The 261,570-nt window shown below is 44.4% G+C and overlaps 36 protein-coding genes, 1 long non-coding RNA gene and 2 other non-coding genes across 48 annotated transcripts; 24 read left to right on the top strand and 15 right to left on the bottom strand.

Moving 5' to 3' along the window:
- The first annotated feature begins 21,052 nt into the window (after positions 1-21,052).
- LOC120446827 (splicing factor U2AF 50 kDa subunit) lies at positions 21,053-22,447 on the top strand. The gene has a single exon (XM_039628008.2). It carries the CDS (start codon positions 21,129-21,131, stop codon positions 22,440-22,442), a length of 1,314 nt encoding a protein of 437 aa, XP_039483942.1. The 5' UTR covers positions 21,053-21,128; the 3' UTR covers positions 22,443-22,447.
- Positions 22,448-25,226: 2,779 nt separating this feature from the next.
- Positions 25,227-70,332, top strand: LOC120445396. The gene is made up of 15 exons (XM_039625807.1): positions 25,227-25,330; positions 25,389-25,868; positions 41,289-41,777; positions 56,988-57,123; positions 60,376-60,584; positions 60,652-60,896; positions 62,629-62,701; positions 63,416-63,567; positions 63,632-63,839; positions 63,903-64,033; positions 64,175-64,328; positions 64,550-65,296; positions 66,273-66,572; positions 66,960-67,363; positions 68,195-70,332. The coding sequence occupies exons 3-15, from the start codon at positions 41,663-41,665 to the stop codon at positions 68,789-68,791; spliced, it is 3,471 nt and encodes a 1,156-aa protein (XP_039481741.1). The 5' UTR covers positions 25,227-25,330; positions 25,389-25,868; positions 41,289-41,662; the 3' UTR covers positions 68,792-70,332.
- On the bottom strand, positions 47,111-48,530 carry LOC120445397. Its single transcript, XM_039625808.2, has one exon. The coding sequence runs from the start codon at positions 48,449-48,451 to the stop codon at positions 47,639-47,641; it is 813 nt and encodes a 270-aa protein (XP_039481742.1). The 5' UTR covers positions 48,452-48,530; the 3' UTR covers positions 47,111-47,638.
- A 990-nt stretch (positions 70,333-71,322) lies between the features above and the next one.
- Positions 71,323-74,786, bottom strand: LOC120446654 (RNA polymerase-associated protein CTR9 homolog). The gene is made up of 6 exons (XM_039627725.1): positions 74,768-74,786; positions 74,407-74,526; positions 72,799-74,345; positions 72,522-72,738; positions 72,008-72,465; positions 71,323-71,941 (listed from the first exon to the last, which is right to left on the bottom strand). Exons 2-6 carry the CDS (start codon positions 74,440-74,442, stop codon positions 71,377-71,379), a joined length of 2,823 nt encoding a protein of 940 aa, XP_039483659.1. The 5' UTR covers positions 74,443-74,526; positions 74,768-74,786; the 3' UTR covers positions 71,323-71,376.
- Positions 74,787-74,893: 107 nt separating this feature from the next.
- Positions 74,894-75,746, top strand: LOC120446655 (cuticle protein 16.5). The gene is made up of 2 exons (XM_039627727.2): positions 74,894-75,230; positions 75,344-75,746. Exons 1-2 carry the CDS (start codon positions 75,225-75,227, stop codon positions 75,650-75,652), a joined length of 315 nt encoding a protein of 104 aa, XP_039483661.1. The 5' UTR covers positions 74,894-75,224; the 3' UTR covers positions 75,653-75,746.
- A 3,038-nt stretch (positions 75,747-78,784) lies between these two features.
- On the bottom strand, positions 78,785-80,675 carry LOC120445482. Its single transcript, XM_039625929.1, has 3 exons — positions 80,594-80,675; positions 80,459-80,536; positions 78,785-80,399 (listed from the first exon to the last, which is right to left on the bottom strand). Exons 1-3 carry the CDS (start codon positions 80,631-80,633, stop codon positions 80,290-80,292), a joined length of 228 nt encoding a protein of 75 aa, XP_039481863.1. The 5' UTR covers positions 80,634-80,675; the 3' UTR covers positions 78,785-80,289.
- Positions 80,676-88,724: 8,049 nt separating this feature from the next.
- LOC120446386 (kinesin-like protein Klp59C) lies at positions 88,725-91,441 on the bottom strand. The gene has a single exon (XM_039627322.2). The coding sequence runs from the start codon at positions 91,172-91,174 to the stop codon at positions 88,961-88,963; it is 2,214 nt and encodes a 737-aa protein (XP_039483256.1). The 5' UTR covers positions 91,175-91,441; the 3' UTR covers positions 88,725-88,960.
- Positions 91,442-92,908: 1,467 nt separating this feature from the next.
- On the top strand, positions 92,909-94,316 carry LOC120446746. 3 transcript variants are annotated; one of them, XM_039627874.2, is made up of 4 exons: positions 92,909-93,150; positions 93,200-93,598; positions 93,666-93,946; positions 94,000-94,316. In XM_039627874.2, the coding sequence occupies exons 1-4, from the start codon at positions 93,026-93,028 to the stop codon at positions 94,254-94,256; spliced, it is 1,062 nt and encodes a 353-aa protein (XP_039483808.1). In that variant the 5' UTR covers positions 92,909-93,025; the 3' UTR covers positions 94,257-94,316. The 3 variants fall into 3 exon arrangements, with proteins under 3 accessions (XP_039483808.1, XP_039483809.1, XP_039483810.1); XM_039627875.2 differs by having other exon boundaries at positions 93,666-93,941; positions 94,000-94,190; XM_039627876.2 differs by having other exon boundaries at positions 93,011-93,150; positions 93,228-93,598.
- On the bottom strand, positions 94,304-98,302 carry LOC120446747. 2 transcript variants are annotated; one of them, XM_039627878.1, is made up of 5 exons: positions 98,282-98,302; positions 98,196-98,220; positions 94,630-94,740; positions 94,482-94,562; positions 94,304-94,425 (listed from the first exon to the last, which is right to left on the bottom strand). In XM_039627878.1, the coding sequence occupies exons 3-5, from the start codon at positions 94,721-94,723 to the stop codon at positions 94,397-94,399; spliced, it is 204 nt and encodes a 67-aa protein (XP_039483812.1). In that variant the 5' UTR covers positions 94,724-94,740; positions 98,196-98,220; positions 98,282-98,302; the 3' UTR covers positions 94,304-94,396. The 2 variants fall into 2 exon arrangements, with proteins under 2 accessions (XP_039483812.1, XP_039483811.1); XM_039627877.2 differs by lacking the exons at positions 98,196-98,220; positions 98,282-98,302 and adding an exon at positions 97,270-97,551.
- Positions 98,303-103,886: 5,584 nt separating this feature from the next.
- LOC120446829 (glycerol-3-phosphate dehydrogenase [NAD(+)], cytoplasmic) lies at positions 103,887-106,478 on the top strand. Its single transcript, XM_039628011.2, has 7 exons — positions 103,887-104,215; positions 104,283-104,489; positions 104,552-104,740; positions 104,800-104,983; positions 105,044-105,197; positions 105,247-105,339; positions 105,398-106,478. Exons 1-7 carry the CDS (start codon positions 103,997-103,999, stop codon positions 105,426-105,428), a joined length of 1,077 nt encoding a protein of 358 aa, XP_039483945.1. The 5' UTR covers positions 103,887-103,996; the 3' UTR covers positions 105,429-106,478.
- A 1,606-nt stretch (positions 106,479-108,084) lies between these two features.
- Positions 108,085-110,199, top strand: LOC120446511 (kinesin-like protein Klp59C). Its single transcript, XM_039627519.2, has one exon. The coding sequence runs from the start codon at positions 108,220-108,222 to the stop codon at positions 110,092-110,094; it is 1,875 nt and encodes a 624-aa protein (XP_039483453.1). The 5' UTR covers positions 108,085-108,219; the 3' UTR covers positions 110,095-110,199.
- Positions 110,200-123,405: 13,206 nt separating this feature from the next.
- On the top strand, positions 123,406-128,106 carry LOC120446369. Its single transcript, XR_005615844.1, has 3 exons — positions 123,406-124,993; positions 126,037-126,265; positions 126,329-128,106. It is a non-coding gene; the product is annotated as an uncharacterized LOC120446369 (long non-coding RNA).
- Positions 128,107-128,267: 161 nt separating this feature from the next.
- On the bottom strand, positions 128,268-147,173 carry LOC120446365. The gene is made up of 3 exons (XM_039627297.2): positions 146,392-147,173; positions 146,054-146,299; positions 128,268-128,545 (listed from the first exon to the last, which is right to left on the bottom strand). The coding sequence occupies exon 1, from the start codon at positions 146,930-146,932 to the stop codon at positions 146,396-146,398; it is 537 nt and encodes a 178-aa protein (XP_039483231.1). The 5' UTR covers positions 146,933-147,173; the 3' UTR covers positions 128,268-128,545; positions 146,054-146,299; positions 146,392-146,395.
- Positions 128,858-130,104, top strand: LOC120444935 (putative gustatory receptor 59d). The gene is made up of 2 exons (XM_039624936.1): positions 128,858-129,877; positions 129,940-130,104. Exons 1-2 carry the CDS (start codon positions 128,858-128,860, stop codon positions 130,102-130,104), a joined length of 1,185 nt encoding a protein of 394 aa, XP_039480870.1.
- Positions 130,293-131,580, top strand: LOC120446363 (putative gustatory receptor 59c). Its single transcript, XM_039627295.1, has 2 exons — positions 130,293-131,343; positions 131,403-131,580. The coding sequence occupies exons 1-2, from the start codon at positions 130,309-130,311 to the stop codon at positions 131,559-131,561; spliced, it is 1,194 nt and encodes a 397-aa protein (XP_039483229.1). The 5' UTR covers positions 130,293-130,308; the 3' UTR covers positions 131,562-131,580.
- LOC120446367 lies at positions 132,396-132,920 on the top strand. The gene is made up of 2 exons (XM_039627299.1): positions 132,396-132,485; positions 132,544-132,920. Exons 1-2 carry the CDS (start codon positions 132,475-132,477, stop codon positions 132,767-132,769), a joined length of 237 nt encoding a protein of 78 aa, XP_039483233.1. The 5' UTR covers positions 132,396-132,474; the 3' UTR covers positions 132,770-132,920.
- Positions 133,744-134,171, top strand: LOC120446366 (probable 60S ribosomal protein L37-B). Its single transcript, XM_039627298.1, has one exon. It carries the CDS (start codon positions 133,849-133,851, stop codon positions 134,116-134,118), a length of 270 nt encoding a protein of 89 aa, XP_039483232.1. The 5' UTR covers positions 133,744-133,848; the 3' UTR covers positions 134,119-134,171.
- On the top strand, positions 139,920-144,012 carry LOC120446364 (retina and anterior neural fold homeobox protein 2). Its single transcript, XM_039627296.1, has 3 exons — positions 139,920-140,489; positions 143,053-143,312; positions 143,467-144,012. Exons 1-3 carry the CDS (start codon positions 140,231-140,233, stop codon positions 143,824-143,826), a joined length of 879 nt encoding a protein of 292 aa, XP_039483230.1. The 5' UTR covers positions 139,920-140,230; the 3' UTR covers positions 143,827-144,012.
- Positions 147,174-147,664: 491 nt separating the features above from the next.
- On the top strand, positions 147,665-148,322 carry LOC120446727 (neuropeptide-like protein 31). The gene has a single exon (XM_039627840.1). It carries the CDS (start codon positions 147,952-147,954, stop codon positions 148,222-148,224), a length of 273 nt encoding a protein of 90 aa, XP_039483774.1. The 5' UTR covers positions 147,665-147,951; the 3' UTR covers positions 148,225-148,322.
- Positions 148,323-150,813: 2,491 nt separating this feature from the next.
- Positions 150,814-152,031, bottom strand: LOC120446724 (putative gustatory receptor 59b). The gene is made up of 2 exons (XM_039627837.1): positions 151,028-152,031; positions 150,814-150,969 (listed from the first exon to the last, which is right to left on the bottom strand). The coding sequence occupies exons 1-2, from the start codon at positions 151,970-151,972 to the stop codon at positions 150,814-150,816; spliced, it is 1,101 nt and encodes a 366-aa protein (XP_039483771.1). The 5' UTR covers positions 151,973-152,031.
- Positions 152,032-152,206: 175 nt separating this feature from the next.
- Positions 152,207-153,467, bottom strand: LOC120446725 (putative gustatory receptor 59b). Its single transcript, XM_039627838.1, has 2 exons — positions 152,450-153,467; positions 152,207-152,397 (listed from the first exon to the last, which is right to left on the bottom strand). Exons 1-2 carry the CDS (start codon positions 153,389-153,391, stop codon positions 152,227-152,229), a joined length of 1,113 nt encoding a protein of 370 aa, XP_039483772.1. The 5' UTR covers positions 153,392-153,467; the 3' UTR covers positions 152,207-152,226.
- A 202-nt stretch (positions 153,468-153,669) lies between these two features.
- LOC120444934 (putative gustatory receptor 59b) lies at positions 153,670-155,039 on the bottom strand. Its single transcript, XM_039624934.1, has 2 exons — positions 153,879-155,039; positions 153,670-153,825 (listed from the first exon to the last, which is right to left on the bottom strand). The coding sequence occupies exons 1-2, from the start codon at positions 154,812-154,814 to the stop codon at positions 153,670-153,672; spliced, it is 1,092 nt and encodes a 363-aa protein (XP_039480868.1). The 5' UTR covers positions 154,815-155,039.
- Positions 155,040-155,301: 262 nt separating this feature from the next.
- LOC120446726 lies at positions 155,302-155,639 on the top strand. Its single transcript, XM_039627839.1, has one exon. It carries the CDS (start codon positions 155,351-155,353, stop codon positions 155,609-155,611), a length of 261 nt encoding a protein of 86 aa, XP_039483773.1. The 5' UTR covers positions 155,302-155,350; the 3' UTR covers positions 155,612-155,639.
- Positions 155,640-156,048: 409 nt separating this feature from the next.
- LOC120445669 (protein arginine N-methyltransferase 7) lies at positions 156,049-158,411 on the top strand. Its single transcript, XM_039626218.1, has 3 exons — positions 156,049-157,801; positions 157,867-158,018; positions 158,073-158,411. The coding sequence occupies exons 1-3, from the start codon at positions 156,092-156,094 to the stop codon at positions 158,326-158,328; spliced, it is 2,118 nt and encodes a 705-aa protein (XP_039482152.1). The 5' UTR covers positions 156,049-156,091; the 3' UTR covers positions 158,329-158,411.
- LOC120445670 (tektin-B1) lies at positions 158,324-159,943 on the bottom strand. Its single transcript, XM_039626219.2, has 3 exons — positions 159,623-159,943; positions 159,134-159,565; positions 158,324-159,075 (listed from the first exon to the last, which is right to left on the bottom strand). The coding sequence occupies exons 1-3, from the start codon at positions 159,832-159,834 to the stop codon at positions 158,421-158,423; spliced, it is 1,299 nt and encodes a 432-aa protein (XP_039482153.1). The 5' UTR covers positions 159,835-159,943; the 3' UTR covers positions 158,324-158,420.
- A 434-nt stretch (positions 159,944-160,377) lies between these two features.
- LOC120446324 (rRNA 2'-O-methyltransferase fibrillarin) lies at positions 160,378-162,238 on the top strand. The gene is made up of 3 exons (XM_039627240.1): positions 160,378-160,533; positions 160,652-161,097; positions 161,496-162,238. Exons 1-3 carry the CDS (start codon positions 160,521-160,523, stop codon positions 162,075-162,077), a joined length of 1,041 nt encoding a protein of 346 aa, XP_039483174.1. The 5' UTR covers positions 160,378-160,520; the 3' UTR covers positions 162,078-162,238.
- Positions 162,239-162,569: 331 nt separating this feature from the next.
- On the bottom strand, positions 162,570-162,651 carry Trnas-uga. Its single transcript has one exon. It is a non-coding gene; the product is annotated as a tRNA-Ser (tRNA).
- A 512-nt stretch (positions 162,652-163,163) lies between these two features.
- Trnas-uga lies at positions 163,164-163,245 on the top strand. Its single transcript has one exon. It is a non-coding gene; the product is annotated as a tRNA-Ser (tRNA).
- A 140-nt stretch (positions 163,246-163,385) lies between these two features.
- On the bottom strand, positions 163,386-168,193 carry LOC120445352. Of its 4 annotated transcripts, XM_039625693.2 has the most exons (5): positions 168,066-168,193; positions 167,525-167,737; positions 167,245-167,423; positions 164,408-164,689; positions 163,386-164,291 (listed from the first exon to the last, which is right to left on the bottom strand). In XM_039625693.2, exons 2-5 carry the CDS (start codon positions 167,637-167,639, stop codon positions 163,701-163,703), a joined length of 1,167 nt encoding a protein of 388 aa, XP_039481627.1. In that variant the 5' UTR covers positions 167,640-167,737; positions 168,066-168,193; the 3' UTR covers positions 163,386-163,700. The 4 variants fall into 4 exon arrangements, with proteins under 4 accessions (XP_039481627.1, XP_039481629.1, XP_039481628.1 ...); XM_039625695.2 differs by lacking the exons at positions 167,245-167,423; positions 167,525-167,737 and having other exon boundaries at positions 168,066-168,171; XM_039625694.2 differs by lacking the exons at positions 167,245-167,423; positions 167,525-167,737; positions 168,066-168,193 and adding an exon at positions 165,664-165,756.
- A 94-nt stretch (positions 168,194-168,287) lies between these two features.
- On the bottom strand, positions 168,288-170,877 carry LOC120445351 (phenoloxidase 3). The gene is made up of 4 exons (XM_039625692.1): positions 169,573-170,877; positions 169,417-169,512; positions 168,598-169,335; positions 168,288-168,535 (listed from the first exon to the last, which is right to left on the bottom strand). Exons 1-4 carry the CDS (start codon positions 170,560-170,562, stop codon positions 168,305-168,307), a joined length of 2,055 nt encoding a protein of 684 aa, XP_039481626.1. The 5' UTR covers positions 170,563-170,877; the 3' UTR covers positions 168,288-168,304.
- A 283-nt stretch (positions 170,878-171,160) lies between these two features.
- On the top strand, positions 171,161-172,706 carry LOC120446488 (zinc finger protein 277). Its single transcript, XM_039627493.2, has 2 exons — positions 171,161-171,459; positions 171,514-172,706. Exons 1-2 carry the CDS (start codon positions 171,213-171,215, stop codon positions 172,620-172,622), a joined length of 1,356 nt encoding a protein of 451 aa, XP_039483427.1. The 5' UTR covers positions 171,161-171,212; the 3' UTR covers positions 172,623-172,706.
- Positions 172,707-172,867: 161 nt separating this feature from the next.
- LOC120445737 lies at positions 172,868-173,835 on the top strand. Its single transcript, XM_039626311.2, has one exon. The coding sequence runs from the start codon at positions 172,949-172,951 to the stop codon at positions 173,525-173,527; it is 579 nt and encodes a 192-aa protein (XP_039482245.1). The 5' UTR covers positions 172,868-172,948; the 3' UTR covers positions 173,528-173,835.
- Positions 173,836-173,934: 99 nt separating this feature from the next.
- LOC120445736 (long-chain fatty acid transport protein 1-like) lies at positions 173,935-180,027 on the bottom strand. Of its 4 annotated transcripts, none has more exons than XM_039626307.1 (6): positions 179,921-180,027; positions 177,878-178,090; positions 176,184-176,422; positions 175,482-176,126; positions 175,221-175,422; positions 173,935-175,162 (listed from the first exon to the last, which is right to left on the bottom strand). In XM_039626307.1, exons 2-6 carry the CDS (start codon positions 177,992-177,994, stop codon positions 174,221-174,223), a joined length of 2,145 nt encoding a protein of 714 aa, XP_039482241.1. In that variant the 5' UTR covers positions 177,995-178,090; positions 179,921-180,027; the 3' UTR covers positions 173,935-174,220. The 4 variants fall into 4 exon arrangements, with proteins under 4 accessions (XP_039482241.1, XP_039482242.1, XP_039482243.1 ...); XM_039626308.1 differs by having other exon boundaries at positions 179,943-180,016; XM_039626309.2 differs by lacking the exons at positions 177,878-178,090; positions 179,921-180,027 and adding an exon at positions 177,019-177,231.
- Positions 180,028-187,362: 7,335 nt separating this feature from the next.
- Positions 187,363-189,389, bottom strand: LOC120446618 (protein twist). Its single transcript, XM_039627664.2, has 2 exons — positions 187,977-189,389; positions 187,363-187,881 (listed from the first exon to the last, which is right to left on the bottom strand). The coding sequence occupies exons 1-2, from the start codon at positions 189,212-189,214 to the stop codon at positions 187,632-187,634; spliced, it is 1,488 nt and encodes a 495-aa protein (XP_039483598.1). The 5' UTR covers positions 189,215-189,389; the 3' UTR covers positions 187,363-187,631.
- A 4,415-nt stretch (positions 189,390-193,804) lies between these two features.
- Positions 193,805-225,683, top strand: LOC120446695 (Krueppel-like factor luna). The gene is made up of 5 exons (XM_039627792.2): positions 193,805-194,234; positions 194,498-194,533; positions 196,862-196,919; positions 223,494-224,324; positions 224,440-225,683. Exons 1-5 carry the CDS (start codon positions 194,223-194,225, stop codon positions 224,610-224,612), a joined length of 1,110 nt encoding a protein of 369 aa, XP_039483726.1. The 5' UTR covers positions 193,805-194,222; the 3' UTR covers positions 224,613-225,683.
- Positions 225,684-238,422: 12,739 nt separating this feature from the next.
- On the top strand, positions 238,423-243,772 carry LOC120445876. Its single transcript, XM_039626521.2, has 6 exons — positions 238,423-238,643; positions 240,920-241,056; positions 241,431-241,584; positions 241,844-242,140; positions 242,430-242,544; positions 242,601-243,772. The coding sequence occupies exons 2-6, from the start codon at positions 241,005-241,007 to the stop codon at positions 242,742-242,744; spliced, it is 762 nt and encodes a 253-aa protein (XP_039482455.1). The 5' UTR covers positions 238,423-238,643; positions 240,920-241,004; the 3' UTR covers positions 242,745-243,772.
- A 7,333-nt stretch (positions 243,773-251,105) lies between these two features.
- Positions 251,106-252,048, top strand: LOC120446024 (trypsin delta). Its single transcript, XM_039626779.1, has one exon. The coding sequence runs from the start codon at positions 251,123-251,125 to the stop codon at positions 251,924-251,926; it is 804 nt and encodes a 267-aa protein (XP_039482713.1). The 5' UTR covers positions 251,106-251,122; the 3' UTR covers positions 251,927-252,048.
- A 79-nt stretch (positions 252,049-252,127) lies between these two features.
- Positions 252,128-253,179, top strand: LOC120446023 (trypsin alpha-3). The gene has a single exon (XM_039626778.2). The coding sequence runs from the start codon at positions 252,148-252,150 to the stop codon at positions 252,952-252,954; it is 807 nt and encodes a 268-aa protein (XP_039482712.1). The 5' UTR covers positions 252,128-252,147; the 3' UTR covers positions 252,955-253,179.
- On the top strand, positions 253,168-254,869 carry LOC120446022 (endochitinase A1). The gene has a single exon (XM_039626777.2). It carries the CDS (start codon positions 253,174-253,176, stop codon positions 254,776-254,778), a length of 1,605 nt encoding a protein of 534 aa, XP_039482711.1. The 5' UTR covers positions 253,168-253,173; the 3' UTR covers positions 254,779-254,869.
- Positions 254,870-261,570: the final 6,701 nt, after the last annotated feature.

Genomic DNA, 261,570 nt, shown 5'->3' with positions numbered 1-261,570 from the left:
ATCGCATGACATCGCAAGAAATTTTCCCAGATGGAGAGAGGGAAAAAGAAAGGAACAAGGCGTGAGGCACTGAGAGAGTGAGGGAGATATGTATCTTTTGTGGACCGCCGCAGTGCAACTGCAGCAGCAACAAAAGATAAAAAAAAGATACAGCAGCGGGGAAATTCAAATTCGAATGCAAACGAAAATAAGTAATTCATTTGGCTGCGGTTTTGTGGAAAGAGCGAGACGGCGTCGTTTATCTTGCTGCTCATTAAATCATTCAGCTGTCAATCAATTTCGATGCGGTTGTCTTGGCTCTGAAAACGAATTCCAGCCTTGTTTTTCTGCATTGCCGAGGTGGTCAGCCAACCGCAGACTCGTGGATAATTATGCTGCCATCTGTAATGAGTTCTCGAACGGTTCTTCGCTTCTCCTCCCATTAGAAGTTGTACAATTGTACAATTCAATCCATGATTGATTGGTGGGATTACTGGCGAGCACTGTCACACAGCGCTTACAGACTCCTGAATATGCATTTGTATCTTGCAGATACATTCCACTCACGACGATCGACAGCGCGTTTTAAATTTCGCTCCAAGTGGAAGTTGTTGAGGCCGCACAAAGACCCCCATTTTCCACATATCGTTAGCATAAGCGCAAGTATCTCATGTGGATTTCCATACGAGTATCTTTCGCTTCGCTTCGGCTCGCCCGTCGTCGTACCTGTCAGTCCATTCAGGTTAAATCAATCATACACAAAGACTTCGGAACGGAGACCTGTCAACACGGTTCATTGTTCGCCGCAGAGCGGCATTTAATGAAAAAGACCAAACCCGATCTCGAACTCAAACTCAAACTCAAACTCAAATTCGAACTGAAATTGGAACCCCCTCACCGCCGCATTATAGTGCAGTATATGCCATCCCATCGGTGGGCATTCCATCCATAGATAGATTGTAAATTTATGCGCGTATCTCACAGATAGTTCGTGCAGTTATTTGCATTTTCCTCCGCGACCAAGCGACTCTAACTATTGTCTGGGCATACATACGTATACATACATGTTTTCCACATACGGGTGGTCATTTAGCATATTTTGATATTGAGATTTATTGACAAGATTGGAACGTGGCTGCGGCTTTGTCGGCACCAAAGCGGAAATGTTTCCGCCCCCGCCGCCTCAATTATGTCAAAACGAGGTCCCTACTCCAAATTAATTGAGTTCGTACCCCGAAACTCGTATTGGGTTTCACACTGGGCGCCCTTTTAGGCAGCTGACCACGGAGTAAAGTACAAAGCCAGCAGAAATCAAAACTAAGAGCGTGCCACTGGAACAATGCCAAGTCCAGATCGACTGGATTTAGTGGAAAACACTGAGGAAAACTACCTAAAAGGTGAAGCTTGACATTAGGGATTTAATACGCGGTATTAAATCGTTGAACTCAAACTTTGAAGTAAACCAGAAAATCAAGGAAACATGGCAAAGGATATTTAAAACTAGTTTCCATAGGCATTCCGCGTAGCAATATCTTTTGGTAAGCCTTTGTCTCATCCCAATAAAGAAGTTATTAATTGCAGAAAAAGAACTAGTTTTTCTTTGTGCAGGAATAGAAATGTATATGCTTTGAAACCTTGCAAAGTGCGCGGAATGTGGTCGCGTCATTGAAATGCGATACGAGACCTCCGACTGCAGAGATCGTGAGGAATTGCCCATGAATTCCATGTACACTTCTAGGGTTTCCAAAGCTGTCACTCTGCGGTGGGTACTTCTCCACTTATCCACTGGATTCGCACATTTCGAGGTAGTTGCTGCAATTTGTCTGGCAAATCGATCGCCACTGCGGTGAATGCGGAAATAGCGAATCCAATCCGCTGGCCAGCCAGTCGATCAGGTTGAGGTCAGGTCTTTTCCACTGCCACTTCGCGATCGCATGGTAATCGAATACTTTCACGTATTCGAGATCCTTTGTGCAGTGAGTCATTTAAAATCCTCCAACTCTTCTAATGTGTCTTCGGGGGCGACACCTGAGAGACCAATCACGTGATCGGCCTGCCTTATGGCCACTTAAACTGGAGTTTATGGGGGATTCTCTGGGGCAGGGGACAACCTGTCAATGGCTGACACTTCACTTGTCGCCTGGCCTGATATGTGGGTCCGATGTGATGGAACTGTCGCCGGCTTCCAAGAACTGTCTCCGTACTTTGCACCCCTCCAAAGATCCCCACCCATCGCCATCCCAAGCGATCCGATTGAAAACTGGGCGATTCGATTTATTTATGGCCCCGGATTGCTGCGCTTTTCCGATTCAGTTTGCGTGCCAGTCATTGAGTGCCCCCGAAACAAACGCGGGAAATCCCAAACTATAAACATATAGCGAATGTAAAATGCTCTTTTTAAGTAAATATTTAGGTTTAACTTGTAATAATCCTTACAGCAACAAGAAAATTCCACTTTTCTTGCAGCTTCATCATAATAACTTGGCTAAAAAGCGTCCCACTCCCAAGAAAATAACTTTTTTGCACAGCTACTAATCCATACTAACAATTTGTATTAACTTCTGGCCGATTTTCAAGAAAAAAAATTTTGGCCAATTTTCGCATTTTTTGTAAGGGGTACCATCATCAAAATTTGCAAAAAATATCCAAAAATTTAAAATTTTAAATTGGTATACCAATCGATTGGGAATGCAATTGCGAGTTCAAAAATGCTTAACATTCAAGATTTTGACCATTTTATCGCTTGATTTGGCTAAAATACCGATTTTTTGGTCGAAAAAAGCTCATTTTTCTTCATAACTCGGCCAAAAAGTGTCACAAACCTTAGTAAATGACTTTTTTGTGCAGCTAATGATCCACACTAACGACCCATATCACAATCTGGCGGGTTTTGGAAAATTTAATTTTTGCCAATTTTCGCACTTTTTGTAAGGGGTACCATCATCAAAATTTGCGAAAAATCGACAAAAATTTAAAATTCCAAATTTGTTCAAACTTGAATGCAAATCGATTGGGGGTGTGATTACGAGTTCAACAAGGTACAACTTTCAAGATTTCGACCATTTTATCGCTTGTTTTGGCTAAAATACTGATTTTTTGGTCGGAAAATAGGAGACTTTTCTTAATAACTCGGCCAAAATATGTCACAAACATTAGTAAATGACTTTTTTGTGCAGCTAATTATCCACACCAACGACCCAAATCACAATATTGCGGGTTTTGGAAAATTTAATTTTTGACCATTTTTGCATTTTTTGTAAGGGGTACCATCATCAAAATTTGAGAAAAATCGACAAAAATTTAAAATTCCAAATTTGTTCAAACTTGAATGCAAATCGATTGGCGGTGTGATTACGAGTTCAACAAGGTACAACTTTCAAGATTTCGACCATTTTATTAGTTGTTTTGGCCAAAAAACGGATTTTTGGTCAGCAATTTGGGATTCAATTGTAGTGATAAACAAATATTTTTTACACAACTTTCCAAACTTCTTGTTTAATATTATTGGAATATATTATAATAATCTTCAAATATATAAGAAACTGTTCATGTTTTTGATAAAGTTGATAAACCCTTATCGTAGTGCATTTCTAACCAAATTAGTGGGCGGTCTGCAGCTACGAGTCCATACTGTCAATGCGATCGACTTGGAGCCCCTGGTTTCCAGTTTATGGGATTCTCCCACGTCGTTAACATCTCCTGGGTCCATAACTCACCTTGCTAGCCAACTGCATTACCCACTAACCCAAATACAAGTTGTACAGATATACATATGTATATATCACGGCAGAGCCAAAAACAAAGTTCAGGCTACGGAGGACCTAAGGTTACTTCTCTTGTGTGCTGGCCCAGAAAATAAGTCGTACAAGTGCGCTAATATATGTATATATGAACTCAAAGGGCCGGGAATAACACCGAAACGCAGACCACGAGAGGATGTAAACAAAGGCAAGAAATGCCACAGCGCTCTGCTGACAGAAGCCGAAAAAATATGTCATAAAGAGATACGGTCTGCGTCAATATTGGCACAGTCAACAGGGGGGCGTAGAAGGGGCGTGGCAGTCGGGGGAGGCTGCTCTGTTGACTTGCAAACAGCTCGAGAGCGAAAGATAGAGGGGCTGCCCATTTGCCCACCTGCAAGCAACTGTGAGGTGGCGACACGCTCCCCCAGTCCACTGAATCCCATCCTCCACATCCAGATTCAGATCCTCTGCCACATGACCATTATCGCGCTCGTCATCATCAGCGTGGTAATTTTCATTGTTATGCAGGGAATGGCACGCGGGCAAGTAAAGCTCTGCATTTGAATTTAGATATCCTTAGTTTTAGAGGGAGTCTCAAGTTAGCTGGAAAGCTAGTTCAGCCAGAGGTTATAGGGATAGTCGCGATATAAAGTAGATAAAGTTAGTACATTTCAACAATAAAATGTTGGTCCTTAACGTTCCAGCGAGTACTACGAACCAACTTCGTGTATAGATCCTTGGGGTAATGTCCTGTCATAAAAGTTCGTACTACCAGCTGTAATTGGTGGGTAGTTGAGTGATAGTTTCCGGGAACTTTATCTGATATGGGCAGTGGCCATAGCGAAGGTGGGTACTTCCACCTGAAAGTCCCCAGACATTTGCGGATTCACCTGCCACGTAGGTGGAACACTTGGTTGTTGGGTTAGCCCAAGTCAAATTGTGCTACTTATTTGCCCCACCGCCGGCGATGAGGAGGTGAAATTCCCCAAATTCTTTTATCGCTGGATAAATATTTATGTTCTCAGTGGTCCCTGGCGACTAAACCCCAAAATTCGACACGCGCATTAACAATGAGAGTGGGTGAAAAGTGGGTTGGGAATTGGGATTGGGTTTGGGATTGGTGGTTTTGTTTTCGCTGCAGAAGGACGAGGAGTTGGAACACTCAAGCTCCCGATGTGTGTGACCCATTTTCCGAGAGGGTATTCCTCCGCAGACTTTTCAGACTCCTGACGATTCCCCCCCAGCCCCTTCTCTAAATCCTTGTTAATTTATTTAATTTGTCATGTTTTGTGCACGCATTGCTAGGTGAAAATAAAATTACAATACACGTGTCATGTGGGTGGAAATTAGTAAAAGTGCAGAGAAAATCATTGTTCACAAAATATTTCTTATTTGTGCAAAATATTAGCGTATCTTTAAAAATACTGTCATGGTTGAACATAAGGTAATAATTTAACATAAGCAAAATGGTATATATTAAATGCTTCTAGGGTTACGACACTAAAATCCTGAAGTACAAACACTTTTCTTCAGTGTATTGTTTTTTTCTCGACGGCTACAACTGGATCCTCTGACCAGTTTAATATAGATGTGACAATCTGTTGTAATTGCGCTAATTGCAATTCATTATTCAAAGCTAACGCTTGTCGTCCCATTCCCACACACTCTCACCATCCCTTTCTAATGCGAGAAAGAGACGGAGAGACGTTGAACGAGCTGACAAAATGCCAAACAAAATATCCGCAGGATATGCGCTTGTTGATTTCGCCGGAGACTTTGACAATTTATTTTCGCATTTATTTTTGGTATATCCCAAGGGGAATTCGGCGGGAAGTGGGGGGGGTGGGTTGAAATCGTGTAAATACAGATACATGCGGATTCATATGCTGATATATATGTGATACATATCGCCGACACAGCAGCCAGATACTTGTTTATTAATAATGGAAACCACACATTCGCTTATTTGCTTATTTACACTGGCAAAGCGCTCATATATTGAATATGAGATGCCCGCGGCAATTTGCGAAAGGAGCTGGTATTAAGTTTCGCTTTTGTCATCGCGCCATGCGAATTCATTTGGCATTATGCACTTTTCCTTCAAACAGAAGTGCTCTTCCATTTAACCGGGGGAAAGCGCAACGCAACGCAGACAAGGCAAGGAGGAAAAGCGTTATGCGCAATTTTAATTTCATTAAGTGCTAAAGTGCCCGCCACACTTTTTCCAGCAGGAATAATAAGCCACTCAGCCACTCAAAGCAGCCGAAAACAATTTTCCCAGCTCATCGCTTCATTTTCCCCGCAGCTCCAATATTTTGCTTAAACATCCATTTCGCTTATATGTACATATGCACGCTGGCTTTTCAATGTCCTAAATATGTGCTTTAATTATGAAACCGTGTGCTGCTTAAATATGTAATAGGGTTATCTATTCAGCAAACTTGGCGGCAGCGAGCTGAGCTCCCCATTGTTCTCCACTTACCAGCACACCCCCCACATTTCCACCCACTTGAGTGTCTTCCTGCAGGTGTAACAGGTCGCCTTAGCCAAGACTTTGGGCACACTTGACCCAATTAGCGCGAAAATTCCGAAATTCAGCCCCAACAACGAAGGCGAAGCAGCGCAGAGATACTCAGATTCTCAGATGCTCCCCCACTTCCATATATTTCCACCTTAAGCTGCACAAATATTTCGGTAATTTTTTCTGTGCTGCACGTGGAGAAAAGTCGTTGCAATCTGCTGCTTGTGCGTTGTATTCCAGCGAGATAAGAACATTGGAATATAAAGCGTGCTTTTTTCGAAAGTGAAATTATAATGCACGGGCTTATTTTACTTAATTTATATACATTTTTACCAGTAACTTGTGATACTTCATAATAGCAGACCTTGTACCTCTGAAATTGGACAGCTGCGCTTGTTGGGGCTAGGCAGTAGAATAGTTACGCTAACTTAACCCCATTTAAACATATTTTTCTGACCCAGCATTGTTGCTTTGCAACTGGTCCTCTTCTTGGCATCATCTTGCCACTTTTTATTTTGGAACTTGGCATGGCCATCTCCATTGCACTGATCCCCCATCGCCCGCGATCCCCCAACTTTTCAGGTGCATCATCATATATTTTTCTTAATGCCTCGCGTACTTCACCATAAAGTAGCACAGGGCAAGTGGCCGAGAAACACTGGGAAAAACATATAGCCACTTTTATTAAATGTATAATGCTTAATTGTTATTGGATGAATCTTTCTGTCAAAGTTGAATTTCTATGAACACTTACTTGTACCGTTTAACTATTTAACGAAATATGCCGCATTTTTATCAGTGTAAAGGGCTAAAGGGAGGGGGGCGGGGCAGTGGAGTGTTAACCACGGAGTTGGGCTGGGGAGCGAAACAGCAACGGTTGCATTTTGTATTCAAGTACAACGAAAATTGTTGTAAATTAGTAAAAATGTACACATCCCTGCGAAGAGTAGGGCGGGCGGTGAGGTGCGGGGGAGAAGACGATGTTGGGGCATAAAAGGTGTGCAGCAGGTGCGGTGCCCCCGGGGGGGTGGAGGGTGGTGGAGGGGCCAAAGATAAGCAGAGAGTGCCCAGCTCGTGAAGAGCTGGAAGAGGAAGCTGAAGAGCCGGCTGCCCTGCTGGCTACCAACCTACGCAATTAAGAGCAGTCTCGAAAAGGGGGATCCCCATCTCGCAGCCATTTGCCGAGCGGGAGCAAGAGAGAGGGGGCACTTTGGTGGCGCCGTCTCTTTCACTCGCTCCCCTTTTTGGGGGCTGGAAGTAAAACCCTCATTGTTTGCATTAAAGAGCTTGCTGGCTGCTTTGAATACACAGTCAGAAAAATGTTAGTACCTAAGACTAATGACATTATCATAAGAAACAGAAAGTTATGCTCTCTGCTAGCTTAATATATGAATCTTTTTGAGAAGCGTACTACTTTTAAATATTCAGCTGCCTATTAGGAGAGTAAAATTTTGGTAAGTGCATCTACCTACAGCACTTGAGCAACTGCTTTTGCTTCTGCTTCCAAAAAGGCTTTCGGTAACTTAGTTTCCGTCGCTTTTTACAACCTCATGTTTGCATTTTACCTCAACGACGAATGCTCGGGGTCCACACAACAACATCGTTGAAAAATATAAATAAAAATAAAATGCCACTATATATACATATATACACAACAACAACAGCAATAAGAAGAGGCAGCAGCTCCACAAGTGGGTTGTCAAGCAGCCCAAAGTTGTTGTCAAGAGAAGTTGTAAAATGCTTCCCAAGTAATAATATACAACAATTTCGTAGCTGGAAGTGGATTGTGGATTTGGAAAGCAAAATGCTTGCACAAGATAAACATTTTGTTTTCCGCTGCTCTACTCTCATCATACCTTTTTTCATACCTTTTTTCATACCTATTTTCCCAACTCACTTTGGGGTTAGACTGCAGTCAGAAATCCGAATAAATGAATTCATTGAACCAAAGATTCTCCGCATCTATGGGGCTTAAATCTCGGGATTAGGTATTTCTCTGCATTTGTGTTACTATCATATGCTCTTTTTTTATGGCCCATGCATTCATACATGCATGCAACTGAGATATTCAAGCTCATCTCCCTTTACTCCGTTTTATGGGGAATTCTTCGAGTTAATCCGTTTTATAAGCCCATGAAAGTGATTTAGCGGCACCTTCTGCTCATCTGTTCATCTGCTCATCTTTCCCCTTATCTGTGCTGAAAAGAAAAGTGTGTATTTTCTTTGGCCGCTCTTTATTTGTTATCGCCTTTATCTGTTTGCGATAAGCACTCTGATGCCTTTTACACTGAGCCCCCGAAAGCCTTGTAATCTGCAGCCGAGCTCGGCGAATTGCGTGGTCGATTTATGGCGTGGATTTATGGACTGATCTCTAAATAAGTCTTTCGGCTATAAACACCCACCCAGTTGTCACACCTGCCAAATAGAGACAGGTGTGATTCTTGGCCAAAGGTGTCGATGCGATCGTTATGCAATCTACGCCATTAACTTGGCTGGCCAAGTTTTGCATATCTCAAGTTCATTCGAAATCATTTAATTTTTAATGCCCAAGCGTAAACCCCAATACTGTCTTATCTGTGGGTCTTGCATTGCACAGCCATCTCACTCCGAAACTCTTCGTGGTGGAGGCCCATAACAATTTCCCCAAACATCAAATTTAATGCGATTTTAATTTTTGTGCCCAGCGCATTTTCCAATTTCATGGCTGTCGGGGGAGCAGCAAGGAGAGCTCACTGCTCACCTGGGATGGATATGTTTTGCTATCCATCCCCGACCACCATAAAATGGCATAAGGGCAAATAAATATTTCAAATAGTCATAAATATTGTTGATTGCAGCGGGGCAAAGGCGGCGACTGCGGAAAAGGAAGACCTTTTAATTAAGGCAATAAAACGGAAATCGACCACGTAACCTAAGGAAAACATAAAGTTTACATTAAATCCACTTAATGTTCGAACAAAGTGCCGTGAATGTCTTCTTTATCGCCACGTGCCTCAGGTTTTGGTCCCTGCCCCGCCCCCTTTTCACCTGCCGCCCACCTTGCTGTTGATTTTTTTTTGCTCATGTCTCTGTTTGGCAGGCTAAAGCCTCAGGGTCGGATTAAGTTACACTGAGCGGAAAGTGGTGTAAATGAAAGTCTTAAAGCTGAGCCGACTCTTCCCAAAGTTCTTATATGAGAATTGTTGCATTTAGAAGGAGTGGCATACATATATGTTCTGCTGTACCTTAATGGCCATAGTTATGAAGTGCCTTTCGGCCCGAAGGCAGCTTACAACTCAATGCTTTTGGCCAAGTGAGCACCTCAACTAACCATCTCAGGAGCGCCTCATATTTGATTTTTATTAGCCTTCCACTGCGGCTGCCGTGTCAGAAGTTGGCGCCTTTGGCGCTTGGTCCTCTTCATTCGCCACCCAACTTATCGCCACTTTACCATTCGCTCATCATCTGCCTTCATCATCGCCAACTGCCGACCGACTGGTCATAAAAACATTTGGGCCCAAGGTTGTCCAATGTTGATGTAAGTATAAATTAAATATTTCGTGCATTAACGCTCGAGTGTTTATTTTTGCCTCCGGGGAAAAAGGAGCAGGAAGAAGGAGCGAGTCGGGTCGAGTCCAGCCGAGAAGGAAACTCATTAAATTAGCAATGTCGATTTTAATACCCCTCGCCGTTTTTTCTTTCCATTTGCCGGGGCTTAGCTAGCCGGCTTCATGAATTATTCACCCAGAATTTGTCCGATCTGCTCGAACGCCACAACTCCCCAATGCACTTACGTCTACTTCAAAGGTGGGTCAATGGGCTAATTAAACTGGGAACGGAACGGAAGAAAAAGAAAGCAAAAAACTGCTGAATTGGTCACACTATTAAGCAAAACTATGGCGCTGGTCACACTAATCGTTTTTATTGTCTTTAACAGTCAAACAGAATGAATAGAAAACTCTGCCACATCATTTTACTCTTATATTTGCCCAAAGGGCACTTCGCATTCGATTCACTTATCGGCTGCTGTATCTAGAACGGCTGAAAGTAGGCAGACAGGTAGCAGAGGTCGGTAAGTTGGGAAATCCAGACGGAGGCTGACCTCAGTGACTTTTCATGACCCAATGACACTTTGACTAATTGAAAACTGTCAAATTGCAAGTCGCATACACCCCATACGCCATACCATACTTCCCATCATTTCAGCTGCAGCTTGGGCTTCTTAATTGAATTAACTCATTAGACGTAAGTATCTGCACATCCATCTATGCAGTCCGTCCAGTTCAGCTGAGTTGAGTTGAGTTGAGTTGGGTTTACTTATCTTGCCGGTGAGCTGACAAACAAAATAATTCCGACATTTTTCATTTGTACACACTCGTACATACACTCTGGCGTATGGCAGAGTTTGTGGCAAACATTTTGGTCAAATGTCATTTTGCGCAAACATTGCTTACGTCTGATTTTGGATGGGTCAGCTCTGGGATTTATTAATGACGTTTCGTATTGGGGTTAACATTCATTTAATTTATTTGAGCGCCGCCTCACCCCTAAATTGCCACAAATTGTGCATTGTGACAGTCGAAAATGCGGCTGGGATTGACTATCTCTTGGTTATTTGTGAATTGCTGGCTTGGATAATTAATAGCTCGTAGTGATGTGCAGCACACGCATCTTGCAGCTGTCACAGGCAATTTGAAAGAAATTAAGATAATCGCAGGAAAAGGTAAACATGGCTTCACAATTGAATTTGCAACTATATGGCATGGATTAAGTTAAAGGAGAAGCTTTGCCTGAAGTGATTACCAAATCAATTTGCGAAAGGATCTCTGATGGGCTAGTTTCAGGCCATTTCACTGAGCCACAAGCGAAATACACCGAAATCTGTTCACATTTTTTATATAAAGTGGCCTCTTCGTTTTGATTGCCATTTGCGGATTATCTTTTCGGTCTGATTGAGAAACCTCGCACTCCTCGCGGCAGGGACTGCGGTGCTCTGTTTTCGGAGCCATAACAGATGATGATGATTCCATTTGCGGTTTGAATAATTTTCATAATTTAAATAACAGCCCCCAACCAAGGCAACCGGCTGCAATACGTAATACCCAGACAGATAGTCACTCACTCACTCATTCAGCCAGCCAGCCAGGCAGCCAGGCAGCTAGTCCGTCAGGACCCACTCCTTTATTTTGGCCAAAAAGGAGCGACTGCCAGTTGAGACAAAGCAAAAGCGAGAGTGTAAATCACGGAGTGAAATGATAAATGGAGCAGCGACTTGTTACGCATAAATTGTTGGCCAAAATGAAAGGGGCTCAGGATTTGAGCGGAGGACCTCGTCATGTGCGAAGTCCTCCGACTGAGGCACTTTCCCTCAGTAAAAACAATATTTCATTACATTTACATATTCTCACTCAATTTTCATATTTTCGCATTCTCGGTGGGGAATTTTCGTGTGGCAGGATGGAGTCAAGTGGATCTTGTTGTGCCTGCGCCTTTTGTTTCCATTTTTATGGTAATGCCGACGAAGAAGACCCTTATCCCCGCTTTTCCCTTTTCCCGACATTTCCCCCTCCCTGTGTGTTCCCCACTGTTCACTGTTCACTGTTCATTTTCCGGGCACGCAGCCGCTGGCACAGTGGCGCCCTCAAGTGTCGGTTCATTCGCATTTCGTATGTCAGCATTTTAAATAGGCTTTTCATGTTCGAATTTTATTTTATTGTGTTTTTACGCTTGGCATCGGCCGCACTTCGGTTCTTCGGTCCGTTTTGTTTTGCCTTATTTTATTTTTCCGGAATCCTCGAGTCCTCGGGCTACATTAAATTTCGCAAGTTGTATGCAAAGTCAGGCCCGCCGACTCTCAACTCTCAACTCTGAACTCTGTCCTGGCTTTATTAAATACAAATATTTTGCTTGTGGGGAGAATGGTTTGTTGGCTCCAGCAGAGTCCTTCTCTGTGTTTCTCTGTGTGGGTGTGGGTGTCTCTGTCCAGACCACATTCCTTGAGCAAAGTCTGCGGCTGTCAAGGACACTGTATACACACATACCTGCTGGGTGTATGGGGTTTCCTTCACATCCCCAAGTGAAACGAAGTTTTTTTTTTTTAAGTTTCGGAAACCAACTGTCTTCCACTTATTGTGCACCTCCTCAGGGAAATACAAAGCCATGTCCAATATTTATACTTGGAATTATGAAATCAAAAATATTCATTTAAATATATGCCTTTTTCTTTCTATTATATGAATCATATGTATTCATGCTTTAAAATTGCTGCCAAGTAATTGTGGAGAGCATGGGGAATTCGTTGTTCTCACTGAATTTATTTCCGATTTCCGGCATTTTCACTTCTACTGGTCTGGTTGCTGTCATTTAAAGAAAAACAAATAAAATGCCCAAAGGCTTAAAATCGGCACACAGCTGCAGACTCAGAAGGACATCACTGCCCACACTCAAACATCCGCACATCATCAATGCGTCACAATATCGAATAAAAACCCCTGATTCTGAAAAAATGCACTGAAAAATAAGTCCAGCGAGTATGGCACGAGTTTGGTGAAGTATTCAAGGAGTTTCTCGCTGGTTGTCCTGCGAGGCAAACGTGTGAGAGAAACGCGGGGCAGAGCCAAACGAATTTTTCATTCGTCATAAAAACATTTTGCAATAATTTTTGCATTTCACTCGACTGTTCACGGTTTATCCTGCTCCTCCCCCCGCTCACACTTCAGCATGACTCTCATTTATCATTTCGAAAGCAGTGATGCTCAGTTTACTTTAATAAAAATAGCTAGTTATTTATTAGTAAATATATTAAGATACTAATAAGTTCGGAACAGGTTGGAGTACCCATTTTACTCAAATCTTTGTATAGTTTTCTGTTTAGTGTCTAAAAGTTAGCATAATGTGTAACATTCATAGCTATAACTACTCCTATTAAAATTCCTTTTAAACACTTTTAAAGTATTTTAAATATATATATCTGCCTATAAAATATATAATAGCCAGATATATAATAATCAACACCAAAAGTCGCGTAGTAAAGTGTGGGTGGAATAGGGTGTGTTGAGGGGAGGGGAGGGGCAGGAAGTGACAGGGTGTGTGCTTTACGTTTGGCTTATTCGGTTTGGGTTTTTTGTTGGTTTGGTGTGTGTAAGTGTGTGTGTGGTGTGTTGTGGTTCCTTCTGCTGCTGCGGTGTGGCACAATAAACCTTGCTTCCTGGCAATGCAATCCTTTATAAGCCACTTCATTCCGCCGACCCGAACCTTTAGTTCACTTCGTGTTTCCTTATTGCTCCTCAGGTTTTTGGTCAGTGTTGCAGGATTTCTTTGAGTGCTGTTCGGTTTCCTGTTGTTTTTGCGTTTTTGCGTTTAACTCTGGTTTTGAGCCCTCTTCAGTTGACCTCTTGTGACCTCAGCATTTGCTAACCGGCGTTCCACTCAGGTTTCGTTTGCTTGATTTACTTTAAAGAGTTCGTTGCATGGAGTTGAAATACGAGATCTTTATTTTGTAGTTCTTTAAACTTCTTTGAAGCTACGGATGATAAAAGGTTCTAAGAATGCTTCCTATTCACAATTCCCTCTAGTTTGCCATTCTTGTTAATGATTTCGATGGTTTATCCGTATTGAAGGTGTGTCCCGGAATCACCGTCATGGTGGCGTATCATTCCAACTTTGTGCATCCTGTCTGTTGCCTGTCGCCAGTGCAATTTGGCCAAGTGCGTCCCCAGATATGATCAGAATTGACACTCGGCCAGTGAAATTTGTGCCTAATTTGAGGCCTCAGCGGGTGCCGGACCTCTTCCTGTTCCACATTCCTCCTCTCCTTTGAGCCATGTAACCTCTAAACAAAAGATTAGCTGCAGTTGCCAGAGCGAAGTGCACTTGGAAAAATAGCTGCAGACCTGCACATACCCGTTTCACTGTCAGACACATGGGTATGTAATATTTTTCGCTGAGTGCTGGGACCACACAATGGAAATGACACGAACTGCAGTCATCTAAGGATGGATAAAAACTGCGAAGGGAGTGGAAATGGCAATGGGTATGGGTATGGGTATGTGAATGGAGTTGGGGTTGGGGCAGCATGTGCACGCGTTTAATGGCAGAAAACACAACAACAGAACGGAACGGAAAAACAATTGTCAACAGACGTGGAAACGTGACCAACGAATTTTACGCACAATTTCACTTTGTGCCAGAGTGTGTGTGTAGTGCATGTTGTTGTGTCCCAGTGTCCGAGGGTAACAAAGCGCGCCCAGAGTACTAGACCCTTTGACAATGGCCAGCCAGCAGAATCATAGTCATCTCCCACCGCCTTTGTGCCGGCCACACAATTATTGTTTAGAGCATGGCCCAATCCTGGTGCTCGGCTGCGAAATCCATTCGGGAAATCCAATTAGCCATTGGCTCTCCGGACTGCGAGAGTTTGTTGACCAGAAAGCGGCGAGCTTTCCGATCGGAAAATATGATTCATATTGCCCATTGCGCCTCACTCCGCACTCCGCGCTTGGAAAAGCGCCTGACACTTTTCGCTCTAATCGTAAAAGGTAATCGCCAATGCCTAGGCGCCTTTCCTTTGTTTTCCACTTTGTTGCAATTACCGCAGAAGTCGCGAGTTTTGACTTATGTTTCTTGGCATCGCTTCCTCTGCGATTTGCCGATTGACGATTGCCGATAATTGCCCATGGAGGCCTACAAGGCACCGTCTTTCCACGTCTTTGGTCGTGGCTCAACCAGCCACAAATGGCCAAAATGAACCCATGGATTTCCGCGGTTCGTTGACATCCTGGACTTCGATAATCGCTGGCCAGTGGAAGGAAGTTCGCCTGGCTGTGCGTGGAATGGTCAAGTGTCGAATGCAAACATAAAATAAAAAATCCAATAGAATTGCGCATAAATGCTTTTCAGCTTCTAGGAACTGGCAAATTGTGATGAGGTAAGACGAGAACAGGAAAGTCTTGCCTTTCGTACAGTAAGAGTACGGAACAGTAAGAGATTTATATAAATAAACAGAAGACAAGTTCGTGGAACAATCTAGGAAATATTTGTATATGTACATTACAAGACATTATTTATACAGTTGAGTAGAGAATATTTTCATTTACTACTTAAGTTTCACTTTAACCAGTTAGCTGTTGGATCTTCGCCAGCGTTAGAGGCATAAAATGTCACCTTCAGTCCGTCGATTTCCATTGCAAATGACTCCGTTCCGTTTCTTGTCTGGGATCTCCCGGCCGAGTCGCATGTCCAACTTTTTGCGGCAACACATGTTTCCCATTAGCCAATAGAGGAGGAAAATAAGAAAAAGTTTCACTGCATGCTGCGGACCTAGTCATCTCATCTCATCTCTCGCATTTCAGACTTCGGACTTCTGCCTTCAGATGAGATGTGCCTGAGCCGCAGTGTAGTTGTCGTTGTCGTTGTCGTGGTTGTTGTTAATGATGATGTTGACACAACTTGTTAACAGAATAATTTATGCGACACTGACTGGCCAAATGCTTTAAAAGAAGCAGAAACAAAGTTTGGAGCAGCGGAGGTATCTATTGCATGTTTAATGATGCCACGAGAGTAGAATCATCCTGTCAGGAATCCGGATGCGCGTGCCGCACCAAAAACTGGGCATCAAATTAAGAGCAGTCCCCGCAGCTTTTTGGACAAACGGACGACTGGACAGACGGAGGGACAAGGCTTCGGGGCTCCCAGGATTTGCCGCCCGTTTTTTGCCATTTGTCAACGTCGCCAGTTTCAAGATTTTGGCCAAGCTGCAGCAGCTTCACTTTGGCTTCGGGTGTAAAAAATGATAAACGCATTCGCTTATGATGTGCAGAGCTTTCATAAATCATGCTCGCCTCTTCAAAGTTTCTGTTGGTCTCCATCGCCCGGCCCAGAGATCCCGAGGAGACCCGGAAATACAATGGACAGGGGACAGAGGTCGGGGCTGGTTGGGGCTGGGGTCAGAGGACAAAGGTCAGAGGTTGCCACGCGACAGCTCTTAGACAAACAAGTGTCGCTTTCGGTTCCACGTTGAGCATAGCATGATGATGATGGAGGGCATGAGATGGTAACAACCAGTAGTTCTGGCGATTTACGAGCTTCAAGTGGGTCACCAACTAGTCAGTGGAGTTGCAGTTGGCATTTGATAAGAACCAGGTCACAGGTCAAGTTGTTTAGGTAAATGGCAAAGCGAGTGCCCTGGACTTTCATTGCCAGGAATTTCTGCTCTTCAGAAAGACAGAAAGGGTAAATTATGTTGTGACTTACACAGGAAAGGAGTTTTAAACATATTAAACCAATTTCCCATCTTGAGTAAAATTGTCCAAGGAATTCTATAGAACTAGAGCTAGCTAGCTTGGTTTTGTTTCTCCATAACCTTTATAGTGGCCTCGTTTGACTTTGGTGCCCAAGACAAGTGTCTGTATCACATATAAAACTATTCTGTTTATGCAAGAACTTGACCGAAGTTGGCCACAAATTGCCGTTGATTTCCGTATAGTTTTCCCACTCATCAAAAGGGCTGGCGGCGAGTTCAATCGATAATCGTCAGCAGGGCGTTCTTGTAATGTGTTCGACATGTCTCGGATTCCGAGGGATTGGGGCTACCAGAGTCAACACTGGCCAGTGGAGCACCACCACCAGCAAGGATCTCCGCCTGGTGGACTAGCACTTATGAAATTGAATGTAAACAAAGTGGGTGACTGGACACCCACTTTCTTCCCTTCTTGCAGACCCTTCCACTGGATGACTGACATATCGGCGCCAGGCAGGCAATTAACATGCGATTGTCATAAATTTACTCAGTGCACAGATTATTAAACATTCATAAAATAAATTACCCAGCCAAAGTGCATAAATTCTCAATTGATTTTAGCGCATTGTGCGGAACAAAGGAAAGCGTTTGGGGAAGTGGAGTTCTACCCTCGAAGAGAAAAGCGGGGGGGAAAAAGGAATCTGGTTATTGAATTATAACGATGTCGGCCAGAATGGCCAAGGGAAAAACATAAACATAAATTCCTTCAAAGTCTTCGAGCGAAACAACCATTGCATAGAAATCAATTTCAGAGGCGAAGCGTTCAAGGGTTAAATTCCAAAAGGGGAGTTATAAATTGTGTAAGTGCAACGGGGGGAAGTTCGGAAGTTGGGAAGTTCTGAGTTGGGGAGAAAGACCCCATTTAATGGCGTTTGTGGCTTGTCGCAGGGGTTGAAACAAAGGCAGCCCATAGTTTCTTCTCGATGTGAAGGAAAATCGGAAAAGCGACTGGAGCACTTGCCATTAAAAAGTCGGATAGTTTATATTTAAAATATCCCCATTAAATCTTGAATGGTGTTGTATTGCCCGCCGCTTAGCTCTTTTTTGAAGTATCTCAGTTGGGTTTAAAGCGAAACCGACTAGTTTATTGTGTTTCTGGTTAGATTTGAAGAAGACCGATTTAAATGGGATTGAGGTAATCGCAAACTCTTAAAGCTTCCTTCACTCGCAGTGATTGCATTTCAGCTAACTGCATTACCCTGCGCTTCGCCAACTCTAAGCAGATAATTTCGGCCAGAATATCATTAGGAATTCCCTTTCTGGCTCCAAAGCTGCAGCTCCTTCGGGCTTAAGTCAACTGCATGGCGCAGAAGGGGGAAGCCCCAAAAAAAAAAGAAAGAAAGGAGGGAGGGAGGGAGGAGCTCTCTGATGTGAAATGAAATGAAATGAAATTACGAAGAACCAGCTGAATGTCAATGTCCTCCCACAAGAAGCCCTTCCTCCGCTGCTTCTGGGTTCTGGGTTCTGGGTACTGGGATCTGCGATGATGGCAAAAACAAAGAGCGAACGGAATGTATGCACAGCAGTATGTACAAATATATTTCGTTTTTATGACATTTCTGACAATTTATGATGCAAATTCCTCACCCGAAAACCGAAGAATGAAGCGGTGGCACGAGAAGAAGGCTCCGACAAATTGTCGAGAAATTGCATAAAACTATAAAAAAACAAAAAAAATATAAGGCAAAAAAATGAAATAAAAGCATGAGGGAAAAACAAATTGTTATGCTGAAATCTGTAATCTGAAGTAGTTGCGGATGCACTCGAGAGATATTTATGGTGGGTGCGAGAGAGAGGGGGAATAACAGAAAGAGACAGCAGCAACACACTATGGGCAAAGGGCAAAAGCTGCATGCGAAATTGTTTTATTTGTGCTTTCATTATTTTGCTTTATATTTCGTGATGGCTTTTTATTTTCTGTTGATTCATCAGAAAATAAATTGAAATATTCTTGTTGACAAAACCGCCGTACCGAATTCGGACTTTTTGGAGAACTTTTTGCTTTCTGCTCTCTGCCATTGCATGATTTATTTAATTTACTAAAACTAACAGAACATGGAAAATATTTGATAATAAAATCACGTTCACACGCTTAAGGCCACAAATCAATTGGTGCCGCCGAAATCGAAATCGAAATCCAAATCGAACCCATCAGCCATCAATGAAATCGGCCCGAACCCAAAGTTCATTATAAAATTATTTGCTCTTATTTTTATTTGGGTCCCAAATTCGTGGAAAGCGTTTTGGTTTTGACCGCAACTGAGGACTGAGGACTTCGTTCCACCTCACAAATTTGCCTTCGACCTCCATGTGAATCAATACCAATCTGTCCCAGGCACTTTATCACAACAAACTCTTTCGGCATGTGAGGTCTTCGTTGCTCGTTAATATGCCAGTGTTTTATTTGAAAGTCACACAAACAAGCCGGCAAAAAATGATGTATAACCGCATGGAAAACAAACTATTGGTAGCAAAATATATGTGGACATTTTTCAAAACAAATACTGAAATTTAAACGGCTCCTCGACATCTGGCGACTAACCAAACAAAGAATTTTTTACGGCAGCTTAATTATAAAAACACAAATTCGCTTATATTATTTTTTGGGATGAAATATCTAAATGGAAATAATGACGAATGGGAAACGAACGTGGAATAAGCCTGGTTGAAATAAACGGATTTGTTATCTAATTTATTATGGAATTTAATTCATCCAAATATTTTCGAATGAGAAAATCAGAAACGTCGAATTTAGATAAAGTTGCATAATAGAATTTACTATAATAGAGCATAAATGTAAGTAGCAGCTGCAAGTAATAATGATTTTTAACACTTTTAATAGTTTACTTATGTAAAACCACATTCATATTAATTTTCTGAAATTATATTCTGATATTCCCACGCAACCCAATCAAAAATTCTCCATCGAGAAGAACGACTTTAATATGCTCGTGGGTTTTGGCCTCTTGACTGATTTCCATTTCGTTGATGTGGCCAAAACTCTGACGCGGCACAATATGTTATGAATTTTTATTAAGTTGTGTTTGCGTGCCAAGGAAAAAATTAATTTATCGCCAGCGTGTTATTGTTCAAATAAAAGGCCAAAATCGAAGTCGCTGATCGAAAAAATGAACGGAGGGAATGTGGATGTGGAGTCGGGTCTTTCGTCATCCTCATCTGGCTAGCCATCGCCATTATCGATGGACATCAATGTGGGGGGGATATGTGAGAAAATCGGCGGGCGGAGGTGCAACGTAGCCTGAATTTAAATGGACAAATTAATTGCGTTTGTCAGGCTTGTGGACAGGTTCTGGCCATTGGAACCAAGCGGCCGGACAAAGAATTAATTGGTTTTTGGACACTGGATGAAATATATTTAATTTAGGCTTAATGCCGGACAGAGATTGCATTTTAGTGTGCACCCCCGCCGCCACCTCCTCAAAAGTGTCAAATTGGCATTGAATCATGACTGGGACTGTATCTCTGACTGTATCTTTATCTGTGCGCGATCGCCGGGCCATCAAATAGCCATTAAACAGTAGACCATTATCCTAGCTGATGGGGAATGATACCACAAAGGATCTCCGATCCCGGGCCGCAGGCGATCGTGTGGTGCAGTCGATGATCGAGGATCGGCACATAAATTATCACTTGGTTGTGGGTACGACAAAGTTGTTTATAGGGGGTTAAGTGTGGAATGGTGATGCGTAGAAGGTAATCCACTGAGGAAAAAATCAAGCGTAAATTTCTTAACTTGTATTTAGATGGCACTTTTATTCAAATACTTTGTTCTGTGTAGCGTTGTGCAAGCAGGATACTTTCCGTGAATAGAATAGTACTCCCCTAAATGTTTGAAATCCCTCCTTTGTGCGATCTGAGTTGACAGTTTTATTGTGTCGCCTTTCTGAATTAATTGAGTCGCCCCTCGGTTCCAAATGAAGTCGTTGTCGCGTTTCCGAGGAATGCGGTGAGGATGGGATGCCCTGCTCCGCCGTGGAGAGAACCCCTGCGGGAAGAGATGGGCTCGGAGGACCACACATCGCGTTGGAGACACACGCAGCTCTAGAAACGAACCCAAAAAAAAAGCACATGCCCCTAACAAATTGCTTCTTCTCTACTTAAATAATAAACGGCCTGCGGGCGAGAGCCGTTGCCAATTAATTATAATTGATTGGCGATATTAACGGAAATTATGATGATTATGATTATTCGCTGGAAATGCACCCGCAGATACGTTACCTACACACGTAGATACGTTTTTCTGTTGAAAGATATAACGACGATATAAGTCGCATAGAAAGCTGAAAACTATGCGGATGATGTATGATAAACGACTTAATTGTTTCTTTTTTTTCAGCTCGCCATTGGCATCGAATACATTAAATGATAGATGTGAATGCTGAATGAACAAATTTGCTGGACTGTAGAGAACATTTTAAATTTGGTAAGCGCAAATAACAATAATTAAATTTACGTTACAGAACGTTTGTTTGGTGCGGTCACATTGCTTGTTATCGATTCCTTCAATTGTCACCCTGAATCAACCTGAATTTCTATTGTAATTTTGGGACTTGTCAAGCAGTTTTCTCGAGGACTCTAGTGGAAAAGTATGAGTCGTCTGCGGCCGCATAGGGAATATTCTCGGAACGCCCTGCGTTCGCGTTCCCGTTCTCGATCCAGTTCTCGATCCCGACCCACCCGTTCGGATACCATTTTCGCAGACAGGTCGCGATTGCAGCGACGTTCGGGTCGGGCTCCCAGCGCCTGGGACATTCCGCCGGAGGGATATGAGCAGGTGACTCCGCAGCAGTACAAGGCCATGCAGGCCAGCGGGCAGATTGCCTCGCGGATTGCGCCGGATGCCATGCCCACGGGTGAATCCGCGGCAATTGCGATGATCACCAGACAAGCTCGCCGGCTGTATGTGGGCAACATACCATTTGGAGTGACGGAGGAGGAAATGATGGAGTTCTTCAATCAACAGCTCATGGCGCTGGGACTCGAGGGTGCACTGTATTTGGATGGCAAGGCTGTGCTGTCCTGTCAAACGAATCTGGAGAAGAACTTTGCCTTCCTGGAATTTCGCTCCATGGACGAGGCCACCCAGGCCTTGAACTTCGATGGCATTATCTTTCGCGGCCAGATCTTGAAGATCCGCAGGCCACACGACTATCAGCCGGTGCCCTCGATTCGTGTTTCTAACATGGAGAGCTATAGGTCATTTAGGCTGCCGGCCACCACCACCACCAATCCTCCGATTTCCACTATGGCCGTGTCCTCGATTGTCCCCGATTCGCCCAATAAGATCTACGTAGGTGGCCTGCCCACCTGCCTGGATCAGGACCAGATCAAGGATCTGCTGCAGTCCTTCGGCGAACTGAAGGGCCTCAATCTGGTGAAGGACATCAACACAAGCCTGAGCAAGGGATTCGCCTTCTTCGAGTACTTCGATCCTTCGGTCACTGATCACGCCATAGCTGGCTTGCATGGCATGCAGTTGGGCGATCGCAGGCTGGTTGTCCAGCGATCCATTCCCGGCGGAAAGAACGGGCTCTCCGGACAACAGCCCATTGTGCAGGTGCCGGGAATATCCACACTCCTAGACCCCGGCTCACCCACCGAGATTCTCTGCCTGCTGAACATGGTGTTGCCGGAGGAGTTGCTGGACAACGAGGAGTTCGAGGACATTCGCACGGACATCAAGCAGGAGTGCGCCAAGTACGGAGACGTTCGGAGCATCAAGATCCCACGCCCCGTTGGCCAATTCCCGAAGCGTGGCTGTGGCAAGGTCTTTGTCCAGTTCGAGTCCGTGGAGGATTCGCAGAAGGCCCTGAAGGCGTTGAGTGGCCGCAAGTTCAGCGGGCGCATCGTGATGACCTCGTTCTACGATCCCGACAAGTATCTGCAGGATGATCTCCAATAAAATCTAAACCATAAATATTATAAACAATATACATATCTCTGTACAAGTATTTAATAAGCCGATATCTCCAACTTGTCGCTGCTAGTCAGTTCATCTCGACAGCTGTTGAATCGGTGAGCTGATGTGGCCAAGGCCAGGAGCGTTGAGGAAGTTAATACCCAGATCTCGACTCGTGTTGTTGTGATATCTTCTGCTTAATGCCGAAGAAATCGCTTTAAGTAATCTGGGGCCGGAATGTGGGGACACGCCTCCGCGCCCCTAAAGAACGATGGCAGGCAGGGATTCAATTAGGCAGACCCACTTAAGCTGCAATCCTTAAAGCTGCTCAAAATCCGACACCTCCTGCAGCAGCTCCTCCTTTGCTCCTCCTGCGATTCCAGTTCCCCTGGAAGAGTCGGCGCAAAGCTCTTGCTTAATTAAAATTTTAAACTTTACGCTTTATCGCCGGCATTTCTCGGCATATTCACACCTACCCAGCTACCATCCTATCCTCTTATTACGATGCCCAGGTAATGCCTTAATGCCTTTTCAATGGGGAAGCTTCTCTTCGGCTGCTTATCTCGCCGCACGGTTGCATTTTCTCAGGTTTCACGTTTCGAGGGGCTTGGGGCATCGCATTCGCCTGGGGTCTTTTCTTATCTCAAAGTTTGGTCATTTGGTGGACAGAAGATCATCAATACTCGTACGCGTAATGAAATGCGTTCGCACACGGAGAGAAACGAGCTTCAGAGATGGGAAATGAAATATCAGAAACCGTTTATTCTCTATATGATAAAACCTTCTTCCGGATAAAGAGTAACAGCGCATTTCTCGCAGTGCCATGCTAAGAGCGTTGAAAGCCCATCTCCATCTGCAGACTGAGCGATTTATCAGTGGCAACGAAGACCAGAGCTAAACGCTTTATCGCACTGGAGGAGATTGTGCCAGGCAGCAGGATGGGCAAGAAGTTGAGCAGTTGAGAACTTGAGAGTGGACGTGGGGACGTGGGGACGTGGACCGTGGCCAGAAATTAATCCAACGCCTGGGACTTTTGTCATTCACCGGAGGAGGCGACGATCTGAAGGCGAGCCTTTCATTCCCGGGGGACACCGAAAAACTCGAAAAACTAAGAGACTTCTTTCGATGCCGCTGCGCTGTCCCATGAAAATCAATGCCTCGATGGGTAATTAATAAACGCCCATAAAGATGCGGATACAATAAAAATTCCAGACTTTCGAGGTGTGGCAGAGAGAGAGAGAGGAATCAACTCAAAAGGGTTTCTTTGATTGTGTAGTTTTTTCCTTCGTTGATTTTTATGAGCTGGCAGCTGCGCTTTGGGGATTAACTGGATTGACTTCTAATCTCGTCCAGCAACTTCCCTCTCCTCTCCACCCCCTTCTTTCGTTGGTGTCCGAGGTTAGGGTCTGGATGTTAGGTAATCGAAATTGAGCAATCAAAAGCCACAGTTGAGTGAACCCGAGCGACTAGAAAACCCTTCATCCCGGCGGCTTCTATGCATTTTTAATTGCATTCTCATCATTTCATTTGAATATGATGTAGTAGATAATCATTGGGCTCCTGCCAGAGCAACGCCTTCCTCCAAAATCGATTGTTAAACGACTCTTTTACCCATTTCACCTTCGTTGATTGCTCCCTTTGGTGGCTGGCAGAGAATCGAATCAGAAGCTAGTTCCTTCACTTATCGCATCCATCACTTGATTTGTGTCCCATCGAGTTATCCAACTTAATTAGTTGGATCTGCAGAACGTTGTGTTTCACTAATGATAGTTTAGGTGGCCGAGCGCAGTATAAATTTGCCAAAGATACCAAACTACAGATACTCTATTCAGATATCAGGGAATGCATAAAAATTTGTTCTTCTAATGATCGCGATAGGCATCTCGCATTTGTACGGATTTAATGAAGATATACGGAAAAGTTCAGAGACAAAGCTACGGACTTAATGAACTAAACTGCTGCAAATCAACGGCCAGAAGTTAATCTCTGAATTATTTAAAAATCAGGCGGGCAAAGGAGGCAGCTTCTTTTTTTTTATTCTGCTCAAAGGGCAGAAGACCGAATTCAATTAAGCAGAACCTGTTGCTTTGTTTGGTTTGCCCGCAATTCAATTCACATTTCCGGTGCCCGAAAAAATGTGAAAAAATAAGAAATGGAGAGGCGAACAAAACACGCAAATAAAATCAAATAAACAAATATTGTTGAGCAGCTCAGGCGAATCTGTAATTTCCCCTTCATAGTCGACAACAAAGGCTAAAAACAAATTACCAGCGAGAATAATTTCTCCGAAATTTCAACTGCAAGGCAAGGGTGGCTGGGGTTTTTGGGTAGTTTGATGGTGGGATGGTATTCTCCGCCCAACCATATCCTGTCACTGCCATTTCCATACCCATTCTGAATCCCAATCCCGCTCCAGAGTTCCAGAGTTCCACGCCGCTTCGTTAATGGCAGCGCAATTAATTCGAGCAAATCGTCTGTGAACCCTTTTTATGACCTCTAGGACTCCCCGGAACATCCCGTCTCGTTCGCAGATAAAAATTCATTAAACGACATCATTGGAGAGCTTTGTTTCGCTTTGAACTGTTTGCCCGGCGATAATAAATGCGGAATAGGAGCGCAAATGCCGAAAAAAGCGTTCTTTAAATGCTTTGGAGTTTTCCCTTTTCCGGCGCCGCGAAAATTGTTTCGGTTTTATTTGCGTAAGTCGTTCCACTGCTTAAAATAGAACATAAAGCAAAGGAAATACACCTGGCGCTTCTAAATATAAAAGGTTTTTCTAGGGTGAGCCAGGGCTTTACCTTCAGTTCTACACTGATAAACAAGCAAGTGATTATCTTAGCAAAATTACATTATTAACCACTTCTATTGGTCTTATTGTGTTGCTTTGAAAGGTGAAATATTTCCTACATCGACAGGCAAAACCATTCATCTGAGTTACCTCGTTTTCAGGGGCATAAATCTAGCTGCCTCATCCTGCAGAGTTACATTGAACTAGTTCTCCTCATCCCCTAACACCATTAAACTAACCCATTAGCTGGCTATTCAACTGGCTGGAGCACAATGTTACAAGATAATTCCGCTGATCTATTACGCGGCTCAAGAGCCATTTGTCTCTCTAAACTCTTACACAATTCCAAAACCAAGTCTCGATTCCCGAATCCCGAATCCGAGACGCGAGTTCGAAGAACCCATTTGTGGACACCCTACGGCGCCGAAAGGAAAAACAATGGAAAAGCGGTGAAGCGGTGGGCATCCGAATGGGTTTTTCCCGAGTTTTCCGAGGGACCAGCGCGAATATAACCTGCGACCTGAGCGCACTTAATGAGGGTCATAAAATCAAGCGCCAGGCCTTTAAGAAAAACAGGCTCAGAGACGAGCGGATAAACCGAAACTAAAGCAAGAGCAACCTGAGAACCTGAGGTGTAACAGGTGAGTCGGCAATGAAATCATAATGCAGATTATCCCGAGCAACCAGAACGAGGAAGTCGCCCAAAAGGACATCCAAGTGACCCAGAGAGAGCTGGCGATTTGAGGCAGCATTTAACCATTACTTTTCGAGCATTTGCTTTGATACTGTGCCGCAAAACCTTTTAAATCGTTTGTTTTCCTGCTTTTCTTGCTCTGCACTCGAATGCAAATGCGTGTCAACTTTGACCCCAAGTGAAGCCGAATCACATAATCCCCAAGAAGCGACCAGATGTGGAGCAACAATAAGAGCAGCGAGCAACGAGACAATGGGGAAAAAACACAATTTAAGCTGCTCGAAAATGCCCGACTTTTTCGACTGGCCCGGCATATAATCCAAACTAAATGTCCGACTTAATTTTGTTGTTCAACTGTCCTTCTTGTCGTGTGCACTGCGAGAAAGATGCACGAAAAATGTGCAGGGTTCAGAAGCCAAATGTTTTCTTTGCAAAGTATTATTAGTTTTCAATAAGTGCGTTTTAATCGGCACACTTTCCAACATCAGTGTGTTGATTTTGAATATTTTCCTGGCCATTTTTGTCCACATTTTCGCTGCTCGATATACGACACAATATTATGCTTGTCGAATATCAATATTTATGTTTCCCCTTAAGGTTATATTTTGTGAGTACCTGTCGTCGTTTCGTCGATGACTGACAACTTGTTGTGAATCGTGTTGATGATAGTGGAGTGAACTTATAAGCGTAAGTGCAGATTACATACCTCCATACCTGTGGCGCAACCGAATGGTTCACTGACCTTCCGCGTTTCTATTCAGGACGACTTCCACGGACTTTGTCCATGTTTGTGTATTGCTTTTTTTTTGCCGTGTAATGCTGTGAATGCTGTATAAATGCCGTGAACTTCGGGGTCCGCCCACTGATGAATGCCCGCTGCTCCGGGAGTCATCTTCATTCTCTGCTGGCGAGCATTTGTCCTGGCGTTTGTTTGGTATGCTGCTGCAGTGCCACTCCCCCTGCCGGCCTGCGCTGCCCGCCGCCCCCTTTTCGGCTGTCGACATCCACACAATTCAACTTTTGATACTCATCTGAATTTGCATTATTTTCTTCTCTGCTGCTGCTGCTGTGTTTGCGTTGCTGCTGATTTTAATCTTTCAACTGCTCTCTGCTTTGCTTTGCCTTGTGCCCTGCTTTATTTAGTTTGGAATCTTTTTTGCTACAGAGAACCAGCTCACCTTACCGGTGATTTGCTGGTGATATGTACCTGCACCTGCCGCCCTTCTGCCGTCCAGGTGAACAGGTTTCCTTTCCTTTGTTTGTCGCGCTCTGCAGGCTCCAACGCACTCGCCACTTCACTCCACTCCACTCCACTTCACTCTGGATTCGCTTTTTCCCATTTTCCCCGGCGGTCTTCATTCATTCCATTCGAATGAAGAGGCGAGGGCAGAAAAAAGTATCCTAATTGGTATTAAAATTGACGTTATTTTTTCCAACCATTCCTGTCCATTGTGATTCGATGCCTTAATAGCTTGAATGGTGCCGCATTTGTCTTCTGGCCTCCGCTTGCGCACTTTATTCAGATTGCATTCATGCAGCGGGTTTGTTGGCAAGTTGAGAGTCTTATTACGGCCAAATTTTGGGGCACTTTGGCCCAACCGAATTTCTCAGATGGTAGCGAGATTAAAATCGAAAGATAAACATGATCTCGATGCCATGCCCTTTAGATCCCACTCGGCGATGTGACCATTGCATTCTGTTTGATTTTCCCGTGTTTTTGTTTCCTTTTTTATCATTTAATTTTTTCGTTACCTGATTTTCATCTTTTGTTTGGCGCTCGGGCGTAGTGCCATGGGCGTTGTTGCTGGGAAGTTATGGAAAAAAATTGAAACTCTGCAGGATTAAATTTAAATGTGGCCACTTACACGTAATTAAGTTCACAGCACTTTATTTAAATGTGTATTAAGCCATTTTTCGCAGCACCGATATGCAAAAATAATTAAGCCGGTAATATAATTTTATTAAAGCTTAAATGAATGTGTACAAAAATTTGCTGCATCGATTGCACGGCAATTAAACAAAATCTTTTAAAGTCCTTTAAAATGGTCCTTAAGTTTCGGCGTGTCGCAATGGCATAGGTCAGTTCCAATAAGAAAATTTAAGTTAACAGCGCGCTACTCCGAAAACTGTTACAGGTTGCGTACTTTTCCTTCTGTGGATGGTATAACTCCGAATTAATATTTCCGTTTACGTAGTCGGTATGTTTATAACTATTTCAAATTTATCAACTAACATATACATATGATTTCATGGGGTTTCGATTCACTGATTGCCTTTCCAAATTTTTTACATCTCTTTTTTTGATAACACACAATTTCCCTATGATAACATTCAATTGGGTTCCACTGAGATGTTTCTCGGAACGTATGTTACGGTCTGCTGTGGACAGTGGACGATGTGGACTGAGTGAGCGAGTTGTTGATTCTAATTCTGTCTGCTTTTGTTTGTGGAAGTCATTCGAAATGTGTGTCATTTTGTGGCATATGTAAAAGTAATTTTTATGCTAATCTAATGTAAACGCAATGTGATCTTTTACTAAACTATGAACAAATTAAGGCAAGTGCAATTCTTGATTTTAATAATTTATTTTATTATATACAGTTCCATTTAGTTACATCTTAGTACATAAATATAAATATTCCATTAAAATAAGCCAAAGGAGGGATTAAAGATTCAAGGAAAAAACATTTCCGTAAATATAAATCAATTCCTGCGTATTTCTGAGCAAACTGGTTTTGTTTTGGCAGCAAAAACAAGGCTCAAACTTTGGGTAACAAGATCAAGTAACTTATTGGTCCGCAGAAAAACTCCTTTGGGAATCGCATTGAATGTTAACATAGCTTCCACATGCTCTCTCGCGGAGGCGGCGCATGCGCACTGAGCGCACTGTTAACATGCCATCCACAGGCGAGCAATGCGATCCACACGCGATGCAGTCGCCGACTCGATTCATAAATTGCGTTTAGTATTGCCGAGAGTTTCAAGCGTTGTGGTACTCGAATTCGAAATCGCAAGACGCGCGGCTGTTGCGTTTAAATCGTTGTGTTCGTTCGAAAATGCTTTTGTGGCAAGAAGTGCTAGAAATCGAGTCCCGCAGTCGGTAGTCAATCCAAAAAGTGACCGAGCGAGCCTGGTGCCCAACAAGATCCCAGTTCGTCGCGAGTTCCAGCAACATCGTGAGAGAAACACAGGGTAGCAAGCCGAGTAATTGAATCCCTGGATATCTGGACATCGAAAGTCGCATAATCGCAGTATACTGAAGTTGGTGTTGCCGTGAAATGTTGCTGCTGCAACTGCCGCAGATCCGTGTGGCACAGTGTCAGTGATTGAGAATTATAAGCGCTGAGTTTTGAAGGTACTGCAGCATGACGCCAAGCGGATTACACACAAGGATTAAATAACAAAGTAATTTGCATAACTCTTATCTGGAAAGTAAATTCGAATCATGACAGCGAACTAGGCACAAGTTTATGCACGAATATCGGATCCCCAAGGATCCTGCGCGAGCGGAGCGGATGTCCGTTCATGTCCATGTTGCGAGTCAATGAAACTTTTAATTGTGCACGCGTGCCCCGCCCCCCACCTCTCGCATTTCCAACCCCCTTTGGCCCACACCTGTTCGCCGGGGGCTGCGTGCCCGTCAGCCCCGCCCCTTGGGGGCTCATGTTCATGTTTCCCGCATATTTGTCATGGACATCGCCTGGATGAATGCATGACTGGGTGAATAATCTCCCGGGGGTGAAGTGGGGAGCACGGGAGGCGGTGGAGCAGCTGGGGATCCCCGGGGAACAGGCACAAAAGTGCAACCATCAAGCCAACACACACTTTAAACTTGTGCTAGTGAGAAATCGTTTTGGGCAGAAGCGAGCAAACTAAATTCAACTTTTCATAAAGTTGTGCAAGAAATAAAGCTGCGCTATTTAAAACTTTTGGACATATTCTGCTTGGCTGGGGGGAAGTTTTTGCCTAGAAGTTGGTGCAATATTTTGGGCACCATTAGTGGCTAATTTTTTAAGTCAGTATTCTTTAAATTTATTCAAAGCCTAAACTTATAAGAACAATCGAATGGATAACTCAATTCTTATTCAATTATCTCCTACTCCTGATTTTTCCAACCAGTTGGCTGCGCTAACTTTATTAACCAGCAAGTGGAATTTCAGATTGTTCCACCCTTAAGCTCCCTTGGCCAAATCTCAACTTATTTTCAATTATCATGTCATCTGGTGGCAAGCCACTTGCCCCTCAGCTCTTCATCCCCTTTTCCCTTTTCCACTCGCCACCCACCAACTGCACTTGAACTCCACGTTGGTAATTCGGAAAATCCCCTCGCCAAAAAGCGACCAGGACAGAATTTACTATCGCCGCCAACGCCAATTGAAGCACTTGTCCACGCTCGCCGACCTCCAATCCACCCACCCACCCTTCCCCTTTTCCTCCCCCTCCCGCGGGCTTTTCCCAGCTCCACCCGCTTTTTCGCCCGCTTCCTTCTTTCTCTCGTTATGTTTTTTGCGGTCAGTTGAGGCCGCGTGCCGAGTTCCCATTGTATGTGTGTTTTTCGTGTTTACATTTTTTTGTTGCCGGATACCCAGCGTTTTTGGAATTTGGGGCATATCCTGACAAGGACAACTGAGACAAAAATGATATGCAAAAAAAAGAGTTAATGGGAAGTTGAGAAGCTACAGCTTTTATAATAATCTTTATCTCAGAATTTACTGAACTCACTTTGAAGTGAAATGATACATGATTGAAAGAAAAACATTTCAGATTGGCAAGCACTCAGTACTGGGTATTGTATAGTCGCGACACACCACCCACTTATGCTTGGGAAAGGACATGGATCCTTGGGCCAAGCGTGTGTGTCCGTGAGTCAAAGAACAGCGGCAAAAAACAGCGCAAAACGATGGAGCAGCAACAGAGAGTGAGGTGAAGGAGCAAAGGACACCGCCAAGTTGACCTCGCGTCGCCTGCAGCGTTAATTTATAATTTACTCTCGGCTCACTGAAATCGCCTAGCACCCCAAACCACGCCCAGAACCCACCGCCCCCCGTCCCCCGCCCACTCCTTGGAGCGCTCCCTCCTTTATTATTATTACTTCTGTGCGTTTCCACGCGCTTTTCCCAGCCCGACAGCCCGACCGCAGAAAAGGTCCTTTTGCCCCATCATCATCTACCAACGTTTTTGCCACTTTTGACTTTTTTACATTTGCCGACGGGTCTGAAGTTTGTTTCTTCTTTTCCACCGCTATTATTGTAGCCTCTGCCGTGTTTTCCCGCTCCTCGTTGTTGTTGTGTCCCTTGAATTTTGTGGCTAAAAAGGAGGAGGATAACCAAATCTGCTCTCAAATTCAGCGTTCTCATCCCGGTATTTTGGCCTTTTCAACTACTCATTGTTTGTTGTCTGCCTGTGTTTTTAGTGCCTTAATTTGGCTGTTTGTCTGTGTTTTTTGGGGATATTTTTTTGGTTGCTTTTAGCCACGCTCCTCCTGTTTGAAATATTCTTGACTTTTGGCCCCGCGACTGTTGCGCGTCTCACTTTCTCCACTTTTGCAGACATTTTTTTGCCCTCGTTGGTTTGTTGTTTTAATTAATTTGTAAATTTACTCGCCCAGATTAAAGCAAAGCAGAAGCAAATTAGCCAGACACTTCGCCAACAAAAATGCAGATGGACGGCAGATGTCATTTGCTTAAAAAAGAGAAGAAAATTCTTTGGTGGGCAGGGGCAAACCAAAGTGGGGCATTGCGGACATAAAAAACCAAAGTTGTGGAGGGAGTTTGGAATTTTACCACTTTGGATTAGTTTTCTCTGATTGCAGAGAGCTTAAATATTTAAAAAAAAAGAGCACTCGCGCTATTAAAAATGCTAGTAATTGAGTAAATAAAACAAATGCAAATGAGGCAGAAAGCCATAAATATAACCTCTAACAGGGATGGCAATCATAAAAAACAACTAAACAATACATGTGAAAATTAATAATGGCAATGCAAATAGTGTGCAGTCAAGTTTTTGCTCAACAAATCCTGATTCTTTCTGGTAACGATTTTTTAAATACTATTTGATTGAATGACAGTTAAATTCCAAAGGTAAAATTTAATTGGCACCTTGTTGAAAACAAATCATATTCACTCTGTTCGTCAACCATATTTGCGAACCTCGAGTTCCCTAGACAAACAGTGTATTAAATTTGTATTTGTGTTTACTTTTAAGTTAGGGGCGTCTATCAAATTTCCCTGTCAATCTCGGCTTTCATCCGCAGAACTGCGGGCCTCATCTTTCCTGGGCAAGTCTCGAAGTCTCGCAGTCTTGAAGTCTCGAAGTTTGCCAATAATAATAATTTAATTTCCAGCCGCCGAAGTGGAGTCACTCGAGAAAAACACTTCTGTGGAAAACTCGGTGAGCAGGCACATTCGCCCAGCGGCCATTTAATTGCTGCTCCAAAGCTGCAAAGCGAAGAACAAAGGCTGAATCATTTTATATGCAGTACAAATAAGGAGAATTATTTTTGTAGCTGCTTTTTAGCCGGGGCATTTGCTTAAAGTATTTAACTTGGGTTTAACCGCAATGGCAAAACTTTGTCCTGGTCGTATTGACACATTTGTTTGGCAGCATGAAGTCGGCCAATAAAATTGCTTGCGGTGTCTTTGAGCCGAGCCAACAACGAATTTCAAATTAAATAAACAGGAAAAAAGTGCGGAAAACTCCCAAATGTGCAATTAAAAAATTTTACAGTCATAACTTTTTATTATGGAACATAATTCAGACTTTTTATGCGAGCGGAGCAAAATGGGAGGGCGTCACCGACTCCACTGCGCGTGTTTAATTTCGTTCTTCGTCCTGTTTTACCAATAAATTTTCTTCCCTTTCGCACGCAATTTCCTCACTTCAACTTTTCTCCACTTTCTCCCTGCTGCTCGCCCTAAATTTTTCCATTTTTTTTTTCCTTTTTGGATATATAATTGCATTAAAGCCAACCGAACTGGCCGCACTTTTATGTGTCTGTTCCATCAGTTTTGGGTGGCAACAAATTCTCGGCTTGTTTACGTTTCAAACTACCAAAAGTTTCAGTTTCTAACTATAGATTTTAATCACGACACGAGGCGGTTCGTTTCATATTTTTTATTGGACCTAAATGTCGACACGTGGATACTTTTTTTTTAGATGCCTTTTAATTGGAGTTTTGCTGCGCATTTTTATGATGCACATGGTTAGGCGAATGATTAACGTGCGGATAAAAAATGGGAGCACACACATCTTAAATTACCATCTCGTACTAGCCTGTGTGTACATAATTTAAAATCTGCTTTTATATTGCCCTCTATACTTTAAAGCACGGAGTTCAGCTCTGCGCCATTTGTTTGCCAACTTTAAACTAGAAACTAAAGTTTCATAATACCCTCATTTTTCATGTGGGGCACATTAACCCACACCCATTAAGCTGTCCGACAGCCAATAATTGTCGCTCCAACTAAATAATGCATAAATAATGCAGCAGGGATAACAAACTCAAACGGGATCAGGATCGAGGGGAGCGGCTTTATATATACAGCATGTATGTGTATATGGGATATATTAACCCGTTCGGGGCCAAAGGGGTGGCTTTTCGACATGTTAGTGGATTTGTTGGCCAACAAAGTGAGAAAACCGCAACGGAGCGGCATAAAAAATGCATAAAACGAGGACAGAATAAAGTCATAAAGTAAAAATTGCAGACAGGCGGGGAAAAAGGAGCGTCCTGTGGGGGGAAAAGCGGAAAAGGGGCAGAAAAGGGGCAGAAAAGGGGGAAAAGTGAGTCTCTCTGAGTTGCCGTTGTTGTGCGGCATGGGTCTTGTTTGAGGTTTCAATAGGTCATAATTCACGCCTAGTCGCCGCTTTCCTCTTCCCCCGTCGCGTCGAGTTTCCCTGTCGTTGGGCGCCTTGAAAAAGGCTCAGGAGTAAACTAAGTGGGCGGGGCGTGGCAAGGGGCGAACGTGTGGGTGTTCTGCTGGCGCCACATACACTCTCGTAAAAAGAGAAGAAGAACAGAAACACGTGTGTGCACAACCAATATGCGCTGGCAGAACAGGTCGGGTTACTGTCTATACATCATGATCCCTACACAAGACTGCACTGTGGTCTCAGGAATAGCAAAATGTGCCATGTTTTTCTACAGATAAGATTACTTTTTACTATAATTAACATTATTATGTACTGAGCATAGTTCATGTTTTTAAGAACTTTTTGTAAGCTGCCTTAATAGAGACATCCTAGCTGAACTTTATATGTTATACAAATTAATGTGATGCCTTTCCTTCCAGTCCACATTAGTGCATTGTGCAAATTGGTTTTGGTCGCTGGTGTCGTGTTTGTTTTTACATTAGTTGCGGTCTGTCTCCGGCTGGCCACTTTGTGAAAAATGGAAAATGGGGGAGGCAATGGCAATGGCAATAGAGATGTGGAAAAGCTGTGGCAGGGGGGCTGGCCTGATGCCTGGTTTTGTCTGCTTTATGACTGCTAACGATGAAAAATGTTTGCGTTGTGCGTGTCGCAGCGCCTGCTGAGTTTTCCCCTCTCCCCCGCGCTTTTCCAACCACCCTCTCCGCACCTCTTTGCATGCGTGTTCCTTTGTGCATACGTCGTGGTGGCACTTAGGACGAAAAAAATACAAAAAAAAAAGCATACATGACACAAAGTAAGTAGGCTTGCTGCAAAGCCGAAATTAGAATGCCCTTACAAGCTAACTAGTTGTTCTGCAGAAATCTTTGGCTCTGTAATATGTTTGTACCAGTGCTCATAGTCAGTTCAGTTGATTTAAAATTAAAGATATATTTGTGGGCCATGCTTCTGAAAACATTGTAAGGGCTGCCAGAGTTGTTCATCCTGTCACGGTCTTATTTCAAACTAAAGTACCCTCAGCTCACACCTTATCCCTTTGGCCGGAGCCATAGTTAATCCCCGGTGGGGGCGGCAGTGGGTGTGGTCGTGGGGCTGTCGCCCGCAGGTAATCGCAGCGAGGGGCAAGTGGCAAATGGACGGGGTCCCAGTCAATGGCACTTTCAGTTATGGCCATTAAGTGGCCCCCAGTTCCAAGTGGTCTGCGTCTGCCTCCTTTTTGAAGCCTCCACTTTCTTCTACTTGCTCTACACAGATAAAAGAGGGGGTTTACTATTCATAGTCATAGTCCCCATCGCTCACGTGTTTCAACTGATAACGATATAGCGTAGCTGCTCATTTTTATTTTCGGTGTATTTGGCGGTGCTTACGCAATGCGACCCTCACCCTCAAGGGTTTAACCCCCTTAATAATTAAGATCGCGTGCTGAACTTAGTCCGCTTAACTAACTTTGCATTAGTGGGTAGAAATTAAAATTCAGCGGACTGTCGCAGATAGCCGTTCATATATCAAAAAGTGTTTTATTTGCTAATGCTAAGCCTTTGGCGTAGACCAAGTGATGGAAAATGGGCTCTCCTTCTTGGGGTTTTAGTAAAAGCATTTAGGAATAGTAAGAAATGTGATAAATGGCCTGATAAACTTTGGCTTTTAAGTGAGTTTTCGGATTTAATGGAAGGAAAACTCACAACTCGTTTATCAATTATTACAAAAATAGACATATTTTAAAGCCATATATGGAGAGCCAAACGAACGTGAAACCAAATCTCAGCCAATTATGCAACTGCATCTCAGCTACAACGTGTGGTAATTAAAAAATAATAAAAGCAATGATAAAATAAATAAAATGCAAAGATAAGGAGCAAAGAAATCCAATTAATTTCACACAGAAGCCAATTAAGTTGACAGGCCAAAAGGAGCGGGGGGCGGAGTGGCGCGAAAAAGGTGAATAAATCTGTTGCTCTTCTCACCTGAGCAAATACGCGAAATCACACACAATCGCACACAATCACACACCTAGACCGCCAATTAACACACTCGCAGGAAAAGCGGAAGTCGAAGGGAAAACGCGCAAAAGAGATGGCATGCGCGTAGGCAGGAAAACCGCACAATGCAAACGCAGCGAGACTTCCGGTTCTCCTTCAAAAAGTCAAGCCAGTGCCAAGGATGCTTCTTCCTGTGTCATTGGCTTAACTATTCTAGGTATGAACTAACCAAACAAGAACTAAAATATATAAAAATCAGAAGCCTGATTCCTTCAATCCTTTGGCTGGATAACAAAGTAGCTGAAAAATGGCAAGAAAATTGTTAGCATGAATAAAGAGTGGGGCACACATGAAAATAATTTTCCGAGCATTTGTTATCCATGTGAAATGGGCCAAGGATACGCGGCGACCTCCTCGGAGTCTGTGTGCTGCTGCTCATGTATTGGTTGGATTACTTTGTACATGTGTGCGTACATGTCGCGCTCCACAGCAAAATCCCAGGAGTTTATAGGCGCTGTGTACTGATTCCACCCTACAAATGTGTTCGACACTCGGAGTTTATCAGACTATTTATACTTCGCTACTTTAAAAGGATGAGCATATGTGCTGTTTATCTATCTGTTTTTATTTATTTAATAAAACAATATATGCAGAATTCTCGCATATAAGCATAGTTTCCAATATTAAAGGGTAAATATGGCAGTGCAGATTTTATCTCAATCTTTTTTACTCCGTCCTTTCAGTTTGTTATAAATATGCGTTTTTAGTACATGGGAAAAAGTGAATTGTAAACAGGCTTAAAGTGGAGTAACATGGATGGAGGATTTGCCTCCTTTAAATAAACAATTTTTTTTTTGTCATGGATGTAGTATTACCCACATGGATATATATAGTATATTTTATGACCCAGTGTATGTGTGTGTGTGGAAAATTGTTGACATTGAAATTTTACGAGCTTGGCAATGGTATTGTCTCTGCTCAGGGGAATCTGTATACATTTTTATAAACCCATTCTTATCCACGATTCCCCACCATGCTTTGGCTTTTTGCTTTTAATTAAAAATATATGTTAGCCAATAAAAACACAATTTTTGTTACTCGGATACACAGGAGAAATGCCAACCATTTGTTTTTTTCCCTGGCGATTTCGACTGGTTGAAATTTGATTACCTGAATTCTGTTTGATTTGGATTTGGGCTAAGTACTCAACGCATTGTTTAAACATGAAACTGTTGACTTAAAACTTGTTTTTAATTTATCTATGGCAGCACGTAAACAAAAGCAATATTTTTGCAAAACAATATTGTCTTTTGCCTTTTCACAGACAGTGTAAGTGCAATTAGTTGTGAAAACACATAAAATTTCAGATTACAAGTGGAATATATATTGTTTTATTGTTTTTACTGACCAGCATGGTCTGAAACATTTAATTAAGAGCTTAAGAAAAATGTGCAATTATTGCACTGCAATCCGTCGCTGGTAGAAGTCAGAGCAATAAAATATTAAACTCTATTATTTAAACTACCAGCCGGGGACGAACTCCTCGCCACTTCCCATGGGAATTCTCAAGGGGCGAGAGCAAAGTTTGTAGGAGTGAAAACTCTTTGTCGAGTGCAAGGAAAACAAGAAACAAAAAGCTCCCGGAGACGTGAAACTCGAGCCGAGAAACGACATTCCCTCCTTGAACGAACGGAGATTGCAACGCGAAGCCGGCTAAAATAGAAGTAACATTCTATTATTAACAACGCCACTCGTTCCTGCCACTTCATAAACAGCAGCAGACTGCCAAGAGCCGAGAATGAGAAGAGCAATATGAAACAATGGCAGCAACAATGGATGATGGCTTGGCTAGGAGATGGAAATGGAGATGGAGAGACTGAAAAAGTGGGGGACCAAAGGAGACCGGGACGGACACGGACTGTGAGGAGTCTCACAGACAGGACAACAACGTGACGACGTCGTCATCGCCAACAAAGTGTTGACATCTTTTTGCCCATTCATTGTGTGTCCCAGTCCATCCATCTGCCCCATCGGGCAACAATCCTTGACTAACGCTATTCGTCCTTTTTAATTAATTTCATTTCACTTACTGTAGTCCCTCTGTCCTACGGCTTCCCTGCATCCTTTTCGGCTACACAGAGAGACCAGAAAGGCACTTTTCAGCTTGAAGCCCAGTATTCAAGTCAACAAACAGAACAAAACAAGTAATTCCCTAAATATAATATAAAATATGTATTGAGTGGATATATATTGTGTGCTTTATTTGTTTGTAATTGGGGATAAGTATATTGTCCTCCGTGTGTATGGAGCACGCTATATCCTCAAGTTGTCAATGTGACATGGTCCAGTCGCACGCTGAACTCAATGGGAGGTCCTTAGGGGCTGGCTGGCATCCACTTCTCTGCCAGCAGAGGAGTTTTCTTCATAAATTTATAAGCGTCACGTTGCTGACACTCGCATATCTCACACACACTTTTTTCCCCTTCTTCCCTTCTCACCTGTGTACCCCAGATAGACAGACAGTCGGACAGACAGACAGACAAAAGAAAAGAGCGGTGAAGGCCTTTTGGAGCCTCACAGGATGCGGATGAGGATGAGGATTCAAGGAGGAATCAGCAGGGAGGATGGCACCCAATAAAGCTCAGTGGTGGGGAATGAAAAGGGAGAGCAAATCACTTATGCAAATTGGCTAAGAATTCTCGCAATGTTCACTCGGTTGTGTGGAATAAATGTTAACAAAAATCCCAGAGAAAATGTTTAGAAACGCAGGACCTTAACTAGATGTAAGTTTAAACAGACCTTTTAAAGATTTCAAAGGGAACTAAAAGCAGGCAGGAAATATTTATATTATAGACCGGTAGAACCCTTGTTCATATTTAGTTTTATGCTCCATGGTTGTATAAACAAGTCAGCTTGAGAAGGATAAGAGTGCGATAAGAGCCCGAGAAAAACTCCACTAATCTCTGGCACTCTGAACACCCCCTGCCCAGAAGATATGCAATCGTATATTATTTTCCGGGGAGTTTCCCGGACAACTTCGCACCTTGTGGCCATCCCGTACACCTGGCCATTATTTTTGCTGGGGCTGCAGAAGGGCCAAATTAAATAACCATGTGCTCTCCAGCTCCGGCTGAGTTATGGGCCCAGTTGCCGCCGTGTGGGAATGTCGAAAATTAGATTTTCCGGACAACAGGTTTCCATTATTGGTGCGCTCCTTCGCTTCGCATTTCGCCTTTCGCTTTGCATAATACAAAAATATTTTCTATTTGCCGTCATATTCCATTCGCTGGCTTAAAATGGGGTACACACACACACACACACACATACTCGTCTGGGGTCTCGAGTGGCAGCAATAGGCGCAGCATAAATAAGCAGGCTTTTCCGAGCAGGCCGGGCAGGTGGAAAACGGCTGGCCAGGTGGGTGGTGCCACTCGTCACTCACCCATTTCGCCATTCGCCGTTCGCCATTCGCCATGTGCCATTTGCCATTCATGCGTCGTCCTGGCCTCAGACATCATTCATACAAATGTCTGAGCCAGGACCTGCTACTTCTGCTTCGTCTTGGCCCTCGGATGATGCTCCCCCACTGGTTTCTTTATTATTTATGTTACCCATTCGACTTGTATCCTGCTTGTTGATTGCTTTGCCTACACGTGTAGTTTCCTTACTCGCTTACCCCATTCCAGTGGCTCCTCCTCCGCCTTTTTGGGGCTGAGAAAGGAGGTGGCAGTTGCTCCTTTGTTCGACTCGCCCCGTCGCGCTAATATTATGAATGGCATCTCATGCATTGTAGCCAGTTTTCCTCGTTCTCAGCTTCAGCTTCAGCTTCTGTTTTGCTGTTTTTCTGTTTCCATTGCTGCAGCTCCACGGGAAATTGTGGTCGCCCTCTCACCTGCGAGGCTCACTGAATACCAAAAGTACAGGAGCGAACTTAACAATTTGAAGTTAATTATCAAAAACATATGAAATTATTAATGTGAAATCACAGTTACAAACTACATACACATAATACTACAGTTTCGTAGTAATCTTAGTGATGAGAATATTTCGAGAGACATACTACACACTGATACCCTTTACACACCTTACCCTCTAAGATCACCCCTCGTCCTCAGCAATCCGCTCCTGCTTTTCGCTACCCGTAAAAGTGTCAATGTGTGTGTGTGTGTGTGTTCGTCCTTGCGTGCGGGCATGTGTGAGTGTTTATATTAGAGAAATGGTAAGCCCTTTTGGCCAAACAAAATGCTGCTAAATTGCCTCAAGAAGGCGAAGAATAGAGGCAAATAAAGTGGAGCACATAAGTAAGCCGCACACACGAAAGGGAAAGTCTCCGGAAAAGCCGAGGGAAAAGTGCCTGGGAAATTGGAACAGAGGAGCCAGATACTTAAATCTTAGCATTTGGCCAGCATTAAGTTGTGTATTTCACCTGGCCGAGAATTCAAGCGACGGGGAGTGCGTAGCTTTTCCCCCAAACCAACCACCCTGCAAACAATTCACTTTTCCTGTGCATTTCCATCTGGCTGGATCGGGGGCCATAAAAAATTGAGGTCAATTTGTTTTGGCATGTTGAAAGGTTGACAAAAGTGTACTTCCATATTCCATATTGCAACGGTTTGTGTTTGCCAGGGCAATGTAGCCGAAATGATGTTGCCCTGCCTGCTGCCACCGACATTGTTGTTAAATATAACAATATTTATTTATTTATTATTTACAGTGCCCTCGGCACAACTGCCAAGGTTGTGGGCCATCCACTCGCCGAGGCTCCCCAGTAATCCATCAGATACTCGTATTCTGCCCCAGGCCTTCTGGCCCAACACAGTCTGCTGCTTCTCCGTCTGGCACCTTAAATATTTAAGTCACTCTCGTGCCCCAAAAGGGGAGCGAAATCATTAAACTTATCGGGTTTCGGTGCTGGGCAGTTGCATTCCAAATGAGTGGGTGGAAACCAGGTGCGGGTGTGGCAGGATTTCTTGGGGGATACCTTTTGTGTTCCGCCTTTGGGGGGCGTGTCCGTAAAGTTTGTTCCCAACGCATTTCAATGAGGAGGCGTCGACGCACTGATCCAATTGGTTAGAGGTGAAAATTGGCCAGATCACAGCTGCAAAGTTTACTTGGAAGTTTACTTGTCCAGCTATTTAAAGAGTTTCAAAAGCTTGGGGAAAATACCAAGAATAGCTTGACTTTTTACAGCATTAGAAGGGAAAGTAACAACACTGAACAGATTCCACTGTATAATTAATAAAGCTCCATCAAACACATGGCAGTATGCAGATTTTTCTTGGAAACCCCCCTAAATCTAGTTCATACTATGCACTTTTCACCAACATCGAAATTTCCCGCAAAAGGCGAAAATCGGAGGGGCGAAACCACAACTCTACATGAATTTCTCCGATTAAATTTGCAATTCAATATTTTGTTGCTTTCTTCTCCGTTCCTGTTGTTCCAAATTGTGCATAAATGAAAACTAATTCGTGCAAATGTTTTTCCATTGTTTAAATTTTGGCATTTTCTATTTTCAGTGGCGAGTGTCAGCGGCAGCCAGCGATTGATGATGGAAAAATCGAACTGAATGCAGCGAATCGCAGAGCGCAGTAAACCCGAGTAAAAAGATGAGATTAAAAATGCAAACAGCTGCAGGAAAAAGCGAGAAAAACACGAAACCCCTGCCAGACCAAATGGGAAACTTATGAAAAGCACTGAAAAGCCGAATAAGAGCCGGGAAAAGCGCGAAACAGCGTCGCAAAAAAGGAAAATTAAAGCAACAATTACAGGGGAGAATTGGGGGCCAAGAACCCTAGAGAGCACACAAAAATAATAACAAACGGTCTTCAGGAAAAGTCGCGACTCCAAAACAACGCCAAAGCAAAGGATTCCCATTGAAAAACCCGCGAAAATGGATACATTTTCCGCTGCGGTTTTCCCCCGACAGCCGGTGGCTTTTCTCCTGGTCCTGACCACGGCGCTTTCCCTGGTCCAAGGTGAACAGCACCCCGCCACTGCAGACGAAGGTAGGTACCCAAACCCCAACCAAAACCCGGTCCAGTCCATATAATTTGGGGATACACACGGAACTCACGGAAGTGGCACGGCGTAAATAAATAAAAGGCATCGCAGAAACAACAAACAAACAACACATTTCGAATTGCGTGAAAACCTCAATTGAAATATAAACAGCGTAACCGCGGAAAACCAGTTGAAAATGTTTTGTATTTAATGCAGGGTTGCCACAACAACAAAGCGCCGAAAACAACCACAAGAATGAAAACCAATTCAGACATTAACACTTTCCACCGGCCAGTGCCATAAATTCCAATTAAAGCTAAAGAAAACATAGCCTCGAATTAAAAAGTAGAACTATGTGCAATTCGAGTCTAGGCAGGACATTGTTTTTAATTTTTAATGGAACTTTTCCAGAGTCGAGTGTACGACATGAGCCGCTCCCCCATAAAAAATTTAACATTTCAAATTGTTTTTTCTCCTCCCTTCCTGCATAATGACATTTCACGGACATCCAAATGAAATTAGAGTACATGTCAATAAGTTTGTTTATATAAATGGGGCATGGCCCGAACCGAAACCCAAACCCAAACCTCGGACCACGATTGCGTTTAGTTTTCCCATTTCCCATTTTCCATTTCCCAAACAGAGGCGTAACCCAGCGGAGCAAACATCTGGCGGGCAAAGCGAAACAGTCGGCATTGAGGGTTAATTGCACGGGGAAATGGGAAACAGGAAAATTTAATTTTTGACTTTCCGGATCTCGGGGATCACTGCTCGAGGAATAATGTCGCCCAGCGGGTGCCACTCAGTTGTGACTGCAGCTGCGATTGTAAATTGCAGTAATTACCAAAGTGTGACTATTCCGAAGTTGCAACTTCAAGGGGCAGCCCAATCAAACAACAAAAATGGGAGACATGCTTTGGGGGAAATGATCGCAAGCAGCTTTAATGTAAAAATGTAAACTAACTTATTTGCATTGCTCTCTATCTGCTCATCGAACCCCTGATTACATATGACTTCTTGGACTTGGAACATGTAACTTGTTGGATTGTTTTTGACAGCTCTTCCGCTTGATATGTGGCATGTGAAAGGTCAGAGTTGAACTTTTCCTCGCCCTTGTCACCCTCACCCCTCAGCACTTCGTCACCACACCCTCTGGTTTTTGGGCACCCCTCGTGATCGGGATCATCATTGTGTCTTTGTCAGCAGTGTCAAAGCCAAATGTGATTTAAACTCGATTATTCTCAATTATTTCGTTACATGCATTTCATTTCATTTCCAGTGACTCAAAACCAGCAGTAAAGAAAGAAAAAAAAACCACCCCTCGGAGCCAGAAAATTGTGCCTGGCTCGAATTATTTCATGTTTTTATTGGTACACTTGAGTGGATTTTGTCTGGGGACTCCTGCTTTCTCCGCCTTCGACGCGCTGCATTTGTTTGATTGAAATTGATTTTGTCTCGCCTGCGGGGATTTGTCGAAACGGAATGCCAGACTCCAGACCTCCAGACTGCAGATTCCCGATTCCAGACTCCAGACTCCAGTCTTTAGTCTCCAGAACCAGAACCAGTACCAGACCTTATAAAGCATTATTTTCAAGTACTTGCGCACTTGACTCACCCTGACTCCTTCAATAAAGATTAAATTCATGCCGAATGGCCGCTCATTCAGATACAGTGAAGCTGGGGAAAATGGAAGGAGGAGGTCCTAAGTGCTTTCAGATGCTGCCTCGTTATGGTAATCTGCTTGGTAATCCCCCCTCGTCCACGCAGTGTGACTTATTTATAACACCATTCGAAGTGATTACGATCTTAATTGTAAGTGATGCACTTGCTCACATGGATGTACTCCACTCCACTTACACTTCCACTCGTTCTATAGTTTTTCACCCCCTAGTTTACCAGAGGGTCACCACTGTGCCACACACACACACACACACAGTCGAAGTAGTGTCCCTTTTGCCACGCTGGCCATAAGGTTCATGCCCCTAACGAGGCTAGGTCTAATCAAATATGCAACCTTTTTTAGTCGGCTAAACTGATTTCATGGCTGCGATAAGCAAATATCTGCCATTCCCAACAAATTACTTGTTAACAAGTGCATTTTAATGTTCAGCTTTTTGGCCAAATTGTGGCTCACGTTTGTGTGTGTGTTTGTGCTATGTGATTTTATTTCCCCGTATGTTTTTGCGGATGGAGTGGCCACAACTGAAATTCATGTGGCCCATAAAAAAAACCGACTAAACACAAGCCTACCAAATGGCCAAAGCCCTCCACTTAACGTTTGTGAGTGTGTGTTTTGGCCAATTGGAACAGAAAATTGTGAAATGGTTTTTGTGCTCTGTGATTGCGGCCCTTTTTTTCCGGCTCTGCTACCCGATTTCAATGTAATTTGAACATGCAAACGGTATGCTTAACTGCAGTGCTGATTTGCTTCCAAAAAAAAAAGGGTGCTATAAATGAAATTGGAACTTAGAACATTGTTGCTACTCATTCCGTTTAATTTGGCATTTTTCAACAAGAATTCTAATTTAATTTTAAAGTCATGTAAAGCTTACCATTTACAAACGCCCCATAAAAAATTAGTTACACAGATAATGGCACATAAAAGGGTAATGTTGTGAACATGCTTTTTCATGGGTTGTCAATCAAAATGGGCGCTCAATCATAGTTCAGCATGTTAACTGGCGTTTTTTACATTTACCCCATGACACTTTGATTGCCCCTCGAATAATTGAAAATTTGATTCAATTTCTACAGCGTTTCATGGTTTACCCCGTTAAATTTTGACTTCGATTTCAAAGAACACCGGGTAAATACCGAGAGCATTTCAATACAAAAAAAAAGGTCGGAAAACGCTTTGAATAATAATCCGGGGGAGGCTAAAAAATCAAAACGGGAAGAGGTCGCAGCTGTTTTGACGCAGAAATAATCCATTAATTCAATAAATGTGTAGCGCGGGTTTTTATCTTTTTACACTTTTTCTTGGCACCAATCGCGCCGCTCTCGTTGGAAGTCAAATATTTGTACAATAATTTGTGGAAAAATGCTGGCGGCGGTCGGGGAAAACAGCAGCATCTGGTGACGAAATCAAAACCGATCCCTGACCGGGCCTCTAAGCACTCCTGCAAATACGGAAAGGACCTCCGTTCTCCGCCATTCTCGCTGCTCATTTTAATCTTTGATTTTCGGGTATATTGGCAAAGGACATCGCAGGACCCTCGACCCTAGAGCCACAACAGGAGCTCAGCACACAGACATGGTCGTTGGACATGGTAGATGGAAACATGGACACATGGAAAATACTTGAAAAATTACTCACCCGCAGCGGCGGCGCAGATCCCACATCCCTACTCCCAGTTTCCAGTTCCCAGCAGTCGCAATGAATGAATGAAAAATTTGTGGAAAATGCCGGGGAAAACATTCTGAGCAAACAACACACACATATGCATATGGAAAGCCAGAGGGTGCGGCTGAGGATTTGGGTATGGTGGCTATGGCTATGGAACTGGCTACGGTTACGGGCACATCGCATGGCCGGCGGGTGGCTCAAAAATCAATGGGCTCAAAATATTAAAGCGCTCGATTTTCATGTTTTCCCGCTTGCCAAAGAGTCCCTACCCCTTTCCCCTCCCCCCCCCTCGATTTCCGTGTGTGCTCCGATTTCGATTGCGATTCTGATTCCGCTTGAGATTGCCGTTTGTGCATTGGCGGCTGCCTTTCGATTTGTAAATTGGCACTCAATGAATCAATGGATTTCGCCTCATTTTTGGTTCGGATCGCAGTGGTCAGCGAGGGTGGACTAAGCAGTTGGGAGAAGTGTAAACATTGAGGTGCTAAAGCAGTTGTAATACTATTATGTAGAGAGAACATTGAACATTACAGACCCAAAGGTATAATAATAACTTACAACGTAACTACACTTTACCTGAACTTTTTAATATTTATTTACCTTATAGAAACTTTTCATTCCACCGCCTGTGCAGCTCCATGTGTGTGTGTGCTCCACATACAAATCAGTCAAAGTGTTTTCGGCCTTTTCACCGACTTTATTTTTGAACACTGAACACCCTTGATGTGCTGAGCCGCCTGCTCTCATATTTGTGTGGGGATTTCGAGGAGATTTTCTGGCGTGTACTTGACCTGGGCGGATATTTTAGCCGGGGGCGGGGGGGAAGGACAATAAACTGGGAAAAGTGCAGTCTGGTTTCAATATCTGTGCGAGTGTGTGAGTGTTGGCGGGATGTCCTGCCTTTGAGCCTGTGGCCGTGACTGTGGATACGCTGCGAGTGTCCTTTTGCCCGTTTTAGCGAACGAACGTGTGGCATGCTCCATTTATGCGCTGATATACGGAATTATGCTGAAATCACGTTCCCACACAAAAATGTAATGGAAGCATAAGCAGTAGGAAAAGCAGCAGCAGAAGTAAGAGGAAAACGAGAGCGGGTTAGGATAAGAGTTTTCCACTGCTGCATGTGGAAAATCTCAGACGCCAAGAAAAGTGCTTCCTGCATAAGCGATTTTCCGCTTTGAAGTTGTTTTGTTTTTGTCCTGCTGTGTATTATTGTGTTCGTGCCCGCTTCTTTTTCGGGAAATGCTTTCAACTATTTTTATGGCAGGAGCGAAAGAACCCTGTATTTACTTAAGTCCCTTCGCTTGCAAATCGATAGTAATCTACTTGATCGATACAGTCCGCTTTCAGAGTGAATTGGTAATTCGACAAAATTATATGACATGGGAAAACCAATTTGGAGTTAGGGATACTAATTTGGTACGACTCGTGTGTGGTCTCACAAGTCATTGAAATCAATTTTTAATGCTATTGGGGGGAAAGTTCGAGGCAAGTGAGAAAGAAGGCACTTGACTCAAAATACCCTGCAATCAGCGCTTGTGCTTATTACCTACTAAATAATTTACTGAACTTTTGGGACAGGCACATTAAATCCAAAGCTGTCGTTTAAATTCCTTATCTAGCTTGATTTCAAGGTTCAGGTTTTCCACAATCTCCGACGATAACCACGTTTAATTTAAACGTTTATAAAAATTTGATTTAAAATCAATTGGCTGACCCTTTAAAGCTTTTTTTTTTCTGACTTGTGGCCAATTTAACGATCACACCTTGCAGGGGACAGTAACTGTCACCTCATTTCCATCACAATGTGATCTGTAAACGGCTTGGAATTAATGGGCCAGTGTGTGTGATTGGGTTAGGAATCCATTTGACAGATGATGCCAATCAATGGGCACTTTTATAGCCCTGCCGCATGAACCTTGAATTCATGAGAGTCACTTACTTAGCTGATGACAGTGGTGTGCACACTGAAACAAACTGCTCTATTCTTCATTCCTTTTGTAACAATAAAAATGTAATTAAAATAGGGATCTAGAGTTGCAAGTCATATTACACGATGAATACTGCTTAAATAAGCCGGACAATTCATGGCATTCCTGAATGCCAAACTGAAACATTTTTCCATGTGCACCTTGCCTTCTCCGTGATAAATGGAGGGCGTGTGGCACCAGGACAGAAATCACCTCTCCGGAGGGATGATGACATGGCAAGTGACACGGCCAAAATCAAATCATTGTCTCAGCAGCGGTGGATGGAGAATCCCGCCCCCTGCATTCCGATTTCCTTGAAATTAACTCGGGGAAAATGGAGAGAAAGGATGCTGAAAAATAATGGAGATTTATCAATCGCATTATCTAGCCATCAATCTTGTCAAAAACTGATAGATGAGCCATTATCTGACAAATTATCTGTCGCGCGTGTGTGTGTTTGTGTGTTCGATGGGTTTGAGATTTACAAATTAGAGTCGTTCGGCCCATAAATATTCCCAAACCAATTGATGGGTGGATTTTCGATGGGAAGTCAGGGATCGCTGTAGGGGTATATCTCCTTTGCAGATGCATCTGTGATTGGAAACGCTATAGTTTTTATCTTTCCTCCAATGACGTGAACTTCGAAGTGAACGTTTTTCTGGATGATAACTGTGGTGGTCGGCTGAGCCGGCAGCTTGGGAATCTTGATGGATTCATTGGTGCAGTTGAAGGTCCACTGATCCACCTTGGGCAGCCTGGTGAGCAGGTCGAAGCACTGGGCCAACTTGGCTGACCACACCGAAATGGTATCGAAGTTCAGACCTTCGCGCGTATGCAACTTGACCACTTCGCTCATATTGCGAAAGGTGCTCAAAGTCATTACGGCCGTGGGCTTGTCCCCAAAATAGTATTGCGGGAAATCCAGAACTATCAAAGGCGATCCCTTCATCCGGCGACCATAACGCTTTTTCGTATCCGACTCCTCGAACTCCTCGATGTGTATGGTGCTGCAGTTCATGCGCTCGATGAGCTTCTCTGTTCTCAGGTAATTTGGATGGCGTTGTATGCGCTCGTTCATCGGCTTCAATTTGCAGCGAATTTTCCTAATCATCTCGTCTCGTATGGATTCCTCTACCAAAACACTAGCCACCAGTCCACTGCCAATCGGATGTATCATGTCCGCAACTATGGCGTCTATCACCTGATCCATGTCCCCACTGGCAAACAGGACCATCATGCGCGGCAGGACCCACGATTTGTGGGTTCCATCCTCCGGATATCTGAGGGCATGTCGCGAAAGTAGGGACAAGTAAATGTCCCCAACCACCTCCTCTTCGTTTTTCTGGACAGAATGATCGGTCATTTTATACCCTCTCACTTGGAATTTAGATGTATTTATGAATACTATTGTGTCACAAGCAAAGGCTGCTGCTCTCAAATGGAATCACTTTCCGTTGGCAATAAATAATTTCAAGTCCACAGGGAATAAATAATTTGTATAATGCCATTAGATTTAAAAAACAGTCGAGCCGAGAAATTTATGAGACGCCTTTTAAAGTGTTTTCGAAGCGTTTTTCACTCCATGAATATTCACGAATAATTTACAACTAGCTGCTCTTAGTTAGGCCCATCTCGGATCCAATTTGTTAATGAAGTTATCAACGGTTGAAGTTAGTTTCCCTTGGATTTCCAATTCATTTGCATATCTCGAGGAGCACCGCTCTCGTTGTTTATGTTTATGGGTCTTTATAATCTGCTTTTATAGTTTGTTTACTTAATTTTCTGTAGCTTTTTGACATTTTGCTCCAATTAAAAAAAGAAGCACACCACACACACAACAGACGAGGGTAATATTTAAGGAGGGAGGCGGTGGGCGGTGGGTGTGGAAAGGCAGGCGCTGACGTATAAATATTCCCATTGCCCATTCCAAAATGAAAATGAAAGAAAATGGAAAAAATTCGAAACAAAAGCCCAACGTTTTTTTTTTTTTCTGGGCGGAAGTGGCTGCGACGCCGAAAAACAAACAAAATGAAAAGAAAAAAAATAAATGCAATGAAAACAAAAATAATAATAGCAGCCAAAAAATGGGAATACGAATATTGCTGTTCCACTTTTTGTTTTAGGACGAGACTTGCAGCGTAGATGCTGAAATGAAAATGCACATGAATTCTGTTTCAATTTCACATAAATCCGGGCACGGCTTTAAATGTTTAATGGGCTTAGATAAATGATGGTTGTCGAGTAAGTAAGTTAAATATTGAATGTGGTTGAGAATAAACGCTCTTATTTAACTTTTAAGAAGCCAGCAAGTGTTCTTGTATCTTTTGAAACTTTTTGCCCTTTTGAGCTGTGATACATTTTTGCCATGGCTTTTTCTCTTATTTTCATGTTCGTGTTTCAATTGCGCCCATTCATGGCTCCTAAGTGGCAGAAATGTTTTTGTGTGGCACGTTATTAATGATCAACAAATTCCCCTGGCATTTCGTACGTTTCATTTTGAAGTTGCCACGTGCGCGGGGGAAAGCGACGCGGAAAACTTGACACTGGTTCCGCGATCCACCCCCGAATCTTGGAATATATATATGTATATAGTATATATATATTTTTGTCATGATCCAGTGCGCATTTCCCATTTCAGTCCCTCGTTGCGTTAGTGAGACGAAATGATTTTGAGTAATTTATTTTATAGTCGCGCTGAAGTATTTATTATTTTGAAAAGCGCCGAACAATGCCATGATTAATTTCGCTGCATGTGTAGCAAGTGGCCAACCACATCGCCCCCTCCCTCCCTCCCTCCACCGAAGCCCCTTGCCTTTGTGGCTCCCCTAATCCCTCGGAAAATTCCTTGCGGCATCGAAAGTTTTTCTTCTCTTTTTTCCGGCTGCCATTGATTGCCGAACATATTTGGGTTGCTGCCGCTGTTTCTCTTTTTTCTTCGGGGGTTCTGCGTGTTATTTATTCGATTTGATTTCGGGTCCTCTGTTCCGTCTCCTCAAACACATTTCCCCAATGCTCCCCAAGTAATTCCGGGTACAATGGTGATTCCACAACTAAAGATTAAATATTAATATTAAGTGATTATAATTTAACTTATCTCATCTTAGGAATATGAACCACATATGCTGCAGAGCTATATTTTTTCTGTAATATTTTTTTCTTGGCCTAATCTGAGCATCTGGGCTACATTTTTCCTACCACCGCTGTTTGCTTTTTTGTTTGTCTTTTTTTCATCCGCCCCTTGGGCTATAATTCAGAATCAATCGTTATGCTTTTGGCAGCTTGCAAATTTTTCTTTATTATATCATATTAATTTTATGAGTCTTGTTTTTCCTTAACCGCCTTAGCCCCACCCCCTTTTGCTATCGTTTCCTCGTTGGTTTATTGCATTTAAAAGATATTTTTCATATCAATGAAGCTTTCATATCGGCGCTCTCACACACACACACACTGGCACACACACGCTAAACCACCAGAAAAGGAAAACAAAAGCGGAGGAAAAAGTTTGCTAAATTTCCTAAAGTCATGCAAACATTTTTTACATATATCGATTTTTCGCAGGACGAGGTCGTCGGGGGTGAGTCTTGTTATGACAGGCTCAAATTGGGTGCTATCAAAATTATATATTATTTTGCATAATATCTTCTTCTCCGGCTGGCTCGGAGTCTCTAGGATAGGTAATTTGATGTGGCATGAATTTCATGTCCCACAACGATTAGGTTTTCCCACCACCCACCAGCTATCATCCCACTTTTTGAAGTGGGTGCACTTTCATTCGGAGCGACTTTAAGAAAACTTTTGGCCAAACTTGGAACGAAGTCTCATTTGTTTGGGGAGCAGCAGCACTTAAGCACTCTGATTGTCTGAGCTTTGTCAAAGGTGGAACGAAACGCCAGGTGTCTCGCTAAAAAGGAAAAAGGAAAAGGGGTCGGGAAAACCCGAGTGAAGTTCCCACTTACTCATCTTAATGCAGTCTGAAAGCTTCGCTTTTTGCAGACAAACAGGGAAAGCAGCGCAGGATGCACTCGGAAAATTTAATCAGTCAATGTGGGGAAACCGGGAAACCAGGATGCTACTCCGAAGTAACATATGAAAAGCGCTTTCAGCGATAAAAATCTGAATCATAAATGCTCCAAACGAACCAAGTACCCACTTCAGTGCAAAATATTAACTTACGTAGACTAAAAGGTTTAAAAACTTAGTCCTAATCCTTTTAGCACATTTTCTAGCAGTGTAAGTAGGAGGGGTGAGAGCTTAAATAATATTTCCATTTACAGCATTGACTTTTGCTCCGTGTGGTACTACAAAAGGAAACTACCGCCAAGAGGGTAAAAACTCGGCGAGAAAAATTCCTCTAGGTGTCGAACCATTTATGACCTGCCATAAACACGTGTAAATCCCGTTCATTATGGAAAAGTCACGATTTCTAGTGTCAATATCGTAAATACAGACAACTCCGACTCGAAAAGAGCTCCGACCTCATGACCGTTTCCATTTCCATTTTCATTTGGCATTCCCAACTTGCCCCCATTGGGGCAATAAAACCGAGAACCCAATTGCAGCTCCCACACATATGTAATCTGGATCCATCCATCTATCTATCTATATATCTATCTATCTATCTGTCCATCCATCCATCCGGCCGTCTGTCCGTCCGTGTATACGTGTATACGTGTATCCGTCTTACCGTGTATCCGTATCTTGAGCGCTACACTCGATTACCCGCTCGGCGATCTAATCACTTTGAGTGATGGCTCCGCTGCAGCGAGACTCCGTCTCCAACTCCGACTCCGCGACTTTCCGTATCCGTGGCTCTATCTGAGCACCTGGAGGTGACTCCACCACTTTCACCATCGCCTTCCAGACGGACTATCTTTCGCCGTTGCGTGTTCTGTTTGCATTTTACAAATGTCAACAAAGGCAAATGCACTTCGAGGCTCTATTAGTGGTCAGGTGGGGTTGATAAGGCGGCGGCGGCGGCGGAGGAGGAGACTGCTGATGGATGGACGGCCGGCTGAGGCGATAAGTGGAACCTTCAGCACTGCGTCAACACTAAAGCAAATGTTTTCCAAATCGAAGTGTACTCAATGTTATACAACTAAAGCGAATTACTGCACTTTCTCTTGTTAAATACGCACGCATAAGTTTTTATCGCAGTGTACTCTCTTGTTTAATACACACGCATAAGTTTATATCGCAGTGTACTCTGTCGGTGGTGGGTGGCTCTAGTGCTATAATATATACGATCCCCCGCTCGACTAAGTAATCCATCACAAAATTAGTTCGGCTGCCACGAAAGCAGCGAGCATTAGATTTTTTAACCAAGATTATGATAAAGTTAAGCCAAGCGGTGAAAAGGGCACCGAAATAGAAAGAATTACACAACATATACGAACCAAGTAGTGGGCGTTGGGCTGAGCATAAATATTAATTTAAGGAACTACCTGTGGCGATGGACAGCTGGTAAAAAGTTGGATGTATATGGATTGGATGGGTGATGTGGGTCAGACACGCTATTGGATGGCAGCTACTTCAAAAATAGTAAGGCAAAAATATATAACTCAGTGTGCTTATAAACATTAAATCCAGGATTTGTGTAACAATTGTGCATTAAACAAACATCGCTGTAACGATGGAACCTACTTTACATAGAAAGCGTTGACCCACAACCAACAAAGAGCTGAAATTGACCTCACTTACCCCAGCCCCACTTCCGACATTTATCCGACCTCAATTTCTTCAATATTCGGACGTATCCCTAGAGGATCCCCTTTCCAATTGAAAAATACCCCTGAGAAGGATGGCAAAACCGTCTTCATGTTGCTCTGCTCCTTCATGCATAATAGTAATTTGCGAAGGGCCGAAGCCCAAAGTCAATCCAATGAAAATCAAATAAAATAACTCAGAGCTGCTTCGAGGGAAAGCCGAGGGTCTAACGAGTATTTTCCATATTTTACAACTTCCCAAGCGAAGGAAATAACAAAGCAACTTTATTGGGAAGAGCGAAAGGCAAGCACTCAGAGCCAAGCCCGGCTAATTTCGGACTTAATTTAGGTGACTCTGTCACTCGTTCCGCTGGCCAATTCCCCACATTGGCCCATAAAGCAATCGGCAATCGTATTATTGGCATTATTGGCTAGGACCTAGGCCATTTCAACATCCGCCCACGACATTTTGATGGAGGCGCCTAAGACTCGACAAATGCCGCCTGCAGGAAATATTAAAGCTCCAATCGACAACAACGACTAAAACAAGTAAAAGCGACTCAAACGACTAGAACGACTAAACTTGGGGTCATAAATGGCCAGTGGATCGCAAATTGTCATTGGTCACGTGCAGGGAAAAAAAGTGGAGGGAGGAGTGGAGTGGAGTGGTACCCTGCCCACTTTGTTGCCGTTGTTATTTGAAAATATAGAAATAAAGAAAATAAGGGGAGCCAAGACAAGGGCTACAAAAACGAATGGAAAAATCAAAGGAACATTTTACGACAATTGCTGTTGCTGCTGTAGCTGTGTTGCTGTTTATGTTGCTGTGTTGCTGTTGCAAGTTGCTGCTGTACAAATTGCCGCAGTTGCCGCTGGTGTCGTTTGAGTCATTGGCAATTTGTCGCCAGCAATTGTTTGTGTGGGGCTGTCGCTCAGGTGCCGTGTTTTCTGGGTGGGAGTTGGGAGTCCACTTATGGGTACTGCTCTCTCCAGCTCCAGCTGCAGCTCCATCGCCAGAATGCAGTGTAAACATATCTAATTTGATTTATTTCCGGCTGCATGGGCTTTGTGTTTGTGTTGTGCTCTCATGTTGGCGCCAAGGAAAAGCTTCAAAGATCTCACACTGGGGCTGTTCAAAGGCTTACGCCTATAGCTTCCCAAAATCCCCCGCAGTGTTGGGCAATACAAATGATCTGAATAATTGCCTAATCGACAGGGGGCCAGAGAGATAGAGATCGGGATCACTTGAGGCTATTGTCAAAATATTTTCACAGTTGCAGGCAAAGCAAATAATCAAATAAATAAATAGCCGGCGGCGAAGAGCTGGACGCGCGATGGCTGCGATTTAAATGGATGACTGATTGACTGGGTAATGGCCAAGTGCCGTGGCCATCGCCATTTGTTTGTTTGTTTTCATAAAAGTTCTAAATGAGCTTAGCGAATGGGGCTGCATTGATGCTTTTTCGCCGCGGGGCTGCAATGAAGCGGGAAAATCCCATCCAGAGGTAAATGCATTTTCCCGGAAAATTCTGTGTTTCCATTTAACACGCTCTTCTCTTCGACACTTCATCCGCTTTTCATTTCAACTGAACCTTTGCATTTGGCTTCTTAAATTTGAAACTATTTAGTTTGTTGCTATACAAAGCGAATTCGAATTGAATTTAACACATATATTTCTATTCCAATTTTCCAAAAATTGTACGCTGTACATGACTATAAATTTTATTCGTCGACTGAAACTGAACTGCGGACTGATGGGAAATATGGGAAAAGGGTAATTCCCCCGACAACATCGTAGAATGAACATTTTATTATCGGTTTCCGAGAACCCCAAACGCAGCAACATTGATTATGACTCATGATTTCATATTCCACGAACCTGAATAAATTTTCTCCCTCCAAAATCGAGTGCTGATGAAACCAGAATTGGCTCTTCGGCCTGGTGATCTTCATCGGTCGGAAATGTACACATATATAGGGAAGTGTGTGTTTTCGAGGAAGAAGGAACAGCCAACAACTTGGCCCTATCATGTTGACGCCCACTTAAAGTGGCACAATTATGAGGCGACAACATCGGACGCGTAAGGCGCAACATCTTGAGGCGCAGCGAGCGATCCGCTTAATTATATATAGAATACATGATGCGGGAAATTTGTTGCACGCACCATTAGCGGCCAAATGTCCGCCAGTCAGCCAACAGATCCGACTAAATTTGTCAAAATATCGCCGTGCCGTGCCGTTCCATTGGAAATAGAAAATTGGAGCAAAAAACACTGAAATGCACTTCCAGCACACTGGGCGATCCGATCGCTCCATCAATACGAGGGCATGTGACAATAAATCTTTTCAGAGTCCCCCACATACCAATTTTCCATTTCCATTTCCATTTCCGACGGACTTCAAAGCTTCGAATTTGGATGGACAAAGATCGATTGCAAAAGTTGCGAGAGTCGAGTCGTCGAGTGTGTGAACATTTGTTGCATTTGTTGCGTTTGTTGCACGGACTCTGCAATCTGCAATTAGTAATTGAACTCTTCTGTAACTAATCACTTTGATCTGCTGACCCAAATACAAATCCCATTTCGGAGCCATAACAAATTGCATTTGGCCCCAATGAGTTATATCATTCATCCGATTACCAATTGCTTAAATTTTATTTTATTTTTGTTTCGTGGCGCCTCGCCCTCTTGACTCCCCTCGCCCCTTTTGCCGACGCCCATGTGGCATCTAATTTATTTGAGTGTGTTTATGCATATCGGTAGAGGATTCCGATTTCGATTGCGATTGCCTAATGGCAAATGTTACTTATGGCGCTCGGAAATCCGGAAATGCCTCTGAAAGTGGCCAAAGAAATGGAAATCGATGTTTTCGGCTATTCTGAATTGGGCAATTATCTTCATTCAGACGCAGAGAAGCGAATTATTACCGAAACAGATTCCAGTTTTCATCGCCATACCTATTCTAATAAATTGTATGCTTTCCATATCACCCATAGAGCCAAACACCCAAACTTCCCCATCTGCATTGCGCATATGCCAATAATATAAATTCCCATTTTCATACCGCCCGTGTGTTAATCGTTATAAAATGCCCATTAATCGAACGGAAACGCATTAAAGTAATTGAATTTCAGTACAAATAAACGGGAAGAGCGTTTGTGGGCACATAGCCAGCTAATCTAGATAAATATTGATTAATATTTGGGAAGGCATTCAACGGCTCCCCAATCCCCAATCCCCGATCCCCAATGGGGGGCCCTCGCAATGAAGTTACTGGGTTCCACATATAGGCACGTACGACACGCCCTCTGAGGCCAGGCCGTTGTTTCTGTTTCTGTTTCTGTTTCTGTTGCTGTTGGTGTTGCAATACAAAATATGGAAAATATAATTTGTATAATTACAATGCCTTCGGATAATACCAAATACCAATCAACAACAACACACTGCGCAGCTCGAATAAGGTCTAAGTTGTTTGCGGGGGGCTCTTGGCCGCCAACACCCAAAATAGAGAGGAGTCAAGTAAAGAGTTGCGATTAGAATTAAATAAGTAGTTATTTCTTTTTAATGCACTATAAGCTTGTAAAGAAATTGCAAAAAAATATTTAATTGCAAGGTATTTTTGCATGAAAATTGCGTTAGTGAGCAGCACTTCGTGTCACGCGCCCATCTCCAAAAGGGCGACGACTAATTGAAGACCGCCCCGCCCCCCAGTTCGCCCCCCTGGGCGGCGGCACGCACAGCGCGGTGCCATCGCATGGAAATAGATGTCGCCGCAGTGGGTACCTCGCCCAAAACGACCTGGTCTGTGCGGAACTGCGGTGAAACGTGGCACGCGGAGGCGCCACTCGCTGCGCTGGGGCGATGATGTCTCCATGTCGGAATCCGCACAATGGAGCTGACCGCCTGGCGCTTGAGCCCTTTCAGCGAACCCGCTTTATCATCAAAGGGAAATCAAGCTGTCAGTCAATTTTATAGTTGTAGCCCACATACGGTGGACAATGGACGATGGACGGAGCAGGGAGGACGGGTGGTGATGTGGCGATAGGACCAGTCGGGTCAGAGGTCACATATTTCAATTAGGCAAAGCCGCAGTAAAGCGAATAAAACCATTCGAAATGCCATAGCTGGGGATAACTCAACTCATGGGGTACCTTGACCTGACCTATGCTAATTTTACCATCCATTTGCCTTTTTTTAGGACCTCTATCCGAGATACTGACTGCCGTGGGATCCGAGGTGGCGCTGCCGTGCGATCTGGTGCCCGGAACTGGAATCGTGGACAAGGTGCAGCTGGTCATCTGGTATCGCCAGGGCAATGTGAAGCCCATCTACACGTAAGTCAGAGTTTAAATAAATATCTATTTTTAAGCGAGAAATCCCACTTTACATATTAGACTTTACTTTGCAACTTTATTTCATTTCACTTCACTTTGCACTACACCTTTAACACATTTAGAGACATTTTTGGGAATTACTGGATAAAGTATTTATTTTGCAATTTATCATAGGATTTGCTTCGACTTTTTAACGTAGTCATCTTCCTGGCAAAAGCCCCTCCAAATCCCTCTAAGCCTTCATCGTCTCATCGCCCAACTTTGCAGCCTCGTCCCACTCTCCTGGGATTTTACAGTAACGCCCCGCTAAAGTGTCAGCTAAATGAATTTCATTTAATATTTTCGGCGGGGGGGTAAGCCAGGGGTTGAGCTGATATTTCTCTGGAATTAGCCGAGGACCCAAAATGGATTTGACTTCGATACCGTTGGGAACGGCAGCCAATTATAAAGAAACTCCCGGTGTTGAGTGGGCGGAGGCGGTGGGCGAGGGGGCGTGGCATCCACAAATCCATACAGAGGCAGCCAAAGTAGGCGCTAGCTCATTATAAATTCTATTAACGTGAGGCATTTATGTTGAATTTGACGATATAAACATTACTTACACAGAACCACCTATGTACGTGAGGGGCGGGGGCTAAAAAATTATGAAGGTGGGGTTAAGGTAGAGAGCCCCGCCCCTTCTTATTAGCACTTGGAAAAATGTGTGTATAATATTTGGTAATTTTCAATGCCAATTAATTGGAGGGTCTTTAGGCCATTTTAAGTACTATACGATTGCTAAGTACATAATTGTGGTATTTATTAAAGTGACAGAAATTGCATATGTTTATTAAACAGGAATTTCAACTTTATTCACTTTTTATTTAGTGGCGTCTTTTCCATTTTCCTGAGTGTCTAGCCAGCGCCTTGGCAATTTTTAACGAGCTCATAGGAAAAGAATGAAAAGGCATTTTGTGAGGCAGTGTGCCAGGAAATGTCGCAAGTAATGGCGATGCGGGAGATCCTGCCAGATGTGTATATGTATATGGTGTATATGCTGTATGAACTGACTGATTGGCAGCAGCAATTCGGCTCAAAGGTCTCTCGTTGGCAACTTTATACTTTTGTGCCATTTTCCAGGAAAAGCCACGTAGGAAAATCCAAAGAGGATGCGTGGTGCTGGTGGAGGAGCCAAGGAGCAGAGGAGCAGAGGAGCCTGCCAGGTGAAGTCGAGTGGAGTCTCAAGTAGACAGATGCGCAATAGACCAGAAATTGAATTTTATTTCATTTTCCATTAAAAGCGTTCGTCTGTTCTCGGGCACACAAATCGATGATGTCAAATCAAAGTGTCAAAGTTCGCTGCCGTAGAATGTGCACTCCTGTGGTCTCTGCTACAGTGTGCCCTCGATTGCAATTACCATTTGAGGGGTGGTGCGGGGAGTGGTAAGGGGAGGGGGCACTTTTACGACCGCATAAAGTTGAGGTTTATGCAGATATCCCCACTCCCTCCTCAAGCTCCAACGCTCTCTTGGTTCTCGGTTCTCGCCCGCATTTCCTCTTTATTGTTTTCCATCAATTTTAATTTGCTTTTCCCACACTTCATAAATTTTCCGCTTGTGTTTGTTGCTTCACAGAGCGTTTTCTGGCTTGCTTGAACTTTCAATATGGCCAAAAGGCTGGTTGGCTGGCTGGCTGACTGGCAAAGGTCGAGAGATTAATTGCACGAGAAATTTGTTTTCCAATTGCCTTGGATTACCCATGGATAACCTCTGTCCTCTCTCACTCACTTCGCTGCATAATTTAATTATGTTTAAAATCCATTAACAAATTTCCCATCCATCTTGTGCCACTTACTCCTGTTGCTCTATGGGCTGGGTTTTTTCTTGTTTTCGAGTGCATTTCTCAAAAGTGTGTTTGGAACTTGCTCCAATGATAAATCATCCCAAGTAGAATGGGGTCTATGATCTATTTAAACTGTGGCATAGTCCGGGAGTAATGGCTTAGAATTTGTTTATTTGAATTCAGTAAATAAAATTCGTGTGCTTTATTTAAACACAAAGTTTTGTTGGCCAAAATTCCCGTAAGATACCATAAAGCGAAAGCCTAAGGCTTTGTATATATATTTAGTAAAATAAAAAACTTTAAAGACCTACGTGTGCTTTTTGTGGCATAAACACTTTAGCCAACATTTAAATACTTTGTGGGCTCTTTAAAGCTACTTAAAAAGAGGGAGAAAAAGCGAAAAAGAGTCCACAAAGAATTTAATTCATTTAAAAAAACAAAGTGATATAAAAATTCAAGGAAATACGAAAATACAAAAATAAAATGGTAATCCGCTTAAGCCAAGAGCGAAATACAACAGGCCCTAAATTGATCAATTAATTAATTGAAGTGAACTATAAAATGAAAATGGAAAACACGATTTTGTGGGCCAAGTGGGCGTGGCACTTTGAGGGCGTTCTCAAAGCCATTTACATAAATAGCAAAAATGTGTTTCTGCTTTTTTTCTTTTTTTTTTTTTGCAGACCCCTCACACTCCCCGAACTCCCACAACAAAAAGAGCAAACAAAGTGCTGAAAAGAGAAAAAAAGAGAAAAAAGAATAAAATGAAAAATCAAATTAAAAGCCTGAAACCAAATGAAATGCGACCATTTAAAAATGCTAAAAAATGTGGAGATAAAAACGAAAGCCAATGGAAATCAAAAGTTCTGTAAATGCACTTTACGATGCCTGGTTCTGATTTCGGATTGGGGCCTTTGGGCTGTGCTGACATTTAATGCGGCACTTTGTCAAAATGCATTGGACAAGGCCATAAAACAAAAGCGTTTGCCCATAACAATAAAAACAAAGTTCTTTTCGGCCATTCATGACCCCCTACTCCAGCACAATCCCTGAAATCTATTTTAGTCCATAGTCCATAGATTGTAGTGTGGCTAAAATAGTTTGGCCCAAGGGAAAGCTAATTAGGTATTCCGCTTTCAGTTGATTCCCCGGATTTGACACACATTTCACTGGCCGATGTTGTCTCAATTGCTTGGACAATAAAATCAATGAGCCAGGTTAACACAACTTGGCCTTTTAAGGCCCCCGGTAATTGTAGGTAATTGTAGGTAATTGTAGGTGTGTATGGTTCATTGGGAAAACGTGTCAAAAGGGCTTTTATGTGTCATTAGTTTTCAGGGACAAGCAAGTGAATAAAATCTACAAGTCATTCTTCATTTACAAGAACTATCACTAAACGCGTTTTATATAATTTTGTGTTTCTCCTTACAGCTTTGATGCCCGAGGTCGTCCGTTGAATCAGGGCATTCCTTGGGCGGATGAAAGCGTGTTCAACAAGAAGGCCCACTTCCACCACGACACAGATCCTCCTGCCCTGCGGATCAAGAACATCCAAACCGCCGATGCCGGACTCTACAAGTGCCGCGTGGACTTTCACAAGTCACCCACTCGCAACTGGCGCATCAACGTCACAGTGCTAGGTGGGTTCATCATATATAAACTTCCTTATGTACACAGCGCCAACCTATTGCCATCGCAACTCCACAGTGCCGCCCACTCAACTGACCATCCTGGACCATCGTGGTGCCGAGATTCGGGACCAGACAGCAGGACCCTACCTGGAGGGCGACAGCATCGACCTCACCTGCCTGTCCAGCGGCGGCGTTCCTCCGCCGCGGGTCTCCTGGTGGCGGGAGCACGCCCTGATCGACGACTCCTTTCAGGTGCTGCCCGACGGCTCCGTGCGCAATGTCCTGCGCCTCAAGAACATCCAACGGAAGGATCTCCTAACGGTAAGTCATCCAGCGCTCGGGAGGAGCTTCTGGGAATGTTTGCCTCAAATGTCGTAAGCCATATTTACGGCCCGCGCACAAAGAGCCTGCTGGCACAATGGTTCTGGCCATCAGTGCTGCCACTGGAATAACATTGTGAACTAAGTCATTCTCAGTCTTAAATCTATCATGCGAGAAGTCCCCCAGACTTGCCTGAATAATAGCCAGATACGCAGCTCTGGCTTGGAACCCCTTGGAGGCCCAGTTGGCCATTTATTTTCGGCTGGCCACAATGGACGACTTGGTCCGTGGGCCTCCGTTAATGACAGCGCTCCGTGTGGCAAGCGATGCCGTACAATGGCTAATAGAAATCAAATGCAACCGCCTGCATTGGGAATTGTTCCCTCGGTGGCTTGTGCGGCTTACCCTCCTGCCCATGGAGAATCCCCTGCCCCTTGGACAGCACCAACTTCCCCCCGGAGAGGAGGCTCCCCTTCCATGCCCACCTTCTACTGTTCGAGACTGCTCTGTTCTGTGGATTCTAAGCCGGATTTTTCTTTGGTCCATGTAATGAACATTATTGTTAGACAGCGCTAATCCTGCCATTCAGATCTTGGTTTCCGTTCAACCAGCCAGCTCCCCACGTCAAACAGCAAATTGTAAGTCGGTCAGGTCTTTTGTGCCACAGATGAATGGCTCGCCTCAGATGAGAGGCATCACTTGAGTTTTGTTCATGTAATACCAAAAGTTATTAGCTTACACTAAGCAGATGATCTAGAGCGGCGCTCTTGGGCGATTTTTAAAGTCAAAATATTGAAAATAAAGTTAGTCATGTATGCTGAGAGCTGGCTCAAAAAATTCAGATTCTAAAGTATAATTATTCTTTATTTGTCATTGCCCCTTTAAAAAAATCAAATATTCACTTAATCAAATAAAAGGGCTGATTACTCCAATGCGAGATTTCCTGATCATAAATATATATATGATTGAATATATATTTAAACAATCTCGACTGTTAGTAAAGCTGATTAAGCCTTGCAGTACTTTAAGTACCGAAAACAATTTAAATAGATTGTGGCAATGAATTGTGGGTATTGCAGGGGCTTCTCTCGACTCCCAATCGCACACATATGTAGAGATCAAAAACCATTTGGGCCATAATAAACACCTAGCTGTATCAATGAGCCACTGGCTGACAGAGGACTTCCTCTCGACCCCCCACTAGCCCCAATAAGGGCAATAGGTATCTCCACATAACGCTCGGTATTCTTGTGTAACCGAATAGAAATTTATGACCTAATTTTCCAATCGAAACGAGACTTGCGGTGCGGCGAACCCAAAAGTTATGCAAATATTTTTATGGCCCGACAGCGTTACACTGTTCGTTTGGGCCAATAAAATGTCCGCTATGTATATGTATGTATGTATATATGGCTGGTCCCAAGAAGTATCGCATTACCAGCTGGGGAATTTATGATATTGATACTTGCATTCGCCGACCTTTTGAACTCTTTGTGGCTGCTCTCGTTTTCTGTCTCCGGCTGAAAGCATAATTGATTAGGCTTTGTGGACTGCTTTTTGGCCAAAATATGTGTGCGTGTTTGCAGCACATTTCCCGCAATTAAAATTAAATGTTCAGCGGGATGATTTATGATCGATATTTCAATGGAATGCGCTATTATTAGTAAAAAGCAATTATTACAATGAGCATAAATCATCAGGTTTCATTGTTCTTTCCTCATCTCCATTTCAGATGTACACCTGCCAGGCGAGCAATGGCCATGTGGTTCCAGCGCTGACCAAGAAGGTTATCCTCGACATGAATCGTAAGTGTCCTTTTTCGAAAGGCTTTTAATAGAATGCCATGGTGGTGCCCCAGTGGTGTCCACATTTTGTATAATTTTTGCGGCCACCCAGCAGGCAGTTCAAGGTCAGCATTCAGGGATTTTGGGGCCATTGTGTTTTAGCTGCTGGGCGTGACATTTTCATGGAAATTAATGTAATTAAAGTTTTGTCATTCTGCCGCAAGGACGCCCGACCACCCAAACCACCCAACCACTCGGATATTTATCCACATCCACATCCATGCATTTATGGTTATGCGGGCGGATTCAGGTGGTTTCCAGATGGTTTTCAGGTGGTGCGGCGCGCTATGCTAATCGCATTGTGGGTCCCATGGGTGGCACATCCAGTGATGGGCATAATAAAATGTGTCATAAATAATGAACATTTCCATAAAGGTTGGTTTATAGATGGGCAGGAAATTAAGCGGCATCCTTGTAGCTGCGAAATGTGCGCGATGTCCTTGTGTGCCTATAACTCAATTTCACCATGTTAATCAGAAACTACTCTACGCAGTATTTTAACTTAGCTTAGTGAAACTAGTTGCTACTACTTTAAATATTTCATTAATCCAGCTAAGTCATTTAGATTTTTTAAATAACATGAATGAACATGGGAATTAACTAGGTTTTTTAGCTTATACAGCTGATTTACAATGAGTATGGTTAGAAATGGAATTATTTTTTATTTTCCTGCAGTTCCCCCCTTAAGTTTGCTTCTGCAAGGTCTAAACCACGCCGTAATTGCTGGTACCCGATCCCACGTTACCTGCACGGCAATTGGAGCTCGTCCTCCGCCGGAAATAATCTGGTCAAAGGCGGGACAGATTGTGCGTGGAGCCACCTCCTCGGTAAGTGCCCACTCAATGGGGCATTCAGTGGCAAACTTGGCTAAATATGTACCAAATCCCATAGACGTCCTCCGATGGGAACACAACCATATCGGAACTGATGCTGATTCCCGTTCCCGAGGATAATGAACGCCAGGTGGTCTGCTCCATTTCGCTGAATGCGGGGATTACCTCCCAGCAGCTGCATGAGGGTCACACCACGGTGATGACCACACTGGGCAATGGACACACTGGACTCTATCTGAAGGATTCCCGGGTGCTCAATGTGACACGTAAGTGTGCCCCAATGTGGGGAGCTTTATGGTAAGTCGTAACTGAATGAGTCTATTATGCAGATGCACCCATTGTCAACCTGAATCTGGGCGCCCCTCTCGATCCGGATAATCTGCTCAAGGGCACCGATGTCTACTTGGAGTGCGATGTGAAGGCGAATCCCGCAATTACACGTGTGGAGTGGTACCACAGTGTGAGTGCACTTTGTTACTTACTTTGCTATTTAATCAGGAACTCGCCTTAGAGTTTAATCATTAAATGGCATTTCACTGACCGCCGCCACACACCGCAGGACAAGCAGTAATTGAATAATATTTGCTTTCTTCTCTCGCAGGATAAGCAACTGCACTCCTCGCGCGGCATCATCATCTCCAACCAGACCCTCGTCCTCCAGGGCATCTCCAAGTCCTCGCACGGCCAGTACTTCTGCAGGGCCACCAATCTGCAGGGCAGCGTGTCCAGCAACGAGGTCTACTTGGATGTCAAATGTAAGTGCTCTTCCACAGCAAAGAATTATGAGGAAGTTACTTTCTGACTTAGCAGTCACACTAAAAAAGGCCCTAGTGTTTCGAATTTGTGATATATGTGATATATGAACTGCCTTATATGATATAATATGAACTAACTAATTTTTCACAAGAGATATAGTTTCAGTAGATATTGTGTTGTTACTTACTGTTTTTTTCCCTGTGCACTTGCTCCTCTCCAGATCCCCCCGTTTGCAAGTCGGAGTCGACGATTATACGTGCTGCGCTCAAGCAGACAATCAACATCACCTGCGAGGTGGATGCGAATCCAGTCGATAATCTAAATTACAAGTGGCACTTCAACAACTCGCTGGAGAGCCTCATCGAGCTGCCCCAACTGGGCCAACTGGGTGCTCCGGTGATGCTGGCCTCCGGATCGGACCTGAACGGATATTATCAGCGTAGCAAGCGGAAGCACTCGCACGGAATGCAGCAACGCCTTCTCCACGGCAGACATGGACGCATGGCGGCGGTGCGGTTCGAGGATGAGGACGATGACGGCGGCTATGGCGAGTTCGAGGAGTACGGCGAGGAGCTCGGCCAGCCCTTCACCCAGATGGTCTACTCCAACATGGTGCACAAGAACCACGTGGAGAGCAGCAAGCAGCAGCAGCGGAAGCAGCTGTCCCCCCAGCAACAGCAGCAGCAGCTGCAGCATCAGCAGATGCCATCCGGCGGCTCGTCCGGAGACAGCCATTCCCCCTCCGGCGGCGTCCTTCAGCTGGCGGAGCGCAAGCGACTGGTGGCCCTGCACAAGCAGCACCATCGGGGCGGCGTGGCCACGCCCCCGACCACCACCGCTGCGCCCCCGCTGAACAACGTGTACAGCTACCACGTGGAGAGCTACGAGAGCTTCGGCGCCATTTCCTGCGTGGCCAGCAGTCCGATGGGCCACAGTGCGCCCTGTTGGTATCACATCCAGCCGGCAGGTGAGTCCAAGTCGAGTCGTCCAAGTCGGGAGCTGGAAAATGCATGGTCCGGAAATCAGATAGCACGGATACTCTCTCTGGGGGGTATACGGCTTGGGGAGTTAGGATTCTGGTCTGTTCTTAAGAGTTTATAAGGAAGGTATAAAAAGAAGTGTAGTCAAAGGTAGTGAACTAAAAGTTAGCATTTATATAATTTAAATTGTTATAAAGGGTATGCGAAAAAAATGAATTAATTGCAGATCGAGGAGGCGGCGGACAAGAGCAAACGGCCAACATGTTGACTCGATTCGCCTGTTGGCCTGGCCAGTAGATAATTGTGGCACGCAGCACGTACGTACGGATAGCGGCGAGTGAATCTCAGCGCGTTATTTACATTTGACCGGATGGGCAGGGTGGTTGGGGCAGGCAGTTGGGCAGATCCTGGGGGAGCCAAAGGACACCCACCTCAACAGCAACAGCAACAACATCAGCATCCTCTCCTGCCGTCCGGCCATTCCCCGTTTTCCATTCCGTGACAGCCATAAAAGCCATGTTTACCGACGCCATCTGCATGTTTGCTGCGCTGATGTTGCCGCTGCCTGCCACTGTGTTGCAACTACTGCAATCTGTGTGCGCACCGATAATCTGATAATCAAATGCAATAAATTGCCAGGGCACATCATTTATTTATAAAACCCTCCGCCGACCATGGCCCGAAAAACAAGCTGCGTTTTCGGTTCGTGGCCACAGGAAAGCAACTTGAAAGGCCATCAGCCTAGGGTGTCCTGCACATGGCAACTGGAATTGGGCCAGGAAGCCATCAACAGGCATTCAGTTGGGCTGATCAAGTGGGGATTGCCAATTTACCTTACCTTATAATAAATATTGAGTAAAGTGGACGTATAGTTGTATTAATTATATTATCTAAAAGGTTTTCCCATTTGATATCTTAAGTTGTTTATTTACCAAACTTGTTGTAACTCTTTTTCACACCCAGATCTTCCCGAGCCCGTGAAGAACTGCACGGCCTTTAATGCCACAGCCAACTCACTGCAGATCCAGTGCATTCCGGGCTACGATGGGGGCATTCCACAGCACTTTCACGCCCAGATTTACGACGAACTGACCAAGCAGGTCCTGTACAATGCCTCGTACAAGTACTCGGAGTTCACGGTGAAGCGTCTGCCCAGCGACTCCGCGTTCGTCATCCGGATAACGGCGGTGAATGCCCAGGGAGCCAGCAAGGCTGCATGTCGTCTGCGAGGACGCACTCTCTCGGCTCCACTGCTGCGGACAGGTGAGTTCAAGTGCCGCAGAGATGTGTCACTTTTAGCCTATAATTTGTGGAACACACAAGATGAGCCCATTTCATAAATAATCTCAGCATTTTATTGGTAAAATCACTTTGACAAATTAAATAAATTTGAACACTTAAATGTTTAATGCATTCAACACCGAATATTTTCGCATCTACAAATTACCACACGAAATGTGTTTATCTAAATATTTGAACTGCCAAAAGACATTTTATTAACCACTTTGGCCATTTTAATTGGCCCAATTCGATTCGCAACGAGGGCAACACTCTTGAAAATGGGCTCTTTGTGCCATCGCCGTCTATACGTGTTCAGCTTTTCACATTTTCCCGCATTTTCGCATTTTCGCATTTTGACATTTTGCGCAGCCTCATCGACGGCGGTGCTGGTGCAACTGACACCCCTGCTGGGCGCCCTGGTCGGCGTGGTGGCCACACTCATTCTGGTGGCCATTTGCGTGGTGATCGTCATCAAATTCCGGAGCAAGCGGGGCGGCAGGCGGCATGGCACGGGCACGGATGCCACCACCACGGAGGCGGACAAGGGCAGTGCGGAGCCGCTGTCCCGCAACATGGGCAGCCACTCCAGCCTGGAGGACAAAAATCCGGACGTGGTGCCCCAGGAGGCCAACAGCGAGGACGAATTCCATCAGGAGGAGAAGGCCTTCGACCGATTAAATATGGAATCTCAGCGGATTTTGTACACCCCGCCGACGCGGATTAACACCGCCTCCCCGCCCCCGCCCTCGCTGTCGCCCACCTTTGGCAAGCAGGTGAATACACATACATACATACATATATTTTCACTGATTTCCAACTTGCCACATATTGAGCTCATTGTGAATGGCTTACGGCGCTGGTGAAGCGGAAACGCGCAGTGTTGCCGACTTTCAGGCTGTCGATTTAAAAGCTACTTTAAATGCGTTAAATAAAAAGTGGTGGAATGAACTGTAGCAGTAATTTAATTGTCCCTTTGCTTAGAAACTCGCTTGTCCCGTGTTTTCCATTTTCCATTTTCCCGCCAATTAGCCAAAAACCGTAAAAAATTAGACAAATTAGTTCCGTTGTTTGCCGCAGCAACAACAAGTCCAACTTTTGCCCTGTTTTCACGTCCAGTAACGTTTTCCTTGCAAATTTATCATTGTTTTATTATTTTTTTGGTTTTTCCTTTTTCTGTCCAAAGGTTTTGTGGGGAGAGAGGGTAGGGGGTATCATCATATTTTGATGAGCAAATGCCAGTCGTCGCCGGCAAAAGTTGAAAAATGTTTAGCTTTTGGTTTAGCTTGGCTTTTTGTGAGTTTTCGTCCGGCTGAGAGTTCCTAACAAGCTCATTAGAAGTTCTTGGTGTTTGTGTGGGTCAGTTTGGGAACTTTTCGATTAGAAATTGTTTTGTCAGCTCTTGTCATAAATGCTGTTTCGAAAGTCCTCCACAAAGTTTGCGGGTCACAAAGGGCAACTAGTTAGAGCCTGAACAAAAATCAAATTAGTTACCTCTATTTTGAATTCGAAAAGTAATTACACTTCAGTTTATAAATTATAAGTTACCGATTATGTGTGTGAAAGTGTTCAACAGTTCAACTAACTTGCCAACTTCTCTTCCGCAGTACGGTGAACTCTCGCTAACCACGAATCCTGCCTTCAGCCTGTACAACACGCCCCAGCGCGCTCCTGCCGTTCAGCGACCCGTTTACACCGCCCCGCCGCCCCTGCTGTCCACGAGGACGCCCCCGAACATCTACACCCGCATCCCGGGCCGCGGGGGCGGTGGGGGCGGAGCAACGGTCACGGCGGCCGGAGTCGGCGGCGGCTATCACCTGCCGGCGTACGAGACCCGCACCTCGCCCACCTCCCCGTACGGATCCACCACCACCTGCACGATGCCCCTGCTGGCCGGCCAGTCCAATGGTTCGCTGCAGAGCGGCGGAGTGGGCGGACTGGGTGGCCTGGTGGGCGGTGGGGCGTGCAACACGCTGCCCCACCCCGGCAGCCTGCATGTGGGCGGCATTTCGGCGGCGCTGACCAGCTCGGTGACCAGCGGCAACATCACCATCGGAGCAGCACAGTCGCTGCTGACGTCGCCGCGCTCCCAGACGGCCACCTACAGCACCACCCTGGGCGGCGGGGTGGTGCAGTCGCCACTGCTGATGGGCGGCGTCGGCAACGGCGGCGGCGGGGGGAACTACGAGACGGTGAGCTCCTGAGAGTTAGCCAAAGAGGACATCAAGTGTCAGATCGTGTGCATTGGGGGGAGCAGTACGTGCACCACCAGCACCTTGGGCGCCGAGCGCACCACCATCGTCTAAGGAGTCAGAGGAGCGGAGGAGCGGAGGAGCAGAGGTAACTGAATCCCAAAATCTGTATTATAGTAGTTAAGCTGCATTGAAAACTCGACAAGACTTCCACACAAATGGAGCAGCAGGAGCAGATGGATAGAAATTAGGTTTAAGAAATCATAGTTATACATAGATGTAGCCTATGTTTAATGGATTTAGCACTGCTTTCGAACCCGACTAAAGTGGAGCAAGTGGAGGCCACAAGGAGAAGCATTTATTTAATTTACTACTGTGTACTGTACAACTCAATTCTGTCTTTGTGCGCAATTAACATTATAATAATAATAATAACAACTAACGAGTGGAATGGAATACTTCAGTGAACACAATGAGCTATGCTTGTGAAATTATAGAGAAGCTAGTTTAAACTTCAAGCTAAGAGATTTATGGAATCGCAACTAGTTAAGCTATAGATGTGTATATATGTAACTTAAATTAGGATCAGGTCAGCTAATACTTAAACTAGTTTACGACTTAGCCACTTAATGTAGCCTAAACTAAATTGAACTTAGTTAGTCACATTGCGAATCTACGAAAAGACTATCCCCCTGATCATATATACATATATATGATAGATACAGAATTTAATGGCATATCTCTATATCGACATAATACATATAGCACAAAACCGCAGCAGCAGCCCACAAGGAATCTGAAATAGGCGCAAACTATATAAATAAAGGGTATATCGATGCGATACTACCATACGATATGGTGTGAAATGAAATGGATTATGTAGTACTTGTATATGGGCATCGAATCATATTTTGTTAAGTGTGGTATGAAATTTTATAAGCATCTGTTGTCGAGAACTTTATCAAATCTATATAGTACGAATATATAAATGATCTGTATGTATCCATGATTAAACTGCGCGCTAAACAAGTTAAAAACAAAAGTTCAATGTGTCTCCGCCAACAACCACCTGCCCAAAGAAAAGCCCTTTTCCAATTTTCCAATTTTCCAATTCAAAGTAGTCGCTCTAAGGTCAAACTCAAAGTTTTCCCATTTACTGATTCTTTCCACGATCGCGATCGCGATCAAGATCAAGACCCCTCCCACCATAAGAAAAACCAACATCGAAAGTGCTTCTTCAATGACAAAATCAAATTGAATTGTGAATTGTGACTCGAATTATAAATTGGACAAACGAATACTTAAGAATGAAATTTAATTTAGCAGCTAAGAACTTTCGACTCTACACAAACACATATAAAGTTAGGCAATATATATATTTTCTTAATTAACCCTTGTTTTGTAAGCGAGTTAAGTATTTATTTTCCGAACGAGCATCATTCTGTTTCATTTAGTTCCCTTCAATGTAAAGCAAATGAACACTTAATATTGCAAATGACGAAAAAAAAGTGAAAATAAGTGAACAAAAATAAAGAACAAAATGTGTATTAAAACTGCAACTGTTGTGCTTATTTCAAAAAAGGGACAATAAATATTTGCAGCCATATGACAACTGAATAAAAAAGTGGACTCCATGGGCGCTCGGACTGCTCGTTGCCCCTGATTTATTTGGAAATATTTTTCATAATTTGCGGAAGGGCGGGGGTACAGACACCCGTAACAAGCCCATTTCACCACAGGACATGAGTAGTGTGCGCATATTTGTCCTTTTGGCAGGACACGCAATACACTTCTGGAATTAATTAACGCTACCCCAGACGCAGCCCCAAAACCACTCAACCACCCAATCACCCAAAAAGGCGTCCTCAAACAAAGCAACCACATGTGTGAGTGGCTGTGGAGTGGTGCAGGATGGATGGATGGATGGAAGGATGGATGGGTGGATGGGTAGATGGATGGATGGCTGGCAGGACGAAGGGTGATGGGTGCTTGTTTATTTGTCCACATCCTGCGGCGAAACTTGTCACAGACTAATTTCGTGTCTCAGCTCATAAATTGATATTAATGAGCCGCCGCCCCATTCACGAATCATTTTTCGCGTTTGCCCAACGAATATTTAACTTTCGGTTGAACTCAAGGCGAGTTCGAGCTCGGTTTGGTTTGGTTTGGTTTGGTTTGGTTTGGTTTGGTTTGGTGTTCGGTTCGTTAGATTCCCTGACAGTTACAAAGTGGCAGTCAAGTAGATGCGTAATGCGAGCAGGACACCAATGTCCTGCGGGGCTCCTTCGACAAGAGTTGACATTCAAATGAACATGTGTGTGCTGCTCCCTGGTGGTGGAGCACATTTCCACTCAGCTCCCCAGGGAGAAACTGTCGCATTTCGTGTAGCAGCAAATTGAATGAATATTTGCTGTTTGCCACAGGAAAACTACTCGCTCGGTCAAATGTTACGAAATTGTAAATTCATTAACGGCGTTTATGTAATAAATGGCGTAAATAGGTGATTTTTATTTGCTTTATTTAAAGACAGAGTCTTAGAAAGTTCTGACTGAAACAAAGCCGAGCATATCATATCCGAAAACTAGATGCAAAGAGGTTTAAGCACTATTGTGATTTTTAACTATATTCTTGAGCCTTCTCTCTATGCAACTGTCATCTGAGCTATCATCATCCGTATCTATGAATTCCCTAGACTTTGGTTTTTTGAGAGTGTCGAGTTCCTGTTCCTTGGCCGCAGCTCTTTTGCAGCTCTTCTTTTTTGCGGTGCCATCCTTGGATGCTTTATTGGCTTCCTGACCCTCATTCTGTTGATTTTTCCTGCCGCGCCCATTTCCCGTTGATTTCTTCGGAACTTCAGACAGTAAAGGTGCGCTAAAGATCTTCCTAGCGCGTTCCAGGACCTCCATTCGTTGCGCGTTCTGATTCTCGCGCAGGACTCGGTCCTCCTCCTCCCGTTGCCGAGCCTGCTGACGCAGTAGCTCCAAGTGGGCTTGGTATCGCTGGTTTTGCAGCCTAATGCGGTCTTCTGACGATGCAAGCGACTCGCGCACTTGATCTTGCTTAACAACCAAGTCGGTCATTAACTTTTGACATTCGTTGGCACACTTCGCAGACGCATGCACCGAGATTTTGGGGTGATTGAGATTTAAATGGTAAAAATAACTAGAAATGGGATATTTGGATTTCTCTAGTAACGATTAAATGAGCACCATTAGTTCATAAGCTTACTTATATGCCACCTTAAGCTCCTCCGCGATGCTCTTGAGTTCATCCAGTTGGGGGCGTGGAAGGGCCAACGCTTGATCAGCCTCCTTCTTAATCGTCAGGGCTAAGTTAAAGATCACAAATGGATCCTGGGGTACCAAGTGGCGGACTTTGAGCAGCCACATCTTGGCCTGTCGGGTACTACCCTCGTCATACAAGGCCTTGGCCAAGTAGTGCATGACGTCCACACAGTTTTTGGGAAGAAAGTCCTTTAGACATCGCTCATAGGTCTGTATGGCCAGCCTGTATTGGCCACGTTCGAGTGCTATGTGAGCCGAGTTCAGTATGGCGGGAAGACACTTATTCCCAGACTCAATAATCTGCATAAAAATGGCAGCACCAGCTGATAGGTTTTTGCAACTGCTTAGGACAGCTCCGATGCCATTGGCTGCCCACAGGTTCCTTGGATTGCAATCGAGGACCTGCAAGATGCCATATTAACTATTAGCAAATATTATCTTACACATATGTATCTTACCGTTCCAAAGAAGTGAAGGGCCTTCTCTTGCTGTTTGCGGGCCGCTCTGAAATTTCCTCCAGCCATCCAAGTCTGCAACTTTTTGAGACAGAAATTGCCCATCGCCATGGTGACATAGGTGTCCTTAAACTTAGATTGGCTAGCAAGGATCACGTTGTAGTTGAAGGTAGCATACTTGTCGAGGCTTAGCCTGTTGAAGCAGTCGCCCATATAGGTTCTAAAGTAGACCCAAAACATACATTACTTTATACCAAATAAATTACAATTAAGGACCAACCTGGCTGTCAGACTGAAGTTGTCCTCATTCAGGACATCCTTGAAATACTCAATGGCGTGGGCGAGCTCATTCTTCTGCATCGCCATCACTCCCAATCTCAAATAGCAGTCATAGTAGGTGGGATAGCCCTTGATAATGCCCTTGTAGTTCTCCTCGGCCAGGTCGAATCTATGCAGCTCCTCCAGAACTAGACCGCGATTGTAGTGCAGTGTGAGCAGATTAGTTGTCTTGTGATCGCCATTCGATGTTCTGCACTTGGAAAGGGCATCGTCGAGGGATTCGAGTGCCTGCGCTGGCATTTTGGCCATCAGTTGGCTGTTGGCCAGGTTGTTGAGCCACTCAATCGGTATGTGATGTCCCTGAACCGAGTAAATGGATATTGCCTTCTGGTAGGCATTGACGGTCTGGGGCCAAAGCCGCTTTTGCTCATATGCAAATGCCAGGCTCAACCAGCTGTTGAAATCCCGGCGATAGGACGCCACCACCTTCACCAGCATCTCAATGGCCTTTTCGATTTGTCCTGGGGATCTTTCCTCAAGATATATTTTGGCCAAAAGTCCCATTACCACGGGCTCGTCGGGTTCGTACTTGAGGAACGCCTCCAAACAAGCCTTGGCCCTATGGAGTTCGCCCTCATTCAGATACATTTGGGCCATTCCCACATAGGGCAGGACATATCCTTCAGGCGCGACTTTTACTGAAAGCACATAGTATTTCTTGGCCGATTCGAGTTGCCCTGTTGCATGGTAGCTCTTGGCTATCTGGAAGTAGTTCAGCGACTCCATCTGCTTGCTGTCGGTGGACCGAAGGGCATTTCCCGCCAGGCACCACACCATCTTATGGTTCCCATCCAAATAGTACAGGCTGGCGAGAATACTGAGCACATCTGGATTGTGCTTGTTTAGGTCAAAGGCTGCAGCCAGCAGTAGTTTGCCCTCCTGATAGGTCTGCTCCTCGCGTTGGTTCAGCTTTATTAGGGCCAAGCCAAGCATGGCGTTTTGACATTGAGCATTGTACTCCAAGGCCATTTGAAACGACATACGAGCTTTCTCCAATTCACCCATCATACGGAAACAGTGCCCAATGCCCACCCTCACATCCACTGGTCCTTGGGGCTGGATCATCAGGACACTCTTAAAGTAGCCCAGAGCTCCAATATAATCCTGGCGGTTATAGGCCAGGCACGCTCGTCCTATGAGAGCCAGAATGTTTCTGCGCTGCTTCCGGAGCACCCGGATGAACATGTCATCGGCATCCTGGGCTCTGCTGGATGAGAGCATCCAGAGGTAGCCTTTGGTCACCTGAAGGTGGGGATCCTCCCGTTGACCGAGGCTGTCCAGCTGATCGAAGTTGTTTATGGCCATGGCCTGATAGGCCGTGCGGCACTTGATCCTCTTGAAGGCATGGTTGGTATGGTGGGCAGCCAGCAGGGCATAGGCCTTGGCCAGGTCGTTGTCGTAGGAGCTATACGGAGTCGTGCATTTGGCAATGCCCTTCTCCAGGGTCCCTTTAAAATCGGCCCACTTACCAATGGAGTAGAAGTCCAGCTAATGTGAAATATCAATATATACATATTCCTATCGGCAAGTTAAGAAGTGAAAAACTCACCGCTTCCTGAATGTAAGTACTCAACAGTTTTTCCATTTTGCACCAGCTTTTGATTTGGATTGAATGTAACACTTGCTTTGCAATTAATCAAGAAACTCTATGTCTTTACTCAATGACAACCTAAGTGGCAGACCGAGAAATGGGTTGCTAACATAAGTAAAGTTGTCACATATTAACATAAAAGTGTTGGTTAAGATCAATCGTTCCATAAAATCAAAAAATACCAAATTCTATTCATTTATAACTTATATCATATCTGCTTTGGTATCAATGCTTTGTTAATAGTCTATGCAATGTCAATGCCAGGGTTACAATTGAAATCAATCGATGACGTAAATTACAATGATTGCCATCCACTTACGCTTTCAATTCGAGCGTAATTATTTCATGATTCCGCTGCGACTACGATTTGTTCAGCGCGATTATCGAAGCTTTTTACTCGAATTTTTTTCATTTTTTGCTTGTCACCAAAAGTGCCCCAAAACGCGCGGACTAACAATCAAGCTCTCATTACTGTCAGTCCGTCAGTTTGTCAGTTTGTCATTTTGCCAGATTGTCAGTTCCACCGCCTTCTTTTAGGCCAATTGTTGTCGTAGTGTAAAAATAAACAAACATTCCGTCGCACAATGGTAATCCATTCGATATGGCTCGCCCGGATTAGCTACCAAGTTCACATCCGCTTGCTGTGCTCAACTTGTTCTTAAGATCTCCGTATCTTTGGGTATAAAAACCTTGCTTCCCATAGAGAACAGCATCAGTCAACGCACCTCCAGTCTTTGAGCTCGTTCGTCGCCCACAAACCCAAAACAACAATCAACATGAAAGTAAGTGGAGCTGGTTTGGAGTATCTAAGCGATATCCTTCCCCTGAAGGCCCACCACCACTATCCTTTGATCCTGGCTAGCCCTTCTAATGTCATACCAATTATCTCCTGCAGTTCCTCGTCTGCTTGGCTCTCTTCATCGCCGCCGCCCAGGCTCATGTGGTGGCGCCCGCTGTGGCCACCTACTCCGCTGCTCCGGCCCTGACTTACGCCGCCGCCGCTCCAGTGACCACCTACTCCGCCGCCATTCCCCGCGCCTACTCCGCCTACGCCGCCCCCTCCGTGTATGCCGCCCCCTCGGTCTACGCCGCTCCCTCCGTCTACGCCGCCCCCTCCGTCTACTCCTCCTCCTATGTGGCCGCGCCCTCCGTGTACTCCGCCTACGCCGCCCCCGCCGTCGTCTCCACTCTGCTCAAGAAGTAAAGTGCTCAGATCGATCACATGATATGCCGTCAACTTTGTCAACGATATTGAAATATTTCCACTATGAAATAAAGCTGTGAATTCACGAAACAAACACATGACTCATACACATATCAATTTTATAAAGGGTAATGTATTATCGAGACTCGCACTCAAACACAGATGTCCTTTGAGCTAGTCCTTCTGCTCGGCACTGGCGAAGGCACAGGCACACCTGAAAGCCCCAAAGTGTTTAAGGTTAATTCGTTGGCATACATATTTTATTTAAACTCGGTGGCTGGCCCAGTTAGGAGCCAGTTAGGGCATGTGGTTCATGTTATGGCATCCGCCCGCCCGTTAATGTTATGCAAATGAATTACGAGTCGACTCGACTAGGATTGTGCCATGTTCAGGCACGTGGCTAACACACACACACACTCGCACACATATACATTGGAAGGCACATATAATCCCTGCAGGGACGTCCCATAAACAGGACCTTGAGCCAAGTCCTGGAGTTGAGCAGTGAGCACAAGCGCCGCAGCTAATTTATTGATTGCTCCGTAATGCACTTAGGCGCTGAAGGAGGAATCCCTATTTTTGGCAGGCGAGACTGCTGCCCGTTTTCGATACACTTCCGGCAGACGATTATGCGGAACAACAAAAGTTTTCCCTGCTACATTTCCGGCGAAAAAGTTTAGCTCTAGCCTAAATCACTTAGAGCCCAGTCGGAAAACAAGTGTTGGCATGTCGAAAAATCAGAAGCCTTTTCTCTCCCTGTGTTTGTGTGTGTGTGTGTGTTGCGGGGGAGGGGAAAAGTTTCGAAAGTTTTTGGCACAAGAGCAACAAGCAGCAGTCAAAAGTTGCGAAATCTAGATACCAATTCATCTACGGACTGTGTAACAAAGTCCTTGACTTTCAGCTGAAAGTTCTAAATAATTAATCAACAATTTACAACGTTTGGACCGGTAAATATTTAATTAACCATTTGCCAATGACATTTTGAAAAATGTACAAATACAGCTTCTTACCCCAGTGAGTGCTATCTCTCAACGATTGACTTGGCAAATAAATTATTTAGGAGTCAACAGACAATTAGGATTTGTTTTGCCAGTCGGTTGGGGGGAAAATGAAGGGGTATTCTGCATAAATAATCTATGGCAAGTATTGTCGGCAATTAAGTGACCAGGGTAAACGATTATTTGTACTACTGTTATGGAAAACAAACAAACAAATTGCCTGGAATCACACGGACATGAAAGAGGACGAATTTAATCCAGGATCTTTTGTGCATTGGCACTTCAGACGTCAGGCCCTTGATTGTGTCTCGGTGTTTTCTTTTTTTTCGCATTTTATTTTAGACAAGGACGTGACAATCCTGGCACAAGTCGCCATTGTCAATGGCATTTCCAGCACAGGGAACAAAAGGGAAACCAGAATCGCTTCCCCCGACCAGTTTCTCCCATTTTCCTGCCACTTGAGACGCAGCCAAATGCCCCAGGACGTGTTTGATATGCACTCCATCCTGGCATGGGCTTAATTACAATGGCAAGCACAACAATACAACAATATTTCGAGGAGCCCGCGAAATCTATGGCAAACAACTGTCCTGCAGATGCTGCAGATGAAGAGGGAAATGGAAACCGGATTATACGAGTACTTTCCAAAAGCGGCTTTCCCTTCCCGTTCGATTCGATTAAACCTGAAGCGCCCTTCAAAATCCCACTGAAATCGGTAATAGAAGTTCAAAAGGATGCAACTTAAAATTTTGCCATTTCAAAATCGCATACTAACTATCATTACCAACGAGAATGATTCATTCATTAATTTTTTCCTATTTTAAAACATTACCCTTTTTCCGCTTTTAAATAAGTAAGTAGTTGGAAAATATTCCTCTAAATGCGTATAAATTTCAAACTGATAACTCTTGCATATTGTTGGCCCAGCTTTAAATATGCATTGCATTTTAAATATGTTTTTGCTGCTTCAACTCCGCAGTCCTTCTGCTCAAATGAGCCAGAATTTCGTGATGAAGTCCCTGTAATGAAAACTCCTTCCTTTCCGCTCGGCTTTGCGTTTAAATTAATAAAACATTTAGCTAGCTTGAGTACACGCACACTTTCCTGAGCAAACAAACTAAAATTAACTAAAAATGTTGAGAGTGGCTGAAAGCTGCAGCAGAAACATTAAGCAAACAGCCAAAAAGTATGCTTCAACTTTGGGCATTACATAAATTCCACACACCCACACTCCCACATTTCCACTCCCACCCACGCACACACACAAAACCCACTACAAGTAAGGGCAACAAAAGCACATTAAGGCTTAGATAGCGTGGGAAAGGGGGAGGGGAAGTCCGGAAAAGAAGCTAACAAACAACCATAACATTTATCACGAACACTTAAGTAGACGCAAAAGGGGGAAAATTCAGGAAAACCGGGCAAAGTCAGGCCAAACTGACGCGCTGGTGGGCGGTTTGTTAAATCAATTTGATAAACTGTCAATAATGAGAAATAATTTAATGCGCAGCTTCCCAGTCAACCGGATGGCTTGGAGCTCGGAAAACAGATTTCCCACCTCCCCAACCCACCCATCATTGTCATAAGCAATTATGATGAACTTGAGCTGGATTTTCCCTCCTTCTCGCCAGATTTTCCCCCATTGCCTCGCTGGCTGTGTTCGCTATTAGCACTTGCTGAAGCTAAGACAAATTTTTGGTTACTTGGACAAGCGAAAGCCGAGATTTATCAAAGATATTACCGAGATGGACCAGTCACCAATAACGCAAAGTGTCAACAGAAGACAACAAAGCGAAGAAGGGCTGGGAAAACTGGGGAGGGGCACTGATATCGCAGAAGAGAAGATGAAAATGCCAAGGAAAAACGGGCAGGATAACCTTGGCAAGAACAATAGCAGCAGCACCGGGGAAAAAGTTCGCCTAACAAAGGGGAATGCCAATAACAACATATTTTACATACCGCAAATGTTTAGTAAGGTATTGGGCATGAAAAGGGTTTATATTACTACAAATATGAGTAGGAAACTAATGGAAAAATTAAAAAAAAAAGAATTTAAAAAGTTAAGATGGGTAAGTTGTTTAATGTCATCAGGTATAAAATTATTACATAATATTCAGCTTAAATCGTAGCCCTTCACTTATACTTTTTTCTCAGTGCTGGTTGTCTTCTTTGGTGTGGAGCTTGGGGCTCGAGGGGGCAGGGGGCTGCAGGAATCCTCTGACGACACTGGCGATGTCTGTGCGTGCGTGGCTTGAATCCTTTTGTGCGGGCTGTTGGAAACGACCTTCATAAAACAAACACGCCGATAATGAGTGAACAGTCGTTGGTTCTGCCTGTTCCTGGAAGGAGAGGGTCCTGTGAGGGTCCTCTCCTGCACCACATTTGGTGCCAGGCCACGGACTGGAGCTACCACCACTACCACATCCCCAATTCAACGGATTGCCGGGCTTCCTTTGTGAGTGCAACTAACTGGGCGATAATCGGCATTTGATTTGGTGCCGGCGAAAACTTTTCTTAAGAGTCTACCTCTATCCTAGGCCCTAGGTTTTCCCCCACATTTTCCGAATTTTCCGCATTTGCTCCCCCATTTGCGACAGCTGATTGTGAAGCCAACTCCAGCTCGGCTTTGGCCTGAGTTATGTGATAAAGGCTTTGTCGAGGCCTCCGGCAAATCGAATTCGGCCTGGCGAAATTTTAAGCCCGAGAATTCCGGAAGAGGCGGCCTTTGCCTTTGAACGGTAATGATGTGTGCTCCTCGTAAATGGGTTACGGATAATTGTTGCGGTTTTCGTTTTCGGTTTACGGTTTTCTGTCGGAGGTTTGAATGAGCACGGCTTACCGAAAAGGACTCCTGAACTTTGGACCGTTGAAGCTGGAAAATTCATTTTAAGCTAATAGCAGTTGTGATGGGTATAATCTAGCCTACTAAGCTAATAGCAGTTGTGATGGGTATAATCTAGCCTACTAAGTGAAACACTTATCGGGAAATGCGATTTAAAGAGTTCCAAAGTTTGTTTTACCCTTGCCGCTTTGGCCTTTGCTCAGCTTTAATTTAATAATGTTTCAGCATTTTCGAGATTCCCTTTGGACATTACCTTTGTTGAACTCTTTTTCTCTGTGCCCGAGCGGCATTAAGCCAGTTAAGGAGCGGAAGTCATGTTGGCTCCGGCCTGCCACGCCTGCCACGCCCACCTGCCAGTACGCCCAACGCTTTTCGCCCACCTGCTAAATTTGCATAAAAGATGCTTTTCACTTTTCCAGCCAAAGAAATGAAAACTCGGGCTGCAAATATCTCAGGATGGCTGGCTCCGCTTTTTGTTGCCTGCTTCGGTTGCCTGGCAGCCAAGGGAAATAAAATATTTTTTGGCAAAGGAGAGGAGGGTGTGGGGTAGACACGCGAATGGAAAAGGGAAATAGCAACACATGGAATTTTCCGTTTTTGTAGGGTTTCATTTTTTTGTTGTTTCCCTGTTGTCGTGTGGAATTAACTTAGCGGAAGCGGAAATGGAAAATGGAAATGAAAGCTGCTGCACAGAGGCATATGGCCAGTGTCAAGGCCCAAGAATGATGGCCGACAGCTGTTGTCCTTCTGTCCCTCTATCCTTTGTCCTTTGATATGAGTTTCCTTGCATTTCCCGGCTAATCAGCCACTGATAGCAGGGTGCTTTGCTGCGGCTCGGATGCCTCTTGAAATCGTCTGAAATGGGGCCTCAAGATTTGCCAGTAATTGCAGCAGTAAATGAGCAGCGCTGGCCGGGAAAATGAGTTTTCATTTGGAAATACAGCTCGGTTTTATTGTATCGCTCACTTAAGCAGCTGAGCATCAGCCAAGTCAAGGTGGCCACCACCATCATCAGATTGTTATGAGCTTGTTCTTCCTGGGACACTAAACGGAAATCACTTAACACTTATGTAGCTCCGTTTTTAGAGTTTATGTCCGTACCTCCTGGCTCTGTAAAGTTCTCACTGCCGGCCATTGCCATTGTCTATAAAAACTTTACTGTTTCGTTGAATAGTTATTCCAGCACTGGCTCCCATTCACTTTATTTCACTATCACCCAGCTCAACTGGGTGCTCCGAAACAGCTGTTTTGCTATCTTTATCCAGGCATTTATGTGGCTTTATCGCTAAGTGAATTGGCCATAGAAACCCAGACGGCAACTTGGTCAGTTTCGCCTGTCATGAATATGCAATTCCATGCAAGTAAGCCATGCTGATTCCCTGCAAGTGATTAGTTCTGCAATATTGATAGCCACGATGCTCAGCAAATATTTCAATCATTTCGCATATACGCGTAGTGAGTGTGTGGACTTGCAACCCGTATCTCAATTTCACTTTCAATTGCATGTGGCGATATAATTTCATTGAGTCATCTATTTATAGTGTCTCTTACCTCACCCACCTGGCCCCGCCCACTTCTCTACCGCCCCCGCCCCTCAATTCGGCAATTGCTACTGTTATTGAAGGCGTTGCTGTTTATCATTTGCCGCATTGCATGACTTCAGCTAGTATATCAATATCTGGCAAGCACCTTACTCCGATACTCCGGATACCCGAAGCCCATTCCAAATATTTGGCTGCCATCGACACGTCGAACTAAGGAAAGCCGGCAGAGCGGCTAATAAAACTTCCATTGGCCAAACTTCCATTTATGGCCAAAACAAACAAATATTATTGACAAAATTATTGCCGGCGCCCAAACAAAATGGAAAGCGGATAAAATGCTGTTTGTTTTGCTGCACATTCGTGACTTTTTAAGGGTTACAAGGCGACAGGCTTTGGGACACATCAACTGCAGTCCTAGCCTTGAATTCCCATGCCATCGATTTTGGCCAAAAAATGCCGCTTGCCGTATGAAATCCGCATCTGTGCAAATCCCCAAAATTTTTTTCGGCTTCCGTTGGCTTGACAGCAATATCCGCCGGATGTGACATTTGGTTTCCTGTTGCGGTGAATATCTATATCTAGGATATATAGGAGTTCTGGTATAACTACGCCAATTTGAGATTATAAGCAGTCTGGCTAAAACCCTATTTACTACACTTTATATTCAAAAGATAAGTAAGTAGTGTGGCAGGTTATTACACATTAGATGAAATGTGTGTCACTCCAGCGAGAAAGTGAAGAGCGCTGAGAACATGATGTCAAAGGCTCATTTCACTTATTATTAGCAATTTCGTAATTGTAATTCAGGAATCTCCTCCCTTGGGAATTTGTCCTCTTCAGCTCGCCAACAAGCTCTTGGGGCGAAATAAAACGAAGCATTTCACGATGCAGAAGTCATGTCAAAGGAGGGCTGAAGTGGGTTTCCATACGCGATGTAAGGAAAGCCACATAAATGTTTTCTTTCTCCAGCTCCTTCGCATTTCCCGCTACCGCTTCTTCAGCGTCCTTTTTCTTTTGCTTTTCAATGAATGATGAATGCCGGATATCTTTCAGTCTTCGTGCCTGAGTTTTCTTTGAGTGTGTGTGTGTGTTTGGGAGTCGTAATGAAATTAAATATTTAAGCTCGCAATGCCTGAATGGACGGGGCGGGGGGAAAAATGGAAATGCGTGGAAAAGCGGAAAAGTACTGCAAAAAGGACACAAAGCACATACATAACTTTGTGCCTTATGTTTCACAACATGCTGTGGTTTTGGCCCAACTGAATTGCATGACTGGGGATTAGGATTTGGATTAGGGATGCGCAGCACTTCAGACTCTCAGACTCTCCAAATGCAACTGCAACATTTGCAGCTGCCACTGCCGGATTAAGCCAACTACTGCGGCATTACGAAACGGTGCCAACGTCATCATAATCAACTTTATCCTGGACTTTTCTCTTTTTTTTTTTTATTCTCTACTTTTCCAAGTCCCTCGGAACGTGCTGACACCTCGCAAAAGTTGCCAACCGTCCTCTGTCGATTATTTGCTGTCAAATCAGAATTTATTTTGGCAAAGCATTCGATTTGGCAATTTTCACTAGACCATGCCAAGGTGTTCTGGTCTAAAGCACGTCTGGGAAACGTCAGTTGAGACGCGAAGAAAGTTACTCTTTGGCAACTTAAAAGTGTTTTATTGCAGCTATATAAGTTTTTTAGAGCTTAGTTTAAAAAGTACGAGAGCTTTGAGATCTAGTGCTTTGAAACACTGTCTTTATTGTATCTCAAAGAAATATCTACTGATTTTTATTACCCATATGATGAAATTCAAGCCAGTTTGTGTGCTACATATTTTTAAACAATGGCAAATGAAATGCTAATCCAATGAACCTTAAATTCTGTGAAATTACACGATGCCCAGTGCTACATAAATAGCAAACGCATTCAAGCGGCAATGCAACAATTTTTAATTACCATTTAGGCGCTCCAACGAGCATTACAGAAAGGCGAAAAAATAAAATAGATGGGAGAAATTGCTGGCAGCATTTTGGTCTCGACTTTTTCCACATTTCTTCCTTTTGCCAAGCGTTTAACAGAAATGAAAAAGCAAAAAATCGAAATCGAAGAAAAAAGGCAAATACGGCATACGGCGAAAAAGGACGATGAAGAACAACAAACGCCAGGGAAATTAAGCCAATGTCCTGCGGGGTCAGTTGCGTTTTGGATAAATGTAATTAACTTTCAGGATCGCGCGAGTTGAGTTGGGTAGTCCAACTTGAACAACGGAGACAGCTGGAGAAAATTGATAACAGATGCGAAAAGCCAGATTATTTGGTGTAAATGATGGGTTAATGTAGCTGCAGCATATTCGTGATCGAAAAGATTTACTCGCTGCTCGAAGACATACATCACTTTAAATAGTCCACGAACCACATCATTAGGACAGTCGCCTTGCAAATTAATTACAATCGAGGCGAGAGGTGAAAAAGTGGGAGGGAAAATCTGGGTGGCACGGCACACACCGCGTATCAATGGAGGGCAAACTGAGTGCCAAGAAAACCCGAAATTCGCAGGCAAAGTTCCCAGCGCTTCTGGCCAACAATGGAGCCCGGCTGTAATTACCTTCTCACACACAAACAGTGGTACACGGATAAAGACTTTCGCATACACACATAATTAACTCGATAATGAGGACAAAAGCCGTAGCCACCACACGTACAGTCAAAGCCAGACAACCCAACCCCAACCCCAACCGCAACCCCACCCCATCCAATCGCAATCCAAACCCAATCCCCAATCTCGCCCAAGTTGTCGCAAATGTATGTAATGGCGTGTCACAGTTGTTGTTCCTGCGGTTGGACAGGGGACAACGGGATGGGGGGTTAACGAACGGGCGGTGCACAGGAGGGTTAAGCATGGCGGGGAGGAACCCCCATACCAACTATAAGGTTTTGTTTGCCACGATAATGACTTCCGCTTTGACAGAGCCGGGGATGACAGAACCGGAATTTGTAATTGCTCCTAAGCGTTTGCATTCTCGATCTCAATTTCCAGCGCCTGCCTTTGATTTTGCTAGCCCAAAGGAAAAACTAGACCCCTTCTTCCCCACTTTCCCCCATTTTCCCCACAAATCCAGGAATGTGCTTGTGTGTTCTTCACTTCAAATTTATACGCATTTGACCCGAATGTCGTTGTGCCCAAGGAAAAGTCGCCCGAATGCGAAAAAAGGTGTGAAAAACTATGCAGGAAAATTGCAGCACATACGATTGGATTGGATAGTTGGTTGGTTGGGAAAACTACAAAGTGTTTGCTATGCTAATTCCTGAGGGGAGAAATCATATTTAGTAGTTGCAGCAATTGTCGAAAACAGCAGAAACTGGCAAATTAGAACATTTCTGATTCATTGGAATGCGAGCAACAGGTGCGTAACTATAAAAGTTTAATGTTTAAATTCTTAAAATATCTAAACCATATTTTGACACAAGTTGAACACAAGCATTTCAGCCATTTAATATTACTTTCTTTTCACTCAAAATCATAAATATTAAACACCATCCTTTGGGAAAGCCAGGAATATTTCATGATTAGGGGCAATTGAATTACACATTTGCATAGCCCAGTTAATTCCTCTGGAGATGGCCAAGATACAGAGTGGCGGCAATGGAAACCCCTAGCATTTATCGCAGTTTACATTCCAATTGCCATTTGCCAGTGGTGGCCAAAACGGGGTGGCCTACACCGCCCATTTGATTGCGGCAAAATGCTAATTAACGGAGCAATGCTCCAGTTTGGGGAAAAACTTTAACCCACTGACAAATGACTAGCAGTCTGGTCTGCGGCAAGCGGTTAAGGGGTTAAGGCGGGCTAAAGCCGCCATTTCTTTAAAGTTTTCAACCAACTCTTTAACGTGGCCTAAATATTAATGGGCGCATTACGTATACGCCACCGGTGGCCGCGATCCAAAGCTGGCCTGCCCAGGGAATCGTCGGTCTTAAATTCATATCAAAATATATATATACATTAAGTATTCTCTTGCACTGGATTTGGAGGGCTGCTTTGCTTTAATATTTATAGCAAAGTCCCTGGAGGACGAAATGGTTTTTGTGCGCTTTCTCTCTATTTGTGAAATTTAAGCACGGAAAAGGTTCGCATATTAAATGCCACTCGGTCTGAGCAGCGAGTTATCAGTCCGTCTGCCTTTGGGGAACTGGTTGTATGGCTCCATGGCTCTAAACTTGTTGGTTCCACTGGGAGATTCGGTTTTGTTTGGTAATTTGTGGAGTGCAGCTCTGCGTGGCAGAAACCAAACTGGGGGCCATTTCAATTGGCTGCGGATGGACTTAATAAAAGGTTGTGGGTGGCAGCTAAGGTGGCTCATTCTTCTCGATAAATGCGGCATTCGGCATAGACAGTTAACTGTGCTCGAGCTAGCCAGTTAAAATAGGTAATATCATAAAGAAGTTCTAAACTGTAGTACACACAGCACTTTTAAAATAATCATAAAGCAAAGCATTACTTTCAATTATAAAACCACTCGAAAATACGTTACAGGTACTACGTTTAACTACTCAATGTTTCAATGCTTATTTTATAGTTCGTTCAAATTGCCAATGCCAAAGTCCTTGGGTGCAAATTAATTACATCCTTTACCAGGTTCTCTCCGTCCTTGTCGCCCCTCCTTATGTGTGTGTGTGTTTGTGTCAGCACTCGATAAAGGCATTGATCACACAGCCACCTATATAGCTCATCCGCCCCGTAAGCCCGCCCGCCTTTGCATTTGGCTCGATTGCAATTACGTCGCGTGGAAAGGGGTGAGGGGAAGGGGCTTTAATATTTCATAGTAGCTACGCATAAGTGACACTTGTCAAAACACATTTCCCACACCTCCTCCCACCCGCTTTTCCTTTTGGCCAGAGGCAAAAAAGCATATTTCAAGTGCGGCACTTCATGTGCGTCAAACAGAATGTCGGAGCGGAACAGCATGTGCATGTGTGAGGGAGAAAGCAGTGCAGTGCACACACACACACTCACGTACACACACACACACACACAAAGCGAACCGAACAGTGAACAGAACTGAAAAAGTGCTCAAGTCGAAAGCCCTCGAGTTGTTTTGCAACATTTGAACACGTCAAGTTTTTAAGGTCAACATGTCGCTGGCAGGCAGGCCAGACATTAGACATCAGACATGGCTAACACGCCGCGGGTGCTAAAGGGGGAGGGGGAGGGACGGGAAAAGGGTTAAGCCAAAGGTGGCGAACGGGAAATATCGGTTGGTCCAACGTGCGGGATGTCATTTGCATCCCCAGCGATTGTCAAAGGACCAGACCTTTTTTCATTTCCCCCTTGGAGTCCTTTGGCTTACAAAGTTTCTTACTTTGTTTAAGTAAAGTGATCCCAAATCACCCACTAACGATTAATATTATTGCTTGCGTGAGGTCAGAAGTAAATTCAATTTTATTGAACATTTATTTCATATAATATGTATATAATATACTAAATACTTCCATGAGAGCCAACCAATTTTGCGGCTTGCCAAAAGAAAAGCAGTCCAAATCCCACATAAGAACTGCTGCCTTCATTGATATCCCCAAAGTCCACCTACACTTTTCGGTCCAAGAAACCGTAGGAAAATGCCCTCCCCCAACGTTTATTGTTACTTAGCTTTGGGCCAGATCCAAAGCTGGTCCTCAGCTCTTCGGATGCCTTGTTTACCCTTTGGATGTTCACGGCTTTATATGCGAAGACGTATGTGAAAACCTATACGGATGTACTGTGGTATGGTGTGTTGTGGTGTGGTGCGGTGTGTGAGTTTCGGTCTTGTTGGAAAACACTTTTTCACAAAATTTTCTCAAAAAGAATGTTAGACAAACCGCTTTGTTGGCAACAATTTGGGTTAAAACTTAAGTGTTTTGCTTCGAGTTGAAGCACAGCCACTCCCCGCTGCCACAGCCCCCTTAAATTCTTTGGCATTGCAGTGCTTTTGGCCTGGCTTAAAATGAAACCCACAAGAAAAGGCGAGCGAGATGGCAAGAAGGGCAACTAGGAAAAACCAACAAAGTCGAGGGAGACGTGGAAATGCTCTTGTGCTTTTCCCTTTCATGCATTCCAAGGCAAGAAGCAGAGAATAAGGACGCCACAAGGAGGAGGTAAATTGTCCTTTTAACTTCTTTCGCAGCTGCTGCTGCTCCATATAAATTTCGTTAAAATTCAGCACTGCACTTTCGCTTTTTCCCCCAAAAAAAAAAAAACGCCCCAGCAGACAATGAGCAGAAAGTATCTCGACGAGCTCCCGAAGAGGCTTCCTCATTAGAGCAACTGAAGACAATTAACAGTCATTACCGAAATGAAAAGTGCAGAGATGCAGTTGGGATTGCTGACGTTGAGCTAGCTACCCATACAATTCGAGTTTACCAATTTGAATGTATAAATGTGTTTCACATAAATAAAAAAGGAGAAATTTGTGGTGCTTAAACGGTTGTGTGGAACTCGAGCCAATGCGTTGCATTGGGCTAATTTGATTGAAACTTTTCGGATCAAGTTTGTGTGGGGAGTCTTACATTTGCCGCACATTTGAGGCCACATCAAAGGAAAAGTTGATGCAAATATATGCCCCGGACTGAAACCAAAACCAAGACCAAAACCCAGACCCACGCTCAGAGCCAGACCAAACCAACTTGAAGCCCGACCAATCCATTCAAATGTAAGCAAAGTGAAGGCGGGAGCTGGAGATGAAGTCGGAGTCGCAGATAAATTTGTTTGTTCACATTTTGGGGCTGCATTATTGGATATCTCAGCTCGAACTTAACTAATTTTAAAGTTTTCCAAATGAGAGATCTCTCTGTGTGTGCGGCAAGTTCTGCTAAAGTTTTCCCCAGCTCGTGGAATTAGTTGCAATTTTCAGCATCTGGGGGAAAATTTTACATATACTCGTACTCGGGCACAGAAATCTGTCGTTTTGCGAAGGGAGCAGGAAATTGTCTACAGCTGCTTGTGGTTCAGTCTCATCAACGTCATCTTTAAAGTTGTGCTGGAATTCAGCGAGTTCAGGGATCACGACTAGGAAAACAATTTGCGAGCCATTTGTAATTGAAGTAATTGTTATTTGCCCAGCATTTACAAAATTGTTTGCAAATTTTGAATTTGATATTTTATCATACATTGGCTAAAATAAATAAATATTTGAAATTAATATTGAGTAATGTAAGCTGTAAGGAATGTATTTTAATAGCAAGGTCTTAGTGGTTTCATCGCCTAGAGCAGCCAGCAAAAACATTCTTTGAAACGAGTTGCCAGTCATAGTTTACCATCCCGAGGGCATTAGACCATAAAGTGTGTACAATAAAACTAAAGAGTAATATAAGGGGAAAATTACAAAAGAGCTTACCAAGTTCTTTGACACAGAAGAGCGGCTACCTCTTTAACTCACACGTATGTACATATGTAACATATACTTTTTGCTTTATGGCAGGAAAAACTTTATCACCGTTTCTTTTGCACTTCGTGCGGCTTCTTTCGGATCTGTTACACATGCTGCCGGGAATATTGCCAGTTAACCAAGTTAACAAATCCACCCCAAAGGTTCAGTTCCTTTTGTTGGCCACCGCTCCGCTTGCCGCATGTTGTTGATTACACTTTGGACGGTCATAAATTTGTATCAGCGCGCTGTGGAAACCCATACCGCCAGTTGGGAAGCTGCACAAAAAGAAAAGTTTGCAGGGGGGAAAAGTTTTTATTTTACCTCGGCGAGCTCAAGTGAAACTTGAGTGCAGTGTGGATGGTAGGGGGATGGGACAAGAAAAGAACTCAATTCGTGGTTGAATTTTCATTAACTGCTTGTTTTTCGAATCGAAATCTGAGCCATTCGGGTGTCCCCCAAAACGCAATTGAAAAGATACAGAGTGGTAGAAAATAGATTCATATTGTACGGTAAGTAGGTGGGAAATATCTAGTCGGAATCGTCCTGTTCGTCCTGCTTGTCCTGCTTATATGCATCCGGGTTACCTTTCTTCATTAACTTCTGAGTGTTGTAATTGAGCGTTAGATCCCGTGTACGGCTCACCATGGCCAGCAGTTCCAGTAGCAAACTTTCGGAATTTCGCGTGTACTGCTCCAGTTCCTTTTCCGTTTCCAGTTCCCGGAAATTGCGAGCGTAGTCCTCTAGATACTCTACCAAAAGTCCATGCTGCTCAGCCACTTCTCGAAACTCCACGGGCATGTTGATGGTGGGGTTGAAGTTCATGTGAAAACTGATGTTCGGTTGGGTGCAGCAGCTTGCCTCCTCGGAGGATATGGTTATATGCGGATTCTCCTCATCCTCCTGCTCTTCGTCGACCTCCTCGTCGCCCAGCATTTCTGGCTCGGATTCGTCTTCGAGATCTGGCGACTTCCCCCCATCCCCACTTGCGGACTGCAAGATATCTTCTTCCTTGGCTATGAGCTCCTTAACCCTGTCTGCGTAACGCAGCGTGTTGAGCGTGTGCTCCACGCAGCTCATGGATGGCGATATCATGGCAATCATGCAGGTCTTGTTCTTCTTGCCGCCGACGAAGGAGTCGCGCAGCACTTGGGTCAACTTGGAGCCACGGAAGGGCAGGTGGCTCGACTGCCGGCTGAGCGCTCGAATGCACTCCTTGAGGGCCAGCAGGGATTTGTTGATCTCGGCACCCTCAATGCGAGTTTGGCGATCGGCGGATTGCGTATCCGCCCCACGTTCATTGCCCGCCAAGTCCACAAAGGAGCACTTGCCGTAGGGGCCCCAGGAGTCGGGCATGTGCAGTGCTATTTGGAAGACGGCATGGGAACGCGATGACTTGGCATTCGCGGAGGTCTGGCCGGAGGTGCGCTCCTTGCTGCCGTGCTCAATCAGTCGCAGGACATCCTCCACTTTGGTCACCGGCATCTCCGTTAGGCCCACCACCACCACCTGCTGTCTGCCATCCTCCAGGACGCGCAGCAGCGGCTTGTTGGGCAGCAAGAGATCGAACACCTTGGTGCCATAGATCTCGAAGAAGCTGCACGTAATCTTGGCACCCATCTCCTGGTACACCGGCCGGGATACCTCCTCGAAGACATCGCGAGCTGCCATGGCATAGATGCCGGTGCCGCAATCCTGTATCTTTCCGAAGAACTCGCCGCCCATGGTGTGCGTTTTGCCGCTGCCAGTTTGTCCGTAAGCAAAACACGTGGCATTGCCGCCCTCGAACATGGTTCTGATCAGGGGACGAGCAGTGTGATCGTAGACCAGCGCATTGGAGCACTCTTCGTCGAAGGTGTAGTCGAAACGGAACTTGTGGTGCTCCAGGAACTTGGTGAGATCCACCTTGAGGCGCATCTCGTGAACGATCAGGGTGTCGGCACTGGGCACTGAGATGATGTCCAGGTTCTTGGTGTTCTCCTCCCGCCGGCTCATCGGTCGTTTTCGCACACACACCGTAATTTGCTGAACAGTAGCACCATTGGGATCCAGGCATCGCAGTGGGGAAAAGTTCAAGGTTGAGCGGTATTGGCGCAGCATCAGCGACACCTCCCAGTTGGGATTGCCCGGATCCTTGCGACGCATGGCATCCTTCTCCTGCAGCTGCTCCACCTGGCGCGCCCTGCGCTTCTCCCGCTCCTCCTTCATGCGATTCACCTCCCTCACGACACTGGAACAGCGTTGGCTGCTAATGCTGTTGCTGCCCTTGTGGCCACCCTGCGTCTTGCTGCGACCTTGGGCGGGGCTGGCATCCCGGGTCGGCCTACAGGTGGCCACCCGAGGGGTGTGCGATCTGGCCTGCTCACGATTTCCCGCAAAAGCAGGATCCGTCTTTCTTGTGGCAATTTTACTGCGACAGTCTGGCACTCGTATGCGTTCTGTATACGGATTTCCAGTGTGGGACTTGCGTTGGGACATAGGTGCTCCGGGCGGACTCAGGGCCCTCGGCTTTGGCAGCATGGAGTTCGGTGGCTTGGCTGGCGGCGATTGATTCTCCGCGAATATGTGACGATTGATGCCAATCAGCGTGCTCAGTGGCACCTCCTTACCCTTGACCACTGTGCCCTCGGTCCACTCGCCCGTTATGGAATCGTGCTCCAGATTCTTGGCAGTGCACACAACCGGATGCACTCGACCGTCACTCCGCTGGAAGAACAGCTGCTCGCCGATCTGAATGCGATCCATATTTGTATTTTTTATAATTTTCGGCTTAAATATAGTTTTCTTGATTTGCAATCCACAAACGAATGATGATACAATCTTTTATCGACCAGATGTTGCCTCTGTAATTTACTGTCGAGTGTGAGTTTGTTGAGCTACTAAAAATCTTTTGAAATTTAAGATCGAACCCCTAACGCCCAGCCTACTTTTCGTTTTGTTATACAAATTTTATAATGATTTTTGCATAGTTCCTTTCAAAATGTACAAAACAACTCCGTGCGAGGTGGACTACTGGATTTTCTGGTTGACTCAAAGTTCAAGGGTACTCAAAAATTAAAAGGCCTTCTTAAAGTACAACTACATACGTAGGTCGCTTTTGAAACCTTTTGCTTCCGCTCTCAGAACAATTTGGGGTGTTGGCTCGTAAATTCCTTGGGTTAGCAGCTTCTTTTGATATATGGCTCTTGGCTCGTTACGGGTTAGTACTTTTCAAATTAGATTTGGGCTCCCTACCTTTCTCACCCCCCTTCTGTGTGTGTGTGTGTGTGTGTGTCATAAAGCGAAGGCAGGACCTTTTCGTATTTACACAAGCGTGCACATTCCACAAATAAATAGCTCTCGTTCTGTTGTCTAGACATGTGATTGGAGGACAATTAAAATACATCTGCTGCGAGGCAAACCCTTCGAGGGATCAAAGAACGTGCTGTTCCCAGTCGGTCAGGTGTAAAAACTAATTTACGGCAATGCCAGTCGAGCAGCCAGCTGCCCCAAAAACCGCAATCGCAACCCCAAGGTGAATGGCTGTTCAGATGCGGGGACACTCTGCCAACTGCGACTGTGACTGTGAATGTGACTGTGACTGTGAATGTGACTGTGACTAGCATGCCTTTCTGGTCTAGTTTGGCTATCAGCTAGCACTGGGTCAGCACGGGGTATATGGACCATAAATCTCATGGCTGCTGCAATCAGGGCCTGCAATCGCAATCGCAATCGCAATCTGCATCAGAAATCAGAAATCAGCGTGCAGTGCCAACTTGTCAGGGCCGCATAGATAGCGACCAAACTGGAAACTGGAAACTGGAAATGGCGTCAAGGGCGCCATAAATGAGAATTTCCGTTTCATTTCCGACCGTTTGTTTGCGATTGTGTATGTGAATGGCACTGTGTCTCTGTGTGTGTGTGTGCCTCTGTGCCTCTGTGTGTGTGTGTGGCAGTGCGGTTCATTTGTGGCCCATAATGAGCTGGCAAAACGTCGTGGCTCCGTATCGATTTTCGTTTAAAGTGCCGGCCAGGACCACCTAATGGCGTTCGGTGTCCCGAATTTATGGCAACTTGACCTCGGCCATTTGTCAGCATTAGAACACAATTGGTTAGCATGGCCGTTGCAGTCAAGGGCATCATAAATGGGAAACTGCCAATATGGGTCCCTCGTTCAACTTGGGCTCAAGCGAGCTTATGTCCACAGGCATCGATACAATTCAATTAAGTATTAGAAATACCGTCTTTGGAAAATTCAAGCCAGTCTGCAGAATATTTATGCCAACTCGGTGGTGGTGGAACAGACACATAAATCTGTTTTCCCACGACGCGATAAGCGGCAAAACATGTTGATGGAAAGGCGAAATAAAATATGTCGCCTAAATGGAGACCAGGATGCAAAGCCCGAAGATTTATGCGGATATAATCGCTGGAGGCCATAAATTATAGCCAGCAGCTTCTAGCTGCGAAATCTACGAGTCATCGATTTTCCAACGAGATGTCAGTCATAGCAAACACTTTCTTCTACTTTGTTCTACCAAAACATGTTAATACTTACACCAAAAACACAACACAAACACTTAAATTAGGAAGAAGTTGCGCGGTTAATTTGGCAGGATGTTTTCAGGAATACTACCCATGATGCAGCAGACTCGAAGGGCCACGGTGCCACTAAGTGGCGTCTCCAAGTCCAATAGTGGATCGTTTAAATCATCCAATTGCAGAATGCAACTCCTTTCGCGGTAAGCCTACTCTTACTGCCCCATTCGAAGAGTTTAAAACCAATTTCAGAACCGGCATGCTTCTACTGGACTACAAGCAATACAAAGCAGCACGAACTGTCCAACAAAACTGGCGAAAATTCCACTATCGAAAGTGTTTCAAGGACTTAAGAGCGGCGGCCATCACGATTCAACGCTGGTGGCGCGGATTCTTGGTCAGAAACAACTACTTGAGGCTGGTGGAGAACATGCTGCAGCAGCGGGTCCTGGATCACAACCACCGGTCGGCCACCAAGATTCAGGCCCTATTCCGAGGATGGAAGAGCCGGCGCACGATTCACGATCACAGCAAATTGCTCAGGAAGCAGGTGTGCGCCGCCGAGGATCTGCTCAACTGCGTGGCCTTCAAGTTGCATCACCTGCTCCGCACCTTCGCTATTCCAGGTGTATATTCGCTTAAGAACTCAAAGTGAGTATGCCCATTGTATATCTTAGTATATATTTTTATTAAAATATCGCCTTACTGCCACCAACAGCTGCATGTCGCGCATAGAGAAGCTGCTGGCCAGCTTGCACTTCCGGTTTCACAACGGAAGGGTTAAGTCGCAGCTGGCAAAAGAAGCTTTCGGCAAGAGCAACAAGTTCAGCAAAGTCCCTTTCGAAGGAGCACGCTATTGGAGCCAATGCAAGCCGAAGTGCGATGCCGCCTTGAAAATGTCCAAGAATATTGACAGGCGCATGTACAGGATCATCGAGATATACGATGCCTCACAGAGAGAGGCTCATACGGCGTTGGTCGAAAAGAATAGAGCGTACAGTAAGATAACTTGTATATATACTCTATAAAATATATTTTAAATCATTTCACAGGAAAGCAAAAGGGGCTTATGAAGAACGTGAAGAAGGCGACTGAGAAGAGTAAACGCGACTTCTGCGGCGATGTCATTGCCAGCATGAGACGCTGGAAAATCCTGGTGGACAACGACCTCAGTGTGGGCAAGAACATATTTAAAAACCCGGAAAACCTAGAGAGGTTCATCACCGAAATATCACAATACGCAGATGAGTTCGAAAACTGCACCTGCTATTGCCGCATTCCCGTATTTACAGAAATCTATTGCGGCTAAGTGTCATACAACTAGTAATACAGTACCAAGTAGTGAAAATAAACACATTTTTACCACTAACGATTTTATTAGTTTTACTACTGAACCAATGGCTGCTCGCTGGCAGCAATTACAAGTATACTGAGTATTTGCATCACTTCTCAGCCAAAAATCGCATTAAATATGTCGACTGCATGGAAATAGAAATATTACATCCATTCATATCTAAGTTTGTTTGTATCTCACCAAATACGTTGCCGAAAAATCGCAGAAGTGCTGTGACAAACGAGGGTCTTTGATAATCGGTCCAATTATCCGTCATCTGATCTGTTTTGACCGAATAAACAAATAATCATTTAAGTGTTAAGCCTTATTGACTTGAGGCATTTCTCACCTAAATGCTCGCAATCCAGCCGCTTGTTCATTGTATCGCCTCCGATGGGAGGAGCTCCACTCTCATCGAAGTTGGTGTTAATCGGATCCGACATGGTGAAGTGGAAATTTACTATAAAAACTCACAATTTCAATTTGAAATACACTTGAAAATGTTATCGACAGCTATGATTTGGCTTCGGGGTTAGAGTAAGGAGACTTAACAGCTGATGCAAGGATTACTAGGTTTTTGGTTCTGTTCTGAGAGTAATTTATTTTATTTTTGAAATCAAAAGAGATTCCTTCCCCAGGAATGTCTTAAAAATACCGTGATACCCGGTGTGCGCATTCAAAGACACAAAAACATGCAATTTTCCCTCCCAACAGCTGCGAGTTACGAGCCAAGTGTGCGATTTATGCCATAAACTTTTGCAGCCAAAACATTTGAGATCCGCAGAGAAAGCATGCAAATGCGGAGTGGAAGTTGGAAGGCGAAATGTGGAATTTGGGGCGGGATTTTCTCGGAACCTGTCCCTGAACGAGCATAAATTAAGAGGCCAGTTGCCGGTGCTTTTAATTAGACACTGAAACACGGCTTCGTCTGGCCAATGTCCAGGGGTTCGGTTCTCTTGTCCTGCCGGCCAGGACATCAAAACAGAGCTCCGAACAGCAGGAGACTTGGTAATTGTACGGCTGGCCTTCATCATCCCTGCTGAAGCTCCATAATAATCACCATCCTCAGATATGCAATTAGAGGACAAACGAAAAATGTGTCTTGGTCAGGCGCTGTCATCGTCATCGTCATCGTCATCGTCGCCCAGGGATAAATACATATTTCCCAGGCTCTGACGCTCCATGTGTATATGCTTATGTACAATGTATATACTTATATAAATGGAATTAACCATATTCATCAGGGCCACAACTAAATGCAACATTTTCGGCCGCTAATGACGAGCCTTGTCGTCGTCGTCTTGGACAGCAACTTGTGTTGCCCCAGGGCCAGGTTCTTTATCACTCGCTTAATTACTTATGTCGACTTCCTCCGCCTCGATCCTTTGGGTCAGCCCCCACCATCGTGGGGTCCTTGGATGCTGCTCCACTCAGGGCAGCGAATTTCGTTTATTTTGCGGCTGACATGACAGCTCTCTTGACGTCTTTCACTGGCATTGCTAAAATGAATCTCAGTGCGGCCAACAGGTACATCTTGCAACCATATGCTGGCAGCTAGTTTAGCTCAACTAGGATGAGTCTTCATGGACAGCTGCGCATGGAAGGCTTTAAGTATTTAGTCACTAGTTTTGAATGCGACTATCTATACCCAGCTCACAGTACACACTACCTAGTGAGTTCGATGCCAGAAATAGAGATAACTAAAATGCTGGCTTAAAAAATTCACTAATTTAAGCATATTAAAACTTTTTTGGCCAAATAACAAAGCCATTTGACAGGGCTGCCGAAACTTTTTTCATTTTTGTTCAGCTTTTTGGTATAATCCCAAGCAGCTTTATAAATGATGCAACCAAAACCGAAATAAAGTTGCATAGCCAACAGTTTCACTTTCAGTTTTAATGCATTGTGGCGCTAAAATTTCGGATTTTTCCGCCTCTTGATTAAATGTGCTAAGAGCCCAAGTTGGGCAACTTTTCGCTGGCCAAGATAGTTTTGCCAATTATTCGAGCAGCATAATTCGGGCCCAAAAAAGTGGTGCAAAAAACCGTAAGTATTGTTACTTTGCATGGTAATAGAAATTAGCCTAGAATAATATTGTCAGCTCAATCGAGTGCCTGGTTTCTAATGAGCTTTGCTGGAAAATTGCGAGGCGTTTGCACATGTCTAAGACCCATTTAATGGGGTTTGTTTGGGAGGTGGGCCATTTCAACCGCAACACAAGGCGTTTCAAATGTTTCCTTTCAAATTAATTAGAAGTTTGCGGTGAGCAAAGCAAAGCAAAGCGAAGCGAAGCCATGTAGCCTGCTTGCCCTTTTCATGGACATCATCATCATCGTCATTGATGGCAACCGAGTAGGCCACAAAATGGTTTTCGGCCAACAATGAAATCTGAGTTCTAATTGCCGGCACACAAACATATAATTAACTAAATAATGAGATGAGTGGGTAAGTGGGTGCTGTTGGGTGGGTGGTATCTTAGCCATTTGGCTGCTGTAAACGGCATTCGTAATTACCTTTGATATGCTCAGCTACACTCGCAGCAGTCGGGGCTTTCAATTAATGCTGCCATACTGCCGTGTTTTGTTGCGCGTTTGTAAAAGTTTTTTAATTTATTGGCCATAAATTTGATCACGTTTGGCCATCATTAGCACCTGCACAAAGCCGCTAAGGCGAATAGTAGCAAATGCGCGAACAGAAGAATCACATAATTCTTTTGTTAAATAATATTTATCTCAATTACCATGTTCAATGTGAAACGCAGCGTTTGTACATGAATGTTGTTTGTAAGTGGTAACATTTTGCACATATAAAATTAAACAGTACGACTGTACAAGTCTTTCGAATAAGTTAAAACACATTGAGAGTCAAAGTGGCCAAAAACTTAGAATGAGCGGATTGGGATCAGACAAGGGTAGAAAAAGACAAACAGCAGTCGATTAACATTTATTGGGTCTGAACTTTAATTTGCCTTGTTGGCCGAGAAGCTTACCTCTCGCTGACCTTTTAGCCATTTGACATTCGAACTGGGTCCAGATTTATGGGATTGCCCGTGTCGATTAGTTAGCCATAAATCTTCGCTGTTTGCTTATGGTCAGCAGCCCAGTCCAGTTCAGCCGATCAGCTTTGCTGACCTATACGAACTATACGATTCACGCATTTACCGGGTCTTGCCACTTTCGCAGATATTCTAGACCTTCTACTGCTCCGACAGCAAACAAATTTACGAGTCATGGCTGGCAGAAATGTTTTTCTTTCGTTCTTCATCATTGCAGCATTAACAGGTTAACTCATTTTAAATGAAATCTGCGCTGAGCGAAATATAAATATATGAACAGCAGGAAAACGGAAAGAAACAGCGCTGGACTACTAATTTGCAAAGTTTTCACGCTGACTGAACTTTAACCCTGCCGCAGGTGCTAAAAATGATTTGCAAAATGCAAAACTTTTCGTTATAAATTCATAGCAATATATAACTAACAAAATAGTAGAAAAGGAAAGCCAGCGATTCGACGAAGAAGTTAAAATTGCTCAAGTTTTATATTCATTTTACGTTTGCTTTGAATTATGTAAAAAGTTTAATCAAATTCCACCAAATCGTTATACTCAAAATATCTTTTATTTTTAGCTACAACCTCTGCGCGTTGATATATCGGACTAACAACTTGATTAAATAGTGCTGAAAACAGTTTAATTTTAATCCAAGGTAAATATAAAAAGGTAAATTTGCACATTGCAAAAAATGTGAAAAAAAATAGATTTTTTGAAAACACAGTTTGATGGGTAATTAAATTACGAACTAAAGGAGGTATGACATTCCATATTTGGACCACTATTTCGAATGCTGTGATCAAAATACTGATAATTATTTACGCAAAAAACCAGAAAATCGATTTTCGCCAAAATTTCAATACTTACGATTAGTATTTTCGGTATAACTTGGCTGAAAATGGTCAGAAAGTTAAAAGAATTACATTTTTGTACTCCTAATTACCAATACTAACCAACCAAAACACTTTTTGACCGACTTTGTTAAAATAATTTTTGGGCTAATTTTCGCATTTTTTGTAAGGGGTACCATCATCAAAAATTGCAAAAAATTTAAACTAAATATATTTTTTTTTTGAAAACACCGTTCGATTGGAAATTAAAATACGAACTCAACGAGGTATGACATTCCATATTTGGACTACTATTTCGATTGCTGTGATCAAAATACTGATATTTATTTACGCAAAAAACCGGAAAATCGATTTTCGCCAAAATTTCAATATTTACTATTGGTATTTTAGGTATAACTTGGCTAAAAATGGTCCGAAAGTTAAAAGAATTACAATTTTTTACTAGTAATTACCAATACTACCCAGTGTAATCTTTGTAAATCACTTAGATATCAAGGAAAATTCGTTTAAAGTGACTCAGATTAGATTAAGTTGTCCAATAAGAGTAATAGTACGCTAGTCCAAATAAACAATTTCGTTAAATAAAAACATATAAAAAAAAATAAAATAACTTTAGCAGGTTAACCCTTAAAAGTAGGCAATACTTTTACAGCCAATCTATATATGTAAGTAGATTGATGCAAGATTTTATCGGTGAAAAGTAGTCAGGAAACACGTGCTAAGCCAAATAAAAAAGTGCTAAAAAATGGTAAAAAAAAATACTATTTATACGAATTCCAAAGGGATAATTTTGGAAACTCCCACACAATAGAAACAAGAATGGAAAAGAAAAACTATAAAGTGGAATATTTACATTCCTCTTTCGGCTCGATGTCATAAATCTTATACACCTGGCTGTGAATGTGTAAACGCCCACGAGCTGGCACAGATAAATTCAGTGCCAAAATATTTAAAGTCTATTTGTTAGGGCCAAGAAGCGAAGGAAAACAGCGGCAAAAAGCACGTGAAACTCGGCGAAGAAAGCCAGAAAAACCGCGAGTACCACCTGAAAAATGGGACACAGGGAGCAGTAGCATGAAAGCCCCAGAGAAACCCCAACAATTTAACAACTGACTTCATGTGAACTGAGCAAACATGCAAGTGTGTGCACACACACGGACTCCCACACACACACACACACACTGACTGCCTCGCACACACACGAACTCATATGCGTGGGTGCAAAAGAGAGAAATGGCAGGAAAATTGCAAGCAAATTTGTTCTCCCCTGTTCGTCTTTTCTATGACTGCTCATGCTAGTTTCCCTTCGATTTTCTTTATTTTCCCAGTGGTTCGATCAATACTGCAGCTTTTCAATTAATAATATTACATTTTAGGCTTTTCTTTTTCTACTTTTAAACATAAGCATAAGCTATGTTTTTATACAACTCTCGTATTAATGTTAAGCTAAAGTAACTTGTAGAATATATATTTATTTATTTATTGACTGTTGTACAGTATAAACAGTTGTAAATAGTATTTCGCAAGCGAGGAAAAACATTGCAAGAAGTGTTAAAAAAATGCATTATTCCTGGCCAAGCGAAAATATTGACAGAAACACGGGACTTAAGCCACGATTAACTGCAGTCAGTGTGTGTGCATTTTCCGAATTTTCCGTATGCCCGGCACGTATTTGAATTATGTGTGCTGGTGAGTCCTGAAAACCCACGCACGCCACTGTCACTGCCACTGGCGGGTACAAATAAATAAATATGTATATAACCCGAAACTCGGATAATATTATTCCAGTTTCACGGCAGTCATCCCTTTTTTTTTGTGCACTGGCACACAAATTGGTCACGGCCACGCCCACTAATCACGGCGCCAAGGCGGAAAATTGCCAGCCGATTAAATTGGCAATCAAGTGAAAAGACATCAGCAGCAGCAGCCCGTCTCGCGGCAGGATGAGTTTCATGCCTCTCATCTTTGCTGTGAGTAAAATGGCATAATTACACGTAACTAGCCGAAAAAGTTTACATTTATGAGCGACTGGCGGCTCTTACCTGTTACCTGGGGGATATGGCCAACTTTGGGGCGCGACAGCGGGGAGTTTTCCGGCGGCGGAAGAGAGGGGACTAAGCCATCATCCAAGCGGTGCTATTTATGTCGCCATCAGCGTGGCGGAAAAACGGAGACGCAGGGAAAACAGCTACGGAAAAGCGGGGAGTTTTTTGGGCGGCCAAATGGCTGCGTTGACACAGTTTCCCTTTTCGCCCAGCTGCGTCTGCTGCTTTTCCCGCGCTCCTGCCATTTTCCGCTCCCCTGTGTGTATGTGTGTGAAAAATTCGCGCAAAAAGGGTCTAGCAAATTATGAATGAAAGATGGCGCTAGTTCGCTAAATGGCTACTGGTAACTGACAAGTACAGCAGGGGCATTACAAAAAAGGAAAGCAAAGTAGACTTCTATAAAAAATGACAAGTATTTAAGAAATCAGGCATAAGCAAAATGACATCATTGTCTATTGAGCAACTACGTTAACTTATAGCACTTTAAATTTAACATGTATTTGAAAGGCGGTGCGATAAAGTGATGATCATAGGAAAAGTTTGGAGTGCTGAACTTTGGATACATTTTGTTTGAGTTTCATTGGTCGAGTAGAATGGAATCCTATTAAAATGATTGCAGCAGCAAAGCAGAGTTCAAAATTAGCATCTGCGAGTGACCTCTGTGCACTTTCACCGTATTTGCTCACCTCCTGCGAGCCGGCGAAAGAACTCTCTGATTGCAATTGACCTCGAGACTCCTTGGCCGCCCACTCACTTATCCCCCATCTCCCAGCTGACGGACAACGGACAACGGACAGTGGACGAGCGGACAGCTAGACACCAGCTGGGAATATTTTAATTACCATTTAGGCAGACGTCGAAAAAAGCTAAAATCCAAGAGAGAACATTAAAAGCCGAGTGCAGACGTCTCTGCCGCGCCCTCTGACCCTGCCACGCCCCCTCGCCCCACGCCCCTAACGCGACCGCTTTGAACTTCGGGCTCAACTTTCTGGCCGGCTGTCAAATGGGAGCGAGTGGAAGAGCAGCAGAATGCGGCAAATGTTGTTCGGAATATTAATTCCAGTTTGCGCCGCATTTAAGAAGCTTAATGAACTTGAATGCTGGAATTAAAGCCAAAACTACACAGCGAAATATAAAGCAATTCCAAGGAATATCATTTCCCAAGCTGTGATCAACTGAATGGGTGTTTGCTTTCTATACTTTTCCACTTTGACTCAAAGTTTTATTTAGCTTAATTATAATCAGCGTGGGGATTTTCAAAAAAATAAATTTCTCTTAGTGCACCAAAGCAATGTGTTTCATTTGCCCCATTTCGATGTGGCAAGGAAAGGTGGCAAAGGGACGAAGAACAAAAAACTTTTAATGCCGCATCGTTCTATCCCTCGGTCCCTTGATATTTGTTTATTCTTTGAACTTCTCCAATTAAAAGTAAATATTGTGAGTAGTTTATCTCGATTTCATTCAGAGCTGAGCATAGAGCCGAGTTTGCATAGTTGGCTGTTTTTCCAGGACTCTCCCCCTTTTTCGCCCTTTAGCAAGCCAACTTTGCCTGCATTTCGCACGCAATCTAAGACTGCGGCTTCGTCATTTCCACTCCAGAGCTTTCGCTTTGTATCCGCATCTGTAGCTACATATATGTGTATCTAGATCTGATTACCACTCGAATCCAAATCAACTTTGGGCCAGAAACTTTTCTTTTCACGTAATTTAATGCCCCTTAAAGCGATTGGGCAGTATAAGCCACTTTTCGTCCTGCGGATCGCCATCAAAAATTGTTGGAAAAGCTATATGTAGTTTTTCACCTGATTATAGTTTTCGGTTACTTCTATAAATTCTTATACTTAAAATCAGATGCGTCTAAATTTTGTTCTTACTAAATGTTTGATGTTTGCAAATATATACAAAATGTTCGTATTTAAAAGCCATCAGCACTTGGAAGCTTTTATTTAATTCGATTTTATTTACCTTTCAGAGCAAACATCGATTTTCTGAAAACACACGCTTTATCCACACAAAATTGAAGCACACATCTGGCTAATTAGTTTATCTCCAGATTGCGAAGTTCGCACAAGTTAAAGTGGAGAGAGAAAGTAAAAGTTGCCAACTATTCCCGCACACAGATACCCAAACTAACCGACAGTTACTCGAAATCACGTTGCAGCTTACAAAAACATGGAATAATTTTATTTACGATTCAACTTTGTAGTCACAAAATCATATGAGTAACTGCCTCAAAGAAAAAGTGGAGGTAAAGCAGTGTGTGTAAGGTGCAAAGCATAAAAAATTGTGCTAAAACTTTATGTGCGTATCCCTGAGCAGATTTCAGTCATCTGGCCAAGTTAAGTTTACTTTATGGTGGAAATAAAAATACAGAGAATAAAATAATAAAAACGGAAATTAATGTTGAACGAGGAGAAGCTAGCAGAATGTGTAGGAATAAATTATGCAGTCTCAGGAAAGGAATAAAAATCAAATTATGTTCAAGATGCTTTTTTAGGCTTCCTGTAGGTTTTAAACTGGAACTGATACTTTATTTGGAAATTTGTCTCTACTTGGAACCGTTTTTCATGTGCCCTTAAAGTGCTGGCCAGCCGAAAGTAGACCCTCCTACTTGGCTGCAACGGCCTTGGTCCGCTCCAAGTGGCGCCAAGTTGGGGGGATTGCGATGGACACCCTGACTTGGCCCCACTTTTCCATCGTTTTGTCTCCGCTCCATTGTTCTGCGGCCACCAGTCACCAGCTCGTTTGGCCTTTGCCACGGCAGCAACTCATTAAAAATTCCATTTTCATTTCGCCCATCATCCATTTTGATTTCATAGTCGAGTGGATGGCGCTGGGCGGTTGAGCTGCAGTTGTATGGTTGGATTCAGGATTCAGGATTCTGGCGGGATTGGTCGAAATTGGATGAGATGGGGCTGCCAACGACTGCGGGTCGCACAATTTCAAAGTGTTTACTTTCTTGCACATTGATTTCGATGGGACTTTCACTTTGGCTTTCGCCCTTTTTGCATTTTAACGCTGGCAATTTGATATTTTATTTAAATAACTGCCGCATTTCTGCCGCACAGCCGAATTTCTCTGAGAATTTTTAACGCAGCCGTAATTAAAAAATAAATATAAGAATTACGCAATTTTTCCAGCATCAGCTTAAATTTGTTGCCGACATCCATGAATGAATCGATATTGGAAATTGAAGGGGGAAAACGGTTGCTGCAGTTAATTATTTGCGCTGCCAGTTTGGCGAACGTGACGTATACGTAATTTTTATCCCGCCTGGTTTACTGATGAATTGTTTGCCCAGCACTCAATCAATATATGTACACGGAACTTATATGTTAATATGTAAATATGCATATATATTAAAACGAGTATGTGTTCTCTTTGCGTGTGCTTTAATTTATTTGGGCATTAATTTTTAAGGTTCACAGACGAATTGATACTGGGAGTCAATTGGAGTTTCCATCTGCGGGGTAAATAAGCTTGATTTCAGTTTAAAAGCTGTATACATTTCCATTATCATTGCCAATAATTGCGGCGTTACAATTGTTACCTTTGCCGCATAAACGCCCCCAATTGATGGTGTCAGTTACTGAACTGTTTAAATGTGTCATGAAACAGAACGCATTCACTAGAATAACTAATTCTGATCAAACTGACAATTCCAAATAAACACTTAGTGCCAAAAGAATTTCGTAGAATTTTAAGTCATTCCAACAAACAGACGAACACGAAACATTTGATTGAAATTCATACATCTTTTGGCAATCTCAAGATGGACAAGATAATGATTTGCATCATTGGATCCGGAAACTGGGCAACGACTATAGCCCGCAATGTGGGCAGAAACGTGATGAACTCGCAGACACTGGACGAAAAGGTGCCCATGTACGTTTATGAGGAAATCGTTGAGGGTCGCAAGCTCACGGAAATCATCAACACCACCCACATAAATACCAAGTACATGCCGAACTTTGAACTGCCGCCAAATATTGTGTGTGACTTTGATTGACTTACAATGTCTCTGGGTTTTTGTAATATTTCGATTCCACATTTAACAGGTGGCCGTGGATGATATTGTGACCACGGCTAGAGATGCAGACATCATAATATTCGCCATTCCGCCGACTTTCGTGAGCAGCTGCTGCAAAACACTGCTCGGAAAAGTGAAGCCCACGGCCCATGCAGTGTCCTTGATCAAAGGATTCGAGCGCGGCGACGATGGGCAGTTCGTACTGATTTCCCAGATTATAATGCGGCAGCTAAAGGTCGTGTTAATATTACACTTTTAAAGCTTTTTATATTGTAGCCTTCCCTATATCCAAAACAGATTCCTTGCTCCGTCCTCGTGGGCTGCAACTTGGCCCATGAGCTGGCCCACGACCACTTTGCCGAGGGCACCGTGGGTTGTCGGGATCAGAAGTACTATAGGGTGCTCCACGACATATTCAGGTCGCCCACTTTCCGAGTGGTGGTCACCGAGGATGCAGACTGCGTGGAGATCTGCTCCACTCTAAGGGTAACTTCCTCCTGGAGATATTTACATTGGTAGAACGTTGTTCCTTCTTGAAATTACAGAATATCATTGCCTTTGCGGCTGGCTGCTCAGATGGAATGGAGCTGAACGAGAACACCAAGGGGGGAATCATTAGGAGAGGATTCCTGGAGATGCTCCAGTTCGTGGATGTTTTCTATCCCGGCTGCCGCATGGGAACCTTCTTTGAGTCCTGCGGAATATCCGATTTGGTTACTAGTTGTTATGGTAAGCCAAAAATCTACATAAATCTTTATAGTTTATAAAACGAATATATATCTTGCACAGCAAATCGCAATCGCAAGTTGGCCGAAGCTTTTGTGAAGACGGGCAAGCCCTTGAGCGAACTGGAGCACATCCTCATACCAGGACACGAACCACTAGGACCGGTGACAGCGGAGCTGGTGCATCATATGCTCAAGAAGAAGGGCTTGGAGGACAAGTAAGGATGCTGTAGAGGCGTAGTATGTTATTATATGTTCCTTCCACAGATTTCCCCTCTTTACAACCGTGTACAGGATCTGCACTGGCGACTATCCACTGCAGCGACTGGTCGAAACCCTGATTAAGGCGCGCGAGGATATGTAAGGATCTGCGGGAAATATCTCACTTACTTAGTAGTAATTGTAACTCTCCCTGCAGCTTTCACCCGCTCCATACTTTTCAATTGTAAGGCCGGACTCGTCGATTGAGGTGTAATAAGTTTTAAATAAAATCATACAGCATTGAAATTCGCATTCTTACTGCTTAGACAGCCAAATGGAGCACATAAGACCGGGTTTTGTCTGGGATATGCACTACGCATATAAACGATTTGTTCGAACAAAGGCCCTCGACGTTTGTATTGTGCGTCTTTTCTTGCTGCAGTTCAAGTGCTCCTTGGCGAAGAGAGTGCACTCCATTGAATGCACCAACGCTCCCAGCTGCAGCACAACGAAAAACAACGGAAATCACTTCAGTCGGGGATCCGGATCCGGATGAATGGAAAAGAAAGCCGCCCGCTTTTCCATCTCATTGTTTTCCATGGCTCAACTATAAATTTATGTGTGTTTCTCGGTGTCCGGTAGTGAGTTTTTTCTTCCTCGTTTTTTCTGCTTTCACCATTGTTTTGCGGCTGAAGTGCTTTCCAATCGGAATTGAGGAAATGGGAGCAACCACTGGAGGACTAGTCGAGATCTCGAGATCTAGAGTTCACTGAACCATATGTCAAACCGAGCACGTGTGTCAGCACAGCACATTCGGTCAGTAAGCCAGCATAACCAGCATCGATAAGATCAATATTTCTACAAAAAAAAATATTTAAAAAAAAAATGGATACCATTTCGTTTACCAACTTTCGAAAATGTCTAGGAAAGCAGGCATCTTTCATCTACCTGCTGGCTGTGGCATCATTTATTCTACTTTCGGCATGGATATTTTACAAACAACCAGAGGCAGCAGCAGCGCACTGCCATCCAGAACCAAGACTATGGCAATTAGGAAAGCAGATTTATGACTTTTTCTTGAAGGACGAAATGCCAAAAATGGAGCCAAGAGCCAACATTAGGAAAAAAATGTGGGATTTGCTCAAGAAATTGTACAACGCTTACTAATTATGATCCCGAACTATGTGCCCATTGCCAGATTCCCAGTGGGCCAACAACTTAATCTGTTCGTGGTCCAATTCAGTTGAGTTCGAAGTCAATTTTGAAATTGTTATTTAATAAATGATTTATGCAATTCATTTAGTTTTCGGCTTTCCGATTTGTAGTGCGAATTTTTTCAGGCATAATTAAATCAAAGCAGCAAAGGCGGTAATCAGCAGCCAACGGGAATTGTGGTGCGGGGGTGTGATTGCATCCGGATTTTGTAAACGGATTAGTTTAAATGTCGAAATTGACCAATTCGATTACATTAGCGGACAACATATAATCCGCGCCGAATGACAATTATTGTTTATGATTGCATTGTGTTATATACATACATGCATGTTCTTTATGCATAGCTGATGTGAAAGAATATGTAAATTATTTATTAATATTTCAAATGATTGAAGCTGATCGAGGAAGCCGGGCTAAAAAAAAAGGTGCAAGAGAGAAAATGCGCACAATGCCATATATCAAAAGATTATATCCATGAAATCATTTTCTTCATTATACATGCATTTATTATTACGTTTCAGAAGGTCGAACAAAAAAACTGTATGCAAGCCACATTACGCACATCCAGTCCAATGGCTTTTCAATTTATTTGGAATTAAATTTTTTTTGTGTAAAACACGGCAAATGTTTTCCATTTCAATTGCTTTATTAGTTCATTTCAGATTTGCAGTTTACGCAAGCATACAGCAAATATTCAGCTTACGTGCTGCCTGCGTACAGGTGCAAAATGCCAGCTAAAAATGAAAATCAAAATCAAAATGGAAATGGCAATGGAAATCCCCGAAACGAAATCAAACTGTCCGGCTCGTTCTGACTACGGTTAAACAAATATGCCTGGGGTCCCGGCCAAACAGGACAAAAAGCTATCGAAATTTGCATATCAGTTGGGCAGCAGGAGTGTCCACGGTACCACCTGTTCGCCCCTTCCTTGTTGCATATTCCACTGGCTGGTGGGTGGTGAATGTTGGGCTGAAGTGGGGCTGATGTGGCTCTCGCCTTTGCCGATAATTACACGGTAAATTTGGCAAAATGTGACGTCAAATAGCAAACAAGACGCCACTGAAGACCCAAACAAGTTGCACGTATCTGTGGCCAATATATGTCTTTGTATCTGTGCCTTCCTACACCAGAACCCACCCATACATTTGGCGGTGAAAATACAGATACAACACACACACACACTCTGATACACAGATACACCTTTACACAGAGGCAGTGGCGCAAGCACTTCAAAAAATAAATAACAATTTGGTACGTTACACACGTCTCGGCTTATGCAAACGTATCTGCAACTTGTTCCTCGCTCTATCCCTTCGCTCTGTCTCTTTCCCTTAGTGTATGCCCGTCTCTTTCTACGAAAGAATGCTTCATTTCAGGACCACCCCCTGCTCGGCAAATAGAATACACATACACAGGACATGCAGCACGGCTGACGAGAGAGGCCTTCGGAATGGTGTTGTTTGTTGATTCGGTTATTGCTGCTGCCTGTTGTTTGCCCTCAAATTGAACAAATAGCTAAAACAATCCCCGCCAGAATAGATATCGCTGGAATGGTTTTAGAACACCCGAAATGGAGCCTCCAACTGCACGTGTTTCCTCCAAAAGGAGTTACCTGATCCATTAAGCATAGAATTTTAGTACACATTTTTTACGATTTTTTTAAAAATCGATATCATAACACTCGTTGCTTTGACTGTCGCTTACTTTTTCTGCCTTTTTTATAACAAATCGAAATTCTGCCTAAATAATATGCCCGCTTTATTGGTGAAAATTTGCAGTTAAACAAATTTGTTGCAGAAATCGAAGGATCACAGATCTGCTGCCATGGATCAGTTGTCGATCAAACAGAAGGTCTTAATTCGTCGTTCGGACGGCAGAGTCCACTTGGCGGAGATTATCAAACTGGAGGGCGGTAGCATCAACCTGGTTACGGTGGAATGGCCTGAAGGACATACGGTGCGTGGTAAGGATCTGCCCCTGGAGCTGGTGATCCTGTTGAATCCCCAGATCTTCGATCCGCCCCGCTGCAGTGGCAATGCCACATCAACCAATCAAACTGCCTCAATACCGCCACGTTCCATGAAACAACGCATGGCGGCTGGCAGTTTGTCACCTGGATTGGCCACGGCCACGCCCCGCCAGCTGACGCCTTCGGTTCGAGAGGACGATGTGGTGAACCAGGCTGACAGGATGCGAAAGGAACGGGAACGGAGGCGTGAAGTGCAGTTCAGGACGCGTCAAGAGCGGGAGCAGGTGAAGCGCCAAGATGCGGGAAATGCCAACTGGGAGATAGCCAAAATGATACGAGTGCAACGTGTGCAACTGGAGAATCAACTGTCAAATGGCAAAACTGCAAGCGATCGATTCAAGGGGCACCAAATTGTGGTTTGTGTGAGGAAGAGGCCACTGCGCCGCAAGGAGCTGACTGATCGGGAACTGGATGTGGTCAGCGTTCTGTCCAAGGACACGTTGGTGGTCCACGAGCCCCGAAAGCATGTGAACCTGGTCAAGTTCCTGGAGAACCATAGCTTTCGTTTCGATTACGTCTTCAACGAAGATTGCTCAAACGCCACGGTATACGAGTTCACAGCCCGTCCCTTGATAAAGCACATTTTTGATGGCGGAATGGCCACGTGTTTCGCCTACGGACAAACCGGAAGCGGCAAGACCCATACGATGGGTGGCAAGTTCCCCGGAAGTCAGCAGAGCTCAATAGATGGCATCTATGGGATGGCCGCCAGGGATGTATTCGCCACTCTGAAGACGGCTCCCTATAACAGCCGGAAGTTAAGCGTATCCTGCAGCTTCTTCGAGATCTACGGCACCCGGGTATACGATCTCCTGATGCCTGGCAAGCCGCAATTACGCGTCCTGGAAGATGGCAACCAGCAGGTGCAAGTGATGGGCCTAACGCAGAATCCAGTAAAGAACACCGGCGATGTTCTTGAACTACTCGAGATGGGCAATAGTGTTCGTACCTCGGGCCATACCTCAGCCAATTCCAAGTCCTCCCGATCGCATGCGGTATTCCAAATCGTGCTGAGATCCGAGACGAAAGACCAGCTACACGGGAAATTCTCGTTAATAGATCTGGCCGGGAATGAAAGAGGAGCGGATAACAGCTCGGCGGATCGGGTGACGCGCCTGGAAGGATCCGAGATCAACAAGTCGCTGCTGGTCCTCAAGGAGTGCATTCGCGCTCTGGGTCGCCAATCGAGTCACTTGCCCTTCCGTGGCTCCAAGTTGACCCAAGTGCTGCGCGACTCCTTTATTGGTGGCAAGAAGGTGAAAACCTGCATGATAGCCATGATCTCGCCGGGCTTGCATTCGGTGGAGCATACCTTGAATACCCTACGTTATGCGGATCGGGTGAAGGAATTGAGTGTGGAGTCGATGGCTCCCAAACGGAATCAGGATCCCAACCTGGAAAGCACCTCAATGCCAGATATCATCAGCCAGTCATCCAGCCAGCGACCCTTTCCATCTGCCTCCTCCTCATCGCTGCCAGGTGCGGCAAACCAAGCGCAGAAAGACATTAATGCCACGAATGACTTAAACGGAGCCCAGAAACGAGAATCCATGCCCACTTCTCCCACATCCGGACAGCAGCTGATCCAAAGAAAGGGGCGCTCCGCACAGGAAGTTTCCATGATGCTGGCCAAATCCTTGGCGCGATTCCGAGGGCGCAACTTTCCCTAAAACTCATGACTCAAATCCCTAATCGATTTCTACAGCAAGTTATTCAAATTAAAAAGTTTGTCAAAATTATTTGTTATCTAAATAAATGGTATATGATTGCAAAAACCAACGGAAAATTGGGCAGAGTACTTGGAAAATAAAGCGCAATGTACTGGCGTACATTTTGTCTAGGAAAATGTAATATTTAGCTAAATTTGGCAAGGAATCTGGAAAGGTTGAATCGTTTGACAGACTTAATGAGCACTTTGCTTACATTTCAAGCTCTCAAATGTATATTCGCTTAATAAATGAAGTGAAACCTAGCAACGCAGCTCTATTGTAAGCAGACTTCATTTGAATTTGGCCCACAGAAATCGCTGACGATTGAGGACGCACTTGTGTAATTCGGCGTCTTAAAGTTGTCACCAGCTCCTAACCATTCTGGCCCAGTTCGTTTGTGTGCCAACCTGTTTCCCTGGCTTAGGTCCTGGCCCACTTTCGTGTCCTTCAACCAACACACGTAGCAGTGGGCTCAGTGTGCGACTACATTTTCCTAGGCTAAACTGAACCCAAACTAAGTGCAAATATTTTCCGCATAGTTGCGCATTAGGCCAAAAACTTACTTGCTCCTTACACTTTTTCTGTGGCTTTTTTCGTGTTTTTGGCTGCGGCAGTGGGAAGTGAGGAAGTGAGGAAGTGGCTCCTTTGACAGCTGTCAATATACAATATTGGGGATTATGATGGTGCCAAGACACGTCTTACGACAAAGCTTTGTGTCAATATATTAAATTATGGCTTAGGGCGGCTTTTCCTTAACTCCCCGCCTCTCCCGCCCATTCGCTTAACTTTTTGGCATTTTTCGCGCAAATCCGCACATAAATGCTCGGGAAGCGAATGAATATGGATGAAGCAGCAAATTTTGTTATTCCTGCGCATTTGACACTAATTGAAATCGCAGAAAAATTCTCCTAAAAAGCTGTCATTCGCATTTTGGGATCTGCATAATGCAAAGGCAATTACTTAAATTAGCTTGACTTTTTCTAGGCCTTCCCATTTACATTCAGGTATGTTATGTATGTACACAACTCCCCGTTGTTTACCTTTGCATTTTCGTTTAATTTAAATAAATTTCGTAAAAACTCAAAACTTGATATCGTAGTACTTACAGGACTTGGGTTTAAGCTTTTTACGCCGCTGCAGCAAAACACACCTTGGAATTTCATTTCAGTCTGTCAACCATTTAATGTTTGCAATTTAATTTCAAGTCCCTGCTGTCTCCCGCATCGTTAATCAAAAGCGTCTTTAATCTTATGTCAAGTTATGTAAATAAACAATTACGAGCGTTTATGTATGCACACTCACACATGCGTGCAGGCACGCACACACGCACACACACACACGCACACACACAGGAGTACAAACTTTGCGGCTTAAAGTTAATTCATTTCGCAAGTGTTTACCTAACCTGGCATTAAAACGGCTAGAGAAACGTCGCCCACGGGAACCCCCACACCGCCGACTTATAATATGCCATTAGCATAGCTACCTAAATAAGTAAGTAAATTCGATGAGCACACAGATACCCACGCACACTCACACCACACACTCACACCACACACACCTACACACTCACACGGGCTCAAGTCGGGTAAACAAAACCGGAAGGAAGTGCGTGTAGATTCAGCGGAGTGCAAACATTTCAATTTGGGGAAACTGATAAGTCCTATAAATGTAAACTTGGCGTTGGCTTCTATACAAATTTCGAAAATCCAAAATCTCCACCCTGCCCCCCTCCATGAAATGCCGAACTTGAGGGAATAACTCAAACACATCTTCTGATTGAAGGCTTAAAGCATTTTGCCTGAGTTGCTCCTCCACCGAGTATCGATTACTTTTGTCTAATGCACTTTTCCAACTGGAGGACTGGATGACTAGAGGGCTGCAAGTGAAGCGCCCACAGCTCCATCGCATTTCCTCTCTCCTTCGAAACTCTCGCAAATGTAACCGAAACTGTTGGCCGGGAAAACTTTGCTCGCGGCATTCGGAAAAGTAAGAGGCACTAATGGCTACAGCTGTAGGTTATTGGAAAATTGAGAGAAATGTATCCCAAATGGAATCAGTGATAAGAGCCGCACATAAGAGCGTAAGTTTTGATCCATTATCAAACTTATCGAAACTGTGCGATAATTAAGTCTCATACTGAAAATCTCTTAGAGCTTTCGAGTATCTATTTTAATAAATTTCTAGTTAAAATATACTGCTTCCTTTAGTTCGCCAGTTAAAAAGTTATGATTTATACGAAAAGAAATAGACTTCTCAATTTTCAAGCAACTCGGTGTGGCAGTTGCACAAGCAAATAGAATGGAAGTAAGCTTTGGCACACATGCTACGAACCTGGAAAAAAGCTGGTTGAATGGCAGTTTAAGTCATACCTGCCCCTCTCGGATGTCCATTCCTCATTTTGCTGAAGTCATGGCAAAATGTTTACAATGATAATTGTCCTGCTCGGTCCTTGTCGTTGTGTCATTGTCCAGCCAATAAATTCTTGGCAGCTGCATGTTTGTTGAGCTCGGGGCTCAATCCTTTCGCCCCACCATGTAGTTTGTGCTGTTTTGGCCAATGGCTATTGGTCGACTGGTTGGGTGGCTTTTGGTCCTGTCACTGTTCTGTTTCGATGTCCTGTCCCTCATGTCGACGCTTCAACCGCTTGGCTTGGTTTCGCTCGGGGCGAATTATTTATGTCTCAATTTACAATTGCTAGAAAAACGGATTTCCAGCAAATGGTGATTCTCATCTGCCAAGTGCTTTTCACAACGGGAAAGGATTAATCGAATGGGCTTAATTGTTTTGTAACTCAACATCTGCTGGCATGAAGTTCCATAACTTGGCTGCGCACTGTTAAAGGCCTCTTACAATAATTGAAATGTCCCCATTAAAGCTCCCTTTCCGTGCCATATATCGCAGCTATATCCTTTAATCCGGGCCAGTCGTCCTTTCTGCCAGTGGAGTCCAGCTGGGGGCGTGGCCTCTTGTCTTAACCCAAATTGTTCGCCATTAAGCCGTCAAGTGCTAAACATGCAAGCGATTCCCAATCCCGCCTCGCCCTTTCTCACGGTCTGTCTCTTACTTTCTCACCTATTTTCCCTGTACTCTGTACCCCCTCCGTCTTCCTCCTTTCGCGTGCCAGTATATGGAAAACGTTGCAGAGAAATGTGCCAAGATAAAAACCAACTTTGCATATTTACTAACCCTGTCAGATGTCGGTGGAAGTCTATTAAAAATGGTGTGAGATCAACACGGAAATGTGCTGCGGACTACTGGCTTATTTTCAATTTCCACAGGATCATTATTTAGCTGTTAGTCCGCCCAAAGGCAGTCGCCATCTGAATGAATCTAGATGTCTCTTTTATCATCTTAAAGGTTTTGGTCCTTTAAGCCGGATCAATAGCAGCAAATCAGCTTTACTGACTGTTGGTTTAAGTTTGAAAGTACACAATATACTTCTTCATAATATGTATCTTATTTCTTTGGGCCAAAAACAAGAGCAACTGGAGGATAGCAAACATAATTTTCGTTGCACTGGAATGGCCTTGCACATGTGGTAGTGAGTGTGTTTATGTGTTTGTGTTTGTCACGCTAACCTCAAAATTGCCGCCAACAATTTAACAAGCAGACGTTGTGTGAAAAATATGTCAAACAGAAGGCGAAGGCGGTGACATTTTGTTCGCTTTTTTCTGCATACGAAAATTGCGTTAGCCCACACACAAACACAAATACACACACACACATACGACAAGTTACCAACATAAAAAGTGGCAACACACACACATACACAGGCAACAGAGTTTGCCAGCCACGTTTTGAATTATGCATGTCTGGCACACATGACTCGAATTTTCCCACCCCCAACACCAGCGACACTTCTTCCAGCGCGAAGAAAAATATACATATTCACAAAATAAAAGTGACAAAAAGAAGCCAACGGCCCGAAACTATTCGTGGCCGCTTTTCCTTGCTTTTCCAGTTAGAAACGCCGGGGGTGGTGAGGGGAGAAGGGGAAAAAGCAGCCAAGCAGGAAGGATGTGTTCGGATATTAAGGCTCCCCAACCTCATAATGACTGAATTCAGTGTCTGGCTGGCTGCTTGGAGGCACTCCAAACCAACATGTTGCAGGCACCAGCAAAGGTGGAGGCACCTTTGATTGCCCCAAAATGTCCAGGGGTAAGTGGATTATGCATCTGAGGCTCCAGCCAAGGGAAGCTCATTTCAAAGTCAATTACCTCCGCATGTATGGCGGAGTTTTCTCCGATGGAAACTGTCTTCATGGTGCAGTTTTTGGGGTAACAACTCAGTTCAATTTTAGGTCAGTGCACAAATGAAAAACCATAATTTACCCAAAAATACTGTGCTAGCTTTAATATTTAATCTTTCAGTAAATATTCAGAAAAATATATCTGAAAATATCCGAAAATACATCTGTGTGCAATATTCTTTTCATATTCCCTGTATATTAATAAAATGGCTGGGATATTCGTTCAATATTTGTTGGCAATCCTTTTTTAATATTTGGTGTTAGTTTTATGGCGTATATCACTAGCAATATAGCTATTTTTGAAGTATTTTAAAGATAGTAAATTTGCTTCAGTTATTATTGAATTAAAAGTGTTATGAAAAGGTTATAAGAAATAATCAAAACAGGCCAGACCGACCATATAGCGAAGGAAATAAGAGAAAGAAAGCCCCGAAGGACTTTAATTGAAAACCAATCAATAGAACAAAAATAACTTTTGGCCGTTACATCATGTCCGACTGATTGGGCCAAGTTGCAAATATAATTACTGGTAAAAAGCCAGAAGGGCGAGTGGAAGGAACGGAGGCCGGCACAAAACAGTAATTAAATGGAAAACGCACTCGAAGAGTCAGGCGAGCTGGAGCAGAGTGAACCAACTTGTGCAAGGCACTTGACTTTGGGCCACAATCGCGTGACTTTGAGCCAGCCCCTTAAAATACGTTCACAAACACAGGCAGAAGCAGAAGCAGAAGCACAAGTACAAGTATCGCTCAAGTATGAATTTATTTATACGTAATGCGTATACATGATTTCTTTTTATAATTTTAATTTGTGGCAACCTTGGCCCGACCGACGACCGGCCTTGAGTGTGGGATACACACAAAAAGAAGAAGGCAGACTTTTGGGCCGGGGATGGAATTTGAGTGGATTTTGAGTTTCTTGTTTGCCGTTGAATAATAAATGCGCCGCTATTGATTTCCTCCACGCCAGCAGCCCGAAATGAAGGCACAAAAATAAACCAGAAAATTAAACTCCAGCCGGAAACGGAAGATGGCGATGGCGGAACTTTATTGACCCGCTTCGGCGCCACAAATTTACTTCCTCTTCGAAGGAGGAGGGAGTCCGAAGGAAAGTTCTTGGCTCAACTTTACGATCTTGGCACTTGTTGTTGGCCCCCCAAGCAACATAATTTGGCCAAACGGCAATCAACGCCCTTCCACACAGCATATTCATATGTCAGCCGGCCAACGAAAGCGGCAAAAAAAAAACTGAGAAAGAAAGTCCTGAAAGGAAAGTCCTTCCGTTTGTCAAAACCTAATAAAGTGCAAACAACAGCAGAAAATAATGTGAACACATAAAAATAAGCAAAAAGTTTCCGTCTTCATTGTTATATATATAGATTGGTATCCCCCCTTACTTACACTTACCCATCCGATTCCATTGTTTTATACTGTTTACCCTTTCTGGGAAGGGTGGAGCCACTTGAACTTGGCATTGACAGTGGGTGATTCCTATCTTATCAACGGAAAGTGGAAAACTTTCCTCTCACCACCCGGATTTTGTTAGACACTTTCGCCGACAGGATCTGTTATTCTATGTTTAATTAGACCAAAACTTTTGCACAATACGTATATTAACTGCAGGGATTTTGTTTATGTATATATTGAAACATCTCCAACCAGTGGAACACAAACAAAAGTGTTCCAGCAGATCAAGAATTTAATGTAAGGCAATCGAATTTGATTGAAAACAACTGCAAGGCGGAAAAACAGAATGAAAAGAGTTGTATTGATTTATATGGCAAACTTGTGCTTTTCTTTGGGGAAACTTCGAATGCTAAAACATCTTTCAACTTTACTTTACTCAATTGCTGTGGATATGCAAACCCAGTCGACCAAATATTTTTTCACCAAGAAAGTTTTCCATTTTATTCCATTCGCCACTGACGATTTAATTTGCGGCCGCCGCTTTTTCACCACAATTGCGAAAACAAAAATTTTAGTTGCGAAAAAAGTTGGGGGCTGAGTTTAGCTTAACAGCAACTTATGCAAATGCCTTATGCAGCGAAGGATCTTCCACCGCCACCGCCCCATCCTTACAGTTCCCGTTATGCTCTGGCTGAGTCAAAGTCAAATAGAAGGGAAAAATAAAGCGAACTTTTTGTTAGTTCGGTTTAAGTACCGTGGAAAAGGTTGAAGGGGTCCTTTCTCGCAGTGGGCCAGGGTGTGTTTTTGGGGGTCAGTAGTGCTTCAGTGCAGCGAATGCCTTTTGTTTCCCAGGGAAATACCCACAAAATAGCGTTTTGGTTTGCTCAAATAACTCAGTTGGCCGTAGAGACGAGAGAACGGAGGCAAAATATTTCCCTCATTTGCATTTTACAAGAAGCTTTTCCGGGGCGCGGGATTTCCAGCAGTGTGAGTTGGAGTTGAATTCACCAAGATTGCTAACAGTTAACCACACATTCCTTAATCTTTCGTCGGCTGCAATGAATCTTTGCCCCCGGCTCGCTTTTCGTTCTTTTCAGCCGAAGTCAGGCCAATTTGTGGCCACTAATTCGGCACTTGAATAGTCACTTGAGAGAGAGAAAAGCTGTGAGAGAGACTGGGAAAACAGGGGAAACTCAGCGGGGAAATTGGTGAAGGCGTACTCCATGAGAAGTGTACTTTCGTAGACTTTTAACGATGTCATCGCTGTAGACTTGCGGCATCTCATGCCCCCACTTATTTCACATTTTTTTTCGTAATTTTTTTTGCCAGCCCGCATTCCCTTTATCAATTACGCTTTCATTTTTTTAATGATTTCGACTGCAGTTTTGTTTGGCTTGGTTCGAGTTGAAGTCTCTTAGGGCTGCCTTGATTTCTTCGCTGCTCTCCTTCTTTTGGCGCTTTTCTTCTGCTGACAAGTGCACATTTTTCTTGGCCTGCTGCTGCCGTCCTGCTTACCATATTCCCTGCCTTATGGGGGCCAGAAAAGCGCAAGCTTCGACAAAAGTTTTAAGGAGTAAATACTTGTCTTTTTTTTCCTATTGACTAAGTTTGAAGAATGCATTTTTTCTCCTTCGCTTTACTCTCTCTTTGTTAGCTTTGCAAATTAGTCAGCCGTGAATGCCTCGCGGAAGTTTGGAATTTTTCTATTAATTAGTTGGCAAAAATTATTAATTATCTTCGTTATGGTTCCGTTCATCCCGTTAATTAAACGCATACATCGTAGTTGGAGGCATATTTGTTAGAAATCCTTTGTACATTTCCAAGCTACCATTTAAAAGGTTATTTTTAACCCCCTCTCAGCTATTTTGGACCTTAAATTCCACTTGCTTTGATGTAGCTTTTCTAGTATCCTCGCCCTTCCTTTTCCTTTCAGCTCGTGTTCTAGATTCTCACAAAGTCCACATGGACCCTATCGCAATGCGATGATCTGATATGATAAATCCTACCTCAAATATGAAAAGAGTTCGGGCAGAAGGACTTTTCACTCGAACACATACGCACGAGGTGTGTGTGTCTGTGTGCTTGTGTTTACCCTTGTGTCTGTGCAACTTGTTGCAAATGCTTATCAATTAATAAAAATCATTGCCTACTTTTCTGCGTTTTGCTTTTCCTGGCCTTCCTTGGGGGAACTTTTCGCCTTGGGTTTTGTACAGACCCTTCTTGGCTAAGGGTACACATATTTCTTCTTCATTACATTGTTAAACAATTTGCCACATCACTTTATTGTTTGTGATGCTTTGTTAGCTTTAAAATTAAACAAGAAGTGTAGATACAAAGATGTTGCTGCATTACAAAATGTTTTCCTAAACTTACATTTAATATGCAGCATATAATATATCTCATTATAAGGCTGTTATCTAAGAAACTTTGATAAAAGAGTATAGTTTGTTTTGGTTGATTTCTATCTCCCATTCCCCATTCCTCTTACATTGGGCATCCTTATTTATGGAGAGCATTTGGCGTAATCCACCATCATTTATACCAATTTGCGGGCAAATAGTTGCCATATGTGAACAGGCTGGTGGGCATTTAGTCAGTAGAGAGGAAAGTTGGACCCGGGGGGCCAAAACCAGAGCTTAAGCGCCAGTCGGCGGTCTTTGATGCGAAGCCGCTTTTGAAGAACAGTTGTCGGTGATTTATGTGGATATGACTACTGCTTCCTATCACAAGGAAAGGAAAATCCTTTTCGCCGCTCAGTAAAGCCTTTCAAACCAATGTCTTGTGATCAGATGACATGGAACTACATGAAACCTTTTCAATAAGTATTCACAAATTGCTTATATAGTACTTTCCACCAAAAAATGAGATTAGAAGTGCATAAATGGAAGTCATTTAAAGTTCAGGGCTCACTTGCCACACTTTCCTGCTGAAAGGGAAATTAAGTAGCAGAGAGAGAGAGAGTACTGAAAGCACTTTCAGCTGCTAATTTACTTGGGGAGGCCGTAAAAAGGGGAAATTGAATAAATTAATAAGGCGCACACAAGAACCGAAGGAGGCCAGCTGTTGCCCAGGAACGCAAAAGGGACGCCGAGGTCCTTGCGAGTGTCCTGCCAAGTCCGAGGATGTAATTAATAAAGTTATTACCAACAGGGCGCAGTACTTCGGCCAACTGGAGAACAGCTTACACGCGGACACCATTAACTTGTAATTATGGCCGGTTTCGGCAGCGCAGGGGAAGTCCGGCTTGATTGCCAAAGTTATTGGCCACCGTTGCGGAGCTTTTTCGGCAATTGGCAACTGCATCGTCCTCGCAAATAGGCGGACGTTGTGATTGCAATTTGTCCGTTCACTCTTCGTCCAAATGGAAAATGGCGCGATAACTAGTTCTTAGAAGTGATTTCCCAGCACAATCCAAAGCGACTTTTGATGTTGCTTAAAAGAATGCATTAAAACAACCCATTGCATACCTCTACACACCTTTATAAGCATTGTAAGTCGCAGCAGAGGAGTTTTCATGTCTGCGCAATTGCAATTAAGTCCTGAAAGTGTAATTTCCTTTGGTAAATGCTGTTTACCTGAAACAACCGATTCAGTTTAATGAGATATCGTTACCGGGAACACCCCCTACAATGAACTCCGACGAACGATCGAATTACAACTGGCCGGCAGGGCCAAACGACCGCTGGCGATTTTGTAACGGAGACAATATTTGAATGTTTTTCCCATTTGGAGCATTGATATGCTGATCTATGTATCTGCATGTGTTTACAACGGGCTACTACGCAACGCCATCTGTTGGCTGACAAGCTAATACAGCTTATTGAAAAATGATTGCGTACTTTTGGGCAAAACGAGAATCGAAAAGGACTCCCACACACACACACAAACACACCCGCACACACACACACAGGACCGGGAAAACAGAGCTATCTGCTGTAATGATTTATGCTGTCACATTCCATTTATTGCACATAATTCGTGGTAAGCCACTCACCCATTTCCACCAGCTCCATGGCCATTCATTTATCTTAGCACTTGCTGAATAATCGAATACAATTTTTTAGTGTCGCTTTAATAATATTTATTTACAGTCAGAGCCAAAAGTATAACTTGGCACGTAGTTCACCTAGCGATTCCAGCCGAAAGTGCTAATGCCAGGGGGCGGAGCGCGGCAAGGGGGCGTGGCAGGTGACTGGAGGCCAAGGCAGACTTGTCGTTAACATATTGTGGCATATTTATTTTCTTTCCTGCCGCCGACATTCACGTTGCCCGTCAAATTCGCCAAGCTGGTCGGGAAAAAATGGGAAAACCTCTAGGGAATTCGACCAGGTGAAAACTAAATACCCTATCGAAAAAGTTGATTTCTCAGGGGTAATCTGGCAATGAAATACAAAGTGTTATAAATTGTTTATGTTTTCATGGGATACAACATTTATTAAAATATACAAAAATATACAAACAAGGTAAGTAACCTTTGTTAGGGTAAACAAACTCCTCGAATGGACAAAAAGAGTGGCGGGAAAAGGAGTGGAAGAAACGGACGAGAAAAAAGGAAAACAGTCGAAGTAAACGAATTTCTTTCGTACGTGCCTGACATTTCATTGTTTTCGTTGCGGAAGAAAGAACGCAGTTAGAAAGCAGGTAAAAGGGCGGAGAAAGTGGGCTTCAAACGATAGCAGGGTTGGGTCGAGAACTCACGCACCATTCTAGTCCGGAGCAACCTTCAGATGTCGCCTCTAAACGGCGTCGATGTCGATACACTTATTCTTTATATGGCCTAAGCCTATACCCTAACTTTTAGCATTGGGTAAAAAAGAAAGCAATACAAAGGAAAATAATAATTAAGCAGGTAAAAGCTCCCTTAAATCTTGAATCTAAGAGAAATTAAATCTTAAACATAAGTATTACATGTATTTTTAAAAAATAGTATTTGACAAATGTGATCAAATGTTTGTCTTTATAATAAGGATGTATCTCTTGAGCAATAAATACAAATATTACATTAAACTACCTATTTTTCCCAATTACTAAGTCACAACAATATAAAAGCGCTATATTAGTGTGATTACACTTTATGTCTAATCCATTATTTATTTAATGCTGCCTAAACGGTAGAGAAGCGCAGAAACGTAAAAATATTTACCTCATAGTCAAAAAATTCCCATCTTCTGCTTAGGAATGCATAAGTGTGGGTGAAGGTGTCAGTGTGGGAGTGCGATTGCGAGTTTATGCGAGAATTTTATTCGTCGCTATCGCAATGTGGCATGTCAATTTATTTGTCAAAGAGAGAAATAAGGCAGGTAAAAGTGTGAGCGGGCTAACAGGGGAATGGCAATAGCTGGCGCATAAAAGCAAAAGCCTCACAGATACGGAGAAAGGCGGAGAAAGTGGCAAAAGGAAAGTAGCAGAGGAGGAAAACAATGACAGCCTCAAGTTGCTTCCCATTGAGGTACTTCGCATGTGTGGGCGGTTTTGCCTATGTGGGCGTACAGTGCAACGTCGCTAATGCAAACGGGCATTTCCCTGTCATAGATTGCTGAAACTTAGGAACTAGCTGGGAACCCGGTAAAATATGTATACCTCGGTTGAAAATGTAACATTAAGTTGAAATTTTAATATGTGCAAAAGGTTTTCTGTAGCCTCTCCTGTGTGGGCGAGTCGAAAGGCGACTTTAAGAACTCGGGGCAATGCCTGGCTGTACAGGTAATCGATATTTATAGTTATGGAAATCGCAACAGGACGAGCGAGGCGCCAAGGAGGAGGAGAGGATGGGCAACTCGGCCATTGGTGGAACATCACGTTTGTCCCGAGATAAGGAATAATATCGTACGTTGCCATGAAGACACATACGCCCTCACCTGGAAAAGATTTGCCCTTCGACTTTCCTTTTCCAGTTTTGCAGCCCATCTTAAAGCCTATACTCGTAGCTGAATAAATTGGAAATCGGAATAGAGTTTCATGAACCCAAGTATTTTTGGCTACCTGTGAGGTGGCATGGCACAAAGACGTTAGACGTTTCTATTAATAGAGCCAACCTAATGTATTTATGCATATATGACTGCATCTTATGTTAATGCCCTCAAAGCTAATTAAATTAACACCTGTTTCTGTTTCTAATAAACGGGCTTGGCCAAGTGTAATCGCAGCTATATACATTCAGCAAGGTACTTGATAAATTAGCTGAATAATTTATGGTTCAATTATTAGTATTCATTTAAGGTGTTGCGTAACTGTTACTGTGATATTTTTGTTTTTTCCATGGCCCGTCACTTAAATTTCTCAATCTGTGAACTCTATTGTGCTGAGCACTTCAACTTACTTCGCTTCACTTTACTCTACTTTGCCGTTGTCCCTCGCTACTCTGCATTATTGACAGCTTATTAAATTGATTTAATTTGGGACTTGGCAAACATGTCATGTTGCATCGTCATCACCGCCAGCAGCATCACGCACAACTTTTGTCCTGACTAAGGCATCGCCTTCGAGATGGTCCCCAGTTGGATGTGGGACACCAATGATGCCACTGATACATCCCGCCAGATCCACACCTACATACCTACCCATCCACCCACTGTCAGGCTGTTGTTGACTTTTTATTGCGTGTCTCAGCCCTCCAAACCCTCACCATCTCTCACCATTCCCCATCGGATCCACACTTTCTATATCCAGGGGCGTGAGTGTCCCAAGTTAAGTGCTCATAAAATATTTGTAAATGTTTCAGCTGGCGAGGAGAAGGAAAACTAACCGAGAACATTTTAAAGCATACTTATGAGCCTCGACTCGGGGGCCTGTCAATTTTCCACAACCCTAATGCTGTCAATTAGGGCCTTCTAAATTGTTAAGCAAGCTGCTCCGCCCCTTTTGTCTACACTCAATAATCCCATGAGCTGGCGAACCAACTTGGCCACAAAAACCCTCAAATTGTTTCCCTTTTTTTGTTTTGGGTTATGAGTAGTACTGTGTGATGTTGTTGTGTGAGTGCTCATATAACTAATATTTATACCGTATAAAGTCAAGTGAATCAGTGCAGAACTTTGGCTTTTTAGCTTTTTTTGGCGCATCGTTTTTGTTGGCCCAAAGTTCAACAAATTCATTAGCCTGAAAGGACGACTCATCTCAAACTTTTTGCCTTGGCTTAAAAGTCACATGAAAAGTGGCATAAAAAGGCACAAGAATGGGGATAATCGAAAAATGAATGGGAAATGGTATATAAGAACGTATGAGTATGCAATACGTAGTTTAATTAATTTGATCCCATCTGGTCCCGAAATGCAAAGGAAAAGGATGTTGGCCAAAGGCAAGGCAATCCCCTGCCAACTGCACCTGATTGCCACTAATAAGCTGCCCATTACGATATTCCAGGTGACACAAAAACCCATCACAGCCAGCCTTGAGCCAGTGCATCAACTCGCAAGGCATCAGATGGCGATGGCGATGGCGATGGGTTTTTCTCTTTTTGGTTTTTCTAAGCCATTCAATCGCACCGCCAGACAAGCAAATTTCGTTAAAATCCCATCATAAAAACACACGAAACGCTGCGCACAAATCCAAATACTGTAAAAATACAACATTTGGGTCACTTTTCTTTTCTTCTCAATTTTTTCGCATCTCTTTTTTACTTTTTTTGTGTGTTTTGAGCGAGTTTTGTTCGGTCGCAGTTTATTTTATGGCAGCTTTCAAAGTTTTTACTCATCGCCGGACAGCTGAAGTTGCTGCTCCTCTTGAGGTGGCAATAAAATAAATGGCAGCACTTTCGGTTTTACACACACACACACACACACACGCAGACACCGGGCTACCTGTGCAAAAAGGCAATTTGGAAAGGTGGAAACGTGGAAACGTGGAAAAGCGAAGCCTGCAATGGCCATATATCAAAAGGCGAAAGAGTAAAGCACATAAAACCAGCCAAACTAAACGAACGTGAGATGTGCAGAGATCGGACCAACAGGACAGCGGGATTTGCTGGCGGCAAGTTGGTTAGCGGCAAATATTTGTGGTACTTCCAGTTGGCCACTGAGTGGTTTATGACTTCTTGGGGCCGTCCCAAATCAGTGGCTCATGCTAAACCGTAGGACCCCGGCACTAAAATCCAGCCCCTGCACCGCACAAAATAGCAGCCAATACTTAAATAGTTTCCACTTTGAAGGGTCTTGGAATTCCATGGCGTTTAGTACACCTGCGAAAAGTGTCAGGTCTGTTGTCCTGAAGATTTAAACCAGCTTCTCATACATTACCATGAGTCACAATTTGACTGCATCTATAAAGCTTTCTTTCTTTCTGTGTGGGATGTGGGGTCTCAGGTGAAACGCTTAACGTGAATGCCTCATCTCATTGTTGAAAGTATTGACAACATTGTAGTTGGCAAAGGAGGGCGAGAAAGGCATAAACCAACGCATGAGAGGGTGCGAAAATGTAATTTCTAAAAGGATTACCGAAAGCCTTAAAGCAAATCCTGGCGACAGGAGAGCCGAAGGAGCTGGTGACATGAAAAATGAATTGCAAGCCACGACAAAAAAGGCGAGTTTTCATTTTCCAAACACACACACAACCACACACACACTCGCACACGTGGAGTCATCGTCTCGGCGGCGCAAAAATATGTGAAAAATGAACGGAAATGCCGCAGCGGCAAAGCGGAAATGAAAAATGCACACAAACACACACACACACATACTCATGAATGCGAGTACCCCGGAAAATGGCGGCTACCTCAGCGCTGGAAGAGCCAAAATCAGAGAGCAATGGAAAACGGGAAAAACAAGAGGAACAAGGGGGACTGGGAATGGAAATGGAATGGCAAAGTCCCACCAAAACCGAAGGAAAGTCAGTCGTTGAGAAAGTCAGACTCGGCGAGTACATTGTAATTAATGATGAGGCATAAAGCGCATAATCGAGATGCTGGGGTCGTTCGCACAGATGGATTTTCCATGTGAATACATAAATAGCACATTGGGGTAAAAAACCAGGAAGTGACTTTAAGCTGCCATCGGATAAAACCTAACCGTTGTAGGAAAACCAAACCACTTGGGCAGCAACAAACCGCAAGTTTGATCAAGAACATCTTCTACTTAAGTCATTTTCAGGCATTTTCCGCATTCAGTTTAATTGAAAATCTATGTTCGCACATAGTGTACGGCTAAACAAAGCCGATTACATTTATTTCACACCACAAACCTAATGGCAAGGTCAGAACCCGAGAACGGTAAGCATTCTACATATTAAATTCTACGCTTTAATTCACCATAATTATATTTTTCTGCTATTTTTCACTTTACCCAATCAACATGCTAAAATGTGCAGACTAGGATGCCGCTCAGATCAAAATTCTAATCAGCGCTTTGCCTAAAATTTTGCATTTGCTAAATGGAAAGTTCGAATTAGGGAGGTTCGACTGTAGAAGGAGGGGGAAAAGGTTCGCCCACAGACAAAGTGGCCAGGAAACTTGTTGAGAGTGAATCAGAAAACCCACACACACACTGCTAGATACTCGAAAAGCCACTCGGTCAGGTGTTAAAACTAATTTACGACAATTTGGCCAACAAACAACAAAAGTTGCCCCCGGGCAGAGCGCTCTTCGTTCTGAGTGCTCCGCATATTTCACACGATGCATGAAAAGGGTACGCCGAGCATCCTTTGGAGGGTGTAAAAGTGGGTGTTTCCTACCACTCATTCCCCCATCGACCACTTGCCCACTTGCCCACTTGCCAACTTGCCCATTGACCACAAAAGCATCGAAATCGAACAGAAGCCATGTCCGACAAGAACTCAAGGACAACTCGAGCCCAAGTCCAACCACAACTTGATCCCAATTTGGCTGTGAACGTTACTCACCGCTGACAATTTCCTTCTTGCTCCTAGTTTCCAGATTCTAGATGGCCGCAAATAGACTTTAATCCGTTTTTGCAGTTCCTCCTTTTTATTGAGGGAGAATGGATTTTCCTAGGGAAATTAATCAGGCACACGGCCACAAAACGAATAACAAGCAGAAATGCAATTCATTCAACTCGATTCAGCCAAGTCATTCTTTGATAATTAGCATGTAATTAAAACGAATACGCCCCCTGGTGGCGAAAAGGGGAGTCTGCTAATGATGATGGAGTTACATACGCCAAATTTTCACAAAAAAAAACTCGGAAAAATAAGTAAAATGTAGTAAAAATTTAAATATAGTCACCACACCTCCTTGCGAATCATAGATACATATTTGCAAGGCATTCAATATTATTCAAATGAATTTAATCTTAGTTTACAGGAAAACAAAAGACATAGCTGGTCAATAAAACTCTTTAACTACCTGCTCAGGGCGAACTCTAATCTTCAGTCAATGATTAACCCAAGAAATCTATCCGTACACCCAACTCCGTGTCCATTCATTCACCTGCTCTAATGAATTAGCAAGCCCAATTCAAACAGGGCCCAACCAGAAAAAAACGGAGGGGAATAAGCCGGGAAAACGAGTGCGGAGGAGGCAAAGGTAAATGGAAAGTCATTATGATACACATTTGGCCTAATGAGATTTTTTATGTTGATGCCAAAGGTTGTGGCGGGGGTGAGGGATGGCCACACGCAAGCGTCTTCCTAATTATTCACAATGAATGAATGAATGAAGTGGAGAGGTGATGGTGAGGGTGCGGGTGTGCTAGAACATTTTGACACCTTTATGGCTCAATAAATTGGACCGAATGCAAGGAACTCCGGGCACGCCAGTTCATTAGAAACTCACACGGGGATTTTGATATCGCCTCTGATTACGGCTAAGATGACGAGGCTACGGGGCCACTCGTAGCTCATTCCCATGGCATTGTGCAGTAGGAAAAAAATCGCATTCCGGCCATAAATTACATTTTCAGAGTCTTTCATACGAAAATATATTTTATGCAGAACATTTCAGCTGGTTGTCGTTCTCTACACGGATTAATCATAACCTTTGCATTCATATTGCAGAGCAACATTAAATGATTCGAATGTTTATTAATTATTCCTTACTGCCATAGTTAATAAATATATAATGGGGCAAGCTTTTTTCATTGTGTATGCAAACTGGCAATGTGGGCACGTAAAGTTTACAGTTACCCAAGCACTGGACTCGTTAGTGCTCGGATACTGTGTTATAGTTGAAAGCGACGACCAGACGAAGGGAGCAGCTCCTGCCCCCGAGTTGGGTGGCACTGACTGGGGGAGTCCAGGGATCCTTGAAGCCACCGATGCCGATGCTGATGGCGGCGGTGGCGGTGGCGTCGTCGACTGCTTATGAATAATGTTTTCATTTTTAGACCGGCAAATTTGTCCTCGTCTATGGCACGCAATTGCATGTTAAGTGCATATGATTCCCGCGCACTGTTTCCTCATTTCCACTTGGCCAAAACCCTCGGTCCTCAGTCAGCCTCGAGTAATACGCGAAAATTACTGGTTGTAATGTAACAGGCACTTTTGCTTCCTTCTTTTTAATGACATCCCACAAACGCGACATGGTTCCATGGGTCGTGGGTCTAAGTGATTAGCACCGCAGACCAGGACAAACATTAGAAACTGGCTTCATTTATATTAATTAATGTCGTCTGCACTGAGTTGCTGTTAAGTTAAACTTTCGAGATGACTTTTGAAACTTTAAACTAATGCTAAGGTCTGGAAGCTGGTGGTATTCCAAAGGCATCTCAAGATAATTTTCTACGTCATTTTGTAGGTGATCAAAATTTATATGAATATATGAACCGCTATGAATCATATGAATGCGTACTAATGCATGTGGCATTTATTTGAATTGTGCACAATGCTTTATCAACTTTTAACAACGAATGCAAGTGCACTTTGCTATGACACGCAAGCCCCAAAGTATGCAACAGTTTCTGAGTGAGTGCGGCATTGAATTTTCACACAATCAGAAACCAGTTTGAACGCATCCGCTTCCGTTATTGCATGGCGGTTTGCATTTTTGAGTTAAAAGCGTGCGCTTTTTTGCAATTTGATTTGTAGCCTAAACTCACAGCACTTTTTGACACCAGTTGGTTGCGAAATTCCGCGACAGCGGTAGATTTTGTTGCAGCCTGGCATTTGACAGAATGACAAACGCATAACTATAAAAATGCATTCCCTGCGCGACCACATCAACTTTCAATTAAAGCGCGAACTAGCCAGCTGCATTTAAAGTGCATTTTGAAAGCGGAACCTGCATTATGGATAAGATGAAGCCCAGCATAACAAAACTCTCGAGACTTTCGACGACATCAGCCGCAGATGACGACCTGAGGGCCATCCGCTGTTTAAAATGCTCTCGAGAACGACAAAGTTTCAGTTTCCACTGCAGTTGCACTGCAAAAATAAAAGTATGCAGCTTGTAATAAAAGCATCAGCTTAGTGGACAACTGAAGCTATACAGCTGAGAGGGGAGTTATATATAGCAATTATTTTACATGTGATTAGCATTGACTGATTATTTATAGTTGATATCCATACTTTTTATCCCCGTGTAGCTAGGCATTCAGAGGCTTGTACCTAGACCTCCTTTCTTCGCACACGCCTCCGAGTCTTTCACTAAAAATAAGTGTTGAGCAAACATTCTGCGGGCATGGCAGCCACATCAGCATCATCTACAGCATCTACAGCATCTACAGCATCTCCAGCATCTTTGTCCTCTCGAAACAGGGCCATGTTTGTCAAGCCATGAGCTGCGGAATTTCACTGCAAGCTGGAATGCAGTGCAAGATGGCTAACACTTTGCCAAGATCCTTTGGCCAGTGGGTAGGTCATGTGGTGCCTGTTGATTTAGATAGGAATTAAGTGATGAACGAAAATAAATACTTAAATATGAAAGCTATTTTTTGATCTGTACGTATATGAGCCGTCGCAAAAGGATTAGAATCTATCCTTGGCTGAAATAACTATTTCATTTCAGTTTGAGAACTTCATTTGGGACGTCACTGCTCTGTTTGTTTATTACATTAGTTGAATGGAAATACGATACGGTATCATTGGAGATGAAACGATATCATTGCTAGCCACAACTCATTAGCCCTAGATGTCAGCACTGGTGAAACACTGAATCGAAACCAAACTTCAGTACTCCGCAATGACTGACCTGGTAAAATGGTGTTTGAAAATCGCATATGGCTACGGACGGCTAACCGGCGTAATCAACTTTGAGATCGATTTGAAAACGGGGCAAACGCAATTTACCAGAAGAGCAACGTTTATTTCAGCCAGCACTCACTTGCTTATTTTTGGCCTACTCGTCTACCATACACTGCGACGAAATGTGGTGACCGTGATGTGGAGGTACTCCAATTCCCTTCACGAGCACGTGTTCCTGGTGATAGCGGGCTTTCGCATAGTATGTGTTTTTCTGGCTCTAGTCAGTCGATGGTCGCAACGCCGGACCTTCATGAGACTCTTCAACTCCTTCTGGCGCATGTATCAGAGAAATCCGGCGATTATTCAGTACTGTCGAAGGAGCATCGTTAGCAAGTTCTTTTGCACCACAATCGCCGAGACACCGCAGGTCCTGATCACCTTGGCCCTGATGCGGAATCAGCTAAGCATCGCTGTGGCTCTGCGCATTTGGGCCGTATTCAGTCTGACGGCCATATTGAATGTGATTATCTCGCAGTATTTTGTTGCCGCCGCTTGTGTGCGAGGTCGCTATGTCCTTCTGAACAAGGATCTTCAGGCGATTGTGAGCGAATCGCAATCGCTGATTCCGAATGCAGGTGGCGTTTATGTGACCAAGTGTTGTTGCCTAGCCGATCGCCTGGACAGCTTAGCCAAGTCGCAGTCTGATCTGCAGGAGCTCGTCGAAAACTTGTCAACGGCATACCAAGGTGAAGTCGTCTGCCTGGTCATCACATACTATCTCAATATGCTGGGAACCGCGTATATGATGTTCAGCTTTAGCAAGTATGGCAGTCTTGCCAAGAACCTGCCCATACTTGTGCCGCTTTGTGCCATCGCCCGCTTCTTCATTTACATCTTCGATTGCTGGCTGAACGCGTTTAATGTATTTTACCTTCTGGATGCTCACGAAAAGATGGTTGGGTTGCTCGATAGACGGACATTGTTTCAGCCAGGACTGGATAAGCGATTGGAAATGGCCGTAAGAGCTGGAAACTCGCTTAAATTCCAATTTGAATAATTGCATATTGAATATTGTTGCAGTTTGAAAGCTTTGCTCTGAACCTGGCGCGCAATCCATTGAAGCTGCATAGTTACGGCCTATTCGAATATGGTCGTGCATCATCGTTTGCTGTGTCTAACTCCCTATTAACGCATTCGCTGCTACTCATACAATACGACGTGCAGAACTATAAAACTTTGGGATAATTTACATATGCTAAGGATTTCTATGTTCCTATATAATATTAATACTTAATAATATTATCAACGCTGTAGCGTGCATTTAATTTCATTTTCACACAATCAATCAGTCAATAATTATCCTGTCCCATAGGCCTAATCATGTTCATAGAACTGCGCACGTCCCGATTGCTCAGTCCTTCAATTGTAATTCGAGTTCAGTAGTGAACAATGGTTGACTTGGTGAGGACGATTTTGCTCTTTGCCTACTGTTATGGTCTTTTCGTGGGAGTATTCAACTTCGAGGTGGATTGGCTGACGGGAGTGGCCAATGCCAGCCGAAGAACTACTATCTATGCAGCTGTGCATAATACAAGTCTTATCACTCTGCTGATTTGGCTCTGTCTTCGCCATAATTCGCTGATATCGGAGTTGGGAACCGCTCGATATCTGCATGAGTACTTCTTTTTGGTCATGTCTGCGGTTCGGATCTTTGCAGTGCTGCTCTCACTGCTGACCAGATGGTATCAGCGTTGTCGATTCATCAGAATGTGGAACCAGATACTAGCCCTGGTCCGCGACAGACCTCAGGTGATTCGAGGGCGCTGGTATCGCCGCAGCATTATCCTTAAGTTTGTGTCCTGTCTCCTGTCGGACACGCTGCACACGATATCGGATGTGAGTGCGCAACGAAAGCGGATTACTGCTGACCTCATTATCAAATTCAGCTTACTGGCCACCCTGACCACCATTTTCAATGTGATCGTGTGCCAGTACTACTTGGCCGTGGTGCAAATGATTGGACTCTACAAGATTCTGCTCCAAGATCTGCGATGCTTGGTCCGCGAGGCTGAATGCACCTGCTCCATGGGCAATCGTCGCGGTGGAGTTTACTCCATTCAATGCTGCTCGCTGGCAGATCAGCTGGATCTAATTGCCGAAAGGCATTACACTTTGAGGAACAGACTGGAAGAGATGTCGGAGCTTTTCCAGATTCAGAGCTTAAGCATGAGCTTGGTGTACTTTTTCTCCACCATGGGCTCCATCTACTTTAGCCTCTGTTCGATTCTATACAACTCCACAGGATTCGGCTCCACGTATTGGGGTCTTCTCCTTATTGTCTTGTCAACTGCCTTCTTCTACATGGATAGTTGGGTGTCTATAAACATTGGCTTTTACATTCGCGATCAGCAGGATGAACTAGTACGCGTGCTTTCAGCTCGAACTCTGTTCAGCCGAGAATTGGACAATCGACTGGAGGCAGCCGTAAGTTTAGCATAAGAATTTCCCCTTTTACGACTTTCATCTTATCTGGTATTTTGCAGTTTGAGAACTTCCAGCTTCAACTGGCCAATAATCGCAATGAATTCTACGTCATGGGTCTCTTCAAAATGGAACGAAGTCGTTTAATCGCTATGCTAAGTTCAGTCATCACTCACTCTATGGTTCTGGTTCAGTGGGAAATTCAGAACAAGGGATCCTAATTAGAGACCTTTTGAAGCATACGAGTTTCAATAAAGTTTTGGTTTTTAAACAGTACTAGCGATCACTATAGTTAAAGATCCTAGAGGAGCGTAGTTGGGGAGTAGAAAGGCGATAATGGCCGTTTCATGCACTGCCAGAGGAACAAAAGACAGTTGGGAATGGAAATTGCCTGGCCGGGATTCCTTTGTACTGTCAATTGGCAGGCATTTATAAACTTGGTCCTCGCTTCAGTTGCTGGAAAGTCGAAGGGAAATGCCGGCGACAGTGACAAATCCAGCGACAGCATCAATACTTTGCCGCAATTCGAGCAATATAAACGAGTTTCCATTCAATTTGCCCCTCGCCTTCAGTTCGCTTAGCATAAGTCGCAATTTAATCCCGCATCGACATCCAACAACGGGCCATGACATTGCTCTGCCGGAGCATCCGGGTGCTGCAATCGGATTCGGATCCGGAATCGACATGGGCATGGGCATTGGTATGGGCATTGGCAATGGCATCGGTATCGGGATGGGAATCGAAGGAGCTGGAACTCCGGCTGGCGGACAGACGGAAAGATAGACAGGCAGGCAGAACCGGAGACATTTTAGCATAATGCATTGCCACCGAGCCAGGACGAGGAGTCCTTGTCGTTATCCTGGGACCCACAGTGCGGCACTTGGAGCGGCTTGTTCGGGCTAACAATGCAACATATTTTAACAACAACCGGGCTTATCGATTGTGAAGGAGTCAAGATGCCATGATTCACAAACAGGATTTATTTCACGATGGCGCATGACTGAGGAAATAAAATGATGCGTTTCATTTGGATAACAATTTGTATTAAACATTCAAATAAATAGGAAAACTCAAACATCTATTTAGCATCGATCAAACTGTCACCAAACAAACAATACAAAACGCAAACCCATTATGTCGAATATGTAAGTAACTCAACAAATTTCAAAAAGTTAGGAAATGTTGAGATTCTTTCCTTTCCAGACTCGCAGCCAAACTCGCCTGCCAATGCGGCGGAAAAAACAGTCCAATGGACTCGGTGATAGTGCCGATTACCGAGGAAATCAAATGCATGCAAAAAGTTATCAAAAGTGTAAGACACACTCAGATGGTCGAACTTATTCAACGCGAAACTGAGATGTACAATGCTGAGCTGAAGGCCCGCAATCTTTCCGTTTGGCACGATGCTGCTCATCGACACTGCAAATGACCTTTGGGGCAGCCAACACAGATTATAAGATTCTTTAATGCTAATTCATTTCAACTGAAGTTTGCACCTTTTTCTAACTCTCTTATATTTTTCCAAAACATTACAGTGTCGAGAAAAAATCATAAAGCAAATAAATGTCTAGAAAGTGTTAGTTTTATGTTTAACTCTATGTAAGATAATAATATGACATGATGTTGAATTCATGAAATATGAAAATATCTCTGGGCGGGACTCACAGCAAACTGAATTTCGACACAGCTAACACAATTCCCGATGAACCATAACTTACTCGATATGCAAAGGAGCAGGGCGGCGAAGGATTCAAAAATTCGCAGGATATCCCACAGCAGCGGCCGCGATGGCAGCAAAAAATGAGAATTAAATTGAATTTTCAAACGGCACGCACATAAATCCAAATGCCAAGGCAAACGAAAATGCAGCCGAAAAGGAAAAATGTGTAGTTTACTTTTCCCGCAGGCAACTGCGGCAGCAAAATGTTGCTCAAACATATCATAAATATTTGATTTTCGCTCATTTTTCCAAGGTCCCGTCTCAGCGAAAATGTCTGACTTGGCGCGGTGGGAAAATTGATAAGTTTTCAATGATTACGCCGGCAGATTGGTATAATTTGCGCGCAATTTCGCAGCAATTGGCAAATGTCACGCACGTGATAGTGGCTTTACGATTAGGTTAACAAAGGTCGAGGGAAACGGAAAATCATTCCTGCATAAATACCAACTAAAAGTTTGGCTTTAGTAGGGTTATTTCGTACCTAAACCCATTTAACCATAATGGCAAACCATTGCATATCTTAAGATCCATTGCATACTCTTAGGCGCATATAGTGATTTATAGCACATCCAGTAAACTGGAGTGTACTGCAGTATTGTAAACTCAATCATCGATTAGGGGACTGGTTACAATCGGAACTAGCTTTTTGGGTCTCTATCCTTAAACTATCATCGCCAGAATCTTTCTTTTCGCTTGTCATTGTTCTCCAGAGCAGAAGTTCTTTCGACTCGGCCGGCAATCGACTTATATCCTTCTATAAGATCTATAATATCCTTCGTAGAAGAAAGATGACCAAGGGAACGACAAGTTATGGCAAGCGCCACAACAAGACGCACACAATCTGTCGCCGCTGCGGCAACTCGTCGTATCATCTGCAGAAGTCGAAGTGCTCCCAGTGCGGCTATCCCGCGGCCAAGACCCGATCCTTCAACTGGTCCCGGAAGGCCAAGGGTCGCAAGGCCCAGGGAACCGGAAGGATGCGCTACCTCAAGAATCTGCGCCGTCGTTTCCGCAATGGGTTCCGCGAAGGAGGTTCCTCACAGAAGAGAGCCAAGTAAATGGTATCAAGCTTGATAAGCCCAATAAAAGCCAAATGAACGTATTCCCTTAAGTTCTTGAAAGTGTTTTAATTATGCGATGAGGTTGGTAGTTTATAATCTGGCATGGAGTCTAGGTGCTCTGAAGGGTGCACGTAAGTATTTGAAATTTATGTGGCTTCGCAATTTATGTGCTGTGTACTTTGCATGCTGGGGGCTTTAGTATTTTGTGTTTGGTTTTCGGACTGCGAGAAATGCATTTTATGAATTTTTTATGGCCTTTAATGTGCACACACACCTGTCACCTGCACCCTTTGCCAGCATGTGTGTGTGAGTGTGTGTATTTAGAGAGGAACATTAAAAGAAAGAGACAGGCGAAGCAACACCTTTTATGTGTGTGTGTGTGTGTATGCCGTGGCACATAAAGCTCGTGGCGAAAATCTGCTCACGCCCCAGGACAGTATTTCATACCGACCTGGCCTAATCCGTCGCCATGTGGATTTTGGCCGCAGAATCTTGGCATGATATATTCGCCGGGATTGGCGCTGAAAAAGTTTCCACCTGATTTATCTCTTTGGCGCTGCATCGAAACTTAAAGCAGTCAAGTTTGGTGCGTGCCACAATTGCCCAATTGCCGACCACGCCCACTCATTAATTTTTGGTCCGAACCAATTCGGGCACACGTATGGATTCATTATTATGCAACGACTGAATTTTTTAAAATAATGATGTCTGCCATCGCACTGTAGATGGCGCTGTATTAATGCGACAGGCATGCATTGCAGATCTGTAGCGCAGTTCGAGTGGATTGACGGACAGGAAAACCAGAGAAATGCAGTGGAAAATGCGAAAAGCCCATATACTTTCGAACAAAGGTATTAATATACTCATTGCGCTTAAAACAAACCAGAAGGTTGTGTCCATTGCCAACTTTGTGATATAGCACGGGTTATATAGTTCTTTACAGCAAAGTGTCTAAATTGTTATTAGATTTTATAAGCTAATCTCTGTACCTTCTTAGAAACTTAATAGGTATTTTGATTTGGATAACACTTTACCTTGGCAGCAACTTTTCTATCGCGCTGGCGCCACATTTTAAGAATCGCCTTCGACAATTTGTTTGAGCGAAATGCCATTTTGCTGATTGAACATTTTCAATCGACATTTTTTGCTGCGCTTGTTGCTTTTCCATTATTTTTGTTCCCCTCGCTGTACACTTGTCATTCAGTGAGCTGCAAAGTCAGCAGCATTTAAATTTCGCTCACGATTGTCTCCGGATGAGCAGTGCCACGGATGAGGAGCAGTGGGCGGAGGAGCAAACAGGCATGGAAAACCGGCATGGAAGGAATATCGCGGATTGAAAATCATCGGATACGGAACGGATGCACGGGCACTCAGTACTTGGTCCTCCGAGCCGGGGCATAACTCCTTCGCCTCCTGCGTTTTGTTGCCGCTGCAGCTGTCAGTTGGTGGAAAAAACTGTCACTGCAATCAGATGCAATTAGAGCTTCCGGTGCCCCATTGCGAGATGTGGGCGTGGCAAGCGAGTTGCCGTGGAAATCAGAGGCAACGAAACAGAGAAAGTGATTGAGAAAGTGGCAAACTCGTTAGCTAAGAGACTTGCTTTCTTTCTTGGCAATGACTCCTTTAGGAGGTGTAAACGTGAGCCTCGTACATTAATTAATTACACAAATGTAATCATCATTTTGGCCGTTTTCCCTTGTTGCAAAAGAAATACCTCTTAAGACGGCTGTAAAATGTTCATTCCATTTAATGATCCCGCACAGTGGGTAGAACTACACAATTTAACACCATTTATAAACCACAATACATTTCTTTCTTCAAATAGTGAATTTTTGGCATTTTCGATAGAACTACATTTTCATGAATTAGCCGGGATTGCGATAACCCGATAACCCGGATTTGGAAAAACCACATTTTGTGGTATTTGTCGTGTTCTGCGGTTGGATTTGTTGATGCTGATGCTCCTGCAAGCGGACATGGCATCAAAAATTGGAATTCCCGCGAATTCGATGCGGACACAGGGGCATTTGGACGATGGTGTTTGCAAAAACATTAATTAAAATTCTTGGCCGGCAGAGAGGAAAAACAATTGCGCCAGTTCATATTGCACACTATATAATATATAATCGCTTCAATCTCAGCTGGATAAATATTAAATGAACCAGTTCGGACTGCAGAGTCGACTTTGTTGCGGCTGAGCAGAAATGAAATGTTTGGCATAAAAAATGCATAAATTATGCAAACCATTTAAGGGGCAAACAAGAAGAAAAATCGAAAATGCCTCAACATTTTTGCCTTGGTCAAGGCTTTGAAAAATTGATGCCGGCCCCCCAAAGCCAAAAAGTCCGATGTGTACTGCTCCCACCTCGCAGTGTGTGTGTGTGTGCGTCTAAATGGACATCTGAGCAGAAAGAAGGCCCAAAGTGAAAGTCTCTTAACAGGGCTTTTAAAACTGCTGCCGCCGACTTCGTCCTGTTGGCTGTTGGAGCCTATAAAATATTCATGCGTTTTATATACTATATATGGAAAAGCGAAAGGGGAGCTAAAGTGACTTGGGTTAGTTGGCAGGCCTATGTCACAATGAAAGTCAGGAAGCTTTTCCCTGCCGTAATTAATGTAAATCCTCCTTTTACTTTTACTCCTATGCCATACCCCTTTCACCAAAGGCACACTGCAATTTGCTTCTGTTCAATTTTTAGTTTTGTTCGGTTTGATTCGTACTCTTTGTGAACGCCTTTTGAGCACGCAACTTGTATTTAATTGATTAATACCCATGTTTATGAACAACACGCATCTACATAACTTGGGTGTGGCAGCACTTATAAAATAGTCAAAAAGTGTGTAGTAAAAATGCAATGTATTATAACTTATACCAGGTAGTTCGACTATCCCAGCTCCCCTGCTCGCCGCCAGAGGGCGCCTGTCATTCCTCCTCTCACTTTTTGCAGTAATTGATTTTCTGTTTACGCATCGCCCCCAAACTCGGGGGCAGATGGAGGTGGGCGTGGCCGGGCACCTAAGTTCCCGAGTCTGATGCTTCCGGTTACTTCTTGTTATTATATTTCATTTGCCGCCAACTTTGTTGTGATGCCTGACTCCAACATGTCGTGAATAACCCAGCAACGCAGGTCAAAACCGGAAGGATTTAAGGCAAGGCTGGAGGACTTAATACCCAGTGAGTGTAAGTTCGCAGCTAAGTTAGATGATCTAATGTTTTCAATTCTAGGATATACGTTTTTAAATGTGTAGAAGAAATAACTTAAATTCAGCACAATATATTTTGCTTTCTCCCACACCGCAAAGAAGTTAAACAACAACATTGTAAACGCGTTCCATACTACAGCTTCTGAGCTGCATTAATCCTGTGTATCCGGCTTTGCGCTCTAGTAATGGGTATGCGAGAAGTTTGCACTGCAACTTTTGCGATATTTCTGCTGGGCGGAAAGGCAGAGCGGGAATTCCTTTTGCACTTCTGCAGGAGGGGCAAGAAGGTGCAGAAGGGGCAGGAAGTCCGACGAGGAGGAGGCACATGCCAACACTTGTTTTCTGTTAAGTGATTTAGGCCAAACTTTTGCACCCCCCTGCCCCCTCGCTGTGTGCCACGTCGTGTTTGGCATTTTGGGCTTAGACGTAGACGAGGGGCGCCTGATGGGTTCCATCCACGATGTAGCAGGCTCTACTGTTGCGGTTCCGCCGTCGCTCGGTTATTTTCTGAAGCATCGGAAATGTTTTGCAAAACTTTCGCGAAAGCGATTTCAACGAAAAGCGTTTAAATGCTTGCCGCATAATCGCCGTCAAGTGAATTTCATTTTCTTGACAAACAACATGAACTTCAAAAGGAACTTGGCCGAATCCCCTCTTTTGAGTGGCTCAAAGGAAATTGAAATTGTTAAATGTGTGCGGGAAACTAGAAAAAAGTGCCAAAACTGGTTTACAGACTGTCACGCATTGATGTACTGCGCTTCTCATGTTTCGGGATTTTGTATTGATGTCTTGGATATGCTTGAGCTGGATGATCTTTAAAATTTTATTCAATTTTCAATTGTAATATTGAAAATAAAGTATCGCATACCCATCCCACTCATAGTTTTGACATCTTAATCGACATTACCTGCGCATATTTATCCCCTTTGAATTGCACATTGTATTCCACCGAATTCCCTGCGAGGCAACTGACAAGTTTAGTTACTTTGCTTCTATCTGACAGCATTAAAACTGTCTCCTCGAATTCTGACTTGCAAGAAGAATTTTCCGGCCAAAGTTTGTCTGGGTAACCATATTACATGGATAACACCCACAAAACACTAGCAACAACTCCAGCAGAAGGACCAAAAAGGAGCAGCAGCACGCGAGAAATGTTTCGTGACAAAGAATTCCAAGAGTTAAAAAATAAAATGAGGTAGAGAAAATAAAAATAAAATAAGACAGTGGGAAGCCGCTGAAAACGAGGAAAATTGAGCTGGGGAAGAAAAGCGTTTGCGAGACATAGTAAAGCATGGCAAGTAGGAAACTTTGAAGTTTTATTAAAAATACACACCGCAACATTCCTCAAGAACTTTCGCACACGAAAACGTGAGATAATTTACTAGAAGCGAGCCGGACGAGGCAGCTCCATTCCCTTGCAGGTAGGTGGAAAAGTGGAAATGTGGAAAAGCGCACCCGAAAACCGGCAGCGAAGTGTCAAGTAGTTTGGATAAACTTTTGTGACAGCTCAATTTGGAAGGGAAAATGTGTGTAAGTTGGCACTCCAGCCAAGCTGTTCCTTTGCCAACAGGAAAACAGGAAAATATTAGAATATTAATAGCCAGCTTTTCAGGGACATCTAATGAGCGGAAGTCCTAAAGAAGCCTTGACATGGGTCCTCATACTCGCGGGGGCTTAAGTTGCCAACTTTGGTCAACATATCAGAGACACTAATCTGTTTTATAAGCAGATATATAGGGGAAACTAGTCACTTAAATGCTAATAAAAGAATAGGAAACCCTCTCGAAGGACAAGAAAGTTAACCTTGATGTGATGCAATATTAATAATTTCGCTTGAATGTCACGATTTGCATAGTATTATTAGGAATGACCCAGATACCCCAGATATATGTATCAACGTGCTGAGCACAATGTAAAACAATGGGGAAACACCTTCCAAGGTAAAGTTAAACACAGCTGCAGCAGAATGCAAGGCAACGCAACATTGCAACGCAAGGATCCACAAACATGCACTTAACTAACCAGTTCCGCCCAGCCTTCCGATTTCCATCGCTCCACTTTGCCGGGGAATTGAACAAGATGTTGTGGTTATGGAAATTAGCTCAGGAGGATGACAAACACTGTGCGTGCCGAGATTTATGCCCCGATGTTGCCCCCAAAACTACACTACTTGCAACTTCAGATGCAACCGAACGAGCACATCCTGCGAAACGGGAGCACCGATTCAGGATGACAACAAAGAAGACACATGGCCAGTGGTGACAGGCAGGATGATGTTAGCCGGAGAGCAAACCCTCTGGCTAATTGGTATTTATTGCTGCTTAAGTGCCCAAAACTTGTTGATACTTTTCACCTCGTATTTCAAGCACTCCTCCAGCAATCTCCACCACTCGAAAGCAACGCCCCCAAGATGGAGGAATCACCACCGCCGGAGGATGAGCAGCCAATGGCAGATCGCCGTGCTATAATTAGGCGCAGAATCGCTAGACTCTCGACGATCACATCGGCAGACACATATGTTCATGTGTACATATGTTTCGGATTCGATTCTTTTGGTGGATGGGGGGTGGGGGGAGAGGGCATTGGATCTCGCGGAGCACTCTTTCGATTTTGAGGCTAATTTCAGTGGGCACACGACTTTGGCACGGTTTAGTATCGTCGCGACAATTATCGTAATTAACTCGTTTATGTGTTGTGTGCTAATCCAATTACCAAGTTCGCACAGGATGCCCCCAATCGTGGCAGGCGAACATAACACAAATTAAATCAATCAATCGGACACGTGAATTGAGTTTAAAATTGGAAAGGAAATCAATGTCATTAGCTCCAGATTCAGTTGGAAAATAGTTAAGCCCAAAGTTAAGAGTTCAACCTGCAGACAAAACTCGCGACGGATTTCATAAACATGTTAAACTACCAGCAGCAGTTGAATTCGCTGCCCGTCGGCAATCCGGGAAATTTTTACTACGGCCCGACGCTCTCCGGCGAAATATATCCATCACACCAGTCGCACATCCTGGAGTCCGAGGACAAGCTGGATGATCGGGAAGAAGGTGGCAGGAGCCTGGACAAAATGCACAGATTCTCGGTTGACAATATCATGGAGATGAAGCACGACGCTTATTCCAAGGGAAAAATGGCCATGGAACTCAGTGTCAATTTCGGTGAGTGCAAAAGCAACAGTCTTGTGATTTTTATTGAAATAAATAGTTCAAAGTGCACCTTTCACTTCTTTGAGAGCAATGTGAAACCCTGGAATAAAAGGCAAATAAATCTTTAAATCTGCTCACCACATTTTTCAAGTAAATAGGTAGAGTAACTTTTGCATTCTAAAACAAAGACATGAGAAAACCCTATCGACTATCATATACCAATTACGCAGCTAAAGAAAGTAAAGCCAAGCTTCTGTCTTTGCAATTTCATTAGGTTACACAATGAAAACCACAATGAATACTGGCTTATAGGCATTTAACTATTTTCTCTTTTCTCACAATGAAAAATAGCCTTCACTCTCGCAATGTAATTAATCTGGGTGGCGCACAGGCTCATTTAATTTTAAAAGCCTCTTAAATGCCATAGTTCACAGAAGTCTTCAATTATGTGCAACAGAATAACTAATGCCACAGGAGTTTAGCAGCATCTGCATTTGAGAGCTGCAACTTTATGGGGCTTACTGCGCCTAATTCATAAATGATATATTCAAGCAAGTTGCGGGCCAAGAGAACTTATGACGTTATTCGCACACAGCTGCTATATCTTTAGATATGCACAAATAGGTGCTACCATATACATAAGTGGATATAAGGTGGGGGAATTTCTAGATATGTGTGGTGGGGCAACTCATGGATGACAATTAGGTGCCAGATGTGGGCGACATTCGCTCATTTCACTGCTCCCAATGCCGGTGCAATGTCATCTCCGTGCATTTTTCCTGTTGCGGTTGCGGCTTTAACCCCCCAAAGCCTCCACCCCACTCCCCCGTGTCTCCGCATTAACCCACCGAGAGGAAGCTGTCAACATATTGCTACTGGTTGTCAGCTCTGCCATAATTTGCAGCGAAATCCTTGCCGAAAACGAAGATCTCACCGAAAAAAGGCAGAGCAACCGAAACTCTAGCAGTTCGTGTAAAGTTTTTCCCCGTGCGTATATTTTTTATTTTTTTTGGTTTTTTCGTGGCAGAGGAAACATTTCCGAGCCGACAACACTTCAACAATGTCAACATGACAAAACGTAATCAAAGCTGACATGATATTCCCTCAGTGGCCGCATGCCTTTGAAGCATCCGAGGCAGCGACTAGCTGCCACGACTATAATTTCCAAGTGGAGCATATAAACCAGCCAGTCCCACTGTAACCAGTCCCAGACGCAGCACGCACTCCATTGCCTATCCACTCCTCCTCCCCTCCTCGTTTATTTTCGTCGCTCCATTGGATTGTAACATGTGCCAGTTGCAAGCAGACACTGAACGAAAATCTCTCTACCTGCCACTTAAAAATAACTAATGCATCTGTGTGGCTCATGGATTAAACGGGCATTGAATATGAACTTTAAATTTGATAAGGTACATGAAACAACATTTTTAAAAGTAAGTCTTTGTTGTAGCAAACAGTTTTACTGGAGTAACCCAACCGCCACCGATTTCTCGCAGTGCAACTGCTCAGTCACTCTTCACCCCTTGCCATGGCCGCTGTAGAAATCTGATTGAGGTTTCCCTTTCGATTTGCTGGTTTTTTATTAAGCCGCAACTGTTCTTTATCGCTCGTTGGCAATTCAAATTAAAGATCTTCCCTTCATTCACTCACTACCCCAAAACTCCCCTCCAATCCCCGGGGACATCAGTTGCCGATGCAGTTGCTCCCGTTTCCCACTTCTTCCACTTTTCCGCATGAACTCGGAGTGCTCCGAGCTGATCTACGATGCAGTTCCCAACTCCGTGGACAGCTCGGCTGACAAATTGAGACAAATGGCGTGGGTAGGAGGATGTCTGATGTAGAAGGGGATACTCACGGCGATGGCCACCCTGAAATTCCAGCAGGCAAGAAATCAGAAGCAATTTATCGATACAACTCTAAAAATTGAAACTACACAGCGCATGCAAAATAAAACCAGAACTATTATTATGATTTCATTGAAAACTTTAGTTTTTCCCTATGGCTCTTAGTTGAAATGCTTAATTTTTTCCTGGCAATCCGTCCAATTAGTTTGAAAATAGATACATTCAAGGGAAAAGATCTTAAGTCGTTTGTAAAACGGTTTCCAAGCCAATTCTATGGAAAATCAATTAATGGCAGCCAAAAGCAGGGAGCCCGCTTATGACCGCTTAATGTCACAATTTCACTTTAATTAATAGATCGTAAATGCGCTGGCTCATGTTTGTTGGGCGACGAAATTAGTAGACAGCTGTCCGCCGATGTCGTCAAAAGATATTTTATGGCTCATGCCATTTGTTTATGGCCCTCCTACCCCAAAACCCCCCTTGCCACTCCTTTGGGGAAGGATCAAACGGAATGCAAAATTTTATGTGTTCACGACAAGCCATAAAAGTAAATTTCCTAGCTGGCTGCCAAATTAATTGATATCCGTTGGCTCTTATCGATTATTTACGAGCTCTTCTCCCCCACACTGTCCGTCAAAGGGATTTTGCATTCGCCCCTCGGGAAAGAACCCAAAAACGCAAACGCAAAAGTAAAAGTGAAAATTCCCAATTTAATGGCTCCCTGATTGCAGGCCCCACTGGCGCAGGATGCGGTGGCGCTGGCGGAGATCGGGCAGCTCCCTGCTCCGGAAATCTGGCGACTGGCGTTGGAGCTGGAGCTGGAGCACCAGTGGGCCACCATCACTCGAGGAAGCCGCGCCGCAATCGCACCACCTTCAGCTCCGCCCAATTGACGGCCTTGGAGAAGGTGTTCGAACGCACCCACTATCCGGATGCCTTTGTTCGCGAGGAGCTGGCCACCAAGGTGCACCTGAGCGAGGCCAGAGTTCAGGTGCGTTTTAATTGCGTTACTTTGGTAACTAGGCTAAAGTTAAACGGGCAGTTGCTAAAGTGCAGTTGCACTTTAGCAGCGATCTGTAAACCCAGTTAACAATGCTCCATTGAAGCTAATTCCCTTATTAATTATTTGGTCGCCTGTTTTGCAGGTCTGGTTTCAGAATCGGCGTGCGAAATTCCGGCGGAACGAGCGGAGCGTCGGCTCGAGGCCACTTCTGGATGCGGCTCCTCAGTTGGTGCCGGCGCCGATTAGCAATAATATGCACAAATATGCCAATATGCCACACCCACATCCACACCCGCACGCACACCCACCACCACCACCGCCCCCCGGCGCGTATGCCCTCAATTTTGGGCCACTGGAGCTGCGGTCGTGCCAGAATTATACGAACTGCTACGGGGGATTCGGATCGAGTCCTGCCAGCAGCAGTGGCGTCTGCTCCTTCTTTGGATCCACCAACTACTGTGTGGCCGCCAATTATGCGAAGAACGCGTATCCGCCGCTCTGATGGCGCGGCTAGCTTTAATGGGCCCCACGAGGTTACTTCATGCATATGTATTTCAATTAGCCAAATTGCATTAATGCTTAAAAACGTATTAGGACCAGCTTATTCGACTACCTGACTAATATTTATATTTATACGATACCGAAACGAAAGATGCACATACACTTACAAGCACTGATACAGATACAGATACACTTACAGATACAGATACAGATACACTTACAAGTACAGATACAGATACAGATGTGACGCACTGAAGGAGAAAACGCAATAAATAACATTTTCTAAGCAAACACCGGGTGTGTGTGTGTATTTGACTGGGAATTCTGTTTATTTTTTGGAAAGAAAACTCACTGCACTCAAGATTTGCCAAGGCAAACTGAGTGAAAATAATCACGTTAACTCTTTGGATGGAATTATCTTGTGAGACACAAGCAATTACCTACTCGTCAATGTGCGAAAGTTTTCCATTTATTGAGCTGTCACTCAGGCGTTTGGATATGACATGGCTTATTTAATTATTGACTTAGTAATACGATTTAATTAAAAATTCATAAGCCCGCACACTGGCAAAGCAGCTCCAGGGCTCCATTTGCATCTGCGAGTGTGTGTTATTTCACCCGCATGTGTTAATTTGTATAATAAAACTTAATTAAAGCCAACACAAATAAACAAATGGGCGGAGCAGCGGCGCAGGGAGGAGCAGGGGGCACAAACAAGCAGCAAGGGAAAACTTTTGCCTAGCCGCAAATGTTGGAAAAGCGAAGCCGCAATCAAAGTGGATTAAGATTGTGGAAATCTCGGTTTTCTAGGGCAATTAAAACTACAGATTGCCATTCGGGGCACAATAGAGGAGAATGTGCTGCAGTGCTCTCAAACGCATTCCCAAAAAGCTCAAGGGGAAGTGGCCGCAGCGAAGGCATCTCCGATTCTCCAGATCCCGGATACGTACATATACATATACGGGGATGTACAAGGATCCAGTCTTGCAGCAGGGAGGTTAACAAGTATGAAATATATTTAAATGCAAATAAAAATTCCCTTTTATCCGCAGGCCAAACGAGATGGGAGTGAACTGAGCTGAGCAGCCGGACGAAATGCGAAATGCAAATTAACATTCGGAATGTGGAACGGTTTGTGCTGCTAATTTGCATAAAGCGTTGGCGCTCCGAGCGTAAAACATTTTTACAATATTTACGAAATTGCAATAATGTTTGAAAAGCAGAACATCGGTGGCGATGGAAAAATGCGTTTTGTCCCTTTGTCCCTTTATTTCTTTGTTTTTTTTGTTTTTTTTTTTTTGCGATGCGGCAAATTGTTTGCCGGCAAACGGACGACATTCCTGCTGACAGGCGAACATGTTGCAGAAGTCCTCCTCCTCGAAAGGGAAATACAAATTTATGGGCCAAACAACAGAGTCCTGTCAAATCAAATGGCAAACGGAAATGCCGGAGCAAACGTGGTCCTTATGCCAGCCAAGTGCGGCGTTATGGAGCGGTGTGTTATCCCTTTCAAAGGACATGGAACTCTACTCCCTCGCCAGAGAAACCAGCTGAATTGGACAGTTCAAATTAATTAAGGACCTACTTTTATCTGCCTTGTGTGGAGCCAAAAAAAAAGGATGAACGACTCTATAGATACAGTAAACTAATATGGACAACTGATGAATAGTTAATTATTGTGCAAATTTAACCACTGTTAATCAGTGGATACAGCAGAGCTCCCATGGTTGGCATGGTTGGAATCCCCCATGACGGGCTCTATAATTAGGTGATAATTTCTGCCTCTGTTAAAAAGCAATTATTTATAAGAGGCCTAATGAACAAGGCCTCCGCCCAGATGCACATCCCACAACCCCAACCCATGTGGCATATAGTAGATGACACGGGCAACATTGTCAGATGAAAGGGAAACGCGTTGCGATGATATTTGGATGATGCAGGGGAGAGATCCCGGTGACAGCTTCTTAAGTTCCATGCCGCCACGGGCACAAGATTTGTGTACCAGCAGCGTCTTTCGGTTTGTGGCCTGTCCAAATATGTCACACAATGATGGATACATCACTTGGATCATAAAAAAGGGGCGCCATTGAAATCGAGAAGCAGGCTGTGGGGGAATTAAAACTGGGGTAATGGTAATAATCACACATGAGGAATAATGTTTATGTGTTTATTTTATAGTTACTAAAAACATAAAAAAAAATCAAATAATCATAAAGTTAAGGACTTACAATTTTTATTTCTGCTGTCACTGGAAATTTTCCGATGATTTAGAAACGATTTCTCTAGATGCTTTAGAAATTGTTTTTAGATCTCGCAAAATTTCAAATTACAACTCAGGCGATGCCGATCAGAACGACCTCTTTAATTTGGAAGAAAGTGCCTTTTTCAAAATGTTAAGTTCGAGAGTAATGAAACTGATTGGAACAGCTCCTTTCACCGATACCTTCACTTCCTTGACGCCGACGGTGAATCTCCTGCAGAGGATTGCCATATCCCAGGAACATGAGGAGGAGGAGCCATGTCAGAAGAAACGGATTTCGAACGGAATCGACTAGGATTGACTCACTGCCTCACAACCGAGATGCCTTCCACTGCAGAATTGTGAACATTACTAGTGATATGATCAGGCACAGTATGAGAACTGAAGTTCCCAGTAGAACACCACCAGCAGTTGCGTTGGTCGTGATGACGGAGTTCACTTCCCGGTTTGTGTAGTAGTAGCCCGATTGCATATTCTCCTCGTAGTTCCTGGCGCCACAGTGCTCCTTGAGCTCCGAGGTCAGATTCATGGCAAAGTTGTAGCACTTGCGGTGGCTATGTCCGAAGAACAAGTTCTTCGATTCGCCATCGTCAGTCTTGCAATTGAGATTGTGCACATCGGTCATTCGAAGGGTACGGCAATTGGGCATGTCCGCGAAGCGAAAGAACAGCAGATAGCTGGAGTTTTGGTTATTGAGTTGGTAAATGCTGTAGGGATCCTTGGGACTGATCATGCGATTGCGATACTTCTTGGTCAGGGACTCTGGCACGACGTCCGAGCAGACGTGGGTCATCGAGTCCGAGAAAAAATCCTTGCAAAGCGTTTGAAATTCATTGATTACCAGCATTTCTCGCGGTTCGATCACAACGGAAATTTTGAATAACTTTTCGTCTTTTTTATGCTGTCTATTTAAGTCTATACTCGTATTATGAATTTCTGATTCACAGCAATGTGACCTGCTAGCCAGACTTGTATAGATCTTCAGAACCGGATTGAACACCAGCTGGGGATCAAGGTCGAAAGAATGGTTTGTTTACAAAAAACTGTTGGACAGATGTTTATCATAAGCCAAGCATAAATTAATGACTTTGTCATTCTTCTGCATATTAACATATCGCACTTGCGCAGATTTTTGTAACTCTATAAATGGATTAAACTCATCATAATTGTACACAAATAAAGAAACGAATTATCTTCTTCATTGTTTAAAGTACTGGTGAAAGACAGTTGATGGCTTGAAGTAGGTGATCAAAACAAAGTATTAAATCGCAGAAGGGTTCTTCAAATAAAATATCCCCTTAGGCATTGGAAAAAAATCAAAATAAAACCAAATAAGAGTCGGTGAAAAACATTTCTTTTTTTCAGATATAAAAAAAACAAATGGAAACCAATTAATGATTGATAGGCTTGATTAGCATAATGTATATTAAATGGAATACAAAGTGTTTGTGTGACTAAGCGAATGTGATAGCCGAAAAACAAAGTCCGGCGAAATTGTATACCTATAATTATTCGCATTTGTTGTTTGTATTTTATTTCATTTTATTTTATGCTAATATAAAGCGATACTCTGGCCGAGTGATTCCCAAAATCCCACAATAGATGCGTGAGTCTGCGGAAAGGTTAACCCCAAACTCCAAAACTGGTCTTCCCGAGGGGATGGTCATGGAATGATATTGTGTTTTCGATGGGTGCGATTTATTAGAGAGAATGGAACCGGCACGCCAACACACCTGACACCTAATTCCGCCAGAACCAGATGAGCAGGTTGTTGAACCAGGTGAATCCGTTTATATAATAGGCTGCCAAATCGAAATCGATCAACAGTCCGAAACGGAAAGATCTAAAGTGAACAAGTCATCCAAGATGCGAGCTGCCATCGTGTTCGTCGTTGTGATATTCGCACTCCTCAGTGTCCTGGAGGCCGTGCCCGCTCCCCAGTTCGGATATGGTGGCTTCGGCGGATACCCTGGCTACGGCGGATTCGGAGGCGGATACCCCGGCTACGGCGGATTCGGTGGCGGATACCCCGGCTACGGTGGCTTTAGACGCGGCGGATACGGTGGTTTCGGCGGAGCCAGCGCCTCGGCCTCGTCCTCGGCCTCTGCTGGCGGATTTGGCGGTGGCTTCTACGGATAAGAAGTCCAGAAGATGGTTAAGTTTAAGCCTTCTCAATTTAAATAAACCAAATCAATATTCCTATGACTCCCAAATCTGTGATGTTGCTTTTATGGGTAAAAATTTGGATTCAAAAGAAAACACAAATATCAATGTAAAAGGTAAAGTGTAGTAAATTCACTTGTTTGTGTATTAAATTCATTTGAACTTCCAAATTCTGTGTGGTCAACGTTTTGCTAGTGCAACAAACATTTAAAGGTTATTGCAAACAGAATGCAAGGAACTTGGCAGCCCAGATACAAACTTTCACTTGGCCGAAAAATTTGGATTTAGCCCAGCTGTGTGGCTTACATTCGCCTGAGCCGCAAGTAAATCAATGCAGAGGCCTTCGTTCTTCGTCCTTCGTCCGTCGATGCCAAAGTATGGCCAAAGGATGCCAAAGTCAGGTCAAATCCACAGAATGTGCATCGAACTTGGTTCAACGACTTTGCGGCATCATTAAAAACTTTTGCCCGGCATCTTGAGCAGTCCTTAGCCGTGGTCCTCACTGTCCTGACTCCGGCATTTTGGTCGCACACATCTGGAGGGCAGTAGCGTCCTATATTGTTATTTTTCAAATTTATGTCCTTCGGCAGAGGGCAACGCAGCAAGGGAAAAGGCCAAAGAATGCAAGTTAAGCTGAATAGCTTCTTTGCCTGTTGACGTTCACTCAAAGTTGCATTGATGGACGCGGGAGTTTGGTCCAGCTCCGGCTTATCCTCCTCGTCCTCCTCCTACTTCTCCACCACCAGCCATTCGACGTCGCGGCTCTGGAACTGATGTTCGTCCATTGTGTGCTGTGTGTCCTGCGAGTCCTGCGAGTCCTCTGTGACTCGTGTGGCCACTGCACAATGCCGCCTCCTTCTTCTGCTCCTCTATGGCCTCCATTCATGGCAGCCCTGCAAGTCATGGGCATTCAAAGGCATAATATAATAACGCGTTTATGTCCTCTCAGCGATTTTACGATGCCCGTTGCAGCAACGGCCGAGCCAGCATAATGATGACCGGTCAGAAGTCACCAGGATATGAGCCCCTCAGCTGTGTGAGTAATGACACAGTTGGATGGTTCGCATGAGTAAGATCTTCATTGCAGCATCTATGATAGCGTTTAGTGTACTTACTTCACCTCTGGCAAACAGTTTAAATATTATACCATTGCCACTGTGTTTGGAATTTTTGAGCGATTGAAATGATTTTGCACCCAATTTCCAATGGCCTGCTAGTCCCAGCCAATTTACGTATGTGCGGCAATGGCAATGGCAATGGGAATGCAAATCAAGGATTCTTTTCAGCAACACGTAAAGGGCGGATCCAAGGATTTTCGGGGGTGGAGGCGGTATGAAGTGCAAACTGTTCGCCTAAAATATGTCAATCGGAATGTAAATCATTGCGTAATTTGCATTTTGAGCAAATCAGCTCCAATTGAAATTGTCGATGCCCGGTGCGGCAATTCCCCTCGATCCACAATCCCTGTGCTTCTGTTGCTGGCAACACGTGAGTTATGGCGGCGATTTTGACAATTGTCAACCGACGGGCCACGCCCACCGCCCTGCGGCAATGGGCGTAGAGCCGACGCATCCGTTACGTGCGTCTGTCTGTCTATATGTTTGCCTCTCGATTCGGGCGCCATAAATCTTGGCTCTTGTTATCCAACATAATTGTGTTGACGTGCCTCTATGCGAATTTAAATCATGTTAATACCATATATATATTTATAGGGCCGACTGCCGCCAGAAGTCGTCTGTCGCACATTGAATGAGCTCAGTACTATACGTCATCATTATATGAGTTTGAAATATAAAAGGCGGTTTAAGACCAGTTCTAAAAACCTATTTTTTCTACGCTTAATAACAAACAATGATACAACGAAGAATGCTATAATTTTTACAAATTCTTATCGGAATAAATCCAGCTTGCTTGCATATTTCATACAAATGCTTTTATATGCAAGCACTGTTGATTAATTAATTTTAGTTCCATTTCAATTTGACTATTTTTAATAAACGGATTGGGCGATAAGCCGATTGTAAAGGAAAATGCCTTTAAATTCCAGATACCGCAAACTGAAAAAGTGCACAACTTGGATGCACGTTTTGCCTGCAAAAAGGAATTAGATTTACATTCGGCGTTTGGTAAAAACGAATTTATTTCGAAAATTATGCTTTGATTTATTTTATTTCCTTTTTATTTATGCCTCCCTTAACTCTTAACTCTAAACTCACCCATTTCACCATTTCACCTGCTGCCATGCCCAGCATTTTCCCACTGTGTGCCTGTGTTTATGACGCAACTTTCATCACGTACAACGTAGAGCAGATGTACATACGCCAAAAAGTATGCAACAGCAAAACGTGATTTCGTTTTAAATTTCAACTGCGAGTGCTGTCAAAGCTGAATTTATTTGCAGAACGCATTCATTTGGAAATTATCGAATAGGAAATTATTGGCTGCCCCAGAACAGAGTTGCCCGTAAGCGCTTACAAATGTTCCGCGGCAGAAAATAGTTTCTTACAAACGATTTTATAACATTTTTTAGTTAGGAGTAGATATCAAATCACACAAGCATTACAATTACTTCCCCATAACCATGTGAAACTGCAGTAGAACTAAAATATAATACAAAATGCTGCTGATCATGCCAAACCACATGCTGCGATCGGCTTTGAAAAGGCCACAAATCCAGAGCTCCAACTTCGAACTGTTCGCGTAGATCACATAGGAACTTATCTGAAATGGAAGCACTTGTATAAGCATCTCTACAGGAAACAATAACGAATTCAAATACCTCTTTCGTCCAGCGAATTTCGCTCCAGGAGTGCTTTTCCGCATCGTGGTACTTCACCGCCAGATCGCACATGTAATCGATGAGATAGTAGTCCACTAAGCGCACTTGGTACTGAACACTTCCGTAAACGACCCATGGCCAAGGCGTGGAAAGGTCAAAGGTAAACACAGTGCCCCAATAAGCTTGGATCACACCAATTATAAAGTGATCTAAGCGGGTGGCCAACATCTGGGGGGCGTATATTTTATTCAAATTTAGAGCTGTCTTGGTGAGGGAAGTATGAAGAAACCAGAGATGTTGCAGCTCCTTTTGATACCTAGGCGATTTTGATTTCACTATTTGGTCCAGACGGCGGTTCACGCAATCGAAGCCACGAGCAATGTGCCACATGGCGAGGAAATAGCCCATGGGCACCATTTCCAGGATATTGTTGGCATTGGACAAGAAAAAGAATCTGACTATGTTGACCCACACTAACACATCGCACGAATTGAGCAGAAATACGACTTCTGTGATGCACAGCCAAGACAACGTGAAGAACTTTAGGAGCAGGAGCATCCTTAAGGACCTTCGTACACCTTCTCTGCCCTTATAGCCACATCGCTTTTCTTCTCGGAATAATGTGCGTAGCAATGGCTGCATTTCCGTAAACGCTGTATCGCGAAATCCTCGTGATAGGAGTGTGTATAAGATGACCAGGAAGGACACCGTATACCTTATGTCTTTCGTGATCAAAATGAGTTGCGGATAGTGCCTTTCCGACTGGAAAACCGATCGAACTTGCCACATACATATGGGAACCATGCCGACCGTAATGATGTTGGCGATCATAGCATAGGTCCGCGAAAATAAGGTGCTGTAAAACTTTTGCCTGGAAAATTGTTGCGATGTAATTCCGATTGCCAGGGAATAGCGGAAATACAATTTAACTATCCAAAAAACCATATCGACGTCCTTCGTGCACCAGTTTGTAAAATGAACTGATGACAGTTGCTTTGCTAATAAGCACTCAGTCGATTTGATTGAGCGATAGAAATGCGGAAGTGACAGATATGAAGAGCATTACCCAAATTAATGATAATACAAGGGTTAATTACTGAACGTCGAAAGAAACTCCGCTGTCATATGACTCTATAAGATTAAAAATATATTGTTGCATACTCTTAGACACCTTTGAAAAGTATTCACAGTATTCCGTACTAGTGGCTTTTGTGACCACCTCGCATTACAAGATGAAACTGAAACAGCATGATGGAGTGGACTATAATAGAGCCCACCATTTGCATCCAGGTCGCTTTATTAACGGGATAGAGTCCACAAACCAACAGATCCAATCTCGTGCTGCTCTCGTAGATCAAGTAGGAACTCAGCTGAAAATTGAAATCAACTTTAGATGGAAAGATGGACTTCATAGTTGCCCACCTCATTGGACATGGAGCCTTCGGTGGGAAATAACTTCGGCTGGCTTTGGTATTCGGTGACCAAATTGCAGATATAGTCGTTCAGAAAGAAATCTACACTCCGTGTCCAGTAAAGTAGAGATCCGAAAAACTTATCAAAGGTGCGCTCCTCGTCGGAAGTCGAGTAAATCGTGCCCATGCAAACGTTGAGGACAGAAAATATGAAGTAATCAAAACGCAGGGCAAGCATTTGAGGACCGTAGTGCTTGTTTATTCTGCGGGCTGTGTTATTCAGCTTTATATGCAAAGCCCACAGGCTGCGGAGTTCGTCTTCTTTCTTCTTTAAGCCCATCGATTGTGAGCAGACGATCTCCTCCAGCTGCTGGTTGACGAAGTCAAATCCCCTGGCCACGTGCATTAGCGAGACGAAGTAGAAGAATGTGGTGACAATCAGGATAGTTAGGGAGAAGTTCATCAGAAGTCCATTGAAAAGATAAGACCAGTTTTGAGCTCTCCATTGGTAGATGAAAACCGACACAATATACGAAAAGCACGAGTAGGTCAATGTAAATGTTTTGATGAGAAACATTCGACGAATTAGTGAATTCATTTTCTTTCCCGTGCGCAACATTTCCCGATTCACTTCGAGTGCAATGCGCTGCAAGTCAAGTAACATGGCGTCCCTGTACCATCTCGTGATCAGGATGTAGGCTATAGTAACATAGTTGGTTGAATACAAAATGTATGGAGTGAACGTCATGTAGGAGGGCATCCAATTAGCCGCACCCAACATCTTGGCCGATTCACAGAAAGCCTGCGGTAGCAAAGTCAAGCAGATGGCATTTATAATAAAGCAATATATCTGCGTAATCCGCGACTGCTTGAGTTTTCCACCAGTTACTTTGTATGACGTCATGCCGATGCACACGGCGTATACGTTATACGCTTCACCTATCCGCCTCATTGCTGGTAACCGAATAAACCGCTTGCGATGGGTTTCGTAGTACAACTAAAGTTAGTGGCTCGTATTTTCCATCGCCTAAATGCTAATTAGGAAAAGTGTTATTCCGCAGGGCGATCTAAATCAGCCTTAGACACATGGCTACAATAATATTTGATGACCAGTTTTCTGCGCGCATTATACATGTAATTGTATTGAAAAAGAATTTTCTTGCCTTTTAACAGTATTTAATATTATAAAAAATATATACATATATTATATTAACTACACTTGATTTGATCTTATTTACTCAGCGTCAAATGAAACTGAAGCAACAATATAGCATGGCAAGCAATAGCACCCATCATTTCAAGCCACCTGCCTCTGTTGGAAACGTAAAGTCCGCATACCTTCAAATCCAGTCTCATGCTGCTCTCATAGATCAGATATGCACTTAGCTGTAATTATAGCATTTACTTTGGAACAATATAAAATACATTAGTTACTCAACCGCCTTCTGGTTCACTTCTCCTTCGACGAGTTCGTGTTTCGGCCGATTCTGATAACGTGCGGTCAGGTCACATATGACAACGATCAGGAAGAAGTCCCAGGTTCGAACGAGGTATATTAGACCCACATGAAGTATTTTCAGACTCAATCCTTGGAACATGCAAATTATTCCCACGTAGCCAAATACAACAGAGAATAGAACGTATTCAGTTCGCGAGACGATCATCTGGACTCCATAGACTCGACTTATTCTGCTGGCCATTCGACTGAGAGTCCAATGAAGGGACCACAGATCTCGTAGTTCCTCCGCGAAATTCTCAACATGGCTTTCTGACTTTGAGGTGGTAAGATTTTTGATCTCTTGATCTACAAAGTCATATCCTCTGACGATTTGCCAAAAGGACGTGAAGTAAAAGTAGTTGCTGACGTTAAGGATGCTGTAAGCTATGCCCATTAAAGTTACTTCAAAATATCCTTTTTTTAGAAATAAAAGTGATATGAAAGATCCCAGCGTAAGGTAGGTGAGGGCAAACGACTTCAAATATAGCAGTTTCTTTAGTTTTAAGTTCGTTTTCCTTCCAGCCAGCGCCATTTTGCGACTTAACTGATTGGTAATGTCCATCAAATCATATAACATACTATCCCGATACGGGCGCGATATCAGAATATATACTATGACTGCATAGTTAACCGAATAGACAACTAATGGAATTATAGACATCATTTCCGGAAACAAGGACGACATCATCATATCCTTTATATTTTCATACCCAGCACTCCAAACCATCCAAGCCAAAATAAAGACGGTTGCAATGTTCCATGCCAGGACATATGCCTCGGTCATCCTCGATTTCTTCAATTCACCATTGACTATTCTGTAGGACGTCAGGCCAATGAGCTGGGCGTATCCGTGGTAGATCCCAACTAGTTTCTCCATTATCCTGCCGCTGGGAACCACTTTCTAGCAGGTGTTGCCCTATACTAACCACTCTAGTTTTCATACTTTGGCATGTGTTTTGAAACTCATTAACCTATCTGCTTACATCAAAACTGCGCACTCACATATTCCGATCCACGGCAGGATTATGCCAGCCATTAACCATACCATTATTTTCAACAAATGTAAATAAGAAAACTCAAGCTGTAGATCTAAAATTGTTGATAAGACTTGTAATAGCGAGGAATATTACTTATTTAAACTAAACTAAACTAATGCGCACTTTTCTCTGCGCCATCTCACCCGATTAGACATGTTTGCACAAACTTTAAATTCAAAGCCGAGTCAAAACAAAAGGATTTGCATTTATGGCCTTGTTTACCAAACTTCGCACTAACCCTTTTTGACCTTTCGACCCAATGTCAGGTACTAACTTGATGGGGGCCCAAATCCTACCTGTCTGCTATATAAATATGTTGGATAATGGGATCTGCATATCATTCGCTATCAGCAGCTCAAGAAGTAAACTTACAGGAATGGAAGGTCCTCTGTCGTTTCTCAAAGTGGATCCTGCTTGCCTCATTCTCATTGTTTTAGGTATTTCGCTGGTGGATTTCGTGGTCAACAATTGGTCCAGTCCAAAGGAAGATAAATCCTGCCGCCCGTCAAGCACTGCGTTTTCTGCCAAGAAGAACAAAAAGTGCGAGAATGAGACTCCATTGGTCAGAAATCTGGGATTGCGACATCGTGCTAAACTTCTGGCTAGCGTTAAACGGCGACTCGATCATCAATTTTAAGAAAACCAAATTGTAGATATAATATATAAGCAATTAAATATAAAAAATATAAAAACTAAATAAAATGTTTACACCGTATAAGCCCTACTTGTCTTGGTTATTTTTTCTTTACTTATTGGGCGACTTAAGAAGAATTTGAATATATCGATTTATTGCCGGGCTTTCGATATTATTTCTTAAAAGCGGAGTGCTGCCAGATGGCTTCTTTTTTTGCTTGTCTAGCGACGCTAATAATGTGTACGCTTTTAGCCAAATAATTTAAATAAACAAATAATCCATATACAAACTGAATGCTCCCATTACTAGCTGTTTATTTCATATATACAATTGTAAACATTTAATCGCAGCTTCATAGTTTGTAGTGCTGAAGCAAAACTCACATAGAGCTAGTAGCCTATTTTGGCTAGTTCTAGTAGCAGAGCATCTCTATAGAACCAAACTGTGCCATCACTGTGGGTAGTGTTTATATAGCCGGTTTTTATGTTGAGGAATTTGATAAAGTCACGTTTCCTGGCGCGCCGCACAATGTCCTGCTTCTCGCATGTTATAAACCCGATAACGGGGCAGAACTCCTGGCAGGAGCGCGGCGATGACTACGACTACCACCTGGAGGTGGCCAACGCGGGATTCGGCGACATGCTGCACGACTGGGAGCGGAACCAGAAGTACTTTGCCGCGCTGAAGAAGACCATCGCTGGGATGCGGGAGGCGGGCAGGGAGGTGCATGTCCTGGACATTGGCACTGGCACGGGAATCCTTTCAATGATGGCTGTGGAAGCTGGAGCAGATTCGGTGACCGCCTGCGAGGCCTTCCTGCCGATGGCCAATTGCGCGGAGCGGATTTTGGCGGCCAACGGAGCTGGCGACAAGGTGCGACTCATCCGAAAGCGATCCACGGAGATCCAGGTGGGCGAGGATATGCCACGAAAGGCCAATCTCCTAGTGGCCGAGCTGCTGGATACAGAACTAATAGGCGAGGGTGCCATTGGCATCTACAACCATGCCCACGCCGAACTGCTGACCGAGGACGCCCTCTGCATTCCAGCGCGCGCCAGATGCTACGCCCAGGTGGCGCAATCTCCGCTAGCTGCGCAATGGAACAGCCTGAAGACGATTGCCAACTTGGATGGCGAACCATTGCTGCACCCGCCAGAGCAGCTGAAGAGCTGCCAAGGAGAGGCGGCTCTGCACGACGTGCAGCTGTCCCAGCTGCCAAGCTCCGCCTTCCGCCCGCTCACCGATCCCGTCGAGATCTTCCAGTTCGACTTTCAGCGCCAGCTGGAGCGGGAGAAGCAGCGGGCGCAACTACTAACGCTGCAGTCCAAGCAACCTGGAGCCGCTGAGCTCGTCTTCTACTGGTGGGACATTCAGCTGGATGATGGCGGCGAGATACTGCTCAGCTGCGCACCATACTGGGCGCATCCACAGCTTAAGGAGCTGGCGGCTGAGAAGGGAAAGGATCACCCGCTGCCCAATGTGGTGCCCTGGCGGGATCACTGGATGCAGGCCATCTACTACATACCCAAACCCCTGCAGCTGGTTGAAGCAGGCAAATCCTTCCACCTAAGCTGCCATCACGATGAGTACTCCCTCTGGTTCGATGCTCGCGAGGAGGCGCCCACGAAGAGTGTGCGGCGTCATACCTGCACCTGTGACCTGCACATGACCTACTCACGCAGCAGGATTGGCCAGATCAACCAGTCTACCCGTAACAAGCGGTACCTGCGCTACCTGGAAGAAAGCATTGAGGCGGAGAAATCGAATGTCTTGGTCCTCGGAAACGGCTGCCTGCTTGGCCTGGCTAGCTCTGCTTTGGGTGCTGCCTCCGTCCTTCTCCATGAACCCCATCGCTTCTCGCGCAGATTACTGGAATCGATTGTAACGCACAACCAGTTGAAGAACGTCCAGTTTTTGGATAAAGTCGAGGAACTGGAGGACTCTCAGCTATCGGCGCTTACTCACGTTTTTGCTGAGCCCTACTTCCTCAATGCGATTCTGCCGTGGGACAACTTCTACTTCGGCACCTTGCTGACGAAAATCAAGGACAGGCTGCCGGAGAGTGTAAAGATTTCGCCATGTTCGGCGCGCATCTATGCTCTTCCCGTGGAGTTTCTGGATCTGCACAAGATTCGAGCGCCCGTTGGCAGTTGCGAGGGCTTTGATCTGCGCTTGTTTGATGAAATGGTGGAGGTACGACTGCAATTCGTTATTAACTCGTGGTTTAATAATTGAAATAATGATCATTTTTCTTACAGAGATCCGCAGAGCAGGCAGTGTCCCTCGTGGAGGCTCAGCCCCTCTGGGAATACCCCTGTCGCGCACTATCGGAACCCCAGGAAGTTCTCAACGTGGAGTTCAGTAGCTTTACTCAAGAGCACAGCCTGAAAGGCAGCATAGAGCTCAAGCAGTAAGTAATTCGGCAGTACTGTTTTGCATAGCATTAAATCCCATTCCTTTTCAGCCCCGGAACGTGCAATGGAGTGGCCTTATGGGTGGACTGGCAGTTGGTGGAGGACAACAGCCCGAGATCCATTGTTAGCAGTGGTCCTAGTGAACCTGTTGTTTCCGGCGAGTTCGTTAAGTGGGATATGTTTGTGAGACAGGGAGTACACTTTCCAAGGAGACCCACAGGAGGCATTACGCATCTCGAATGGAGCACGGATTTTAAGCCCGTGTTGGGTGAACTGAACTTCAGCTTTGGCCAGAAGAAGCTTTAACATTTTATCATTTATTCACAAAAATTTGGAGAAATTACAACGAGCAATGAACGTCAGGGCAAATACAATGAATAAGTGAGTAATGGGCATATCTAGTCCTTGGGAATCTCGTTCTCCATGCGAGTGAGCGTTATGTTCCTGTCTGTCTGCGAGGCGTTGGTCACCTTGGAGCCGAACTCTCCGCCTCTGAGACGCATACGCAGATCCAGTGCCCTGATGTCCGTCATCAGCGAGTGCTGCTTGTTCTCCAGATCCACGTCGATACGCTTGCCGTGCTCCTCCAGCAAACTGAAATTGGTCTTGCTCTCGTCGATCTTGGCCTGCAGCCGGCGTCGAATCTCTCGCAGCTTCTCCACCTCCAGGCAGAGCATGTCGTGCGCCTGGTCCATGCACAGTTCCATGCCAGACCTCTGAGCACGGTTCTCCAAGCGGGTCTCGGCCAGTTTTAGGGCATCCGTCTTGTCACGCAATGCATTCTCCGAGGTACGGATCTCGCACATGGCCTTCTCCATCTCCTCCTTCATCTTGAGCTGCTGCCACTCCAGTTCGTTCCTGGCCCGCTGCGTCTCGAAGATCCGCTTGCGGATGGTGTGCTCCGCCCGCTCCTGCTGCGACTGGAGCATGTTGCGCGCCTTTTCGCGGCACACAAACAAAGCCTCCCGGATGGCGTACGTATCTGCCAGCTCATTCTCCGCCAGCAGCTTTATGTTCTTCACGTTCTCCAGCCACGACTCGTACGAACAGGAACTAAATGGGTGTTTCGTTTCATTACCTAGCTATGGAGACATACCCATGTTTGACTTACTTCTTCGGATTTCTCGTGGGATCCGGTTTGTAGGAGATATTGGCCGAGTTGCGATCGAGAGCCAACTGCGAGTTGTCCAGCTGCACCGCCTCCACCTTGAACTCGATCTCCAGGCCGATCTTGAAGCGAACTTCCTCCAAACGATTCAGCTTCTCCCACGCCTTCTGGCATCGATCGGCCAGCAGCCTCTGGTTGTTCTCCAGCACGACCAGTTCGTTCTTAATCTCGGTATCGGCCTCGTCGTAGGTGATCTCCGATCCGAGGCGACCATCGCGTATGGTCAGGCACTCGGCTATTACGGAGATAGGACCCGCTAGCGCCTCTAGCTCCCGTTCCGTGGCATTCTTCTCCTCCTGCAGCATGAAGATCTCGCGCTCGATCTTCTCAAAGGATTTTGAAATGATATCTCTCCAGCGATTCAGCTCGGAGATGCTGAAATTATAGATTATAAATCGCACATTATGGTATATTATCCTATTGGAAACTCACCGATCGGTCAGAGCTTCATTTGTCTCGTAGTTGGCCCAGTCGCCCTCGATCCTCGTCTCGTTCCGCAGGGATCGGGACGAGTGGCGGATGGCGAAGGCGTCTGTCCTCCGTGCATCCGCCACATTCCGCATCTGGTTCACCCGGGCGTACCAGTCCGTCAGTGAAATGTGCTGGAGCGGTTTCTCCATCGTTACCACCGAGCGGAAGGCCATTGTGTTTTCAAAGGTTTAAGTAAAACAGCTGGATTTAATCTTTAACAATTTCAGAAAATATGTGCTCCCAACTAGAAATCTCAAAGTGGAATGAAACGGTTCCCGGAAACATCGATTTCAAATGGTTGTTTGGTCAACGAACACTAGATCTCCAAGGCGCTTGGGTCATTGTCAAGGACTACGGGATTGTGATTCCTGTTCACAGGCTTCCATAGTTACATTAGATAAATAAAGACATAATATTTTATAGTAAATACTGTCTTAAAATGTAGTGGCTCAGAAAAATTACACCAAGTATATAAAAACTTTTTTTAGATTTGTAAAGTTTTAATAAATGATTTAATAATAATTACTGGACAGCTTAATTGCATCTTCTTATTTTATACTTCTTGAAGCTATATTTATTTTTGGAAGTTATTTGAAAATAATTTAATTGATATTTTTGTACCACTGTGGTTTTCAACCTTGCTACATCCTCAGCCAAGTCCTCAACCCCACACCCACACTAATATCTTCCTCTGGTATTTTTCCGTCGGTCTTCGGTAAATATCCCCGTGATCGCCTCTTCGGTCACACTGCCGCACACACGTGTTTTTCTTTTCAAGCGTTTTGGTTGCCGCGTGTTAACGGACCAAATCACATTTCGTTGAAAGTTGTATTAAAAAGTGCAAGTACAGCAGCATAAAATGGGCAAACCAGGTGCGTTAAATCATCCTTTAACGATGCGAATCAAAGCAGGCGATGCAATTGCTTTTGGAAGCGTCCAACTTAACCTCTGAAAACAGGAATATTCAAATGCGGCTCTTTTCTCTTGCAGGATTCAGTCCACGCGGTGGTGGCGGAGGCGGCGGAGGAGGAGGAGGTGGCTTCCGTGGGCGTGGTGGCGGCGGCGGAGGAGGCGGCGGTGGTGGCGGATTTGGAGGAGGCCGTGGACGCGGTGGCGGCGGCGATCGCGACCGCGGTGGCCGTGGTGGATTTGGTGGTGGCCGTGGAGGAGGTGGTCGCGGTGGTGGCGGCGGCGGCGGCCGTGGTGGCTTTGGAGGACGCGGCGGTGGCCGTGGTGCCGGAGGACGTGGAGGCGGCGGTCGCGGTGGCGGAGGACGTGGTGGTGGTGCTGGCGGCTTCAAGGGCGGCAAGACTGTCACCATTGAACCTCATCGTCACGAGGGAGTGTTCATTGCTCGCGGCAAGGAGGACGCTCTGGTCACCAGAAACTTTGTGCCCGGATCCGAGGTCTACGGCGAGAAGCGCATCTCCGTTGAGGTTTGTTTTTAAACTCTTTATTTACTAACCATACCTATTCCTAGCTTATGATGAGGTTGTGCAGGGGTACAGAACATGGCATCATGTGGCCATGAGCAGCCTTGGCGGCCACCTGTGGCTGTGTGCACTCCAGGTGCACGTGAAGCAGTCGCGGGGCTCCAAGGTCTGCTTAGAATAATGCACAACTGAGGCGCATTCCTATCTACTTATCTATTCCAAAACAAACAGAACCCAAACAAGTCCACCATTTTGAAATATGAAATTTAAATGCATTTTTGAAGCTACCTGAAGAATCCGAATCCCAGCTTTATTTTACCCAAATTACTTCTTCATTTCTGATGAAATTCATAACAAAACTCAATTGATTAAAATCTATTATTTTTTCGACTTCCTTGCAGACCAATGGCGAGAAGATTGAGTACCGCGTGTGGAATCCCTTCCGTTCCAAGCTGGCTGCTGCGGTCCTGGGTGGCGTCGAGCAGATTCACATGCCGCCGGGCTCCAAGGTTCTCTACCTGGGCGCCGCCTCCGGAACGACAGTTTCCCATGTGTCCGATGTGGTGGGACCCGAGGGCCTCGTCTACGCCGTGGAGTTCTCACACCGATCCGGTCGTGATCTGATCAACGTTGCCAAGAAGCGCACCAACATCATACCTATCATCGAGGACGCTCGCCATCCGCACAAGTACCGCATGCTGGTGGGCATGGTGGACACCATTTTCGCCGACGTTGCCCAGCCGGATCAGGGCCGTATTGTGGCGCTGAATGCCCAGCACTTCCTGAAGAACGGCGGACACTTTGTCATCTCGATCAAGGCCTCCTGCATCGACTCGACGGCGCAGCCCGAGGCGGTATTCGCCGCCGAGGTGAAGAAGATGCAAGCCGACAAACTGAAGCCCCAGGAGCAGCTTACGCTGGAGCCTTACGAGCGAGACCACGCCGTCGTCGTTGGCGTCTACCGACCACCGCCCAAGCAGTAAGCAGTCGTCTTCTACTGGGTTTAGTTTTAAGGCTATTGTACTAATACAGACGAGTTGTATTAAGTTTCTTTTAAATATAAAACCATAGTTGTAAAGATAAATCAAAATGCACACTATTTTTGTAGCAGACGTACAAAATATACACAGAAACCAAAAGCCAATGTAACAATATGGAGTTCCTATGTAAGCTGAAGCCAAAACTGATCTTTAGAGCAGATGAAAGCCAATCTTAGCAAAACGTGGTTTTTGAAGAGGTATTCTGTTTATTCACGCTAGTATGAGCTAGTTTGTTTCTGTCTTGACCTTTCACTGGATTTTGCTTGCATGTTTTATTAACTCAGCAATACTTCAATTGTTTGTAAATTAAACATCTTTTTTAAGACCCAATCATCTAATGTGTAACAAATATTATGAAAAACTGTCTTTAGAACGAGCTGCAATACACAATAAATAAAATAAGTGCCACAAAAAAAAAAAGAAGATCATCCGATCCGCTGCGGACAGGATTCGAACCTGCGCGGGTAGAACCCAATGGATTTCAAGTCCATCTCCTTAACCACTCGGACACCGCAACTGTGTCGCCCGGGTGGCAAAGTTCCATGTTGGTATGAAGCCCAGATTTCAGCACCCCCCTCTTCCATACTCGCCAGGGATGACGTACCACATATTCGGACGCGAACCAAGAACGTTTCCGGGGTCGTGTCTCGGCTTGAGCCATTCTTTATAAAAAATTGCTAAAGTCGAAGTTTCGTTTACGTGGCTATGCGTTCTAATGGGTATATGTATAAACATTATTAGCTTAAAAAATAAATACAAATTTTGATTCCATTACAACATTCTTTTTAGCATTCCATTAATATAATAACTTATTGTAAGAAGTAATCATATATATACATATGTCATGAAAAGTAATTGAATGGCTTGCAAGTTTGTGGTTCATATTAAACTTGAAATTCTAAATCATATTTCTGCTTTGGAATATCTACCACTATTCCCATTGCAGAAATTTGCAGCATTACCGATTTTAATCTGCATAGAATTATGCAGCGCGAAATATCACATACAAATGGAGCAGCCTTCGATAAGGCTGCGGTGTCCGAGTGGTTAAGGAGATGGACTTGAAATCCATTGGGTTCTACCCGCACAGGTTCAAGTCCTGTCCGCAGCGATGTGTGATGTAACACTTTTTTTTTACCCCATGTTTAGCTTAGGATGATTTATTTATGCTTTTAGCAATCTTTTTTCGCATACAAATTTGAAATTAATTGTTTAGCTAGCAGATACGTGATTAAAAAAAACACTTCCATGTTTTTTTTTTATCATTTAAATTACTTTATTTAGCCGTTTTGCAGCGATCTCAAAATATAACAATATAGAGGCGTAGTGCATTCTTCTCTCAGTTGATAAAATACGACTTTAAGCTTAGCCTAGGAATTTCCCGTGCGGGCTTTTGAAGATTCTGCCTCGCGAAAGACACACAGATCATAATCATTCAAAGAGGACATTGGTTTTACATTTCTCGTTAATCTTTAGGTCTTAACAACTAGGGTAAAATCATAATCGCGTTGATTCTTGAATAAATGTATATCACTGAACTCATCAGCCGTTCCTCGCTAGAGACATTTACAACTTGGCGCGCTTCGGCACTCCGATGGCCTCCAAAACACCGCAGGACTCCAGATGCTGGAAGAGCGTCTGCAGATACTCCTCGCGATGCCGTATGTAGTGAGCAGCATGCTGGGAACGCTCCCAGCACTTGAACGTAACCTTGATGTTCGCACGCTCCCAGTCCTCGCGCACGGCGTGGTTGGAGGATGGCGGGCCGATGGGATCGTTGTCGGACACAAAGAACAGCGCCGGGGCCTTGACCAGAGTGGAGTGGAACATCTGGCTGGAGCGCATATAGTGGATGGTGGCCTGGTTGTGGAATGTCTTCATGTGGTACAGCGTATAGTTGCGCAGGGCGCTCTGCATGCGCTCGTTCCTCGGGAAAATCGACTTTGGCACGCCCACCGGGATCTCGGTGATGTCGGCCGCGCTGTCCCAAATCTGGCACACGAAACGGTCCAGGATGCTGCCATAGCGATCCATGTCGCGCGACATCTGCAGCATGATCTCGCCCAGTTGGTAGGCGCCCACGGAGAAGCCATGCATAACGATGGGCTCATACGACTTGTTGTTCTCCAGGAATCGTATGGTCTCGGCGGCCACCACCTGGTCAGCAGGGAATAGATGCATTAGTGATTGAATGACTTAGCTTGGAATGTATGTTTAAAAGCAGCCCATTACTTTGGTTCATTGGTACAGGCGCTACTTTCTTTGGCTATTACCTGGGTTCCCTTGACCGGCCAGAGCAACTGCCATGGCGTAATGTGCACCACCACCACGTCGAATCCCATCTCAGTGTAGATCTGGGCGTACTTCTTCAGATGCTTCTGCTTGGCCATCAGCCAGGCCATCATGAGACACAGGGGGTTGCCAGTTGGCTTCTTGAAGGCCAGCGTCTTGGGATCCACCTCCACTTGAGTCTTGGTGCTGGTGTACAGGGTCATGTTCTTGGTAATATCCTGCGAGGATAAGTACCGGCGATTGTTCGACGGGGCCATGGCGCTCTGAGTGGGGTAGAAACGGGCTATTAGTCATGTTTGCGCACAGCTGATGCGAGATGGTTAGTGGTTTTGGTGGGTAAAATGAAACTTTAGGAACAACAAACAACTTCAAGTGCAACGAATACCTTTAAAATTCAATAACTAGGCAAATATGCATACGATTTCAATTCTCCCCGCTCTTCAAATAAGCGACCAAGCGTCTAACCCTGTACTATTCCATGAACTAATCGCACTGCGAACGAACGTTTGGATAGGTCCAGTCACTAACTGGGCAGCTTTCTGATAAGATAGGAAAGCTTAAGTGGTTAATATGGTCTGATCGGTTAGAGTCTGGCTGGCTGCGGATTAACGGGGCCACCGCAATCCATGCAAATCAGGGGGTTAGCCATTACGTGATATGGCTCTGATTTATCCTCGGCAACAGCTGCTGACCTTGAAACTCGCTCAGCACGCTATAATCAACAGCTGTTTCTGATAAGATAGGTACAGGTGTGTGTGCATTTGCTTGTTTTATGGAATCATGTTACCGCGATTGATATTCAATTACTCCGTTCACTTCTCGAATTCTCAAACACTGCGTTTTATAGGGAAATTAGATGATAATCCCTTGAATATAACTCTGCCTTAATCCCAGAATATATGCATACCGTTTCAGTAGCTAGTTATCAAAAGTTGCTTGTAGCAACCACGAAGGCAAGTGACCAAATGAAGGTAGTGCAAAGGTTTTTGGTTCTTTTCCCGCATTTCAGCAAGGCTAAGCCGACTGATAGCATTCAGAGTTCGAAGATAGCCCCGCAAAGTCAAACGATAAGCAGTTGCAATTTAGATTAGTGGAAATGATTGTGACCTAACCGTTTTTGCACTAGTTAGATCACATAATTGGGACAAAGCTTGACTTAATGGAAAAGTTCCTAGAGAAGACTTTCACTTTAGCTTGACACTTTGAACTTGACCCCTTGAATTGCATGGCCACTCACACGTTTCGCGCGATGATAGATCTTCAGCAGTATAATTGCCGATATGACTAGTAATGTTATTTCAATTAGGAAGTCCATATTGAAGATAAAACTAAGCAGGTGCAACGACTTTGACCAACTGACTGATCCACATTATATAGCATATAGCCCAGCGATCCAGTGGAACGATCATGGATAGTTGAGCGGAATTGAGGCGAGCTTACAGTCCCCATGGAAAATAGTTATGTCTGCTGATGTGTGTGTATATGCAGGAATATGTTTTTTCTACTCTTTGCGGCAGTGGTTTAAATTACATTGCGGCACTGGAAGCCTACGTCCCCTTTGCGCAAGGTAAACTCTTAGTCTCGACTAGAAGATACCACGTGAAATGGAACTAGAAAGGTCTCTTCTTGAATTAATGCACTAATATCTTGATAGCTAAAAATATCTGATAATAACTTGTTATAGAATGATTTCATAAATATCTATGTAGCCAAAATACCCTTGCACACACTTTAGGTTCTAGGTATTTGATCAGCTCGCCGCCTAAAAATAAACACAGAACACGAACATTTGGCGGATCGAGCGAAAGCTTGGCATTGGGGCGCCATTATGATTTGAATCGTGGAAAAAGCTGTGCCCCAGCTCAATTGAGCTTGCTGAATGCGAGGGTAGATTCAAAAGTACGCCCCAGGATAAGGGCAGTAGTTCAATAGAACGGACCATCGATGACATCACGTGCAGTCGGTGATTGTCTGGTTGGTTCAAGCGGTTAATGAGCCCTCACTAATTGCAGGCCACTGCAAAACAACGATTAAACTATGTAAATAGGTTTATATATATATAAAAGGTTAGCAAAGCTTATCTGTACAAATCACCATTGAAGAGGAGGAGAGGTTAGGAGAGATAGGAGCCCGAAATCATTTGCCGGGTACAAAGTGCAGAGAATGCAGATTACTCAAGCATGCAAATTTCGAAAGTCACAAACTATAAAGAGCTTACAATGAAGAAGCGAAATCAAGGTAATTAAAGGTTCAACCATAGATCAACAGATGTTCAATACACGTTAGTCCACAGCTCATTCGCGTATACCCTGCATATTAAAGTTCATCTTTGACTTGACTCTGGTACTAATCTTGCTAACGTGATTATATTATACATTATACATCTAATAGAATTATTAGTCATGTAAGTTTTAAAACTATTTTAGCGCGTCATTGACAATTATTTTAAATCTAACGCAGTTCAGGCCTATCTTATCGATAAGTAGTCCTTCTGTAAAATATATATTTTTAGTATTACTGGCGTAGTGCAGATAGTACTGCTTAAGAATTGTCAGAGTACCACAAGTATTAATGTCTAAAAGTGAAGATAGAGCGGATTCTGAGCGTATCTGAGCCATACGACCAAAGTTCGCAATAAGTTGGAGTGTGGATCACAATAAAAAAACCAAAATGTAGATTAATCATAGGAGTAGGCATGCCACAACTGAAGAGATAAGTTTTGAGAATCAGAATTTGGAGTGCATCCTAATGGAAATCGAATCGCTGGAGTCAACGGCACCAAAATCGATGGAGAACCAGATCGAAGGAATATGCTTACATTTGGAACCGGCTGCTGCTGCTGGTGGCCCGTCTGCAGGCTCGAGAAGTTCCGGATCAGCGGGGGCTGGATGTGTCCGGTGTGGGGAACCCGCTGGAGCAATCCCTGCGTCTGGCAGCCCCCGAAGAAGCTGTCCGCGTAGGCATTCTCGTACGGCACGGCTGCCCGGCTATTTTGTGCTATTCGCGAGCGTTGCAAGTGTGGCGGCGGGGAGGAGGGTGGTCAATGCAAAAATTATAAATAAGTCGGAGAGATGCAGGGAGGAGAGGCAGGGATTTACCACCGAATGATAGGCCCACGGCTAGAGTTGCGGCTGTCCGGCCGGCGAAGGGCAGACTCATCGATTTTCTGGCCGCCGTTGCGTAAAATGCAGTGCGGAAAAAGTGCGCAGCCATTGTGATGCGAATGTGGGGATGCGGATGCGGAAAATTGCGGAAAACACTTTCACGGCAGGCGAATCAGAATACTTTCACACAGGCGCTTTGGACACAGACTGAAAAATGAGTGGCAGTGGTTTTGGTTTTTTCTTTTGCTCGCTTGCTCATTTGCGTACTGCACACACACAGACGCGCCCGCACACCCGAGCGCACACACACATGCACAGGCCAATGCACACGGACTGAACTTTGTACCCAAGTGCAGACGAGTCTCAATTTGTATTGTCAAACTGCTAAGTTGCTAAATTGATAAATTGAGATTCTGGTCTCGAATTCTGCTCTCAGACGGTGCGTGTGTGCGTGAGGGTGTGTGCGGGGCATCTGTGTGCAATATCGATGAGATTTCAATTGGCTAGCAGCCGAATCGATCGCCGTAACACTTACGCTAACGTCGTGCTCCCGTGTTTCGATTTTTGTTTGCAAATAAATTCAATTCCGCCCCCAACCGCTGCACAGTGTGACCGTTCGTTGGAAGTGCCTACGATGAACTGGTATTCTCGCTTGTTGGTATTTATTATTTTGCTTGGTATTTTTACACGGCGAGAAAATTGGACCGTTATTGCACATATTTTTAAAGCTTTGAACTGCCTTCATTTGATTCGAGGATATGATGCATCTCGAAATCAGGAGCGGGCCGGCAACTCGGAAAGCTTTTCGGTACGGGACTCATGGGTAATGATGACCTCGACGGCGCGCATGTTGGGCGTAAGGAACCTATCCAAAATCTCAGAGCCCCGGCGGATGCTGCGATCGAAAGGATAGCCCATGGACTTGCGGTCCGGGTATAGGCGATCGCGCAGTCCGCAGTAGGAAGCGGCAATGCTGCAGCCACAATCCGCTGCCTTCTGCTCCACCTGCAGGAGTTAAGAGGGTTGGGATCAGGAGGCAGCAGCAGTGTATTTTAAGGACACCTTACCTTATCGTCTTCGTAGTTGGAAACCATGACGAATAGGTCGAAACTTAGACCCTCGGCCCGACCCTTTGGAATCAACATGTGCTGGGGCCAGCCGCAGCCGCACATGAAATTCTCCAGCTCCTCCAGCTGGTCCAGGTTCCGGAAGGTGCGCTCAAACGGAATGGTGACACTCGACTCCGTAGAGTTCCGGGTAATAGTTTGGCTTCCGGGCGGCATGGTAACAACGAACTTGTCCATCTCCACCATCATCAGGCGCTGCTCCTCCAGCGGCATGGGATTGTTGCGATCATCCATCTTGGGCGCCATGAAGATGCGCACGTATCCATACCGCGTGGCCTCGCTGGAGTTCTCCACCGTGATGGTGTAGCTGAATGGGTGGTGCTGCAGATGGGTGAACCGAGCGAGGACGTGGCCGCGCGGCACGAAATCAAGGCCGCGGGACATGTCCACATCGGACTCCTGCCAGAATGTGGTCAGCCTGTTGATCTTACCCTGGCTCTCCACTTCAATACTCTGGACGCGAACGTCAGGGAAGCTTAGGTCCTTCTTCTCATAGGGGGTAAGCTGACGCTTGTGCTCCTGGAAAATGTTGTCGATGAAGGCGTGCCACTTGTAGAAGATCGGATCGCGCATCGCGGTGGAGGAGTCGCCCATCACGCCCGCATACTCCAGGTGCTTGTTGATCGGATCGTGGGAGTACGCAATCAGCATGTGCCCCTTGTTGTGCAAGTCGCCGTACTGCAGATGAGATGAAATTAAGGAATTTGTTGGTCAAGAGATTACCATTATGCTATGTGTCCATGCAACTAAATCGCTTACCAGCGTACTGTTGGGCGTCAATGCGGAGGCCTCTATGATGTTGCCCAGGATGTCGATCCCCTTCACGTCATCCAGCGCAATCTTTTCATTGTTATCCTAAAAAGAAGCAATTAGATGTATATATTCCGGGATTCAGAGAGCTAGAGCTGCACTCACATCAAAAACGTAGCCCTGGTGGATGGCCTCGTAGATGCGCTCGCGCCATCGCTTCATGTCGTCGATTCCCACTCTCAACTGGTTGTTGGGGCGATCTACGTCGCTCAGGCGGGTGTTGTCGAAACGCGGAGGAAACGCCCTGCTGGCCACCAAGGAGTCCATCTTGGGGAAGTAGCCCTCGGCAATGGGCTCGTCCAGATTGTTGAACGGCTGCACCCGGGCCATGTGGTTGCTCAGCCGCTCGGCATTGTAGCGGGCAACGATCTGCTGGTGCATGTAGTAAAACAGTTCGCCACGGCGGTCCTTGTCCACGATGCTGCGGTCGGGGGCGTCTATGGGATAGACCAGATGCCAGTGCCAGTGGTGCAGGTTGACGCCCATGTCCTCGCGGAAGTACCACAGCCGGTGCTCCACGTCGAAGTCAGAGGCGGTATACTTGACCGAATTAACGACGGGCAGGCGGGCAGCTGTCTGCTCCACCACAAAGGACTCCTCGCGCATATTGCGAATCATCTGGGAGTCGATGAAGTGATCCGGGAAGATCTCCGCGAAGGTGGGCAGACCCAGGTCCTTGGTGTCCGGACGGTGGAGCATGGCCACCGACAAGGCGTAGTTGAAGAGCACCGGATTGACACGATCTCTGGCGTACACCGCCACGCTCTGCAGTTCATCCACGGTGGGCATTTTGATGAAGACATCGATCAAAGCGCTGGCCATCTGGCGGTGGGACTTCAGGAAGTGCGAGAACTGCTCCGAACGGCCCAGTCTCATGGGGCAGCTGAGATCCGGGATCTCGATCTCCTTGACCAGGACGCACTTCTCGAACCCACTAGCGCTAACACGCCGCTGGACGTTCTTGCACATCTTGTTGTAGCGCTCGGTCACGTAGGAGGTGGGCACATCGAACAAGGTGCCGTTGCCGCCCTTGTCCATGAAAACGGGCTCCGTGGGATGCTCGAACAGCAGGAGGAGATTCTTCTTGTCGGCCATTTTCGATGGATTACAGTCTTTAAGGACCTTTTGCGAACAGTTGCGGATTCCAACTGTGAGTCCCCATCCAACTGTCAGCGTCTTATATACACCCAACTATCTAAAAACTGTAACCGGCTACATTGCGTTTATATCAAGTTCGTCAACCACAATAAAAAAAAACAATTAACAGGATTACTAATACATGGAACATGGAATTAACTAAACTAAAGTAATAAATAATAAAGTAATAAATTGAATCACAGAGTCACAAAAAATAAGTCATATCGGATGATGATTCCTATGATTGATCCAAGTTTGTTGTTGAAAACTCAATGGACAATGTATATCTAAGTTTCAGATTCCTATGATTCATCCCAGTTTGTTGAAAACTCAATGGACAATGTATATGTAAGTTTCAGAATTTTAAGTTACGAATAAGGCAAAACTAAACGTATCTCAATACTGAATACATATTTGTTTAATTCTTAGTGTATAATTTGTTTATAAAACAAGTGTAATTTTACATTTATTACATTGCATTAAGTACAAATGCTAGTTGTCAATTGTTTCCAGTGTACTACATAATTAAGCTTATCTAGCAAACAGTATTTCTCAGCTAAGCTCCTGCGGTCACACTCATTCTTGGAGCAGCAGCGAAACGTAAACAAATGGAGCACGCGGTGGCTGTTTCAGGAGGGGATTCCTCGCCGGAGGAGATTATTTGCAGTTCGCAACTCAAGCCCTCCAACAACACGGCCATCAAGTGCCTCAAGTGCGACAAGGTTTACATATTTCCAACCGACAAAGACGACTGCCTGGCGCACCTGTATCTGGAGCACCGACTGGTCATCGCCGATGTGGAGGACATAGCGCTTCTGGAGGACTACCTCCAGTACTGGGAGAAGGAGTTTCAGAGTGGGAAAATAACTTACTCTACCGTGTCTTTTTAATCATTTTTCTCATTTGCAGCCCATGAATTCGAGCAATATTGCACAACAATGTTCTTGGATCAACTGCCCGATAGCAAGTACGCCAAGAACGAGAAGTACTACCTCCTTTGTGATATTCTGCCCCAGGACTACGAGCTGCGACGAAGGTTAAAAGAAAAGCGCCTTAGTGAAGCTCTGGAGCGACATCAGTTCGAGCTAACCGACCGCAACTTCTCCAAGGAGTGCCTTTTCTGCAGGACCATAATCAAGGGATTGAGGGCGGACTACTTGGACCACCTGTTTGACAAGCACTTTCTGTTGGTGGGCAAGCCCGAGAAGCTTGTGTACGTGGACGAGCTGCTGGATCACCTGGAGGAGAACCTGAATCGGTTGATGTGTCTCTACTGCGAGAAGATCTTCAGGGATCGGCCTACACTCAAGGAACACATGCGCAAGAAGGGCCACAAGCGGATCAATCCGAACAGGAGGGAGTACGACAAGTACTTTCTAATCAACTACAATGGCGGACCTACTGCGCCAACGCCCCGGAAACAGCACCATCAAAAGCGAAGACGGGAAACCGCATCCGTATCCACAATCGCTGATCCTGAAACTGGCAGCGTGGACTTCGACAAGCACTTTGCCCGCCCGGATTCGGATGCCGAACACGATTCGGACTGGTCGGATTGGGCGGCAGATGGTGAGCCGAGCTCCATTAAGTGCCTGTATTGCCACCATCTCGGCGACAACTTCACCCTTCTCAAGGAACACATGCACGATGTCCATCGCTTGGATTTTGAAAAGGCCACCAGCTCTCTCAACTTCTATCAACGCGTCAAGGTGGTTAACTATCTGCGCCGACAAATGTGCCTGCTGCGCTGCGTGACCTGTGACCTGCACTTCGACGAGGAGGAGTTGCTCATGGAGCACATGGCACAAGAGTCGCACTACGGGATCGGCGAAAAGGAGAGTTGGGACAAGCCAGAGTTCTTCTTCCCGTACATCGAGAACGATGGTCTGTTGTGCGTGCTGGATGATTCCGGAGGAGATGACCCAGAGGTCGATACGGTGCGCATTATCTCGGAGGACAGTCTGGCGCAGATCAACAAGGATGCGGAGCGACTGTCCCTCGAGAATTTTAAGCTGTAATTTGTTAGATCAGAAACTGAGATTTTTGTATTGTAAAGTTTACGTTTATAGGAAACTAAGTAAATAGCAATGGAATTTTAAAAATGTATTTTTTTATTGATATAAAGGCACCAAATTATAGTTTAATTTATTGCTACTATAATAAAATAATATATTTTATATTCCCCATAAGGGTTAAATCGGTCAGCTCAGCAAGTACAAGAACCACTCGCCCTTTCGCAATGCAGCCCTGCTGGCGTTGCCACCTCTTCGTTGGACATCGATTGTTTTGCAGACTGACATCATTCCCATCACACCGAACAAAATAAAGAGAAATTAAGCGAAAAATGGAGGCACTGGACATTCTGGAGAAGCGCATCGATGCCCTGACGCGAGTCCTGGGACCCGGGCAGGATTCTGAGGTGGGCGAGGGCGTGGTCGACGCCCTGTGCTCGGCACATGGCCTCCTGGGCGAAGCAACCACAGGAAGTGCTGCACTGCAGCAGTGCGTGAAGAGATCCGACGAGCTGGAGAAGTACCTGGACCCTAACTTCCTCGAGGAGCACCAGCAGGTGCGCTCCAAGGAGGTCTACCTGCACGCCGTGGCCCCCGAACTGCACACCCAGGCCGAGCAGCTGGAGAGGATTAAGCAGCTGGAACCGGCCCTGGGTGCGGAGTACTTCCGCAGCATTCCCGCCGAGTGCCTGGAACAGCTAAAGGGCATCACCCAGAACAACGGGGAGTACGCCCAGCAGAGCGAACTCATCGAGGAGAGCCTGGTCTTGGCCATGAAGCGGTACGGTGAAATCCAGGCGGGACTCCTGAGCTCCCTGGATGCTATGAGCGAACGGTTGGACCAGGTAGAGGAGCGCATGGAGCAGAGAAAGCGGGCCGAGCTGAACAAGGATGTGCCGCCCAAGGATTGAGCGGATATCGTTCCAAAGACTGCTGAAAGTATTTTCTATGACCCCGTTTCCAAATCCTTTCCCATGCGAATCTGGTTCCATTTAAGCTGAAGGTATCAGTTATTCAAGGTATGGAAGTAACCTAGGTTCTTTTGAAAAGTGAAATCGTAGCTAAAACAATCCCGATTTGATTGTTTATGGAATCCGGGATATTAGATTTTCTAACCACTCCAACGAAAAGTGGCTAATGATGCTCTTTCAATTGTAAGTTTCATTTTTTAAAATTATTTAACAATAGCACAATAAACTATTTTATAAAACTAATGAAATCCGATGAAAATCTTGTGATACTGTTTTAATGTCTCCAATTTGTTATTATTAATGATCTAGCACAATTCCAATTTAAAAATATGAAAGACTATAAATTGTATAATTGGCATAATATTTATTACCTATAAAATGTATACAATACGATGTGACATTTATATTGGAAATGCAAGAGGAGGAAATAGTTACAAAATAATAATTTACCCGCGTAAACGTTCTTTCAACAGTAAATTTCCATGTTTAAAGTTATTATTGTCGTGACAATAAGAAACTTTACCACAATTAAAACTAGTTGGGGCTCAGGCTGAATCCAAAGGAAATCCTCTTTACCAACATACAAGGCACAGTCTTGACTTTTCTTCTTTCCAAGAACGAAGTCCGGTGCTCCTAGAAGCGGAGCTCGTTTCTAACTATCCTTTCGTATACGGCTGGTGTGAGTGGAGCATACACGCCATCCGGCTGTGCGTAGAAGAGTTCATCCTCGACAATCGCCGGATTGAAGCCCTGCTGCTGCAGCTCCACCTTGCGCAGCTTGAAGGTGCCCGTCAGGTCGATTCTGCGCAGGAATCTGAGGAACTGCGGCCTCGCGTAGTTGGGCAGGCATTTGGCCAGTGCCTCGCCGAGTTCGATGACCTTAACCTCTCGCGTGGGATCGTAGATGGCTGCCATGCCAGCTCTTCCCTCAGTGTTGGGTATGCTTACTCCGTACACAATGACATCCTTGTAGCCAGCCAGATTGCTCAGCTGCGCCTCCACCTCGCTGGTGGACACATTCTCACCCTTCCAGCGGAAGGTGTCGCCGGTGCGATCCCTGAAGTACAGATAGCCCCGCTCATCGGCCACCAGCAGATCGCCCGAAATGAAGGCCATGTCGCCCTTGGAGAAGACATCGTGGACCACCTTCTTGGAGGAGGCCTTCTGGTCAACATAGCCGAGGAACTCCCGGCAGGGATTACCCCTCACAATCTTTCCAACAAACACGCCTGGCTCATCCACTCCACATCTCTCGCATAGCCCTTTGCTGTTCCTCAAGGGCTCTCCGGTATGTGGATCTGCTTTTATAATCGATATTGGATAGATCTGCGGCAGTATGCGGGATATAAATCCAATGGCTCCCACGGTGCTGTCATTGTTCATGATATTGGCATTGCCCTCGGTGGCTCCATAGAACTCGCCCACTTTTCGGATCCCGAAACGCTCCACGAACTGCGGCCAAATCTGTGGACGCAATCCATTGCCAAACACCATGCGCACTTGGTGGCTCCGATCGTGAGGAGCCGATGGCGTGGCCAGAATATAGCGCGCCATCTCTCCAATGTACTGTCCCACCTGGCAGTAAAAAAGAGAAGGTTAATACAACATAGTGGATGACCTTAGTGGTAATTACCGTGCATTGGAAGCGGGCGCAGTCCGAAAAATATCCAGAGGCGCTGAATTTCTTCCTTATGACCACGGTGGAACCGAAGAGCAGGGCCTGACCCATGCTCATCACTCCGCCAGCGGTGTGATACAGGGGTAAGGGTGTGTAGAACACATCCTGATCCTTGAAGCCAAGCGTGTAGTGAATGCCCGCAGCTATGAAGAAGTACCTGAAAACAAAAGAATCCTTTTACAGGAGGAACCTTCTGCAGATAGTGGGAGATCTTACCGAGAATGCGTGATGACGGCTGCCTTGGGCAAGCCCGTGGTGCCCGAGGTGTAGATGTAGACCAACTTGTCGTGATGATCCGCCCGAGAAGCACCGGCGGCCACCTTATCCTTGGCCGCCGTCTCCAGAAGGCCGTTCAACTGCTGGGCCAATCCCTGGCTGAGGCCCTCGGAAGCCACCACCTCCTGGTTGGACTCGTCGTTGAACTGATACAGTCCCACGTGCGCAGGCAGATCCTTGGCTATATCCATTACGGCCGATCGAAAACTGGCGCCGTAAATGAGCGCCGTGCACTGGCCCACCGTAATGCTGTGCTGCAGTGAGGCTCCCCGGAGATTCGTGTTGATCAGGGGCGTGATCACGCCAATCTTGGATAGACCAAGCCAGGTGGCCACGAATTCAGCGCGGTTTTCGAGCAGCAGACCCACCACGTCGCCCTTTTTGTAGCCGTGGCTGTGGAACACATTGGCCACGCGGTTCGAGTGCTCGTTCAGCTGCCGGAAGGTCCACTGCTGGGACTCGCTGACAATGGCCAGCTTATCCGGCTGCCGGGCCACATTCGCCTCGAAGATGTCTCCGATGTTCAGATTCTTCCGCTCCTGGCGCTTAACGAAGAGCAGCACACGGATGTAGGCGAAAAGTGCACTGAAGGAAAAATGTATTTAAAACTACAAAATTGAGTATCTAATCCTTATAACTTACACCGTATCTCTGGGAGTGGTAACTGCTGCAATGTAGAACCAGCGCCATCCTGGACGCACCAGTAGTGTGAATATCAAGGTGGCATATAGGGAGGCCAGTCCGTACCACGGTCCTTGGTAGTAGAGGATCAGACCGGAAATGGCCGTCATGACAGGTGCTGTCATCCACTGCAGATAACGCCGGAAGTTGGATTTGACAGGTGGCTTGAGGTTTGTGGGATCATCGATGGAAATGGAGACCTAAAAATCATAAATTTAGTATACTTTCTAGCTAGCAATAAGATGAATGTGTGAACAATGCCAATTGAGAGGAGCAGAACACCGACTGCATCACTCATACGCCGCGTAAGCAATCACAGGCGATACGGGTCTTAGATAGCAAATAGAATAACCCCTCAGCGTGACACCTCCAGATGAAGTTTATTCAAAGCTTTTCCTGATCTTCAGCTAATTGCTTGTTGTTTAATTTGCACTCTAGCCACCGCAGTTCCATAACCTATTCCGCATCAATCAATTAGCACTTTATTTAAGCAATTTACAAACAAACCAAAAAACAAAACAAAACAAAACAAAATAGTGAAAAGCAAACAGACAGAAAATATATAGAGTGGTAATGTGGATAAACAAGATCTAGTGGCCAAAACGGTGACCATTCCGGCCGGATGAAAGTTCTCGGAAGTGCAGCAAGGCCTTCTTCTCGGCATCGGATGCCAATCGGTTTGACAATCTGACCAGAACGCATATGGTCAGCGCCGAGATGACTCCCAGCACAAAGAACACAACCTAATTATAGTATGTATTGCTATATAGTACGTTCTATATAATCATGCGATTACCTTGTGCCAAATGGTCAGTCGATGCTGCGTGGCTTTCAGACCGCCCTCCTCCACCAACGGAGTATCGTCGCTGCCCGTCATCATGTTATTCAAATCTTTGCTCAACTCTTTTGACCCTTGGCGCTTGAATGGTTCCGCTGGCTATCTGTTTATTTTTGGGTTTTATTTATTTTGTATTCAAATGACAGTTGCTTCGCAGAACTAATGTAATATTGAATTTTTTAACATGTGTAAACGAAAAGATTCGATTTCAAAGTGGGTTTCCCAAGTTAGCTCATCTTGATATCAAGATATATTTTGAGGATTCTCGTCGCCTGACTTATCTCAGATTCAGATTCTCATGCCTATCCTATACACTGTAAACTTTTTAAGATGTCTACCTGAGGGTAGCCACACTTAACGTACATTAAAACTAGATCTCTTAACTTCCCTCCTCAATCGCCGTTTATTTTAATAACCTCCATTAACAAGCGTTTGAAGTCACCCTGATCTTGACTTTCAAATGGTTTCTGACCAACTTCACCCAAAGACATAGTTTGGGCTGCAGTAATCTTTTATATAAAACCTGATTATGAGCTTTATCCGAACAGATGACCGATCGCATAATACTCGAGACCCAGACCTAGTCCCGGTTAAATCAGCGGGCCAAAAGTAAACTGGTTTCGGCTTTCAGCGGTTTTCGTAGCTGTTTGTTTCTGATGGCAACGTGAGTTTTATTTTGTTGTCAGATAAGGTTCAGTTTGGCAGCGGTGGAGTGGAGCAGGGGGATCCACCCATGGAACAACAAAGCCCCAAAAAATATGTACTATACATGTTGGCCACAATCGTGCGAGTAGATGAGTAGATGTATGTTATTTACCTGCGGGGGGTTCAAGGCCGTCGAACTTGGGGCGTGCGCAGCACCACCATTATCCGCACCATCAGCACCACCTGTAGTGGCCCCAGCACCACCATCAACCACGCCAGCGGTGCACATTTTATTGATTTCGGACTCCACAGCACATCTACAGCAGCCGAGCTCGGTTTGGTCTTCAATTAACTGCGCCGCTTAGTTGGTTTTTTATTGAGATTTCTGGGCGGTTGCACATAGAAAAAGAGATTAAAGAATTTAATTGCATGTTGAATGTCTTTTATGGATAATACGTTTGCAAGGTATAGCAGGATATCCATAAAAACCTAACTTAATATATGCTACTTTAGTATTATATGGTTGTAATTTTAAAAACACTCAGGAAAACGAAAACTATTTATATGTTTTCCAGAACCCTGGAGCTTTAGTCCCACATAGGAACTGTTCCTAATTGCTTTACGTGTTTGTATACAAATATCGCACTTATCTCATATGAAATACGTGTGCATTTTACTAAGTTGCTTAGCTTTTGGCTATTTTTCTCAGTGCACTTTCGCAGCGAAATGATGGGTAATTAGGCGACATGCAGCACTCGGAAGGGGCAGACAAAAGACAAAAAGAGAAAAGGCGAAAAGACGAAAAAGCTGAGAAAAATCAGAGAAAAAGCAGAGATAACGATGTGGGGAATTCGCAATTGTAGTGCACAGGTGACACCAGCAGAAAATATGGAGAAAAATTGCCTTTTTTGACGCAGCTCGACACGAATGATGCTGCGACGTTTTTGAGTTCAGCCATTTGTGGTCCGTGGTCCCAAGGTGAGTTTTGGGGTCTGATGCGGTTGTTTATGCGCGACGAATGGCAAAAGCCAAGTTGAGTTGAGGAGTTGGGCTACAGGTGGCCCATAAAGGCGTTAATGTATGGTAAACTCAGTTAATGGAAGAGGCAATTAAAGTGAGTTTAGTGCGTTGAGGAAGTTAGTCTCGGCTTGGAGGATAGATTTAAATGGGAAACGCGCATTTGTTTGCTTCAAAAGAGGTTACAAACGAAGGAAGTAAATGCAATTTAAAGAATTTATCGTGGCTTTTGAATTTTAGTTTAAAGGAAAACTATGCTAATATAAATTCCATGACTATTAAGCAAACATAAGCTCAGCTAATTGGCTTCAATAGAAACCCCTTTAAAATTGTTTTCGAGTTGTTAGGCTAATAGCTCTTGTGTCAAACAATAATTCATTAAAATATGTTTAGCCCATTTCCCTTTCGGCTTGTTCGCTAATTTGCCAATGCATAAACATGGCTTTTACTCAGCCTGCGGCTGACTCAAAACCTAAGTTTCAGTCCTCGTGTTGTAAATTGTTTTTTTACAACATTTTGCTCATGCAAACATTTAGTGTAGCTACTACAGCATTGTGGTTTCTTTTGTTTTTGTTGTACTTTTTGGTGGCACACATATAGATGAACACATAAGATCGGCAGAGATCATTAAGAGATGCGGATGTTGGCGACGCTTCATCACTTTCACTGAAATCTTCTTCTCCTTTCTTTTGTTAAATTGCTTTGCCTTTTGTGGGTCCCCACATCTCAAAGTCGGACTTTTCAGAGGATGGGGATTAAGAGATTCGAGATTCGAGATACGAGATACGAGATTCGAGATGAGATGTGGGATGCGATCAAATTGCGGCTGAAATTGTTGTTCACTCTATTAACTTGATGGATACATTGCACGCACAGCCAGAATTGAAATAATCTTGGTTTCGAAGGTCGTTGTTTATACGTAGAATTATTTAAAATATTTTAAGAGTTTCGAGCTTTTAAGAAATAGTTTCTTTTTTATGTAAGTCAGTGTGTTTAAAATTGGCTCGATAACTAACACTTTCTGAAAACCTTTTCATGGTTTTATATTGATTATATTTCACATTTGACTAAAAATATCGACTTGGAGATTCTTTAAAATACGCTTCCCAAATAGCTATACTGTATAACTTATATAAGTTTCACTGTTTCAATGCACTTTATTTATCATTTAATCACTTTCTAGGATGTTTTTTATTACCGATTTTTGCTTAGAATTTTACTTGTATTTTGTGCAGTTTGGTAGGCGCTTTGTCGGAGTTTAAGCCGGCGACGTCTTTCGGCCAACAGCTTCGTTCAGCAACTGGGCCCAAAAGCTAACTGCCTCTGAATCCGTTGTTGCCGACTCTCTGCCGACGCCGACGTCGACGTCGGTGGCAACAGGTCGCCGTCGCGAACACAGATACACACTGACACAAAAAGCCAAGCTTGGGGTCGAAGCTCTGCAGCTGAGCCAAGTTAACAAGGTGCTGTGCCTGTTGTTGTTGTTGTTGTTGCTGTTGGCCGCCTGAAATTGTCGGTTGCGATTCTGCTGTGTGTTTGCACGTGATTATGCCGCATGCAACATGTGTATTGTTTCAATTGCCGTGCCTCTTGAGCGAGTTTCCTTTGTGGCCATTAACATGTCAACAACCACAGAGCGTCAAGAATGTGGCCATAATGCAGTGGTGGCGTTCCGCAGGGGGGAGGGGGAGTAGCAGGGTTGGTGCATTTGGGGGGCCGCAGGGGAAGGTCGCGCGGTGTGGAGCGCACATTTAATTCAAAACACGTGTCTCGTATTCGTACTCTCTTCTGTGGCTGTTGCCCTCGGCTTCTGCTGAGCGATTCTTTCCCTCGCATTTCTTTCTATGCATAAGTGCACTGCGAGAAATCATACACATATGCAGGTCTTCAGCTAAAATAAACTCCCATGGTTTGATGACCAATTTGCATTGTAAAAACCTTTTGTTTTTAATATTTCCATATATGGTGCATGGTATCACTCTTTCACTTTTCCGTGGTCAACCCACTACAATTCCTGATTAAAGCTAATTAAAACTTCATTAGTGATAATAACTACAATTTGTGGGATTGTAATTTAAAATGTATTCTTCACGTGTACTTTCAAAGTACATAGTATGTACTTTTGTGCGCGCAATCGATGCGTTACCCCTACACCAAACTCTTGCCCCTTTCCGCTGCGAAACTGCGAGACAAGTGCAACGCAACCGTTTATTAAATATAATTTTGCATGCTCATTTCTTTAGCTGAGATCGGTAGTCATGACTGGGCTTAATTGTTATAAACAGTCCGTGGGACTGGGTAAGATAGATCCGCAGTGCTATTGCTAAGCAGTTTGGATCATTGCAACTGGGTCAATTGGGTGTTGCCAAACACTTTTGGGTTGGCGGTGGTTAGGGTTTGCAGTGGAATGACAGCTCAAAATACTTGCAAGGCACTTTCAACATAAGCTTAGAAACTTTAACCGACCTAATGATTCCATAAGTTCTAGTCCACTTAAAGCTGTAGTGGATATATGGATATAGAACAAGCTTTCATATCGTATAATCATATTACTATAAAGTTGAGCTCAGTTTACAAGATTCTAGTTGTTGTTAATAGCGCAAATTATACGGGTATACGAACTCAAAGCTCTCCTAAGGCTATAATTGTATGAACTTCGACCTAATGAATTAAAAATGAATCACGGTAAGTATAGCAATATAAGGGGTTATATATTAATATTATAGCTTTCTGTTCTTTACAAACAAGCCTTGTCCTTCGTCGAGTCCATAATTTCATAGCATATAAAGCTACCTGTGAGGCATAATTCATATCTGTCAACAGAATGTTTCAAATGGCATTACATGGCTCTCGAAGCCCTAACAATTTTTATAGTTCCCGCCAATCAACAGCTCGTTGCCCCAAGATACCAATAGTAAGGCTCCAAAGATATGCCCGACATTCGATGGTCTTTTTCACACATATTCCTCCGGCAGACATAAAGTGTTGTCTGTGCAAAAAAGGCAGCCGCACATTTGTGCAGTTTATATATACTTTGCCTTCTTCTTTTTTATATATAGCTTCGAATATATTTTACCCTTCGGGGGCTTGCCCTTCGCCCTTCCCCCCTCCGCAGTGCGGTACTTGAGAAGGGAAGAAGGGAAGAAGGGAACTGCTGCCTGCGCTTGTGGATTTTGTCAAGTGGATTTGTGTCGAGTCTTTGAGATCATTAAAACAACATCGTTAGGGCGTCCATAATGAAGTACTAAAGAGGAACCCAAGAAGCAATCCCTCGACGGTGCGACCAAGTCCCCGAAAAGAAGAATTCAATTTCAAGGCGATATTTTATGGGTCTAATGATTAGTTCTAGAGACGCACTGTCGCCTCCTTCGACTGCGACCAACGCCAAATCCAGCAGATACTTTCTCATCCGACTCTATATGGCGTATTGTGTTACGCCGCGCTCTGCGGATTTGATGGATGCGGCCGTGAAAAGCGCGGCGTGGAAAACTCTCGTTCCAGCATCGACATCGATGTTCGTATCCATCAGCGGTGGCATGCATCATTTTTCGCCACCCAAGCACTTATTGTGGGTATATTGGATAGGTTTTCATTATACTATGATTCAGGGAAATATAAAGTATGAAGTTATACATATATAAAGATGATTTCTGTTAGAGGGAACGGATTTCGAAATGAATATATTATTTCCTAAGCCTATACATATTTCGAATAGCGCGTGATGAGATATTTGAGTTTCTTAAGTTAGTTCTTCCACATAGACTTACCTACAGGGTATGTCCGTGGTCGACTTTATCCCTTGCTATTGGAATGTCGTGTGTTCTGCCGCCATCTATACGCCTATGTGTATGGTCGCCGTTGGGGACGCTCCCGCGCTGTCAGAAATTAATCTTTCCCTTTCGCCAGATGTTGCCTTCTGCCGGCTGCGGTTGCTCCCAAAGGGGGGAGCGCGGGGGGGTGGCAGGATCTTGGCGCAAAGTGTCAAGCGTTTACATCAGAGATGATCGGGTTCCCAGAACAAGGAATTCACCATTTTTAATCTTTTGATTTTCCATCCTCACTCCTTTGTTACGCCTTTGTGGCGCTGAGCAATTTCCCTGGCTGCAGATTAGTAAGTATCTGGTGATTTTTAGTAGGAAATCTTTGTTGGAGATGGAAACGCTGGTAACATTTGATATACTTCTCAGGTACATCTCATAATCGGCCATAAAATGACATTTCTGAAATACGTTTACAACTTTGAAAGCAGTTTCTCATCTTTGAAGGGATTTCCTAAACAATTTTCCCTTTGAATCCGACCACATTGATCTGGGACACACAACGTTTTGATCTTTGATCGCGATTTTCTCGATTTTCCTCGGCAGTTGGGAAAGCGTTTCACTTACTTCCTGAATGTTTTAGGGACTCGTGGCGGGGGTGGGGGGAGTCAACGGTTCTTGCCTGCGGGCCAAGTCACTAAAATGTTTTTATGTAAATAAACAAAAGTTTGGCTTCGGTTTTCCCCTCCGCCTTTGTTGTTCTTGCTGTTGTTGTTGCCCGGGATGTTCCTTTTTGGATGTAGACCGCCGTCGTTGTTGGGCTTTTTTATGGATTGTTTTTTGTTTATGGACAACTACATACAGTCGGGGGTGTGTGTCTGTGTGCAAGTTGCTTTTTATGTGCTGTGCGCATCTTCGGCTGAAAAAATATAAAAGCAAAATATTTATGCGACCGATGCGAGGCACAGAACGTCCGTCCCTCCGTCCCTCCATCACTCCGTCCGGAATTGGATCCATTCCGGGATGGCAACGGGGCGGATGAGTGAGCGAGATGTCCGTAGTAGCGATCGGTTTTGTGCTACCCCTTTTTTGACGCCTCCAGGCAATTACTTCCAGTCAAAATACCCTGCAAGTGCTACTGAAATGTGTCTGGCATATATGGTATATATTTTTATATTAAAATAAAATTACTAAGAACATTCTTCAGTATATATTTCTCTATTTAATAATGAATAGGTATAGGGACTTTGCCGCTTGGCAAATGTATTGAACTTACATATACGAATTGTAAGGGGTAACTCTCAGTCGAACTGGGCGATTTTCCAATTTTATTCACTTGTCTTTTTATGAACTTCCACGCACACACACAGCTGGGCCATAAACAAACATTTACGTACACATTAAAATGTATCTCGTAGATGCACATTCAGTACATTAGCTGGGCTTTTTGTTATTGTTGCTGATGGACAGATCGGCCGACTTCATCATCGGTGGCCATTAGTCAGCGCTGGCCCCCGCTCCCGTTCCGCTCCCCCTGAGATCCACTACCCCGTGGGCATCTATGAACTTTGATCGCTGATTGATTGGCCAAATGCACTCGAAAATGCAGGCATCACCTCCACGAAAGAAGGCGCGCAGATCGATGATTTTAATTACTTGAGCCGTTGAGCAGTTTGCATATCTTGGTTGTTGGTGCAATTGTTGCGTGAACCAGATGTTTTCCCCAGCAATGGGGGTGCTGCGATGGGTCAGGGGAAGACGAGCATGGGTGTGGCAAAAGGGGTTGAGCAATGAGCCAGAGGAGCCATTCAAAGTAAACAGTTTCAAAGCCGACTAGCTAGTACTCATAGTACTATCTGCAGAAAATATATTCCTTATATCTTCGAATAGATGAAGTTTGTGAGTTAATTTCTGTGGCCCCCCTTAAATGCCAATTCTACGCCCATGTTTAAAGGACTGGGGCTGCCAGCTTCCCACTGGCAATCAATCAGCGGGGCACAAATGAGTCTGCGAATGGGTCACAACAATGCACTGGGATCTCCAAGTGGCCGGCAAGCGCTTCCGTTTCGTTTTCCTCCTTTCCTCTCGTCTGTCTGTCTGGTTTTACTTTGAAATCGGAAACGGTTCGTATAATTTTTGGACACACCGGTTTGACTTTAACATGGACACGGACACGGTCATCTGCTCGTCTGCTGGGAATGGCTAGGGGATCTCGAATGGGTAAGAGAATTCGCGGCTATAAGCGGGTTGATCACATTTCTCAATTTTGCAAGGCATTCAGTGGAATGCTAAAAGTAGCCTTGTATTTATCAACAATTTGATTAATTGTTACAAGTAACTCTTAGCAATAACTTTCTTTTCAGATATGAAGTTCCAAATATGATTTGTTTTTATCTATTGCTTTGTGTTCCATTGAACCAAATTTTGTGTCAATATTTTTACGCCTAATGCACTTGCACCCCGCTTCAAAAATATTGTCCCCATGTCATGTTGTGTTTGTACAACCAAAAAGTAGGGGAATACGGCTTTATTAAAGTATTAGTTCCAGTAACTGCAATTACAGAGTAGAGTTTCCACAGAACATTGTTTTTGTTCAGCCCCCCAAAAGGAAGAAGTAGGGATTATATAGAGAGGGAACCACCTTGAGGATCCAAGTAGGGAACTGAAGTGAGTTGGGACACACAGCTACCTAAAATTGGGAGACACAAAACTGTCAACGCCCCTCTCTCCGACTCATTCGACTCCTTGGACTCCTCTTCCTTTTCGACTGCATGTAATTCCAGGGGTTTTTTAAGAAGTACTGGAAGAGCGGCTCAAATGACAGGGGTCATAAATCCAGCAGCTAAATTTAGAACGTGCAGAGGGTGGAAGAATCGCCGCAGGACGAGTGAGTTCTCTCTGTCAGGACCGCGGCGCAAGGACCAAGAACCAAGGACCAAGAACCAAGGGACATTGCCTCTTTATGTGTGATTTTAACTAACTTATTTTTTCGCAAGGCTAATTCCCACACATGGTAATCAATGGCATGTGCTATGCGCCTAGGGACTGCAAATCTAGCTGCGCAGCAAAAAGGACCTCATGCCAGGGGACAAACCGTTTTTCGATTATTTTCCCAACATATGTGTGGGCGAGCGACTCGAGTCGAGCGACGCGTAAATGAAATGAAAACAATTGCCAGGATGCGTGTCCGTGTCCTTTGCCACTATTTTCCCTGCCCTCGCTGACTCTCTAAGGGAAATAGGCGCCGCCAGCTCAGAAGTTGTGGAATCTACCATTTATTTCGGCCTCCGCCATTCGGATTCATTCATCAGACATTCGAAAATGGGCGTTCTGGCAACCAATACTCGTATAAATCAATTGTTCTTCTTGAAACCCTCTCTGTGTCTCTCTCTGTTCTCATGATTTCTCTTTCATTTGTGTATAGTTTTCCGCCTTAATTAGATGCGGAAATTCTTTGGAAATTCGGCGTTTGTTATATGACCATTGCCAGGAATATAAAATGGTGATTCGGGTTTATTGAGCTGGGCGGCCAGCGAGCAATTCTCTTGATTAATGGATTATTTGGACAATCAAGCGTTAGAAAAACATACTGATCCTCTCGATTATACATAGGTATTCTCGTATTTAGGAATGTTGTTAAAAGATATTTTAATGCGGAACTGTAGAATGCATTTCATTTCTTTTTTATTGTAACAACTGTTACAAACCTTAACCCAGGCATAAAAAACAATGACGTATAGGGCACCTAATTCTTTTCTGTTGAATTCTATAAAAAGAATGTTTAGATTGTATAAATAGTAACTATACATTATATATTTGTACATATATAATATTTAGTGTAAACTTAAGCAGAAAGTTTCCGAGAATAATTACAATTTTTGTGGTACACAGCAATTCGATTGGCATGGAAATAAATCAACTATTTGTAAACAACATTTTCCTATGTGTGAAGTACAAGATAGCGTTAAGTGGATCAAAATCCCTAGTTTTCCTATCTCCCAATTCTCTTTCAAGTTGAATGTCTCATTATGCATGATAATCTTTAGAATACGTTCCCCTAATAAGTTTTAACACTTTTCAAATGAGCACACCCCAACCCCACGAACGACAACCTGTCAACATGGATGCGATATGCCAATTTAAGCAGATCTAAACACAAATCTAAATTTGTATCTACAGATAGCAATGTGTTTGCATCTTTAAGAATATCCGAATCCGAAATAAGCAGTGTACAATGTATATGGAGCGGAGAGCACTTTCCGAGCACCGAGAGCTGTCATTTAAAAAGCAATTAAGTCAACAACTGTGAACGAGAGCGATCTTGGCGATTTCAGGCCTTTGATGAGGAGGAGTCCAGTTCCAGTTCCAGTTGCAGGCATCCAAAAGACGGCGACTAAATTATCTGACTGAGCTAATTATGAGCATTTTAAGCACGCATTTTGGCGACATAAATACTTTGCTCAACTATATATTCCGCTGCCCTGGTATACTTTGTAAACAGTTTTTATGTTTTCGAACATAAATCAACCGGATGTGGATGTGTTGCTCCATCGCGGCCCGGGTGTGTCTGTATCTGTATCTGTTCGCTTCTTCCCATGAACAGCGCGTATCTAGAGGATGCACTGTGTGTGTGCGTATCTCGCAGATACATAAAGTCCGTCCGTTGGCGGAATGACGTTACGCTCTAAGTATGTCGACGTCGCTGCGATTGTCTGCGCTCCAAAAGACAAAAGTCCAGATCTCGAGGGGACCGACCCCCCCAGCGAAGACATTTTCGCGCCCAATTTAGTGGGCCCCTCCAATCGAAAAGCACAGCGGAGTGAAGCGAGTTGAAATGAAATGAGATGAGATGAGATGAGATGAAATAAAAGGCAAAATGGCGTCTGGTTTTGTTCATGGCTTTTCTTTGTTTCTTGGCTTGTTGGCCCGTTGGCTTTTTACAATTAATTTAGTTTAGTTTAGACTATGACATTAAATAGGCATTAATAGTAGGTTTTAGGCTTAGACATCTAATCATCTAGTCGACACGTATATATGGAAAGCGTGACAGAGAATTGAAGAGTGAGAGCGCCTAGGCTCTGGAATTCACACGATAGTTGCTGCTGGAAGCCCCTTCCTGGACAGGATTAGCTATGGTGTCCTGATCCGCCGCTATGCCTTCTGGTGCTGGGCATCGCCCTCCATGCGCCACACCCCAAACAGATAACTCAGCTTCTCGGGCGGGATGATGGGTGCTCCATTGGCCTTGCGCAGGCACTTCAGATCCGCCTCGGCTCCATTGGCGGCGGCACTCAGCAGGGAACTGGCTGATCCGTAGGCCGAGGGCGATCCCTGGGCCTCCAAGGCCTTCAGCAGGGATATATCACTCGAGCTGAGCATGCGGCACAGGAAGTCGATGTATCTGCAAGTTGAGGAAACAAGTTCGATTAATAATCTATCTTTGCATGCTTTTAAGTGCGATTAAGGAGAACACTATGTCATCGATAGATATCTTACCTTGTGGCCAGCTTTAGGGTCTGGATCTTGCTGAGTTTGTCGCTGGGCAGCGTGGGTATGATCTGCTGCAGGGACTTGAATGCGTCGTTGAGGCTCTGGGTGCGCTGGCGCTCCCGCACATTGGCCATGACCCGCTGGTTGCTGAACTCGTCCGTTTCCTCCGTCTTGCTGGGCTTCCGCTTCAGCCGGCGACGTGGCTTGCGGAATGCCTTTCCGCCGGCATCCGATCCGTCCAGCAAACTGCCGGCACTGCCGTCATCCGCCAAGCAGGCGGGCGACATGACTCCGCCGTTGAGATCGCTCACCGAACTCAAGCCGTTGTGGCGGGCGTACTCCATGTCATCCCGATCCGAGCTGGAATAGGCACTGCCGTTCAGGGAGTTGGCCGGCTCGTAGCCCTCGAAACTTTGTCGGTAGGCGTTCTGGAAGTGCATCTGGGCGTGGTTTTGCTGGTGTGACTGTTGCTGCTGCGACTGCTGCTGGTTGTTGTAGAGCGGCAGGAAGACCTGGGCCTTGTGCTCGGGCAGCTCCTCGTCGGGGAAATCGAAGTGGGATTGCGGGGAGGTGCAGGTGCTCTGGACTCCAGGACAGGACTGAGCCGAGGCCACCTCATCCACGGTGGTGGGCAAGTAATCCACATAGATGTGTTGCTGGTGCTGCTGCTGTTGCTGTTGCTGGTGGATTAGCTTCTTGTGCTCGGGCTGCATGGCCAGTGATCCCCCGGTTTGGCAATCGTAGTCGCCACTGCTCCTGGCCCTCTTGCCGTGCTCGTTCCAGGAGGATCCGCTGCTGGCCTGGCCATCGAAGCCACTCGGATTGTTGCCCGAGCTGGTGTTGTTGCTGCTGGTGTTGTTGTTGTTCAGCTCCAGGCTGGCGCTTTGGGCACTCTGGTTGCTGCTGGTGCTCAGGACCTCGTTGCTGGGTATGTTGTAGTCGGTGTCCTCCAGTTCGGTAATGCCATAGGCGGCGTACTCCGAGGGCAGTGGGGCGTACTGGGTATGTTGCTGCTGCTGCTGCTGTTGGTGCTGCTGGTGGTGCTGCTGCTGGTGGGAGTGGAGGTGATGCTGCTGCTGCTGCTGCTGGTGGTGCTGCAGCTGGTAGCCGGACTGCATGTAGGCCTGCTGCTCCACCTGGATCAGCTTGATCACATTGTTCTGCAGCTCCATGATGTTGGGCAGCGTGGGCTTGTAGCTAATGTCCAGCAGCACTTTGGGCGACACCGAGCGAGCGCTCATCATTTGGTGATCTTGCTGGGCTATTTAGCGCACTTCTTGAGTTAGAACTTCTGATATCTATATATCAATTATATTCTTATTTTGAAACTTTAGAACTTCGTGGATACTTTTTTTCACGCCCGCGTTTTGTGTGGATCGGTGATCTGCTCGCACGCACTGACGGAACGCAACTGACGCAGGATCCTTCCGGCCATTGCTCAAATTGACATTTTGCGGCTGCTCGACGGCCATTCGCTGCCGCCGCTCTATCGTCGTCCCGCTCGCTCGCCTGTGTGGCCATCCCGCTCGCACTCAATGGCGGAAGCTGCGGCGGCATCAGCAGGTATGACGTCAGGCGGCGGGGGATTTCGATATTCTCGAGCGGCAGCGGCGGCTGCAAAACGCAAATACAAATACAAAGCTAAATGGAAGAGAACCTTGACTCTGCGCTCTGGATTTTTCTCTTGGGTTATTCTTTGGGTTTTCTCTCCTGATTTGGGAAAATGCCTGGGAAATATGCGCAGGGATGCGGGGACGGGGAATACGAGGGGAATTGTCGGCAATTTTTGAAATATTTTACTTGTTGATTCAAAAAGGGGATTGGCAATATCTTTGGATCGACGGCAATTTATAAGATAAGATATACTAAAATGACGGAGTTTGACAGAGTAATGATACATGTTGTTTATAATATGAAAGAATTTTCTGAAAATTTAATTTGGTTGGATAAAGATTTTGCTGTGCAATTTCAAGTCGAATGTTTAGTAAACTTCTCTGAAATGTTTTGTTTACAGCTTAAGTTTTATTTTAGACCAGATATTATGTTTACAAACTATAAGAAAATGGAAGAAAGTTATATATATTAACACAAAAATTAAAAGCTATCGCAATGACCAAATTCTGACAAATCAACAAAGATCGGGTGTAAATTCATTAGATGTAAGGTTGTACAAATTGATTATAAGTTTTATCTAATAGCTTATTTACCCAATCAAATGTTGTGTGCGAGGGAATTTCCGTTTCTAGATACTTTGGTGTTGCAGGAGTTTCCCAGGAAACAAGCCGAAATGTTTAGACGCTTGCCCATCGAAATCATTCCGCTCTTATATAATCATCAGTTGCCAACCATCGTAAAGCATGCAAATCCACAACCCTAACCGAGGGGAACTCCACGAAAAGGTTTCATTATGCCTAATTAGTGAATTCCCACACACACGTACCGGGAAAAGCGCAGGCGAATACCGTTCGCAGCTCCGAAAATCCAGAAAAATACGAGCGAAAAGTCAAATTTCCGGATATAATTATCTGCCTGCCTGCCGCGGCCAGCAAAAATACCCGATTAATGCAGATCGCGAACTTCCGCTGGAAAAAACCACGATCGAATATCTCCGGTCGCCGATCGCCGGCTTAGGTAATAGCAAAACCCAGGACACGAAATGGACCCCTTAGAAAAACCACCAACAGGGTTTTGCCCTGTACCCAAACTACCTGGTCCTAGGAGCTTGGATATGATGAGCAATATGATTTACTGCCCTTAGGAAATTTATTATTATTATTGTTATAAAGCACAGACTAATGTAATCTATATATTAATGGTCGTTAATAAAATCAAAAATATACTTTAGTATGATATTATTTATAAATATATATATAAAATATAAATATATATATATATATATATTATTATTTAAAGGAATACAAGAGGGATTTGCATGCTCTTATTGGTCAAAAAGCCGAAATATACGTTGCCAACTTTTTGGATTGAGTGTTTAAATACGGTTTAAGAAAGTGAACAGCAGCGTGCGCCTAAAAGTATGCATTGAAAAATATGGTTCAAACACATTTTTAGATCACGACTTCAAATTGGTCATATGTGAACTTGCAGTTTGGGGGAACTTAGGATAATGTAAGGACATGTATTTCTAAAATACAAATCATTTTAATAAACATCGCGTTGCATTTTTTTCCCAGGCAGATGGCGCCACAGTGAGTGTAGCAAAGTTGTAGATACGACCATTCAAAATTATCTTAATGTTCAAATTGGACACGCTGCAGTCACGTAGTTTATTGATTTCAATTCCGTTTACGAGCCCAAATCAAACGAAAAAAAAAACCAAATCAGAGAGAGAAGCTGGAAAAGGTATTTTGCGTATTACTTTTTTTCACGGATGCTGCTTCTGTTTTTCATCTCTTGTCGTTGTTTTTTTTGGTTTGCTGCTCTGCGTGGTGCGATTGCCAAACGATTGCCAAGCGGACCAACTTTCCATTTTGACAATGCTCTAATCCTGCCATCGCAAAAACCATGTGTGTGGCAGTGTTTGCGGAGCGTGAGAAGAAACTTTTGGTGCACGTAAATCTCGCTCGACAATCAATTAAAATTAAAATATTTTTTGCCTGCCGAGCGCACAGCGTTGTCTACATATTCGAATTGACTTTTGATGATGTATCACGATTTATTGTTACCAAAAATGGTCGTCAAAGCGCGTGGAAAAGTGGATCAGGTAGTCTGGCGACGTCTAACGGGTTGGGTGCTGGGATAAAACGGGGCGGTGAGCGGTCGGCGGGCAAACTCCCACAGCTTTTGATCTTACAGTGAAAATACCCTACATCGGCTAAGTATTACCGAAATTGAAAATCAGAGCTTTTTCATATAGTCTATACAACGTGCATAGTTAGTAAGTATCTTCGTTTCATCCTAATTGATATAAATGACAAATTTATGAAAATTCTTTTGCGTGAATCTAATGTTTTTTTATTAGAGAAGATTGATTGTTAAATCTGATTTTTTGATCTGTTGAGTTGTGCAAAGTAAAATAATAAATAATTCATATTTCATTTCTTTAACTAGCGTACCTCTGTTCTAACTTCATTTCAAAACCTCTGTAAAAATTTAAATTATTCTCTATTAAAATTAATAAAGATTAATATTTATTAAGCTGTGTCCACTCTATAGTACACAAATACTAATATTTGATTAGCGCATACTAACTAGATTACACAGACTAAATTTCGACTGTGCTAAGCTGGCGAAATCGTGTGCGATGCAACCTCTGCGATTAGGAATAAAACCGCGGCTGCTGTCAGTGAGTGCTCCAAAAAGTATCTTGCGCTTGTGTTAATTGCTACCACTCACCTCACACACATGACCCACCAGCCCCACCTGCCCCACCTTCATCCCCCACATCGGCTTTCAAGGGTCCGTCAGCCAATGAAATCGCTGGCGCCAAACACCTACACTTTGAGCTTGTCAAGCTTCTGTCTGCGTGTGTGTGCTGCATGTTAATTAACAGCCAGCACACACACACACACACCTACACGAGCGGCAAAAGCGCTCACACACACACACACACTGGCGCAGATGGGTGGGGGCTCTCACACACACAGGCGCGCGAGTGTTGGCCACCCAATAACATAAGCGCCAACTTGTCATTTTAGCCTAGCTCCACCTTAACTAAACAAACAAACAAAGTGGTGCACACACACAAGCACACGTGCGCGCGCGAATGTCAAATGCGTGTGCGAGGTGTGGTGAGTAGCGGGCGCCAAAGCTCACCACACTCGGGGGAGCCAAAGTTGGCGGTTAAAATTCGAAGAGCTCAGAGCAAGTTTGCTCCGCGCCGCGTTCAAACGTGCTACGTGCGGGAAACGCTTTTCTGTTCTCCTCGCATTTTTAAGCTCACATTCAAAGCAAACTCAGTTGAATAGAAACAATAATAATACAGAATATAGAGTATAGAGTATATACGATTATGATATGTTTATAAAATATTAGTTGACATATGATTGGCAGGCCGTTCCATTCCGTTTCGTTCCGCTGCGCTTTCCTAACCGGCGTTTCTGCGCATGCGTGCGTGCTTGCACTGCGTGCTGCAACTTAGTGTTTGTGTTGGTGCGACGCTTTAAATGGCGTTTTAAGTGAAATTAAAATGACGGATGTGCTGTAATTTGCACACTCACGCTCGCTCGATAAATACAACAACAACAACAAAAAAAAAAGCATCAGCGACAACAACAGCAGCAGCAGCAGCAACAACAACATCGACTAAAACCAAGAATCCAGCGGAATAAATAAATAATAGCAACACACACACACACGCTCTTTGGTGGGGCGTTGTGTCCGTAGCATGTGCCTCAGTTGATCGAATTAAGTGCGAGTTTTATAGCGCCCGCGGGACCGGGAACTGCAATTGACTGCCCAACCGGAAATGCAAGCCCCCAACAACAAGTGTAACACCCCCGCCCAGGAAGCGTCGGCAATAAGTGCTAATAAGTGAGCCGCAGACTATATACGAGCTATAGCTATAGCCATACGAGCTAAAACCGGATGCAGGGCCACTAGTAATTGCCAATTTCAGTTATCACCCTGCCTCGTTCAATTGGAAAAATCTGTTGGTTTTCGCTGCTCATGCTCACAGTTTAGTTCATTATCTATGTTTTTTTTTAAGTCATGCTTAGGCGGTTCATCATCACATATGTATATTTGCCTAAGTAGCTAAGCAGCAACTAAGTAACTTCGTCACGCACTGCGCGCGCTGCATTCGTTACCACACAAAATGCGGCTTTTGCTTCTGCTACGGTGGCCCCCCACCCCGCAAAGGGTTGTCCCCCGCCACCGAAACGCATAAACAAGCTAAAAAAAAATATAAAAATATATAATACAAAGAAGTGCAGAAGGTTAACAGCAAAAAAAAAGGGTAGAAAACAAAAACTCAAGGTGCGTTGCACTCGTTTTGTCATTGATTCCGCGGATGCGAAATAGCATGCGGCAGTTGCAGGCAGCAAAGAGCACGGGCAACAGCTGCTGCGACAAAAGCCAGGCCAAAAGCAAAAGCCAAAACCAAAACCAAAACAGCGATTATTTCAGGCAACCGCCTCCACCTTCCCACCACCACCACCACCACCACCACCCCCTCCCTCTGCCAAGTCCGGTAACAGAAAACAGAATACAGAAACCCTTGCTGCTGCCTGTCTTTTGTAACGTGGCCAGAACGTTGCCGGGCAATTATTATTTTGTAAGACGTTTTACAATTTAATGGTTTTCATGGTAAGTACACCGATGCGAAGGCAAACGCGAACGCGAACGCCAACGCCATATGCCATATGCCATGTGCTCCCCTTTCTCGGCCACCTCTGCGACCCTGTCAGCCGAAAGTTTGTTTTGGTGACTCGCGGGTTAAGGGGTCACGAGGGGGTCGGGGTCAAGAGGGGCGCCGAGGGGCATACCTGGCCAACACCAACCTGTTGCACTTCGACGCGAAGAGGGGCATTGTACCACTCTTAATTCCCTGTTTCTGCTTCTCTTTGCAGAATGGACTTGGATCCGACCCTCTGTCAGCAAAGGAGGTGAGTTCTCAGATTAACTATGTCTGTAGAGATAAGATCCGGGCGACGGGGAGAGATTCAGAACATATGAATATATCTACTGGTTAACTGGGGAGCTTAGTAAAGTCACAATAGCATAGTTACAAAATTCTTAAAACTTTAAAGTAGAGCTCCTCTGCAATTTAATTGCGACTGCACCCATGTTGTTGTTTCAGCGCAATCTTTTCCGCACCTAACTAATTGTTATTGGCTGCAATTTGTCTTCAATATCAGTCAAGTACAGCTCATTAGGGCCCATCGGTTTCATGAGCAACAATTACCACCGAAAAAGAAAAAACGAAGCAAGCGTCCATCAATTAAGAGCGAGAGAAGAGTGAAATATTTTCATGTTAGCGATACACTTCGTCCATTCGAAATGGCAATTGCGAAGGAATTCCCAGTGGGCCAATTCCTTTTGATGCCCCATAAAACCCATCCCATCCCATCAGTCGCCTCAAAGGCAAAAGCCGTCAAAAGTCAGAACGGCAGTAGCAGCGGAAAAGGGGGTAGCAGAATAGCAGAATACCACATACCACATACCACCAAGCGTAAGACAATCCATAAAATTGAGTTCCATCGCATGCAGTCGTCGGTGGGGGGAAATCGGAGCCAACTAATGTCCCGGCCATTCCCGATCATTCTATCAATTGCGGCGCCTATGAGAAATTTCAGCACGTCCCAACACAAATTAGCAGATCGGAGGCTGCAGCGCCCCATAACAATATCATAAAGCAGCGAGTTTGTGGGGTGAATTGGTATTGGAATCGGAATCGAAATCGGAATCTATATAACAATAAATCAGCGCGGGCAATTAGAGGGTAAAGTGAATGGGGGCCAAGAAATATAAATATAAATACCTTTGGACAGGGGCCAACATCAGTCGCATATCAATTGCAATCTCCAGCGTCGATCGCCGTCTTCCATCTTCCATCTCCCATCGCCCATCGCCCATCTCGATTTCGATCTGGATCTGGATCGAGATCCAGATATCGATCGCCGCTGCCGGCCAATGAAGTTGTTGTTGTCAATGTTGTGGGCCATAAAGCGAACAAAAAGGAAAAGAGACCCAAAAATGCCCCACGGCTGTCATTCGACACAATCGAAGACAAACTATCTAATCTAATGCTGGCAATGAGCATTTGTTTGTTTAAATAACTGCATGGCAGTAAGCGGCGACAGCGGTAAACAACTGCTCACATCGCGTGGCCAAGTTCTTGGTGCTCCCCCTTTCCCCCTTCCCCCCCTTTTTGGCCACCTCAGCATCTTTGCGCCCACTCGCCACTGACATTTTTTCATAATTTGCGCTACAAGCCTGACAATTGTCGTTGTTGCCCACTGGGCACACACTCCGCATCCATGGATGCTGACTTGGTTGTTGTCCGCCTGGTCCTGGTTGTCGCTTGTCGGTTGTCGGTTGTCCCCGCTGGTTGTTGGTGTTGCCGACGTTGTTCGCGAACGTGTTGTTGGCATCAGGCTGCCTGGCTACCCTGCAGGTTGGGTTAACCACGCTGACTGGTCAAAAGGATTTAACCCTGCAAGTGCTGACATCTTATATGTCATTATTGGAAAGCTTGTCCTTTGAGCAGACTTAGCCATTATTAAAATAAACTTCGTAACTTAGTTGGTCTTAAAACTTTTTGTAGGCACTCTGTGCGATAAGTCATGGTCGAAAACACCCCTAAAATATTGTAATATTTGAAGCCTCATTTAAATAATACTGCAAAGTGTTGGCTCTGGCACCCCATTCCCCCGCAAAAAAAATGCATATGCAGTGCCAAATTAAAATTTATCCATTTTATGGCGCTGCGGGCAGCTCATAACTGTTTCTTTGTTATTATTCGCCGCTTTAAACTTTTTTTTCGGTTTTTTTTTTGGTTTTTATTGCCGTTAGTTTATTGGCTAAAGATTTCGTAAGCACATGAAATGCGCAACAATTGCGGTTTTTCGGTTTCTTCCCACTTATCTGGTCCGATCTTCCATATGGAGTAAGCCCGATATCGACGGAAGTCATTTGCGGTGGTTCCAGCTAGGTGAATTCAATAAGCAAACAGCTTCCAAGCACGCACACTCCACACGTTTCCATTTCCCTAAAAACCCCCAAACTGAACTCCCTGTTCTTGGTCTTCTTCCTACACTTTCGCCCATCAACAACATTTTGTCAAACTTGATTAGCACTTGATTGGCCCAAGCTGAGCTTATGACTCTATTGTTCGACTGCATGCATAATGGGCTTTTCGTATACTGAATCTCCCCCGCTGTCTGGCGATAAACAATATTGATGATAATCTTTAATTTCTTTCCGATCCACAGGCAGAGGGCCCTCCGGTTCAGGTTGAACCAGTTGATCTGAGCTTACGATCGCCGCGCGGTAAGTTGCTAATTATATGGTATCTAAGTTGGCTCAACCTGAACTCGCATGCCGACTGGGCCGAAAACAATTAATCAATGAAATGGACGCCACAAGTTGATCACTTGAAAGCAAAATCAGGTCATCGCGAGCTTGAGAACACCGAATAACCAGAGAAATGAGTTACAAGTCCAATTTGCATTTCTTCTCTAATGAAGTTCGATTTTTTGTTTGGGCCTAAAGTGCTGAATAGATGTTTTTGGGAATACCATTAGTGGGTGGAACGAAAGGTAAAAACAGAAAACTTATTTGAACAATGGGGAGCTTACACTCTTTATAGAAATATTATGATTTTATACATATAACGAATCCAATGAATCCATAATTATGAGCAATAATACCGTAGATAATAGGGAGCTTAATTAAATATTGGCCAAAATTAATAACAATAACAAATACCTCTGCGCTCTAATCTATGATATTTCATCGGATCATAAAAGAGATATTCTTGATGAACAAACAATCCAGCTCGTTGGGAACGATACAGAGATCTATGTTAAAGATACTTATCAGCATTTATATCAACCCATGATCACACTCCTCCCATCAAAAAGACAAAACACTGAATTCCTCAGATCTCCTACGGCTTCCCCCACTCCCACTTCCCCACTTCCCAACTACCCACTCCACACTTCTCCCCCGTGGATCGGGGGGCCGAGATTATCCGGCAATCTCGCAGACAAGTTCAAACATAGGGGGGGAAACAAAACGTTAGTCATTGCCTAATGCTCATCAGGCGAAGCCATTCATACGTGAAAGCCTGATGAGTATCGCCGTGTGATCATCAGCAGATCGGTTGTGGGCCCATTAGGCTCATGCTGATTCCGCTGCGAGTACCGCTCTATATCCAACGCCCAGGAACCTAGGCAGATAGGCACCTAGGAACCTGACCCACAACAAGTGGCTGCAGATTTGGTGGGGGTAAGTTCGTGTTGGTTTTAACCACTTGACCGATCGAGCGATCGTCTAAGCAGCCAACCACCACCAACTGTTTGACCATTTGACCTTTGCCAGCCTTTCTCTTTGCCTCGATGTGTGCGAGGTGTGTGTGTGTGTGTGCGTGTGCAAGGTGTGTGTGAGTGCGAGTGTATGTGTTGGAAGTTAACAGCAACGCCCCGAAAACCCGAAAAAGCCACAAAAACTTGACTAGATAAATAGATGGTTAGTTACACGGCCATCCCAGCCGTAGGGTGCCCAGCGGTACACCTAATTTAATTAAGAAGCCAGAGAGCTTACCTTAAATGGCTATACAGTAAGATTAACAGCTAAAACCCGAGCTCCAATCCAGTCCATTAAAGATATCCAAGCTAGAGAGCTGCGCACGAAGCCGGAGCTGGAGCTGAAGCTAATGCTGGAGCTAAGGCTCGAGCCGAAAGTCAAAAAGTTGTTGTCTCGCCGCGCATATTAATCAATTAGGCATGATATTAGTGAGGGCATCATTAATTTTGTCAATGCGCTCACCTGGCCACAATAGCTATTTGAGAAGCGCATAGAGAGGCGGCGACACCAATCTCTCATGCTAATGGTTTATGGCGTGCTACCAAAGCGTCCACAGGTCTCCATGTCTCCATGTCTCCATGTCTTCCATGTCCGCGGGTCCAGTGGTTCGGCGTTCCAGCGGTACAGCGATCTACAGATCCGTGGCGAATGTGTTAAATAGCGTTAAAATTTGTAAAACAAACGGCACATAATGGTCCGGGCTAATTTTCAACCTTAACGGTCATCACACGAAAACCAAAGCCATGCCACCCGAGCCGAGATTTTTCGGCACACATAAATTATGGGCTTTAAATAATTATGCAATTAGCTAGCGCAGCGATAGATAGCCTCAAATTGCCAATGAATGGAGGGCAAAGCGGCTAAAAGGCCCACAGAACGACGGAGACAGTGCCAAATTCCCACCAACTCTAATTGCAGTGCCCAGAAGAGGTGAGAGCTGGTGAGCTGGAGAGCTGGTAAGCTGGTAAGCTGGAGAGCTGGTGTGCTGGGAAGCTGGAACTGCAACTACAACTTGATTTATTTAAGCTACCCAAACAGCCCATAAATAAAGCTGTTGAACTAGCCACCATTCCAGGAGTGGGCAGAAGGGTGGAGCCCGAAGATCGGGCTTCAGAGTCTCCGAGCCGAGCCTGGGACATCCACGTTGCCTTACCCAAAAACAAAAACAAAAAAAGCTGAAAAAAAAAACAAAAAACACAGCCCGACATCGTACAATCCCACACCACCAAACCACCGAACCACCGAACCACCAAACCACCGAACCACCGAGCGATCGGCCTCTCGCCACTCAGGGGCATAGGCTTTCCAGGTTAAGTAGATGCGGCGACACGCGGGTCGATCCAGCGAGCGAACGACCTTAAGACGGAGATCCCAACCCGAACCGGGCGGTGGCGGAGCGGGAGCGGGAGGGGATACGACCAGGCGACGATGTTGGAGCATCCACGGCATCCATCGAATGATATGCAACATTTGGTGAAGTGCTCGAGTACCAAGCACATCTTGGGCTGGGGCATATTGATGGCAAGGTGAAAATGTGACGGGCAGGTGGGCGCAATGGTAGCAATGGAATGGGTATGGGTTTAGGGGGAAATGGGAACCGTGATCAAAGCGTTATTGGATCGGTAGAACACAGTGAACTATTTAGTTATCATATCTAGACTTAAGTGACACTTTTAGGCCGATAAATCAACTGGAGACTACCAAATAATATTATCATAATTCAATCCATTGGGTTCGTAAACTGTGGAGTAAGGTGCTTAAATGGAAGGCATCGCTTAAGTTCATTCCCGATGACTATTTTGTAGAGAAACCTATCGTCTAATCCCTCAATGTGTTCGCATTGCTGCACTTCATCGATTGCGATTCGGGTATCTGGCTGGCGCTCTGCTGATTTGGCAAATGCATCTGCTGCTCCCTCAGCGATAGTCAACTGAAGCCAGATCTCATAATCGCTGGCGGCTCCCAGCGACCTGGAGATTGGAGGCTCCACCGGGCAGGCCTCGCCCAGATCGCCGAGCTCCACTAGATGCCCCAATCCCAGATCCCGCACATTGCGATTCCGGAAGGCGGGAGGCAGGGGGAGCCGCAGATACCCACATCCAAACGGATGGGCGTGTGGACGGACGGTCGGCGGCGGTGATTGTTTTTTAATTATGCCTCGGCTGACACCCGGGCGGGTTGACCATTCGAGATGGGCAGATGGGTAGATGGTCTGGGGATCGCGGAACCTGGAACCCAAGTGAAACTGGGTGGAGACGACGACGAGCAGCCGTGTCTCTGGGCCTGGTTAACATGGCGCGTATGTAGCGCATCGAGTTGACTTGACTTGACTTGACTGAGTGACTGTGACTGGCTTTTGAGGTTATGTGAAAGGTCAAGTTCGTGATCGCATTCAAACATTTTTGCCAACCACTCATCTCGCTGCGCAGATCGGGCCCAGACCCCATAGACTATAGACCAGGCCCAGACCATGGCCAAGGGGCTGAGGAGATGAGGAGCATAGGGGAATCGGGGAATAGGGGAACTGAGCCCAAGACCCGGGAGTAGAGTGCAAGGAACACGAGTGTGAGTCGCCGCCGCCGAAAAAAGCAAAAATTTACAGACGGCCAGAAAGAGAAGAAATACCCGATCCAAGCGACGTCGCATCGTAGAAAAATTGAAGATGAGCGTGCCACCACCACGCCACGATTCTGCCATTCCCGTCTCTGTCTCTGCGGGCTCCATCTCCATCCTCCACCCCCCTTCCTTAGTTTCAGCCCCAGCCCTATCCCCCATCGCAATCCCCATCTGGCGGAGATCCCACCGCCGTAGCCCGCCACCCGCGCCGGAACCGAATTGAGTGAATGTAAACTGTGGTTTACTTGTTTCCAGCGTTGTCATAGTAATTTTTCTGCACTATAACAGCGGCCAGCGTCGCCTCCAACAACATTGAAATATGCACTGTGAGAAACAACTCAATAAAAAGTTTATAAGTGTGTCATATCATAGCTTAGGAGTGCATTGAAACAAGAGGCTTAAATTGTCCGTAAACTTAACAATCTATAAGTTTTAAAGCCTGGGATTTCTTTTCACATAAACAACATTCGACTGTGATATGCTTTCTGAAAGAATCGCACTTAAGAATCATCTTAAGAGCACTTTTTCTCAGTGTACAAACTTTGGGGTGCTCTCGGATGTTCGGTGGCAGCACTAACCCGAAAACATTGAAACAAGCGGAGAAAAATGGAGATGCTGATGACACTGGAGACACGTTGTCTCTGGCAATCGTGCAACTGACACACCACCACCACCGACGGCACCACCAGCACCGCCAGATCCACCAGATCCACCAGATCCCTCCAGTAACCACCGCACCACCGGCAACAAAATGCTAGACAGCATATGCCACACGAAGTTTTGAAAAGATTACACTGGACAACAGGCGAATGGAATGGGGTGCGGCCCGATGGAATTTGTGGGTGGGGAAGATGATTTGGCAATTGGTAATTGAAAGTTTATGAAACACTAATTCCTAAACTCTACGAGGAAACACACACAAATACCCATTAGACATTAGACATTTCGTAATTAAGAAACACATTTAGTGCTTCTAGACTAGATTTATACTTGACTCAAGAAGTTTCGTTGAATCGTTAACTGATTTACAAGAATCTATGGCATCAATGACTCGAACTCAACCAACTCACATCTTATCTTATGGGGCTTTCGGAGGGCACCTGCTCTGGAGTTCTGGAGTGGAACACCCCCGATTCTCGTAGACCCCGGGGCTAATCGAAAGCCACTCAAGAAGTCCCTCCTCGGCCCGTTAAGCGCGGTGCCCTGCATCTGGGCGAGCATAAATCAAAGTGCCAACCGGAGGAGGTATTCAAACCTGTTGCACAGTGTTCTCCCGCGTGCGCATCTTCTCAGGCCGAGTCGAAAAATGAATAAAAAATACAAAAAAAAAACAGGGGGAAAGAATGAGGATCATGCGAAGAGATCCGAGCGAAAAATATACAGCGAACAAGGAGGCAACAACCACGCAGTTGCAACATAACACAACTTCCACACCACACCACAGCACAGCACAGCACATCCAAAGATCCACGCTTTCGTGAGCAAACAATTCGAAAGCTGACAACGACTTGCAGTACGAGGATCTCGGCGACGATCGATTCGTGTTAGTCATCACAGTCAACGTGGCCCACACGAATCATAATGAGGCAAAAGGCTGGTCGGGCTGCTCCTCAAAACAGTGCCATTTATCCATTATCGGATCGATAAGGCACAAACGATTGCATCTAAGGATCTTGGCCAGCTGGAGCTGGAGCAAAGCGCTGATCCGGAGTTTCCCAAGATCTTTTCGTGTAGCTCATTAGCCTGGCAAGCTAATTTCGCAAGCGGCAGACAATGCCTGCAGTAAAAAATATCCAAAAAACAAAAAAAAAAGGAGAAACGGAGCCAAGCTGGCTGCATATTTATTGGTCATAAGTGCGGCAAGCTCACCGAAAGACAAACAAATAAACAAAACAAAACAGCATAAAACAAACAATTCAGCAGCAGACAAAAAAATATTTGAAAATTTGTCTCCGACTCGAGTTGCATAGCAATCGCATATTAGCAATTTGCATTGTCTACTGGAGCACACTTGGTCCGCCGAATGAGCTGCAAATGCGGCACTGGTTTGCTTAACTCTACCTTTCCAATAGGTGTATGTTTTGGAAGCCCCCCATATACCCCACATCCCCATCCGCCCCCTTGGATTTCTGTTCGGAGCTGTGAAAAAGAATTCTTCGAGCAGCGTCTACAAGTCGTGCAACGGCAGCAGCTCGCTCTTCGTGTTTGCCAAACAAAAAAATTTGACTCATGACTTCGGCGGGAGCAGCCAAAAAACCAAAAAACCAAACAAAAATAAAGCAGTACAAAAAGGCGAAGCAATGTAAGGCTATAAGGCGATACGGCCATATGTCCATACAACCACCCACCACCATTCACATCCTTTTTTGGCCTGCTCCTGCCTGGCCTGCTACACTTTTGGATTTGCTCAAATTAGTCCGTGCATGCGGCGGGGAATGTTTCTACAAATTAACGCCAATTTCGTATCACGTTATTAATAGTTAACCATTAAATTGACCGCCCCCAAGCTCAGATCATTATCTGCATCTGCATTCGGCGGCTAAGGCTAACAAGGCTAACCACCACAGCAGCAACAACAGCAGCAGCAAAAACAAAGCAACATCCAACCAACCGCACTGTGATTCCTTTTTGGCCAAAATTGGTCTTGTGGTCCGGTGGCCAGAGTGCAGCTGTTGGCCGCCTGACTTTGCCTTGGCCAGCCAACTAGCGTCTTGCCTTAATTATCTGAAGGAGCTAAAATAAAAACAAAACAAGAGTGTATACAAATATCTACGTATAGACTAAATGCAGGATGCCTGCGAATATCAAAAGATTTTTTTTCTTATTCCGAGGGGAACAGCTGCGCTGCGGCCGCGTCACCTTTGTTTACCGTATCGAGCGATAAGCTTGTTAACTGTTAACCAAATCTGTAGCGACCGCTGCAATAAACATTGAAGCTGCCTGCTCCAACTTGGCCAGCCAGCACACATGGAGAACGCCCACCAGCCAACCAGACCAGGCCATCAGCCATCAGCCATTGCCATGTGCAGCCGGCTAATTCCTCAATGAACCCCGAGCGGCTAATTAAGTCCCAGATTCTATTAGCGATGCCAAAGGCCGCAAGATAGCGATCTCAGTGTGAAGGTGGCCTATCCTGAGAACTTTGCCTCTTATCGCGGAGTTATTTTATCGGGGGAGTGGGATTCTTTTGCTTAAAAGCAGACAAATTGGAAATTCACAGAAGACAATGGGCTACTTACTTATACATATTTATAAGTAAAATAGCCAGAGTAACTTTTACTTTTACCACATTGTATTCGAAGGCCCAAGTCGTGAGAATCTTCCGAATCCTTTGAAAAGGACAAGTTCTAGAAATGTTACGCAGCTTATTATATCAATGGCACTCCTTGTATCTTTACGTTAAAACTTCCTTTAATTCACCCTATTCATTACGTGTATTAGATCACTGGCTTCTTATCGCCAAGACAACATCATCGTGTAATTGAATCAAACTTATGGATCGATCAAGTTTTGTTCTCGAGATACACCTCTGAATACCTTAATTCGATTCATGCCTTGGATGCCGTGGTTGCCGTGTCAAGTGTCCATCGCTAAGTCATGTGTAAACTACCAATGCTGGATTGGTGGATGGCGACCTGGGCTGCAGCGATGCATTAAGATAAACAAATGCGGATCGAAGTCGGATAATGTCATGTAGCCATGTCATATGTTAGGCCAGGCAAAAAGCGCCAAACTGGAGCACTAAGTCAAGCAAAAAAACCGACCTGACAAAAGACAAAAAACCAAAAAAAAAAAACAAGCGAACGGAGAGCGCGGAAAGGAAAACATTCTTATCGATTACACCTGAGACCTCAATCAATAAATTGATTGTTAGCGATCAGTTTAAGGCAGGCAGGCAATGCGGAGCTGCATCGTTCCATCGCATGTGCTCAGCATACAAAAGAGTTTTTCCTCGTCGCCGGTTGTTCGTTGCTGGTGTTTCTGCTGTTTCTGCTGTTTCTGGCCATTGTGGCTGTGGACTTTTGGCTGCTGCTGGTCGGCTCTTAAGATAAGCCGCCTGGTCTGCTGGCTGCCGAACGATCGCTCTCCGGCGGAGGCCTGTTCTTCAGATTCGGCCAGGGTCTTAGCCGCAGCTTCAGCCTGGGACCAAGACTAAGTCTGAGCCAGAGTCTGAGCCTCAGCCTGAGATCGCTGCATCGCGATAGGCCAGAGCAGCGTTTGGACCAGGTCCAAACGTACCAGCCAGCCGGCGTTGTTAGGAAGTCGTCGATGTCGTTTGCTGGTCTGTTTGTTTGTTTGGCGAAAGCACTGGCCGAAAATTAGTCAAACAAAATAAACAGAATTTATTTACAAAGCCCTTTGTGTTTACTTCATATGACTTAGAACTGAGTTCAATAAGACTGCTCTTACTAGGATACTTTCATATGAGTTTCTAAATTTTACAATCATATTTCCAATATTTCATTTCCATTAAAAATCATACATTTTAGCTCGAATATAAATGGGCATTTTTTCGCCTTGTGTAGCTCAGTTTTCGTCCATCGTCGCACACTGTTGTTGTTTCATTTCATTGGAGGCATAAAGCAAGATTTGTGTAAATGTCAGGTGGTAATAGTGACACTGTGCGCCACTTGATTGGTTTTACTTTGGCCAAGAGCCACAGGAAGGCTCCACGTCCTCCGCGTCCTCCTCCCATCTCTCCCTGTCTCACTCTGGCCGCTCTCTCTCTCTTTCTATCTCCCTCTCGCCGTGTGTGTGCCAATTTTTCGTTGTTGCTGCCTTTATGGTCGCAAGGTTGTTACGGTTCTCGGCGGTTGTTAGCATTTCTTTAATTGGCTCATTTTCGCGGCACATGTTCAGAGAATAAACAGAAGTCCGGCAAAAATTTATTGCAAATAAATTAAAACTTACATATAAAAACGGTGAACTCCGCGGCAATCGCATCGCAGCCATCAATTAGACATGTAAATAGACTTCGGCGCACATCAAGTCCCATGTGGCGTATGAGTAATGTCCGTGTGTTTGCGGTTGACAGTTTGTCTCGCTGGTTAAACGTAAAGAATTTGGCTGCCGGATTGGATTGTCAGCTGAAAGAATGGATTTTTAATGGTATTTAAGATTCGTGTGTCTTTTGGGATCGATTTAGGTAAGCTATTTGGTGCAATTGCAACATCAAAACGAGCGTAGGTTTTCTAAGCCACTTTTTTGCCTTTTTTTTAGCTTTAGTACATTAAGCAGGCTGCCTTTAACATATTATATCTTACTAGTACAAACTGAATGTATAAACTTAACGATTTTTGTATCTAAATAGAAAATAGCCTTTCCTTTGCCCAGTGACCTAAATTCGAGCTATAACTGCATTTCAAGGCTGGGCTACCTCTGTCGTTAAAAAACGCTTGCCACAAATCTTCGACTAACATTTGCTGCCGACAGCCGATGCTGCGCAGTGGCCAAATGCAGGAAAATAAAATAATAATAAAAGCGATTTGAGAGACGCCCACAGAACGCAGTTCCAGCGGCAACACCCTCACACCCAGCAGCACAACAGCAACATCTGCAACATCAGCAGCAACTGCAACAACTGCAACATAGGCAGCAGATCGAAGGCAACAACAATGCTGGAAGTGGAGCCTTGGCAGTCGAGTTGTATTTGTGAATCGAAAGCACAGGCTGCGTCATCAAAGTCATTAAACTGTCGACTGCTTACGGAAGTTTCGTTGTTGCACTTGGGTTGCCTGGGTGTTGTTTGGTGTGTTGCTGTTGCTTTTTGGGTGTGGATCGCTCTTCTGCGTTTTGTAACTGATATGCGACAAAGGCAGCAGCAACAACAAGCACAGCCAGCGGCATGTGGGAGCATCGAGCTGAGCACTGCGAAAAATTACATATACTTCAACTATATATATTTCTTTTATTATTAAAACGTATAATATAATGTTTAATATTGATATTTAGAAAAGATTATAAATAAGTCAAGTGTTATTTGTTGTATTTGCTATTCTTAGCTTATGAAGTATAGTTCAGTGCCTTTTTATGTCGTTGGAGGTGTAGGCGTAGGTGTAGAATGTGGCAAGCCACTCACTCAGTTGTGGCAGTCGGAAAAAGACTTCATACTTCTCGTTTCCTCACTCGCACCCGCGCGATCCGAGTCAGCAATTGGAAGCCAGCTTCAAGTGATTTGGAAAGAAATAATAAATGGGGAAATTCGAGAGGCCTCGATGATCGAAAGTGGGCTATACTCTAACACAACTTTAAAAATAAAAAATATAAAAAAATTAAATGGTATACAAATGAAACGATGCTTTCCGTGGGCTAATTTCATATCTGCATTATAGATGCTTATATAGACTGGTAGCTTCTGCAAATCCTATGGATATTTTCTTGCAAGATATTATAATTGCAAGATATTATAATTCAGAAGCTAAGCGTCTAATGCCACATCGATTTAAAAGCACCTCGCAATAGGTGTTTATCATTTCGGTGAAGGGTATGAGCTTTTAATAAATGCGGCAAATACCCAGAGCAGCTCCGGGTTTGGTTCGTCTCCGACTTGGTTTGTTTTTTTTTTTTTTGCTTCCCTTCGTTCGGGTGTGTCTCCCAGCGGCGACAATTTCGCAATCCGCCAGTCAAAGGTGTGTTCTGCCCCTCTTTGCACCGCGTAAAGCAAAATACTCTTTGGTTCTCCGATTCATTCACTCATTGCAGTCGGTGCATTTCAAACGTAGTCGGCGTTTTAATGACACGCGCAATTCACTTCGCCCGGCCAATTTGCCAATTTGTCACCAAAAAGCGAAACCGCATCGGGAATTGCCAAATTCTGGATGAACAGCAAAGCCGAAGGAGTAGGAGGAGTAGGAATTGGAGGAGTAGGAGGTGGCCCTCAGCCACAGATCGTCATTCATTCGATTCGGGGAGTGTGACTTTGCTCCAATCGTGACTTTCACAATCAACCTTCAGAAAGGTTTTTCGAAGACGACGACGACGACGACGACGAGTAGCGTGTACCAGGCGCAAAATGGGTTGCAGACGGCCAGCAAATCTGGAGGAGCAGCGAAGGGGGGGTGGGGGAATAAACTAACAACTTTTCAAAGCGTTTACTTTGGCGCTTCATCGAATAATATTTCTCACGTTCTATTTCTTTGTTGCTGCTGTCGAGGCTGTTCTTCACTTTTTTCCCCACAGATATCTGTTTTTGTTTATCGTCTTCTGGCACTGGCAGATTGACTGGGTGCAGGGCATCAATAGACGACAGGCCAGGTCGGATTGGTTTAGTTTATAATTCGATCGCCCATCTGCTTTCTCAGTCTCATTGTTGCCGCAGTAATTTTGATCGGCTCGATATTTTGGGGGAACTTTTTCACGACCGGCAATGGAATATAAAGCAAGAAAATTGTATTTCATGCATCGATCTTGTCAAGATTGTCATCGGAAGTGAAGAAAATTCTGGCCTGATCGTTTCCAAGAATTCAGTTTTGTGCTAGCAATTGTTGTAGTTTCTGTGATGGGAAACAGTGTCTATAAAATCAAATTAACACTTATATAAGTAAGTAACTCAATCAATAACTCCGTACGCACATAAACAAATGTTTGCTCATTATTCATTTATATGTTTTTCGCATTTGTTTTAATAACTCTATATCAAATTAGTAAATCATAATAATAGTGATATTAAGACTATCAACATTAAAAAAAAGTTAACAATTATCGTTGTAACGTTGCGCTCCAGGTACCATTTATAATCAATAACTAAAAGTAGCTTAACACAACTTTTATGGCAAGGATAAAAATCAGCCTGGACTGGGCTAAATTCAATTATCCACAATTATAATCCAATTAGAGTTATATATCGTTTAATGGCCACGTTAATGGTAATGGGACATAAAAACAAAGAGGGAGGGAGGGGCAGCGCGGAATCCTAAATCAATTTCCTGTCAGCCATCAACGAGTTTCATTCAAATTCCTGTGTCCACGACTCCATCCATGGGGACTTGGCCATCGCAGAGAGGAAAGGAACTATGTAAATGCCGGCAATCTCCATTTGGCATTGCCGTTTGGCCATTCCCATTCATTAGGTGGCCATTTCAATTAAGCCATAAAAGCCAAATCTAAACAGAAGACCAATTTTCCAAATCCATCCCATTCGCAGTCGAACTGTTCCCATTCAGCGCCCCTTTGCCGCCCACTTTTCCCCTGCTCCCAGTGATTTTAGCCACAATGTTATTGCCTTTGCATGTTGGAAATCATAAAAATGTTAAATGACAAGCGGGCGCATGTTCATTTTAGCGTTGTCTGTCTGTAGTTGCAGTTGCTGTTGTTGTTGTTGTCGTTGCTGTTGTGTTTGTTCGCATTGTCAAATTGCGATCAAAAACGCAACAAACGAAACATGCCACACGGAGCCCGGCCAGTCGGCATCGCAACCTCCTGGACCAGCAGCATCATGAATCAAAGCCAAAAGCCTAGCCACCATCAAACACTCGCACACTAACTTTTAGTGAGCAGCAACAACAGGCACAACAACCCGCGACAACCAGAATCAGCTGAATGCGTTTTAACGGCTACTTGTCTTTAGCTATTTATTGAAAGGATTTTCAACACTCGCACGGGGAGCCAAGGAGATACTCGTACACTGGGAAAAAAGTAGGACCAATTGAGAATTTTACACACTTACTAAGATTAATTAAATGCAATTAGATGGCAAGTTAAAGTTATTTATATCAAGGATGTAAAGGAAAGGAGCCAGGGAAATAAAACTGAAGCTCTTTACTTTAATAATTAATATAGTTAAAATCTTTATAGTATTTAATATGCAATACTAATCCTTAGTATTGGCCAACATTAACGCTCAGTGGCTCTCTGCACTCAATCTGCGTTCGCTGCCTAAGTCTTTCGTTTGCTGCCTGCCAGTTGCTAGCGTCAGTCATTCATGCATTCAATCATTTAATTCAATTTGAAATTGTACAACAAGTCGCACATTTGCGCCTGCCACATGTCCACAACCCCGAGACGGAGTCTCCACTCCGAGACAGATCCAGACTGCGGCCACTTGGACCAGGATTGGGATTGCTTCGGTAGTGGGACTCGAATTGGGAGCTGTGTGAGCTGTGGGCTGCTGCGCATTGATGCCACAGTGGGGCCGGGAACAGTCACACACATTTGATTATGAAAAGCATGCGTCTGCAACTGCAACTTTAGCTGCGTCTTGTGGCTGCAACCAAATCGATAAAAATAATTGGTTGGCTGTAGCTCAGCTGACTGCGACTGCGACTTTGACTGCAACTGCAACTTCGTCGGCGACTTCGACTGCAACGTCGACTTTGCGCCTGCGCGCTCGAATTCTGTTGAATTTTCAGTTTGACATGGATTGCTGCTGTTGATCGGTTGGTCCCGATCAGGGATCAAGTGGGGGGCTTTGAGGGGGCTTTGGGGGGAGGGATGACGACCATTACAACATGGACAGCAGACGTTGGCGGTTTTCCCACGTTCGTGAAAATATTTTTTCGCAAATTATTGGTAAAATAAAATTGTGCACATTTTGGTTTAACGATTTGAATGTGCGCGCTCTCTTACAAGGAAATTAAGGCTGGCGAATGGAGTAATCCTAATGAAGCAATCCCCATAACTAACTACACACAGACACCATATAAATACGTCTGATGGATTCGATTGTGCAATCGGTGTGAGAAAATTCACTGATATCATATCGTTTGATATAATAAATTCTTGCTACGTTTTTGCACGTTTGAAAGTAAAAGTATGTATAGTGGCTAGAAAAGGAAAGTTTATGGCTGGTTTTGTTTTGACTCATATAGGAATTAGTTGAAAGTATAAAATGCTTCTTATCATCATAAAAAGTCCTGCTAAATTCTTTGCCATTAAATGCTCTTGACTTTGTACAAGATACCAACCTAACACAATCCGGCAATTAGTTTCCCTATCATTAAACACAATTTAAGCCAGTTTTAGCCACTCCGCCCAATGCAAGTTGTGTAACAAGTGGTTTGCCCTAAATCATCTTGCAAATCTGCAGGAAAGAGAAACGAGCGAAAATTCCTGCGCAAATTACGCAAAAGCTGGGAAAACAAATGTGAGCAAATTTTTATTTACTTAACGTGTGTAGCTGGTGACAGTTGTCACGGCTGGTAAGTAAGGTAAGTAAGGTAAGTAAGGAGTCCCACTCCAGCGGCTTGCACTTTAAAAAATTAATTGCCGAGATTTATGAGCCAGTTAGTGGATCGAATCGGGTCCGCGGGTCCGAGTTAAGTTGTATCTGCAGATGCTAGTCCGCATCCACATCCCCATCCACATCCACATCCAAGTCGTAGTTGGAGCTAGAGTCGGAGTCGGATTTGGCGTCTTAGTTGGACTTGGAGTCGGAGTGCGTGCTCAGTCCGTTAGGAGTTTAGAGTTGAGAGCCTTATAAGGCTGCCGCGCTTTATGCATAAGCTGAACCACATTTTCCAGCCACTTCACACTTTTATCAGCTTAAAATATGAAGCGGCAATCTATGGGAAAATCTTTTATAGACCAACCTCCACGGCAGACGGAGTTACCATCGGGGCACTCGAACGGAGAAGTCCCGCAGTAGAAAAGAGCCGACAGTCAATTGTGTGAGGAGAAAAGATTTGCGAGCTCCGATAAAGCCGAATGCAGTTGGATGCACTCGTGAGATGATGACGACGATGCCCATGGAGGAAATGGAGGTGGAGCTGGAGCTGGAGCTGGAAGTTTGGAGTTGGGGGGCTCTGTCTGGATCGTCGAGAGAGTCGTTTCCCCCACAGCGATTTTTGATATCTCACCCCGGGCCGCGTTTGCGGTTTGTGCCCCACTCTCTATAATTAGACAATAAACAATGCCACAGACAAAAGGCATTGGGTGCTCGTTTGGGGCGTGGCCAATACCTCATACAACACCAGACACACACACACACACGAGAGCATCGGTTGAAGCCAATGGGCAATCAAAATCAGCGACAAATTGTGCATTTTGTGGTCACAAATTGAGTTAACGCTGCCAAATTAGCGGCATGAATTTATCGCTCGGCCAAACGGCCAACAACAAAATCAACTGGCCAAACGCAAAAGCAAACGCGGAGCGGGATTCGATTCGGGTTCGGGTTCGGACTCAGACTCAGACACAGAGACTCACAGCCAAGCTTTAATTAAGTCTTTACCCGGCCAGCCACTCGGGCAGCGGCAGCCGTTGTTACCACACACTGCGAGAAATTGCCCCCGACCACCGGCAGCCGTTCCAAATCGATCCCATCCGTGGACAATATTTCGGAAACTCTGGCCATCGTTAGCTTAGCGATTTTCCGCTTCGGGCCGTTAAGAGCTTAGTGACCATAAAAAATCGGCTGTGACAGTGACGAAGTAAAGTATTATGGTAATTATGGTAATTAATTTTCAGATCTGAACAACATATTGTTTGTTTTTTAATTAAGTCTTCCAATGTCTCTAAGTACTATAAAGTAAACATGAATTTCTTTAAACCAAAATCAAAGATGTTGCCTGCAGCAGAAAGATTTTCTTGCAGTGCGCGTCTGGGATAGCCAGCACCATTTGAAATTGGGTGCACCGCAGCCTGGCTCGCTTAAATAAATAAATCTGCTCGGGTTGCTGCTGCTGCTGCTGCAGCACAGTGAGGCAGCTCACTGTGGCCAGCAACAATTGGCGCTCGCCTCTTGCCACCAATAAAAGATCGCAGCTCGCTGATTTGACAGGTGAACAATTTTGGGGTTGGGCAGTTTCGAGTCCGAGTTGCAAGTTGCGAGCTGCGGCATGTGTCGCTGCCTCTCGTTGTTGCCGCTGCTGCTGTTCAGGTGCCCACCCACCTGGCTTCGATTGGCGGTAACATTTGTTTTGCTCGCCAGATTATTTCAACAAACTGGTGACAACAAATTAATTTAAAAGATTGCCCAGATATCAGCTCGGTTTGTATTTTACTTACTTTGTTCGCTTAAGCCTCCTTAGCATCGGTGGGTGGTTGTTAGCTCAATTGATAACTGCAGGAAGATAGCAGGCAGCAGGGAGCTGGAAGCTGGGAACTGGGAACTGGCAGATATTTTATGAATACTTTATGGTGGACTGTGGGAATGGCGGAAGATGGGAGTCCTCAGATTGCATCGCGGGCGATTTATATATCCTTTCTCAGGGCGGGTGTATTGAAACTCTTAATTGGCTATGATACCTTAACAGTCTTGATTATAAACAACTGGTGAGAGTAGAACCACTAAGTAAATATATACAACAAACCAATAATCCAAACAAATCAATAACAGCTTCATCGAATTACTTATACCTCATAAAACTGACATTCAATGATTTTCGCTACGGAATAACTCACCACTGCTGTCGTTCGCTAAATCTCAATATGCAAACTGTGTGGTTGTGCTGTTGTTTTCAAAACCACAAAACCAAAATTGATTGCACACTTCAAATACCATTGAAAAGGCGCATGACGGATGCGATCGGATCGGGCATAGAGACAGGCCCAAATAAATATGGCCTGGCCGGGCCATAAATAAAGCGAAGCCAGCAAAACCAGCGAAAAATGTGCCGAAATCGAACATTGAACATCGATTTTGCAAGGTCAAATGGAGGAATCGAAACTGGCTGTGGGATCTGGGATCGCCTGTCTTTTTTTTGGGCCGCATCGAAGCTCCCAGTGCGCTGCTAACTGCTGGCTGCCCGGGCCCTTAAACTTTTCAAAAGTCAACAGCAGTTTAAACTCGTTTGCAAAACACTAACGGGCAAAACGCCTCGGTGCCCCCCGCCGCGCTCTACACTCAATTTGTTTGCCCAGCGGCATTGAGAATTGGAGTGTCAAACTTTCAGCTTTCGATGCACGCCAGGATCCCGGGACCTGGCCAAAACCCATGGTCGCGAACTGAAACAGAAACGAAGTCGCCATTACACCGAGAAAAAGAGGAATCACAAACAAGTAAGAGTGTGCAAATATCTTAATTATGGCATAACTTTTAAGATGATGGTCACACTTGGAAGAGGAGTAATTTTTGTTGACCTGGCAACTCTAACTTGCTTGTTGCATTCAAAGTTTCAGTTATTCGAATTGTATTTTAAGCAGTGAATATAATTGATATACTAATAATTCCTCTCAGTGCACTGACTCAGAGAAGGAGGTACTACAGCGGAGGCTGGCTGCGATGGCTTCTTGCTGGTTTTGTATTGACATTAAATGAAATAATCTGCGATGATTGTGCATTAGTTGCAGTCGGATGCTGTCCCATGGCCAGGGACTGGGGTAATAGTTCTAGACTGCTTGCTGCCTCATGCAGTGACTTCCACGAGGGGATTGGGGATTGGGATGGCCATGGGAGGATGGTAGGATGGGAGGATGGGAGGACGGTAGGATGACTGCTCGTGGAGCATCGCTGGGTCGTGGTTCCCATGGCATGATTTTGCATGAAATAATGTGGCGCACGAGTGGGCGGGCAGTTCCGTGCGGGGGGCCACTTGTCGTGGAGCAGTCGTTTTGGCATTGCCAAAGATACAAGGCACAGTGGGGCAAAGGTGTTATCACAATCAATCAGTTTGGGCGATAAATTCAAGAGTACTGTTAATGGCTAAAAGAGTTGCATGGCATGGATATAATACATTTTAACTGAGTTAGCTAACTTAATGGGAATACAAAAGGGAACTTTGAATTTGATTCTCGTTTTATGATCTCAGTCGGACTGACTTCAAAACTCGTATGGGTTTCTATGCAAATCACCGATTGAGAATATAGTTATTGACAGTCTTTCATGTTCTCATTTTGTAGCATACTTTTTCAAGAAATTGTTAGGACTGTTAGAACTGCTTGGGAATTTGAGAGCAAGAGCGGTGAAGTAATCCTTACGATCCTCTTATTTGTATGATGCTAAGGACGTTTTTCGATAGATTTTCGCATTTTTCAGAGCCACAGTACCGCAGGCTAGTGTCGCAGTTTCGCTGTGGCTTTTTGGGAGCTTCATTCAGGCGCTTGTCTTTCGGTTTCTGTTTCTGTTGCTCTATTGCTGTATTGCTGTATTGCTGTATTGCTGCTCCGTTCGGCTTGGGGTTTTCCATTTTACTGTTTCTGTTTCTGTTTTCAGCCGCCAAATTTGCGATGAAACAGGAACCGTTAACTGCGGCAATTTGTGCCTTCTCCCTCACTCGCCAGCCGTCTCGCTCTGCGAGGTGTCTTTCAGTTAGTTTCCCACGTTATAATTCGTTAGATTGCCAATGCTTTTTTCGGAGTAGTCCGACTCCAGCACTCGGATTGCTTTAGTTTTGGGAGGCTTTACTTCGTGGTGTTCTGCCGCTGATTGACGGCGCTGAATTTCCATTTTAGTGCAATGGCAACTATTACCTTCTAATATCTAATAACCTAAACCAAGTTTCTGTATTGCAATATATTTTTTTTTAATTTATGGTAGTAACTATTTGGCTTAATTAATGTTATAGGGTATTTCAAACTTGGGATCAACGCCACAATGTTTTCCTCTTGTTTTGGGGTGTTTTTCGGGAGGTTCCTTGGGATTCCCAGGCCTTGGGTTGACACTGTCTTGGACTGCTTGGACTGGTGGCCAGTGGAGTGGGAATTGCGTGAGGAGAGGCCTTTCTCTTTTCACCTCTCTATTTCTCGTCGCCCGTCTCGCTCTTTCTCCAGCCTCACGTGCAGGCAATTATTTTATCAATCATTTAGGCGCTGCCACAGGTAAATGTTGTAGTTGCAAGCTCCTCTTCACCCGGCTAGTCGTCTGTGTTTTTTTTCCCCCCCCCTTTTTTTTTTGTGTTTGTGGTGCTGCGAATCTTCAGTGGTGCTGCTGCTGCTGCTGCGGTGGTGCTGGTGGTGCTCAAACAGCGAAAACGCATTTAATGTCTGCTTAGTGTGATTACGACGCATTAATGCCGTGCTCTGCAGCCAAATGGCCAACAAACGTCCAGGCATCTCCACCTTGTCTATACGTTTTGTTGCTATTTTTTTTTCCCCCGATTTTTTTCCTATTTTTGTTCGTGTTGTTGCTGTAGTATTTTTACTGTTTTACAGTCACCGGCCTCGTCTTCAACTGCAGTTGTTGTTGCTGTTGTTATATGTGTGTTAACTTTCAAATAAATTAAACATGAAGCCGGGATCATTTATTTCACTCGCTCCACCTAGCCAACGTGCTGCACTGTGAGAAAAGGTTAATTCAAGTAAATAAAGAAATAAAAGGAATCATTTAAAAAACATTCATAAATGCTTAACATAAAGGCATAATTTCAGCGGCTTCCTATTTTTCATCTGACAGTATCACTTATGTATTAATTATTTATCAAATATTTCATATTTATTTTCGCTTGTGTAAAACTGGCCAATTTTACTAGTCGCTCGTTTGGGGCAAGCAGCAAGCACATAAATACACTCGCACACACAACCACACACACGCGACGCAATGTTTCTTCATTTTCACATTAAATGTGCAATCCCCGACATTTGTTTGAATTAACACGCGGCAATTACCGCTCACCAAGCCAAACTCGACTCAAACTTCGACTCCAACTCTGCAGTTAGCCCCAAAAAGTTGGGAGCTTGGCGATCCAATTATCCCAGCGCCAACTTCGAGTCAACCTCGAGGTGAGCCTTTCCAGAAGCAGCTGGCGAGGATCTGACTGAGCTCCAATTGGTGATTTGGAGGGTTGTAAAAGTCGATGCTTAACTGCACAATCGATCAATCTATGTATAATGACCCGGCTGATTGCTGAGTGCTAATTCTTAGATAAATAACATTAATTAATCTCGTAAACTGATCAGTGGGCTACCAAATGGGCAGTATCCTGTAGAGATTAATAGCTACTCTAAATAATAAAAGGATTGGCCATACTAAAGGCGCAAAGGACTTTGGAGTTATCCTTTGATATAAATGTGAACCTGATAAATAATATATGGGACATAAGTGTTACCCATTCGAATTCAACATAAACTATTTAAACATACGTGTCACTGGCTCTTATAAAGATATTTTTGGTAAGACTTGCATTAAGTCCGCGCCTGCCAGCCCATCGATTAAATCAATGAAATGCTGCATAAAACGATCATTTAATGCACCATCCGATTCGATCCGAGCCCAATCAGAATTCCCGGCCATAGCGTTTTATATAAATGCATATATATGTATATGGTAAAGTTGTGCCGCCGCAGAAAAAACCACTTAAACTGCTTTGCCGCTGTTTATCTCAGCCGGCAGACAAAGAAATGCATAAATTATTTCTCGCAGGCATTTTAAAGCGCCTGTTAGCCCAGTCGATTGCCCAGTGCAACTGGCAACTTGCAACTTGCAACTTGCAACTATCAACTGGCAACTGGCAACTTGCAGCCGATGGCCGAGAGCGACTCTGCCTACTTACTGGCCATTTAGAAAGCCTTCGCCTTCGCGGCCGTGTCCACGCTTTTGTCCATATTTGTACACAATTAGCAATGACACAAAAACAAAAAAAAAATAAATAAAAATGAAAAGGCCAGGGGAAAACAGAATCGCGGCTGGCAAGTGAAAAAAAATGGAAAAAAAATAAAAAATGCATACGTTAAGGAAACAAACTTCACACACCATAAATCGATTATCATTGCACACACACAAACAGACACATACCGGCTAACGCATACAGACATAGCGACACCATGGCGGGACACGCACACACACATATATAGGCATTAAATCAAATTGTGCATTTTACGCCTCGTCTGGTTTGTGCATAAATTTATTTATCGGCTTGTCCATCGACATTGGCTGCCGTCGCGTTATCGCACACGCATCCACGCCATCATCATTACCATCGCAATAATCGTCATTATCGCCGCAGCGATCGTCATCATCGTGATCGGCATTTGGTCATCGGACCATCGGACATCGGACGACGGACAGCGGACATTGCGTATACGCCATGTGCGCGCGCGATCTGCTTGTGTCCGCTGTGCATGCATAAAATGTATAACAAAATTGTCATTAGCGCAATGCATTTGTTAAGCACTCACAGATCGGGCGATAAGTGAAGGAACGGGTGCTCCTTTATCCAGCTCCTGACCATCCACCATCCAGCATCCAGCATGCAGCATGCAGCATGCAGCTAGCCAGTCATCCGACCATCCATCCAGCCAACCATCCATCCATCCATCCATCCATCAACGCCAGGAGAGAGAACACGCGCTGACAATCAATGGCGACAAGCGAAGCTGCCTGAAACGGGTCCGGTTTTGGTTTGCAGGCAGGCCAGCTATTTCACACCTTCGCAGTGGCCTACACTGGCAAAAATTGGGACTTGATCGTAATACTATGAGTACAAAACAATCTTTAAACTGATTGGACAGTATAAAGCTATATTTTAGTAGGTAAACTCAGCTTTGAAGACCTTAAATGTACGATTATAGTTTGCTTGTCATGTAGAAACGCCGAGTGTTGACTAGATTTTGTTTTGCGTGTATGTGTAGCTCTGGGATCCTGGCTCTTTGGCTTTTTTGGCCTGGTCTGGGGGCTTGGTGTAAAATGCCTGCATGATTGGCATTGCTTTTGTATCTTCGGCCATGTCCGTGTGTCGTCGCCGGCTTATTGACAATGCGTCAGGCGTTTGCTCCGCCGGCGGTGGTCAGCTTTGATGACTCCAGTTGGCCAGTTAGCCAGTTAGCCTGTTAGCCCGTCCGCCAGTTGGCCAGTTTGCCAGTCTGCCAGTTTGCCCGTCTGAGCAGAGAGATGGAGCTCAGCTGCGACGGAGCGACGGTCTAAAAACTAGTTGCGTTGACATACCAATTAACTTGACAAATACATAATTGGTAGCAAAAACAATTAAATGTCCGCTTTTTTGCTGGCTTTCAGCTACCGCCTTTTGATCAAGAACTCCATGCGAGGCATGCCCCTAAACACACGACTCTGATCGACCATTTCGCTGTCAGCTTATGAGTCTCAGAAATTCATTTAAATTTATCTAGTTGTCAGCGTTTTTCTGCCATTGCTCTAAGATATTTGCACAATTTGCTCATAAAAAAGAAATCAACCAAAGCCAAAAACCAGCACAAAAAAAACCTGTGGGAGTCGGCTGGATGAGGGGCAACATTGCATTGGGGTTTTACTGGGGAAGCTGGGGACTCGGGAGAGGAAGCAGAGCTAACGAAGCGCCAACGTCTTGCGATGCTGTTTGCTGATTTTCTTGTGGGCAGCCCTCGCTGACTGGGAATACCCTTTGGGATGGAAGGGTATTACGTGTTTGTAAAGCAACTTAACATGGTCATTTAGTTATCAGAAAGGCGATTAATAGATTTTTCATTAAATGGGTTGTTAATGGGTGCTCAGATTAAAATTGAACAACTATTCAAGATTCAATTCAAAATACAAAGTAAAGTAGGCAACCTTACAGTTTCACTGTTTTCACTGTAATCACTATATGAACTCATAGATCTGCGAAACTAAAGGGCATTCCAGAGTCGCCAGCCCAGACATTGTTGACTTTACTGGGCTTATTTTAGCTGGCTCCTTTGGCAGGTGCAGTTTGCATTCGCTGTGTTGTTGCTCATTAGTTTTTTCCCTGCTGCCACGGAGTCTACGTCTGTTACCATTTTGGGCTGGCTGGGAATCGGGCGCTGGATTAGCAGGTAAGGTAAGGTAAGGTAAGGTAAGGTAGGCCAGCCGCCAAAAGGAAAATCGAAATGTTTTGCAGTGTGCAGTGTGGGAAAACTTTTATTTCAAGGTTCAAAAGACGCCCGCAGAGTGTGAAAAATGGCTAAAACAAAAAGCCAAAGTGGCTGGCGGAGGGTACGCTATAATGGTGGCGATTCCGACTTACCGACCGACGACTGCCCCCACGGCGTATGCGCAATGCCATAAATCCAATGTGACTCGTCGGTGGCCCAAAACGTATCGGAGTCAAAGTTGGTCAACTGATGTGGCTGTGGCCCAGAAAGCGAAACGGTTCATGTGTGAAAATCGCTGACTGCAAAAGATGCAGACACGGACACGGACACGGATACGCAGCCATGTTGTTTCATAATTATAACTTAAATACGACAGTTTCGTATAAAAATCAACTAGTAAATCAACGTAAGCTCGCCTGGCAATTAACTGGCTAGAAACGTAACACACGTTGGATGTTGGTCGGTACTCGGTGCTTGGTGCTTGGTGGTGCCTTCTGGTGCTCTGGTGGTGCTCTGGTGGTGCTTGGCCGAGCACGTCGCCAAGTTTTAGCCCGGAATCGGACTTGGAGCCAAGTTGAGCTGAGCTGTGCTGAGCTGCGCTGCCCAAGCCAGCCAAGCGAACTGTCAATTATAACCAATCGCACACCAAGTGCACATTAAACCCTATCAACTGTTTTTGTAATTTATTGTTCGCCTGGGTTTTTCTCTCTCCCCGACGCTCCTCATTTCTAAACTTGCAACTCTTGCAGTCGCATTTGGTGCGAGATCCGCATTGCACATTGCGCACTGCACACACCGCACACGCTGGCACAGTGGGCACAGTTATTCGAAAGGCAAAAAGTTCTCATAAATATGGAAAATATATGGAAATATATGAAATAGGTCTATCTAAAGTTCCATATATGTTTCATATATTTCTTGAGCACGATTCTGACTCACAATGTTTATTAGGAGTTTATGGCTTACTTACCATTTTACCTATCAAACTATCGCTTGCAAAGGAAAACATATACTTTACCTTCGCTCTTGTGATTAGCGGATATGATCATAATATAATAATAATATTATATTATCCTGTGCTGGTGATGAGCAATTACGAATTACTACTAACATTTGTTGGCCATGGCACACATAATAATGTGTGTTCACATAATCTCAGCTTTCGTTTAATAAACTTTCAGGCTGGATAATTAGCTACCACTAGTTCTGCGAAAAGATCGACAAAGCGTAGTTCCCTTAACCACTTACTTTCCACCACGGTTCCCTCTCGCCGGCGATGACTACTTTTCTTGGCTTGGTCTGGGGACGATCTGGCCTCATCATAATTATCGCCGACTGCGGCTGGGGCGGCACGTTCGACTACGCACACTCACAGAGGGGGCGGCAAAGGGGCCGGGACCGATGGGGGTAAATGGGAATGGGGATGGGGATGGGGATGGGGAGTTAGAGATGGGGGTTACCGGCTGCTCAACGTAAATCTAGCTAAGTCAAATGAGCAGTTTATGGCCACAGCGACGACCATTTGAAGACGCGCCAAAGGAGCCCGAGATGGAGGAGCCTGTCTATATAGCATCGCATCGCATCGCATCGCATGGCATCGCATCGCTTTGGATCGCATCGGATTGGATCTGCCGGGTGCCACTTGGGGGCAACATTCACTTTTTTTATTGCACCACTTTGGCAATAGGCACAAGTGTGATTTCAAATCTCTGGGTCGCCCGGTGCTTGCTGTTTTGGAGTTAGCTGTTTGTGGCCTGTTGCCTATTGCCTGCTGCCTGCTGCCTGCTGAATGTTCCCTGTTGCCAAAGCCAAATTGGCAGAAATATGAAGTCAGCGTGTGCATTTCGGTAAAAGCGGTGATTACACACACACACTCCCAAGCACACACATTTGGATATTGGACAGGAGAATGGCCATTTGGGAGACGAGAAATATATGACAGCCGGCGAGTTGGCACATAATGCGCATTAGCATACGCCACCGTAGCATCCAGTTCCCTTCTCTCTGAAAATCTTCAGTGCCACAACTAGGTACTACTACTACTACTACTACTGCTGAACTTCCCTTTCCAGCAATTGCAAATGGGGCAAGCGGAAAAGACACAGAAACTACAAATGCAACTGCAACAGCAAACAGCACTGTGGGCTGACGTTGATGGCCAGTTCAATTAAATGCCATCAATTTTAATAACGCGCCTGCCTGGGCTAACGGACCTCAACCCGGGGCCACTCTACCTGCCTCCCTCGAAACTACAGTCCTACTTCTGGAACACTGCCTCCCTGTGTCCAAGTACCGGGCTACAATGGCTACAGTGCATCTAATATCAGTGGGAATACTTTTACCTAGCTTAAGAGCCATTGATGAAATAAGCTTTTTATAAAGCGAAATTCCTACATTTTTTTATATATTTATTTGTAATATCAAGGAAAGGCTGTCATCGAGCTGATCCTCCAACAAGGAACTCCATAAATGGTGCAATACCACATAGCCCAAGGATTCACTTTTTATTGCCCATATTACGACTTGCTTTGAAACACCCTTTGAATGCTTTGTGATTTTATCACTTCTGCGCTCAGGGAACAAAAGAGGAAGCGTCGCACTTAGGCAGGTCCTACTGTGGCGAGTCTCCTACCTTGGGCACTGTAACCCGGTGCTGGTGAAACAAAACGCTCGCTGGCATGGAAATTACAAATGCATCAAGCCGGGGCACACACATGTGTAGACAGTCGCAAACGCACTTGAGGCACTTGAGGCCAAGAAACCAACGGACCCCATTCTCTGCTTGGCCGGTCAGTTTAGGCCCGGTTCGGATGGTCTGGTTGCTGTTGTTGCTGTTTTTGCTGTTGTTACTGTTGTTGGCCATGTGGCCCTCGGTCATGTGGAGTTTGCAGGCTTGACAAAGCACTTAAGCCTGGGTCACTTGTACAGATCGCCTCGATCCCCTTTCGCCTGCCTTTTGTTTTGGCCACTGACAAACGAGCTGCAACGCCGAGAAGAGTGAAAATTGAATGTGCTTAGCAGGCAAAAAGAAGAATAAAAAAAAATCAGAGGGTGACTTGGGGCAACGGGAATAAGCTTTAAATACTTTTTCAGCCTGCACTTGGGTTTTAATTTGTCAAACTCGCTGTCAAAGGCTAACTAGTGCGGTGATTTGTTAGTATGAACACACTTTGTTCATTGTATAAATCCTTAAATTGCTACTTACAAGTTAATATAAATTTATAAAAATAAATAGACAAAATGTGTTGGGCAACTGCGAAATCCTAGTTTAAATAATTCAGTCAGGAAAGATGCCTCAAAAATCGTAAAGCGCAACAAGTGGCCAAGTGAAGTGGCAAGCCTGGGCAAACTTCTGTGAGATTTCGGTTTGCTCAGCCGCATGGAGCACCCTTCAAGATGAGGGGAACTGGGAGGGGTGGGGTGGTGCATTTTGGGGACCGACGGCAGCAGCAGCAGCTGCAGTTTGGCGGCAATTGATGTTGATGTCGCGGGCGCCAAAATCGACACACTTGTCCCAACTGCAACTGCAACTGCAACTGCAAATGCAACTGCAACTGGCAGCCGAAAGTGGCAGCAGTCGTCGTCTGGAGCGCATAGTACAGGTTAAATGGATCACGACTGCACGGATTCGCTGTCCGTCTGCATCGGAATCCGCCTCTTGGACACTCGTCTCCATCTCCATCTCCATCTCCAACTTCAACTCCAACTTCGACTTCCACTTCGACTCTTGGAGTCTTCGTCCGTCCATCTGTCCGTCCGTCGACTGCCGTCTGTTTGCCGGCCATAAAATACGCGACATGCAAACGTTTTTGATGCAATGAGGCGGTCGAACGAAATTAGGAAATTGTGTAAAGACTCCCGACTGACAGGCCAAAGTGTTCCCGGCCAGCTGCTTCCCTTTAACTGCTCCTCAACTGGCATGCCCTGCATTCTGGCTTGGTTTCACAACGTCTATAATTGAAGATATACGCAAATATTTATTGCTTACAAAATAGGTTATTTCAGAAATTTTGCCACTTATTGTAACAACATCCTTGGCTTTTAATTGCAGTAGCCAACATATGTGGCACAGGGTATCCTGATGTTCGGCTTATTCAGTTAGCTAGCCTACCTTGTTTTTCGGTTGGTAGTTTGGCTCAGTTTGCGGTTCATTTACGAGGCTCATTAGGCATTGGCGGCCATAAAGTTGGCCCCGCCATTTGGCCATTTTGTTCACCGAATCTCAATGGGTTTTCTCAAGCACTCTAACTCTGTTTTTCCCCCCTCCAATTTTTCGCCCCGCAGCGAGTACTTCGCATGGAAACAGCAGCAGCAGCTACAAATTCTCGTCGGCCAACAAGGCAGTTGGCTATAGCAATGGCAAGCCGGGTGGATCCTCCGGCTCGTCCTCGTCCTCGGGCTTTGGAGCGGGCTCAGCTGGATCCTCGTCGTTGGGGGCCTTTGCTTCCCAGCAGCAGCAACAACTGTATGCCTCCTCCGGTGTGTCCAAGTTGCCATTCTCGCCGTTCTTCGCGGCCTCGCCATTCTTTTTCACCTATCGACGGATCAGCGGAAGCGGAAGTGGCAACGGCAACGGCAGCGGCAGCGGAAGTGTCAGCGTCAAGCAGGAGGACAACAACAACAGCTGCAGCTACAACAACGGCAGCAGCAGCGGCGGCGGCGGCGGCACAGGATCGACGACGAACAGCATGCAGGACTACGAGAGCAAGTTCTCGCTGCTGAGTCTGTTCAAGAATCCCTACAAGTTTGCCGGAGGCGATAGCCATGCCTCGCGCAAGACCTCGCCCACCGGCGGCTCCAGCAAGTCCCTGGCCTCCAACTCCTCGCCCAGCTGGAAGAGCTACGCCGGCTCAGCCTCGCCGCACGCCGCCCTAAATCCCGCCTTCGGGGGCATGGCACGGGGGGCAACGCGCAAGGATAGCAGCAGCTTCAGTGGGATTAACTTTGGCGGGAGCAGCTCAGCCTTCGGATTCACCACCTCCTCCGATTCGATGGCCAACGGCGGCTACAATGATCTCTCCAAGAACCGCAAGGTGCACAAGTGCGACACCGAAGGATGCGACAAGGTGTACACCAAGAGTTCGCACCTCAAGGCGCACAAAAGGACGCACACAGGTGAGATTCAGTTGAAAGCACATATATTCCATGATTATTTCTTAGTTTAAATTACTGTAGTTATTAGTTTTTGGTAGCCAATGAACTAAGCTAATTAACTCCTAATCCTTGCCAGGTGAGAAGCCGTACGTGTGCACGTGGGAGGGCTGCATCTGGCGCTTCGCCCGCTCGGATGAGCTGACCCGCCACTACCGGAAGCACACGGGCGTGAAGCCCTTCCGGTGCCAGCTGTGCACTCGGAGCTTCAGCCGCTCGGACCACCTGTCGCTGCACATGCGCCGCCACTGAGGATTTGGAACTGCCTAACTGGCCATACATACTCGTAATCGTACTCGTACTCGAAATCGCACTCGTGTTCGAACTACTCACATCCGTGAATACTCATCTGAGATGCTGTCGTGGAGCAGCTCTTGATTATTTATACGCACTCGAATCACATCCATTGATCATTCACTGAGACCAGATATTCCATGTCGCCTAAGTAGCTCAATTTAGAACTTAAGAGGGCTCAAAGCCCAACTTAGTTTGTAGCTAGACTATAGTTTTGTGGCCGAAAGATTTGTAAAATTTTTCACATTTTAAGCCCAGAGACAATTGCCTTCAGAAGCCAAGTTAACAAAGTGGATTTTTACCTACTATACATAGACATACATATGTATCTGCATAGTTAAATATATATACATACTACGGATAGTTTTTGGATTGGTGCTAGCAACTTGCGTGTACATAGTTCTAGATAAACGTATACAGCCCCTAGATTGGTAAGATGAAATTTAACTAATTTTAGATCAAATTTTAATTGGTTTTTAAGTAGAAAATTGTATACAGAAAAACAAACAAAAGAGGCAAAACAACCCGAAAAGCAAAGCAATATTTATATATATATATAGAGATACTCTCATCTGCAGGGTATTTTCATCATTTTGTACTATACGCATATGGAGTGATAGTTGATGAGGACTTTTACTTAAAGGGGCTCGATAAGGGAAGTGTTTGATAGCGTCTTCTAACAAAAACATTGATAGTTTGATAACATCGATTTCTTATTAAAAAAAAAAACTGTATTCAGAACCATAGGTGCCTTAAATTCTATAACATACTTGCTAAAATTAAGTTATTAATTTTAATTTCATCTTTTGTTAATCCTATAAGCATAGTTTTTCACCCAACATATACGCTTTAAGCTGCCTTATAGCCACGCAACGCACTGTATTCCCTGGCGAACCCCAATAGCAATTTGCCTCATACCAACTGTCATCATAGATTTTAGCACACTCATAGACCAACGACATACACACAAAAACAAAACAAATTGTATTATTTTTTGAGAAATAAAAGAAAAGCGAATACTTTTTTGTACCAAACGAAGCCTTGGCCGTGCTCATTACGGGATACCTGGCCAAATCCAACAAATCCGACAAATCCGCCAAATCCAAGGCAGAGTCCGAGTCCGGCGAGCATTTTCATTTGAATGAAAAATCAATTGGCGCACAATGGGGCTGCGGTTAACCCACAAGTGTGCCCCTGGGTTCCCTCCAAACCCCCTCTCTACCCCATCGATGGAGATGTGTGGCAAGTTGTCAGCAGCGACTGCCGGCCGCCTTTTGCTCTTGCTCTTGCTTTTGCTATGCTATTGCTATGCTTTTGCTGTGCTTTGTGGCACGGCACGCACTCCCCGCCAATTGCAATTGTCCAGGGGAGCATTGTCGTCGTTTGTCGTCTTTTGCAACTTTGCAACGTACGACCGCGCGTTGTTTGCAATAATAAAGATGACAAATTTCTCGTCATTTGTAATTTCAATGCGCGAAGCCGGAGCTTTGCAGCTTTGGAGCTCTCGAGCCATGGAAGCTGGATCTTTGGGCCTGGCTAATACGCATAACTGGTTGGCTGGTTGGTTGGCTAGATGGCTTCGATGGTGGATGACACCTGCAGCGGAAATCAGTGCATGAATAACGCTCTCGGTCATTAAGGCACAATTGTGAAATATTACGCATACGCCATGGCAATTTATTGGTAAATTAATAACCGAATACAAGGCAGCCGACAGTAGCGACTACTACAACCGCTACTGCCGTTTAATTTTCAGCTCTTGGTGGTGCTGATGGTGGTGGTGGTGGTGGTGCTGCCGTCACCGCGTTTAGCATAAAGGTTAGACAAATATAACAGACCGGTTTTTTGGGTTAATTAATATGCCTTGGGTCAGGTCAATATTGAAGGAATGGATGGATGCCAACCGAGTGACTGGTGGGCCGGGGAGGTCAGGTTTAATGACCCACACGCATATGCAAATGAGTAAAAGTAAATAAAGTGAGAAGGTGCCTTAATTAACACTGATCGACGCTGCGAATGCCCTGCAGCTGCCATTGGCCAACTCTTTTGTGTCGTGGTAATGGGGATTTACCCATGGGAAAACGGCAAAGTTAATCGTGAAGATAGGTAAGTAATAAATCAGTACTAAAGATCATTTACTTTCATATTTATGTTGTGCAAACGGCTATTTGTATATTAATTTTCAGTTTTATCGTTTATCAATTATGTGCTGCCATAAAAACATTATGGTTTGCCAATATATTATGGGTCATTAGGCACGATTTGGTCATATCGCAAATACCCCATGCCACCCAGTGCACAAATATCAAGCGAATACATTTAGATAAGCATTGAAATCGCAGCCGCTGCTCATTAAAAACCAATAAAGTCGCTTGGCGATGCAGCCACCAAACGCTGTCCATCAACCGGCGGAGGATGAGGATGAAGTGGAGGATGGCGATGGGAATGGGATTGCTTCAGTCCGTCTGGGAGCGGGATCCACATTCATTCGAGTATGTGTGGATCAGGCTGTCGGCAGCTGTCCATCAGGCAAAGAGCGCTCCAATAACCAAATCGCCCGGCCGGCAATTGAAGGAGTCTTAAAGTTGGGGATTTTCGGTTTGCAGTTTTTTGAGCTTAACTTCGCATCCACATCCACATGCACCTTTACACCGGGAATAATTTGTAAGCATAGCTGATAAAAATAAATATGGTATTGTACGCAAAAACTGCATGCATCTTTCATCTTTAAACATATGAGTTTATATGACAGTTAATATTTATATGAAAATAGTCAAGCCTTTTTGCGTGTAGGATTTCTCTGAAGAGATCAACAAATATTTCCGGTGCAGCTAGCCATCGACATCCAATTTTAATTTATTGTTATGCCTTTCTGCTGCCTTTTGGCTGCTGCAGATGCCGTTTGGAGTGGCAGGAGGAGATGTAGATGGAGATGGAGCCGGAGATGGAGCTGGAGCTGGACATTGGAGCTGAAGCTGGAGTTGGAGCTGGAGCTGGTGGAGCAGTGGCTGTTTGGAGCTGCTGGTCGTCAGGTCATGTGCAATTTATGAAACGGCTTTGCATTGGAAGCGGCCTGATTTTTGAGACACATTTGGATTTGGATGACTGTCGCAACGGCGGCAACTGCGGCAACTGCGGCAACTGCGGGTTGCTGCTGCTGCCGCTGCTTCTGTCCGTTTGATTTGTGATCGATTGTGTGTCGTTAGTTTGCGACATGGGGCATGAAATCTTTGACACCTAACGGTAAACGAACGGGCCGCGAGACCTCGGATCACAGCAGTGGGTGCCCCCCTTTTGGGCCCCCAGAGCCCCTTTAGTGAGCCCCCCTTCACCCGCCATTAAATTGGAACGATGATGCCGGGGCAGCAGTTGTCAGTTGGCCAAAGTGTTTGGCAGTTTTGCCATTTATTTTACAGGTGAGTGAGCATAATGGACAGTCGCCCGTCGCAGCAGTCGCGAGATGCGAGTTGCAAGTTGCAAGTTGCTGGTTGCAAGTTGCCCAGTTGCCCAGTTCGTCGGCTGGCGGTACATGCTGTGCGCTTTGGCTCAATTAAAAATGGAATCGTCTGGAGGAGGTCGCCTCATTTGACAATTGCCCGGTTCCCAAATACAGGCAAATAGCCGTTTGAGCCTGTCTTCGCTTGGCTTTCTTCCGCCAACCAACCAAAGCTCTCCCCCCCATTTCTCCTGGCGCTGGTATCATCGCTTCTATCTGGCTGTCGCTCGCAGTCCCATGTTTAATTTTGTTAAGCAAAAATGCTGGAAATTAAAATTCCCATCACACCATAAAACCCATAAATCATCTTTTATCTAAGCGAGTCTATCGGCGCATGTGAGCGCGCGCCAACTTCGGTTCGGGTTCGTTCAGGAAAAACGGCAGAAAACGTCCAGCGAACGTGGCTATATGGCTATATATATACATATATATAGATGCTGCCTGGATGCGATTGGGAACCTGCTCGGACCTCTCCTGCCTTAATGAGAATTTAATATTTTTCAATAAAAATTTGTAAAAGGCGCGTTAGCTGCTTGTCCGGCCCCAGAAGACTCCTCTCACTGAAACCCCACCAGTTTTCGGTGGGGGCGGTGGGGTGTTGCACATTTGCCATGTGTGTCTTGGCTATTAACGCACTTTTGTTTTGTGGGTACGGGCCAGTGGGCATTTGGTATTGGGTATTTGGTATTTGGTATTTGGTATTGGGCATTGGCCATGGCCTGGCCAAGACAGCGCCGCGAGTGAATCTCTGACCATGGAGCAATGCAGCAATGGAGCAATGGAGGAATCGAGCTCGGAGGCAGAGGCGTCGGCTGCTGGAAGGGGGCGGTGTGTAACAGGGGTCTTTAAGCTGGTACCAACTACTTTTATGATCCTGTACATACGGTGTTGTAATTGCGGATATTATGCTTATATTTATTGTTGGTTTTGCGGTCACTAAAAAGAGAGGTTCTTATTAATAAAATCGGTGTGCGCTGAACTTCAAAACCAGAGATTCATTTTTATGCACTTTTAACAGTCTATTTCAAATTCTTGTTTACCTAAACTTAAGTGTGGATTAAAATCAAAGTGATTGGATATTTATAATTAGAATGTGCTACTTTGATCTTTGATGTCAGCGAAACACTCATTGTAGTCAATTTTAGTAGTTAAGACTAGAACTGCTTAACCCTTCTTCTAAAAAAGCTCTGTCTCTGTTGTCTTGCCTTTCTATTGTAAGTTTTATGTCCAGACCTTTAAGCAGTTATAGGCTCATTTTTCTTTCCAGATCCTAGACCTTAGCTCACCTCACTCCTTTCAGACCCACTTCTTATGCCCCCGCCAAAGACGAAGTCCCTGCCCTTTGTGAGGCACTTGTGGAATACGAAATTGGTTGCTTGGAGGCTCCACTGGCGATTGGGGAGCGTTTGAGCCGGGAGTGGGACTCGGCCAAGAGTGTCAATTGTCAGTGGCTGTCGCCGTTTAGCCGTCTTGGCTGGGTCGAGGCCTTCTGGGCCATGCCACATACATACATACATACATGCCACATATGTATATAGTACTGCAAGTGGGCCTAAAACTAAAAACCCAGCCCATCGTTGGCGGCGCGTGCAGACGGTGAGCCTGTTTTAATATGCCAACAATGACAATCAGCTGTCACCTCTGGTGCACCATGTGTCTAGAGTCTGCAGTCTAGACGCCAGACTGCAACCAAAAGAAATTGCATGCAACAAGCTGAGCGATTGTGGCAACAGCAGCCACAAATAAATATGTCATTTGGCTCATTATAAAGATAGCAAAAGTCTCTTTCTTCCTGACCAGAACCGAACTGAGCCGAACTGAACTGAGCTTGCAACCAGCAACTATCAGACAGAAAACTAGCAACTAGCAACATGCAGCATGCAGCATGCGGCATGCGGCGTGCCCCCAGAGCTGCTGCGTCACATTTAAACGTTTAATGATAATTTATGAATGTTGTTGTTTTTTATTGCAACAACAATGCCGTAAACCAATAAATCTTAAGGATCACATAAATCTTGGCGCTAACTGAGACGGCGACTGCAGCGCCAGCAACATCAACATCAACAGCAGCAGCAGCAGCAGCAGCGGCAACTGCGTCCGCAAAACGGAGCAACTTCAACTCACAACTTGGCCACAAGTCGCGGAGAACCATTGACCAATTGGCCAAAACTGATATACCCTAATAGCCGAAACGCGCACTCAATTAACATGGCCATCAGGGAAGTAAAAGTTGCAACCCTTCGCCAAAAGAGCAGGAAACAAATTAAGTTTTACAGGTGCAAATACTGTATGTCGTAAAAAAAGAAAAAACGGCAGGTAATCGTTAAAGGAGAGCCATGATTTATGCAATCGCCCTCGTTTGTGAAGGGTTCCTCAGGTTTGAAATAATAAAAATTCTGTTGAACACGTTAAAATGACCAATTATTTAAGATATGGACTAACGAGGATTCCAAGTTGTTGAAACTCACCTAATAAAGCAACTGCTTTAATTATACTCCTAAGATTAAAATTCAAACTAAAAGGTTCCTTATTTGCTGGCCAAATTAGCAAAGAATTTCGAGTAGTTCTATCGCATTTGGAAGCAAGTTGGATAGCTGGATCTGAGCTACCCCATCTCGCTGAAGGATATAAACAATAATTTGGTTCACTTGATCAAACGGCGGGAGTTGCTATTGACAGCTGCAAAACCTTGACGTTGCTGCCTGGCTGCTGGTGCGTGGTGCGATGTGGCTATGGATGTGGCAGTGGCAGGAGATACGGATGTGGATGGGGGGGACAGCAATGTGGATGTGGTGCAGTGATGCAGTGGTGCAGTGGTGCACTCCTGCGGTGCCGGGCTTTGTGGTCCTCTAATGTGTTAATAGGAACCGTACGCCGTGCGCGATGGCGCGACTGCGACTCTGGGGGAGATTGCTCAATTGTTTTTGGTTTTTTGTTGTGTGTGTTTTAGAAAGGCCTGTGGCCTCTGGAGCAGTAGTAGGCTAATTTTTTTTGCCCCGCTCGCGAGTATTGGATTTAATTTAATTTTTGTGCTTTTCATGCTTCGTTAACATATTTTGCTTATAAGGATTTCCCGCGCGCGCAGCAAAAAGAAATCACAACTGATCAGTGAACATGCCGCCAGGCAGCAAATGCGGCTGTTGCGGCTTCATTGTTGCTGCAGGTGCATGTTGCCCCAACAATGCCATAAATTGTGACATTGGTTTTTGCTTCCCCCTCCCACCCCTCAGTTCACCCAACTTCCCCTCCGCAAGAAGATATATGCACACACACATACGAGTACAGTTGATACTCTGATCTGGTGACCAAGAGCAAAAACTTAAGCCTGGCTAATTCTTTTTTGTAGCCCAGAGCGCTGCAGGGGCAAAAAGCTTAGAACGAGTTTTGGCATTTACGACTCACTCACTCTGGTAGCTGGGATCTGGGATCTGCACCACCCCCTCCATTGAAGCACCACCCCCTCCCTGCAATCTGCGGCAGTGGCCAACTGCCACCGCCGTTTTGTATTATTTTTTTTTTCTGTTCTCGTTGTTGTCGCTTGCCGCTTGCCGCATTATGTTGCTGCTTAATTGGTTATAAATTAATTAAACGTCGATTAATAATCCGGCTTCTTGTCAGTTAAAGCCGCCGTCCTCGCCGTCGACGGTTGGTTAGTTGTAGGTTCTGGGCTTGGGAACAAGAACGCTGCAGTGGTAGCCAAGGAACACTGTAAACTAAACAAAGTGTAAGATATTTGATAAGTTTATAAACACGAAATTCCTTTAACTGGTAGTTTTCTCTCAGTTTTACATTATTAAACTTTCAGTAAAATGATCAAAATATGAGCACCCAGTTAGTACCAATATTTTCTGACTGTGTACCAGCTCGAGCCTCACACACACTCACGCGATGAGTTGGCAATAATGAACTTGTTGTTGTCGCCGGCTTGAACTTTGTGTAGAAGCCAGAACAGCAGCAGCAACACAAACAGCAACAGCAGCGGCAGCAGCAACAACTTGAGCCACAGCAGCAACAAGAACTCATTAATGGGGCTGGACACCGAGTTGGAGCCGGAGTATCTGAGTATCTGGGTACCCGAGTATCCGAGTATCCGAGTATCCGAGTATCGATGACCATTTGGGCGTTCGGGTTCAGCAACTGCTGTCAGCCGCTTGTCAACGTTTCTTTTGCTCTTTGGCGAGGGGCTAACTAAAGGTTATGGGCCAACAGTCGAGGGGAAGTAATACTACATATATGAGAGTTTGCAGCTACCAATTCAATAATTGGAAACACATCGATGCCATAACTGAAATGTTTGCTGTGATTGCGCGAACGAATTAAAATAAATTAATTATTCAGTGAAAAGCTGTGCACGAACATGGGTTGGCTGCACTAGTGGATGAATTGTAAATGAGTCGTTAGGAGGGGAACCAGGGCAGATGATGAAATGAGCGATGCATTTATTTATGAAACAATTTGTATAGAATCTTGTTGAATTAATTAAGCGCCAAATCAGCGCTGTAAAGCAGAGCAGGCAAAGCGTACGAAGTAAATTTTTGTATTTATGGGGGGAGGAGAGGGAAGAATCAGATAAACACCCTTTGCCAGTATAAGTAAGTAGCTGTGGCCAAAGAATTTTCATTGAGGAGGTCCGTCACGCAAAATAGCTTTTAAAAATTTGTTATGTACGTACTTTTCATCACCTATCTGTAATGGATGTTAGCAACCTATGATATTGATTTACTTATGGGTTTATTTAGCTCAGCTTAGAAGAAAAGTTCCAAAAGTCAAACACATTATAATATTTTAATTTATCATTTTGTTTTGATGTTTAACAATCCTCTTCCAGTGATGGTTTACATGAGCCTATAATAATTCCACCTGCAGCTTGACTCTCACTAGCTGGTTGGCCTTCCACTTTGTGTTGCCCCTTTGAAACCGGCCACTTCACCCAATTTTCCCCCATAAACTTGGCAGTACCTTCTGTTCTGGGGCTGACCCCCACCCTTACACCACCACCATCATCATCATCATCATCGCCATCACCTGAGGCGAGTGGACACTCTAATCTGACAGGTATTTGATTTGATTTACCAAATAGAGAGGGACGGCGAGAGGCGTGCTAGAGAGAGAGAGAATGCAAATATTTACACCCTACTGTTACCAGGTGCTCCGTACTCCGTGTATTTGTAGTTCATTTCAGCACTTCACAGCCACAGCCACATCCACTTCCACTCGAGGCGACATCCAAGTGATGCCTTTTGTTGATCGAGTGCTTGCCACGCACTTCACTCTCGCCGTCCCTGTCTTCGCCTTTGGTTCCGTCTCTTTCGCACCAACTGCCGGACAACGGCGAACTGCTACAGATATTCCAATGCTACTTTACCGCTCACGAAAAGTGTTTTTTCGACTGTCTTTCCCTTTATTTTTGGGGGCTTCGGTTTTGTTTTTCTTGACTATTTGTTGGGCAGTGGCGATTAAATCACGGTGCAGCCCCAAAGAAGGCCACCGAAGATTTCTACACGGCGAGAAAGCGAAAGTGCCTCCAAGATTCCTCGAAATAAAACCTAGACTTCTTCAAAAGATCAAAAGAAAACCAAGAGGCACCTGTGAGATAGCAATGTCATCGAACTCGTAGCCAAAGAAGTTATATCTGAATTATGGATACAGTCATATCGAGCCCCCATTTTTGGCAGTGCACCTGCGGGAGTCTCCACCTTCCCGCAGCGTAGTATCTTTTGTGTGGGCAAGTCAAGTGCCGAATGGCCGAATGCTCTTCAACTCATTGTTAACCCATAGACGGGTCGCGTAATGATCCAGAAACCGAAAATCCAGCGGCAAATTCAGCTTCTTTCTCACGTTTAGCGCCTGGGCCGAGGCAATGGCCAAAATCCAATTCCGGGCCAGGCCAACAAGTGGCGGGCCATGCGGCGTGTCGCGATCAGGAGAAAACACGAGCTGTAAAACGTCAAAATATACGAGCACCGAGCGATTTAAACTGTCAACGCAGCCGTAAACATTGTGGCATTCAGCGTTGGCTGACAGGCCAGGGAAAAGGAGCCAAGGGGCCTCTGGCCAAAACTGGAACCATGGCGAGCGCAGTGCGGCTACTTGTTGCCTCAAATTTGCTTATGAGCAGCAGCAGCAGGCCAAAAGCCGAACTCCCGTCCGACGCCGAAGTCTCTGGCCCGCTCTAATGTGCCTCGTAAATCCTGGCCAAAAACGAACGAACGGACATCGTGGCTGCCAGTTGTTGGTAGTTGGTGTGGTGTGGACCCGTTTCTCGGCCCGACCTCTGATGGATGTTGTGATGCGGCCTGGGCGGCACTTGGCCAGATTTACGCCCCGCAATTAACGTTCTAATCGCCTCAATTTGTTTGGAGCAGGCGAGCGGGGAGCGGGGAGCGGGTAGCGGGGATCTGGACCACAAAGCAGGCAGATAATCAACCAACAACATCCTACAAGTCAATCGAGAGTGTCAACCTGCTGATAATGCCGGCGACGATGGCAAATCTAACAATTAATTCCTTGCTGTGCATACCATTAGTTAAATTATCTCTTTGATCCCGCCTTTGATATATAAATAAAAATAATTTTAGTGACACTTTTAGGTTTATTAGTAAGCTAGGGGTAGAGTAGTAATTTAATATTAAGCATTCTTAAAGAAAATAATTAATTGAGATCGGATTATTTTATTATTTATTTTATTATTTATTTTATTATTTATTTTATTATTTATTTTTTTAATTCTTTTATTAATTTTTTTATTATTTATTTTATTATTTATTTTATTATTTATTTTATTATTTATTTTATTATTTACTTTCCATTTTAAAAGCGCGGTCTCTAGCTGCACAGTGGCGCTCCAGCAACGCAATGACGTTCGGGTTTGGTACTACGCAATAAAGTCTCTACATTAACTTTACCTCTTATACGTAATATACATTTGCTCAGTGGCGCCATTGTGACTTCAAATTTTCTTACTATTTGGTAGTTTACGGCGCTCTTTTCGAAAATCCTGAGTTTCACATACAGTTCACTGATGAAATGGTTTCTCCAATAAAACTAAATTCTTGTTTTGTTGTGCTTTTTGTTTATATAGATCAAGAACAACTCATTATGGCTCATCTTTTTCAGAAATTTGCATGGTACGGTCGACCGTGGCTACTGCAAATCTATGAAATTGTAATTTTCCGCTATTTATAAATCCTAATTTAACTTTTTTTGTTCCCTAGGTAAATAGTAACGCACGAAAAAAACAATGGTGAAGTTATAAAATACATTTTCGCCGTTCCTGCGAGTCAGTTTTAAGAACTTCATGTGAGTGGTTGTGCTGAAGAACGTAAAATCATCTGGCATGAAAAGAAATAGTTTTTCAAAATACAGCTAAAGTACAGTACCAATTCCCATAAAGCTGATCCTTTAGCACTCAATTTCGGTAACAGAGCACTAACAGCGCTGGCCAACTGTCCATTAATTTCCAAACTGGCCTTTTGTGAACTCGTGGCCGTGAGACAAATAAAAGTAAACTAAGCGCAAATACTTAAGAGGAGAATAAATGCCACGGGAGGAGTTTGTCCTTTGTCCTGCGTCCACTAAAACGATGTGGATGCCCCTCCTCCTGCCACCGAGGAACAATTGACCTTTCGCCGTTTTCCGTTCTGGCGGGTTTTCCCTTTTTTGGCCTACTTGCTGCCACAGCATGGGGGTGTGTGAGTGTGTGTGTGTGGAGGGGAGTGGGTGTGCTAAACTTTAAATTGTCCAATGCTACGTGCCCCGCATGCGGAGTTCATAAATCCAAGCGCTAAATGTAAACATCAACAGTTGCCCAGCAGCAGCAGCAGCAAAAACAACAACAACGAGCAGGCGAAACACCAACAATGATGGCAAAAACTTGCAAAGTTCAAACACAAACTAATGCAGCAGCAAAGGCAGGAACAAAAGCCAAGCCCAACGCCCCCTCCCTTTCCCTTTGCCTCCGCCCACTTTCTGTCCTTTTGGCCAAGCCACTTTCAGCGTTGTTGTTATTGTTGCCATTCCCGCACTGGTTATTGTTGTTGCTGGTGCTCCTAATGCGCGATATTGTGGTGTTTCCATGTGTGTGTGTGTATGCACAGGAAGAAAATCATTTAAACTGTTAGATACTCAAAACTAGAATTAAAGAGTATTCCCTAAACTATGAGGTATATTAGCAGATATTCTCAAGTTTGCTTAGATAATAAATAATAAACACATATCCCATATTATAATTAATTAATTAATGAAGTGATAAATATAAGTTCCAATCCTTAATAACCGCGTATCTAAGCACCTAATATGTTGATAAGACTATCTCCTATCGCGTTGGCAACTGTCTTCTCTTTTGGCCAAGTGCATTTCCGGTGTGCATGTGCCTGTGTGTGTGAGTGTGTGTGTAGGTGTTAGCCGTTTGGAAGGAGCGTGCTCCTCTGGCTGGTCCGGCCATGGAAGGCAAGTAGAATAAAACAAACTTGGGTTTGTTTTCGTTTGTCGTATAAGCAATGGCTTAAAGCTTTCCCTCGTCTTCCGTCCCTCATCCTTAACCCTTAACGCATGTGGCCAGTGGTAATGACCTACCAGCAAACACCCACACACACACACATACAGACGAGGCAGGACTCGTTGCATTTGCCAAGGGTTAAGTTTCGATAATTATGAATACAAAAGTGGAGCACTAAAAGGACGCAAGAGCTTAAAATGTGTGGCATGCATCACTTTAAGTTGTTTACCCATTCTACTGTTTATTTATATTCCCCGCTGAGTTACAATTTAATTGGCATTTGAAAATAATAAAAGTAGATGGGATTAGGTAACATTAATTCAAAAGATATCGGTGATAAAAAATCTATCTGAAACTGCCGTGTTATTTAATAAATAAAAATTAAAGCGTAAATTAGCCAGACGGAGTTTACAAGGCACACTTGCAATTAAATCGACCATCGACGTGAGTTTAAACACTATCTAATCTGCAACCGAGTGGGTTAGATGAGTCCCAGCTCTGAAGTGGCCAATTCAATGAATTACGACCTTATCTGATCTACAGATGGCCAGACAATTTAATCTACAAGTGCTTTAAATCAAGTTGAACCACACGATTAGTTTATACAAATCGTATTAATTCTGACTGCCAGACATCCCCATCACTAGTTTTGTATATATATATGTATATAGTATAAGCAGAGCTTGATATTATTATAAATGTTCATTAAAATTGCTCAAAATGTAGTTTCAATGCAGTTTCACACAGCTATCTTTGATTGGCCAGTTGCAATAAAGAATATTAATAGTTGCACTGTTTTGCTGCATTAATATGAATTCCTTGACATCTTTGTGCAAATTCAATTTTAATTGCCTCTCTTTAATTTTATATTCACATTACAATCATTTCCAAATTGACTGCTGACCGAAAGTTATGCCCAGCTTTCCCATACATTTCCTTTGTCTTGCACCACAACTGAGTAGCCACGTTAACAGGTGTCCACTCCCTCGATAGTGTCTTCATTGCGGCCAACTATTTATGGTTGTGTCTGCGACTCCCCTGGAATCCCGGAATTCGGAATTCCCCTTGGGCAAACTCAGCTCAAGGACGGCGGCGGTGAATGGAAAGCGCCGCCTAATTTGGACAGTGTTTACAGTAAATATGCAAACAGACCGCCAAATTGGCATATAGCAAACAAATCTGGGCTGAGGTGGGCGAGGGTGGGCGAAAGTGGGCGGCCAAGACAAAGGCAAGGCAAGGACACGCGTGTAAATCTAGTTGACTTGAGCACGGGGAGTTGATTGTTGTTGGTGTTACTGCTATTGACACGGGACAAACATGGGTAATCAAATATTTCTCAATGCGACAAAAATGATTGGCAAACTGCGGAGGAGGGTAGGAAAAAAGTACGTAAGTACGGCACATACACTTCGGCCTCCTTGGACAAATAGATAATCTGCAATCTTATCACTCACTTCCTTCTTATTCAATTAATTGAATGGCAAAGTGGCCAAGTGGCTAAGACAACGAATTGGGATTACTTTCGGCCATACCATCAGTCGTCGTTGGTCAGCTTATCAGTTGCACTTGGCCAGCGGGAAATACCTGTTGTTGCAGCCATTGCCGCATGTTGTTAACGCGCTGGCAACATGTTGCTAGCGTGCACACTCGGGCACATTTGGATACTTGGCGCTCGGATATCAGCTCGGCTCCACTCGCCAACGCCGTCGCCATCGCCATCGCCATCCCCATTCGCTGGCCGAGTGGCGCCGCTGCTTCTGGCGTTCAGTACGCTTCTGTCACTCGGTCGGCCAACAACACGGCGCGCTTGCTCCGCTCAGGTCCGCTCCACCGCCTCGATCCCGAGCCCGATCTCGATCTCCAACTCGATCTTCAACTCGATCGCTATACCGCCCAACCGCCAAAGCGCCAAACCGCCATATCGCCATACCGCTCGTCGAACCGCCCGCTGCAGCTGTCATTCGAAAGCGCGTCGCTCGGCGGCTCCAGACAAAAAGTAATCAAACGAATTAAGACCAAAAGCAGTGCGATGTCCAATATATAAATAAACAGGGCAGAAAACCGGCTCTTGGTTTTCGTTTTGAATTCGCACAGGGCGACGATCTTGAACGCAAGATCGATCGCCACCGAGAGGCTCGTCCGACTGCATTCTTGCATCACGTGCAGTCCGCGGCACGCCCCTTTGCCGCCCCCTGCCCCTTTCAAGGCAACTGTTGCCACTGTTGCACGGCAAACAAACGGGGGGCGATCGATGCATTATCCATATCAAACAAAAGTAACCGAAAAGCTTGTTGTTTTGGATATAGTTGAGAATGTTGATTTGCAACTTAGAGGCCATAGATTCTACTGATCATACCAGTAATATAGTTCAATTTAAGTAAAATCCTTTCATTTGAGTTCCAAAGCTATTGCAAACGATAAATTTAAAGTCAAGTGCATATGTTTTTCTCTCTGTTTCTGATTGAAATCTCTTTTGAAGATTCGCAAACTTACAGTTCTTTCGACCGCCTGTTTCGCTCTTTCTGCTGCGTTAAGTGTTTTGTTTTCGTTGTTCAATCAACAGGGCCCCCATATCATATCATTCCATACCCAAAGCGACTCACTGAAAACAGCTGCGAAAGCCTCACTTTTGCATATGCGGAAGTGCAACGCGCGAATTGGCGGCGATATCAGATGTATCAGTTGAAAGAGGTGCAAGTGGGTCGTAACCTGGTATATAGTAGCAAATAGTGTGCGATTGCAACCTGCTAATCAAGAGTGCAAAACTATGCACATGTTCAAGTCTGACGGCACATTGGCCTCTTTCAGACACGGTCTTATGTAATGGCATAAATAGCCAAGTGTTTTGTGCCAGCGAAAACCTTTCCTCGTATATTATTCACCTTTTTTTCAGTTTTTATTGCTTTCATCTGGCGCAAAACCCTGACCTGTACCAATTCCATGCGAGCCTCTCGTATTTTTCTTCAATCATTTGAACATCAACAAATGTCGATGTCGAGAAATCGTTGAGAGGCTTTTGAAAAGTGTTTGTGTTGTGTTTATTTGCGTATCGTTTATTTATGGGCTATAAATGCATCTGTCGAAGAACTGTGAATGCACAATAGTTATTTGTGTTTACATATTGGCATAAAAACATAAATGCCCACACAATATAATCAAAGGCTACAAACATTTTTACCTGGCCAAATTTACGAAAATCAACAGCAATTTGTATCATTTTTTTTTCACTTCATTTTTACATATGTATATCTCATGCATATCAGGGGCAGTGCAGTTATTCACTTTTTTCCGATACTCGCGCTTTTTATGCAGAATTATATTTTGCTAATTATTAAAAAAGTTGTATTAATATTATTACGAATCCATGCGTCTATTATACATAGTTTCGTATATATAGTACAAGAAAAACGTTTTAATTAAAGATAGTACGCATTTGGATCAAATAGTCTACTAATTGAACACATACTAGCGGAAAATTTGAGGTAATAAAAAACCGAAAAATATAAAAAGGTTTAGCAGTGTTGGAAGGGTCAGTAGCTCCATTTGTAAATCGGCCTTCTGGCCCCAAGTGCTATGTATGTTTAAATAATTTATTAAATTTACTTTCTAAGGGTTCTTTTCAGTTCATAAAGCACAATTTAACTGCACATCTCTTTACAATAATGTTTTAGAATTCAATTGCTAGCACCTCAACTACTACTTGTATTTAAATGATAATTTTACAATAAATACTCTAATGTGTTTATTTAGGTATTTAGCCTCAGTGTTTTGTTTTGGCCAGAACCACTCAACCCACTCACTGTTTTCGCCAACTATACTTTGACCTGTCCACGCCACATTTGCAACGATAATTGGCAAAAAGAAATGCAGAGATAAAAGCACCCACTGGCAGAAAAATATTAGAAGGAACCCCCAGTGAAACAGAGTGAATCCTATACGAAATGAAAACAAGACAACCTCTGACGTTTTGCTTTCGCTTTTCGCTCTTCATCGCAGACAACTTATTTATTTTTAGATCAATTTTTTGTTTCGCTTGGTCGTGATTTTATTTTTTGCGCTTTTGTTTGCTTTTGCTGCAGCTTTTATTTGTCAGCATAGATTTTCTTTCACTGCGACTTGATCGGTCCATAAATAAGAAAATACGAAAGTGCGCTGGCAGCGTAGAAGTCTATTTAATAATAGGCGAAGCCTATAATTTGTCATAAGCATTAGCATTCAATACTTGTCATTGATTGAACATTTTTTCCGCGATTTTTTTGTGGGATTTTTCAGCCAAACCAGTTACAAGCACTTAACTGCCCTTGCGGAAACAATTGCATTGTAAACAGCCAGCAAAAAGCAAAGGGACGCGGGCGAAATGCATCCAATGTGGAATCGCAACTGGAGCTGGACTCTTCTGCTTTTCTCGGGTATGTGTATAGTATATAGCATAATGTTTATCGAAATGTGAACGATGGGGATAGTAGGTTATCTAAGGGCACAAAATCTGACCAGATATGTGGGAGTGCCGCTTAAGATGGACCGAGAAAAGTTGGTCGAAAAATTTATGAAATGCCAATTTCACTTACGTTTAACTTTATTACCCCTGACGCACATTTGCAACTTTGTTGCAACTGGCTGGCTGAACGGAGCTCCTGCTGCTGGCCAAGAGTCTCGGATTGCCTTTTAGCTTTCAGCTGGAGCACTATTTCAATGTTTCTGTTTGTTTGTTTATTTGTCTCTCACTCTCGCCCAACTCGCCACCCGCCACCCGCCGCCACCCACTTTGGTATCGGATTTCCAGCCCTGCTGCTACTCCTCTCGGCGGATGTGGCCAATTCGGAGGAATGCGGCCAGGAGGAGTTCACCAAGTGCGCCCAACCACTTGATATGCTGCAGTTAACGTCGGACTTCTCGATTGGCCCGGCCAAGAAGGAGGAACTGGAAAAACTTTGTCAGTAAGTGGCTTCACGGGCGAAATTCCCTCGTCGATCTGGATTCACTGCATCCGCATCCCAATCGCAATCGCAATCTGTGGTTCACAACAATACAACTGTTTGCTGTGCGCTGATGATCGATTTGGGTGTTTGAACTTATCCATGAAAAATGAATTGAGAACTGGAAACTCAGTAATACTTTTCAAATCATTTAATTTTGAATTTACAATTGCATTTTTAATTTGTTTTATTGCAACAACAATGTTTCGTGTGTTCCCAGTGAGCTGCGCAAGGGAGTGAGGTGCATCCAGAGCTACACACGCCGTTGCATGGATCTGCAGCAGAGGAATCAGTTCAACAAGCTCTACCACGGCACCATCCAGTTCATCAGGGATCTGTGCAACAAGGGCGCCTTCCAGGACGAGTACCTGAAGCACATTCCCTGCTCCAAAATGGCCAAGAAGGAGTTCGAGGTGTGCTCCAATCGCTACCGCGAGACCATGGTGTTCCTCAAGCCCAACAAGAATCCGGAAAACGAGAACGGCACCCTGAATGAGAACATTAAGACCATTTGCTGGTGAGTGAAGCAAATATCCCATATGCAGCCCAAATGGTTTCAAGGAGGCTATCAAATGCCTTACAATGCTCTCTAATGAATATTTAAATCGATGCATTGCAGTTTTAAGCAGCGTTTGTTGTGCTTTCAAAATGAAACGAATGTTATTGCCATGGAACGCAATTGTAAATTGTAATTGAAATGTTATATTGCGTTCGATTGAAAACGGGAAAATATTGCCTAGTCTATTATGACAGAGGCAGAGTTTTATTACTGGGAATAAAAATCATTCCATAACTTGTATTTAAAGCTCCATCAACGAACTTGGGGATTGCTCGGAGGATGCTGCACGTAAGATCTGCGGCGCCGAGGCGGCAAAGTTCACTCGCCAGCTGGTGGACAAGTATGCCAACAGCCTGACCAAGGTACTTACAAGGAATGGATTCTACCTGAACAATTTGTAACTGAATCTACTTTACAGATCTACTGCGAGGACTTCACCCGGAATCCGGCCATGTGCAGGGACGGCGATGGCAATGGCTCCACTCGGTCAGCTGTGAACAGTTTGGGCCTCCTTTTCACAGGGACATTGCTCACTTTGCTGGTCAGTAGAGGCAACAGATAGATGGCAGAGCCACAGCTAAGTGCACAAATCTACAACCAGTCTTACCAGAACGAAATTTCGCGAGGAGGAGAGGCGCAGAGAAGGATTAATAGTTAAGGTTTCCCCCTATCACACCGAAAGAATTCCACACGCTGTTGCATACTTCTGGCAGTCAGTTTAGGCCACAGGATCCCCAAATCGAAGGATAGCAGGTCGAAGAAGTAAGCTATGCAGTAAAGTAAAGTACACGTTAAGTATGTTATGTATACCAGTATGCATATGTATATCTATAGGGAATATGAGAGCAGTTAGTCAGTTTCAGGCATGGCTGAGATCGTATATATATGCGGATATGTGTGTTACTATATAGTAATATAGTGGATATAGGCTAGCTAGTTAGAATCAGTGTTGAGTGTGGCAGGCAGGTTAGTTGTTTGTTGGCCCTACTTTCCAGTCGTCGTCGTCGATCGTGCAATACAAGAGTTTCGTTGAGTTTGTTGAAGTTGAAGTCCAGGCTTTAAGTGTAGGCATATTTTAGAGAATACCCCTAAGTTTTAAAAATCGTTGTTAGCTGAATTTAGAGCGCGCCCCACCCACCTCCGTTTTCCGTAACACCAGGCAATATCAGATGATCTTCTAGAAGCGCCTATGTACCTCTCAATCGCAGTGTATTTGCAAAAGTCCGTTTTCGTTACCCACACACACACTACGCACACACACAGCACTAAGCGCACAAGAAAATTACCCGAGTGGATTGGCTCACATATCGGCAATAACTTTAGATTAAATAAAAGTGCATTTCTATGAATCAGGATATTTAAATTATTTATAAACCTATTTAGTGGATAGCGTATATTTATTTCCCACACTGTAAATACCTTTAAATATATTCAAAATCGGAAATACATATACGAATAAATATTAGTTTAACTTAAAAATACACTCACACACACACACACACCTACTTACAAAAAACTGTGAATATATATTATGATTAAAGAGTAACATTTATTTTAAGTAAAACACACACATGCATATGCAAGGAAAAACAATAAAAAATGAGAAAATAAATTAATGCAAAAAAGTGTGAAAGAGTGCCGAACTGAAGGAGCACACGGGCAGGGGGGGGGAGAAATATTTTTTGAAGCCGAAACATGGAATACCCAAACGAAAAGGATTTAATATTATTTTCGGAAGATTACCTTTTCAGAATACCCCATCGCTAGGCTATAAAAGTATCAAAAATTAAGTCAACAAAATGTATATTGAAAGTGACAGATACCTTACAGGGAATATATATTGACTTGACAAGGCTTATGACTGAATGCAGGGACGCCACACATGGTGAGGGTATAAGGAGAACAGCGAGTGCCGTGCCAAAAATGCTTTTTACTGCAGGATAAAAGCGAGCGCAGCCAAAAAGCATGCAACGCGACCCGTCCGGCGCCCAAAAGTATGCTGCGCAAATATGCCGGCTCTGGTCGCAGTTTACGAGGCGAAAGAGGAAGGGCTTTCTGGTTGAGTTGGGGCCACCAGAAGGGTCGCCACCGTGGTGGGGATACGGGGAGGGGCTGACCTGCAGCACTGGGGCTGGCCATAATTTATGTTTATGTGGTGCGTTCATTAGACTAGCGGCGACGACGACGCCGACATCGGTTGACTTCTCGCCTGGCAGCTAATTTATAAGGTCGGCCATGGCTCAAGGACGTAGGTGGGGTGTGGTGGTGTTGGGTATGGTGTTCATTGGGTGCAATAATTACAGTTATCGTGCTTGGCCAGCAGATGATAGCTGAATGCACCTTTGACACTTGCAATCAGGGTCGGGCATTGATTTTAACGTGATTTGGCAATGAAATCGAACTGATAAACTGGTTAAACGCGTGCCAGATGTTTGGTCAGCAGCAAAAAACTGTCGTCATAAAGCTGAAATATAGCGTAGTGAACGAGTTTGGTTAGAGTTATTTCTTTTAATAGAGGGTTTAACAAAAAAGCTTTATTCTTCTTGCAGTATGCCTTGAAATTGCTTAATTCAATTCTTTCTTAAGTTGTTTTCTAATCACTTTCTTGTCTAGATAGGGAGCTTTTAGCTTAGCTCTCCTTATTTCTGCAATGTAATTTGGCAAAAGAAATATTTTCTTGTTGAACAAAATATACCCAGTCCTCTGAGAACTGACATTCAGTAGCAATTTATTGACATATTTTGCCATAACATCTCGGAATCGCATTCTATAAGTGAGGCATTTTTGGACTCTGGCCGAAATGCTTAACGAATCAATAACTGAGTTAAAAGGGGAAGTGACTGAGTGACTGGGTGCCAGGTAGCCAGGTAGCCGCATCTCGATTGCAGCTCAAATATTTACGTTCCATTCGGAGTGGGCACAGATCGGAGGCAGGAAGCAGGAGGCTCTCAGATGCCGGGAGTCATTTTCAGCTTCATTTATTGTGCAAATAGGCAAAATGCATGGCAATAGAGCACCTCACTCTGCATTAATTTGAAGTCATATTTTGCAGCTTGAGCAAACGGCTCTGTAGCGTTTTCGCAATTGCGGTGAAAGCCGGGTTGGCCATTTGGCCATTTGATTGGTTTTATGCCATTTCATTTTTAGTTCTTAATTAATCGAAAATATCTTTGGGGAGCGCTGTGGCAGCAGCAGCAGCAGCCGGAGTGGCAGGATGCCAAACAAATTGACAGCCAGTTGCACTTTGCATTCATACGGGAAGTGTCGAGTGGCCCTTCCGTTTTCCGCACATCCTCCTCCTCCTGGAACTCCCTTATCCAGCTTTCATTCATTCACTGCCACCCACGCCACACTGGCCCTCCTCACCCATTTCGGGAATCCCGGCAGCTCTTTCACTCATGTTTAATCCTCTTTAAGCGGCAACAGAACGATTACATTTTGATTTTTTTATTTATTTTTTTTTTGCAGTTTTTGCCTTTGCTGGGGTGTCTTTGCTTTTATTTGCACATTGCCGCCGCGACTAATCTGCAATTATGTTTTACATAAAAATCCTATCGCAACGCATACAACAACTGGGTGCGAGTGAAAAGTTTTCAACAACTTTGTCCAAGCTTGATTGTTTTGCCTGCTGAGATTGTCGACCAACACAAATATTAAACAACAGCAACACCACCACAGGCAACACAGCGAATTAGCGAGGCTTTGCTTGGGACAACGCTGCGTATGCGTGTTAAATTCTCAGTTTGAATCACATCAATGCGGAAAATAATCACAAAGCGCTGAGATAATTTTATAACAAAAAGGCCATGCAATATCCAATTTCAGTTTAGCTCCGGTTTAAAAATATGCAACTTTTTACTACAGCATTAAAAGAAACCAACAATTTATGGAAAAAGAGCACTCCTAAAAGCTGAGATTATGTTTTTGCCCATTATTCAATGAAATATCCAAAGGTAAATAGTAAAAACAAACCAATATCTGCATATAGATACAAACTTTATTTAAACAATTTTTTTCCTTCGTTAATTAAAACAAATTAATGGGTCGCAGCTCCATTATCCAGCTGCTCAGCCACACAATTAATGAAATCTGTTTGATTAAAGTGAATCAAAAATCAACAAACATACGCTTACCGCCTGATTATAACGTCCCATTGACCTTAACTAAAATCACAATAATTCTGGCTTATGAATTTATTAACGGCAGTGGAATTAAACTCAAGTTAAGCGTATTAACTGTTTAACCTTCAGCTTAGTTCGCTGCTACTGTTCTACAACTACTACTACAAGTACTAATATTTAATAACTGAGGACGAGCTCAAGTGGCCGAGCTGCAAATCCGAATCCCTCTTTGAGCGTTCGATGCATTTGGAAGCATTTATGTGTTGCTGCTCCCACATCGTATGCACTTTGAGTTATTTTCGTTTCTATTTCAATTGCAAGTCACTTGGAGAGATTAAATGGGCAACTTGCCCCCCAACCTGGCCTCTCAACCCCCATGGCCAATCCTTGCCGGCCAGGACACCCCCCATTCTGATGGCCATAAATGCGCTTGTGGTTGATAGGTGGTTGCCGAAGAGCTGCTGCAGGTGGAGCGGAGTGGAATGGAGATGGTGATGGAGGCTGGTTTTGGCCAGCTACGTCAGCTGTTGGCCAGCTGGCTCCGGTTTCGAATGCATTTCGTACATGATAATCATGTTGGTTGCTGCAAGTTGCAACACGCCACTGCAGCATGCGTTGCATTTGCAATTCCTGGCCATAAGGCCATATCCAATGGTCTACGCTCTACGGTCGATGGCCGATGGTCGATGGGCCTGTCTAGCAGAGGCCTGCTGTGGCTTGTCGTGGTGTGGTTTATGGCAACATCTTGTCCAATTTATTACCACTTTCATTTGGTAGCATAATAGGCAATGCACTTGCTCGCACACACAATGGCACCTGGAGAAACAAACTAGATAGTTGATAATCTGTTGAAACTTGGCAATGTTATTCATTGCATACATTTCTAAATGATATGCTTTATACCTTTTAAAGATATTATATAAAGCTTTCTTTATTCCTTACAATTGAATGGTTAGATATATTTTTTCTCAGTGTGCTAAACGCACTTGTGGCAAACGCTGCCAGTCTGCCAGCACACACATAACACATATCTATAACACGTAGCACTCAAAAATACTCAAACATTGAAATTGGAGCTCTAGTTTTTGGTTCTCGTCTCGTTTCTGCTTCATCAGTTACATGCTTTGAATAATTCAAGCGTGTTTTAGGCCTTGCCAGGCAAAATGTTTTCCGCCTTGTCAATCCTCTCTCTTTTCGGCCCGCCTGCATTGAACAGACCCCTTTAGTCTGGCCAAAAAGTTATTAAATTATTTTAAAATCAAACCATCCATTGCACTGCCACAGTCACAAAGGCTGGCCCCTTGCTTTTGAAACCCAACACTTCGGGGGGAATTGTTAAAAAACTGCCATAATAGCATATTATGCTAATTCAAACCTAGACCAGCTAGGTTCTTCTTTGAGCTGCTCTCTCTCCTCGCATTACGTATACGCCCCGCTGCCACATATCACGTATACGCAGTGCTTGACGCCAGCCATTTGTGCTGCATATCCCCAAGCGCCGCTGGCGAGCAAAAGAGACGCGACTGTGGCCGACTGTTAAAAAAGAGAGCTCAAGTGTTGGAACACAGCCCCCTTTGTGTCTTTTGTGGCCTTTTGCTGTTTGTTTGTCAACAGCAGCGGCTGCCAACACTTGAGGGGGCGTGTCAGGCGTGTAGGCGCTTTTTAATTGCACTGAAAACAAAACGCTAAACACTTGTTGGCTGGATGGTTGGATGGCTGATGGCTGGCTGCCTTCCAGCTAGTTGTCGCGTGGCAAGTGCCGGTGGCAGGCAGTGTCAACCGAACTCTGCAAACAGAAAAGGCCCTGCCGCCAAGCAATTTGTGTTGCAGTTGCCGCCGACGATGTTGCCACTTTGATTGTGCACCATAACTGCGAGGCAGCTTCCATTGTAGAGCTCTTCGTTGAGTTTCGTCTCGTTTCGTTTTTTTTTCTGTTTGCCAGCACTGAAGTTTTGCTTTGATCGCATTGTAACATTTTGCGACAGTTTTAGATTGTAATGGGCTCCATGGGAGAAATGAGAATAAGAACAACTCTGAATTGATTCCGAGATTGCAAGTATGACTGGCGCAGTACACAAATTGATAACGACTTCAAAAGAACCAAACAAAAATGTGGAACTCCGGAAGAAAACAGAACAAAACTAATACAACAGAAGAACAATAGTGGCAGTTACATAAAATGTTAGTTGCCGATAATAAATAGTCAAAAGTGTCAACAAAATGATTTTTCAGCAACAATAGATTTTTAAAGATATTTATTAAATCAAAGGCCTGTTGCAAACGGACATGACTGACATTCATAGCGAGTTTACAACAAATTCCGTTTATAACTATGGAGGCCATTACTAGGCGTTTGATTGACCTGAAATGATAGCCACATTTAATTACCCTGTTCGATCAGATAATGCAGTTAATTTTCAATTTTCCTTTTTCCCACCCACACACACTTTTTTTCCCGCTGAGTTCGATTTATTGTGCGCTTCGTGGGGACAACATGTTTAATTAACGAACACAATGAAGGAGAGTCGCAACAACAGGAGTTTGTCACTGAGTTTCGCTGAAATTTCTGACTCTCTGGTGACATTTGAAAAGTTTAAAATAATATAATTTTCGACGCTATATGGCAAACTAACAAGTTCGACCCGGAAGCTCATGGGCGATGGGCAATGTGGGTGTTTTGGGGGCGTTTGTCTTAGCTAACTTTTCGCCCGGGAAAGGAGAAACTTTTTGGGCTGCACTGTTGCACCCACCCACACACACACTCTTTTACTCACACACACAAAGATCTATTGTAAAATATGTAAGAAAGTTTCCTTAGCTTGGGTGGGAAAACGCTGCGTTTTCGGGAAAGCAGCACCAGCAGCAGCAGCAGCATCGACGTTGTCTTTGGGGAAATTAAACATTTTCTATTTGAAAACTTTGCCGTGTGGGGGGCAGCATTTGGAGCGGTGGATTTTCCGAAAGGTTCAAGAGCAACAGTTGCCTTTTGAACTGTTTCGGTTCGGTCACACTTTGGCACTGCGCTGGATTCCCTTTGTTCCACCAACAATTGCGGAAGTCATAATTTCTCAGTCGGGCAAGTTTCGGTTTTTTTTTTGGTTTTTTGACAAATTTAGCTGCAAATTGCAGGCGAAACTTTAGTGTGGGCATTTGGGGCAGCTTCAAAATGGAATGGGTCTCCGGTGCCGGGCCTTCGGATCTAAATGTCAAGCGGCTTGCTGTCATAGGTGTTGCATATTTAATGCGCCGCCGCCGATGGCAACACACGCGCCACCAGCAGGAGCAGCTGCATCCCCAGCTCAGCGCATCGCAGCGATTCGGACAAGTGCACCCAGAGTGCATGCAAATATTTTTGTCAATGATTGTTTTGCCGGCATTCCCTCGTTTCCGAGTGGCGAGCTGTGACTGCGGGGACTGCGGGGGCGGGATGGGAAAAGTCCGGGGGAAAAGCGGGTCAGGGAAAAGCGTTTTTATTGTTGCCAACGGTTTGAGTAATTGTCGCTGGTGTGAAAATTGGCAACGATGCCATCGAGCTGGAAAAGGATTTACTGGGTTATGTATGAGCCAAAGGCTGATTGAGATGGAGGAGCAGCTGGATCGAGTGGGAAATGGCCATCAATAGACGTCCATGGCGATGTTGGCGATGTTGCCAAAACTGAAATATTCATTAGGCCAGCAAACAAAAACCTATTGCGCTGACTTGCTTAGCAATATGGTGGATTACAAAATTACAAAATGCTAAGAAATGCATATGCTTTTAATATAATTAATTATATTTTTAAGCCATACCAGTTTTGCTAGAGATCATGAATAGCAGGTGATTATATCCAATTAACTAAAATAATTAAAAACGCACATAAAGCGAACAAGCTTTCCTGATTTCGCGCAAATAAAATCAATTATATAGAGCTAAAAAAAAGGCACACCCAAACCATATTTGCCTACAAAAAGAGGCCAGCAAATGATTTTCCACCAAAAAAAAAAGTGTAGATCCGGAGGAAAATTGAAAACACGATTCGGTACGGCGAAAAAACCCCAATAAAATGGTAATAAAAAACGCAGCAACCAAAAATGATTTTCGCATTGATAAAAATTAAATGCGATTCGGGGAGAAACCAATGCGATGTGTTGCATCTGCTGGGACATTATCAAATAATTCAGTTGTAATCCATTTTAATCCGCCCGCCTGGCTGCGAAACCGACCCACTTGACATGGCGAATCATCAAAATGTTTGTTTACTTGCCGCTTGCCCCTTGCCCCATGCCTCTTGCCACCGATTTCCTACCACTTGCCTACCATCACAGTATTTATTTCAACATTTTGCTAAACATCGCCCAGATTTAAATCTGCATTCATGTAAAATTGCATAAATACATGCAAATATCGCTTGATGGAAATGTCCAGCTACATTTCAGTCACTCACTTTTTTTTACCCCGCGCGAATTATTCAAATATTTAAGCGGCTTAGTGTAATGGCTGGTGAGTATTGTCTCAAATCGAGGGAATGGTTGTAAAGCCGCTCTAAGCGAAAAGAATCGATGCGGCTGCTTAAATTATACTTTATAATTTGGCCATATATGTACATATGTTATGTGGATTACCAATTGCAATTGAAAATATAATAGTTTGGTTTACATTCAATCGATTGTTTATCATTGAAAATGTTTCAAATGCCAATATGGATTGTATTTCATGTAACTAATCTACATTCTCTTTAAATGGTTCACTTTAAATATCAGATAACCAAGGTATGCAGTTCAATTAACCAAGAACCGCATAAAAAGGAAGCACGAATTCGACAGAAGTCAGTTCAAGAGAATGCTTGCCCCACTAGTCCTCCTCCAGATTGTGGCGCTGCCCTGGTTGGCACGCGGAGATCAGCGGATCATAAATGGGAACACTGTCAACATAAAGGATGCCCCATGGCATGCCTCCATCATAGTCAGGTCGCAACTGAAGTGCGGTGGTGCCATCATCTCAAAGAACTACATCCTGACTGCCGCCAAGTGTGTGGATAGCTACAATGCCGGGGACATACAAGTCAGGTTGGGCACCAGCAGCTGCGGAACCGGTGGATCGAAGTTTGGCATCTGCGAGGTGAAAGTTCATAGCCAGTACTCCAATTGGCGCTTCGACAATAACCTGGCTCTATTGAAAACCTGTGAGCAACTGAACGCCACCGATGAAATTAAACCCATTGAGAGGGCCAACAAATTGCCGGCAGACAATTCTCGAGCCAATGTTACTGGCTGCGGCTCCAGATCGGGTCATTGGATTGACCTTATTTGGGACAGGAGGCTTAGCAGGAGCAGCGGGATACAGGAGAAATGTTTGCGACGGCCTGTCCAATTGCACGGCACTCAGGTGCAAATACTTGCCCAAAAGCAGTGCGCCGCAGACTGGAGCGGCATACAATTTTACTTGCTCACGGGAATCTCGGACCTGACCATCTGCACCAAGTCGCCGGACAAGGGAGCGTGCTCCTCAGACAAGGGAGCGCCGCTGGTCATCGACAACAAGCTCGTGGGCATCCTCTCCAGAGCGGGCTGTGCCATCAAGCCCGATGTCTACGCAAATCTCCTGGGCCACACAAACTGGCTGAACTCCAATACGAAGGATTAATGCCGTAGTTGCTGTGAAAAATAATATTTAAGGTAGAAGTGCCTTCTCTAGATATTTATGAGTTTAAGTTGAACTTGTAAGGCACAGAATAAAGAAAGAACATTGCATAAATGCTAAATAAATTATAAAATACCATCAAGTATAACTAATTAATTTGCCACAATTTGTCACAATACTATAAAATGTTAGCAACCTTTTACAACCACGTTTATTTTGCTATTATGCTGCTCCGAGCTCTACCACTTCTGCTCACACTCTGTGTGTTGGTCCTCTCCAACGATGACACGGATGCAGATGAAGATTCGGAAGAGGACGACGACTGCAACAAGGCGACACTTGGTGGCCATCCGGTGGACATAACGACAGCGCCATGGAGCGCCTCCGTTTCGATCAGGGAAAAGGCCAAGTGCGGCGGAGTTATATACTCACTGAGTCACATTGTGACGGCTGGCAAATGCGTGGATGGATTCTTGAACAAGGCGATCAGGATACGAGTGGGTAGCACCACGCGCAGCGAAGGAGTCATCGAGGCTGATGTGTGCAACATCACGGTTCACGAAAAGTTCACCGGCCGCACAATACTCCATAATCTGGCCATCTTGAAGTTGTGTGGACCGCTCACGGCCTCCAAAACGATCCAGACAATCCAGTTGGCCAAACAGTTTCCGGCCAATGGGGCAATGGTCACGGCCAACGGCTGGGCCTCCTTCATGTGGTGGACCACGTATTGGAGCAAGTGCCTGGACGATGAAGCCCACAAGCTGCTGAAGGCCGAGGTTAAAATGCTTGGACCCAGACAATGCACAAATCTGGGCGTCGAACACAATTGGTCCAAGCAAAACTTCACCGAGGACTTGTTCTGCACCGAGAAGTTCGGCAAGGATGCCTGCTCCTTCGGCATGGGATCACCTGTGGTCCACCAGGGCAAACTAATCGGCATCATGTCGAAGGGCGGCTGTTCCGACCGCCCTGAAGTCTACATCAATATTATCAGGTACAAGAGCTGGCTGGATAGTCACACCAAGTAAACTTTAAACACTTTCTTCCCATTAATTGTTAAAATTGCTATGACTCTGTGCAGATAAGAAATACGTAACACTTCCTACTTTGATAGAGCTTCGCAGTGAAGTAGAGCCATCACTCAGTTTGAGCTATGACTTTGCAGATAAGGAGTGCTAGCCAGAAAAACGGAGTAACATTTCCTATAAAAAGAGTTGCACTTGCCGCTGCAAAAGCAGTTGTATATAATGATCCGTAGAGTGTTTCCCTTTCTGTTGGCGGCTCTTTTGCGGCAGGTGCTCGGTGATCCGGATGCCCAAGCCCGCATCATTGGAGGCTATGATGTGGACATAGAAGATGTACCTTACCAGGCGGAAGTGATTATAGATGGCACTGCCATTTGCAGTGGCGCCATCATAGGATCACAAACCGTGCTCACGGCAGCCTCGTGTGTCCAGTCCTACAGTTCACTTCAGGTGCGCGTGGGCACCAGCTCCCGAGATTACGATGGCACTGGATTGCTGTTGGATGTGTGTGTTGTAACTGATCATCCAAACTACGATTACTGGCGTTTCGATAACAATCTGGCACTGCTGAAGCTGTGCTATCCGCTCCAGACCTCCGACGCTATCCAGCCCATCAGACTAGCTGACGAAGTGCCGGACGATGATTCCTGGTGCTATGTCTCCGGCTGGGGATCCACCAGTTGGTGGGGCAGCTGGTGGGACAGGTGCTTCGGCAGTCTGCCAGACTATCTCCAATTGGTATGGGTCAGTGTCTACAATCGGGAGCAGTGCGCCGCAGATCGCGGGGTTTGGTTCGGACTCTGGGATAATGGCATCTCGTACCTCACCCTCTGCACTCAGTATGGCGCTGGAGGATGCTCCTACGACACAGGAGCCCCCTTGGTGCAGGACGATGTACTTGTGGGCATTCTATCCGAGGGCGGCTGCAAAACCAAACCAGATGTCTACGCCAGTGTGGGTTGGTTCAAAGATTGGATTGCCGAGAATACCGGATATGAGGATACAACAGCGCCAACAAGTACTTCTAGTGATAGTAGTTCCACTGCTGATAGCACTACACCTGGTACTGTACCTAGTACTATACCTAGTATTGGACCTAGTACTAAACCTAGTATTGGACCTAGTACTGAACCTAGTACTACACCTAGTACTGAACCTAGTACTGAGCCTAGTAGTGAACCTAGTACTGAACCTACCACTGCGCCTACTGTACCTAGTATTGAACCCAGCAAAGCACCTATTACAGTACCTAGTACTGAATCTAGCACTGTACCAAGTTCAACTATACCTAGTACTGAAGCTAGCACCAGTACAGTATCTAGTTCTTCTTCTATTTCCAGTACTGTATCCAGCACCATACCTAGTAGTGAATCAAGTACCTTACCTAGTAGTGTACCAAGTACAGAAGCCAGTACGCTGCCTAGCACTGTTCCTAGTACTGTTCCTAGTACTGTGTCTAGTACTGTGCCTAGTACTGTTCCTAGTACTGTTCCTAGTACTGTGTCTAGTACTGTGCCTAGTACTGTTCCTAGTACTGTTCCTAGTACTGTTTCTAGCACTGAACCTAGTACGGCACCGAGTACTGTGCCTAGTACTGAACCGACTGCCATACCCACTACTGCACCCAGCACTGTGACAAGTACTACTGTAACGAGTACTGAACCCATTACTGTATCCAGTGCACCAAGTGAACCTATCACAGAACCTAGTAATGCACCCATTACTTCAGATAGCACTGTACCAAGTACTGAGTCCACTACCTCGAGTCCTTTAACTACGATCATTACGCCAACCGAACCAACTGGGAATCCTGATATCGAGGGATAAAAAAGAAGGCTTAGTAACGTGCCCCCGCCCGTAAATATTTAACTCTAAGCTAACTAATTAACACTTCTCAATAAAAGAAACTGTGACATCAGCTTAGCTCGTTTTACCCTCGTGTGTTTCGGTTATTCGGTTCTTTCAGTCACCGAAACCACAATCCTTGGACTGCACTCCAAGTGTCTGAGGCAGTGTCTATGGAAATGTCACCTAGAAGAGCCCCTGGACATTTGCATTATTCATGCTGGTCAAGTCAAACAGAAGCAGATTGGAAGTACCCAAACGCGGTATGACAAATCCAAATACCCTTTAACAAAAAATTTAAGAGGAATTTCCAGAGATGGAGATGGTAGAGAAATCATTGAAGGTTCCAGATGGCCTGTGGTTAAGCACTCCCCACCTTGAGTCGCTGAAGATCGGATTAGAGCCAAATGAGCCCGATTAAATATCCACAACTCTTTGTGCTTAAGTTAATTAAAGTTTATTTTTTGGTCGGCCAGCAAAAAGCCAGCGACAAATCGAGGAAGTAGAAAGTTGCACACTTGCTCCGGTGGCAGCTCGTGATGAAGAGTCCCCTCAGGCTGACACCATTTATAAAGCCGCCTGCCAGCTGGCTGCATCCATTTGTGGCAAGTGCAACCGCGTTCAGGTTTTAGTTCGCCACGTTCGGGACTGGCAAAATCAAGATCTGGCTACATGGGGCTTACTTGGGCCAGGTTGGGTGGGTTAGCAAGTCGGAAAGGAAAGGAAAATACTTTTAGTGCAAATTGAAAAGTTCACTCTGCTTAGACAAATATCTGCAGGAGTGGGCAGCTGCTCCAGATGGCAGTGCTGATGCTCCTGCCTCAAGGACATCGACACGAAAGCCGTTCTGACCATTTATCAGAATGTTATTGGCCCAAAGACAAAAAAAAGGGGGGATTTGAAGGGGGAGAAGCGAACGCAAGGACATTCGGGAGAACGGAGACAACTGCAATAAAATGCAATGTTTCTATTACAGCGATTTACGTGCACACGCCAATGCTGAAAGACAGTGTTAACTCGATAAGGAGAATTTACCTATTTTGAAAAACTAAGAAAACAAACTTTTTCTAACTGGCTAGTATGATTATTTATAATTTGGTATTATTTACAAAGCAACTAAGTTTAGTTTTTCTTTTCGCCTTTAAGTTGGTCCACTCTGCGGGGCTTTCACTGTACCTCACGCTCCGGTCCACCCATTTAGCATCACCCCGCCGCGTGAGCAACATTTTTATGGCTTCTCGGACGAGCGAAACGCTCCGTTTTGGCCAGAGCTAACTTTTCCTAGGATGAAGTCCCTCGCGCGGCGACTTTCCGTAGTTTCCGTTGTTAGTTGTTGGCGATTTCGGGTTGTTTGTTAACTAGCGGCAACTAGAAGATAAGCAGGCGAAATGTTTCTTTTGCCGCTGGTCAAATGCATTTATTTCGCTCATTCTTCTCGGCTGCATCCTTCGCATTCGGCTTTATTATTTGATTTGCTCGTTTTTGAAAACCATTTTAATTGCTGTTGAACTTGGTGTTTGGCAATTGGGCGGCAACAGAACGAAACGAAACAAAAGCCATTACGACGAAAAAGAGCAGGGCAGCAAATCGAAGCAATATATTTGATTTAACTTGTTTGCACAAAATAGTTTTGTTGGCCTTTTTACTTTGCAGCGCACAAATAAATTTGTTGACGCGTTTTGAAAACTATTTTGGGAATTGCGGAGATTTGTGGCGGAAAGTAGAATTATTATGGCCAACATTGCAAGAATTTATGGCCAAAAGCTCGATGCTCGCAAGTCGTTCAAAGTGTTTAAGTTTAACAAAGTTCAATTAGCTGGCTGAACATCGAATTGCCAATATAATATAATATAATATAAATATATTGAATGCGTTGCCTAAATTAATGCGCATAATGAAAGTGTTGGACTAGTAATTTTATTCTGAAATAATGTGCTCTTATTGTTCAGTGGCAACCGCACGCAGGCGATTAAATATTTAAGCGCTTTTTGTTGCGCCTATTTTTTACCTCATTCATATATTATTTTAACCAAATTTTCATTTTCCAATTAAGCATAATATGTTTTTAATTCATGCACTTGCCTATTTAATTGAATTTGTTATGCAAAAGCGGTGCTCCTTTCTTTCACTCTTTCCCCCCCCCTTTTTCCCGCGGAACAATTAAATACCCCCCCCCCCCCCACGACCCGTTGGTTTTTTCAAAAGCCAAAAACGGAGCGAAAACATTTAAATTAGGATGAGCTTTTAAATCAAAACACATGCAGCGGGATGCCTTTCGGGGCATTCGGCATATGTATGTCCTTTCGCCGCGGGAATATTGATTCGTCCTGCCAGAGGGACGAATGAGGGGGGGGAGGGGGGTGCACACACATAAATTAATGCATCCTAACAACATTTGTAACTGAGCAGTCGCCCGCTGGCCGCTGGTCCGTGCTCATTTCCATCTGCTTTCCGCTGCGGATCCCCTTGACTCCGGCTCCCCTCGACTCCGGATCCCCTCGACTCCGGCTTCCCTTCTCTTCGAATCCCCCGGACAATCAGAGACATTTGGCAGCGGGCACGTCGTCGCGCGCATTTTCAAATTATATTATTTCTGAATGGCTTTTTAGAAATTAATAATTACATATGACAACCATGTGCGCTGGCTTCTGGGTGTGTGTGTGTGTGTGTCTATGTGTCTATGTGGCTATGGGGGTTGGAGTGGGCGTGGCTGGACGGACGTGGCACTTAATTTTTTGCATTATCCAACTGTCAGCAGCCATCGGCTTTAATGACCCTTTAAATTGGCAGTCGCACACTAAAAGCAAAACTTTAAAAATAATTTTCCAAAAATCGAACTTTATCGAATTGAAGTCAACTTGTTGAACTAAGCAAAAGTTAAATAAAATCGAATAACCTTATAATAGTAACAATAATATCAATGGAACTAGTTAAATTTCTGTATTATATATTTGTTTGTGTTCCTCGTTATTCAGTTCTTTTGACCTTTGAATATTTATTGGCTAAGGGCCTGCCTTCCTTGATTTTTCTAAACCTTCGACTATTTCCTTTTGGTTCTACTACTTTCTGGTTTCCACTCTCTGTTCTCCTCTTGGTGGCATCTTTTTTAGGTCCCCATACGCAGGACGAAGCAGGACTGAAACTTTGGGGCACCGACTCCCCCATTATTAATTGCTAACGTGCGCTGATTTCTTTGGTACGCTTTTTGCGGCTCTCCATCTTCCGGTTTGTTATTTGTTGCCGGTCCGCTTTTGGCCAATGTTCAGTGCCATTTAACCCTTTCGCTGCCTCTGGCCGTTCGCTTGTCTTGTCCATTTGGCTCGGCAGTGACATTCATGCACCGGCGAGCAAACCGGCGCCCCAGCAGATGAGCGAGGTCCTTGGCCAAAAGGGAGTTGGTCTTGGTAACGGCGGCTCACTATGGCAATAAATCAATGCATACCGTTCGGTTTTTCGGAGTGGGACGGTCCTTAAAGGCTCTGGATTTTTGCTGAATTTAATGCACTCTACGTACTCCGCACTAATGACAAAACCATGTCAATCGGCAGCCATGGCAATGCGGTTGAGCTGCGTTGGCCCGTAATTAGTTGCCCTTATTTGTGCTGCATTTGGCCATTGTTTTACCTTTGACTTTGACGATTCCACCTGCTGTGGCACATGTAATTGCAGTGGGTAGAGATTTTATAAAGATAATGCAATAGAGTGTACAAAAATGTATACTTAATGTAATTGAAACTAAATTCAGTTATTTCTGTAGGCAGATTAAACAGGTATCTTTAAATTCAATATTCTGCATAGACCTATGGTTTAATGTTCATGATTCTATGTCTCTATTTGCACTTCAGTGGTGCTGAAACAAATAAAACGCACTTGCAGATGGAACAAGCGATGAAATAACAATTACACATTATAAATTCTTAGTGTAAATACAGTTGAACAATGCAACTGCAGCGGAGAATGCAACTCCATCGGCAACATAGTTACTTTCAGCGGTTTGGCTGCCATCGAATGGCGGATTGTGGTGCCAAGGCCAACAATGGGCCATCTCCGAAATATATTGGAAAAAAACTGAAAGGCCCAATGGCAAACACACCGAAGCGGGATGCGTGAAAGGAGGTCCTTTTCCGGCTGCAATAAATCTGCGAGCGAAGAAAGGAGGCGGGGCAGGATAAGTGGTGTTGCTTACAAGTTGCCATGACATTGTCATGCATATGAAGTGCACGTACACATGCACTTTGAAAATATAATTGATACGAAAACTTACAGCTAGCTTCAATTATATTCATTCTTATGTAATAAAACATAATACAATATAATAACATAAGAAGATTCATCATTAAACATTAAATATAAATAAGATTCATAATTAAGCGATTTTTTTCGAATTGTTTAATGAAGTAGTTGGTGGCATTTTCTCGCGGTACACTTGCACATGCAGCTGTGTGCACAGCATAAATGCGCACTCACACAGATACTCACGCACACTCGCGCACTATCTGGCTGGCTTTTAATTGCAGTTACAGTCGCAGTTGCCTTGGCTTTCTGGCCCTGTGTGTTTGTTTACAAGCTGCGCCAATTTCGCACAGCTATTAAATATATTTCCCCACTATCCCGCTTATCAGCGAATTTGCTGCACAATTTAAGCCGTGATTTTTGCGGCCGCTGCGCTGCCGGCGACTCATTTTAATTTAATTCCTATTTAAATTCATGTCATCTATGCGCGAACAAACTTTCCGCCAACAAATTTTACGGCCAACACTCAGCTAGCTGCTCTGGGCTTAATTACCCCTTGCTTATCAAAACATCTCGAGGACGAAGAAGCCGACGACAGTCGAGTTTCCTTAATGAATTATTTAATCTGCGCCCCTGACACGCCCCCTTCCCCTCAACCTACCCCTTCTCCTCGCCGTCCGCCGTCTGCCACTTGGCGAAAATTTCTCGGTTCGGCTAACCGACATTTTTTGCGCCCGACTTGTCAACCCCATCAGCAAATAAAAAAAAACTGGATTGGAAAACTTGCACTAATGTAATTGGCCCACCGAACGAATAAACACACTAGGTAAGTCAAAAATGCTAATTAAAAATGGTTGGAAAGCTTATCAACTTTATCAAATGATAAGTCACCACTTGACAATGAAACATGCTTGGATTTGATTTATTTGTTTATCTAAATGGAATGTAATTAACATACAAATTTTACTGCTAATTGTGAATAATACCATACCCTTTAGTAACTGTTACTACTAGCATTAAAAAATCAAAATTGATTTAAGAAAAAGTTATTAACTTAAGGCTAACCCCACAGCCAATAATCCCGAATTTAAGGTTAAAGGGAAAAGTGCTTAGGCTAATGCAAATAGGCCACAGGATCTGGCCGACTTGCGGTTGTGACTGCCACGGAGCCAACGAGCCAAGGAGCCAAGGAGGCTAATAAGTTAAACGACACCGTGACACAGTTACGACGGCACATATTAATGCCAAGGCGGCGTGCTGCCCGCCAAACTGGGATAACAGGATGCCAGGATACTTGGGACCTCAGGATATAAGGCAAGGATGGGGGGTAAGGCGAAGGAGATCGTCCTGGTTGCTGGTGCGGCTGAGTGAGCGTATTTGTTCACCTATTTGCCGCGCAAATGAAGTTGAAAATAACTGTGAAATGAAGATGAAGTGCTTTAGTCAACAGGAGCCGGGCCAGAAGGACATGCCAGACAGGCCGGCGCCTAAATGGAATGTAAATATTTGAGCAGCGACACACAGCAGCCGTAGCCTTAACGCCTCGTCCTCTCGTCCTGCGGAAACGAGTGTGGAGTGAAGAGTGAAGGCGGTGGGCAGAACCAGGGAGCGAAGGCTTCACCGCTGACTTGTTGGCAACTTAAGTGTCCGCGTGTGAGTGCCACAACACATCTACATCCGTGCACGTCAGCTTAGTATATGCACAGAGAAAAAAAAATACTTAGCAGCCAGTGGCATTGCATACGAAACTGCGACTCAAATGTGTTTCCATCTATGCCATATATTCGAAGGACTTTGTCGTGATTTCCAAAGTGTGCCAACCAACCCACTTTTTCTCTGCGTGCACCGGGTAATGTGTGGCTGTGTTTAACTTGGCAACCGTATGTTTATTTTAGCGCTCGCCCCCGCCTGACAGCTTCGCTCCCCAAAAAGGCCTTAAGCGGCAAAACAATGGCCATGCGAAGCCATTGAAGGACGTGCTCGCCGCTTGCAGGATCTGTTTGGGTGTTGGAAATTAAAGCCAATTAAAAGGCTGGAGAGTTCGTATACGTGAAAGTGTAAAGCGGGTGCGCTGCGCAACTCTAAGCTATATTTTGGCATAAATCAAAACGAGCAGCGAGTAGAAGGAATCTTTGTAGAGCTCATACATGTGAATAAGTTCAAGGCAGAGCACTAATGTGCAATGAGGGCCCAAAAGTAGGCAACACTTTTGAGGCTAAGCAAAGAGGGTCGAGTAGGCGGGCTTAAATGTGAATGGCATCTCCAACTGAGACTGAATGTCTGCACAACACTTCCAGCCAAGAACTTAATTAGTCCTAGAATATTCTCTCTAAACAAACATCAAGGCTAAATTCATCAGCAAAATTACGGAACTGTTTTTAATGGAGCAGTTCAAAGAAAGTTGCTGAAGAACCAAAGGATTGCTCCTACGCTAAAGACTTTTGAATGGGATTCTGATTTCCGGAACGGAAGGAGTGATTTAAAAGTGAACAAAATAATAAGTCCTTACAATTCTTAGGTAAATAACATTTGAAGCACGCC

Source organism: Drosophila santomea, chromosome 2R (assembly GCF_016746245.2).
Source record: "Drosophila santomea strain STO CAGO 1482 chromosome 2R, Prin_Dsan_1.1, whole genome shotgun sequence".
Taxonomy (NCBI): Eukaryota; Metazoa; Arthropoda; class Insecta; order Diptera; family Drosophilidae; genus Drosophila; species Drosophila santomea.
Note: the sequence above shows the minus strand (reverse complement) of the source record. Positions and strands in the feature narration are given on the sequence as shown.

Coding starts and splice junctions, on each gene's coding strand:
- LOC120446827 (XM_039628008.2), top strand. CDS start 21,129: ATGAGTCGTCTGCGGCCGCATAGGGAATATTCTCGGAACGCCCTGCGT.
- LOC120445396 (XM_039625807.1), top strand. CDS start 41,663: ATGGATACATTTTCCGCTGCGGTTTTCCCCCGACAGCCGGTGGCTTTT. Junction 64,034..64,174: donor GTGTGGAGTGGTACCACAGT/GTGAGTGCACTT, acceptor CTTCTCTCGCAG/GATAAGCAACTGCACTCCTC. Junction 67,364..68,194: donor CGCCCACCTTTGGCAAGCAG/GTGAATACACAT, acceptor TCTCTTCCGCAG/TACGGTGAACTCTCGCTAAC.
- LOC120445397 (XM_039625808.2), bottom strand. CDS start 48,451: ATGACCGATCATTCTGTCCAGAAAAACGAAGAGGAGGTGGTTGGGGAC.
- LOC120446654 (XM_039627725.1), bottom strand. CDS start 74,442: ATGGAAAAACTGTTGAGTACTTACATTCAGGAAGCG. Junction 74,346..74,406: donor GTACTTACATTCAGGAAGCG/GTGAGTTTTTCA, acceptor ATTTCACATTAG/CTGGACTTCTACTCCATTGG. Junction 72,466..72,521: donor CCCTTCACTTCTTTGGAACG/GTAAGATACATA, acceptor GGCATCTTGCAG/GTCCTCGATTGCAATCCAAG.
- LOC120445482 (XM_039625929.1), bottom strand. CDS start 80,633: ATGGCAATGGCCGGCAGTGAGAACTTTACAGAGCCAGGAG. Junction 80,537..80,593: donor GAACTTTACAGAGCCAGGAG/GTACGGACATAA, acceptor ATTTCCGTTTAG/TGTCCCAGGAAGAACAAGCT. Junction 80,400..80,458: donor GCTGATGCTCAGCTGCTTAA/GTGAGCGATACA, acceptor TTTCCCGGCCAG/CGCTGCTCATTTACTGCTGC.
- LOC120446386 (XM_039627322.2), bottom strand. CDS start 91,174: ATGGATCGCATTCAGATCGGCGAGCAGCTGTTCTTCCAGCGGAGTGAC.
- LOC120446746 (XM_039627874.2), top strand. CDS start 93,026: ATGTTTTCAGGAATACTACCCATGATGCAGCAGACTCGAAGGGCCACG. Junction 93,151..93,199: donor AGAATGCAACTCCTTTCGCG/GTAAGCCTACTC, acceptor AACCAATTTCAG/AACCGGCATGCTTCTACTGG. Junction 93,599..93,665: donor TATTCGCTTAAGAACTCAAA/GTGAGTATGCCC, acceptor TGCCACCAACAG/CTGCATGTCGCGCATAGAGA.
- LOC120446747 (XM_039627877.2), bottom strand. CDS start 97,291: ATGGCTAAAAGGTCAGCGAGAG. Junction 94,741..97,269: donor GGCTAAAAGGTCAGCGAGAG/GTAAGCTTCTCG, acceptor GAGTTTTTATAG/TAAATTTCCACTTCACCATG. Junction 94,426..94,481: donor ATTTTTCGGCAACGTATTTG/GTGAGATACAAA, acceptor ATTTCCATGCAG/TCGACATATTTAATGCGATT.
- LOC120446829 (XM_039628011.2), top strand. CDS start 103,997: ATGGACAAGATAATGATTTGCATCATTGGATCCGGAAACTGGGCAACG. Junction 104,216..104,282: donor TTGAACTGCCGCCAAATATT/GTGTGTGACTTT, acceptor CACATTTAACAG/GTGGCCGTGGATGATATTGT. Junction 104,984..105,043: donor TTTGGTTACTAGTTGTTATG/GTAAGCCAAAAA, acceptor TATCTTGCACAG/CAAATCGCAATCGCAAGTTG.
- LOC120446511 (XM_039627519.2), top strand. CDS start 108,220: ATGGATCAGTTGTCGATCAAACAGAAGGTCTTAATTCGTCGTTCGGAC.
- LOC120444935 (XM_039624936.1), top strand. CDS start 128,858: ATGACTGACCTGGTAAAATGGTGTTTGAAAATCGCATATGGCTACGGA. Junction 129,878..129,939: donor ATAAGCGATTGGAAATGGCC/GTAAGAGCTGGA, acceptor ATATTGTTGCAG/TTTGAAAGCTTTGCTCTGAA.
- LOC120446363 (XM_039627295.1), top strand. CDS start 130,309: ATGGTTGACTTGGTGAGGACGATTTTGCTCTTTGCCTACTGTTATGGT. Junction 131,344..131,402: donor ACAATCGACTGGAGGCAGCC/GTAAGTTTAGCA, acceptor GGTATTTTGCAG/TTTGAGAACTTCCAGCTTCA.
- LOC120446366 (XM_039627298.1), top strand. CDS start 133,849: ATGACCAAGGGAACGACAAGTTATGGCAAGCGCCACAACAAGACGCAC.
- LOC120446364 (XM_039627296.1), top strand. CDS start 140,231: ATGTTAAACTACCAGCAGCAGTTGAATTCGCTGCCCGTCGGCAATCCG. Junction 140,490..143,052: donor GGAACTCAGTGTCAATTTCG/GTGAGTGCAAAA, acceptor CCCTGATTGCAG/GCCCCACTGGCGCAGGATGC. Junction 143,313..143,466: donor TGAGCGAGGCCAGAGTTCAG/GTGCGTTTTAAT, acceptor CCTGTTTTGCAG/GTCTGGTTTCAGAATCGGCG.
- LOC120446365 (XM_039627297.2), bottom strand. CDS start 146,932: ATGCTGGTAATCAATGAATTTCAAACGCTTTGCAAGGATTTTTTCTCG.
- LOC120446727 (XM_039627840.1), top strand. CDS start 147,952: ATGCGAGCTGCCATCGTGTTCGTCGTTGTGATATTCGCACTCCTCAGT.
- LOC120446724 (XM_039627837.1), bottom strand. CDS start 151,972: ATGGTTTTTTGGATAGTTAAATTGTATTTCCGCTATTCCCTGGCAATC. Junction 150,970..151,027: donor AAATTCGCTGGACGAAAGAG/GTATTTGAATTC, acceptor CTTCCATTTCAG/ATAAGTTCCTATGTGATCTA.
- LOC120446725 (XM_039627838.1), bottom strand. CDS start 153,391: ATGAGGCGGATAGGTGAAGCGTATAACGTATACGCCGTGTGCATCGGC. Junction 152,398..152,449: donor AAGGCTCCATGTCCAATGAG/GTGGGCAACTAT, acceptor TTCAATTTTCAG/CTGAGTTCCTACTTGATCTA.
- LOC120444934 (XM_039624934.1), bottom strand. CDS start 154,814: ATGGAGAAACTAGTTGGGATCTACCACGGATACGCCCAGCTCATTGGC. Junction 153,826..153,878: donor GAGAAGTGAACCAGAAGGCG/GTTGAGTAACTA, acceptor CTATAATTACAG/CTAAGTGCATATCTGATCTA.
- LOC120446726 (XM_039627839.1), top strand. CDS start 155,351: ATGGAAGGTCCTCTGTCGTTTCTCAAAGTGGATCCTGCTTGCCTCATT.
- LOC120445669 (XM_039626218.1), top strand. CDS start 156,092: ATGTTGAGGAATTTGATAAAGTCACGTTTCCTGGCGCGCCGCACAATG. Junction 157,802..157,866: donor TGTTTGATGAAATGGTGGAG/GTACGACTGCAA, acceptor TTTTTCTTACAG/AGATCCGCAGAGCAGGCAGT. Junction 158,019..158,072: donor GGCAGCATAGAGCTCAAGCA/GTAAGTAATTCG, acceptor ATTCCTTTTCAG/CCCCGGAACGTGCAATGGAG.
- LOC120445670 (XM_039626219.2), bottom strand. CDS start 159,834: ATGGCCTTCCGCTCGGTGGTAACGATGGAGAAACCGCTCCAGCACATT. Junction 159,566..159,622: donor AATGAAGCTCTGACCGATCG/GTGAGTTTCCAA, acceptor CTATAATTTCAG/CATCTCCGAGCTGAATCGCT. Junction 159,076..159,133: donor CCCACGAGAAATCCGAAGAA/GTAAGTCAAACA, acceptor ACACCCATTTAG/TTCCTGTTCGTACGAGTCGT.
- LOC120446324 (XM_039627240.1), top strand. Junction 161,098..161,495: donor AGAAGCGCATCTCCGTTGAG/GTTTGTTTTTAA, acceptor ACTTCCTTGCAG/ACCAATGGCGAGAAGATTGA.
- LOC120445352 (XM_039625693.2), bottom strand. CDS start 167,639: ATGGCTGCGCACTTTTTCCGCACTGCATTTTACGCAACGGCGGCCAGA. Junction 164,690..167,244: donor AGCAGCAGCCGGTTCCAAAT/GTAAGCATATTC, acceptor TACCCCACTCAG/AGCGCCATGGCCCCGTCGAA. Junction 164,292..164,407: donor GGCCGGTCAAGGGAACCCAG/GTAATAGCCAAA, acceptor CCTGCTGACCAG/GTGGTGGCCGCCGAGACCAT.
- LOC120445351 (XM_039625692.1), bottom strand. CDS start 170,562: ATGGCCGACAAGAAGAATCTCCTCCTGCTGTTCGAGCATCCCACGGAG. Junction 169,513..169,572: donor ACCAGGGCTACGTTTTTGAT/GTGAGTGCAGCT, acceptor GCTTCTTTTTAG/GATAACAATGAAAAGATTGC. Junction 168,536..168,597: donor CCAACTACGAAGACGATAAG/GTAAGGTGTCCT, acceptor TAACTCCTGCAG/GTGGAGCAGAAGGCAGCGGA.
- LOC120446488 (XM_039627493.2), top strand. CDS start 171,213: ATGGAGCACGCGGTGGCTGTTTCAGGAGGGGATTCCTCGCCGGAGGAG. Junction 171,460..171,513: donor CTGGGAGAAGGAGTTTCAGA/GTGGGAAAATAA, acceptor TCTCATTTGCAG/CCCATGAATTCGAGCAATAT.
- LOC120445737 (XM_039626311.2), top strand. CDS start 172,949: ATGGAGGCACTGGACATTCTGGAGAAGCGCATCGATGCCCTGACGCGA.
- LOC120445736 (XM_039626307.1), bottom strand. CDS start 177,994: ATGTGCACCGCTGGCGTGGTTGATGGTGGTGCTGGGGCCACTACAGGT. Junction 176,423..177,877: donor CGGCCTTGAACCCCCCGCAG/GTAAATAACATA, acceptor TATGATTTTTAG/GTCTCCATTTCCATCGATGA. Junction 176,127..176,183: donor ACCACTCCCAGAGATACGGT/GTAAGTTATAAG, acceptor TTTTTCCTTCAG/TGCACTTTTCGCCTACATCC.
- LOC120446618 (XM_039627664.2), bottom strand. CDS start 189,214: ATGATGAGCGCTCGCTCGGTGTCGCCCAAAGTGCTGCTGGACATTAGC. Junction 187,882..187,976: donor ACCCTAAAGCTGGCCACAAG/GTAAGATATCTA, acceptor CTCAACTTGCAG/ATACATCGACTTCCTGTGCC.
- LOC120446695 (XM_039627792.2), top strand. Junction 196,920..223,493: donor GAGCTTACGATCGCCGCGCG/GTAAGTTGCTAA, acceptor TTCGCCCCGCAG/CGAGTACTTCGCATGGAAAC. Junction 224,325..224,439: donor GCACAAAAGGACGCACACAG/GTGAGATTCAGT, acceptor AATCCTTGCCAG/GTGAGAAGCCGTACGTGTGC.
- LOC120445876 (XM_039626521.2), top strand. CDS start 241,005: ATGCATCCAATGTGGAATCGCAACTGGAGCTGGACTCTTCTGCTTTTC. Junction 241,057..241,430: donor GACTCTTCTGCTTTTCTCGG/GTATGTGTATAG, acceptor TCGGATTTCCAG/CCCTGCTGCTACTCCTCTCG. Junction 242,141..242,429: donor AACATTAAGACCATTTGCTG/GTGAGTGAAGCA, acceptor TTGTATTTAAAG/CTCCATCAACGAACTTGGGG.
- LOC120446024 (XM_039626779.1), top strand. CDS start 251,123: ATGCTTGCCCCACTAGTCCTCCTCCAGATTGTGGCGCTGCCCTGGTTG.
- LOC120446023 (XM_039626778.2), top strand. CDS start 252,148: ATGCTGCTCCGAGCTCTACCACTTCTGCTCACACTCTGTGTGTTGGTC.
- LOC120446022 (XM_039626777.2), top strand. CDS start 253,174: ATGATCCGTAGAGTGTTTCCCTTTCTGTTGGCGGCTCTTTTGCGGCAG.